The sequence below is a fragment of the Myotis daubentonii genome, chromosome 1 (genome assembly GCF_963259705.1).
Source record: "Myotis daubentonii chromosome 1, mMyoDau2.1, whole genome shotgun sequence".
Classification (NCBI taxonomy): domain Eukaryota; kingdom Metazoa; phylum Chordata; class Mammalia; order Chiroptera; family Vespertilionidae; genus Myotis; species Myotis daubentonii.
The window spans coordinates 29,504,914-29,761,490 of record NC_081840.1 but is presented as its reverse complement, the minus strand read 5'-3'; the positions used below and the strand labels follow the sequence as shown (position 1 = coordinate 29,761,490).

Sequence of the window (256,577 nt, the reverse complement as noted above, 5' to 3'; positions counted from 1 at the left end):
CTGCCCTAGCTATTGATACTCACTCCCGCCCCTTAATTCCTAGACCACTGACCTGTAAATAAGATGAACATATAACTGATCATCCACACTGTGATGTTTGAGAATTAAAGGGGCACAGTCACTCTGGAACAGCAGGCATAAACTGGGACTATGCCGGACAAATTGGGGCTTAGGATCAGTTACTTATCTATTACTCATTTGGCATCAGTATGTTTTATCTGGCAGTTCTAGGTTTTTGTTTGTTTGTAAAAATATATTTATTTTTACTTTTTAAAAGATTTAAAATTGATTTTTAGAGATAGAGGTAGGGAGAGGAAGAGAGAGAAACATCAACATGAGTGCATCATCCATTGACTGCCTCTTGCACGCCCCCCACCAGGGATCAAGCCCACAACCTGGCCATATGCCCTGACTGGGAATCGAACTGGCAACCTTTCAGTGCATAGGACAATGCCCTACCAACTGAGCCATACCAGCCAGGGCTAAATGTATGTATATATTTTTTAAAATATATTTTTATTGATTTCAGAGAGGAAGGGAGAGGGAGAGATGGAAACATCAATGATGAGAGAGAATCATTGATTGGCTGCCTCCTGCATACCCCCCTCCCCGTCAACTGGGGATGGAGCATGCAACCCTGGCATGTGCCCTTGACAAGAATTGAACCCGGGACTCTCAGTCCGCAGGCTGACGCTCTATCCACTGATCCAAACCAGCTAGGGCAATTTATGTATGTATTTAAATGTACATTCCTTTTAACCTCAACACAATAAGCCCTTTGAGTACAAGTCATATGTACTACCTCTTTGTTTACCTGATGCCTGGCCAGCATCTTACATATAATATACACTAAAAATTGTTTATCATGATGGTATCTTTACTGTTATTTAGGAATGAAACTTGGGCTCGGAATAAATGTTCAAAAGCAGTAAATTAACCTAATTATCATTCTGGCAGGAAGACAAATTTTCTGTGTCCCTAGATATGGATATCAAAAAATGTCCTCAAGTTTTAGGTGAGGGCTGGATTGTGGACTCTGGGACATGGTTCTGCCTTGCTCCCTAGTAAGAGCCACACTCTATCTAGACAGCATTCCCTTTCCATTGCTCTGTCATGACGCCTCACAGAGGAAAGCTGACAGCCCCAACCAGAGGCTTCCGTGACACATCAGAATAAAACTGCATCTAAGAAAACGCTGCTGTGGCTGACTGACCTGAAACCAAATATTTGGAAGTTTTGATCTGCTTGACTTATTTTGCTTAATTAACATCTGGCCCCCGTTCAGCATTATCTCTGCTAACCTACCAGTATGCAAAGGACGAGAAGGAAGCAGACCTAACAACAGAAAAAGACAGCACGCACTCATGGCAGCTCAGGCTCCAAAAGTAAACCAGAACAGGAACTGAAAAATGAAAGACACGTGGGAAAGAGAGAATTAGGACAGAATCATCTCCGAGTAAATACCGAACAGAGACCAATGTTACCAAAGAGCATCAAGTCAAAATCCAATGGGGTGTGAGTGGAAGTGGAAAAGCTCCTGGGAGGCAAACCATTTTGTTCAAACTCTGATGGTTGAGACCTTATGAAAAACCCCTCCTGCCAAGCAGGCGACTTGCAGTAGGCAGCACTCATCTATTTTTCACACGGAATCATATCAGGAAGTTTGCCTTCGATTACTCCGAAAGTGGGTTCTCACAGAGAGTTCACCTGAAAAGCGTTGGCCTCTAACAAGCAGCCATCTCTGAGCCCCTCCAGAGAGTCTCATATTCTCCAGGATTTGGTGAAGAGCTCCCAAACATTCCCAGAGATGTCCTTCTTCCTTCTACTCAGGATTTTTAAAAAATATAATTTTTTATTGATTTTAGAGAGGAAGGGAGAGGGAGAGGAGATGGAAATATCAATGAAGAGAGAGAATCATTGATCGGCTGTCTCTTGCACGCCCCCTACTGGGGATTGAGCCCACAACCCTGGGCATGTGCCCTTGACCGGAATCGAACCTGGGACCCTTTAGTCCACAGGCCAATGCTCTATCCACTGAGCCAAACCAGCTAGGGCAGGATTTTTTTTTTTATCTTCACTGAGGATATTCTTTCCACTGACATATTTTAGAAAGAATGAAAGGGAGGGAGGAGGAAAGAGGGAGAGAGAGAGAGAAACATGGATGTGAGAGAGACACATCAATTAGTTGCCTTCTGCCCTCACCCCAACCTGGGCCAGGGATCAAACCTGAAACTGAGGTTTGTGCCCTTGACCGGAAATCAAACCCTTGATCCTTTGGTCTACGGGCCAACGCTCTAACCACTGAGAAAACTGGCCAGGGCTATGTGGGATTTTTTATACCTAGACCTCCCTGGAAATATTGAATATATGACCTCTTGGAGTTCCCAAACCTTTCATTTGGTTCTTTATCTCAAATAAGGTCATAGTCTGCTTTGGAAGTTTTATGCCCAGAATAAACAATTAATAATAGCCAATGTGCTGCTATAGTATATTTCCTTTTTTAAAAATCCTCACCCAAGGATATTTCTCCATTGATCTTTTAGGTAGAGTGGAAGAGAGAGGGAAAGACAGAGAGAAACATCGATGTGAGAGAAACCCATCGATTGGTTGCCTCCAGCATGCACCTGACCAGGGCCCGGGCCTGGGAGAGGCCTGCAAAAAAGGTACATGCCCCCGACTGGAATCGAACCCGGGACCCTTTGGTCCACAGGCCAATGCTCTATTCACTGAGCAAATCCAGTTAGGGCTGTAATGTATTTCCTGTCCCCTTTGATCATTCTGTTGCCTTTTCTTCTTATTTTTCATTCCTTTCCTTCTGCTTTATTTTATTTCATTCTCTCCCTCACTTCATCTTTCCTCAGATACATTTAGGGCCCTTGATTGCAGGCAGGGCCAATACTATAGATTTTTTAAATATATTGTTTTTGATAGTATTACAGATATCTCCCATCCCTCGCCATCAGCACCCCTCCTCCCAGCCTCTATCCCACCCCCCCAGGTCTTCACTGCCCTATTGCCCATGTCCATGGGCTATGCATATAAGTATACTAGGGGCCCAGTGCATGAAATTCGTGCACTGGGTGTGTGGGTGGGGGGAGTGTCCCTCAGCCCAGCCTGCCCCCTCTCACATACTGGGAGCTCTCAGGCGTTGACCCCCATCACTCTCCAATCGCAGGATCGGCCCCTTGCCCAGGCCTGACGCCTCTGACAGAGGTGTCAGGCCTGGGCAGGGGACCCTCATTTCCCCCCATCACTGGTTCTACCCCCAGCCCAGGCCTGATGCCTCTGGCCCAGGCATCAGGCCTGGGCAGGGGACCCCCAGACCCCTCCGGTTGCTGGCTCTGCCCCTTGCCCAGGCCTGATGCCTCAGCAAGAGGCGTAGACCCCCATCTCCCTCTGATCGCTTGCTCCACCCCCCGCCCAAGCGTGACGCCTCTGACCCAGGCTTCAGGCCTGGGCAAGGGGACCATCATATCCCCCCAATCCCTGGCTCAGCCCCCTGCCCAGGCCTGATGCCTCGGCCAGAGGAGTTGACCTTCATCACCCTCCGATCACCAATCACTGGATCGGCCCCTTGACCAGGCCTGAGGCCTCCGGCAGAGGTGTCAGGCCTGGGCAGGGGACCCCCAGCTCCCCGCGGTTGCAGGCTCCGCCCCTGCCCAGGCCTAACGCCTCTGGGCAGCGGGGACCCGCAGCTGCAGCGGCCCCGCGATCGTGGACTCCGCTTTAGGCCCAGGCAAGGGACCCCTAGCTCCCGGGACTGCCAGCTTCGACCATGCCCAGTTCCCATCGCTGGCTCCACCCCTACTTCCTGCTATCACTGGCCAGGGCGGCAAAGGTGCCTGATTCTCCGATCATGGCTGGGGGGCAGGGCAAAGGCGGCCCCGGGGCCACCTTTGCCCTGCCCCCCAGCTCTTAGCTCCCCCCTGGGTTTCCGATCACTGTCAGTGGCAGGGGGCTACTTCCTGCTTTCCCTTTCGCCTCCCTACATTGTGCCTACATATGCAAATTAACCGCCATCTTGTTGGCAGTTAACTGCCAATCTTAGTTGGCAGTTAATTTGCATATAGCCCTGATTAGCCAATGAAAAGGGTATCGTCATACGCCAATTACCATTTTTCTCTTTTATTAGTGTAGATAAGTTATTTAGTTTATCTCTTCTCATCTCCCCAACCCCACATTGAGGCATGTCAGTCTGTTAATACTGTAGATTTAAGCACTGATCTTCTTAGATGCAGAGGCGTATATTAGAAAACTTCTTGAGAGTTCTCCCACCTCTGGGATTCTCCGGAGCTACAGTTAATAACCATCCCTTGATTATCAACCACTCTTTATATCTTTATTAGATTCTCTGGACTCCTGTTCATCAGCACAGCTAACATTTATGAAATACTTAATACATATATCAGACCCTGTGTAATTCTCACAGCAACTTGATGAGGTAGGTGGACTCCCATTTTGCAAATGAGGAAGAAGGCACAGAGGGGTACCTTGCCCAATATGTCACAGCTAAGTGATGGAGCTGGGATGGGAACGCACATCAGTATGTCTCCACAAAACCACTCAGCAGAAAATGTGATGCTGATAGATATTAGGAAGAGGCCTGAGCAATGTTAAAAATTCATTACATGGTAACACCCATCAGGGCTGTGTGAGGCATCATTATGAAGTCACTCCTGACTTAGGGTCGAAACATTATCCTTCACATGAAAAGATTGAACGCTACTTAGATCTAAGCCACCTACTCTATGCTCCAGCCTTCCAAACTTGCTGCTTTCCCATGCCTCTGTGCTTTTGCACATGTTGTTCCCCCTGTCTAGGGAATACCCTGTCCAACATCCTCTAATGTCCCAAAGTCTGCTGAAATATCAACTCTTTTTTTAAAAATTATATTTTTATTGATTTCAGAGAGGAAGGGAGAGGAAGAGAGAGATAGAAACATCAATGATGAGAGGGAATCATTGACTGGCTGCCTTCTGCATGCCCCCTACTGGGGATCAAGCCCGCAACCTTGGCATATGCCCTTGACTGGAATCAAACCCTGGACCCTTGGGTCTGCAGACTGACGCTCTATCCACTGAGCCAAACCACCTAGGGCTGAAATATCGACTCTTTTGAAAAATCTTTACTGACACCGTGTGCCTCCTCTGCCCAACCTCTCCCAGGCTGAGATGCCTGCCCTTTCTCTGGGCCCTACTAGCATCCCTAAGAGCAGTTATTACACTATATTGTGATCACTGGTTTGTTTTTTTCTCCCTCCCCTCCTCCATAAGCTACTTGAAGGCAGGCATAAAGTAGGTATTCCAAACATAGCATGAATTGAGTCAAGTTGAATTCCTGAGCTTTAACATTATCATATTACTTCTTCCAGGAATATTAACACTCTGAGCACTATTTTAAATTTTGTAATGAAAGGCTCTCTGATGTAGGCATCTCAAGTATTAACTGAATTGGTGAGAGAAGACCAAGAAACCACACTGGTAGAAGAGTGGCATACCCTCCTTCAACTGAAATCAATAAACCATTATGAATCCAATCCTATATAATAAAGAGGTGATATGCAAATTGACCATCACACCCTCACACAAGATGGCCACCCCCATGTGGTCAAAGATGGCCACCACAAGATGGCCATCAGGGGAGGGCAGTTAGGGGCGACCAGGCCTGCAGGGGAGGGCAGTTGGGGGGACTAAGCCTGCAGGGGAGGGCAGTTGGGGGGACTAAGCCTGCAGGGGAGGGCAGTTGGGGGCAGCCAGGCTGGCAGGGCAGGGCAATTGGGGGTGACCGGGACATCAGGGGAGCAGTTAGACATTGATCAGGCTGGCAGGGGAGTGGTTAGGGGGTGATCAGGCTGGCAGGCAGAAGCAGTTAGGGGCAATCAGGCAGGCAGGCAGGCGAGCAGTTAGGAGCCAGCAGTCCCAGATTGGAGAGGGTGCAGGCTGGGCTGAGGGACAACCTCCCCACCCCCCAGTGCACAAATTTCATGCACCAGGCCTCTAGTCCTATCTAATAAAAGAGAAACATGGTAATTGGCATACGACCACTACCCTTCCCATTGGCTAATCAGGGCGATATGCAAATTAACTGTCAGCCAAGATGGTGGCCGGCAGCCAGGCAGCTTGAAACTAACATGAGGCTTGCTTGCTTCAGTGACAGAGGAAACCAACGTTCCCTGCCTGTCTTGCAGGCCTCTGAGCCTGCAGTTTGAAACATTTTAACAAATATAGAAGCTAAAAAAAACCCCAGAAACCAGCTTTCAGTGAGCTGGGATCTCAGAGCTGGAGTCAGAGCTGAAGTTATACATTGTTTCGAACTGAAACAAACCAGATACCTACTTTCAGCAGCAGAGGCCTAAGAGCTGGAGCCTCAGAGCTAAAGCTGGCCCAGAATTAAAACAAGAAAAAGAAAAAAAGGAGCGGTTGGGAGCTTCCGTCACCCGCCAGCCTGAAAACAGCCCTCAGCCCCTCACCCAGACTGGCCAGGCACCCCAGTGGGGACCCCCACCCTGAATGGTGTGTGACCAGCTGCATACAGCCATCATCCCCTCACCCAGGCTGGCCAGGCACCCCAGTGGGGACCCCCACCCTGATCCAGGACACCCTTCAGGGCAAACCAGCCAGACCCACCCATGCACCAGGCCTCTACCCTATATAGTAAAAGGGTAATATGCCTCCCAGCACCGGGATCAGTGGGGCCACAAGGTCTCCCGGCACCGGGATCAGCGTGACAGGGGGCAGCGCCCAAACCCCCTGATCACCCTGCAGCTCTGTGTGTGACAGGGGGCAGGGCCACAACCTCCCTCTCCGCCCTGCTCTGTTTGTGACAGGGGAAGGTGCCCCAACTTCCTGATCAGCCCTGCTTTGTGCCTGATATGGGGGAGCTCCCCAACCTCTGATCGCCCTGCGGCTCTGTGTGTGACAGGGTGCGGTGCCCCAACCCCCTGATCGGCCCTGCTCTGTATGTGACAGGGTGCGGCGCCCCAACCCGCCCCCCCCACCACCACCACCACAGGCCCTGCTCTGTGTGTGACAGGGTAGAGCCATAACCTCCCCATCGGCCCTGCCCTGAGTGTGACAGTGGCAGCGTCCCAACCCCCTGATCTGCCCTGCTCTGTGTGTGACAGGGGGCGGCGTCCCAACTCCTCTATCGGCCCTACTCTCTGAGTGACAGGGGGGAGCTCCTCAACCTCCTGATGGGCCCTGCTCTGTGTGTGACAGGGGGGAGCCCCCCAACCCCCTGATCGACCCTGCTATGTGCGTGACAGTGGGGAGCTCCCCAACCCCCCTGATCGACCCTGCTCCGTGCGTGACAGGGTAAGGAGCCCCAACCCCCCTGATGGGCCCTGCTCTGTGTATGACAGGGGGCAGCGCCCCAACCCCCGGATTGGCCCTGCTCTGTGCATGACAGGGGGTGGCGCCGCAACCTCCCCATCGACCCTACCTTGAGTGTGACAGGGGGTGGTGCCCCAACCCCCCAATCGGCCCTACCCTGAGCGTGACTGGGGGTGGCATCGCAACCTCCCGATCCGCCCTGCTCTGTGCATGACAGGGGGCGGCGCCCCAACTCCCCAATCGGCCCTGCTCTGAGCCCAACCAGGGGCTGCACCTAGGGATTGGGCCTGCCCTCTGCCATCTGGGAGCAGGCCTAAGCCAGCAGGGCGTTATCTCCCGAGGGGTCCCAGACTGCAAGAGGGCACAGGCCAGGCTGAGGGCCCCCTCCTTCCCCCCGAGTGCACAAATTTTTGTGCACCGGGCCTCTAGTTATCTATAAAAGAAAAAGACAAAATTGTGTATAGAGCCGATTAAAATTAGGAAGATGTTGCTAAACTTCCAGGAATGAGGTGACAAACTGAACTCTAAGTTTACAGATCATTTCCTAGAGAGCAATGAGGTGTTAAATGGAATAATATTAGGGTACAGGCCCTCGGCAGAATCATGCTGGGGGGCACAGCATGAAGACATGACTTAGCAATATATTCTTGGTGAGTAATTGGTGAGTATTGGGCTTAAAACAATTTTTAAACCCAAACTCCTTCTCCTAAAAAATGTTTGTTTCCTTTTTCAAATGTTAAAAGCTTTGAAAGCAATGACCTGGAGTTAATAGAATGAAGTCTAAATGAGATGGGCAGAATGATGGCTGCTTTTGGCCATGGAATTTGGGGTAAGGCGGTGGCCTGGGTGAAACTGTGTGTTCAGCTTTTTAAATCAATCAATAAACATTACTGAGAGCCCATGATGTGTCAGGCATAAAATGCTAAAAGCTGGGAAACATGCATCATTCCCAAGGAGTCCCAGTCAAGTGGTGCATTCCATAATAGGGGAGTGAATAAAGTGTGGTTATAGGAGTTTAGAATAGGAAACTAATATCTGGTCTTCATGGAAGAGGTGAAGGTTGAATTATGTCTGGGAGACTAAATAGGACTTCAACAGGGAGAGAAAGGGCCATTCTGGGCAGAGGGAAAGCACACAAGAAGCTAGAAAGAAATACTTGAAAGACTTCGTTGTGGTTAAGGCCATGAGAAGTTTGGTGAGACTACAAATAGGTAATGTGTGAGGACAAGGATAGGAGAGCAGGAGAGGTGGGGAGCAGGAGGACATGAGGAGAGAGAAATAGACTGGGGCCAAATTTTACAAAGTTTTGAATGCAGTGGGGGAATCTAGGGGCTTTTAAAGCAGTGGCATAATAAGATTCAGTATAACTTGCATTCTGGGCACCGTCTTCTGTAGATGCTTAATAACATGGCTCAGCTCTCTCAAACCTTGGTATGTACTTTCACAGTAGCTCCCAAAGAAGATTTTGTGCAGAACAAGAAGTACAAGGAACCAGAAGTGGGGTTGGAAATCTGGGATTAGGGCTCCCTGCCTCTTTGGATCTTTGGGTAACTTTCCAAGTCTGCTTCCCGAAGGAGCCTGGCTTGTCACTTTCTCTCGATCATCTGTGGTTTCCCTCCCTAACACAACTCTTTCCCAGTGTCCTCTCCAACACAACATGCACACTCAGTCTTTTCAAGTGCACACAAACCGCCTTGTACAAATTAAAGTACACAGTCTCATATCACCCAATGCAGCTAGACACACATTCACGCATTGAGCAGGCTGTTAGTCATTCATGACCAACCCCCCTTTCCTCATTCATGATCCTCCCTTCTACTTCAGACCTCACGCTTATGGTGGAAGTTATTTTTCTTAACACGCTTGAATCTTGTGTATCATTTTATAAAACAACCATGTGAAGTGGATGTATGAATTACTGTCACTACTTTACAGATGAGAAAATTGAAGTCCAGCCAATAAGCAACTTGCTTAAGGTCCTACTATTATTAAGATAAAACTTAAGACCAGAATCTAAAATCTTAGCTTTAAATTACCAGGCTATTCCCCAAATATTCCTTGTGGGGCTCTTCAGTCCGCAGGCAGATGCTCTATCCACTGAGCCAAACCGTCGAGGGCTCCCTTGCTTTTAAATGCCATGTGCTTGAAAGCTGGAGCTTATACTCTGAATAGCTATGAGAACCACAAAGGGAAGAAAGAAAGTCCAACTTGGCCACTAAACTAAAAAGAAAAAAGGCTGGTTTTGACTCTTTCGGCCAGGCTCACCTGTGTTCACAGTGTTGGCCTGGAATTGCTGCTAATTCATTCATGCCAGGCAGATGATACTGGATAAAGACGACCTCTCCTATTTCACACTTCCCTTGAGACAATGGAAAGAATGACACAAACCTTCACCAGTTGAACTCCTGCTTGGGGATGAGCTTCCTTCCACCTCTGAAACTGGTCTGACAGTGGTACCATAAAAGCTGTGGGGCGCTTCCTCACCCCTTTAAATGGAAGGTGAAGAGGATAGGTATACTCAGCACCTTATCCTTCCAGCCTCTTGGCTTCAGGCATCATAAAAGGCAAAAGGAAAGAAGTGCTAGAAAGAGGGTGTTGGGAGATTCAAACTGAACTCTTACGGGAAATTTTAATCTTGTCCCGGGGGAAAGTTTAGCATATGTAATTGAATAATTTTAACATTCAGAGCTACCTAAATGGATTCATTTACCAAGAGGTAATTTCGTGCATTAACTGCAATCCGTGAGTATATTTGATGTACGTTATTGACATCGCAATATTAAAGAGAACATTCTATTAGAAGGTAATCCTTAAATATTTCCTATAAATTTTGCTTTAACATAATTACCTACAAGAGAAAATAGATTTTTGGGGTAAACCTTTTCAAACTTATTTTATACCACTACTTGATCATTCCTTTCTAGTGCTAATTTCCTTCTGCTTTGTAATCTGTTTTCCTGTCTGCCACCTGTCAACCTCACAGACTTTCATATGCCTATTGCCATAATCTCACTTTAATTTTTGGTCCTGTCCACCTCCTCTTGCCAGGCTCATTTGCTGACTCTCTTCCCTGAGCAGGGTTATATTTGAATAGGGAACTTCATTGGGTGGATAGCCATTAGCTCTTGACACTTTGTGCCTCTGAATAAGATGACCTTTTTATTCACTTGCTCATTTTAATAACAAGATACCGTATCACTCTGAAAGGCAAACACGTTGGTAAGTCTGCAGACTGGTTTTCATGCCTCAGAACCTAAGATCAGTTCACACCAAGGAACTCAACCACCGCGATCCTGGCAGGGTGATTTTTAATTTTTACAAAAATCATGAACATTCTCTATTAGGGATGCGGCAGGAAGCGATACATCTCCCCCTTGTGGTTCATGTTTGTGTTTGCCTTTTGCATATCCAATTACTTCCAGTTTCCATCAGTCCCAACAAAATGCTGCTAAGATAATCTCCCTAAACCACAACTCTGATATCCCTCTCCTGCTCAAACTTCCAGCGGCTCCCTATCACCTACATGATAAAATCCAAACTCTTTGGTATGGTCCACCTGAAATTCCTATAGGAAACTCTCTGCTTTTTGAAACCCTGTACATTCTTCAAGACCCAAATCCCTCTTTTGCAATCCCACATCTGCCAGAAGTCTCTCCATGTGGTGGCCTAAAACCACAAGCTTCCAGTAATTATAGGCATTTGTGCTCATTTCATCTCTCAGATTCTATTGTGAATCTCTGGAGACTAGGACAATGTCTTTTTCATCTTCCTGTTGTCCGCACGGTTCCTTGCACAGAGATGGCACTCAACAAATGTCTATAGAATTGAATAAAAGAGATACAGTGGTTAGTAATGTTAAATGTCACCATTAAGCTTTAAAAATAGAGGATGCATTTAAAAATCAATCAAGAAAGAGAATTGTTTAGACCAGCCTTGTGTAGTACAAATATAATTTAAGCTACATTTGTAATTTTAAATTTTCTGGTAGCCAGATTAAAAAAAAGAAACAGGTGAAATTGATTTTAATAATTAGCCCAATTATTTCAATATCAATATAAAAATTACTAATGAAATATTTTACTTTTTTTCATACTAAGTTTTCTAAATCTAGAGTCGAAGATGTATTTACAAGTCATTTCAGTTCATATTTATCACATTAAACGTCCTTTATAGCCACATGTGGCGATGAGCCACTGTATTAAAAAGAAGTTGAGCCCAGCCCTGGCTGGTGTAGCTCAGTTGGTTGGAGTGTGGACCCACATACTGAAAGGTTTTGGATTCAATTCCTGGTCTGGGTACATACTTAGGTTGCAGGTTCAATCCCTAGTTGGGTTAAGTACGGAAGGCAACACTCAATGTTCTGATGCTTCTCTCTCTCATCTTTCCCTCTCTCTAAAATCAATAAACATATCCTCTGGTGAGCCCAGGGTCAGGACTGTGTCCTAATCCTGGCAGATTACTGACTAGTTTTGTTACCGTAGACAAGACCCTTAACCACTTACTTTCTTAGTTTCCTCATCTGAAAAGGGAAGATGACTTTTCTCACTGTCAACAACAGTTCTCAGTTTGAGTGTGGAGAAGGATAGGCTTTATTCCTGTGCACAATTTGCAACCAGGAAAACACAGTCTCTGATGAAAACCAAAAGTGTGCTCCACTGAGACTAAGGGGAGGCCACCTTTTATAGAGAAACTCCCCACCCTGTTTCCTGATTGGTCCATTTTTATGCAAGCGAGAAATCCAGAAGCACAGCTCTGAATGGTCCAAATGCACTATTCTGATTGGTTGGAACTCTGCATTCTGATTGGTCTCGTTAGAGAACAGCTCTGATTGGCCAACATAGATGCAAATGAGTATATAGCTCTAAAGTTCCCATTGGTCCGGGCAGGTCTCGCTGCATGGTTGGAACTCCCTCATAGGAGTTGACTCAGGTGGCTGGAGCACACAGTGCAGGAAGCTGACAGCTCAGTTCCCTGACTTTTCCCTGAACGGCAGTGTGTGTGAGAGGCCTGTCAGGGCCCAGTTAACCATGAGGAGTCCTTCTTGGCAGATGTATTTCTTCTGGGGGCTCACATTACTAATCTTACAGGGTTGTAAAAGCATAAAATTAGAAAGTGAAATGTTGAAAATGTACACAAATGGAAGAAGGCATAATTATTCCAAGAATAGAGTGAACTCGGATGCACTAGTTCCTGCACACCTGCGACTTTTAGTAACTGTTGCAGATCCTTAAATACCAAAGGTTACAATTTCAACACTTCAGTGGATATCCAATTCCCATATTAGCAAGCCCCATTAAACTGCTTGCTTTAAAAAGGTTATTAAAAAAGAACCAGGGCAGCAATCACAAGCATTTTGAGCTGTACAGAATCGGGAAATGAGGCAGAGATCACTGACCTGGCCATTTTCTATTTATATAGTGTTTGCCGGCCACTGAGGTGCTTCTGTGACACAGAGGACTCCAGGAATGTCATTTACTATTAACATTTTACATGTTCTTTTTAGGAGAGTCTCTGCAAAGCTTTATTTATTTTTAATTTCTTTATTGATTAAGTTATTACATATGTGTCCTTATCCCCACATTACCCTCCTTACCCCCCTCCCCCCACTCATGCCCTCCTCCCACCCCCTCCTCCTTGTCTGTGTCCATTGGTTAGACTTATATGCTTGCATATAAGTCCTTTGGTTGATCTCTCCCCCTTACCCCCGCCCTCCCCTACCTTCCCTCTGAGGTTTGACGGTCTGATCGTTGTTTTTCTGTTTCTGGATTTGTTTTTGTTCATCAGATTATGTTGTTCATTTCTGCAAAGCTTTAAGTGCCTCTTCCCAAACACTTCAGTTATTGCTTATTCATCTGCCGAGATCTGATCTATCATTCTCACTGCCCTAAGAAATGGTTCAGGAAAAATACTTAAATTATAATTTCAGCTTTATATATGGAGTAAACCAAGGCAGCTGAAAGGTTGAAAGTAAGCAGAACGTGAGAAATAATTACTTTTCTTGTGTGTTGTAACTGGCAGCCTAGACTCAGGAAGGCGCCTATTGGAACTTTGCTCGGCCCAAGATCTCTTCCCCCTTCCCGCCACTTGGTGCTCCTTCTCGTGCGGTTTCAGAAGGCCGAGCGGTTGCTGTCGGTTGTTGTATAAGAGACCCCGCCGTGCCCTGACAACAGTTGCTAAGGGGCGGGGACTTAGACTCCGTCCCCTGACTAAATCCTCCAGGGGCGAGGACTTAGGGCGCATGCGGCAATCTCTCAGCTCTCGCGAGGTTTCGCCTTCCCGGAAGTACTGGAGGACCGTCCCTGTTAACGGCGTCGCTATGTGCGGGGACTGTGTGGAGAAGGAATATCCCAATCGGGTGAGCGAGTGAGCGCCGAGAGCTTCCCGCTCCTTCGGCCCGAGCCCGGCCCCTGGGGCTTCTCATGCCGGCGGCTGGCCGTCCCCGTGAGGCCGGGCGCGGGGCGGGCTCGGCGGCTCTGCTGTTCCCACTTGACGGTTGTGGCGGCCCTTCCCTCCGTCCCCGCCCTGTGGGTGACATCAGCCGTCACCCCGCTTCTCTTTAGCTGCAGGGGACAGCAAAGGACACCCCACCGCCCTCAACCCAGTCGGCAGCAGACACCCCGTCCCTCCCCTGGTCTCACCCGCAGGCTTCATGGGATGAAGTTCCATTCTTCTTACAGAATTCTAGTTCTGGAAGGGGCCTCTTCCAACCCCACTTTGTAGATGAGAAAACACATGCCCCGGAAAGGGGAAGCCACTTGCCCAGGTTCATATGTAGTTAGTATGAGAGCCAAGACTAGAATTTAGGTTTCACGGCTGTTAACCTAGTAGATCTCTGTTCCTCTCACGCTCAGGGGCTTGCGGACTCGTTTACTCTCCTTCCACATTCATGGTGTACGTACTGACTTCTGTGTGTGCGTGGCCAGATTACAGGGGTAGCGGAGAAGGAGTAAGAGGCAGCCTCACTGCAGCCTAAGAACTTACCTTCTGGGGGAGTATGTGATTAACCAGAACTCAGTAGTACCGTCCATAAATGCTGTTCAAGTTTAGAGAAAGGAGAGAGCAATAGGGGATTACATTGCTATCCTCCCCCCTCCCCCCAGAGGACTTAAGTTGGGACTTGAAAGTTCGTTGTGACTAGGGTAGAAAAGAAGGAAGGGGGAAAATAGCAAAACGAGGATTCTTGTATTGGGTGAGAGGTAGGAAATCTCTACAGTTTCTTCAGCCTCTTAATATTTTGAGTAATATTTATTCTTTTTATATAACAACATGGAAACTCATATGGGACAACCCCTTTGAACAGAGGTTTAGCATTATCAAGTAAAGCTAAAGATGCGCCTACTGAGTGACCCAGCAGTTGCCGTCCTACAGAAATAAAGGCATGTGCGCATGGTCCTGGACTTGTATAAGATGTGGGTAACAGCATTGTTTATAGGAGTAGGCTGGCAAAGGGCGGTGGAGTCATAGGATGGAACACGGTGAGTGAGCAGTGAAAGTGAACCAAGTAGAGCAGTGGTTCTCAATGAGGAGTAATTTTCCCTCCCAACTGACATTTGGCAATATCTGGAGACATTTTTGGTTGTCACATCTGGGAGTACTGCTGACACCTAATAGGTAGAGGCGTTATGGTGTACATTTATTTTTGACATACTTTTCTGTACTGTAATCTATTTCACATATACTTTTAAAGTTTAAAAAGAAACTTTTATGAATCCAATAATGAACACTGCACGTTACAGAGACCATGAGGGAGATACATTAAAGAGATTAGGTTGGATTCTTAGGAGTTGAGCTGAAGACTTAAAAATTATATTGCAAAGTTTCGATTTAAAAATTATATTGAGACTTCAAAGACTTAAAAATGATATTGAGAAGTTTAGATTTTATACTTTAGGCATTGGGCAGCCATCAAAAAAAATTGAAATCTGTTGCTTAGGAAAAGGAATCTTATGGCTGTATATTGAAATAATGGGATGGGGAAATGTAAAAGGAGAGTCCCATAAAACATTTGGGGAGCCATGACAACAGTAGTGTAGGCATGAAATAGTGAAGACCGCATTTCAAAGAAAGCATTAACAGGACTCAACCAATTTAATGTAGGAGGGGAGAAGGAAAGAGCTTTAGATGATCTCAGGGTTTTCAATCTAGGCAACCGGGAAAATTGGAATTATGATTATCAACATTGAGGATCAAATGGTCAAATTATTTTAATCATGTCTCACTCAAGGTTGAGAATGTAAAATTCAAGCAATCAAGTAAAAATATAAGATTGCAGTTTGGGTGCAAGATTCAAACAGATGAGTCAGCCAAATAAAGTTGTCAAATGGAAAAGATTTGTTCTCTTAAAGAAAGAATGTATGGAATCAAGGATTGAGCTTCAAGGAATAAATTAACTTAGAGAGTGAAAATAGAATATAGTAGAGGAAGAAGAGCGGGAAAAGGATTGAGGTAATTGGAAAACGTAGGAAAGTGCCTTTCATAAGCACTTTTCTCCAATTTTATTATGCTCCAAAATAATTAAAGGGTTGTCATGAGGAAGAATTAAACTTTTCTTTGGAATTTCAGAAAGCAGAATTAGAAATAATTAGTGGGTGGGTGTTATGGGATTGTAGGCTTTGAATCAGAATAAAGAGCTTTAACAGATTTTAAAAATGGAATAGGTAACCTTTAGAACAGCGGTTCTCAACCTGTGGGTCGCGACCCCTTTGGCGGTCGAACGACCCTTTCACAGGGGTCGCCTAAGACCATCCTGCATATCAGATATTTACATTACGATTCATAACAGTAGCAACATTACAGTTATGAAGTAGCAACGAAAATAATTTTATGGTTGGGTCACAACATGAGGAACTGTATTTAAAGGGCCAGAAGATTGAGAACCACTGCCTTAGAAGAATTGAACTCTCTTCCTGATGTTCAGTAAGACTAATTGACCATTGGAAATCTCAAGCATCTTTCCTTGAGATTTTATTGAGTCATAGATATTTTTAAGGGCAGTAAGAGCAGAGCCACTTTGCTTGAGCTTAGCAAGGGAAAGAATAATAAGATGGTGGTAATAAGTATAGTCATCCAAAAAATTTGGCAGAAAAAAATAATGGATTAGCATATTGGAAGTTCTAAGTGTAGAATGAGTAGATAATAAATATCTAATTATTTATCTTGGTTTTCATAAAATTTTCTGGAGTTTTGTGATAGGTGTTTTTCGTAGACTAGAGATACACGGTAATGAATTTTTAATAGCTCTGGCCTACTTGCTTGTAATGTTACACTGAGAACTTGAACTTTCCAATTTGATTTATGCTGTCAGTGTTTTGAGTTTACATTCTGCATACTTACAAGGTCAGATTACATGGATTAGCCACTTTGTATACAAGGTGCCGGTATTCATGGGTGCAGTCCTGTTCAGAGTTCTATTTACTTGAAATTGGTATTTAGAGCTTTCTTCTCTTAAGACTGTTTCTAATTCCTTAATTTCTTTTTTTTTAAATATATATTTTATTGATTTTTTACAGAGAGGAAGGGAGAGAGATAGAGAGTTAGAAACATCGATGAGAGAGAAACATCGATCAGCTGCCTCCTGCACATCTCCCACTGGGGATATGCCCGCAACCCAGGTACATGCCCTTGACCGGAATCGAACCTGGGACCCTTCAGTCCGCAGGCCGACGCTCTATCCACTGAGCCAAACCGGTTTCGGCTCCTTAATTTCTTGGAGTCCTTAACAGTCCGCTTTTATAGATTCAAGGCAGTCCTGATTTAAATCCAATCAGGACTACCTGATTTTAAAGACTACAGTAATCAAAAGAGTGTGATAGTAGTGCATAGATAGACATATAAATCAAGGGAACAGAATAGTCAAAAGTAGACCCGCATATGTGTAGTCATTTGAGTTTTCCACAAAGGTGCCAGTGTTACTCAATGTGGAAAGGATAGTCTTTTTAATAAATGTTGCTGGAACAACTGAATATTCATAAGGAAATAAATGAAACTTGATTATTCATATCATATATAAAAATTATTTCAATATGATTGTAAACCTAAACCAGCAAGCTAAAACTATAACATTTCTAGAAGAAAACATAGGAGAAAATCTTTGCAACCTTGGGGTAAACAAATATGTCTTAGAAGACAAGCACAAAAATAAGGGAAGAAACAGTTTGATAAATTGGACTTCAAAAAATCTTCAAAAGACACCATAAAAATGGCAAACCAATGACAGGGAGAAAATATTTGTAACACACGTGTCTGATAAAGGATTTGTGTCTAAGAGATATAAAGAAATCTTATAGCTCAATAGCTTATAACTCAATAAGATAAACAACCTAACTTTAAAAAAATGGTCCCGCCCTGACCGGTTTGGCTCAGTGGATAGAGCATCAGCCTGCGGACTGAAGGGTCCCAGGTTCGATTCCAGTCAAGGGCATGTACTTTGGTTGTGGGCACATCCCCAGTAGGGGGTGTTCAGGAGGCAGCTGATTGATGTTTCTCTCTCATCGATGTTTCTAACTCTCTATCCCTCTCCTCTCTTCCTTTCTGAAAAAAAATCAATAATATATATATATATTTTAAATGGGCCCAAGACTTGAATAGGCACTTCATGAAAGAAGACACATGAATAGGCACCGTGAAAAGATTCTCATTTTCATTATTCACTAGAGGCCTGGTGCTTGAAATTCTTGCACAGGTAGGGTCCCTAGGCCTGCCCAGCGATCAGGGCTGATCTGTGAGGCGACCGGTGGGGCCATTTCCCCTCCCCTCCCCCCCCACTGGCACCCACCTTGGCTGGCCTAGGATCTATGGGCTGGGGACAGCTCCTGCGTTGAGCGTCTGCCCCCTGATGGTCAGTGCACATCATAGCAACCAGTTGTTTTGCCGTTCAGTTGATTGGCATATTAGGCTTTTATTATATAGGATAAGAGAAATGCAAATTAAAGCTACAGTGAGATACCACTTTACATCATTAGAATGGCTAAAATTAAATATAAAAATCTTATAATACCTAGTGTTGGTGAGAAAGTGGAGCAACTGGAACTCACATATTGCTGGTGGGAATAGAAAATGGAAAACCTGGAAACCATGTGGCAGTTTATTATAATGTTTATATATATTATATTTTTACTGTATGATTTGATTCAGCAATTCCACTTCTAGTGACTTACCCAAGAGAAAGGTGTATGTCCACACAAGACATACATGAATCTTCATTGCTGCGTTATTCATAATAGCCGAAACCTGAAAAGAGCCCAAATGTCTGTCAACAGATAAATCCATGCAATGTTATACTACTTGGCAATAAAAAGCAGCAAACTACCAATCCATATAACAACAGAGGTGATTAACATGGATATTATGCTGAGCAAAAGAATTTGAATGCAAATGAGTATACTACATGATTTTGTTTATATAAAATGTCAGGAGAGGCAAAATTAACCTCTAGAGATAGAAATCAGATCAGTGGGTGTCTGAGATGAGAGAGGGGTTAGAGATAAACTGCAAAGTATAAAGGAACTTCCTGGGAAGACAGACATTTTTATATCTTGATTGGTGTAGTGTTTACATTGGCATGTATGTTTATTAAAAGTCATTTCCCAAAACTGTTATAATATGCGGATTTTATTGTATGTAAGTTAGAGTTGTGTGTTTTTTAAAAATATTTTTATTGATTTCAGAGAGGAAGAGAAAGATAGAAACATCAGTGATGAGAGAGAATCACTGATTGGCTGCCTCCTGCATGTCCCTACTGGGGATCCAGCCCACAACCCGTTAACAGGTCATGTGCCCTGACCATGCCCTGAGCCGTAATTGAACCATGACCCTCTGGTTCATAGGTCTATACTCAACCACTGAGTCATGCCGGCTTGTTTTTTTAATCAAAGCAAAACACTTGTTCTTAATAGCTGGAAATTTATACTTTAATCTCAAGGCTTTTCCCTTCTTTAGTAGGTAAGTCCATGCGCCTATGATTTAATGTCTTCAAACTATATACACGTAGTTAGCTTGATTTCCCCCCATCAGGGTTAATCTCTTCCTTAATGCATAGCACCGAGGAGCTACTCATAAAGGAGAGGTTAATTGTCCAGGGAATCCAGGATAGCTTCACTGTGACATCACTGGGCCTTAATTCCCTGATCCTTCATACGCTCTTTGAGAGAAGAAACATGTGACTCATCCTCAACTTCTCCACTGCTATGCACAGTGTCAGGCACGCAGCTACATTGGAGAAATGTTTATTTGAATGTTTTTTAATCACATTAACTATTAAAAATACTCTTAAGTTTGCTAGTCAGAAATGAGATTGAAGTAGGTTATTTATGAAATGACTCTTAGTTGTGAACAATTATTAGTAAGCCTTGAACAAAGACTTCCCCTGAGCCAGGAGCATAAATTGTTAGTTTCTTAGTGATGAAGCAGAGCTCTCTCTCTTTGAATTGCCATGGTGTTAGTCTGATGAATTGCAGAGTTTATCTCCTCTGCCTAAATCACATATATTCTTTAGGACTGACATCTATAGAGCTAAGAGTCTATTTTGTTTGTTTATGTTATGGTATTTTTAAGGCTTCAGAAAACGCTGTTTCAACAATCAACTGAGCATTGCAGTGTATAAGATCATTTTTCTTATTGGCTCAGTGTTTCCATTTTGATTGAATTTTAATTCTAGTTTTATGATAAGATACCTCATTTAATATTGTTTGCTATTATGTTTCTTTAATTCTTCTTTTCATATTTTATATTATTAAAGCTTCATTAATTGTTTCTGAATATCCATTTGCATTTATTTCTCTTAAACATAGTTGCATATTTCAGAGACTTACAGCTCTAACACCATTTCAGTTTTATTTACCATGAATAGCACATCTAGAGGAAAAAATAATAATTTCAAAAATTAATTGGTTCTGCCTTCAAGCAAGTAAATTTTGGTGCTTTTTTTTTGCCTTTAGAGATTTTAAATCTATTAATCATTTTCACCAAGGATTTTGAAATATAAGAAAATTAAATTACTATTTTTATTATTTTAGGGTAACATTTGCCTGGAGAATGGGTCTTTCTTGCTGAACTTTACTGGCTGTGCAGTGTGTGGTAAGCGGGATTTTATGCTGATCACAAACAAATCCTTGAAAGAGGAAGATGGAGAAGAAATAGTTACCTATGATCGTAAGTAGACCTTCTTTTTGTCTGTTTTGTTAATCCTCATCTGAGGATATTTTTCCATCGATTTTCTATTGGTTGCCTCCTGCACCTGCCCCCACTGTGGCCGGGGATTGAACCTACAACCCGGGTACATGCCCTTGACTGGGAATAGAACCTGTGACCCTTTGGTGCAAGGGCTGGCGCTCTAACCACTTAGCAATACAGGCCAGGGCAGTGGCCCTTTCTGTTCACGCAAGTCTGTTAGCAGGTATTGGCTTTTGGAAGTTGGTATGTTGTGTGAAGTATGATGAGGCCTATTTTAATATATTGCAACAAATAGTTACTAGTTAGTTAGGTTTTTAAGAGAAAATTATAAATAGCACCTCATTTATCTAGCATCAGATATTCTACTTAAATGACTTTTGGAGATAATTGAAGCTTATGATTCAGGCACCATTTTTGTTTGTTTATTTTTAAAGCCTTTATGCCTTCTGAAACAAGATATAGAGTCTTTATTTTTTAACCTTAGGGTCATCCATGTGTTCATTTTCCATTACGTAGTATAATACAGTGATGTCCTCCTATAGCTATTAAAGTGTTTAGGGTTGCTTGCTTCTGTTTTACACTTTATCTTAGCCAAAAGGCCGAGAAGCCATCTTTGCCCCTATTTTAAATGTCTCTGAGTTCTATGGTCTTGTTTCTCCTTTCAAAGCTTTTTTTGGTCTCCTATCTCACTATCAGTCTTCTATGTCTTTTTTTTAAAAAAAACTTAGGAGCCACTCTTTTTAAAAAAAAACAAAAACCACATGTTTTTATTAATTGGAGAGAGAGAGAGAGAGAGAGAGGAAAGGGGACTGGGAGAGAGAGAGTAACATTGATTTAAGAGAAACATCTATCTGTTGCCTCCCACCAGGGGTCAAACCCACAACCTGGGCATGTGTCCTTACCAAAATTGAACCAGCGATCTTTTGGTGCATGGGACGATTCTCAGCCAACTGAGCCACACAGGCCAGGGCCAGTCTGTTGTTTCTTTTGCTGCTGTAAATATGCTCCCTATATATGCTGCTCCTCATCCTCAATAATGGGAAACCAAACAAATAAACTATGGATAATAAAAATAAATCAATTCTGAGATTGGCTCTACAAAGTTCTATGAATAAATTAAGTATATGTACACTTTAGTGCTCAGATATGTTAGCAAGTAGTTATACTGTTCAGATCTCCTTTTGGCTTGTGTCCTAGTTCTTTGATATGTTCTGAATATATAAGGAATAAATGTACAACTAATGATATTTTGCAAGAGGGGTATAAAAACACTAAGCCTTTAGAATAGAGTCAGACTATCAAAAATTTTTTTCTAAATTAGAAGAATCTTTTTCTTTCTTATAGATATAATGTTTTAAACTCAATTTCCTTTCAGGTAGTAAGTCATAGTGGTTAAGAGCAAGGGTTCTGGAGCCAGAATGCTTGGTGTTGAGTTCTGGTTCCAATACTTGCTAACTCAGTAGTCTTCCTAGTTATATAACTACAGTATGCGTTTGTTTCCTTATCCCTAAAAATTGTATCTACCTCTTTGAGTTTTTGAGAAGATTAAATGGATAAATGGATACAACATATTTAAAACACTGTAAACACTCAATAAATCATAGTTATTATTATCATATTGTTTTGTTCTCTTAATCTTCACCTGAGGATATTTTTTCCATTGATTTTTTAGAGAGAGTGGGAAGGAGGAGAGAGAGAGAAACATCTATGTAAGAGAGACACATTGATTGGTTACCCCCCGCTTGAGCCCTGGCTAGGACCAGAGATCAAGTCTGCAACCGAGTTACATGCCCTTGACCAGAATCAAAACCAGGACCCTTCAGTCCACGGGCCCATGCTCTATCTACTGAGCCAAACTGGCTAGGGCTATCATATTGTTTTCACTAGAGTATTTTTTTTACTGCTAGATTTATTTTAATGTCTAGCATTAGTTGTTTATTATGATTGGTTGTCATAGCACAATTTCTATCATTCCAGAGAATAAAAGCTTTTATATAGTTAGATCTAGCTGGTTTAAAAAGCAGCCTTACATATCTGTTTACTGATTACCTTAGAGAGCATTCAATGGGAATTAATATGTGCACATTGAGTGTCTGAACTTAGGCTCTTAATTATGTAGTGATGCTGTGTCTCGAATTCTGGATTTCTTATCAAGGTAGATGTTTTAAAGCAATACCATTGCTGAGAATAGAAATTCGACTGCCTTAAGACACCTTCCAGGACTTAATTATTTAATATTTAAGTCTCTCTCTTTTGGCAGATCTATGTCAGAATTGTCATCACGTAGTAGCCAGACATGAATATACATTCAGTATCATGGATGAATTTCAGGTAAATGTATAACTATGGGTATGTTATTGGTGGGGGAAGATAAAAGAATCTTGAAAAACTGGATATAGTTTTCATAAATGAAGTACTAGCGAATATTAGAAGAGACCATCCCTCTCTTTTACCTGTGTAACTTGAGAAACTTTAGATGTGGGTGTATCTGCTCAAACCTGTCTTCACAAGAATCAGAAATCAGAGTGTGTATTTTACAGATGATTTCTCAGTCCTGTCATTTTTATGAAGAACAGTCCTATGAGGTTACTATTGTGTCTCTTTTTTCTCTACGTAGTTATATGATTGCACAATTTTCGGCTTTGAGTGTTGGCCCACCACTCCCATCATACTTGCTGGGCATGGAAATTGTGATAAGGAGGTTTTCCCTAATAGGCATGTAGAGTTGAGCAATTCTGTAGTCTCTATTGCAGTAAGACATTTTAATATTATTTGGTAGGTAAAATAACAAAATGGACGTATCAAGGTTGGAGGAGAGACGTTGAACCACTCTTAGGACAGAGAATAGGGATTTACAGAGAATAAGGCTTAGTCCTTAGACAATTGTCAGAGCATGCGAAGAATGCAACAGAATTCTACGGGTTCGTGTAGGCCTGAAGTAGGTGTAAAGGTCAGGAAGGAAAGCTGGACCGTGCAGGAGAGCCAAGGGCACACTTTAACCATGAGGACACGTTGCAGCCTGCATCTGTCCCTCACTGTCTCCATTTTCAAGCCTTCAATTTGAGTTACTTATTTAGTGTGAACTAAATGTTCATCCACAGGATATAAGTATTAGGTTAGCGTTTTTAACAGGCAAAGGAATTTTTTTAAATCCTCCAGATTTGGGTAATAGTATAATTAGGAAAAAAATAAAAAATCTTTACTAATAGAATATTATAGAATAGTATAACCACTCTCATTCTTATTTTAATGTGCAAGAAAACACTTAGTCACCTGTCATAATATGGTCTAATATATTGTGCTTATAAATAAATAGCATCTTGACCGCATCTCCTCAGTATCTAAAAATTATACCTCAAAAAATATTTATAGCCCTAGCTGGTTTGGCTCAATGGATAGAGCGGCGGCCTGCGGACTGAGGGGTCCCGGGTTCGATTCCAGCCAAGGCCACATGCCTGGGTTGCGGGCTCAATCCCCAGTGGGGGGGCGTGCAGGAGGCAGCCAATCAATGATTCTCTCTCATCATTGATGTTTCTCTCTCCCCCGCTCCTTTCCTCTCTAAAATCAATAAAATATATTTAAAAAAAATATTTATATGATATATGTAACCGAGGCCGAAATCAAGATCTCAGTGAATGAGCAGTGGCCAGATAGGGGAACAAGCATGTCACGAGCTTAAAGGAGCAGCTCCATCCTTTCATGGGAGGAAAGGAATGCTTGTAGCTATTTTCCAGAAGCTCCTGAAGGACCTGAGAGCTTTTTAGAGTTCCGAAATGGATATTGAGATTGCTTGTTCATGCCCTAATTGAGCCATTGTATATTGCTGCCACGAGACCAAACTCAGGCTGATTTTCCTTTATGACTGAATGCAGCCATGTTCAAAGCTGCCCTAGAAATTACTCTGTGAAAGGAGGATGGTTTACTGTCACAATGCCCAGATAGTGTGAAATTCTCTTGGAAAAAAAAAATCTCTTAGACTGGACTCTTGATCTCCAGTGTTCTCTCTCCCAGCATCCACCTTCCCCCTCTCATATGTGAAATTCTGCCCTCAGACTACCTCACTGGCCCTTCGTAGCTCACCTTTAGCTACAGTATAATGTCCAGACTCCTCTTTCCAGCGCTCTTGCTGGGCGGCGGCTTCACTTTCCCTAGTTTCCCTCTGCTCCCCTCATGTGCACCCCACATAGCACCGACCTTAGACTTCTTCCTGCCCTCCTGTGACAGCGGAGTTTCATTTCCTCTGACGCTTACCCCTGCCATTTCTTCAGGAGTCTCCTGTTACCTTCTCTCTTTAGCAAACTCTTTTTTTCCGTGGGACTTAACATTGTTTACATTCAATATACGCTGTCCTTTATTTGTTAAAAATAAACTAAACTTTTTATTTTTCTTAGCTCCCTCTTTGATGCATCCTCTCATCATCTTCCTTCCTTTTGCTTTATTACTTGAATAGGTTTATATCCTGCTTCCCTTATTTCTCTATGTTCCTCTTAACCACCTACAAACTGGTTTTCACTTTCACTTTTCTAAAACTCTTCTCTCGTAGGTTTCCCAGAATAGTTCTTACCTCTTTTAGCATCTCTTCTGATTCTGGTTTTGTTAACCATTGTCTTTTTAAAGCATTGCTTCACTTAGGTCCATAGTGCTAGACTATTCTTTATTTCTTTTAAATCATTTAGCTGCTCATTTGCTTTTTCTCTGGTTTCCTTTCCTGTTTTCCCTCCTTTTCCCCTAAGCTTTGGTATCTGGCCTAGGACCTTCTCTATACTCCATCAAATAGTGAGCACACTCCGTCTCATTTAAAACCTATCAGATATCTTCCAAATCTCCTTCTCTAAGCCTAATATCTTACCTGCCCTCTTTTTTCCTATATTTCTCTTATTTTTGCTCCATTGCCAAACCTTGTGTCAAGGACAATAGCCACTCAAACCAAATTACTGCAGCAGCCCCCAAACTGTAGTTCTGCACTCTGCCCTCAGTTAATCTTCCTTAAGCATATCACCCTGTCGCTCTTCTGCTACTTCATAGGATATGCTGCCCTTTTTCATACCACTGTCCTTATTCGGACTTTTTCCTTGACTGGTCCCTTTCTCTACCTTCAAGCCAACTAAATCTTACCTCTTTTAAACTGAGTTTAAATTTTATCTCCTTGCTCTTGACAGTTCAGCCCATACTTCTTTCTCCTTTTTCTGAGCACTTCTTGTACCTCTAGCAGGCCCTGTAGGTCTTCATTCTCAGCTGCTGTGACTTAGTTTTCTCTTCCCCACCTTATTCAGCCTCATCTTATTCCGGCAGTGGTTCAGGTTTAAAGTGCAATTCCCATCACTGATAATGTATTGTTTTGTTTTAAATGTCTTATAGGAATTTTAAACATAATAAAAAATAGGCAGAATAGAGTATTAACCTCCATTACCCAGCTTTAATTGTACCTCACCATTCCCATGTCTCCTCACAGGATAATTTTGAAACAAATGCCAAATGTATCACTACTTCTACAAATATGTCAGTATGTATCCCTGTTTATAAAGCAACCACAATGCCATTGTTAAACAAAGAAGATTTTCTGATGGCAAGAATAGAGGGGAAAGTAGAGACAGAAGTACAGAGTTGGTGGAAAATACATTATATGAATGATTACAGATATTCTTTATTTTTTATATCACCCTAAAAGCCACTAAAATGACTATGTGTTTGCCCCAGGAAACCAGAGGGGACTGTAAGATTGCTTTCTGTTCCTCTTTGGACCAGGGAGGAGAGGCTTTGGAGTCAGAATTAATATATAGTGCTAGAGAAAAAGGACTTCTGTGATCTATCCATGGGACCTCAGAATAAGCCAGAGGACCTGGTCTCACCCAAAGGTGATTCCACCCACTCCACCCTTCCTTCCAAATCTGTGCCCTTTGGCTTTGCTCAGGTGGAGCCTTTGAGGGTCTCCATGAATAACTGGGAGGAATTCTTATTCTCCCAAGTTGGCTAGTTTTGGTAAAAGGTTTCCCAGTCCCACCACATTCCTGGCAGCACATGGAGTTATGTTTCTGGCATTCCAAGGTAGAATTCTAGACATATTTTCCCACAGAAGTGCTGCTATATATGGTTAGAATCTATAGTGCTTGTACAATATAAATTTAAAAGACTCCCTGGGGTTCCTGGGAATCTGTCGGGTACAACTACTTCTGTGGGAAACTGCTTTTGAATTCCTAACAGTTGACCTACAATGAAATTTGGAATACAGACTACCTATAATCAATCTTTACAAATTATACCATATGCTAGGGGTGTGTTTGTTTTTCTCCCAAATTAGGTTGTAAGTTTTGCACGGTCAGTTTTGTCCTTGCCTTCTTTCATGTCTACCAGTGTTTCTTGCACTAAATAAAAACTTGTCAATGGATAGATCGGTTGAAAACTCAGATATTTATCTAGCTTCACAAATAGTCCCATTTGACTTTATTACCTTTTTCTTCATTTCAGTGGGAGGCTGACATCCTACTGGTAATGTCCAATGGGTGAAAGCAGAAGTATTTGAAGGCAGTAAAAGACCTTGGAGAGACTGGATTTTTATTTTATTTTTAATTCATGGGACTTTCATTTGTTTGCTGAGGTCTAGCCTCTATTTATTTCTACAGTGTGTGTGGAGTAGACTTTAAAATTACATGTAGTCTTTAAGAAACAGTCCACTGCACAGTTAAGCTCCCTGCCGAACTCACTAGAAGGAAATGGAAAGGCAGTTGCCTGTTTCTGAGTCTTAGTGCTATAGTCATTGTTTATCTCTGTGGCCCTCTCTCTAGTGACTGTCCACTAACTGCCTTGACTGATCAGTTGCCAGACAGCTAGCAATCTCAGTGTCTGGTGCAGAAATACGTATAGATTTGACATAGATTTTGTTTTCCTAAAGAAGATAAAGGTTTTTAAACAAAAGGTTTAAAAGAAATGTTTCTATAGTTTATGCACATATTAAATATTCTAGAAAGGGACCTCTATTAGAACAGGGCTTTGCCCTGAGGATTTTTGCTTGAAACAAAATCCCTTCTGTCACTAGTCTGAACATTTGTTAAACCCACGAAACATAAAACTCTCTAAATAGATCAAATTCCAGATAACTGACTATCTAAATATGAGGCATGCTTGACGTACTAGTGGATTTAATATAATTTTTTATTTTCTTGGGGTTGGTTAAATAGCTTTTTTGGTTTAAGAATTTTCTCCCTTGTTTATTCTTTTAAAAATCATTTCTATTGGATATCAGTGCTAAATGTCCTAGAAAGGAACAGCTCTATGACCAGGAATTTGTCCTTAGGGGCCCACACTCAAATAGCAGCCCTAACCAAGCCCAATATGAGTGTCTTTAAGTCCAAGAAATGGCCATGCATTTCCAAGATGGCATTCTTGTATTCATAGTAAATAGAGCATCAGCATGTATTCAGTTTATATAAACAAAAGGCTATGGGATACACAGAATAAACCTAAGACATTGTTTATAGGTGTTGAAATTGACTTAACTTACAGGAAGAATATCCACGGCAATGTAGAGAACAGCACCTGAGTCAGTCAGGAAGCATCTTCCGCCCTGACCCTCACAGTAATGATGCACTTTATCTTGTTCTAGGAGTACACCATGCTGTGTTTGTTATGTGGCAAAGCTGAAGATACTATCAGCATCCTCCCTGATGACCCCCGACAAATGACTCTGTTATTCTAAGGACCCTTCTACAGTTCTGTAGAACTAGGCTGTGTTGGTTACAATACTGCAAACCTGATGGTTTGTCTTAGTTTATAATGGAAATTATATGCTTATTTGTTTCTGCTTAGACTTACCTATTCTTTGAAAGAAAAGAAGTAATTTGGGGGATTACTGTTCTCTAGAGCTGAGCTCTTCTGCCAAAGTTCCCAGTTCACATTGGCGCAGCCAGAATGAAGCATCTTCGTTAGTGCTATGTGGCTAAAATAATTAGAATGGGAGAACCTAGTGCCCAGATCTTGGTTCCAGTAAAAGGAAGCAGGGCTCCTTGGAGAAATGACTTACTCTAGGATTAGGGCTATAAATACTCAAGATGAGCCTGGAGCATCTTGCGCCACAAAAAAAAAAAGAAAGTGCTCAGAAAAAAATCACTATGGTGGGGATGTCCGAAGGACAGAAGAGCCAAGTGAAGGAGCTCCCAGTAACCAAAGCTGGAACAATTGGAGTAAAAAGTTAAGTAGCATTGGATTATAACCCAAACTGTAAAATAAATATTCATGAATCCATACTGACATAAATAAATGATTGAATAAGAAAATATATACATTACGATAGCAAATCTCCCATGCAAAAGATTTTCAAATAATTTATGTAGATATTCCCCACTCCTTAAGTGTGAGTGTGTGTGTTGACTTCCCTCCAGAGTATAGTATTGAAAGGGGACAAACACTAGCCCGGATCAAGGTTAACATCATTGATGAAAGGCCATGTGATAGCATGATGTGATGAGAATGGCACTTTACCTTTGTAGTATCCTCCCCAAAAACCGTAACTCCAGTCTCATCATTATAAAAACATCAAACAAACCCCAGTTCAGGGACATTCTACAAAATACCTGACCAGTGCTCCTCACAACTGTCAGGTCAGCAAAGATAAGGACATCTGAGAAACTGATTTACTCAAAGTAAGTAAGTAAACAACTACTGAATGCAATGTCATATCCTGAATGGGATCTTACACCAGAAAAAGGACATTTGGGGAAATCTGAATAAAGTGTGGACTTTTGTTAATATAAATAGAATGGTTTCTTTTGCTCCAAAGGAATCTTAGACTATCTTAACTTCCATAGTTGAATGAATACTGGGTGTTCTAAACTCTGGCATTTAGGCCCCTTGCCATTTGGTAGCAAGCAGCACAACCATTAAGCAAAGCATTACTCTATATTTTTTTGTCCCCCTTTTAAAAAATTGGTCTAATAAGAATTGATATTCTATATCCTGCCCAGTATTATTGAGAGATCCAAATAAATAATGAATGTAAAATGCTCTGGAAAGCATAGAAAGAACTAGATACAAATGAGATGGCTTCAGTTAGTTCTCATTGTGAGACCAAACTTAAAAGTGTTAGGCATTAGAAACGAAGTTGTTTCCTCTTCAGATCTAAGAGACTTAGGCATTCTGGACTAAGGCTTTGCTTGTAAGGAAAAAAAGTGAGCAAAGTGATCATTATTGATACCAGGGAAAAGCTTTGTTATATAACGGGGATAATAAAGGCTGAGGTTTCTTGAGTCCTTACTTTGTGGCAAGGCCTTTTTAAAAAAGCACTGATTTAATCCTCATTCACAGCTCCATGAGGTAGGTACTATTATTAATCCGATTTTAGAGCCAAAGAAACTAAGCACCAGAAGTTGAGTGGCTCACTCAGGGCCACACAGCTAGTGGTCACTCCCTCTCAGGAGCGTTCAGTACACATGCAGTAGAGGGCCTGGCAAGATCAGGGAGAGTCTGAGAATATCGGTGTCCGCCCTCTGAGAAACCAAGGCATATCAGACCAAAATTTATTATTTGGAAAAGCTCAGTTAGCTGCTCCTTAGGAATCAGTTGTTTTATTCCTGGAAAATATTTTCCACTTACTGCAAATCTATATCTGACCTGCTGAGGAAATCATTTGGTGAAATGAATCCAGAAAGTAGAGAAAGTGCTTCATTACTTTAAATAGCACTCAGCCCGTTACAGCTTCTGAATCGTCCCTTTTTGGGGTTTGAATGCTTCCAACTTAGTCATTTGGAGCTCAAGAATACAATTTCACATGCCTCCACTGATATCTTCATCTATTGCAAGATGTCTAATTATTATCTATTTTGAACTAAATATACTACAAAAATTTAAAACATAAAATCCTACCCATATATTTTATTATTTTACCAACATCATGCTATGTTTTGTGATACTTTCTTTTTCATCTTCTAAAATTTTTCTCTGGATCTAAAAGAATAAAGACCTTTTGAACCCAGTTCTACTGAGTCTATTTTTCTGTTTAAATAAAGAGGAACCAGGCAAAAAGCATCATTTTTTTTTTACCTTCCTACCCTGAGATACAAGAAGGACAAGGTTTCACCTATAGGTGTAATTGGGGGTGTGGGCGTGTCCTGACACCTCATTCTTTCTCTATTTGCCCCATGAGGTACAGATCTGGGTCTGCCTAGTTCAGATCTTGGAGTTCAAAGCTCAGTATGTTTATTGTGTTGATTTAGCTAGCTCTGTCTTTCTCAAGTTGTTCTGGGTTCTCCCAATACTAATTAATGGATACATTATATAGTCTGGGCATAACCAGATATGGTTTGTTACTTGTAAGTTATCACTAAAAATATATATGTTCACTGTTCTTTATTTCAGTGTATCAGCAATCCTTTCGGTTTTATTCTTTTGTGAGCAAGGTTAAGTTATTGACTTAATTTGAGGCTCTCAGCTTTAACGTGTGTATTTCTTGGCTGTAAAACAAGTCTCTATTGTGAGACACACTATGGATGGGGAGAAAGGAAATCAAGAACCTGGGTCGAGAATTAGCTTTGCCACATGCTCATGGTGGGAGGTTAGACAAGTCTTGTATTCTATCTGTACCTTGGTTTCTTTAATGAAAGAATAGAAATAATCATGCCTCCTTCATGGAGTTTTTAAGTCAAATGATGTAAGTGAAAGGTTTTCAGGTTGTACAGTGTGGGGTGAATAGGCAGCTGTCAGTGGTCTTTATGAAGAAACTGAGATAGAAGGAAGCAGTGGTGTCATGGTTAAGAGTAGGGGCTTTGAAGTCAGGCTGACCTGGGTTTAACTTTCAATTCTGCTACTCTATAGTCCTTTGTCCTTGGCAGGTGTCTTACTCAGTTACCATTTATTTATATTGTTGACACTATTACTTTCCTTCTCTTTAAATAGAGATAAAAATTCCTCGCAGGGTCAATATGAGGATTGATTAGCCTAACCCAGTGGTCAGCAAACCTCGGCTCGCGAGCCACATGCGGCTCTTTGGCCCCTTGAGTGTGGCTCTCCACAAAATACCATGTGTGTGGGCGCTCGTACAGTGCGATTGAAACTTCGTGGCCCATGCGCAAAAGTCGGTATTTTGTGGAAGAGACACACTCAAGGGGCCAAAGAACTGCATGTGGCTCACGAGCCGCAGTTTGCCGACCACTGGCCTAACCTATTTAAAGTACTTAGTGTGTTGCTGAAACCGGTTTGGCTCAGTGGATAGAGCGTCGGCCTGCGGACTGAAAGGTCCCAGGTTCGATTCCGGTCGGGGGCATGTACCTGGGTTGTGGGCACATCCCCAGTAGGAGGTGTGCAGGAGGCGGCTGATCGATGTTTCTAACTATCTCTCTCCCTTCCTCTCTGTAAAAAATCAATAAAATATATTTTAAAAAATAAACTAAAATACAGTACTTAGTGTAGCCCTAGCCAGTGTGGCTCAGTTAGTTGAGCATTGTCCCGTGCACCAGGAGGATGCGGGTTCAGCCCTGACCAGTTTGGAGCAGTGGTTAGAGTGTCAACCCTCGCACCAAAGGTCGTGAGTTTGATTCCCTGTCAAGGGCACGTACCTCGGTTGCAGGTTCCCTAGCCCAGTAGGGGCATGTGCAGGAGGCAGCCAGTCGTGTCTTGTTCATGTCAGTGTTTCTCTCTCTCTCTCTCCCCCTCCTCCCTCCCTTGCATCTCTCTCTAGAAATCAATGGAGAAAATACCCTTGGGTGAGGATAAAAAGAAAAGAAGATTGTGGGTTCGATTCCTGGTCAGGGTACATACCTAGGTTGCAGGTTTGATCCCCAATTGGTGCACATACAGGTGGCAACAGATCAATGTTTCTCTCTCACATCGATGTTTCTCTTTCTCCCTTCCTCCCTCTCTTTAAAATAAATGAATAAATAAAGTACTCAGTGCAGTATATGAGTATACTAAATGGTAGTTTGGTTGATGGTTGTGATAGTGATTATAAGAAATCACCAATTAGAGGTTGGCTACCTTTCTTAAACTAAGGACAAATAGCTATGGGAACATGGTTATGGAAATAATCATCAGTTTCATTCCGTATCTTGATCCTCTGAAATCAGTTATTTGCAGCCAGTGGCTATATTTTTGGAAGAGCCCTCAGAGAAATGATGATCGCTGTCCCTCTAAATGGAGCAGCATTACCTCAGCACTTGTGGGGAAGCTTGTTGCTGAGCCTTCTCCCTGCTTCCTGAGTGCCCCTCTGGAAATTTGATTAAAAGATTTTGTTGATCTAGGAAAATGGGTGATTATATAAAGCTTTGCTTTGTCATTAAGTTTATGACCATTAGTGGATACTATTGAGGATGTACAAGGGCGACGAACAAGATGAGGACTTAAGGAAACAGTTTCTCATTTGATTTTAACAACAGCACAAGTAATGATTTAGTAAAACAAAGCACCCTTGTAAAAACGTTCCTCCAGCCCTGCCGCCCTGTTCCTTCCTGAGCCAAACTGGTCAGGTCCCTTCTGAAGCAAATAGCATTTCCCCTGCACAAAGGAGGGGCCCTCTTCCTAGCTTTAGGGTCCTTTCTGACTCTCCCTGCAAAACCACTTATAATTCCCATTCCTTTGGGATCTCTAAATAATTCAACTCGAGCCTCATGGGAAAGACCCAACACATTGTACTGGCATGTCAGGCACTAAATTGCCTGTAGCATAATGCCAACATCCAGGATAGCTGCCTCTGTTACTAGATGTAACACAGGCTATAACACTATCAAGATGATGAACAAGTCATTCTAGCATCCAACGTGAATTCTGTATTTCATTTCAGGGAAGCAATTTGTCTCTGCAGTTATTGCTCTAAAATCAGTGGTTGGTCCTGCCCCTGCCCCCCCCCCCCCCAACTCCATACCCCAATGTTGGCTTTAAGAGCAGGAATCTTAAAAGGTTTGAGTTTTCAAGTCAAGGGCAACCTTAATTTAGCAGAAGGCCCGGCAGAAGGGTGCCAGGGGATTCCCACTATAAGGCTCAGGTTACCCTTTCGAAAGAAAGCACAGTCGATGACATAGCTTTAGTTAAAGCTCAGACCATGGGATCCTTAACCTCTGTTCTACATTTGCTCTCAGAAGATGCAAGTGCTTAGAAAATAGTCTGGGGAGCCTTGTAGGAAAAGCCTTTCCCCTCAGCACTGGCGTTCTCATGCAGTGTGTTCAGTTTGGAGAACTGTCCCTTCAGAGCGTCACTAAAGAGAAGTGAAATATTCCATCTAGTGGTCAGAGAAGGAAAGGTGCAATGAGAAGTTTCTAGGGAGAGGTTTGTGGGGCGGAGTGACAGGTCCTTTCCAGAGCGTGATCAGGGCTGGCCTTGGCGGTGGCGTGTTTGGGAGTGTGCCTGGACGAGATGAGGACCCTGGACACGGTCCTCACAATGCCATTGGGCAGAACTCTGCTGTCACAGAACAGCTGTCATGTTGGCAGTCTGGGAAGGGAGGCCCTGGCCCGTCCCCACCCTTGTGGGAGAAACGAAGCCGATTGTTCACGCCTAAACTTGTTTGTCTTGTACCTGAACTTGTGAATCTGCGAGGCTGAGAAAGACAAGGGTGCAATGTGAACGTTATAAAGGAGGGAGAGTCAGTCTAGCACAAGATCAGAAACAAGTGCGCTCAGCAAGGTTTCCAGGAAACCGATGAAGTGCCCTTTTGTACCAGTAACTGCACCCTCCCCACCCTGCTGCTAGTGAAAGTCCACCGAATTGACTTCCCAGGAAACCCTCAAGGGGTAGGTGATATTTAATTGGCCCAGTACCCACAGCGATAGCCTCGATAACCTCGACTTCTGGGAATCCTCTAACCTCCTAGTACCCCAACCAAAGGGCCCATTGTCTTGCCCTCCTCTTTACCCCCTCTTTCCCACAGTTCTGGAGAAGAGCCATAAAATAATAAAACAATTTACTTTCCTGCCACTCCACCTGCCTCGAAGAACTTGACCAGGGCCTGCTTTCCAGGCAGCAGTTAGGGGGTCCCCTTGATCAGAGCCTCCCTCTCCCAAGCCTTGGTGTGCTGCCAGCGCCTCTGGCCCCCTGCAGTTTGCACCATCCCTCCACCCTGTCAAGGAAGAAGACACAGAGCGTCCGGCCATTTCCACACCTGCCATTTATTGGACTCAGCTAGCAGGCTGGCACGGGCTCTTCACATGTCTCAGACCCCGCCCATACAGGTTTAGGACGGTGCCATCATTCTGTGAAGGCCCAGAGCTCGCCTACGTCTTGGAGGCCAAGTTGAATCACCAACCAGAAGGTTGGGAGAGAAACAGGCCGACAGGAAAGGCAAGGCTCTTTGAGGAAGGAGAATGATCTCAGGGGGAAGCTCAGGTCCAGCAGTGTCTCCCGAGGACACTCTGAATCCTAAGGGGAGATACTCAGGGTCTGGCTGGAGTAGGAGATCTGTGTGCTGAGCAGCCCGCGTCTATATGGCAACTTTGAGGAGGCGCTTGATGTCGGGCTCGATGTTGATGGTTTGGAAGGTGCGGCTGTAGCGTCGGAAGGGCTCCCCCTCCGGCCCGATAAGGAACTTCTCAAAGTTCCAGGACACATCTGAGCGGCGCACTGGGCTCCAAATGATGTACTTGGGATCGGTCATGAGAGAAAATGGGTCATCATAGGGGTAGGGGAGCTTGTCCTTCAGGTAGGCGAAGACAGGATGCTCATTCTGACCATTCACATCACACTTCTGGGCAAGGGTGAAGGTGGGCTGGAATCCATCCCCAGGGCGGACGTACTTGAGACTGTTCAGGATCTCCTCATTCCGACAGTTCTCCTGGGGGAGGAAAAAGACAAAGAGCGTGGAAAAAGGAAGGGAAATGAAGGGTCCACAAGCAAACCTTTCACCTTCTAGACTCCTCCCCAGGATCATTCTTTTCTGTGTTACTTTTTTCTTCCCTTCTTCATCTGCTCTGCCCTACCCTTGACTTGGTGTTTTCCCTCTCACAGCTAGTATGTCTTGCTAGGCCATTTCTGAAAGTTTTTGCAGTTCCCATCTTGGCTGTTCTTCTACTGAGAGACTTAGCATTTTTGAACTATTGTTTCTCTCTCCAGTCTGAGCAGTTCTTAGTGTATCTGTCTGAATCTCAAGGAACCTTAAGTGCAGGGCAATAGAAAGGGAAAGGAGGCTCAGGTCGTACTGCCGAGAACTCTCCTTCTACTTACCTACCCACAGATGCCTACACACACATCCTGCGACCACCTTGCCCTGCCTGTGCCCTGGCTTTGCCTCTGTTGCTTCTGATTACGTGTCAGTGTTGAGGCCTTTGCCTTTGCCCTACTCAGTTCCTCAATCCAAGGGTGAAATTGAGGCCGAGGGGAATGGGGTTTGCGCTTCTTGCTCTCATCTGCCTTGTCCTACATCTGAAGTGCAAGTAGGAGGGAGCTTTGCTGAAGGAAGACCCCCATCCAAGGAAGTCTAGTTTTCAGGTGCCACAAGGCGAAGTGCCTTAGAGACATCAGTGAATGTATTCTAAATGTAATTACTTAGTGACTAACAGGGATGAATTAATAGGATGGAGGGGTTTGCGGGTTAGAGGGTTTAGGGTTCTGGAATAGGCCAGGGGAAGAGGGAGTTAAGGAAATTAAGTGCTTGAGGGCTAAAGGTTGTGAATATGTAACTATCATTCCTTTTGTTTCTGGACTGCTATCCCAAGACTCCTGCCCCTCACACTCAGTCTGCTCAGCTGTGAATGCTTTAGCCTGAACCTGTTACTTGTCTTTCCCTCCCGCTGCCATCACCCATCTGTCCCCACTCAGCATTCCCCACCATGATGTGCCCAAACGACCCAAGGCAACCCTTCTTTTCCTCCCCCCTCCAAGTCTAGTAAGAGTCAGGTATCTCCCTCTGGGAGAAAGTCCCTGCTTCTGACCTACTAGGACCAATTTGTACAGTCAGTTCTAGGCCATCATGACATCTTGAGCCCAGAATCCATCTCTATTAGGCTTCTCCTCTCTAATGCAAATGGCTGTCTGGCTACTGGTAGGTTGTGGACTCCCTCCAGCAACTAGCTAGCTGGGAGTGATGGTGTGAGTCTGGAGGCACCTCCAGGCCAGAGAGTCACCTCTGAAGAAATTTGCTTTAGTCCAGCTGGTGTGGCTCAGTGGTTGAGCATTGACCTATGAAGCAGGAAGTCACGGGTTTTGTTTGTTTGTTTTTAATATATTTTTATTGATTTCAGAGATGAAGCGAGAGGGAGAGAGAGATAGAAACATCAATGAGAGAGAATCATTGATCGGCTGCCTCCTGCACGCCCCCCACTGGGGATCAAGTCGGAAACCTAGGCATGTGCTCTTGACCGGAATCGAACCTGGGACCCTTCAGGCTGACACTCTATCCATTGAGCCAAACCAGCTAGGGTGTGGTCACAGTTTGATTCCTGGTCAGGGCACGTGCCCTAGTTGAGGGCTGGTTCCCCATTGTGAGGCATGCAGGAGGCAGCCAATCAATGACTCTCTTTCATCATAGATGTTTCCATCTCTTTCTCCCTCTCCCTTCCTTTCTGAAATCAATAAAAATATTTTAAAAATAAATAAAATAAAATGAAGAGGTTTTTCCCTTTCCATCTCTCCTGCTTTGGCCAAGCCTAGAAACAGACCGAGACATTTAAGGAACAGTCAGAGCAGTAACGGTGTGGGCTCAGGTTTGTCACAGCCAATGACATTTGTCTTCTGCATATATCTCTGCTAATCTCTTCCTTCTCTTCATGCCACTATGAACTGAGCTAAGGGGATTATAATGAGAGGGTTCAGTTGAGGACATTCTGCCTGCTTGTGCAGTTAAAACAATACGTGAAAATAGAAGAACCCCTAAAAGATAACGAGGTGTGTGGGCTGAAGCTCTATAACAACTTGACCCATTAACCAGAGACAAAGAGGTGCCTGTGATGCCCGGAGGAGACATAACACCCTTAGCTTTCCCTCAAATTCACTCTCCACTTGGCTGATTTCAAACAAGCAAATAAAAGTCTTCAATCTAAACAGTTAAGTTGCTTGCATTTGCATATTACTTTTGTATACCTTATCCTCGAAGCCTCATTATAATCCTATGAGATAAGATACGTGGTATTTTCCCCAGTTTAGAGATGAGGAAACTAAAACAGAAAAAGTGAGTGACTCTTCCTAGGGCACAGAGCCATTAAGTAGCAGAACCAACGCTAGCTAGAACGAAGGTCTCCTGAGTCAGTTCAATCCTCCTGTGATTTTGATCTTTTTATTTCTCCATTCATTCATTTAGCAAATATTTAATGAGTATCTTCTATATCTGAGGCACTGATAATTCAATAGAGAGAAAAACAGACCTGGTTCCAGCCCTCACTGAGCATAGTGGGAAGACAATAAGCAATAAAAAAAAATAAAAAAAAATCCACACCCTCGGTCTTTAATCACAGACAGAATCATATGTATACTTCCCCTTGGTAGTCACATGTACCAAAGACCTACATTGACAAAACATGCTCCCGATTCCAGACACTCCAACACACACAGTCTTTCTCCCCTCCCCTTAGCCTACTAGACAACCCAACCCCTTGTGTGTAATACAAGGGACCCCTCACCTGATGTCCAAACTGATTGCAAGGGAAGCCAAGAACCACCAGGCGCCGGGGAAAGCGGCATTGCAGCTCGTTGAGCTGGGTGTAGTCCCGAGTGGTTGTGCCTCAGAGCGATGCTACGTTCTCAATCAGCACTGCCCTGCCTCGGAATGTATTGAAATCTATCTTCTCCCCATCCAGGCTGATAGCACTGAGGTCGTAGAACGACTTGGCAATGAACGCCATGGTGAAGGTGCAGGGTGAGCCTGGCAGGTGGCGGGAGCCCACTTAAGGATCTATTAAAGGGGTGGGGAGGAGGAGGAGCCTGGAAAGGCAGGAAGGCTCTCACAATGGGGCTTTGAGCATCCTCAGGATGACTTAGCAAAAACCGTCACCCACCTGCAAGGGCTGTTTGAACAAGGAGGTTGCTCCTCCTATTTACAGACTAAACAAAGCCACCTCCCTGCCCTACCCTGCTGGCAACCTGGGAGGGCCAACTTGATATCTATGAACAGACATGAATAATTCACTACTTGCAGGAAACCAGAGCCCCAAAGGTCGCCTTGGAGGAAAAAAGGGAGGGAGGGACCCAGGATTGACTCCTACTTGCCCCAGCAAGTTGTTTCACTGGCGCATACATTTATTGAGGGCCTGCTGAGTGCCAAGTTCTGAGCCCTGCAATGGAGAAGTCAGGGTCTGCTGAGATCTGAAATGGGAGGGAGAGAATCGGGGTGCATGTCCCCTTGACTCAGACTAAAGCTGAAATATACATATTACTGTTCACAGTTTTCTCTTTGGCTGTTGCTTTCCACTAAATCAAAGGAGACCTTGGGGCACAGTGTATGATTTTTATAAAATAACTAGAGACCCTGTGCACTGGTGGGGGGGTCCTCTCAGCCCCTCCTGTGCTCCCGCCACCGCTGCTGCACTCGCCAGCCATCAGCTGGCTTGTGGCTGAGCAGCACTCCCCCTGTGGGAGCATCTGCCCCCTGGTGGTGAATGTGTGTCATAGCAACTGGTCATTCCGCCCTTCAGTTGATTTGCATATTATGCTTTTATTATATAGGATGGCTTTCGGTGCCTCAGCTTGTACCAGGCTGAAGAGATCAAGTTGTGTTTGTCTTGTACAGTCTTCCCATGAGTGAGGTCACCTGCTCTCAAGAACATCTGCCCCTGCACTGTGCCATCTCCTACCCTGACTCAGAAAGTCTGGAGGCCTTGCTAGAAATAACTCAGAGATTTATTCCAGGATCTTGGAGTTTGCAAACTGGGAACAGAGCTGGACAAAACCCCAGAAGTGTTCCGAAGAAGAAAGAAAACTTAAACATTCTTATAGTAAAAAGTACATTCTTGAGAAGTATCAGTCCTGCTTGCTTAGCCCTAGGATTGGTCCAGAATGTTGTCAGTCAGATGCCAGGCAGTCAGGATGAAGGCTGCCAGGCTGTCAGAAAGATGGGACCAGGAGGTCAGGTCAAGTCCTGTTGGTCTGGATAATGAATGTCAGGTGGATGTATAGGTGGGTCTTTCAGGGGATAATTAGAGGGTCATCTGGAGGCCCAGATGTATATCCAGACATTGATGCAGGACTAAATAGTTCAAAAAAGTTTAAGTTAATGATGCCAGGCTCATTAGAATAAGAATGGAGTATTTCCTCATGTCTCAGTTTCCTTAACTTAATAATTTTAGCAGCTTGGTTAAAATGACTTCATTTTATACATTCCCTATCTTTTCTCTTTCTTCACCCCACATCCTGCCCCCATGGGGTTGTGAGGATGCAATCAGCTGTGGCCAGGTATGGGTGACAGGAGTTGCACAGCAGGTGGGGAAACTCAGAAGGGATGAGCTACACTTACCTCTTCTCAGACCAAGGCTCCATCCCAAAGACTTTCCAGAGGGCTGTGCTGGTCCCACCCCACCAGAAGGGAAGTCTGCAGGGAGTCGAGCTGCTGCGGTTCTAGACCCAGCAAGGCCTCCCATGACATTTGCAGCACCAGCCATGTCGGGTATTGCAGGCCACCTGGGGACCTGCTAAGGCTTGTCATGGTGTGAGCACACCCCTGGGAGCCCACAGGAATTAGAAACACCTAACGCTCCACTTCATTCCCCCAAGCACCCACCAACTCAACAAATCACCTGCTTTTTTGATGCCTGGATTTCTCCAGAGGTAAAACTGGCAATTAGGCTTTACCTGGCTTGGGGAGTTTAGAGAGAGATTTCAATAACAATGCAAATGTTTACTAGAGACAGTTTTCGCAGGGACAGGTCCACTGGGAACTGTCTCCTAAGACAAATAAGCGAGGCTGGCAGCAGCCAGGCTTGAGAATCTGATCTGTGAAGATGGAGAATTACTCCGCAGAGGGTGCCCGCCTGGTCTGTCTGTGGTAGCCTGTCCCATGGCTGCTGATAGCACGTGGAAACCCACACATCTCAACGGGCTGCTCCCTAGGAACAAGCCTCCATTACCTAAGTGGGCATGGAATCTGGCCAGCAGAAGAGGTAGCAGGAAAGGCTGGGTGGAGTTCCCAGAAGCAGCCCATAAATGTCTCTAGCAAGCCACTGAGTCAGAAGGACTCGGCCTTGACAGTGGGCTAAACTTTAACATGAACTTGGCAGATTTCCGTGCATGCCGAGAGTTCTCCAGTACTCGGGGCTCCCCGACACCTCCTGTGGGCTGCCCTCCTGTGACCTCTCCAGGAAGGCCCCGGAAGTTCCTGAGCTGAGGAGTGGGGGCTCCCTCTCCCTCAGGTACAAGCCATTTTTCTCTCTAGGTACAGCCGTTGAGTCACCCAGGTTCTTACCATTCACAACTGAATTATATTGATAAGGCTCTCTTAAAATTCCTCTTTGTCCAACTTTACCTCAAACCAGCCCACTTCCCAGAAGCTGGTATCTTTGTGACATACTGAGTGTGCGATTCTCACAGCTGTCCACAGGGTAACTGCACTGGCGTAGCAGGCAGAAAGCTTAGGCCAGTGGTTCTCAACTCTGGCTGCAAATGAGAATTGCTTATGAAGATTTTTCTAAATAGAGAGGACGAAGCTTTCCCCTCCTGAGATTTCAATTCCATTGTCTCTAGCCACGACTCTGCCACTGTTACCTGGGGCCCCTAGACACCTGTTTCCTTATCTGTTGAACCAGGAAAATCGCTCAACTTATCTCACCAGATACGATCAAGTATTACAAGCGCTCTCTCAACTGGAAAGTGCAGGGTAAGATCTTAGACGCTTGCCCTGCCTTGTTTTACTCCTTCCTTCTTCAATTGATCCTCACCCCCATTCTCTGCTTCTTCCATCAACTCTGTACCCCAAAGTATAGGATTCAACAGCCACCACCACCCAGACCTCCAGGATTCCAGTCTGCCTTGCTCCCTGGGAGTACTCAGTCACAGGGCTAGGATGAACGACTGAAAGATGACCTGAAAGATGACTTCGCCCCTCCTCATGCCTTCAGGAAAGCCTGTTCTCATCTGACAGCTGAGAACCTTCTTGGCTTTAAAGACTCCCTCAATGATTCTGCACAGTCTTACTTCTGCAGTAGAAGCCCATCGCCTTGCAATGGGGACTATGCTCGGGGCTCCCCTGCAGGTGGCATCAGGAAAGGGGGAGCATGGAAGATGCTGGCCACTCCCATGGTCCTCCTACTGCCGTTGCTCTAGGGTTCTGGAGCCTCTCCCACCAGCCCTGCCTCTCCCCTTCATTGCCGGAAGCTGAGCGAGACCTATTCCCAGGAACGCATACAGGCATCCACACCTGTGGTTTGAAATAGTCTTTATTTTGTAAACATCTGTGTTTAAAATAGATGAACCCTGCTCACAATTCATTTACTGGACCCGAGACACAGCACACAGAGTTCACCCGTCACAGGGAGATGGGGGTTCAGGAGCAGGTGGAGGGCCAGGGCCGGGGCTGGGCTGAGCCTCAGGACAGCAGGTGCAGAGGTGGGAGGTGTAAGCAGGCAGGAGTGCCTGCCTGTTCAACAGTCTGGGCCTAATGCCAGCCCCCAGGCCACCTCCTGGGTTGGAGAAGTGTAGGGGTGGGAGGCCACCTCTGGAACCTGATGAATGTAATGCACCCTAACTTCCCAACCGTCCTCCGGCTCCCACCCCTCCCCCAGCTGCGGCCCTAGAATGGGGCTAATCAGCCCTAGAATCTTGCCTCTTGCTTCCCCTCCCAGAACCCCTGGGGCACAGTTAAAACAGTTCCTGTGTCCTGAGGGGTAGGGGAAAGGCCGAGGTGCTCAGCCTGTCCCCAGGGAGAGCTGCAATACTGGCCCCGGGTTGGAGCCAAGGCGAGTATGACCTCCCCTCTCTGAAGTCTGGGCTGAGGGCACTCTGAGAGCGGACTCTCAGGGCTGAGGTGACCGCCCTCCCACCCCCAGGCGATGCTGCTGGTGTCCTGATACCCGAGGAGCCAGTCTCAGGAAGCATCCCCAGCCAGCTCTCTATTCTTCACCTGCCAACCACTGGCTGCTCCTGCCCTCCTTTCCTTCCACTCTGCTAACCCGTCCCCCTCCCTGCGTCCTGAGTCACCCCGGCCTGATAAGCCTGGAAGAAAGGGCTAGTGATTTCATGCCCACACCCCATTTTTGGAGTAAGGAAGCGGGGCTCTTAATCCTTCCCGTGGGCGTGCCCTGGATTTTGGGCTTAGTTGGTGAATGCTCAGTGCCCAGTTGCTCCTTTTAGCTCCAGGCCCAGCCATGCAATGCAGCTAGTGAGTAGCTTAGGGGCGATCCTCCGACTGTGGAAGGCGGGCAGGAGCTCTGCGGGGGCTGGGCACTGACTTGGCCCTTCCTCCAAGGGCCTTCGGGACACTCCTGGGCCACATGGGGTTAAACACCTTCTTCCTGAACTCAGAGCCCTGCAGGAGTCCTGTTCCCGCCACCTGCAGCCACAGTGAGGCTGGCCCTCGGGAGCCAGGGGGGCAAGATGAGCGCTTGGTCTGGAAGAAGGAAGAGAACAGCACCGAGCACTTCCTCAGGCCTGCCCCTCCTCTTCCCATGAAGTCCCCGCTCCTCTCCCACAGACTCGGGTCTCGTGAAAACCTTGAGCTGAAGGCTGGGGTCAGTGAAGGCCCACCTCTCACCTGCCAGGGGGCTGTGGGAAATGCTTTTCTCCCACAAGAACTGAAGGGCCCAGGGAGTCCATATCCCCCCCTGGCCTGCTCTCCCTTGCTCGTGACCTGATATATAGGAACTAGCCCTTCAGTTCCCACGCTCCTCTTTCTGGCTTGTCAATCACTGCCCCGGCTCTCCTCGCCCCGCAGTGCCCTCAGGCTTTGGTTCAGGTCTTTAATCCAGGAGCCCAGGAGGGAGGAATTGTGTACGTGCAGCACGGGAGGTAGAGAATGGAGGTGACGTTTTCTCCCTGCCACTCCTCGTCATTTATTTTCTCCTCTGAAGCACCTGCCTCTGAGCCCAGTTCCCCAAGAGGCAGGCGGGCAGGCAGCCAAGCAAGGCCCAAGCTGGGAGAGGTAGGGCAGCCCCAGGCTGAGGACCACGTTCCTCCCCACCCGATGTTTCACGTTCCCAGGTCAGTGGTGAGGAGGGCCCGTGGCCCAGGGAGGACGTGGGGAGGGGAGGCGGGAAAGAAGCTCCCCACCTCTGACCCACCCACAGAGCAGGGTGGGGGTTCTCCCAGGAGCTGGAGTCCATCCCCCTGGACAGGGTTAGGAAGAAAGGAAAGAAAGGAGCTGCACCAGCAGCCACAAAGCAGGACGCACAGGGCTCAGGGCGTGGGGGGACAGAGAGAGAAGTGGGAAGAAGAGAGAAAAGCGGACAGGAGACAAGATGCACTGAGAAGGAGCCTCAAAGTGGCCTCAGCCCCGGACGCCGCTGTCTGGGGAGCTGGGGAGCTCAGCGGTGAGCGTGCTCCAGCACATCGGGGCTCATAGCAGGCTGCGGTGGGAACCGGGGGGAGGCTGGGGCCGCTCAGAGGTGACAGCGGAGCCACCCTCAAGGCCGGGCTGGGGGAGTAGCAGCTACTGATGTTCCACGGGGTCACCCCGATGAGAGGAGAAGCAGGGCAAAGCCCGGGCTCCCTGTCTGCGCAGGCCTCCTGAGGGGAGGGGGGACTTGTGGGTGCTCCATGCAGGGCCCTCAGCACCAGCAGGTTTTTGAAGAGTTCACTGGGCCCTCAGGTTTGCTCTCATCCTCCTCTAGCTCTGCCAGTGCCAACTCTTTGCTGGCACGCGTCCGGACACCGTCCAGCTCCTTCCTGTGGGCCTGCAGCACCAGCTCCGTCAGACGCGTGAAAGACTGGGGAAAACCAAGGGGCACGGGTTAGTCCAATGTTCCCTCCTCTTCCTCCTGCAGCCCTGTAACTGCCCAAGGGGTGAGGCCTCATCTGGTGGCTTCTGTCTGCCACCTTCTCCTCTGGCTTCCCCACTGCAGACTCAGCCAGGGACCGGCAGCTGGGCCTGGGAGTCCTCACCTCTTTAATGTTGAGGTTGGTGCAGGCACTTGTTTCGTAGAAGTCCATGCCGTACTCCTTGGCCAGCTGCAAGAGAGGACATTCCTGAGAGGGAGTCGGGGAGGGAAGAAAGGCGCCCACAGCACCTGCAGGTACTTCTGCCATTGCCCTCACAACCCATCCTGAGTTGTGACAATTTCTCAGAGGAGGGGACTTCTCAGATGAGGCTAAGAGCTCCTTCTAAGACCCAGGCTAGCACCGACACAGATGCACCCGACAGACGCCAAAATGTTGTGGCAGTACAGCACATAATGAACAGCATGGGCTTTGGAGGCAAAGGGACCTAGACTTGAATATCAGTGCTGCCACTTAACAGCTGCACGCCCTTATTCAGCTGTATGACAAGATACTTATTCTCTCTCAGCCCCAGCTCTGCCATCTGTTAAAGGGCGATGGATGACGGCGTCTGTGAACCAAGGTTGTGGAATGATTAAATGAGGTCATGCATCTCCAAGCACTTGCTTAGCACATGCAGGGCTCAATAAATACTATTATTCCAGCAGGGTCTGCTTCTACTTTCAGATTCTTCAATAACTAGGCATTATTATTATCTTTTAAATATATTTTTATCAATTTTAGAGAGGAGGGAGAGAGAGAAACATCAGTGATGAGAGACTCGTTGATCGGCTGCTTCCTGCACGCCCCACACTGGGGATTGAGCCCGCAACCCAGGCATGTGTCCTTGATCGGAATCAAACCTGGGACCCTTCAGTCCACAGACGGACGCTCAGTGGATGGGTGACTTGTCTCAGTGGCATCTGTCTGTCTTTCTGTCCTCTGTGTGCTTGGGCATCCCCTCAGCACCATCCTCCTACCCTCCTTGCCCCCAGGGCCTCTCTGACTATGGGCCCTTCATTCCACATGTACCTTCCTGCCTCCTTCCAGTGTAAGGGTAGGGAGGGGGTGAGGAGGGGGTGGAGGACTGAAGACGGCAGCTATGCCTGGTGCTCTTAGAGAACAAGCCAACACCTTGAGGTCCTTCCTCACCACTAGCACTGGAATGAGCTCTTCAGCAGAGGTCATCTTACTCTGGGGGACTTGGAGTTGGGGGAGTTGCTTCCCAATAGGTCTTTGCATCAGGGTGGACCCCAAATCACTGTCCCGAAGGGCAGAAAGCCAGCTCTCAAGGATGGCCGCTCACCCAGCGCCTTGGCCTATCGTGGGAGGTATGAGGTGCCTGATGGGGGTGACAGAATCCTGGGTCACAACTCTCAGGCCTGGCCTGGAAGGTAGCAGAGAACCCCAGGGATGGATGCGGCCAGCTCACTGCCACGTACCTGCTGCCCTTGCTCTCTTCCCACCTGCCGCTTCTGCTCTTCATCGGCCTTATTCCCTATAAGGATCTTCTGGACACCTTCGGGCGCGTACTAGGGACAGAGGACAGGCAGGGCCGCCAGTGAGTGTGCCTCCCTCCCACCTCCCCACACACGTCTACACCGGCCTCCACAGCAGCACCAAACTTCAGAGCCCTGGGACACAGTGGCCGACTGGGTGCAGTTGCCGGGCTCCCCCAAGAACCATGGGTGACCACGGTGTCCTGGGGACAGTCTGAATAGGAAACACGGGCTGATTCTGAGGGGCTCTCACCCCCGCCCCAGCCTAAATGAGGGAGTGCTTCCTTGGACTGCACAACTGGTACCTAAGTTGGAAAGGACATTGGACGTAAGCCCAACCCCTCCTTCTACAGATAAGGAACTGTGGACGCAAGAGAGTTCAAATGGCTTGCCCAAGGCCCCACAGCTACCATGGCAGAGCCAGGACTAGAATCCGCCCTGGCCCTGAGATTCCGGGGAAGAAGCTGTTCACAGGGTAACTCACTTCTGGGCAGCCTGGCAGGGTACAGAGCACGGAGGGCATGGCAGCTTGGGCTTCTCCCCATAGAGGACTTACCCAGAGGTCTTCATCCCGGGCTGTGGAGGGCAAGCTTTCCTGGCAGCGTTTGCTCGCCAACCCCGAGAGCTTCGGCCATTCCCATCTGGCCCTCCCTTCGCCTTCCCCTCTGAGGTGCCCTCCCCCACTCCAGTGGTGAGGTGGCATCTCCTACCTCATCCACATCACTGACCCACTTCATGATGTGCTGGTAAGAGCGCTCGCTGCTAATGTCGTAGACTAAAAATATTCCCTGGGGGAGAGAGCAAGAGAGAGGGGGGGAGGGGGTGTGTGCACAGGCATGGGGCCAGAAGCCGTGTGGTGCCTTAAATGCTGGGTCCCACTCTCCCTGCTCTCTGCTTAGCATAATAAGGACCCCTCAGCACCCAGATATATCTTCTTCTGTCTCAGACCCCAAAAGCTATTGCTTCCTAGGCCCACCACAAAACTCTCTACCTCTCTCTGAGGTAGAAAGCCACCAAACACTTGGACCTGGGTCTTCAGCCCAGGGTGGATGGAGGGTGAGGGTGGGGGACCTGCCTATAGTGAGTGCTCAGAGAATCACTGATGAATGAACGGTCCACGAACAACTCAAAGACCACCTAGGGGCTCCCCTCCCCAGCAGGCAATCCAAGGGCCCTATTTTGGGGGTGAGTGGCACAGATATCTCAAGTACCCAGAGCCGGGAGTGTGGGTGGCAGCATCCCACCTCTGGACCCTGAAAATGGTGGCTCACCTGGGCCCGTCGATAGTACTGCTTTGTGATGGTCTGATATCTCTCCTGCCCCGCTGTGTCCCTGCAGTAGAAAGCCAGTCCCTCAGAAGAGCGGGGACCGTAGAAGCAGGAGAGAAGGGAGGAGCAGGAGCTGAGAGACCCTGTGCCTATGAAGGAAAGACTGGGGAGCTGGAGGGTGAAAATTAATGGGGCTTTGGTCCCTCAGTGGATCTGAGCATACCTGAGTCTGCAGGAGAGGTGCCTGGCCATCTGGGCCTTGTTCACTACATCTGCACCAGAAGCCACAACCATAACTGGGCCTTGACAACTCTCTCTAGAATCTGGTCACTGTGGCCGGACTGGATGGACTGCTCCACCTCCAGATCCTCTGAAGGCAATGCCCAAACCACTCTGGAGTTGGGAGGCAGCTGGCAAAGGCAGTGAGTGTGGCCAGGAGTGGAGGCCAGAGCCACAGCGGCCCCCTGTGGCTACTTGTGGGAACTGCACCACGCTGCACTGAGGCCCTCTCACCAGCATCCCACCCTAATAGGCGGGGTATAGCCCTTCCTCCTACCAATTCTACCATGAGGTGGCACAGCCCAAGGACAAAGCCTTATTCTCAGGCAAACCCACAGTGGTTAACTTGTCAATTCCTCTAATTTCTGCCTTTTGGTGACTTGTGGTCAATCCCATAGTTTCTTCAGGATGAGATCAAAGATGAAGGCTCCTGGGAGCAGGAGATGGGCTTTGAGACTTCCGTTTCTCTCCAGGGAACAGTGGCCAGTTGCCCCAGAAGAAGCCTCAGGATTTTACGCGTGGCAGTGGCAGCTCAGGAGCAGCCCGAGGTCCTCTCCTCCCACCCAACTCACCAAATCTGTATGCGCACTTTGATGCCATCCACCTCTATGGTCTTCATCTTGAAATCGACACCTGGGGAGAGGAAGAGAGCGAGAGGTAGGAACTGAGAGCCCACCTCGACCTGAACGGGAAGGCTGGGTGCTCGCACTTGAAGGGAGCTCCTTTGGTTTAACTTGGCAGAAAGATGGCATGATGTGAGGGCCTTCTATAGATATAACTGATTTCAGAGACAGAATCATTGATAGGCTGCCTCCTGCACACCCCCTACTGGGGACTGAGCCCACAACCTGAGCATGTGCCCTGACTGGGAATCAAACCGTAACTTCCTGGTTCATAGGTCGATGCTCAACCACTGAGCTACACCGGTCCAGGAGGTAAGGGCCTTCTTGAACCAAAAACTGACCCCAAGGAAGTTTCCTGTGCCCTGAATGGGGCTCTCCTTCCTCCTGGAGCTGAAAGTGGTCAGCAGTCAACAGCCTGAGGTACAGGAAGTGAATGAAGGATCACAGGGGGATCCACTCCATCGCTGCCTCGGCCCCAAACGTGTCTCACTCACTCATGTGTGACGTCTGGGAAGGCTAATTCCTACAAACAGCGATCCACCTCATGGGCCTGGGTTTTTCTCTCTCTCTGCCTTATTAACAATCGGGAGGGGCTATGGTGCCGTCCTGAATGCGGGGAAGGTGCATGGAGCCCGGAGAGAGGACTGCTTCCCACCACGGTGTGTATGAAGCCCTTGGCAACCAGCAAAGGGCCACCAAGGAGAAGGCCTGGGGAACCTGCTGTTGACGAACTGGCTTGCTGTGGGAGGTGCTGTGGTTTGCTGGGAGCCTGGGCGTCGACGTCTGGCCTGAGCTTGAATTCTGACTCTGGCCACTAAATTCATAGCCATGACTCTGGGCACCTTGCTTCTCTGAGCCTCCATTTCCTCATCTGTAAAATGGGGCTATTACCAGTCATTCCAGTGGGTCCCTGAAGAGAACAAGTGACACAGAGCGCCAGGCACCTGGTGGCTAGTCAGCCGCCTGCAGCGACCACCATGCCCTAGTATGGTCCTGGGCACAGTGGGGGCCCGGGAGTGGCTGCCAAGGGCGGGATGAAGAGGCAGTGGCACAGCGTGCCGTTGGGGAGGGAGAGGAAGACAAGCGGGTCTCGGCCGGAGGGGCTAAGCTGCCACAGGACACGGGACACGCAGGGATCTGGCAAACCAGCCCAGGGCAGAAACCTATTTCAGGGAACTCGCGGCAAGAGAAGTCAGCACCACCAGCAGCACACGGGCTTGAATCTGAGTGACGACGGGGAGATGAGCCGATAGGTTTTTATCACGGCGCCTCTCCCAGCTCTGACTGTGCCCAGTGAGTCAAAACTGTGTCTAGTAGGTGAATTAAGCTGAAGTCTCCGTGCACTCCCTGGAGACAAGTCAGGAATGGGCATCGTTAACGAGTGTGCAGGCGGAGAGCATGGGAAAGGCAGAGTTCTGGACCGTCGTCCCCAGGCTGCGCAGCACAGCACAGCACAGCCCCGAGCTAGAACTCCCCACAGGGCTGCCAACCCACCTGAGCATCAGTTCTTTGCCAACCGGAACACTTCTGCCCTTAGCCATCCTGCCCCCACCTTTCCACAGATTCAGACAGATGGAGTTCAGGCTCTTCCCTCTCACCACCGAGACCAGTAATCATTTAATGGGAGGGAGAAAGGGTTCAGAACGAACAACCTGAACTGAATAGAATTGGTCAGACGTGAATCATTTTGCCTGCCCACGCCGATTCCTATCTATGGAGCTGTACTTTTCCAATGGACAATGCCTGCAGCCATTCTTCCGAGTGTGCGGAGAGGTGAAGAGAGGAGGGCGAAACGGGGAGGGGGCACCTGGCCTCGGTGGGGGCAGGAGTATGCTCACGCCCTCCCTAGACAAACAGCTGTCAGGAATTTGCCTCTCCCCAGTACCTGGCATAGCAGGGAATAAAGAAGTTCTTGTTTTTCTTCATGCTACAGTGCCTTCTTCCCGGCGGAGGAGGGGACCAGCAATTTTGTTCACATTAGAGTAAACCTAGCTCATCCTCATACTAGCCGAGCAAGTCTAGTGCAGCCTCTCGCGCAAAGTGGTCACAAGGGGGCTGCAAAGCGCAGCCCCAAAGACCCCGAAGGTGCGGGCCGGGGTAGAAGGTTCTACATCCTTTATTCCACAAACTGTGGGAACTGACTGTGTGCCCTGCATGGTGCTCAGTGCAGAGTGGCAAAAACGACACACGCTCCCTGCCCTCTCAGAGCTTAGTGGGAAGGAAGCAAAGGCCCGGGGTGAGCTACCAGCCCAAGGACAGCACAGCCACGGCTCTGCACCACACCCCGTGCCTTGAAGGAATGACGGAGAGTTGTATGCTAAGTAGGCATAGAGGCCTTCGCCACACTTGGTGTCCCTGTTTCTCGGAAGGTCCTTGAGAAGGGCTGAGCTGGGCGAGGAGATCCCAGCACTCGGGGACCCCCCTGAGGACGAGCGCAGGCTGTTGGAAGAGGCAGGGAGGACGAGAAGGTGCCCGGCTACCCTGGGAGTGAGCGCTGGGCTTGGACTCCCTGGCCCCTCTTCCTTCCCTTCTTAGCTGTGTGGCCAGGAACTCGGGGCTCAGAGCACCCCACCACTTGTGACCTTGGCCCTCCTGACCACCCAATAAACTTTGTTTTAACGTCTCAGAGAAGCCAAATGCTTCCGTTCTGTCTCTTCATAAGCACTAAGGGAGAAACACAGAAAGCCTATGCCTTCGGTGGGGGGGATTTTCCTCTCCCCACCCACGCCTCTCTTTTCATAAATTTAAAGATGAGCAGCCCACGATCCTCAGGGGAATCTGTTCCTTCTACTCTACTCCCCCACACCCCGCACCTTCCGCTGGGTCGACCTGCCAGCCCACCCCTGGCCCTCCACGACCTGTGCCCAGCCGTGGCCCCTGCCGTCTCCTTGAGTGGCTGCTGGCTTTTTCCATTGCTGAGCATGGCGGGCAGTCAAAACACTGGCCTTGTTTAGTCGCCTGCAGACTCATGCTTTGTCACCTCAGCTGGGCCCTCCGGCTGCTCAGCAAACTGTTTAATCGATGTGTGTTCACCGCTCACATTCCTCACAGCCACTGTCCTCCCCGCTGAAGGCTTCGGTTCCCTGTGCGTCCCCTCCCCTCCGCTGAAGGCCTTCCAGAGAATACCCGGGCCTGTCCGAGGGCAAAACGCCACTGCCTGAGGGCGCCTTGGCTCTGAGGCCCACCTCCGTCCCTCCGAATTTCCTCTTTTCTCCACCCTCCCTGGGGGAGCCCTCTCTCTTTCCCACGTCTCCCCCACAGCTGTCCACGCCAGCCCCCTCTGGGTCACACCCTAACAGGTTCGCCCCTCTCAGCTGCATCCTCAGGATCTACAGGAGGAAGAGCGGTTCTTCACCCACCCACCCCCATGGGTTCTCATCCTGGCTCCCCGAGGCAGCACTTCTCAGACTTCCAGGGGCACGCAGGCCCGGGGGAGATGCAGACTCGGATCCGGTAGGTGGTAGATGAGGCCCGAGATGCTGCATCGAGGCTCCAGGGGAGGGTGACGCTGCTGGTCCATGGGTCACACGTCTGACAGCAGCTTTGGGGACAGCGGTTCTGCAAACGTGGACCCCGGACCTGCAGCCTCAGCATCAGGCAGCACACAAAGTTTGAGAACCACTGTCTCGCCCATCTCTAGGCAGAAGCACAGCCCAGGCTCATTACCGTACTCACAACGACAGCACACCCCCTGGCGAGGGGATCCAGAACCCTCAGTTCTCCACCAGCCCCAGGAGGCAGGTGGGGGTGGAGATAATCATCGTGAGACACGGAGAGGCCGAGTAACTGACTCACTCATGTTCCCACATCATATGGCTGAGCCAGAACGGGACACCTGTCTCTCTAAAACCTACCCGGGGTACTCCTCACCCGACCAGTGGCTTCCCCACTCGACTCTCCGAGGCTGTGGAGCCTTTGCTGCCACGCCCCGGGGCCCCGCACCTGCTCTGGTGTTACGAGGCGTCTGGAAGTGAAGCAGTGGGCGCACAGGGGCAAGCCCGCCACAGCCTGCTTTCAGGGAACCCTTGCTCCTTGAGAGTGCATGACTCCACCACGCCCAGGAGCATCACCGGGACAGGGCCACCTCGGTGCCCCTGCAGAGCGCCTGCTTCCTGCCCCAGGCCCAGGGATGGCTCCGGTGCGAAGAAACTAGCACACCACCCGGCACAGCTCCCGCAGAGGTTCCTAGAGACCCTGGAGCCCAGGGAGGAGAGTCAGGAAGATGGAGCCCCTCCCAGCCACATGCCAAGAGCATGGCGAGCAGCTCACCGTTCTGCCCGCACCTCAGATATGTTGACTGTGGTGTCTGCCCCACCCAGTGCCCTTTTCTGGCTGGAACTGCCCAGCCCACGGCCTCCGCTCAGCGTGTTCTTTGCAGAAAAGCAGCTCCTGACTGGACCGGGGTGGATATCTGACCGGAAGGAGGCCCATCGATGGGCTTGCTGGTGACCTCCGAGGTGACCTGGTGGAGAGGGACCGGGGAGCTAGCTCAGCCGATCAAACCGGCTCCCTCCAGACGGTGCAGAGGGGACTGGCCAGTGGTAACGAGAGGAGCATGGGGCAGACAGATGGGCAGAGAGGCCGATGCCTAAGGCAGGAGTGTGCTGGCCGGAGTAAGGCTCAGGGCGTTGTGTCCCAGCACAGCCGCCAGGCCACGCCAGACCCCACCTTCCAGCCTCATAGCGCACCCCATTTTCTTAGAGAGCACCTCAGGATACCTCAAGAGTCACAGCCTGTGACTGTCCGCTGCTACCTAATGGCTCCCCTACCCCCCTTCACCACTCCCCCCCGGCTGGCAGGTAGACATTGCAAGTGAGGGGCTGGGAGACGACTTCTAAGACGGTGTGACCTGCTCCCTGCTGCCTCCAATGTTTGTGTCTTCTAGCCCCAACTAGCACCTAAGGGGAAGATAATATACTTTGTATTTGACAGAGGTTTTTGTTTGTTTTTAAAACCTCTGCCCCCACGCAGTGCAAGGAGGGACGGGTGCCCATGGCTCAAGAGCAGGGGTGTGTGTCCTGCCCTCTGAACGCTTCACAGACACTAGCAAGAAAAACTCAGTTAAGGACAGTGCCAGGCCCTGACGCACCGTCGCCTCCGGCTCTTCCTGCTGTGTCCCTGGATGCGAGGCCTCTGCCCCTCCAGCAACCCCAGCAGCTGCCAGGCCACAGCCGGAGGCCTGGAGCAGTGAGAGCTGCTGTCGGAGAACTCGGGGGACAGGTGAGGCCCTCCTCGGGGCCCAGGGGGCGGGTCAGGTCAGAGGGACAGGGCAGGGGACAGGCACAGCGCTCACTTGGCTCCTAAGATAGGGCAGTAAACCAAGGCTGAGCTTACTGCCTCCCCAGTCCGGCAGTGGAGACTGTGGAGAGAAGGGGACAGGGCACCCCCAGGGGGAAGGACACGCCCCACCATCACTGTCTCTCTCCACGGACAGCCCTGAAGCATGGAGGCAGTCTCGCTGGAAAACCGCACGGTGTGGGCACTCAGAACCCAGGTGTGAGGCCAGAGTTTGCTTCCAAACCTGCCTTTACCGCGAGTTTCCTGTGTGGTGTTGGGAACGCTACAGAACCTCTTTGGTTCCGTTTCCTCACCTACAACATGGGGTGACAACCCCTGATGTGGGAGTTTTTGTGAGGATTAGGAGATAAGGAGTCACACCCGTCACACGGGGTGAGCCCACGGGGCTTTGTTAAACGTTAGCTGAAGAAGCTACCAGCTCCCTCGGAGGATGAGACTTGGGAGCCCAGGGGACTGGAAAGAGCTCTGGGAAGCAGGAGGGCTCACGCTGGGCAGCAGAGGCAGAGAGGCGAGGGGAAGAGCCAGCACTGAGCTGGCGCGGTTTCACAAAAAGAAAATGCCACCCACCGTGGAGCCCGAGAGCCCCCAGAACCCGGCTGCGACCTGACATCTGGAAAAGCGGGGGGTGCCTGTTGGTGGGCCAGCACCTCACGGGTTAATGTCAGGTGCCAGCCTGCCTGCTGCCAAGTGCCACATGCTTCAAGTGGAAACGGGGCTCTTCGGGGTGCCAAATGTTATCACCGTGATCAACCGCAGCCCAAAGGACCAGCAGCGTGACCTGAGCCTTTTCAGGAGCAATGAGACGCCACAGCAGGAACAACTTAATACACCTGAAACCCAAGGCCGACACCCAATCCCTGGAGCCGTGTTGGCTCCAGTTACCAAGCCCAGGTCCCAGGAAGGCCCCCAAACCAGCATGCGCTGGACAAGAGGAGTTCACGTGGGTGTGACAGGAGGTCTCCAAAGAGCAACCCCAAGACAAATGTAGGGATGGGGAGACCCTGACTTTGCCACCCCAGACGAAGCATCGGGGATATCCCCACTTCAGAACCCCCTTCTCTCAGCCAGAGAGACCATGGCACTCAGAGGCCCATGTCGCCACTTCCCCCAAAGGAGGTAAAGAGCGGGAGAGCTAAGAGCTAAGACTCAAGAGAAGATTTAAGACAAAGGCTCCTGGCACACCACCGTCCCTCATACCATTAGGTGGGGGGCTAAGGGAGAGCGTCTTTGCCCCGGACCTGCCACTTGCTGTATCCTCTTCCTTCCTTCTCTCTGGGGACCTTAGCCTCAGTGTCCGGGGACTACATGCCCACTGACCTCCTCCTCTTACCCATTTGCAGACTGACGACCCCTCATGGCGGCCTCCTCCCTGCTCTGAGCACATGCTCAGCCAGCCTTCACCCCATCTTGCTCTGGGAGTGCTGGGAAGCGGAAACCAAGGGGCCCCGGTCTTTGTCAGACAGACTCCTGATCTAATGCTAAGGCCATGTTTCAACCTCCAGGGCACTGGGGTCAACGGTCTGATGAGGACGCCCACCCACGAGAAAGACCGGAGATTTCAGAAGAATACTCGTCCTTTTGTCAACATACACCCTCACAACCTCAACAGGGAAGGTGGTTTGGGGCCTAGGACAACTCCAGAGGCTACCACCTTCACATCAATCGTCACAGGCCAGTCTTTAGAATCCCAGGAACCCAGGGTTGTTGTGGGGGTTTTTTGTTTGTTTGTTTTTTTCATCAGGCAGAAGGGTTTCCCAGACAAGCTCAGACTCCCAAGATGCTGGGAGGAACACATTTCCCCAGAACCTGAGCCCTAGGAGCTCCCTACTCCAGAGCCCCAGCCATGAGGTGGTCCTGGGAGATCACTCCAGCAGCCTGGTGAATGGATGGGCTTCATCTGACACCAGCAGTGACCCTAGGCGACAGGCAAAACTGACCTTAGTCTAAGATACAACCCCTCCTCTCTTCACACACCTAAGAGGACCCCCTCATATAGGGATTGCGGGAGCATGTTCTTGCTCCTTCCTACACCTGAGCTGCTCCTAGGACGTGTATCTGAGCAGAAGAGCTACAAGCTACTGGAAACAGTTCACCCCTACAGTACTCCACCCCCCCTCCCCACACCCCCGCTCTCCCCACAGTCTCAAACACATGTAGCAGAGTGAGTCTCTTAATTGTCTTAAGAGTCCCAATTAACCAATGCTGTTTGAGACTTCCTTCAGGGAAGAGCAAAAGTCCTCTAAGAAAACTCATTTATTTATTCGTTCGAACAAACTGCTACTGAGCACCTACGATGTGCCCCAAACTAAGCTCAGAAGACACAACAGTGAATAATACACGAAGATCCTTGTCCTCAGAGAGCTTCTATTTGTGTGAGGAAGACAGATAATACGTAAGTAAACTAACACATCATTTCAGGGAATGGTGTGTTCAGAGGCAAAAGCAGAATCATGGAGTAGACAGTGAAGAGATCTGTGTGCAAGCTGCTTCCGATGAGCTGGTCAGAGAAGACCTTTGAAAGCAGGTGACATTTGAGCTAGGAGCTGAATGACAGGAAGGTGCCAGCAGGGAGAAGACCTAAAGCAGCGGTCACCAACCTTTCGGACCTCGTGGACCACCAGTGGTGCGCAGACCACCGGTTGGCGACCGCTGATCTAAAGAATCAGGGTCCCATTCAGGGGAAGCAGCAAATACCCATCAGACAGGCACACATGTCAGTCAAACTTACAGCTCCTCAGGGAGGAAAGGAAGAGGGACCGACATGATTCCTTCCATTGTTATAGAAAGAAAAAGGCAAGGCAACGCCCCCGTTCCCTTGGGTCTTGTGGGGACCCACCCTCACATGTGCACACGTGTGCACCCCCACACATGCATGTAAACTTGTGTGCAGGCTCTAACCTGAAAAACATACCAAGAAACTTCTCAAGCACTAGCAAGGCCAAGTTGAGGGCTCCGACCCCCCTTTTACATCTCTACCGAATGCACATGTGTGCAAAGCACACTATCTCTGTGTGCGTAGCAAGTACACAAAGTGGGTGTTTAGGGAACATCTGTTCCTTTGCCCTTGCCCTTGCCCTTTGCACTGCCGTGTGCACAGCCCTCCATGGGGGCTCTGCGACATGTGCCGTGTGCTCCAGCTAACCCTGCCGCACTCCCCTCCGGCAGACCCCTGATCTGGGCCTGGCCTTACAGTGGGCACTGACCCCTCATTCGTCCACCCTCCTCCTGAGCCTCTTCCCAGGCAGGGCTGCACTGACAGGCAGCAGAAGGTTCTGGAAGGAAGACACGGGCTGGGAGCCTCAGGAGCAGACACATGGGGTGGGGGAACAGGACCTTCAGATGCATCTACCTTCACACAGAGCCCAGCAAGGACTGAAGTGAACGTACGCTGGTCTGACCAGGACTGGCCACTGCTCACTGGCCCAGCCAGGCCAACACTGCACCTCCTCCCCCACCCCGAGCCCCTGGGGAAGCCTTGTTAGCCTTCCAGGCCCCACTCAAATGTCACTTCCTCTGTGATGCTTTCTCCAAGCTCCCCAGGAGGAAGTAGTCACTCCTCTGTGGCTCCAGGGCGTTTGCATCCTGTTCGGGTTGTCTGTTCGGAAGCCTGACTCCCCAGCTGCACTGTAAGCTCCCAGAGGGCAAAACAGCATCCTGTTCATTCCGTCTTGTCATCGCCCGGTAGAAGGTAGATACTCATGACATATTATTCAACAAATTGAATAAATGAAAGAAAAAAATGAACGAGTGAGCGAGTGAGTACATAAATGGAGTCAGGACGTGCCAGGAGAAAAGATGCGTAGAGAGAAACTAGAATCGGGGAGAGCGATCAGGAAGGACCCACATGATGAAGCCAACTCTCCTCTCTGCAGATCCCGGTGCCCTGGTCACAGAGTTTTCAGGAAATAGAGGATCGAAACAGTAACATGAGGGCAACACTCAGATCTCACCCTCAAAGGTCCCCCAGCCGGACTCCTCAGTCACCCCACCCCCCCGGCCGACACCCTGCCTGTCGTCCAAGGGACACACCACTGTCCCACGTCCCAGAGCCCTCACATGGGTGGGGAGCCACATGTCCTCTTCCCTTTGGCTCATGGGACGTTTTGCTTGGCAACCTGTGGAAGGACCTTTCTGGATGAGCAAGGGCATGAACAAAGCCCGATTGGAGAACTGGGGGAGGGGAGAAGGCTCCAGTTTGGGCCACCTGCCTGCAAGATGTGAGTCATCACTTATCTCAGGACCTCACATTTCCCAGTTATAAAACAGGGCTGATGATTAGCCCTGCCCTCGTCAGTGGGCGGAATTAAATGTCTGTGGTCCTTGACAAAGCACGCTGCCCAGGCAGAATAGCCAAGGAGAGGTCAGAGGCCTACGCAGAGAATTGGCAGTTTTGCAGGGAAACAGGCACAAATATTAGATTACAGACGAAGGCACTCTGAGAAGAGCTGGCAATCGGGGTAGAAGGGTAATGCCAAATATCGACTTTCATGTTAGAAAGCTCATCACCATGCTGTCTGTGGAGCAGGAGGCTGGGAGGAGCAGGAAGGAGAAGGAACGAGGGCGCCCAAAGCCGTGGGTGAATCTGCAGAGCTGTGAGGGTGTCACAGGTGCACAGAGCAGCAGAAATGAAATCCCTGGAGGGTTTCTGAGCCATTATCGGGGAACATGACCTTGGGGAAGGGGGTGGGCAGAACGTGGCCTGAGGCAGAGTGGCACCTGATAGAGCCCTGAGGCAACCCCTCTCCCTGCTCCTTCACACCTCCTCACCGACTCTTCCTTCTCAGCCCCGGGCACTGCCAGGGCAAGCGGAAAACTGGCACAGGCTCGGGAATGAGCCTACTCTTGTGCTCCCTGGAGAGTGAGATGATGGGCCCCTGACTCCTGTCTGTGCTGTTCACTGCTCTGTCCCCGGCTCTTCACGCCCCCCTGACACAGAGTGGGTGTCCAGTAAGCAGTGCCCACATGATGACTGTGCCTGGCCTTACATAGTTTATGCCTCTCTACAACTTTCTTATGAGCTAGGAATAACAATGATGATACAATGACAGCAGCGACCATTTTTGGAGGGCTCTGCAGGTGCCTCCTATTCCTTAGCCTCTCATCTTCACAGTGACCCTCAAGAGAGATTCTGCTATTATCTTCCATTTACAGATGTGAAACCCAAGCAGAGATGTTAAATAAATGTGGGAAGGTCTTGGAGCCAGGGAGGCCATGGGAATTTCACCCAGGTTGTCGGCGCTCTTTTCTTTCTTTCTTTTTTTAACTTGTTTTTTATTGACATAGTTGAACTTTACAAGTGTCATAAAATACTGTGTAAACAGAGTATTCAGACAGAAGAAAAAGCAAACTTAAATATATTAACCAGATTAAAGCATGCAAAAGATCCAGTGATACTTACATTAAAGAATAATATGCTAATGGTATCTAATTTACCCACTTTATATCGTCATAAAAATGTTAGCAAAATTCAACTTGAAATTTGGTGGACTTGATTCTCTATTTATGTGTAAGATACGCTACACCCTTTGCATGTATACGGTTAACTTTACTAGTTGTGTTACAGTACATTTAGAGAAGTTTGGTATCCGTATATATTTACTAACCATAGTGCGGTAAATAATGGTTAGAAATGCATTCTCCTAATTTTCTCTATGAATTCAGGGAGCACTAATGAACTAACCACATGAGTCACTGACCAAAATTCCTTACTATTCACATTCACATCTGTGCTCTTTTCACTCTACTCACAGCATCTCACCTTCCCTGCCTTTCTGGGGGGGCTTTGGGAACAGGGTGGGAAGAGACCTGCCTCAGGCCGTCCGAGCGCATGGGCCCAGCCCCAGCCCAGCCCCTCTCACAGTGTCACACACAGGCATGGGCCCAGCCCCAGCCCAGCCCCTCTCACAGTGTCACACACAGGCGCACAGCACCTCACGGTCTGGGTCCCACAGACCCAGTGCTCAGGCACCGGCCTGAAGTTTGTTAGAATCAGCTCTCCTCTGGTCCTCCTCCAGCCCTCTCCCTCCCCGTCAGTCACCCACAAGTCCTTGCCCCGGGCCCTCAGTTCAAACAGAACTTCCTGAGAAAGGTGATACTACAGCACAAACCCAGCCTGAGAAAGCAGTCCTGAAGCCACAGTGGTTCAACCAGCCAAACTGGAAAATCACGGGGCCGCGGCCTCCTCAGAACCCAGAGGGGTGCAGCGGAGGGAGGGAGGGGGGGCTTTAAAACAAAAGGTCTAGAGACCAGGGACAAACCAATGATGAGCAGGAGAAAATCAACTCATGGGTGATCCCTTCAGCTTGCATTTGTGGCTTATATGTCACCCCTGGCTGCCATGCAGAATGGAAACCAAGTCCCTGCATGCAGCTGTCCATGTAGAATAACACATGGTCTCCTTGCCTGGGAGGCAGCTCAGGTCATATGAGGCCATTTCAGAAGTTGCCAGGTTGATGGGTGGGAACCAAGAACAGGTGGTGGTGTGGAGTCTGGTTTTGGTGCCACAGGAGGGGGTAAGAGGGGGGAGAGAATGAGCTGAGAGGTTCCTTTGTGCCCAGACACTACCGTAGCCCTGACTGGTCTACTGCTGCAAGTCTTAACCCCTCTCGCAGCCAACACCCCAAGTGCCATTTCCACCACGTCATTCCCCTGCTCAGAAACTTCCTACACTATTGTGCAGGCTCAAGTTCCACCCCTTCAGCCAGACCCTCAATGCCCTCTGCCCCCATGCATTCAATATTTATTGAGATTGTGGCTGGCCCTGTACTAGGACGATGAAAACAACGAGGAATAAGATTTGGACTCTCCTTGAAGACACTTAAAAGTACAGTTTGGGAGACAAGGAGGTAAAACAGAGGAATGTTTTCACTCTTCCCCTAAGAACCCCCTTCTCTTCCAGCCAGACTGCCCAGAGTCCCATGAACACCTACTCAATTCCCACCTCTGTTGTCTCTGCTCCCGTTTCACCATCTGCTCCTTCCCCTACAGGAACTGAAAAGCAGCCCCCATTACTTGGCCTGGCTTCAGTGTCCCCTCCTCCTTGAGCCTTCCCTGTGGTTTCTGGTCCACCAGGTGGGCCCCTCTCCTTCTCCGACGTCCTCTAGCACTAGGTTGTAGCAATGGCACTCACGGTCCCCTCACCATCCCCTGGCTGCCTCGTGCACAATCTTACATCATGGTTCAGCTGCTGATAATGTCTGTAAGACCTTTATTAACAGTGATGATCACGACCATCATGGATCTCTACAGTTGAAGAACACTTCACCAAGTGTTCACAGATACATTACCTTGTGGAGGCCAAGGCTCTTTCGGCCTGTCTCGCTTGCCAACTAAATTACAGGCTTCTGGAAAGGTGGGCAGGAAAAGGTGGACTGCAGCACATCTCTTAATGCCTGTCATAGTGTTTTGTAGTGGATGCTCAATTAATTTAACAGATAGGACAGTCTTGTCAGGAAAGAGCAGAGAACCTTAAGGCAGCAGCTGCCCACCTTTGCACGGCATCCGGGTCAGCACAGCTGCATGGGAAAGGCATGTCAGTGGCACAGGACCCAGCGGCAGGGCCACTGCCCACTGGCTGACTAGTAAGAAGAGGGTGGTCGGTGCCTACCTGGGAGGTCACCTCACTGCTCCCCGCAGGCTGGTCTCTGAATGCCACAGGCTCTTACAGGATCTGGCATAAACAGTAAATCACAAAAGTGCCAGCCTAGGTGATATCAACATGGTCCGAGCTCTGTGTGAGTTGCCTCATTTTCCCCATTCACAAAAGGCGCCTCGATCAGCGCCCAGCGAGGGAAAAGAATGTGCCTTAGCCCTAGCCAGTTCGGCTCAGTGGATAGAGCGTCGGCCTGCGGACTAAAGGGTCCCAGGTTCGATTCTGGCCAAGGGCACATGCCCAGTTTGTGCGCTCAATCCCCAGTAGGGGGCGTGCAGAAGGCAGCCGATCAATGATTCTCTCTCATCACTGATGTTTCTATCTCTCTCCCTTCCTCTCTGAAATCAATAAAAATATATTTTAAAAGAAGAAGAAGCAGAGAAAAAAATGAGGAGAACTGCCTTCAGGTTTTAGGTCAATATACCAAAAGCCTGTGGGAACAGGAGGGCTAGGGTGCTGTGGAGACACCTATGCCCAGCTCACTGACTCACCTCTGCCCACACAGTGGTGGCCCCGGAGGGATTCTGAGCAGTCCCCGCCACTCGGGAGGGAAAACTGCCCACTCACCTGTCTGGCTGGAAGAAATGTCTAAGATGGGAGAAGACCAGGCAGAAGAGACATTAAGGAGAAGGGCTGGTGATTAGCGATGTGGGGGACAGGGACTTAAGGAAAGCTTTTCACAAGCTTCAGAAGGGTCGATTTGGTATTTCAGACACAACAGTCCTTCATTTGTCTGTGGGGCAGGGGGACGTGTCTCGAAGGAGGCCCCACAACACAGAGCAGGAGCCCGAGTGCTCCTGAAGTGAGGTGGGTGAGTAAAGCTCTCCAAGGAAAAGCTCTGGTCACTCCCAGGACGTGAAATGTGGTCAGGATGCCAGAATGCAGACTACTGCTCTTCACGCAAGAGCCAGGGTCCCCAGGCAGCCCACCGCCCTCTGTGATTGCTCAGCAGCTCCTGGCACCAGGCCCATCCCCAATATAACCACCGCCAGTTTCTTTAAGCCCCAAGCTGCTGCCCTCTGTCCCCACACCCGCGCTGCCCGCATGTCCCACCTGGCTCCTGGGCCACTCCCGTGCTCCCTCCCAGGCCTTCCTCTCACACCTCCTCTTTCCTCTGAGCCTTCCCCAGAGGCAGGCAGGCTCCTGGCCCCTGCACCTTCCCATCCCTCCGAGATGTCTCTTCTCCAAGCGCCTGGACCTCCTAGGAGCCAGCCTTAGAGCTTCTCTGGGAAAAACGAAAGCGTCTGTTCCCTGACCTTACTAAGCCCCTTGAAGAGAATGAAGCAAAGAGAGACTGAGCCCCTAGGACAGGGGTTCTCAACCTTGGCTGCACATGAGAATCACCTGGGAATCTTTTTAAAATCCTGATTTCTGGGCCTCATCCCGGAATTCCCAGGTGATTCTCATGTGCAGCCAAGGTTGAGAACCACTGCCCTAGGAGGTCAATGATGATCACAGTAACCACACCAGCATCACTCAGTTTCCCACGTGTGTGCACTTGTGCTAAGTGCTTTTACTAGCATTATCTCATTTATGCCTCACAACACCTTGGTGGGCAGGTACTGTTTGTTATTATTCCCATTCTACAGAGGGAAAACTAAAGGCCAGAAGCTTATGTGATATGCACAGTCATGTGGCCCCAAAGTGAAGTCTCCAGGTCTGTCTGGCAACAAAGACCGTGTCTTAACCACAGGCCCTGTTCCCCCGGGCTCTCCAGGCTCCCTTTCCTCTCATGGCAAGAAGTGTGTGTTGGGAGGGAGGGCGGAAGCTTCAAGTGCCAGGGCCCTGTCTGACGGGGAGGGGCACCTGGGCAGTGCTGAGGCTGCTCCAGGCACCAGCCAGGGGACCTGTTAGATGTGGGTCTAAGTCCCTCAACTCACACCATGAGGCCACCATGCCCTGCCAGGCAAGTGATCTCATCCCTGTCCTGTCTGGGATGCCACCAGCCTGTCCCTCTAAGCCCAGGCTCCAGCATTGCCAGATCAGGGATGTATTCCAAGGCGTTCCTGCCTGCCTCTGACCCCCTGTCTGGACAGGTAGTGCTGCCGATCCTCAGCCTCCTTCCATGCAGCCACTGCTTTCCCAGAACTGGCTCTAAGGGCCCCTTTCACACCTTACCTGAGCCCTCCTCTGTGCCCCACCTGGTGGCTTACCTCCACAGCGGTGCCCTGGAAACCCAGTCCTGTTGGCCCCTCCCTCCCTCCTTTCTTCCCCTCCAGGCTCCACAGTGGGTCGCCCCTGAACTTAGTGACTTGGCTCCCCACCCTGAACCCCTCTTCTGAGCAAAGGCTTTAATCCTCCCCCTCCACCGGGAGCGTCCTTTCAGTGGCTAAGATCCCGGCCGCCCCAGCTCAGGGCACCCAGGCCTACACCCGCCGGGTTCTCTCGGCCCGCAGAACCCATCTCCAGTCACGGGCAGCAGCAGGGACCCCTAGCCTCCAGGAGCCGAGGCTCGCGACCCCCGCCGGTGGCCCCGCACCCCGGGATGTCTGCCTTCGCCTTGCCGCTCAGATCCCCGCCTTCAGACCCAGGGGCGGACCGTCCCTCCCGGGCTGGGCTGGAAGGGGCAGGGGCACCCGGCAGGTGGCGGCGGGGAGGGTGGGGCGCCCCGGCCACCGCCCCTTACCGATGGTGGAGATGTGCGAGGAATGGAACTCGTTATCGGTGAAGCGGCACAGCAGGCAGGTCTTGCCCACCCCGGAGTCCCCGATCAGCAGCAGCCGGAACAGCACGTCGTACTGCTTCGCCATGGCGGGGGCGAGGAGCCGGGGCTGCGGCGCGCGGCGGGCTCAGCCCCGCTCGACCGCTGCCATCGCGGCGCGCGCCTGCCGGGGACGCCGCGGCGAGGAGGAAGGCGGGCCGGCCCCGCGCCAGCCCCGCTCGCCGGGTGCCGGGAAGCGCCGTGCGGCGGGAGCGCGGTGGGAGGAGAGAGCCGAGGCCCCCGCCCGCCCCTGCCCCTGCGCCGCCGCGGGGAGACGGGGCGGGGAGCGCGCGGAGAGCGGCGACCCCGCGGCGGGGGCGAGGCCGGTGCGCGCTCCCCTCCCGCGGGGTGCGGGGTGCACGGCCCGGATGGGGCCCCACTCCCTCACCCCCTCCCACCCCCTTTGTGCCGGGAGCTAGACCCCCCGGGGAAACATTTTTGTGTTCTGCGGACATTCTGCAGGCGTGCGTTGGAGGGAGCGCCCATCCAGCCCGCCTCTACCAAACTCGGCTTTTGGGTCTCCTCTTGTTTCCCCAAATCACACCCGAACCTGGCCCTGCCAACCTGCCAGCTCCGCCTTCCGCCCACCCCCGCTTCCCGCCCCTGCAGAAGCCTGGTGGGGGGGGGGGGGCATGGGGGGGGGGAGGAGCCCAGTGGTTGGTCCTCACCTGGGCTCATCCTGGTCGGAAGGCCCAGGGTCTGGATTCAAACACTTGAAGCTGGGATCTCAGAACACTGGACAGTGCTGCTGAAATCCTCCCTGGCGGCCATGCGGCTTGCCCATAACCCTGTGTGATCGTGTCTGCCCTCCGTTGTACCCCCCGCCCCCACCCCAGTTTTCCTATAAACAGGGAGCATTGCTGACCTCCTGCACCAGGCCGAAAAGATAGATGATCATAAAAACGTTCCCAAATGCAAAATCCTTTGGAAGCGCTGTGCAGGCAAAAGTCTCTGTTTTGGGTCTAAGCTGCTCAGGGTAAGCGCTCAGAATGCCAATACATTATTTCAACCCACTAAGTATTTCGGCTAGCGTACATAATGGCACCAAGGAATGAATGGGCCTCTTTCAAGATCTAATTTACTGCCGCTGAATGTGTTAGCACTGGAGGGACGCAAATAAATGTTCTCTGGAGTCTAGAAAATTGCCTATTCCTGAGAATGAGTGTTAGGGGAGTCTGGCCCATTCGATCTTGAAAAAGTGGTGAAAAAGTGTGTGTGAGTGTGTGTGTGACTCTTCAGGCCGAGTATTGGACGGAGAATGTGTTTTTCAGGAGTAGGTCATGGAAAGCAGTAAGTCCATTTACTTGAAGAGTTCTATTTCAGGCAAAGTGTCAAAATTTATAATAAAAAGGGGGGGGGGGGAATCCTGAATTTGAAAGCTGTTTTAATTACATTAAAACCTAAGGAAACGGATTCTGTGGATTCCATTAAGATTCCCAGTGTGTTCTCTTCTCTGGACGCACACGGGGTTTTCGTGCATGCGGAGGGCTCTGCTGCTGGGCATCCTTGGGTTTTGCCCAAGCTCCTCCATTCACCAGTTATGCAACCTTGAGCATGTTACTGAACTCCTGTGCCTCAGTTTCCCCATCTGTAAAATAGGATATCCTCACAGGATTGTTGGAAAGATAACATCATTTGTGGAAGGGACTTAGCATAGTACTTGACAAGAAATGCCAAGAGGAAAACACACCCTGTAATGTTTTCCCTGTGCATGTGCGGGTGGTAAATATGTCCCCCAGCTGGCCAGGGATGTTGCCCAGACTCAGGCCTGTCCTGCTGTGATTTTTCTCACAGGCCCATACACAGCACTGAGTGCAGGTTCAACTCAGCCTGACCCCGCCTGGGCCTGCAGAGGCCTTCCCATTGATCGGCCCTGTAACGGTCAATGCTCTCCACAGCCGCGTACTGGGACCATTAGTGACTCTCTGCTTGCCTCTGTCTGGGGAAACAGGAAAGAAGTTGCCAACGGAGGTGAGTTCTTAGTCCAAGAAAGAAACTTCACTTTGAAGGAAATGGCTTTCCCTAGGCAAGACAGGAAAGGAAGTGAAATTTCCTGACAAATCCAGGGAAACCAATGCCCAGACTCATTAAAAAAAAAAAAAAAAAAGGGAGGATTTTTCATAATGCTGGGCTCACCTCAAATTCAGTAGCTTACATTGCTTAAGAAGGGGGCGGGGGTGGGAGGCCCTAGGAGACAGCATGGCGGCTCCACACCCTTTCCCCACACCTTGCCCCAGTGCATGTCTGTCCGGCTGTTCCTGAGTTGTATCCTTTTATAATAAACCGGTGATCTAGAACATATGTAAAGGAACAGTCTAGAAGTCCAAGCTTCTAGATTTTCCATTTTCATCCTGGCTCAGCTACTTGAAAGATGGTTCTGAAGAGCCATCATACAGAGATTTCTCTCTTTCTCTTTCTCGTGTGTGTGCACGTGTGCACATATGTACACACGCTGTGAGATGTTGGAACTGAGGTCGTAGGATACTGTTAACAAAAGAACCACGCACACTTACTGGAGATAACAAAGCTTGCTTTAACCAGGGTGTTTGTAAGTGAAATACCCAATTGCATCATCCCCTTACCTCAGTCACCCAGTGGGACATTTTGGCATCCTCCCCAGTTGAGGTCAACTTGGATTGGGGCAGATGTTAGTAGAACGGGGAGACATCTAAGGAATGGTTGCTGGATGTCTCTCCCACAGGAAGCCTCCAAGAATCAGCCTCCCAGTTACCTTATTCTGATTCTTTCACCAGGGAGACAAGTGCCTGCCCCTGCTCCCTGCCACCGCCAGCCCAGCCACACTGAGCATGCTCCCAGCAAGAGCACCACTGTGGGATCTACCATAGCAACAGCTGAATAACTGGCGAGATGAACCGGTAGGCAGCTCACTGCCGAGACTGAGCACAGTCAGACCCTGGGGCTCCTCATTAGCAAAACCCTGTGCCTCTTCTAGACTCATTCCCATGTTTCCTCCTCCGAGGGGCTGTAAGCGATGTCCTCACCTGGCAGAAGGGTTTCCACCTTATCTTGGGATTGGGAGAAACAGGCAGACACCCTGCACCATCTTCTCAGTACCATCCTCCATTCACACCCTTTTTCTTTTCTATCTCTGGTATATAGAGAAACGGGGGGAGAGACTCTGAAACGACAAGGAAAGGGGGCAGAGGGCAAGTTGTCAGAGACCTGTGTAAATTGGGATTGGGGACCCAAGGAGATGATCGTTGGAGTTAACCCAAAACGGTACCATTTCAGGTTGTCCTTGGTGTCCCGGACCCCACGTCATGCCTGTATTCGTTTGCTCTGGCTGCCATAACAAAGTACCATAGACTGGGTGGCTTAAACAGTAGAGATTTATTTTCTCACAATTCTGGAGGCTGAACGTCCACAATCAAGGTGTTGGCAGGGCTGGTTTTTTCTGAGTTCTCTTGCCTGGTACCTGGCCATCTTCATGTTCGCATTTTCTTCACATCCCAATGTTACGTGCCTGTCTGTGTCCTTATCTCCTCTTCTGAGAAGGACACCAGGCACATTGGATTCGGGCCCACCCATATGATCTCACTTCACCTCCATTACCTCTTTCAAGGCCCTAACTCCAAAAATACATTCAGTCACATTCTGAGGGATGAGGGGTTAGGACTTCAGTATATGAATTTGGGGTGGGGGACACAATTCAGCCTGTGATAAGGAACAAATCCAAGAGCCTCATCAGATATTTCCTGTGCACAGATAGTTTTTAAGAATGATTTCATTCTCTCAGAACAGGAAATGAAAGTAGTGTCTTTCTTGTGGCTTCCTCATAGGTGGTCTAGACCAATGGTTGGCAAACCACGGCTCATGAGCCAGATGTGGCTCTTTGGCCCCTTGAGTGTGGCTCTTCCTAAGCCTTAGGAGTACCCTAATTAAGTTAATAACAATGTACCTACCTATATAGTTTAAGTTTAAAAAATTTGGCTCTCAAAAGAAATTTCAATCGTTGTACTATTGATATTTGGCTCTGTTGACTAATGAGTTTGCCGACCACTGTAGACTCTAGAGCAGGGGTGGGCAAACTTTTTGACTTGAGTGCCACAATGGGTTCTTAAACTGGACCGGAGGGCCGGAACAAAAGCATGGATGGAGTGTTTGTGTGAACTAATATAAATTCAAAGTAAACATCATTACATAAAAGGGTACGGTCTTTATTTTTTTTAGTTTTATTCATTTCAAACGGGCCGGATCCAGCCCGCGGGCCGTAGTTTGCCCACGGCTCTAGACTGTCGATGTGGCAGACTTTGTGATGGAAAAGCCTCAGAAGAGAAGTACTTCTCTGTATGAGATGAGAGCTGAGAAACATGACTGGCAACCTCCGGCCAAGCAATACATGTTGTATTAAACTTTTATTGTCAAAGTGATGTTTTTGGGGGCCCTAGCCAGTTTTGCTCAGTGGGTAGAGTCGGCCTGCAGACTAAAGGGTCCTGGGTTTGATTCTGGTCAAGGGTACGTACCTAGGTTGCAGGCTCGATCCCTAGCCCTGGTCAGGGTATGTGTGGGAGGCAACCAATCGATATGTCTCTTTTACAACCGAAGTTTTTCTCTGTGTGTCTCTCCCCATCCCTTCCACTCTCTCTAAAAATCAATATGTACAAATATCCTTGGGTGAGGATTAACAAACCAACAAACAAAAAGTTATGTTTTAAGCGACAAAACATAGCCTGCAGTTAGGAATCTTTGCACAATGAGTCATGGCATGTATTAGTTAAGGTAATGCTAGTTACAGTAACAGATAGACCCCTAAATCTCAGGAGTTCACACTGTATTTCCTTCTCATGTAAAGTCGAATGGGCAGCAAGGAGGTGGGAGTAGGCGTGGCTTCGTTCCACAGAACCATTTAGGCACCCAGGATGGCAGAGATTCTTCACCAAGATCCACATGGTAGGACTCAACTTAAAAGCAAGACATTGCTCTTCCTAAGATCTGACATACAAGAATGCCCACCAACCAACAACTGGGAAGCACCACACCCCAGGTCCCTCACATAGCAAGATTATAGGCTTTCTCTTTTACCTACGTGTATCCCCAAGACTTCCTCTGAGATTGGCTGGTAGACATCAGAGAGGAGGGGCTCTGTATGGAAGCTGGAATTTTGGGACACATGACAAGTGGAGGGGAGAGTTGACCCTGTAGTCACAAGTTAGCAAACTTTAAAAAGGAGTGGCAATAATATACGTTTGAAAGAAGTCACAATATTTGTCCAGAAAGTCATTTGTATCTATAAAGGGATGAAACCATATGCCCAGTGAATAAAAGCCTGCAGATGCCTTTGTTAATTGAGGTTTTTAACTTGTTAATATGAAGGGATGCCCTAGGCCTTGACCTTTTGCTGGCAGAGAGGGGAAGAGAGGAGCCACGCCTGGATGTACAGTACATCCCTTTTGCCCATGTCCCATTGGCCAGAACTCAGTCACATGGCCCTGCCCAAATGCAAGAGGGGCTGCTGGGCCGCCAGCACTTTTTGTCACATAAATAGGTGTGTGGTGGCCCTCACCCCTACCTGTGTATAGGCATCACGGGTGGAGTTGTGAAAATTGCATATGCCTGGGCCCAGCCCCAGAGGTTCTATTCAGTAGGCTGGGTTCCTGCTTGGGAAAATCTGTATTTTTAAAGGCACAGCCCGGGTTGAGAGTCACCAGTATGCTCTGGGGGGTACACTTCTGGCATTGACTCTGGACAGTTTAAAAAATTATTTCTCAGATTTCTAAGTGTGAACAATGCTCTTTAATTGGTTTCAACTTTGTACCTGCTGGTAAAATAGTTTTCACCATGATGAACCTCAAACAGGACTAAGAGTCAACACCTTTGTACAGGTTTTCAGTAATATTACATATGTAATGATTAATAAAATCAATGTGATTAATTTTATATCAATAGATGACAGTAAAACAATGCATTATGTGTAATTGATAGGTAATTGATAGTTTTATGACAAAGTTGTTCTTTGTACCATAAAATCATTGCATTTAGAAAGCCAATTTTTTTAGTAGAATTTTTATAAGTTTATTTGAGCCAATAATGATGACATATGCCAGGGAGCAGGACCTCAAATACTCCCCAGAAAGCAATTCATTTTTGAGTGATTTGAAACCTTTTGTGTTTCTCTTTATGTGCTATAGGAAATAAGAATGAAAAAAAAAAGAATTTCACGATTTCCAAATTTAATTTGATCATTTACAAATTATTACCAGAGAAAATTCATCCTATTGAAAGTATTATTAAAGACTAGAGTTTGTGCACTGGGGAGTGGGGCTGGGGGGTCCCCTCAGCCCGGCCTGTGCCCTCTCGCAGTCTGAGACCCCTCGGGGGATGACCACCTGCTGGCTTAGGCCCGCTCCCTGGGGGATTGGGCCTAAGCTGGCAGTCAGACATCCCTCTGGCAGCCCGGGAGCCCTCGGGGGATGTCCACTTTCCAACGGGGAGCAGGCCTAAGCTGCAGTCAGACATCCTTAGTGCTGCTGAAGAGGCGGGAGAGGCTGCCACTACCACTGCTGTACTGGCAGCTGTCAGCCTGGCTTGTGGCTGAGCAGAGCTCCCCCTGTGGGAGCACACTGACCACCAGGGGGCAGCTCCTGCATTGAACATCTGCCCCCTGGTGGTCGTGTCATAGTGACCAGTCATTCCCAGTGGTTCTGCTGTTAGGGTCAGTTTGCATATTACCCTTTTATTATAGGATAGAGGCCTGGTGCACGGGTGGGGGCTGGCTGGTTTGCCCTGAAGGGTGTCCCGGATCAGGGTGGGAGTCCCACTAGGGTGCCTGGCCAGCCTGGGTGAGGGGCTGATGGCTGTTTGCAGGCTGGTAAAGCTCCCCCCAGTGGAGACCCTCACCCCATGGAGGTTTGGCCAGCCTGGGTAAGGGGCTGATGGCTGTTTGCAGGCTGGCCACACCCCCTTTAGGGTGGGGGGGTCCCCACTGGGGTGCCTGGCCAGTCTGGGTGAGGGGCTGAGGGCCATTTTCAGGCTGGACAAGCCCCCTGGCGAAGGAAGCTCCCAGCCTCTCCTTTTTTTCTTTTTCTTTTTTATTCTGGGATTTATTTACCTTCTAAAATTTAAACTTTGTAGCCTTGAGAGGAGCTCAGAGCTGGCCAGGGTGGGCAGGAGAGAAGCTTGGCTTCCTCCATCGCTAGGGCAACCAAGCCTCCTGCTCGCTCCAGCTCCGTGACCACGGCCGGCTGAAAGCAGGTATCTGGGGTTTATTTACCTTCTATAATTGAAACTTTGTTGCTTTGAGTGGAGCTCAGAGCTGGCCACAGCAGGCGGGAAGCTTGGCTTCCTCCATCATTGGGGCTGCTGGCCGCCATCTTGGTTGGGTTAATTTGCATATAGTCGCTCTGATTGGCTGGTGGGCATGGCTTAAGGTGTCACGAAGTTACGGTCAATTTGCATGTTTGTCTTTTTTTTTATTAGTGTAGATAAATCCTACATATTAAAAGTCCATCTTCATTAAATAGATTAAAATTAATCCTGCCCTATTCTCCCACTGCATCTGTGTATGTATTGTATTATTTTCTTTTGTTAATATTTATATATGCATATTATTTTACATTTATTTAAAACTAGGGGCCCAGTGCACAAATTCGTGTACCTTGAAAGAAACTGTGGGCCGCAAGGCTGCAGAGGGCACAGGGGCGGGTCTTGGCCCATCCTCCACGTCCCCGCCCAGCCCCTCCCACCTCGGCCCCTGGTTCCCTGTCTGCCAGCAGCCCTGCTCCTAACACTGCCTGAACCTCCCATGTGCTGATGTTGCTGGCCCCACTCTTGAGCAATTGGGGCCACCGTCAGCAGTGGGTGCAAGTGATGGCTGCCAGCCCTGATTGCCCCTCAGGAGCAGGGTGAGGTGGAGAAACCCTTAGAGGCGATTGGGGCTGGCAGCCAACGCTCTCACCCACTGCCGGCGCTGAGCCATCAGGACTGGTGCCGGCAGCAGGTGTGAGTGCCGGGTGGGACTGCGCAGGAGCAAAGAATTTTCGGTAACCACCAGAGGCTGGCCCCGATGACAGTGACTGGTGCCCCGCCTTGGCCTGTTGCCCCTGCTCACCTGCTCCACCATCCTGCTACAGACGATGCCTGCCATGTTCCACACTCTGCCACCTGCCATGTTCCGTGCGAGCCCCCTGGTGGTCAGCGCACATCATAGCCATTGGTTGTTCGGTTGTTCCGCTGTTCGGTCTATTTGCATATTAGTGTTTTATATATATATATATAGATTATGTATTTATTTTATATATTTATTTTATATTTACATTGTTTCTGTTTTAGTTAGTGAGCTCCTGAAAAGTAAGGCTAATACAGTATCATGTTCATTGTCATTATTTTCTACAGTACGTTACACCAACCAACACTCAAATATTTATTAAAATGATTGGAAATCATTTAACGTACTCAATGCCTATTATGTATGTACCAGAGAATGAGCAATGAACAATATAAAAACCCCTGCCCTGAGAGCTTTCACTCTAGTGGGGGGAAGACAGGTGACAACATAAATACCTGAAATGTCAGGTCTGTCAGCTGGTAATAAGTGCTATGGAGAAAAATGAAGCAGGACAGTGGGACAGACAGAGTATTACTGCAGATGAGAGTGTTTCAGTTTTATATGGGGAGGTCAGGAAAGGCTCAAGGCAAAGGGATTAGAGTTAGCCTAAAGAATTTGGGTAAAGCCCTGACCGGGTAGCTCAGTTGGTTAGAGCATCATCCAGATATGCCAAGGTTTCAGGTTCCATCCCCAGTCAGGGCACATATAAGAAGGCAACCAATGAATGCATAAATAAGTGGGACAACAAATCAGTGGTTCTCTCTCTCTCTCTCTCTCTCTCTCTCTCTCAAATCAATAAAAATAAAATTTAAAAGAAAAGAATTTGAGTAAAGACTATTAGAAGTGAGAAGGTGCCCTAGCCAGTTTGGCTCAGTGGGTAGAGTGTCGACCTGCGGACCAAAGGGTCCCAGGTTTGATTCCAGACAAGGGCAAATGCCCAGGTTGTGGGCTCGATCCCCAGTGGGGAGTATGCAGGAGGCAGCCAATCAATGATTCTCTCTCATCATTGATGTTTCTATCTCTCTTCCTTCCTCTCTGAAATTAATAAAAATATATTTTTTAAAAAGTGAGAAGGCAAGCCCTGTGTGTATGTAGAAGAAGGATTAATAAGCATAAATGCTCTGAGGCTGGTGGGTGCCCGGAGGGTACACGGAACAGCAAGGAGGACAGTGTGGGTGGACAGAGTGAGCATCAGGAGAGTGAGAACAGGCTCAGTCGGTGGGACCTTCTAGGCCAGTGATGGCGAACCTATGACACGCGTGTCAGAGGTGACATGTGAACTCATTTTTTTGATTTTTCTTTGTTAAATGGCATTTAAATATATAAAATAAATATAAAAAATATAAGTCTTTGTTTTACTATGGTTGCAAACATCAAAAAATTTCTATATGTGACACGGCACCAGAGTTAAGTTAGGGTTTTTCAAAATGCTGACACGCCGAGCTCAAAAGGTTCGCCATCACTGGCCTAGGCCTTGGTAAGAACCTTGATTTTGACTCTGACTCAGATAATGGCTTTGAGTGAAGGTGTGGCTTTGCTTACACTGAGAAGGGTTCAGCTGGGTTTTGAGTTTGTGTTAGGCTAATCGGGAACAAGTGTGGAGACAGGGAGAACAGCTGAGAGATGAATGTAAGAATCTAAGTAACTGATGATGGTGGCCTGGGCCAGGACACTAGCAGTGGGATCGGTAAGCAGTGGTCAGATTCTCCATATATTTTCAACAAGATGTATGGGGAGTGAGAGAAAGAGAGGCATCAAAGATGGCTCCAAGGTATTTGGAGTAAGTGGAAGGATGAAGTTACTCTTCCTGAGACTGGGAACCAGCAGCTCTGCTGTGGTCATACTAAGTTTGAGATGCCTATTAAATATCCAAGCGGAAATGCAAGTCGGCTATTAGATACGAACTCTGGAATTTAGGAGAAAGATCCAGCTTGGAGAAATAAATGAGGGAGTTTTCAACCTACTGGTGGCATCTAAAACATTGAGACTGCCTAGGCCAGCCGTGGGCAAACTATGGCCCGCAGGCCGGATCTGGCCCATTTGAAATGAATAAAACTATTGAAAAAAAAGACTGTACCCTTTTATGTAATGATGTTTACTTTGAATTTATATTAGTTCACACAAACACTCCATCCATGCTTTTGTTCCGGCCCTTCGGTCCAGTTTAAGAACCCATTGTGGCCCTCGAGTCAAAAAGTTTGCCCACACCTGGCCTAGGCTCACAGGTGAATGACTGTAGACAGAGAGCCCTGGGCTTGCTCCAAAGTTAAGGTGCTGGGGAGATGAAGAAATAGCAAAGGCCAGTGCTAGACACTCCAAGAAGGGGTTTCAAGGAGAATGGCATGATCCGCCAGGTAAAATGTTGCCAGGAAGTCAAATAGGAAGATAAGAGGAGGACTGAGAACTGGCCCTTGGATTTCTCAATACAGAGTTCAACAGGGACTTGACAAGAACTTAGAGGGAAGGCAGCTTGGAATGGGTTCAAGAAACAGTTGAGCCCTAGCTGGTTTGGCTCAGTGGATAGAGCGTTGGCCTGAGAACTAAAAGGTCCCCGGTTCAATACTGGTCAGGGGCACATGCCCGGGTTGTGGGCTCGATCCCCAGTAGTGGGCGTGCAGGAGGCAGCTGATCAATGATTTTCTCTCATCAATGATGTTTCTCTCTCCCTCTCCCTTCCTCTCTGAAATCAATAAAAATAAAATAAAACACAAAACAGTTGGAGGAAATGACTTGGAGACTCTGGAAGGGAGGAAATGAGATGAGTAATGGGGAGGTAGTTGGAGGAGGAGAGGAGTCAAGAGGGTTAAAAATGCCCCCCCCCCCCCAAGAATGGAGAAGTAGCCCGTTTGAGGGTGATGGCAGTGATCAAATATAAGGTCAATTTGATGCTTTAGGGAAGGCAAGGGAAAATTGCTGGAATAAAGTATTGTGGTGCGACATGAAGAGAGGAGGAGGGGCTGGCTCTAGGTAAGAGCTGCGAAGTCATTGCATCCAGGGGGACAGGAGAGACCTGGACAACAGAGTGGGCGGCTGCAGATGCTGGTGGCAGAGGAATTGTGTGGGAGGAAATTAATTATCTAGTGGGGAAAAAGATGATGTGTTTCCATTTTTTTCAAACTCTCTAAGATATGCATTGCATCATTTCAGAAGATATTAAAAGAAACAATTCCTGCTGACATTATGAGCTCCTGTAAAGTAAATGGCAGAGCAGTTTTAAAGCTGCCTTTATCGGTTTACTCTAGGGTCAGAAGCGACCTCTAGTGGTTCATTTAGGCCATTGATTTTTTCTTATTTTCTTGTTCTTTTTTTTTTTTTTAATTAAATCTTTATTGTTCAGATTATTACATTTGTTCCTTTTTTTCCCCCCCATAACTCCCCTCCTCCCAGTTCCCGCCCTACCCTCCGCCCTCACTCCCCACCCACTGTCCTCATCCATAGGTGCACGATTTTTGTCCAGTCTCTTCCCACATCTCCCACACCCCTTTCCCCCCCAAGAATAGTCAGTCCATTCCCTTTCTATGTCCCTGACTCTATTATAATCAACAGTTTATTCTGTTCATCAGATTATTTATTCACTTGATTCTTAGATTCACTTGTTGATAGATGCATATTTGTTGTTCATAATTTGTATCTTTACCTTTTTCTTCCTCTTCCTCTTCTTAAAGGATACCTTTCAGCATTTCATATAATCCTGGTTTGGTGGTGATGAACTCCTTTAGCTTTTCCTTATCTGTGAAGCTCTTTATCTGACCTTCAATTCTGAATGATAGCTTTGCTGGATAAAGTAATCTTGGTTGTAGGTTCTTGGTATTCATCACTTTGAATATTTCTTGCCACTCCCTTCTGGCCTGCAAAGTTTCTGTTGAGAAATCAGCTGACAGTCGTATGGGTATTCCCTTGTAGGTAACTGAGTTTCTTTCTCTTGCTGTTTTTAAGATTCTCTCTTTATCTTTTGCTCTTGGCATTTTAATTATGATGTGTCTTGGTGTGGTCCTCTTTGGATTCCTTTTGTTTGGGGTTCTCCGCGCTTCTTGGACCTGTAAGTCCATTTCTTCCACCAGGTGGGGGAAGTTTTCTGTCATTATTTCTTCAAATAGGTTTTCAATATCTTGCTCTCTCTCATCTTCTGGCACCCCTATAATTCTGATGTTGGTACGCTTGAAGCTGTCCCAGAGGCTCCTTACACTATCCTCGCATTTTTGGATTCTTTTTTCATTTTGCTTTTCCGGTTGGATGTTTTTTGCTTCCTCGCATTTCAAATCATTGACTTGATTCTTGCGCTCCTCTGGTCTGCTGTCGGGCGTCTGTATAATATTCGTTATTTCAGTCTGTGTGTGCTTAATTTCTAGTTGGTTCCCCAATATAAGATCGAGGGTCTTATTAGTTTTCGTGTAGATCTCATTAAGTTTATCGGCAGCTTCTAAACAGTTCTTGAGAGACCTTAAAAGTGTGGTTCTGAACTCTATTTCTTCCATTGACAATTTTGTCCTGTTTCTTTGTCTCCGCATTTTGTTATGCTTCCTTGGTGCACCCCCTAGTGGTCTTTGTTCGCAGTCTTATAGATAAATCTTGATTGCTGTAGCTAATTCCAGGGAGGGTTTGACCTCCAGGCCAAGTGGCTATGAGATTCAGCTGTGTCAGCGGTGAGAGAACTTCTGTCCTCTAGGGAGGTGCTAATCTAGCCTTTGCCTGAGGCTATCTGGCAAATGCCTCTGTGCAGGGCTTGGGCAGGGTGGGTCGAACAGGATCAACAGGGTGGGCAGGAGAGAGCAGTTATGGCGGCTCTCAGTCCTGTCCCAAGGGGCTCTGCCTCTCTGAGTCCCAGCACCCGCTGCAAAGCTCGGAGAGAAAGCTGCACTCGTTCTGACTGAAGCCAGACAGTCCCGCTTCTCCCTCCTGAGTTTGGTTCCCTAAAGTCTCGCCTGTATCTGGAGCTCAGAGTCTGCGACTCCCTCCCGATTGAAAACAACAACCGCGCCCTCCGCCGCCAGCCCGCTCCGCGCACTCCGCACCTCAGAATTTGACCTCAGCACCGCGCCTCCTCTGAGCGTCCGTATGCGTTTCTCTTTCCTCCTAGTTGTAGGACTTACACTCAGCCAGCGCCCCTGTGGTTCTGGGTGATGTCCCTTCCGTTTTTTGGTTTCACTTTTGAAGTAGTTGTTCAAAGCAGCAAACTCCGGCGTTAACCTATGCCGCCATCTTGGTTCTCCTTATTTTCTTGTTCTTGATGGAAGTACAAAATAGCACTGTCTGTATAATTTTGTATTATTTTTATTATTTTAATTTCTAATTGATTTCAGAGAGGAAGGGAGAGGGAGAGAGATAGAAACATCAATGATGAAAGAGAATCATCAATCGGCTGCCTCCTGCACGCCCCACACTGGGCCAAGCCCGCCACCTGGGCATGTGCCCTTGACTGGAATTGAACCTGGGACCCTTCAGAACAGAGGCCGACGCTCTATCCACTGAGCCAAACTGGCCAGGGCATACTGCCAATATTTATGTTCATTCTGTTTTTTTTTTTGTGTGTGTGTGTGTGTGTGTTTTAAATCCTCTTTGAGGATATGTTTATTGACTTTAGAGAGAGAGGAAGGGAGAGAGAGAGAGAGACAGAGAAACATCGATCATTTGCTTCCCATTCCCGCCTGCCTGACCTGAGATCAAACTCAAAACCTAGGTATGTGCCCTGACCGGGAATGGAACCCACAACCTTTTGGTGTACGGGATGACACTTGAACCAACTGAACCATCCTATCATTATGCTTCTTTAAAAAACAACAACAACATATTTTTATTGATTTCAAAGAAGAAGGGAGAGGGAGAGATAGAAACATCAATGATGCGAGATAATCATTGGTCAGCTGCCTCCTGCATGCCGCCTACTGGGGATCGAGTCTGCAGCGCAGGCATGTGCCTTGACTGGGAATGGAACTGTGACCTTCTTGTTCATAGGTCCGAGGCTCAACCACTGAGCCACACCAGCGGAACAATTCTTTAAAACAATTTTTTAAATATATATTTTTATTGATTTCAGAGAGGAGGGGAGAGGGAAAGAGAGATAGAAACATCAATGATGAGAAAGAACCAGTGATTGGCTGCCTTCTGCACATTCTCCATTAGGGACTGAGCCCGCAATCCGGGCACGTGCCCTTTACTGGAATTGAATCCGGGACCCTTCCGTCCGAAGGCCAATGCTCTAGCCACTGAGACAAACTGGGTAGGGAAAAAAAATATTTTATTTATTTATTGATCTTTTAGAGCAGTGGTTCTCAACCTGTGGGTTTCGACCCGTTTGGCGGTTGAATGACCCTTTCACAGGGGTCGCCTAAAAACATCCTGCATATCAGATACTTACATTAAGATTCATAACAGTAGCAACATTACAGTTATGAAGTAGTAACAAAAATAATTTTATGGTTGGGTCACAACATGAGGAATTGTATTTAAAGGGCCTGAAAGTTGAGAACCACTGTTTTAGAGAGAGCGAGGAAGGTAAAGACAGATGAGAGAGAGAGAGAGAGAGAGAGAGAGAGAGAGAGAGAGAGAGAGAAACATTTGATTTGTTGCTGCACTTATTTATGCATTCATGGGCTGATTCTTATCTGTGCCCTGACCAGGGATCAAACCTGCAACCTTGGAGTATCGGTTGACACATGCCCGATTGTTTTGTTTGATGCTCCAACCAACTGAGCTACCCAGCCAGGGCTCCTTCTGCTTCTTGAACAAATGGTTTTATTAAACCCAGAAGGACAGCAGGTGGGCCACTGTTGATCCAACAATCTTCTTGATGCTATGTAGCATCTATGTAGAGTACATCTATGTACTCTATGTAGAGTACAAATTCCTCATATTTTTCATTCCTTGTTTCACCTGATTTTTGGTTGTCACTGGGTATCCTATATCGGGATAACCTGTCACCCTGGGTTAGTTATCTGGTTTCCTCATACCCGTCTTTACTGGTCTTCCAGATTGCTTTCACTGCCCTCCGTTATGCAATCTCACAACATCCTGTGCTTCTTTCTCCTTCATGCTATTTTCCTCAATGAAATAGTTCTGTAATGATTGTTTAATGTCTATTTTTTTTTCTGGTAAATTATGAGACTCATAAGAGCTGAGGCTGTGACTGGCTTGTTCACCACCGACGCCTCAGCACTTAGCTCAGGGCCCAGCACATAATGGGTACTCAATAAATATTTACTGAATGAACAGACATTATACTGCAGGTGACTTTTGCCATGCCCCTATTAATATCTTTCAGACCCCACTGCATTTCATTAATGGCTTTCTATTTCTTGAATACAATTTGCAACTGCTTTAGGCACACCTGTAATAGATGTAAAAATGTGTTACAAAACGCTTCCAGCTACTCTTTCAATAGCTCAATTTAAATTTCTAGCCAGCAAAGCAACTCTTTACAAAGAAGGCTGAATCTTTAGATATGGCCTGGACCTTTATCAGACAGTTTTTTTCTAAAACAGAACGAAGGGAAAGACAGTAAGTTGCCAATACAGAGGAAAGTACTGTATAGTGCAGGGGTCCTCAAACTGTGGCCCGCGGGCCACATGCAAATACAAATATTGTCTTTGTTCCCATTTTGTTTTTTTTACTTCAAAATAAGATAAGTGCAGTGTGCATAGGAATTTGTTCATAGTTGTTTTTTAAACTATAGTCCGGCCCTCCAACGGTCTGAGGGACAGTGAACTAGCTCCCTGTTAAAAAAGTTTGAGGACCCCTGGTATAGTGTATATTGCTGATCCTAACCCACACGGACTCACTTATTCTCAGACTTAATAACATCCTGCCACCTCCGGGACTTAACTTGGCAACAATACCACTAAAATGGTATAGGGTTTCAGAAGGCGTCACCCCCAGATATGCCTCTGTTTTAGGAGGGTTATTTTGAGCTAAGGTCAACTGAGACCCTGTGGGCTCAAGAGAAACTTCTGCCCGCCACTCCCTTAACTTCCTAGAAGAATTTGGATTAGGGGCCTTGCTCATAATAAGACATTATCAGAGATGACCTTTTAAAAAAACAAAAACACTATCTATATGGCAGGAAAAACAACAAATTACCGAACATCTGCTCTTCTTATTGTCCTGCAATGACCCTTTGAAGCCCCAAGGTGCCTTACCTCAAACTTTGTTCAAAATGCCATGTGTGCCCCATTTTAATCGTCTCTTACTCTCTTACATATGTGGGGTTCCCGTGTGTACATATGTAATCAAACTTGGTCATTTTCTAGTGTTAATCTGTCTCAATTTAATTATCAGACCAGCTGAAAAAAACCAGGAGTTTCTTCCTCCACACCAGTAGATATGGTGATAGTGTTTATATGCCTGAGGCCTTTAGGCCATCCTGGCCTCATCCTTAGAATCTTTCTGTGCTTCTATTTGACACCAGAGACTAAGAAAGAGGGAATGGAATCCCAGCAACAACACAGCGCCGGTAACTAACTATTACACAGCCAGCTCTGGGCAGTGAACTTACACTGAACAGAGAGGCCCTATAGCCTCAGAGGCCAACCCCAGAACACTGCCACCCAGAGGCTGACCCACAAACTGACTCTTTGCTAAACACAAAATAAGGCAGTCTGGGAAACAAATGTGTCCTGCTTTAAAATAAGGACTGTGGTTTACAACACAGAGGAACAGTGTATCGCAGGGAAACTCAACACTCTCCTGAATACCTGGCAGGTCTAAGGCGAGCCAGACTGAAGAATAGAAGAACCGAAGAACCTTCACTACTGCAATTTTTTTTTTCTTTTTTCACCTTTTAACTAAGAAACCAATTTTTTTTTCTTTTTTTTTCTTCCTCTTTTTTTTTCTTCTTTTTCCATCACCTGATTTTACCCTTTTAATTACTACCTTCTTATTTTTAACCAGTATTATTACTGCTACCATTTTACCATTTTTTAAAGTGCCATTTTATTTTCTCTTTATTTTATTTTGGGATTAGTGTTCTCCATTCTATTTTCATCGTTATATTATTGGTTGTTTCTAGTTTGCATTCATCTCCAGGGAGCTGTTGTTGGAATTTGTTGGGATTAGTGGCTGTTCTATAGGAGTATTCTCCTCATATAAAAAGTCTCTTCCCCTCTTCCACTTCATTCTCTCTTTTCGCTCTTTTTTTTTTCCTTTTCTTTTCTTTTCTCGCTTTTATTTTCCCCCCTCCTTTTTCCCAATTTCATTTTTGCACTCCTTTTTTTGGTCCCTACTTTTCTTTTTTCTCTTTTATCTTTTTCTCTTCCTTCTTCCTTATCCCCTAATTCTCTTAATTCGGGTGGTCACCTTTATTTGGGGTTATTAATATCGTGAATATATTTGTGTATAGGGCCTGGTACGTGGTGCCTTGTTGTGTTGTATTTTGTGCCTTTAAATCAACGCAGCAGATCCAAGCAACAGCAACCTCCTGAGCACCACACCCTCTGCTGAGGAACAGCAGCTGTACGTGAAACCTCGCCCCACCAGCCAGAAGAGCCACCACAGCTGTGAACAGCACCCACCAGAGGAGCTGCTGCCAACTGAAGAGCAGCTGATACTGCAACCGCCCGAAGAGCAACCACAGACCAAGGAGTCACTGCCACCAAGGGAGCAACCACTGAACGACTCAACATCTAGATATGTCAGTGAGATCAAACATGGATAGACAAAGAATCCCCCAAAGGAAAGAGAAGGAGGACTCTCCAGAAAAGCAGCTAAGTAATACAGAGGCATGCAACATGACAGAAAAAGAATTCAGAATAAGGGTCCTAGAGTGCATAAACCGGATGGAGGAAAAAATCGACAACCTCTGCAAGAAGCAAGAAGAAACAGATGAAAAAATCGATAACATATGGAAGGAGCTAGAAGAAACAGATGAAAAAATCAACAACTTAAGTAAGACCCAAGAAGAAATGAAGAGTGATACAGCTGCAATGAAAAACTCCATTGAAAGTATCAACAGTAGACTAGGAGAAGCGGAGGACCGAATTAGTGAATTAGAAGACAAGGAAGCAAAACACACCCAAAATGTACTGCAATTGGAGAAAAAAATTAAAAGACAGGAGGAGAGCCTAAGGGAGCTTTGGGACAACATGAAACGAAACAACATACGAATAATAGGGGTACCAGAACAACAGAAGGATGAACAAGGATTAGAAAACCTATTAGAAGAAATAATATCAGAAAACTTCCCTGAGGTGGGGAAGAAAAAAGTCACACAAGCCCAGAGAGTCCCAAACAAGGTGAACCCGAAAAGACCCACACCAAGACACATCATAATTACCATGGCAAATGTTCAGGACAAAGAGAGAATCTTACAGGCTGCAAGAGAGAGACGGAAAGTTACAAAGAATGGACAGAAATTTACAAAGTGATGCAAATCAAAGGACTGAATCCAAGAATACTCTATCCAGCAAGGCTATCATTCAAGCTTGAAGGGGAAATAAGATGCTTCACAGACAAAAAAAGGCTAAGGGAGTTTATCACCACCAAGCCAGCAATGCAAGGAATGCTAAAGGGACTGGTATAAAAAGAAGAAATAAAAAGCTCAGAAAGAAAACAGCCACACAAAAAAGAAATGGCTACAAACAAGTACCTTTCAATAATAACTTTAAACGTAAATGGACTAAATGCTCCAACCAAAAGACATCGAGTGGCTGAATGGATAAAAAAACATGACCCATACATCTGCTGTCTACAAGAAACCCTCCTCATTAGAAGGGACTCACACAGACTGAAAGTGAAAGGATGGAAAAAATATCTTTCAGGCAAATGGAAAGGAAAAGAAAGCTGGGGTAGCAATACTTATATCGGACAAAATAGACCTCAAAGTGAAGGCCATAACAAGAGATAAGGAAGGCCACTTCATAATTCTAAAGGGATCAATACAACAAGAAGATATAACCCTGGTAAACATATATGCACCCAATGCAGGAGCACCCAAATTCATAAAAAAACTCCTGGAAGATATCAAAGGAGAGATCAACAACAATACAATCATAGTAGGGGACTTTAATACACCACTGACAGCACTGGATAAGTCCTCTAGACAAACAATCAGCAAAGATACACCAATCCTAAATGACTCACTAGATCAGATGGACTTAATAGACATCTTCAGAACACTTCACCCCAATGCCACGGAATATACATTCTACTCAAGTGCTCATAACACATATTCAAAAATAGACCATATATTGGGTCACAAGCAAAGTATCCCCAAATTCAAGAAGATTGAAATCATAAAAAGCGTCTTCGCAGACCATGATGGCATAATATTAGAAATAAACTACAATAAAAACAAACCAAAATACTCAAACACCTGGAAGCTGAATAGCATGCTATTAAATATTGATTGGGTTACCAATGAAATCAAAGAAGAAATTCAAAACATCCTGGAAACTAATGACAATGAAAACACAACAATCCAAAACCTATGGGACACAATGAAAGCAGTCCTGAGAGGGAAGTTTATAGCTCTACAGGCCTATCTCAAAAAAACAAGAAAAAATGGTAGTAAATCATCTAACTCTACAACTCAAAGAATTAGAAAGAGAGCAACAAGAAAACCCCAGAGTGAGCAGAAGGAAGGAGATAATAAAGATTAGAGCAGAAATAAATGACATAGAGACCAAAAAAACAATACAGAAAATCAATGAAACCAAGAGCTGGTTCTTTGAAAGGATAAACAAAATTGACAAACCTCTAGCCAGACTCACCAAGAAGCAAAGAGAGAGGACCCAAATAAACAAAATCAGAAACGATAGAGGCAAAATAACAACAGACCCCACAGAAATACAAATGATTGTTAAAAAATACTATGGACAGCTCTACTCCAACAAACTAGACAACATGGAGGAAATGGACAAATTCCTAGAAAAATACAACATTCCAAAACTCAATCAGGAAGAATCTAAAAATCTCAACAGGCCAATAACTATGGAAGAAATTGAAGCAGTCATCAAAAAGCTTCCATCAAACAAAAGCCCAGGACCAGACGGCTTCACAGGGGAGTTTTACCAAACATTCAAGGAAGAACTAAAACCTATTCTCCTCAGACTACTACAAAAAATTCAAGAGGAAGGAACACTTCTAAGCTCATTCTATGAAGCCAGCATCACCCTAATACCAAAACCAGGTAAAGACAACACAATGAAAGAGAATTACAGGCCAATATCCCTCATGAACAAAGATGCCAAAATCCTCAACAAAATCTTAGCAAATCAGATCCAGCAGTACATCAGAAAGATCATACACCATGACCAAGTAGGATTTATCCCAGGGATGCAAGGATGGTACAATATCCGCAAATCAATAAACGTGATACATCACATAAACAAATTGAAAGAAAAAAAACCACATGGTCATATCAATTGATGCAGAAAAAGCATTTGACAAAATTCAACACCCATTTTTGATAAAAACTCTCAGCAAGGTGGGAGTAGAAGGATCATACCTCAACATAATAAAAGCCATATATGACAGGCCCACAGCCAACATCATACTCAATGGACAAAAACTAACACCATTTCCCCTAAGAACAGGAACAAGACAGGGATGCCCACTCTCTCCACTCCTGTTCAACATAGTACTGGAAGTGTTAGCCATTGAAATTCAGCAAGAAGAAGAAATAAAAGGCATCCAAATTGGAAAAGAGGAAGTAAAACTGTCCTTATTTGCAGACGACATGGTATTATACATACAAAACCCTAGAGACTCCATCAAAAAGCTACTAGACTTAATACATGAATTTGGCAATGTAGCAGGATACAAAATTAACCCCAAGAAACCTGAGGCATTTCTATACACCAATAGTGAACTTTCAGAAAGAGAGATTATAAAAACAATCCCGTTTACCATCGCACCAAAAAAATTAAGCTACCTAGGAATAAACTTAACTAAAGAGGTCAAAGACCTCTACTCAGAAAACTACAGGACGTTGAAAAAAGATATAGAGGAAGACATAAACAGATGGAAGAACATACCATGTTCATGGATTGGTAGAATCAACATCATTAAAATGTCCATACTACCCAAAGCAATCTATAAATTCAACGCACTTCCCATTAAAATACCAATGGCATACTTCAGAGATCTAGAACGAACTCTCCAAAAATTCATCTGGAATAAAAAAAGACCCCGAATAGCTGCAGCAATCCTGAAAAAGAACAAAGTAGGTGGGATCTCAATACCAGATATCAAGTTGTATTACAAAGCCACTGTTCTCAAAACTGCCTGGTACTGGCACAAGAATAGGCATATAGATCAATGGAATAGAATAGAGAGCCCAGAAATCGGCCCGAACCAATATGCTCAATTAATATTTGACAAAGGAGGCAAGAACATACAATGGAGCCAAGATAGTCTCTTCAATAAATGGTGTTAGGAAAATTGGACAGATATATGCAAGAAAATGAAACTAGACCACCAACTTACACCATACACAAAAATAAACTCAAAATGGATAAAGGACTTAAATGTACGACAGGAAACCATAAAAATTCTAGAAGAATCCAAAGGCAACAAAATCTCAGACATATGCCGAAGCAATTTCTTCACTGATACAGCTCCTAGGGCACTTGAAACTAAAGAAAAAATGAACAAATGGGACTACATCAAAATAAAAAGCTCCTGCACAGCAAAAGAAACCATCAACAAAACAACGAGAAAACCCACTGTGTGGGAAAACATATTTGCCAATGTCATATCTGATAAGGGCCTAATCTCCAAAATTTATAGGGAACTCATACAACTTAACAAAAGGAAGATAAACAATCCAATCAAAAAATGGGCAAAGGACCTAAATAGACACCTTTCAAAAGAGGACATTCAGAAAGCCAAGAGACATATGAAAACATGCTCAAAGTCACTAATCATCCGAGAGATGCAAATCAAAACAGCAATGAGGTACCATCTCACACCTGTCAGACTGGCTATCATCAACAAATCAACAAACGACAAGTGCTGGAAAGGATGTGGAGAAAAAGGAACACTTGTGCACTGCTGGTGGGAATGCAGACTGGTGCAGCCACTATGGAAGACAGTATGGAGTTTCCTTAAAAAACTGAAAATGGAACTCCCATTTGACCCTGTGATCCCACTTCTAGGAATATATCCCAAGAAACCAGAAACACCAATCAGAAAGGATATATGCACCCCTATGTTCATAGCAGCACAATTCACCATAGCTAAGATCTGGAAACAGCCTAAGTGCCCATCAGTAGATGAATGGATTAGAAAACTGTGGTACATCTACACGATGGAATACTATGCTTCTCTAAAAAGGAAGGAACTCTTACCATTTGCAACAGCATGGATGGAACTGGAGAGCATTATGCTAAGTGAAATAAGCCAGTCAATGAAGGAAAAATACCACATGATCTCACTCATTCATGGATAATAGAGACCATTATAAACTTTTGAACAATAATAGATACAGAGGCAGAGCTGCCTCAAACAGATTGTCAAACTGCAGCGGGAAGGCCGGGGAGGGTTGGGGGGCAGGAGGTAGGGGGGTAAGAGATCAACTAAAGGACTTGTATGCATGCATATAAGCATAACCAATGGACATAAGACACTGGGGGATAGGGGAGGCTAGGGGACTGTCTAGGGCAGGGGGATAAAATGGATACATATGTAATACCCTTTGTAATACTTTAAGCAATAAATAAAAAAAAAAGAGGGAATGGCTGGTTGTGAAATATCAAAGCGCCATTCTCTGGGTCCTAGACATGTGATTTGGAAATAAGTGGGAACAGAGTAAAATGACCTGAGCAGGAAGTTGAGCTTGTGTCCCTGTCTATGTGGAAAGTCTGCTATCATCTTATCTTCTCCCATACACCCCACTCCCCCCAACAAACCCTCTGGGCTCTGAATAGTTTAACTTCTTGGTATTATAGTTTTGGTGTAGTCCTTTTATGTGGGCCTGAAAGATTCTCTTCTATTGCTTGTCCAAAACTAGCAGGGGCTTCCTAATATCACAACTTTAAATTATTTACCCCCATTCAGTAAGTTTTTTTTTATTCTGAATACTTTCAGATTAAATATCAGAATTAATATAAACATACATATGTATATCTATGTCATGTTCTTTCAAATTTGCTATTCCTTCCTTTTGCGCTCTTCCCCATATTGTTCAAATGGATGGCTTTTTGTCATCCTTCAGGTCTCAGCTTACATGTCACTTACATGTCACAAGAGACTTGCCCAATCTAATTAGTCACTTCCTACTTTAATTTCTCTCAGAAACCCTGTTTTCCTTAATACCATGTATCACAAGACTTCATATATTTACTGTGTTCATTCACTTAATTCTGTCTATTCCACTAGACTGTAAGGTTCCCAAGGGCAGGGACCTTGTTTGTTTCACTCACTTTTGTATTGCTAGGGCCTAGCACAGTGGCTGACATAGTAGGTGCTTTACAAAAAACTGATCAATAGCCCTGGTCAGGGTTGCTCAGCTGGCTGGGCGTCCTATGCACCAAGAGGTTGACTCAATCACCAGTAGGGGGCGAGCAAGAGGTAGTCACTAGAGGTGCTCTCACGTTGATGATTCTCTCCCTCTTCCTTACTCTCTCTCTCTAGAAATCAATAAATTATTCTTAAAAACACACACATGATAAATAGATGAACGAATATTGCCTTGGTTTCTTCACTTGTGCCTTCGACTGCATTTTAGTTCTTTCTGCACTGCAACCGGGAAGGGAATAGGAGAAATTTACAACGCCCCTTCCCTTCATCACCGAGCACTGAGGTGGCAGTTCCTTTGTTGAGAAGCTCTTGGCTTCTCCTGGGCGGCTGTCACATACCCAAAGGTGCACAACAATTCTATTAGTAATAGTGTGACTGAGGCACTCAGGAGAGCTGTCAGAAGTGCTTTCAAAGTTACAATTACTGGGTTCTTGGACATTCGAGACTATTAACCACTGCCGTTTACGATTAACAATTAAGTGATGTTGAATGAAGTGTGTGTATATTTTTTTGCATGACGAACCAAGGCATCTTACACCATTTCTCTAAAGGGAAATTCAGATATTACACAGCCTTCCTTCCTTGAGCTCCAGGAAGCTGAGCCTCTTGCAGCAGCAACTCTGACCAATGGGGGGCGGCAGCATCTCAGTAACTCACTCTCTGAAGACTTGTAGGTAGGAGGAGAAAGACTCGCGGTCAAAACCTTTTTGACTCCATCCGCTTTCCGTAGCGCCTTAACCCGCTCGAGTTTCAATGCGCGCTGTTGTTGGACGAAGCTGAGTCCTATACACCGCCCGCTGCTCTCCTGATCATGGCTTCTCCGAGTTCCTTCACCTACTTCGGTCCTCCATCCTCCTCCCCTGTCTGGTCAGAGACGCTGTACAGTTTGAGGCCCGAGCACGCGAGGGAGCGGTTGCAGGACGACTCGGTGGAAACAGTCACGTCCATAGAACAGGTGAGATGACAGAACTAGGCGAGGCGCCCGCGCGGGGGCTTCTGGGAGTGGGAGTCCCATCCGCTGGGCCGCCCGTGTGCGGAACTTATCGCGGAACTACAGTTCCCAGAGTGCAGCGCGGAGCCTCCCTTGTGGGGAGCTCCGGGCGCCAGGGCTTGGTCTGGGGAGTGGAGCGTTTGTGGGTTGGGGTCGTTGTCAGGATTGGGCTTGGAGGAAAGCACAGTCCCTGGGTCCTCTCTGCGTTAGGAAGCGGAGAGAATCATGTTCTGTGCTTGGAGGTCAGAAGCAGCCCGGGCGGGTCAGACAGCCCACTCCATTCCGCCGGGACTTCTGGAGGTTCTGGGATGGATAGTGCAATCTCCTCACCCTACTTGTACTTTGGGGACAAAGTGAAAGAGAAACCGCCAGGGGGAGGTCATGTCATGTCACGATCTGTTTATTTCTGCCTCCAGTGCCAGGATTGGGGCCTGCCTCGCGGGTGGGCACTGTAGTCATTCAATCATTTGAGCACCAGCAGTGTGTTGGACACAATATTAAACGCTGGAAATACAAAGAAATAAAACAGCGCCCGACCATGAGCATGTCACAGCCTGCTTGGGGAAGACAGACAGGAAAACAATATAGTTTGGAAAGTGCTTACAATAAAAGCATACATTTTAACTACTTGCCATCCATTCACTGAGTCCTGGAAGTAGGATGGGACCTATCGCTTTGAAAAGTGTTTTAGGAATGAGTAGTGAGCGGTAGTTTTGTTTTTTTCTTTCCCCAACTGTTCCCAAGTAGTTGTGAAAATGTTTACCCATCTGTCACTAGGAGAAGTGGTCAGGATGATTCTTTGCAGCACTTACAAATAAGCGTCAGGCTGCTTACTAAATAAAATAGGTCTCGTGGAAATCGCAGTCTCCAGGCTTAACCTTGGAGGGACCTGCTTTGACTTTCATATTTGAAGTTGGAAGCCCCCGTGAAGGCAAAATTAGTAGTGATAGTTATCATATTATGTATTGTGGCTATAAATACAATTATAAGTTAATAAGAAAAACAAAGGCTTGACTACACAATTATACACATAGTAGCAGAGAGAATATTATAACTGGAGATTTATGCTTCATGGATTTTAGGGTAGAAAAGGAAACTTATCTTTTGACTCTAGGTCCACCAGTGTGTCCTTTTCAGAGCTCTTTTGCAAAAGAGCTCTCCCATCAATGAAAAACCTATAGCGTCTTTGCAGTTTTCATAAGTGATGAATTTTTGAGTTGAGATCAAGCCTTTTTCTTTGTATCTGACCTAAGACTTTTGGGTTACCTTTTATGTAGTTAACTGAATTGACCCAGCGCACAAGGCTATGGGTAGAATGCTAATAGAGAAAAGGGAATAGAAACTGGTCTGTATATTTAGAGGTCAGAACAGAGACTTCCATGGTTAGAGAGGTAAGTCAAAAAAGGAACATTTATCAGGAGCCTTACTGATCTGCTCTTTTTCTTTTTCTATACTTTTTCTTCTTCTTCAGTAGAGTGCCCCTGCTTAGTCCCTAAGGAAAACACCAGTGCCTATACGCTAACTACCTACGCATAAATGAGTGATGCTAAAATAGATGCAACAAGGTTCTGGTCTGCAGAAGGGCAGGCCAAGGCCTGGGCCAGGAGTGGAAACCGAGTTCTGATACACAACATAGGTTTTACAGGGTGTCTTTCAAATGTAGGCCCAACTGTGAGGTAGATGGAAAAGAAATATTTTGTTTCCTTTCTATGTCATATTCCAGCTCACATTTTAAAAGTCTAAGATAAAGAGTTCTAGATAGTGGGGAGATAATACAGTATCTCATTTTCATGGCTGCCTCAGTGTTTTCATAATCATCATAATGTCCATTCATTGCATCCAGCACTGTGCTTAAGGCTCTCCACACATTGTATCATTCAATCCTTACACATTTTACAGATGAGAAAACTGAGGCTTAGAGGAATACTAGGTTGGTAGATTAATAATGATATATTAATAAATACCAACCTTGCTAGGAGGAGTTGTTTACAGAATATACTACTTCTATTCTTTTGGTTCTGACTGAACCATTTATTCATAGGGATTTACTCAATTTTGCGCCATTGCCAATAAAAACAAATGCTTAAAAACAAACAAACAAACAAAAACCAAATGCTTGTCACTTGCTTTCTATCTGATTATCAGGAGACTTTATTTGTTAAACAACAATTTGATAATAGGAGTTAAACCTATAAATCGTGGAAAGAGCCCTTAGTTATGATTCCTTCTGTTTTATTTCTTCATTTTAATTTAGTCAACAAATACTTGAGTGTCTTCTATGTGTCAGGCACTGTTCTAGGCACTGGACATAAGGCAGTGAACAAAAAGGGCCAAGTTGATGGCGTTATGAAACTTTTGTTCTAGGCCAGGAGGCAATCAATTAAAAAAGGGAAAACTGTTTACCTACCTACTTACCTACCTACCTACCTACCTACCTATCATCTATCATTTATTAGGTATGTTAGAGAGGAAAATAAAGCAGGATAAGGGAAACAGAGTATGCCAGGAATGGATGGGGTGGAAGCAGGGATGGTTTTTGTATAAGATGACAAGAGAAAGCCTCTGATACAACATTTTGGCTGAAACCTGAAGTAAGTGAGGGCACAAGCTATGGGGGTATCTGGGTATTAGCTTCTGTTTACTTCCCCAGATTCACTCTACCCTTCCCCCCCACCCCCTCCCTCTGCTTTGTAGATGTGCCCAGGAGGTGGGCCTGCATTGGCAGGCTCCCTTGCCTTATGGCTTCTGGTTGTATTGGGCCACGGGGAGCATGGGTAGGGGATGACAGAGGGAGAAGAATGAGATCAGCATATTTATTCCCTTCCTACAGGACGGCACGAGCTGTATCTCTAGACTTAAGGTCACCTCTCCTATCAGGTGCCTTCTCCACGCAGCTCTCTGTGTCCATCTCCTTCTCTTCACACCTGGCCCCGTGTCGCCAGCCCCCAGGCACTGCACTCTCCTCTGTGGTTTCCCTACACCTGCCCGTGCCTTTGTAACTCCTTCCTTTATAAACTCTCCTCAAAGCACCCACTTTGAATGTGCCATCTGTTCCTACCAGACTGATCCGTGATGGGAGGGTTTTGACACACTCTGACTAGCATTTCATCAGGCTCGTGCAGGCCACTGTTGAGAAATAGATTGTGAGGCGGAGAGCGTGCCGGGAAACTAGTTAGGAGGCTATTGCGATACTGCGGGTGATGGATGATGGTTGCTTCACTCGGGGCTGTGGTAGTGGAGCAGTGGTAGTAGAGTGTCTTAGGTCAGGTCCTGGGTAGTTTTTGAAGGTGTCCACCTTGACAGGTGTTTTACTGATGGATTTGATGCTTGGAGCACCTTTTATAACTCCAGCAAGCACGGCAGGGTTGTGTTGTTAGTGGTTGCCTTCCTGTTTGTGCCACCTGCAGTCACCCCATTGCAAACACTCCGTGGTTCAGGTCAGTAGGTTAAACTGGTACAGTCTCAGCGGTAGCAGGCTTGCCAGAAGCAGCTGTGTGCTGAAGGTACTACTCCTGTTTGTTTCCTCTTTCATAGTTTGCCTTTGAACAGAGGCAAAAGCATCCTCCACCTGAAATGGCATGATGCCATTAGACAACCTTCAGTGACATGGCCATGAACTCTGAGGGGACTCTAGAAGAATTCTTAGTTTTAGTCCCTGCCCTCAGAATTCTTTTCTCTGAGGAGGGGGGAAAATATGCCTGAAGCAATCACAGAATAGCTTATAAACTGCATTGCATGAGGATTTCCGGGGGTGGAAGCTAATCTGTTTTGGGCTGAGACCATCAGGACAACTTCCTTTCCTGGGACTGGGCTGGGTTGTAAAGGATGGGGTTGGGGGGTGGGAGAGCACTTCCAGTGGAAGGAGCCCGTGTGAAGGAAGACTCGCCAGGAATGAATGGAGGGTGAAATGGGCTGTGGGAGGAAATAGGTCAGGCTGGGTGGGGCTGATGGGGGTGGGGCCGGATGGAGGGCCAGGCTGAAGAGCTGGCTTGAAGTGAGGGGCATTGCACCACTGCAGTTCCTGAAGGAAGAGCATGGGGATCCAGGAATGAATCCTGAACTCCTGCTATTGCCTTGTTTCAAGTTAGAGCCTCCAAAAGATCATTGAATGGGGGTGGGACAAACCGCTAAATATGATCAAACTGACCAGTTTTTGTGTGCATCTAATAGAAGAGAGAGCTCTGCTTGGTTAAGTAGTCAGTAGGCTAGCTCTGTGAGTCAGTTTTATTAAATTCAGCATATACCATATTGCCCACAGTAAGGCAATTTCAAACATCAAAATTTCCCCCATTTTCCCTATTAAAAAGTCCCCCAAAGTGTTTTTTTGGTCAAGTTGAAAAAACATGTACTTTTAGGTATGTAGACAAACAAATCAAATGCCTACTTAAAGTAAAATTTCCCTTTTTTTGGCAGGGGAGTGGGGGAGCAAAATTTACATTTTAAAGTTAGGTACATATACGTATAATCACATATACTCTATAAAATCACACTAATTTAGAGATATGTTTTGTCCTCCTCCTCTTATTCATAAGATATTTTTCTTCAAACTCCTCACATCCATATTTGACCTTAGTATTTTTATCATTACTGGAGCCACATTTTGGATTAGCTAATATGTTTGTCCAGACCACACTTTCAATTTTTTTTGAGATTCGCCCCTTGTGAGTATGGGTAAGATATTGTCATTGACTATTTTATTACAAGTTACAACTGGAATTTTCTTACAATGTGTCCAGTCTGTGCATACCTGTGGCCACCACAACTTAACCATGCTATTACTTTTTAAAGTAATGAAAATCTTGAAAATCTTACAATGGCAACTTGCATGTGGAAGTGTGAGTTCATAGCCCAGGAATAACTACTAAATCTGTGTTTAGTTTGTCCTCTTTTGCTAATATCATCAGTTTAGCTCTATAAGTAGTCAAAACCAGACCTTATTTTAGGCTGATATGTCAACCCCAATGGAACTTTGTATTTAAGATAAAGAATTGAAAGAACTCACTATAGCAAGAGTTACTTTGTAAAGATTGCTTATAAAGTGACTTGTTTTTTTTGATAGGTTTTTTTTTTCTTTTAAAAAAATTTATTGTTTACATTTTTACAGATCTCTCCCATACCTCCCCCCGCTTTACCCACCTCCAGTCAACCCCTCCCCAAGCCTCCCCCTGCCCCCCCCCCCCCCCCCCCGTCCTCCACCCCCTGCCTCTGGTGAGATAATTTTTTTTTTTTTTTTAAGGAAGAATCCTTGCCTTATATTCCACCTCTTAATGGTTCTTTTACTGAATCTTCAGAATTAGCATGAGTTTCAGGCAGTAAATCTGCTTTCTGGAAGGGTCCTCCTCTGGGAGAGAGGGGGAGATGTAGGGAAGTGATGTTCCATGATGTGAAGTTGGTGCATCATGAGATTGCTTTAGGTAGAATCTGTGAAAGAGAAAGGCACCAAATGCATTAGTTAGTTTTTACGACTCACCTATGAATGAAAATTATTCTGTGGTTCTATTGATTGGATTTCTAGAAAGTTCCATGAGGTATCCTTTAAAACAGGGCTGTCCATCATTGAAAAACACAAACTAATAAACATTAGTTTCTATCATGTGTATAGATGATATGTACACATACTGATATGTAATGTGTACATATCAGAGGCCTGCGCCCTCTCGAAGTCTGGGAGCCCTCGGGGGATGTCCAACTGCCGGTGGGGAGTGGGCCTAAGCCGGCAGTCGGACATTCTTAGTGCTGCTGCGGAGGTGGGAGAGGCTCCTGCCACTGCCGCTGCGCTTGCCAGCCATGAGCCTGGCTTCTGGCTGAGCGGCGCTCCCCCTGTGGGAGTGCATTGACCACCAGGGAGCAGCTCCTGCATTGAGCATCTGCCTCCTAGTGGTCAGTGTGCGTCACAGCGACCGGTCATTCTGCCATTTGGTCGATTTGCATATTAGCCTTTTATTATATAGGATAGTAGACCAGGAAAAAAATCTTTTCTTCTACCAATTTCAGGTTCTCCAGCTGGGGCCCTGTAAATTAGACTAGCCAAAGAAGGTTAACCAGAAATTTAACATATACATTACCTAAGAACACATGTCGGCACCCATCCATGAGCAACCCAAAGGCGTGGTTAGAACTTGGGATTTTATACTATTTTAGGGTAAAACAAAGGAAAAGGGCTTGGGTTTCTAGGTAGGGGTGATAAGTTATGAGAAGGGAATAGGAAAAGTCTGGTGAACAAGAGTTTAGTGAGGTTTATTATGCAGATTTAAATTGAGTCTTCTCCATTGATTTGTTCTCTACTTCCTGGTATGAAGAGGGAGCTGTTACAATATTTCCTTTACAAAAGGAAAATGCATGCCCTGTTTTTAGAGCTTTCTTGCATCTCTTGGTTATCAGTGGCCATCTAGAATAGTAAAAGGGTAATATGCTAATTAGACTGGACGTCTTCCCGACGTCATTCTGGACATTTTCCCTGACGAAGCCAGGGCCGGAGGGAAGCCAGCCGGGTCCCAGGTGCCGGAGAGAAGCCGGTGCCAGCAGCCAGGGGAAGGAAGGCCTACTCTTGCACGAATTTTCATGCATTGGGCCTCTAGTTACGTCATAATAGTCCATATGCCAAAGAGGTCTGTTTTGGAAAGGCATGTTCTAGTAGCCCTCCAAATGTAGAATCTGACATTAGCAAACTTAAAATCATTCTGTTCACCTAACCTGTGTCCTGTTAAAAGCAGGGGTAAGCTTCCAACAAGCGGGTAGAATAGAACTCTGAACCACTGTGTTCTCTCTTTGCCATGTGCTAAGTGACCTGTTGCCTCGTAACTGGAGAAAATGAGAGCTGTACTATTAGTATTAACTGTTATGTTATACATTAAATAGGTTTAGGAGGACTGGCCTGGGAACCTGTTAGGTATAACATTGTTTTGATGGGAAAACAAGGTCTAAATAACTGACTTACCAATAAACTTTCAGAACACAGTTTCTTTGTGTGTTGGGGCCTGCCAATCTATGTAGGATGTGGGGAAGATTGGGTGATAAGGCATCACAAAGTAAAGCACTTTCTAATCTTTTTTTAAAATTTTTAACTCTTCATTGTTGAAAATATTACATATATCCTCTTTCTTCCCCCATTGACCCTTCTAGCCTGTCCCCACCCCCTGCCCCAGGCCTTCACCACCCTGTTGTCTGTGTCCATGGGTTATACATACATACAGATGTGTGTGTGTGTGCGTGTGTGTGTACACGTTTTTTGGTTGATCATTTCCCACCCATCCACCCTCCTTTGCCTTCCCTGTGAGGTTCCACAGTCTGTTTAATCTTTTTTTAAAAAAGAAATTTATAGTTAACAAAAAATACAAATACCTATAACCTAAAATTAGCAGTTGTTAGGGTGTTTCTGTTTGTTTGCTTCTGGTTACTTGTTTGAAGGAAAACAATCATAAATATAACTAGTCTCCTTTAACTCCCTCCCAGTTCAGCTTGCCCCTCACCCTCTGTAGAAGCAATATCTATCCTGAGTTAAGTGTATATACTTCTACTTCTTCATTTTAAATCCTTATACGCATCCATAAGCTCTGTATTTATGTGCTGTTTTTAGAAATTTGCTTAAATTGTCACACTGTCATTTTGCCTTTTTCTATTTAATGTTTTCCATCTTTATCCAAATTGATGTTTGTACATCTAGTTCATCCTATTCAGGTACTGATAAAGATAGCTTTAAGGAAAAGATAAAATCATAACTTCTACAGGTAAAAATGAATGTCTTAAAATTTTTATTTTACTCATATATGAGGGAACCACGCAGAGGTTATGACCAGTTCAAAGAAAAAGTCAAAAGGCAAATTTATGTGGACTAAAGAAACTGACTTGCAAATGGTACAAAACTGTTTTCTCCACAGTGGCTTTTGGGAGGACATTCGGGTTGCATCTAAGTTTTACAGGTATTTACAGGGCTGCAGATAGCATCTTTACATAGACTGTCTTGTGCACACGTGTGAGTGTTTCTCCAGGCATATCTCTACCTGAGAGGTAGAATGACTGTGTTGCAGGGTCAGTGCCCTCCCAGCGTTATTGCCTGCTACCATATTGCCGCCCAAAGTGGCTTTAGCAATGTTCCAAATATCTTCTCCTGGGCTCTTGTTTGTCTTTAAGCTTGCTTATGTTTATGTTCTTATTTGTCTTTTTTCTTATAGTTTGGGCTTTTTGAAGAAATCTTTTCTATCTCAAGAATATAAAGATATTCTCATATGCTTTTTTAGTGATTTGATTCAAGTTTTCATGTTCAGGTTTAATCATCCTGGAATTTATTTTTTAGGGTATGAAGTAGGAAGGTAATTTTTCTACCAACAACACTTACTTAATAGTCCATGTTTTTCAGTTTTAGTCATTCTGCCGGTGGGTGTGACGTGGATGAAAGGGGCCACAGGCTAACCTGACAAGTTCGGGGAAGGCCTGCATGGCAGTCTTACAAACTCTAAGACTTGAAGTAACCACAAGGATGGTCTGAAATTAAAACTTTAACTAAAAGCAGTTATGGTAGGTAGTCAGTCCTAGGCTGGTATCTTCCCTGACAAGGTCAATTTTTACCCTAACTCAGTGGTTGGCAAACCAAGGCTCTCGAGCCACATTCGGCTCTTTGGCCCCTTGAGTGTGGCTTTTCCACAAAATACCACGTATGGGCACACACGTACAGTGCGACTGAAACTTCGTGGCCCATGTGCAGAAGTCGGTTTTCGGCCTGGGAGAGTCTATTTTGAAGAAGTGGCATCAGAAGAAGTGGGGGGTGTCGGTTGGTCAGACGATGGGAGATGCGGCGCAGGGGAGGCGCCAAATATCAACAATGTACCTACCTATATAGTTTAAGTTTAAAAAATTTGGCTCTCGAAAGAAATTTCAATCGTTGTACTGTTGATATTTGGCTCTGTTGACTAAGTTTGCCTACCACTGCCTTAACTGAACCTATTGTCTTTTTGCATCTAAGATAACATATCCTTGAAATGTCAGGGTCACTTGTAACTTCCCTTCCGCCCCCCCCCCCCCCCCCCCCCGCCCCACCCTTCCGGGCACAACCAAATGCCCTGATGCTAGGACAGAGACCACAAATTCCTTCATTGTTATTGTTATCATGTTAATTGTTGACTGTTAACTATCCTGTCCCACCTAAGTGAAAGAAGTATGAGTCTATCATTTCACTTTTTATCCAATCCCAGAGGTTCCCCCCACCCACCACTTTGCTTTCTCCCGCCTCTCTAATCTTTCACCAATGCATTTCATGTAACTCATCTACGTCTCCTCCTTTGATTGTAATGTATGAAGTAGGTGAAAAACCGCCATTCTCTGGAGCATTATCCCAATCCTTTGAGATTCTGCTTCCCAGCAATTGTCGACAGTTTGGCTCAAATAAACTCACAAAAATTCTTTACAGGTTTGAATGTTTTTACGTTAACACATTCAGAGGCGCCTGACTAATGTTTGGTCAAGGTGAGACTCTGTCAGGGCCTCATTATAGAATATTTACTTTTTAAATTGCCAGGAACATTCTAACTGGTTTTGTCACCAGACAGAGACCAGGACTGAGGCGGGTTCTTGACTTCATGCAGGAAAGACTTTATGGTATGAGTCCAGGTGATTTTGAGAGTATGTTTATTAAAGCTGAGACAGTGAAACAAAGGAAGGTCTTAAGATAGAAGAGACAAGATCATAGCAACAGGAGGAGCCTAGGCGAGGCTGCCTTCGCCCTTTAGAAAGAAAGTCACGGAAGCAGAAGAGGTGAGCCAGCTGGGCTGCGTGTTTTCAGGAAACAAGTTACAGAGGCAAAAGGAGGGCCCTTGGAGACAGGTTCAGGGGGTCAGCTGCCCCTGCCCACTGCTTCCCTGGCTGCAAGTCTCGTTGGTACTCTTAGAGCTTAGGAGAAAGCAAGCAAGATACATACCTGAGAGAAGAAGAGAGGGCTAGGTTGTGCCTAATGAAGAGTGAGCACTGGATCCTTTGTCTTAAAGGTTTTTATCTGTTTTCTAAAGATGGCAATTTTAGGGGAGGTCTCAATCAGAATATTCATCAGCTTTCCAGGTGTGTCTTTTGATATGCTGATGCATCAAAATGAGGGGTCAGGGTCATTCTCTGGTCAGTTTCACCTTCAAAGAATGTCACAGGAAAGGTGTGCTATGGCAGCACGGCCAAGGGTGAACCTGAGGGGGTCGGTGAAGGATTGAAGACAGACAAGAGAATATAGCTGGGGCTCGGTGGATCTCCTGTGCCTGGATGAAGACACAAAAGACCCAGCCTATTAGCTGATGCTTGATTTTATAGTCTGATTAAAACAAGGGTAGGTTAACCTGTATATAAATGATCTTGTTTTGGCAACACTTGCTGAACCTCCCACAGCCCATTAGCTACTTAGGAAGGAATTAGGGAGGGCTACAAGGTCAGGCTTAATTATGCTAGGAGAGCTCTGCCCTCCAGGCTGGGACTTGTCTGTGGCCCTGCCACAGGTCAGCCGAGGCTTGACCCCAGAGCTGCTCCCTATAGCAAGGGACCAAGGGAGGTCCGCCCCTGCAATGTCTGGGAAGTGTAAGCCATTTGCTCCCAAGTGTCCTTTGTTAGGGATGATAAGATCTTGCAGTTTGTTAGCTGGCTGCTAATCACTCAGCCTTATTTAGCTATCTGTCTCAGTTTCCACTTGTCAGAGAATCCTCCTAGCATCTTACTAACCTGCTACAGTTTAAGCATTTACTTGTCTACTATATATATATAAACATGCAGCAAATATGTGTATGCATATGTATTTGACTTTTCTTTTTTTAATTAAATCTTTATTGTTCACATTATTACATTTGTTCCTCTTTTTCCCCCCCCATAACTCCCCTCCTCCCAGTTCCCGCCCCACCCTCCACCCTCACTCCCCACCCACTGTCCTCATCCATAGGTGCACGCTTTTTGTCCAGTCTCTTCCTGCATCTCCCACACCCCTTTCCCCCCCAAGAATAGTCAGTCCATTCCCTTTCTATGTCCCTGATTCTATTATGATCACCAGTTCATTCTGTTCATCAGGTTATTTATTCACTTGATTCTTAGATTCACTTGTTGATAGATGCATATTTGTTGTTCATAATTTGTATCTTTACCTTTTTCTTCCTCTTCCTCTTCTTAAAGGATACCTTTCAGCATTTCATATAATCCTGGTTTGGTGGTGATGAACTCCTTTAGCTTTTCCTTATCTGTGAAGCTCCTTATCTGACCTTCAATTCTGAATGATAGCTTTGCTGGATAAAGTAATCTTGGTTGTAGGTTCTTGGCATTCATCACTTTGAATATTTCTTGCCACTCCCTTCTGGCCTGCAAAGTTTCTGTTGAGAAATCAGCTGACAGTCGTATGGGTATTCCCTTGAGGTAACTGAGTTTCTTTCTCTTGCTGTTTTTAAGATTCTCTCTTTATCTTTTGCTCTTGGCATTTTAATTATGATGTGTCTTGGTGTGGTCCTCTTTGGATTCCTTTTGTTTGGGGTTCTCCGCGCTTCTTGGACCTGTAAGTCCATTTCTTTCACCAGGTGGGGGAAGTTTTCTGTCATTATTTCTTCAAATAGGTTTTCAATATCTTGCTCTCTCTCATCTTCTGGCACCCCTATAATTCTGATGTTGGTACGCTTGAAGCTGTCCCAGAGGCTCCTTACACTATCCTCGCATTTTTGGATTCTTTTTTCATTTTGCTTTTCCGGTTGGATGTTTTTTGCTTCCTCGCATTTCAAATCATTGACTTGATTCTTGCGCTCCTCTGGTCTGCTGTCGGGAGTCTGTATAATATTCGTTATTTCAGTCCGTGTATGCTTAATTTCTAGTTGGTTCCCCAATATAACATCGAGGGTCTCATTAGTTTTCTTGTAGATCTCATTAAGTTTATCGGCGGCTTCTAAACAGTTCTTGAGAGACCTTAAAAGTGTGGTTCTGAACTCTATATCTTCCATTGACAATTTTGTCCTGTTTCTTTGTCTCCGCATTTTGTTATGCTTCCTTGGTGCACCCCCTAGTGGTCTTTGTTCGCAGTCTTATAGTTAAACCTTGATTGTTGTAGCTAATACCAGGGAGGGTTTGACCTCCAGGCCAAGTGGCTATGAGAATCAGCTGTGTCAGCAGTGAGAGAACTTCTGTCCTCTAGGGAGGTGCTAATCTAGCCTTTGCCTGAGGCTATCCGGCAAATGCCTCTGTGCAGGGCTTGGGCAGGGCGGGACGCACAGGATCAATAGGGTGGGCCAGAGAGAGCAGTTATGGCGACTCTCAGTCCTGTCCCCAGGGGCTCTGCCTCTCTGAGTCTCAGCACCCGCTGCAAAGCTGGGAGAGAAAGCTGCACTCGCTCTGACCGAAGCCAGACAGTCCCGCTTCTCCCATTTGAGTCTGGGTCCCTAAAGACTCGCCTGTATCTGGAGCTCAGAGTCTGCAACTCCCTCCCGATTGAAAACGCCAACCGCGCCCTCCGCCGCCAGCCCGCTCTGCGCACTCCGCACCTCAGAATTTGACTTCAGCACTGCGCCTCCTCTGAGTGTCCGTATGCGCTTCTCTTTCCTCCTAGTTGTAGGACTTCCACTCAGCCAGCGTTCCTGTGGTTCTGGGTGATGTCCCTTCCGTCTTTTAGTTTCACTTTTGAAGTAGTTGTTCAAAGCAGCAAACTCCGGCGTTAACCTATGCCGCCATCTTGGTTCTCTGTATTTGACTTTTCAAAAATCATTCTTATACCTGGATAAAGTAATCATTATGATGCATCAAAATGAGGGATCAGGGTCATTCTCTGGTCAGTTTCACCTTCAAAGTCTGTTTATTGCTGCGCTGCCTCTGTATCTAATTTTGCTCATCAGTTTACAATGATCTTTATTACCCATAAATGAGTGAGATCATGTGGTATTTTTCTTTCACTGACTGGCTTATTTCACTTAGCATAATGCTCTCCAGTTCCATCCATGACGTTGCAAATGGTAAGCGTTCCTTCTTTTTTACAGCAGCATAGTATTCCATCTTGTAGATGTACCACAGTTTTCTAATCCATTCATCTACTGATGGGCACTTAGGCTGTTTCCAGATCTTAGCTGTGGTGAATTGTGCTGCTATGAACATATGGGTGCATATATCCTTTCTGATTGGTGTTTCTGGTTTCTTGGGATATATTCCTAGCAGTGGGATCAATAGGTCAAATGGGAGTTCCATTTTTAACTTTTTGAGGAAACTCCATACTGTCTTCCATAGTGGCTGCACCAGTCTGCATTCCCACCAGCAGTGCACGAGTGTTCCTTTTTCTCCCCATCCTCTCCAGCACTTGTCGTTTTTTGATTTGTTGATGATAGCCAGTCTGACAGGTGTGAGATGGTACCTCATTGTTGTTTTGATTTGCATATCTTGATGATTAATTAGTGACTTTTAAAAGAAGATAAGATGATTCATATAAATATAAAATGAACACATGTCAAAGATTTTATTTAACTCATGGAACTAGTAAGATATTGAAACTAGTTTAGAAGAGAACTCCAAGTACCACACATTTATAGTCAGATAAGGAGTGCTGAAATGAATTTACAAATGGATGCAAAGCTGCTTAATAGCTGTAGGGTGATAATTAATTACATTTTACCAGACATAATTTGCATTTCTACAAGTTAGCTTCTACGTCTATAGAGTTGTGAAGTAGCCTAGTCAAGGACAAAGGTAGAGATAATGCAATGGATCATCTAGCCAGGACACAATTTTTCAGTGTGTGTGTGTGTGTGTGTGTGTACACGTGTGTGTATACGTGTGTATATGTAGATGACTAATGTTTTTCTGAATCTTTGAAAGTAAAATGAAGACATTATGACATTTCACCCCTAACTAATAAAGCCTGCATCTCCTAAGAATGGCATAAGGACAATAACATCATACCTAAGAAAATAAAAAATAATTCTATATCATCTAATATCCAGTTTATTGTAACATTTCCCCAGTTGTCCCAAGACACTTTTTATCTGTGTGTATGTGTGTGTGTGTGTGTGTGTGTGTGTGTGTGTGTGTGTGTTGAACCAAAGTTTCCTTATTTCAGGCTATTTAAAATTTTTGAAGAGCTAATCCCTTGGGGTTATTAAATCTTCTGGTGACTATGCTAGGGGCCTTTTTTGAAACATTGCCTGTATCTGAAATGATCAGATGCCTTAGGCCAGCAGTTCTCAACCTGTGGGTCGCGACCCCTTTGGGGGTCGAACGACCCTTTCACAGGGGTCGCCTAAGACCATCGGAAAACACATATATAATTACATATTGTTTTTGTGATGAATCACTATGCTTTAATTATGTTCAATTTATAACAATGAAAATACATCCTGCATATCAGATATTTACATGACGATTCATAACAGTAGCAACATTACAGTTATGAAGTAGCCACGAAAATAATTTTATGGTTGGGTGTCACCACAACATGAGGAACTGTATTAATGGGTCGCAGCATTAGGAAGGTTGAGAACCACTGCCTTAGGCTGTCCTTCTCCTTCTCCCCAGAGAGCCATATCACATTCATTAACATGGTCATGAACTGTGCCCATGCCCACGGGAAAGGAGCCTGTGGGCCCTTTGCTGTTTATGCAGAAGGAAAGTATCTGTTGTTTAGGGCTGATAGCCAGCCTTTGGGTTGTACCCAGTTGATAACTACCTTGCCTGTGAGGATTCTCATGCAGACAGGAGAAATGAGCTGGAATAGAACAGTCCACTCCTTAGGAATGGAATGGAAGCATGGAAATTTGAGATAAAATGTGAGATCAGGAGAGTGGACATGCTTTAGCATCCCTGTATTGAAGTTGCTTTTTGTTTTCTTTTGAGTTTGGATTTGAGAGCTGTATAGTGTTTAGAGTTCTTCACGATTTAGCCTTGGTTTTTTGGTTTGTTTGTTTTTTGTTTTGTTTTAAATAACTATCCCTCAGTTTTCCTTAAAGTGAGGATTTTGATAAAATTTTAAAAGGGATTTAATTATAGATCTTGCTTATAGATGTTATGCAGTTGTTAGGACTATTTCCTTTAATTCTGTCCCAAAGGCTAAATTTCTAAACTTACTAAAAAGTGTCGAAGGTCCCCAAAGCCACCCGTAGGTTTGGTGATTCAATATAAAGATTCGGAGAACTCAGCATATAGTCATACTGAAGGTTATGATTTATTACAGCAAAACGCTGCAAAGCAAAATCAGCAGAGGGAAAGCCTCCTGGGGCGAAGCCTGGAAAAAACAAGGCATCAGCTTCCAAAGTCCTCTCCCACTGGAGTCTCGCAGGACGGGCGTAGTCCCTCCAGCATGGAGCTGCGAACTGGAACACGCACCTAAGTGTTGTCTGCCAGGGAGGCTTGTTAGGGACTCAGTGGTCCCCGTTTCACTGGGGGCTGGTCACTTAGGTGGCCTCTGCCTAGTGCTTCTCAAGAGGAGAGTAGCTGCTCAGCATGCACCACGTCGGTTATGCCGTTTCGGCGCAGGGAGCCACTCCTTTCAGGTTCGGGATGGTGGGAAGCCTCCTGGAATCCCGGTTCCCACACACCAGCCAAGGTCAGCCTCTCAGACAGGCCCTTGGAAGCATCACAGTCTCAGGCCTGTCATGCTAAGTCTTTTATATTCAACTGATTTTTTTCTTTACCTTCTGCGATGCAAAGCAAAACATTTAAAAATGCTCACATCTTCTCAGTAACAAAGTTATTCAGATTTTATATAACACTGGCCGGCTACACGGGGAGAGGTGTAGACAAAAAAAAAAAAAGAATGTTGAATGTTTTGGTGATTACTTTGATCCGCCCGCCCCCCCCCCCCATCAGTACTCTTTTTTTAAAAAATATATTTTATTGATTTTTTACAGAGAGGAAGGGAGAGAGATAGAGAGTTAGAAACATCGATGAGAGAGAAACATCGATCAGCTGCCTCCTGCACATCTCCCACTGGAGATGTGCTCGCAACCAAGGTACACGCCCTTGACCGGAATCGAACCTGGGACCCTTCAGTCCGCAGGCCGACGCTCTATCCACTGAGCCAAACCGGCTTCGGCAGTACTCCTTTTTTTAAGCTTTACCTGAATACATGCCTAGAGAGAGGGAGAGAAAGAATGAGAGAGAGAGAGAGAGAGAGAGAGAGAGAGAGAGAGAGAGAGAAATGATCAGTTGCCTTCCTTATGCTCCCCGACTGAGGATCAAACCCAAAACTCAGGTGTATGTTCTGATTGGAAATTGAACCATTGAACCAACACTCAACCAACTGAGCCACTCTGGCCAAGCAGTACGTTTTAATTTCTATATTAATCCGGTACTATTTGTCAAAAAAACAAAACGAAACAATTCAGGCTTAATGCTAAATATTATTTCTAAAGTTATAATCTAAAAACCATACTGTGTGTTCTTAGGTGATCCTTTCTATTAACAAATATATCAGTTTCTAAAAAAATACATAGAATTGGAGCAAATTTTTGCAAATCATATATCCAATAAGGGATTTGTATTAGAATGTATAAGGTACTATACAACTCAGTAATAAAAGACAAATATCCCAATTTTAAAGATGAACAAAGTATCTGAATAGACATTTCTCCAAAGAAGATATACATATTCAATATCATTAGCCATCAGGAAAATGTAATCAAACTCTTGTTCAAAGGCAAATCAGTTTACTTTGCTATAACCAGTGTTTCACACCCACTAGAAGGGCTGTAATCAGAGACACAGCCAATAGCAAGTCTTGGTGAGGATGTGCAGAAGTTGGAACCCTCATGCCCTGCGGGTGGGAATATGGCGCGGCTGCTTTGGAAAATAGCCTGACAGTTCCTCAAAGAGTTAAACGGAGTTGCCATATGATCTAGCAATCCCACTTCCAGGTATATACCCAAGAGAAATGAAAACATCTGTTCATCGGAAATACTTGTACAAGCATGTTTACAGTGGTATTATTTATCATAGTCCCAAAGTAGAAACACCCAAATGCCTATCAGCTGATGAATGGATAAACAAAATGTGATAAATTCATATAATGGGATACTAACTCAGCAATGAAAAGCATTGAAGGACTGGCTCACGCTGCAACATGGATAAAGTTTGAAACCATTATGCTAGAAAGAAGCCAGTCCTAAAGGACCATATATTGTGGGGTTCCGTTTAAATGAAATATCCAGTATAGGCAAATCTATAGAGATAGAAAGTGGAATAGCGGTTGACAGGAGCTGGTAGTGACTGCTAAGCTGCGCAGGGACTCTTTTTGGGGTAGTGGAAATGTTCTAAAATTGATTGGGGTGATGGATGCACCACTCTGTGAAAATACTAAAAGCTATTGTATTGTACACTTTAGATGGGTGAAGTGAATAGTGTGTGGATTATCTCTCTCTCTCTCTCTCTCTCTCTCTCTCTCTCTCTCTATATATATATATATATATATATATATACATCTATCTATCTATCTATCTATCTATCTATCTATCTATATTAGAGAAATATGCTAATTAACCGGGACACCGTAAATGGGTTGACCCGACAGGAGGAGATTGCGTGTACGTAGCATCGGGGGCGGGGTGGCAGGGACCTCCACACGTCTGCGCTGGGGGAGGGCCTGATCATCAGCAGACCAGGCTGCTTCAAGGGCAGGAGAGGGAGGCCGGGCCCGACTGGCGACTCGAGGGTGGGCGGCGCCATGCGATTTCGAATCGCGCGCTGGGCTCCTAGTGTCTTAATAAAGCTATTAGAAAAATATACTGGTGCTTAAGAGAAAAATAATGTGACTTCTTATTGGTCCATTATTATGAAAAGCTGGCCTGTAATACTCAGATGTTTATTAGAATTCATAACTTAGATCCTCAGACATGAGTCAGTTGCTAACTGCGTTGGAATAGCACTTGTTCATTCTGAACAATGTGATTAGGAAATGGGATTAAGAATATCCTAAGAGAAGTGACACTGGGCTGGGAATATGTCAAGCATTTTCTACTTTGCTGTATGACATACACTGTGTTTCTGTCAGGTATCTTGGTTTAGAAACGAACCTCCATTTTCCTCATCTAGTACGTGGCTGCTGAGTGGGAACTGAAGGTGGGATTTTTCAATAAGGAGTTCTTGGCTGGAAGCTTTCCTCCTAGGGCAGTGATGGCGAACCTATGGCATGCGTGTCAGAGGTGACATGTGAACTCATTTTTTTGGTTGAGTTTTCTTTGTTAAATAGCATTTAAATATATAAAATAAATATCAAAAATATACATCTTTGTTTTACTATGGTTGCAAATATCAAAAAATTTCTATATGTGACACGGCACCAGAGTTAAGTTAGGGTTTTTCAAAATGCTGGCACGCCGAGCTCAAAAGGTTCGCCATCACTGTCCTAGGGGGTCTCAGTGTCAAAATGCTAAGGAGATGGGCTCACCCATTAGCCTTTGACTATTAAGTCATATGGATTTGAGTGGGCTAGTACTTGGATAAAGGAAGTATGTTTTCTTCCCACTTGCTTTTGTTTCATTCGGGGTTCATCAATGCACTTTGCTGTAACCAGGCGATTCTTCATTTAATGATCTCGCTGACAGGTGTTCTTGCACTGCATATTTTTTCTGTCCATTTCAGCTCACAGGTAAGGAAGGCACGGCTGAGAAATGCAGTCTGTGTTCCATTTCGGCTGGTGCTTTGTGTTAGTCCCACGTGAGTGTCTGGAGTGGAAAAAGGAGGATGAGGGATCTGGGACAACGCTCTTATTCCTCCCGAGGCAGGTTCTCACGGTGACCTCAGTCTGGTTTGGAAGGATTGCACATTCTTAGCCAGATCATCCCTCAAAGTCTTGTTCAAAGGCAAATACCAAAGCATATCCTAAAACCACATATAAATGAATCTTCGATTGGCTGTCATTTTCGATGGCTCATGTCACGGTTCCCCTTATCATCACCAATCATTCCTGCATACCTGCCGAAGAGACACGGAGCTCTGGCTCAGTGGGTGTTTCAGAAATAAGGAATACAGTTAGACAAATTCCCCAGGAAGGACATTATTATGTACCTTGAAATCTCAACGAGGACATGCCTCACCACAAAGAGCAGGGATCCCGAGGAAGGTGAAGCCCTGCATCCTGGCAGCCGCCCTCCCGCGGCACTGTGCCGTCTCTTACAGAAGCGGCAGTGTGACCGCACTGTGGTTGGTCCTCAGGGGACCAGGGGATCTGGTTTCTTTTGTGACCTGACTCTCTGAGAGCCTTCGTTTTAGTCCTGCGTGTGACGTAGAATCAACGAGCAGATATGTTATTTCTTTGGTGTTTCTACGATTGGTGTTCTTGTAAATCCTTTAGGCCGTGGTCGGCAAACTGCGGCTCGCGAGCCACATGCGGCTCTTTGGCCCCTTGAGTGTGGCTCTTCCTAAGCCTTAGGAGTACCCTCATTAAGTTAATAACAATGTACCTACCTATATAGTTTAAGTTTAAAAAATTTGGCTCTCAAAAGAAATTTCAGTCGTTGTACTGTTGATATTTGGCTCTGTTGACTAATGAGTTTGCTGACCACTGCTTTAGGGGATTTTAATATTGTTCAGTATGTATTTAAATCTGTATTTAAACAATAAGAAGTTATGACTCTTGGCAGGAATTAATTGTATTTTGGAGAATGACCAGTAAAATGAACACTTCGTAGAGTGGGCGAGAATAAATCCTTCAAGCAAAATGTATGTCTTCCTCTGCTCCCTGGGTAGCTGCTGCCAGGGAGCCACGCTGCCATTCGTTTGGATATTATGGATTAGTTTACGGAGAAGCCAATGGTGGCGCCAGCATGGTACAGGGAGGGCATTCAGTTTCTCTCCTGCCATCCTGCAGCGCCCCTGAATGCAGGCTTATAGTACCAGGAAGTACCAAACCACGCCGAGCCACTCCAGCCAGTGGGCATGTGTGGCAACAGGAAGAAAAGCTGATAGAGGTCTCATCTGTATTCATTTTCTCTGTCTTCCATCTCCTGCATCCTTCCCAGGCAAAAGTAGAAGAAAAGATCCAAGAGGTCTTCAGTACTTACAAGTTCAACCACCTTGTTCCAAGGTAAGCTGGTCAGGAGTTTGAGGGGTTTGGGGAGACACTGCCTCCTGGGGGAGCCTTTCTTCTTTCCTCCTTCAGCTCATCTACCCTCGGACATGTGTCTGCTGCGAGACATGTTTCTTGACCTTGTGGCCACTGGCATATGCTTATCACCCCAACTCCTCAATGGGCTCTTGGCTCTTCTCATCCATTGAACCCATCCTGGCCATACCCAGCCTGCTCAGCCTGGGCCAGCGTGTATCGTGAGCTATTTCAGCAATTCTGGTCTCACTCAGTTCCTTCACACCTCTACTGTACTTTCCTGCTCTTTCCATCTAACCAGCCCTAACCATAGCATCCCCATCGCTGCTTCTACTAAAGGGTCCCAGCAAGATTTCCAAGAAAACAAAATCATGTGACAGTGCCTCCACTGAGAATTACACTACCTTATCTCCTGTAGATTCCCTAACACACTCACCACGGTGGCCAATCCACTCTCCATGGTCTTGTGTCCTAATTCCTGAGGAAACGGAGGCCATCCCCCATGAGTCTCCTCGGGTTCCCTCTCCCCCCTCCAGAGTCCTGTATGGTCTTGGTTCTTTCCCATCATTTCTGTCCCCAAGAATGTAGAATCCTTCCTTACTGCCAAGCTCACCTCTCCTGCTGACCTCTCTATCCCAACCCTCCCGCCTCCACTTCAGGGACCTTCCTTGATGGATTTTGTCTGGACTCTGGCATTTTCAGCGTCTCCCTTTGCCCACCTCTCCTCCATGTGAACTGCTTTTCTTCACCCTAGTGCCCCAGCAGGCCACTGCTCTTGTCTTCCTTCCCTCACAGTCACCACAAGCACCTTTAGATTATGGGTTTGGTTTCCTGCCACTAGCTTGTAATCACCCAATCCATTCGGCATGCTGAGGCTAGCACGATCTAGACCAGCGGTTGCCCACCGGTGGTCCTCAGACCACTGGTGGTCTGTGAGGTCCGAAAGGTTGGCGACCGCTGACCTAGACAGTGCACATCTGACCATTCTTCCCCGTGCCTGAAATACTTCAAGGATTCCCTTAAATTTCTGTTTTCTTTTTTTGGTAATAGTTTTTTGTGTTTTTTTAAAATATATTTTATTGATTTTTTACAGAGAGGAAGAGAGAGGGATAAGAGAGTTAGAAACATCGATGAGAGAGAAACATCGATCAGCTGCTTCCTGCACACCCCCTACTGGGGATGTGCCTGCAACCAAGGTACATGCCCTTGACTGGAATCGAACCTGGGACCCTTCAGTCCGCAGGCCGACGCTCTATCCACTGAGCCAAATCGGTTAGGGCGGTAATAGTTTTAATGAGATATAATTCATATAGCATATAGTTCCACCCATTTAAAGTGTACATTTCATTCATTTAAAGTGTACAGTTCAGTGGTTTTTTAGTAGATTCACAGTTGTGCAGCCATCACCACAATTAATTTTAGAATATTTTTATCACCCCAGCAAGAAGCCCTCAGCCATCACTCTCCATTTCCTCCATTCTCCCCCCTTCTCCCCCAGCCCCTGGCAACCACTTAATTCACTTTCTGCCTCTATGGATTTGACTGTTCTAGACGTTCCATTTAGACAGAATCATACAATCTATGGTCTTCTGCGACAGCTTCTTTCACTTAGCAACGTGTTTTCAAAGGTCATCCATGTTGTAGCACAGTGACTCCTGTGTGCCCTTTGGTTTAAAATCAAGCTCCCAGTGCATTTATAAGTCCTGCATGGCCTGCCACTGCTCCCTACCTTGTGCTTTGGCTCCAGCTAAACTCAAATCACTGGAATGTCCCCGGCGTTCCCTTCCTGAAACACCCTTTTGCCTGGCTGACGCATGCCCTTTGGGACCTAACGCTGTGTCCTGGGGGAAGCGTGTTCTGACCCTCGGTGCTGTCCCGCGTGCTGCAGAGCCCACCACCCACCCTGATCAGAGTGTTGGTGGGACTGGGCTGTAATCACCCTGGACTTGTCCATGTTCACCTCCGGACCGGAGCTCGAGGGAGCTGAGTCAGCGTCCTCCCTCTCAGCCTCCACAGAGTGGGTGCTGCCTGGGTCCTGACCCCTGCACCTCCTTGAAAGAGAAATTGAGTCTGGCCTTCTCCTCTTCTTTGGGATCTGGAATCTACTCTCACCACCCCCTGAACTCTCTTGAAGGTCACCAGCCACTCTGGGGTTGTGCTCTTTTTCCTCAGTCTTGCTGCAGCATTGGCCACTGCTCAGTACCTCCTTGAAATTCCCTCCTCCCGAATCGCCTGTGTCCCGGCATCTCCCCAGCTTATGTAACATTTTATTTTTCTCCTCTGGCTTCTCGTCCTCCAAGGACGGGCCTTCCCCCAGTTCTGCACGGGAACTTTCTCTCTGCTCTGCCCTCCCCTCCTGCAGCTTGACCTGTCTCCTGTGTGCAGATAAATGATTCCCATTCTGCCACCTGGATCCTCTCTTGAGTGTCACATGTGTTTCCAACTGTGATTGACATCCTCACCTGCACTTTCAGTGCCTTAAAGCCCACCTGTCCGGAAGCCAGCCTATCCTGGGTCACTGTGCTTGTCCCAGCCCTAAGTACTCTAAGGACTCCTCACCGGGGTGACTCTTAACACTTGTTCAGTAAACAGCAGCTGACCTGAGAACGGAAAAGAGAACGGTTCATCTGTTTTCCCACTCATCTAGCCCGCCTTCCCACCCCATCTCTCTCCACTTAGTGCTTTCATTGAGGCCATTTGTAAACACATATTGAATACCCACTGCTGTCAGGCAGTTTTTCTAAAGCAACACTCAGCTCATATTTTCTCTCTCTCCATTCACAACCTGCAGGGCTTCCCTTTGCCTACTAAACTGGGTAGAAATTCCTCAGCTGGAACCCCAGACCGCTGGAAACGGGTCCGCTGCCTTTCGGCCATTTTTCCTTCATTCCCAATATTCAGGGCAATCCCCCGCTTACTCCTCTTGCACACCATACCTGTGCTGCACAATGCGCAGCCACTTAAGCTTAATTAAAATTAAACAAAGTTTACAATTCAGTTGCTCAGTCACGCTAGTATATTTCAAGTGCCCGTTAACCACATGTGGCTGGTTGCTGGTGGCTGGTGGCTGCCTCGCAGACAGCACAGATGGCATTCCCGTCATCACTGAATGTTCTTTGGGCAGTCTGTACCTTTTTGTTTCTGTTCTTCTGGCTAAACCAGGGGTGGGCAAACTTTTTGACTCGAGGGCCACAATGGGTTCTTAAACTGGACCGGAGGGCCGGAACAAAAGCATGGATGGAGTGTTTGTGTGAACTAATATAAATTCAAAGTAAACATCATTACATAAAAGGGTACGGTCTTTTTTTATTTTAGTTTTATTCATTTCAAACGGGCCGGATCCGGCCCGCGGGCTGTAGTTTGCCCACCGCTGGGCTAAACCATCCTCCCACCACCTCCTCCCCTCTGGCCATCTCTACCTGTAAAAATCTCTCCCTCTACCTGGGCTGTCCACCTCAGCTTCCTCCTCCTCCACACAACCTTCCCTGACCATCCCTTTCAGAACAAGCTGCCCTCCCTTTAGATCCTGGGTCGGGTTTGGTCTGTTTCCTTTATGAAACCTACCTATTTTTTCCTCATATTGTAGCCACTCATGTCCTTATTTCATTTCTAGCACTGAAGGAAGACCTTTTAAAAAAATCCTCACCTGAGGGTATTTTTTCCATTGATTTATTTTTAGAGAGAGGGGAAGGGACAGTGGGAGAGAGAAAGAGAGACAGACATTGATGTGAGACACATTGACTGGTTGCTTTCCCGCACTTGCCCCACCTGGGGCCGGGGATTGAGTCTGCAACGAAAGTACATGCCCTTTGGTCTGTGGGCTGATGCTCTCACCACTGAGCAACCAGCCAGGGCCTGAATGAAGACTTTTTGAGGTAAAGACGATGTTAATGACCTTATTTAGTGCATAGTGGAGTGGGAGTTCAACAAACAATTGTTGAATTGAATACCTAGAGAAGAGAATGGTTCTTCTTTTACTTCCGAAATCAGCAAGCACAGGGAATGTCTGGCCATGGCAGTTTTCCCCTTTTCTCTGTAGTCACACAGGCCTCCTCTGCGAGACCAGGCACGCAGCGCAGCCCCCGTCCTTTGCCTGCCTGCGCAGGTGGCCATGGGCGGCACATTCCGTCTGAGAGCCAGTACTGCTGACACCAGGGCCGAGGAGAGCGGCTGGCTGCAGAAATGCAAGCGGCCCTCTGGCCGGGGCTGTGGGGCAGCACGTAGGAGGTGGAATTTCGGGGAGGGAATAACAGACAGATAACTGAGGGGCAGGCAGAGGGCAAACTGCAAACCTCAGAGTAGTGACCCCGGAAGAAATGACTGGAATGACGGAGGCTAAGGAGTCAGGGAAGTGGCGAGGCTCAGATTTAAATTGCTTCCAGGATGGGGAGCACAGTTAGACCCTGGAGCAACTTTCTGGGTGGTTTGTCACTGCCTTGCTGTGTGTGCTCATTGCTGCTTTTCACTTAGCTGAAGTCACCTGCCAGGGAGACGCGGATCGCACACAAAGCATTTGTCAGCATGGTTTCAGGCACGTTAGGGACAGCCAGATGCTGGGCTCTTTTCTCTGATGTACCTGCCCTCGGAGCTAAAGAAGTTGCTGGTTGTCCATTCATTGACTGGGGTGGGGATGTCCTGAAGCCGAGAGAGCGTGTGCACGCACATGTGTGTGCACATGTGTGTGCACATGTGTGCATGTGTGTTCTGTAGCGGGGTGGAAGCCTAAGATGCCAGAATAGGTTTACGAGCTCTTTGTCTTTCCAGGCTTGTGCTGCAGAGGGAGAAGCACTTCCATTACCTGAAAAGAGGCCTTCGACAGCTGACAGATGCCTATGAGGTAAATGCATTGATCAGGAGCATTTTCCATCAAATCATCAGCCAGATAGCGCTTCCTCTGTTCTATTTGAACATGAGAGACTTGTGAGCATGACCTGTTGTGGGGTCGCGCGTTGTACACCTGGCTCTAGCGGGAAGCAGGGGCCCAGGAGCCCAGGCCCCGCAGAACTGGGACTCCCACTTCTGAAAGGGCAGAGCTGGCTCTTCCTGGCCCGTCCTCCCTCAGCTCGGGCAGCACCCAGATGGGGCTGCTTTCTTCCTCTGAGATCACGGCAGAAGGCGTCACGTGCTTTCTCATAGACACCCCTTGACAGCTAGCTACAAGGCAGTTGTTACCGGTTCATCCCTAACCCTCTGCCCTATAAGCTGATCTAATTCCTAAGCTGGCCAAAGGGTCAGTATGTAAATCCAGACAGTGCTACTGCCGTTCAGTGCTGTGAACATGCCGCTGTAAAAGTCATCTCCCTCAGCTCCCGGGGTCCCGCCGAGGGCCGCGGGGAGGGGCCCTGGCGGCGGAGGAGCGGGAGGGGGTTGGAGTGGCAGGCAGAGGGTGAATGTGAACAGGAGGGCTCCAGGCTTCCCGTCCCATGTTACACAGAACAGCCCTGCTCTTAATTTGTTTTTTATTTTGGAGTTGTACATTTGATTATTTACTATAGGGATTGACCAACTCAAATGCCCATAGATGCAAGCAGATAGCATGACCAGGAGAAGTGGGCTGGGGAGACTGAAGCAAACCACAAGCCCCACACTCTTACTCTGTTCCTGCCCATTCCTGCAGACCCAGGTTGCCAGAGCTCTCTCTCTCTTTTCCCTCCAAATGAAGCCAGAAATTCAGATTTTTGTGTGAGTTTCCAAATGCTTAAATGTTGCAACCGATTCCAATTAAACAGACAAACAAGCAAACAAACACTACAGGGAGCAAGCAGAACACACCCACAGGCTGGATTTGGCCTTGGGTTCGCATTTTTTAATCCTTGACTCGAATGCTCCATGGTTAGGGTCCAGCCAGCCCTAATGCAGTTCATACCGAATCAGCTAACAGCTCATTGAACAGGGTGCTGAAAGCTTACCACGCATTATCTCACTACTCCTTACAACTACTCCGTGAGGGAGGTGAGTATTTTTCACAGGTAAGGAATCAGGCATAGCAAGATGAAGTGATTTATTCAAAGGCAAATCGCTAGTAAGTGGAGGAGCTGGGACTCACACACCCAGGCCGGCCAAATCCATAGCAGCTTCTTCGGGCGCCACACCAGGTGGCAAACTAGTCCTGGCACGTTTACAAAGAGGGCAGCCTGGGCACATGGGAGGAGCCCTGGCTTGGGGGTCCAGAAACCTGCTTCTTGTCTCATCTCCGCCATTCACTGTCTTTGTAATCTCGGAAAGGTTCGTCTCTCTGGGCCTCATTGATATACTTTAAATCTGTACCACGGCAGCAGGAATACTACCTGCCTGGCTGGCCTTAGGAGCTCAGTGCATGCTTATAGCTTGAATTAGGGGCAAGTTTTGTTCACTGGCACCTTGGGAAGCCTTGCCCAGCGCCCCCAGGCAGAGTAGAGCCCGTCTCTCCCCCGTGCTCCCTCAGGGCTGTCTCTGCCCTTTCCAGCATCTATCCAGGCACATGTACGCACGGGTGGCTCCACCTCGTTCCAGAAAAGCCAGGTCACTTGTTCTGTGTCTAGTACCCTCTCCCTCTACAGATAACCACACGCATTCTGTATTCCAAGCATCTCAAGAATAGGAGCAGAACTGTATTCAGATTGAGCCCCCAGCACCTAATACAGTGCGTGGCACCAAGTAGGTAGTTACTAAATACTGGTTTAATCGGCGAATGAGTTAATCCAGGAAACCCCTCTCTGGGAGTCCGCCTCTCCTCGCGGCCACCCTGAGAACACAGCGGCACTTCCTGGCGCCAGAGGCGCTCCCCTCAGCCTTCCTCAGGTCGGGTTAAGGTGAAGTTCTTTGTCCCACTGTCCTTTCTTACACGTGGGTCTCTCGGCTGCTGGCTAAGGCCCCAAGGCAAAGGGTCCTTCATTCACTGATTGTTCGGAGGGGGCCCTCCTGCCCCTGCCAGGCTGCCAGCAGAGAGACAGACATCCCCTTGTCCGCCGTCTCTTGGGACGACTCTGAATAAGGGGTGTGTTTTCTCCCGGTCCCTGTGCCAGTGTCTGGACGCCAGCCGCCCGTGGCTCTGCTACTGGATCCTGCACAGCTTGGAGCTGCTGGACGAACCCATCCCCCAGATGGCGGCGGCAGAGTGAGTCTGGCGGCAGGGACTCGAGGGTGTTCTCTGGAGCTGTGGTGTGAGTTTGGGGTGCTTTCTGTTTTGTGACTGTTTTATTGATGTCACATGAAGAACACAGACCGCTTCCAAGAAGCCCATGCTTTTCTTGCCCTCCAGTAACTTCCTGAAACTCCTCCACGTTAGAAGCCTATCATAAGCTCGTGGGTAGAAAAGGGCTTTGAACTCCCAAGAGAAGGATTCTGATTTCTTCTGTGGGTTTTTTTTTTTTTTTTTTTTTGGCTCTTGTTCTGGTCTTTGAGGAAAGGCTTCATCATCAACTCTGGGAGAAACGATTCTGCCAGAAAGTACAGTATGCTTCTGTGTGTGTGGGGGGGGGGGGGGGGAGAGGAGGCATGTGCCAACCCAAGGAACAGACACGCCCTGCCTTCCATGAACACCTCCACAGAAGCACCCCCAGTGCCCGGGGACGGTGTCGCTCTTGATGGGCCTGGATGTGTTGCCATCTTGGTGTGCAGATGCCATGACTCACAGTTTTCTTAAGACTTGAGAGCTAAGCAACTAAGATTCTTCCCAAACTGCTGGTGTAGATGGTGTCCTCAGGGTGGTGCCTCATCCTTAGCAGCTCATCACAATTTTAAAGAAGAAGAAACTGATCATCACCCCAGTCTTAAGGATACCTTGGGGAGGGGGGTGGGGCAGGCAGCCGGGAATCGGATCTAACGTCCCAGTTCTCACTGAGAGAGAGCATGTCCCCTCGGCAGCTACTTGAGATCCTCCTTGCCCCTTGGGGCTCCTGAGGGAGAGGAATCTGGGAGGGGAGGCCCCCCACAGCACACAGGGGTGTCTGTACCAGGATGGGTGGAGGCTAGCTGTGCCCCTCCCTGGCCGCAGTGCCCTGCATGAGTCACATTGTCAGGTCAGAAGAACAGAACCGCACATTGTCTCATTCATTCCGTCTTAACAATAACCTCTCATTCTTGCCTTCCTGGGCAGGGTGTCTTGTGATGAATGTGGATAGGGAAGATAATAAAGAATTAGGCCATTAACCCTTGTGATACATACGATGCTTTCTGAGCGAGAGGAGAAATATGCATTGTCTCCCTCGTCACGATGCGGCTACCAGCCTAGATGCTTTCGAGCTCCAAGGAGGGTTGGATGCAGTTTCCTGCAGAAACAGGGTTTTAATTGTCAAAGTAAAGGCCCGTGTGTTTTGAAATACCAGTTGGGGGTTGTGTCTTGTTTGGGACGTTTCTCCCCCACACGTACACAGTCAGGATTTCGGTAGGGGAATGGAGAAGTCCAGCAGGAGAGAAGGGGAAGGAAGGATGCCATTGCTGAGTGAAGTGCAGGTGCCCCCAGCGGAGAACAGGCCCCTCTGAAGTGGAAGGTCATGATAAGGGGTTCTGGGGCCGGCATCAGTTTTGAGTTTTTGTAGGTTGGATTAGGTGAGGCTTTCCTGAGGAAGTAAGTGCCAGAACAGCTTTGTGGCGTCTGATAGGAAGAGAGGACCCCTTTAAAGGGCTTTTGACAGTGACCCATTGGAGACAACCGAAATAGTCACAGTAGGGTCATGTAATTAAAACTTAAGAAATTATGGTGCAGTTTATACAATGAAATACTGTACAGCCCTTTAAAAATGAAAAGTTAACAGATGCTAGCCAGGTTGATTGTGGTGATCATTTCGCAATGTACACAAATATTAAAGTGTTATGTTGTACATCTGAAACTAACGTTATATGTCAAGTAGACCACACTAAAATTATATATGTGTGTATATTTGTATATAAAAATGTGTATATTTATATAGAGATGTTCGTGATTTAAGTGCAAAGGTAGCTTAAAAGATTTTACTTTTATAGAGTAAAAATATAGATGGATCTATGCATGGAAAAAACAGAAGGATGGATACACATGGTAGTTGTCACTTCTGGGTAGTGGGGTTAAAGGTGATTTCTTTTTTTCTAAACATATTTTCATTTTCTGAAGTTTCTACATTGAATCTTCATTGTTTTACGATTAATGTTTTAAACCTGAAAGCTGATTTCAAGAACAACTTGATATTGAATGGCTGAGAGTTTCTGCTTCATGGCTGCCTTAAAAGCGTACCTGTGGTTCTGAGGAGCCCTGACTTAACACACCTTTAAAGATTTACTTAGAGCCTTGGCCAGGTGGCTCTGTGGGTTGGAGCATCGTCCGTTACACCAAAAGGTTGTGGGATCAATTCCCTGTCAAAGCACATACCTAGGTTGCGGGTTCCATGCCAGGTCGGGGAGCATCTGGGCACCAACTGATGGATGTTTCTCTCTCACATCGATGCCCCTCTCTCTCTCTAAAAATCAATAAAAATGTATCCTCGGGTGCTGATAATATGAACAGAGCCCCAGTAGCTCTGACCTATAAGGAAAGCAGTTTTCAGTAAGATACAGAGAAATCTTAATGACTTCTCTAAAAATATGGGGATTTGTTTTTTTAGACGACCTGATATAGGATATTGCCTTTTTGTTTATTTTGCACAGGGAAAAGAAATGCTTTGAAAATGGGGACAGGTTTTTTTTCTTCTTCATACAAATATTAAGGTCACCTAGAGGCTGAGTTTTGCTCTGGAATTTTATACTACACTTGATCTTAGCCAAAAGGCCGAGAAGCGATGCTCTGGAATTTTATTATTTCCTGCCCTCTTTTCTCCCCACTCCCTCATCTAGTCTCTCTCTCTCTCTCCTCTCTTTCCTATTTGGTTCACTGTTGTGACTATTTGTTTAGGGAACAAAATGCCATGCTGAGTTCCCTCTAGTGGACAAAATCACTTTTGTCAGCTGCTGTGACTGCTGATCGAAGCCAGCAAGGCCGTTTTTTTGCTGCGGGTGTCAGACCCCTCAGGAGCAATATATTCATAGGTAGGAATTTAGCTTGCCTCTCTTCAGAGATTGTACCCACACATGTAGACGTGTTTACCTAAAGTAAATTAATATTTTGGAACCAGACTAAGGACATTTCCTTTGTTCATGACTTTAGCACTGAAGGAAGCGACCTTTACGGAGAACCCCACGCTTTGTTATTGAAAAGCCGCGTTCAAGAAGGGCACGAACAAAATGAAGACCGCAGGGGACCACTGCACTGTTGAGTTAGGCTTTTAGCTTCTGTAAGATCTAAAAATCGTCTTTAACTTAACAATCGTGTGTTAGGACTTCTTGCTTATAACATTTTTCCAAAGATTAAATTTACATCTTCACGTGTCAGTAAATAACTCCTTAAATATCTTTTCCTTTTAATTCTTAAGTTTAAATCTGATTTGTTTCTTTACCTTTGCGTAAGGACACCTCATTTGTCTTCTGGGCATTTGTTTTTGGCCAGCAGCACCAGGCATCTAGTGGGTGGAGGCCAGGGATGCTGCTAACCGTCCTCCCCAGGACAGTCCCCACAACCAGGAATTATCCCGCCCAATATGTCGTCACGCCAAGGTGGGGAAACCCTGCAGTCAAATAACCACCTTCAGACCTGACCACACACCAAACTGCAGACCCAGAGGACTGCTGGCTCCTGGCTCCCGGTGCGGAGTCAGAGGACCTGCCCGCCTCTGCCGGCTCCCCGGGCCCGGCTCCCGGGTCATCTAGGGAGCTGCTGCCCCTCACCTGTTCATTGCTGCCTCTCCCCAGGGCAGGAGTTCTCCTCTCCCTCACCGCGTGGGGCTGAAGCTGTTTGACAGCTTGACATTTGAAAGACTTGGCACTAGGAGGAGCTTGATGTCCACTCCTTCCTCTTGCATTTGCATCTGCTCCTGGGCCGTTCTGCTCAAGGGTGACGGTTCCTATTTCCAAAGCTATAATCTTTGTAACTTATTCTAGACCTGCCATCCGTCTGTGGTCACTTCCTCCGGTGCTGCAGTTTTTCTTACATCTAACCTAAAATCTTGCTGCAAATGAGCTTCCATTTTTGTTTATTGACCAGAAAGTTTGTATAATTACCCTTGATGTTTCTGAGGTATATGGCGGGGTAGCTTTCTACTGTGGTTGCCTGTAATATTAAGCCTTTTAATCATTTCTATATTTAGCCACTTTTACAACTCTAATCTGAACTCCCTTTGAGTTGGAAAATGGAGGCTTGAGTCAGATACAGTTCTGACCAATAATGTTTTTAACTGGCATTTTTGTTATTGTTCACAACTCATGGACTCTATCATCTGGTCCTTTTTCTGCTATATTCCTAGTCCTTTCCCGTCTTATATTTATACACTTTCCTCATCCCCCACTCCTGCCGTCCCCTACATAGATATATTATTATTTGCACGTATTTCATTTGTTTTATTCTTATTGGCTTCTGATTTTTTTGTGTGTGTTTTATTTTTTTGTTAATCCTCACCCGAAGATATTTTTTCCATTGATTTTTAGAGAGAGTGGAAGGGAGGTGTAGCGACAGAGAGAAACATGGATATGAGAGAGACACGTCAATTGGGTGCCTCCCGCACTCAGGGATTGAACCTGGGACCCTTCAGTCCTAGGGCCGACGCTCTAACCACTGAGCAACAGGCTAGGGCTGTGTATTCTTTACTAGCTCTCCAGTGATTCCGATACACACATTTTGAGTTTGAAAATCCCCGATCTAGAAGGTAGTTTCCCACTTTGTTGGTAATTGTCACGGGATCTGGAGTGAAATGCCTTGCTGATTTGCAATCAAATTGATCCACTAGATCTTTTAGTTGTATGACTAAATGAATGATTTGTGAATAATTGTTTTCCACAAAGTGTTAGTTGGTGAATTTCTGGTTCCTAGGTAAGTTTTTCTCCCCTTTTTGGTAAAGTATCATTCACATTTTGGTTTTTAGAATTGCTAAGGATTCTGCTGATGATAGCTGGATCAGAATGTTCTGTAATGCGGAAGTGGCTGAGAGTCAAGCAAAGCCCAACCCCTGTGCCCCAGCACAGCCCCAGGGACAGTCAGACGCAGCCCGTCAGCTGATGGAGGTTGGCATGGAGGGATGGCTTAGAGGTGTCTGGTACATTCCGATCCTGGCTCATTCCAGACTTCAGGCTGCAGGGTCAGGAGGGTTGCACTGGCATGATTCTCTCTTGGGAGCTGGGGAAGGGAATGGGTAACTAGGTGACTCTTTTTGTCCTCTTGAACGTGCTAAGTTTTTATAGCAACTAAAACCTTTTGTGACATAGAATACTTTTTATATGTGAGCGCAGCCAGCCTTTGTTGGGACATGTGTTTATTAGCTATTTGCTTCTGGGAAATGCGGCAGAAATTAAGAATGGTTTGGAAAATATGTTAGGAACAAACTCATTTTCTCTATGAAAAGTAATTGCTATCAACAACAGGCTTCAAAGCTGTCTTCCTTCTCTGATTATCAACTTCAGTTTCGATCCTTTTGTTTCTTACAGTACAGTAAAATTTTAGGGGCAAATGGAATTTATTGTGTGTTGTTTTTGACCTGTGATGATTTCAGGACTCCACTAGTGAATCAGCCGAATTTTCTATTGCTGTCCCAGCCCAGATAACGGGAGATCTGAAATCAAATATGTTGAGGAAAAGCAACAATAAACTGAGTCTCGGTGGAGAGGAACTGGACTCCATGCGGTCTCTCTGGCAGCCGTAGATAACAAAGGATGATATGAAAACCTGGAGAAGGCTGCCTGAGCACTGGGAGGACACAGATCTGCAGTTTGTTTCCTTAAACCAGCGGTTCTCAACCTGTGGGTCGTGACCCCTTTGGGGGTCAAATGATCCTTTCACAGGGGTCGCCTAAGACCATCAGAAAACACATATAATTACATATTGGGATTTTTCTTCATATTTTTATTGATTTCAGAGAGAAAGGGAAAGGGAAAGAGAGATAGAAACATCAATGATGAGAGAGAAGCATTGATTGGTTGCCTCCTGCATGTCCCCTACTGGGGATCAAGCCTGCAACCCAGGCATGTGCCCTTGACTGGAATCGAACCTGGGACCCTTCAGTCCGCAGGCTGACGCTCTATCCACTGAGCCAAACTGGTTAGGGCTACATATTGTTTTTGTGATTAATCACTATGCTTTAATTATGTTCAATTTGTAACAATGAAAATACATCCTGCATATCAGATATTACATTACGATTCATAACAGTAGCAACATTACAGCTATGAAGTAGCAACGACAATAATTTTATGGTTGGGGGTCACCACAGCATGAGGAACTGTATTAAAGGGTCGCGGCATTAGGAAGGTTGAGAACCACTGCCTTAAACAGAGGCCCGTCCGCGGAGGAAGCCTGTGACCCCAGCTGAGTCGTGGGGAAAGGACTTGGTAACCAGGACTTTCCTGGGGCACCCGCTTCTGGTGAACCTTAGAGGACCTTGGTCAGATAGGGGCTTTCTGGGTTTCACCTGGAACAGGAATGAAACTCCTGGGCAAACCGACGCCACGGTTGGAGGCAGGAGCTTGACGGCCAGCCCTCACTAGACAGCTTCTGTTGGTGGGGGAACCGGAGCCTCTGGGATTAGTGTGGAAACTCTGCTGAACCCACAGACCGGGTGCGTTCTGCGGCCCGAGTCAGCGGAACACACACGTTTCCACCACGGGGTGCACGGTCCTCCTAAGCATGGCGCAGACTCCACAAAAGCTGGTTCCTTGTCAGTTACAGGAATAACAGTCAGCAGCCCACTGGGGCTTAGGTGGCAGTGGGAATGAGCAGGCATCTCTTTGAATGTTCTTGGGGGGCCTCGTGGGGGGTCCTGACCTGGGAGCTTAGTGTGGACAGGAGCAGGAGAGCACCAGCATGAAAAGGTGGGAAGGATGTGGTCAGGAAGCGTTGCAGCCCCCCAGCTCCGTGAGAGGCTGCTCCTTTCCGCCCAGCCTATGTTCTTCCTTCATGAATAGGCCAGTGCTTGAGTGTAAAATGCTGATGGGAGGGCACGCAATACTGATGATGGCAGGGTAAGAGTTACCAGGGGTGGGCAATACTGATCAGGGTAAGAGTTAGGCCTTTTGCAATGTTTAACTATGTTTTGTTTTATTTTATCTATTTTATATTTTATCTTATTCTATTCTATTTCGTAATCCTCACCAGAGGACATGTTTGGGGCGGGGGGTGGGGGTGGGGGGGAGAGGAACATCAGTGTGAGAGAGAAACATCAACTGGCTGCCTTCTGTACATGCCCTGACCGGGACCAAGCCTGCAACCCAGGTATGTGCCCTGACTGGGAATTGAGCCCAAAGCCCTTTGGTGCACAGGACGATGCTCAACCGAGCCACACTGGCTGGAGGGTTTAACTATTTTAAATATAAATTCAATAAGTGGGAGGAGAGTTTTTTGGTTTATTTTTCCCCTTTTGGAAAGGCATGGATCTGGTAGAATTTGGTGTTTTGAAATGAATGCTATCTGACTTTGCTTTCCCCTTTGGCCGTGTACCTAGTGTGTGTCACTTCCTGGAGCTGTGTCAAAGCCCAGATGGTGGCTTTGGAGGGGGCCCTGGCCAGTACCCACACCTTGCACCCACATATGCAGCAGTCAACGCGCTATGCATCATTGGCACCGAGGAGGCCTATGACGTCATTAACAGGTACAGCCAAAGCCAGCAGTGATGGGAGGGCTCCCCGTGGGCAGACACTGCACTGACCATTGCCCTCTCCTGCCCCTCTCCCATTCCTTCCTCAGAGAGAAGCTTCTGCAGTACTTGTATTCTCTGAAGCAACCTGACGGCTCTTTTCTCATGCACGTCGGAGGTGAGGTGGATGTGAGGTGAGTGGGGCTTTCTCAGGCTGCTGCATCCGTAGGTCCCACAGCTCACCTGCCACGAGAGATGCCAAACCCAGGGACCAACATGGCGAAGCTGCTGCTTTGTCACAGACTGACACGCAGAATGACGTGCGGGTGACACGGTATCACAATCACAGAAGATACCGTTGTCCTCAGTCGGCTTCTTTTATGTAAATATCAAAATAGAAGCAAGACAGAAACAAAATCAACTGCTCTTATTTTAAAAGTTAAAAATACATCGATTTGGTATGATATACCATTATATATAATAACCATATAGTGTCATACAGTCTTTCATCTCTCTGGGATAGAAGGGAGGAAAATGCCCAGAAAGGACTTAGTAAATATTTTTGCATGGATTTGATGAAATCCTGACAATGTGTAACACCTGAGCGAGAACTGCTCCGGGAGGTGCAGAAACCCTTACGGGCCAGTGGAGTGAAGTGAAATAGACTTGCATTAACTGATTGGAACCAATTGGTGCAAAATGATTATTTAACTCAAGAGTTGTCTGATGTACGTAGCAAGCAGCTTACTCACCTGGCAGGTGATTGCTCATAAGCATATAGAGAATTCACTGAACACATCATTTCTCAGCGGCAGCGGGTCATTGAGATTTTATACCCAAGTCTTATGACTTAGTCTGAGAAATGCTTTTTTATGAGGTTTCTATTTCAAAGCCATCTTATTGCCTATTTGTAAATATGTTTGCTTCTGCACGAGTTGATTAATACTCTGGCTTTAACCACGGGCTTGACAGTAGCTGGGAAGGAAACAGCATGCCAGTGGTGGAGCATAAACTACATTCCGATAAAGCAGGCAGCCGGGCTGTGGAGGCCTTTAGTGAAGGGTTTTCTTCTCTCCGTCACCTGTCTGTTCCAACCAAAAGAGCAGCTTATGTACCTCCCTGGAAAGCTGTTTCTACTCATGTCACTTTCGACCCTGGGTGTGTGTTTTCCCTCATATGAAACAGTCTGACAGGGACGACCCAGTTAGGACAGACGCCACAGGTGAAGGGCTCAGCCGCCACTTCAGCCGCCAATCACAAGTATTTTGTCCCCAGGTTACCCATACTCTTGCCCGTCTTGGCTATAAATTGGGAGGGTTCCCAAGATGCCCTCCTTAGATTCCATAATTTGCTAGAATAGCTCACAGAACTCAGGGAAACACTTGACTATTGCTGGCACATTCGAAAGGAAACTATAAAGGCTACACATGAACAGCCAGATGAAGAGGTATATAGGGCGATGTCTGGAAGGTTCAGAGCAGGGAACTTCTGTCCCCATGAAGTTGGGGTGTGCCACCCCCTGGCAGGCACATGATGTGTTCGATCACCCAGAAGCTCCCCAAACCCCTTCACTTAGGGTTTTTATGGGGGTTCCATTAGGTAGGCATGGTTGGTGAAATCATTGGCTATTGGTGCTTAATCCAGTCTCCAGCCCCTTTCCTCTGAAAGTTCCAACCTTCTCATCGCCTAGTTCCTTCCTCCAGCAACCAGCCCCTTCCTCCGGGAGTCTCCTCAGGTACGGCTGAATGGGGCTTGTTATAAGTCACAGAAGACTGTCCTTCACACCTGTAACTCAGACTGTGCCAAGGGCTGAAGGACCTCTGTGCCAGGATCTGGGGAGAAGACCAAGTAGCTTTCCTGTACCACAAGACGCCCGTATCATTGTTAAAGAGACACTGAGGCACATTAAACAACTTTAAGAGTTTATTTGAGCAAAAATCTGTTTGAATTAGGCAGCACCCAATCTAGCAAACAGAACGGAGCTCCAAGGAGCTGCACAAGGTGACAGCTTTTATAGGCAGAAGGGGTCAGGGACACGGGAGGTCCGCCAGGCAGGAGGCAGGTTGGTTGTTGCAAGGTTACTTTCCTTTAGAGCTGGCAGGATTGGATCAGGCAGATGACCTAACTAGTACTGATCAGGCGGCTCCTGATTGATGGTTTAAGATGCCATTTTTGGGAGAGCTGAAACTAACTAAGTATTGGTTTAGCATAAGTGACTCCATCTGGGGCCTCTTAGCTTGTTTCTAACACTGTGTAGGCCAACAAAGCCAATATAACTATTGAAGAAAAGCAGTACAGCATTGTGTTGATACTTCTTAAGGAAAAGTTAAAAGATATTTTTTCCCTTCAAAGCTACTCCATTTTCATTCCTGTTTTGTAGACATTCCAATCAAATATGCAGTCTTGAAATTTAACTTTCTAGAACTCCCTGCGATTATTAGGCAAAAGCAAACAAACCCTGGCAAGATCGCTTTGGCATTTTATTCCCTACCTAGGAGACAGAGCATCGAGTGTGTTCCAGAAAGACGTTCCGTGTTGCTGAAGCGTAGGGGGCCTGTGGGGCAGTGGGAGAATGGGGGCTGGAAGGGCCGGCGGGGACAGGTGAGGGGCCCTGAAGTCTTCCGAAGCCCGGAGTTTATTTTAAGGGGAGTGAGAAGCCACTGACACATTGTAAGTAGGGAGTGATTACATTATTAGTTCTCCAGGTGTAATGAATAGGTTGTAGTATTTTAGCAAAAAGTCTTCTGGTTTCAGGGCTGGAGGGAGGAAGACCGGACAGGAGACTGTCTTGGGTTTGGGTGATAGCGGCGTGGATGGAGAGCAGTGGACACATTTGAGAGATGTGATGGCTGCATGGAGGGAGAGAGGAAGAAACGGCACCAGAAAGATGTATTCTGCTCCCTCCCCATCTCCATGTGAAAGCCAGGACTAGCGAGTGGCTCCTGGCATCCCTTCTCGGTTCTTCCGTTTGGGAGAGGCGGACTGTGATTCTGGCTGCCTCTCTGCCTCCGCAGTTACATTAGGATTCAAGAGCAAATGCTCCGGAACCCCTCCTAGAGGCTCGAGGCCTGAAGGAAATTAGATCAGACCTTCGAAGTTAGCCCTTTGTAGACGATAACGTTTGGCACACAGGACCCAGAAGCTTCTGGTGCCTGCTGGCGTAGCTCAGCCTCTGCATGCCTTTGGCCGGCGTGAGCGGGCTGATAAAAATGCTTGCAGGATAATAATGCTTGCAGCTTCTGCAGAGATCTCTTTGCAACACCTCAGTCAGTTTGACTTATTATTGTGATAAATATGGAGACTAGACCTTTCTCATTCTTCCCGTTTATCCTTTCTTAGGAGGCCTTGGGAAAAGGGGTTGTAAGCAGAATTAGAATTTTTGTCTTCAACATAAAATGGAGCGGAGATGCGGGCTATTTGAAAAGACAGTAGGAGGGAAGAACAGACAGTTTGTAGACATGTTCCATAATAGAAGGCGAAACTGGAGTAAATGTGTCCCAAGGAGAATTGGGGCTAGCAGAATTATTATTCAAATAAAGCAGGATAACATCAAAAAAATTAAAAGGCGTGCTCTTTCTTTTTGATTTAGAAGTGTGTGTGCACGTGTGTGTATATGCTGGTTGGTGCTTGAAATCAAAGGCGTTTAGTTTTTTCTCCCCCTCTCTCTCTCTCTCTGGAGGCCCAAGGAATGTATCTGAGTGGGCCCATCCATTCCTCTCTAATCTAAGCAGCCACCAAGGTCTGGTGGCCTGCATTGCAATGTGTTCGTTGCAGAAAAAAATACAGTTGAGCTTTAACGTGTCCATGCCACAAACAGACGGAAATCCTGGCTCTAAAACAATACTGACATCTGAATGAGTGAGCATATCAGGAATGCCTGAATGACACCAGGGAATTTTGGAGCAAAATTCACTTTTGACATGAGTTGAGATGGCTGTTATTTCCTCTGATGTCGAGTTGACCATGTGGAGGTCGGGAGAATAGAATGTCATGTTCTTTCACGGGAGCCATGCTGTGAGCAACTCTATCCAAACAGAATGTCAAACCTCTCAGCTGGAGACCCAGGAGGACTGACCCTGTGCCAAGGGTGAGGACAGGAGGTGATTACAGCTTACCAGGCAAAGAGAACAATCTGCCCAAGAAGTTCAGGGAGCCTTATTTAGGCTCTTCCACAAAGCTTAACGCTTCCCCCTCTATTTCTGTCCTTGCAGAAGTGCGTACTGTGCCGCCTCCGTGGCCTCCCTGACCAACATCATCACTCCAGACCTCTTTGCAGGCACTGCTGAATGGATAGCAAGGTGAGAGAAGCTGGGATTTGTCCTGGCCCCTTAGACAGCAGGTGGTCAAAGGACTTCTGAAAACTAAAGGCAATGAAAAAAGATTGGAAGGAAGAGTAAAATTACAAGAGATTCATTAGGGTTGTAGCATTGTGCATTTTAAAATTACCTTAAAAGTTTTCTTTTCCCCCCAAATTTCTTTGATGTTGTATTCCAGTTTAGATTGGCAAAGATCAAAAACTTGGTTAGACAGTAATGGTGGGAGTTCAAATGGGTTTATCCAGTTGGAAAGCAATTTGGTAATATCTCAAAGTAGCCCTTGCTGATGACCTAATGATTCTACTCCCGCAGAGACTCTCACTCAGATGCATGAAAGAGACAAACATAGGTCTTGTTTATAACAGCAAAAAGCTGGAAACAGGCTAAATGGTCGTAAGTACGAGATGGAGAAGTAATTTTTGTACAGGCACATTGGAATATAATATAGCCGTCAAAATGAATGAACGAGAGCTGCATGTATCAGTGTGGACAAATCTCAAAAACTGTTGAGTAAAAAAGGGGGGAGGATGTTAAAACATGCCAATCAGGATATTAAAATTTTAAAATATGCAAAACAATTCTATATTGTTTATGGGGAGAATCACATGCAATAATGTAAAAACATGCATGGGAGCCCTGGCCGGTGTGGCTTAGTTGGATGGGCGTCGTTCCATGCATTGAAAGGTTGCTAGTTTGATTCCCGGTCAGGGCACATGCCTGGGTTGAGGGCTTCTGAGTAGGGGGCTTGGAGGAGGCAGCTGATCAAAATTTCGCTCTCACATCGATGTTCCTCTATCCCTCCCCCTTCCTCTCTAAAAAAAATAATAAATTTAAACATCTTTTTAAAAAGTTATTAAAAAAACCCCACATGCATGGGAAAGTTAAACAGCAAATTCAGGATAGTGGTTACATTTGGGGAGAGAGTAAAGGAAATGAGGTCAGGGAGGTCTACACATCTCCACGGAAGACTTCAACTATATCTAATTGTTTATTTCTTTAAAATATTTTTTTAAAACTCTGAAATGTACATGGGTAAATTAAAGGTAGGTATTAGATACACGTATGTTCCATATATTATTTCCTATACTTTCCTGGATGCTTCAAATATTTCATCATTAAAAAATAGAAAACAAACCCTAGCCAGTTTGGCTCAGTGCCTGTGGACTGAAGGGTCCTGGTTGATTCTGGTCAAGGGCACATGCCTAGGTTGCAAGGGGCGTGCAGGAGGCAACTGATCAATGATTCTCTCTCATCATTGATGTTTCTATCTCTCCTTCTCCCTTCCTCTCTGAAATCAATAAAAATATATTTTTTAAAAAAAGAAAACACAAGGTATAGTAGATACATATGTATATTATAGAAAGATATCCAAACTGTATGTTTTTTTAATATTTCTATTTTTATCAAAGTAATACTTATTACTATGAAAATATAATTTATAGCTAAATCAGATGATGTACTATGATACTATTTATTTTTTTTGTAAAACTTTTATTTTCTTAGAATGAATCATTACTTCTTTTGAAAAATGTATGTACCATGAATTCATCCCCCCAAATTACTCTCAATGCAGTCAAGATAATGTATCCATTCCCGTGTGTGTGTGTGTGTGTGTGTGTGTGTACGCGTGTGCACGTGTGTGTTTTCGTTTTCCCACCTGGAGCCTTCTGCCCTCCTGCTTCTGTCTGGACAGATTGTTCTCAGCTTGCACACAGCGGGCATCCACCAGCTTCGTTTCAGCATGAAATGCACTTCACTCCTCTCCTTGTTGAAGCCCTGTCCTCCTTTCCCTTGGTTTACTAACTCATGTTAACGAAGCACATACTCCAATAAACTTTCCAAAAGAGCAATTGGTGACACATTTTGTAAAAGTTTTAAATTAAATTTATTGGGGTGACATTGGTTATGGTGATACATTTTTTAAAATAAATATTTTTATTGATTTCAGAGTGGAAGGGAGAGGGAGAGATAGAAACATCAATGATGGGAGGGGAATCATTGATTGGCTGCCTCCTGCACATCCCTCACTGGGGAATGAGCTCGCAACCCAGGCATGTGCTCTGACCGGGATTCAAACTGTGACTTCCTGATTCATAGGCCGATGCTCAACCACTGAGCCACACCAACCAGGCGGTGATACATGTTGTAAGATTTTACATATATCTATTCTAGTCTCACATTTGATTAGTAGTTTATTTGGTTAGAGATTTCTAAACTGAAAATTATAAATTGTATTCCTTCAGAATTTTTAAGTATTGCTCCATTATCTTCTGGCTCCCAGTGTCATTGGTAAAAAAGTTGATAATAATAAATAGCCAACATTTACTGAGGGCTTGGTATGTAATACTCAATAGTGGAGTAGTTTAGGGATTGAGAGTATAGGCTTTTGAGTTAGAGTGCCTGGGTTTGGTTATTTTTATACTTTCTGTTGCTCAGTTGGAATTTTTTATTCATTACAAGTATATTTTTCTTCACTTCACTGAAATAAATATATAATTATAATACCTACTTCAAAATCCTTCTCTGGTAATTTTAATATCAGGGTATCTTTGAGTAAGTATGTCATATTTTCCTGATTCTACATATGTCAAGTACTTCTATAACCTTTGAAATGACTGTGTAGTATTCTGTTGTACAGATACACCAGGATTTATATAATTAGTCCCTTACTGTTGAGCTCCTGTGCTGACGCTAATATTTTATGGTTATGAATGGGAATATAGTAAACATTCTTATAATCTGATCTTTGGAAACACTTATTTTATAGGATTAATTACTAGAAATGACCCTGTATTTCTGGGCCAAAGATTATGCATGTTTTAATGCCTAGAAAATATACTCTTAATATATAGTCTAACCTCAAATTAAAATAATTGTAATAATAATAAATGAGTAATTTGGATACATAAGAAACCATAAATTAATAAGTTATTGTGGCCCTAACTGGTTTGGCTCAGTGGCTAGAGCATCGGCCTGTGGACGAAAGGGGCTTGGGTTTGATTCTGGTCAAGGGCATGTACCTTGGCTGCAAGCTCCTCCCTAGCCCAGGCCCTGGTTTGGGCTCGTGCAGGAGGCAGCCAATCGATGTGTTTCTCTCAGATCAGTATTTCTCTCTATCTTTTCCTCTCTCTTTAAAAATCAATGGAAAAATATCCTTGGGTGAGGATTTTTAAAAATTAATAAAAACAATAAAAAGAAAAAAATAAGTTATTTTGGGTAGTTATAAAGGTATACATGTTTACTATAGAAACTCTTGAAAATACAGAAAAATAGGAAAAATGTTAGCAATAGAGCTGTACTAAGAGATAACCAGAATTGGTAATTATTTTTCAATTTTATAACTTTTTTCCAAAAAGTAATGCTTTGAGGTGCTGTGTTTGTTACATAAGTAGACTATTTCTGAGTTTCCTTTTTTTGGTGGTGGTGGGGGGAGGCATTTCCAGAAGCTAATTAGGTGACATCTTTCTATTCATGGTTGTGGTTTATGCCTTAATGTGAGTGAACACATTCTTTGCCTCCCAGGGCCCTACATTTGTGCCCATCCGTTCAGCCCGGCCTCTCATTGGTTGACACTGACCCCTTAATCTCCTTTCTCAATCTTCTCCCAGGTGTCAGAATTGGGAAGGTGGCATTGGTGGGGTGCCAGGGATGGAAGCCCACGGAGGCTACACTTTCTGTGGCCTGGCCACACTGGTCATCCTGAAGAAGGAACGTTCCTTAAACTTGAAGAACTTATTGGTAAGTGTCTGTTGATCCATCTCCCTCCCAGGCCCCCAGGCCCCAGTGATGTGACCACTCAGACAGGCTTGTGGGAAGGCCTGGCTCTGGGAGGGCGGATAGCTCCGGCCTTGAGCTCGTGAACCAGAAGTGCTGTAAAGCAAGTATGTCAAACTCACGGCCCAAGGGCCGCATGCCTCATTTATTTGGCCCTTTGAGTTTGACATGCTTGATGTAAAGCTTTAGATAGAGTTGCTAGAGCGCTCACGCTGCTCTGAGGAAGTGGAAGGAGTGGAGAGCTGCTCTCAGTTTCATCTCCCTTCTGCCTGCCCGCCCATCTGCCTGCTCTGAACTTTCTACATGGTGCGTTAGGCCAACTCCAGCGTTTTCTTGAGTCCCTCAGACATCTGGGATGAGCCAGAGTACCTTCCCCAGACTTCCAAGAAAAACGTAGCTTCAGTCTCTTAAAATTAGGGGCTATCATGAGTCTTAGAATATCCCACAAGAAGAATTTATGAGAAGCTTTCAGGCATCTCGAAGCCAAGCTTTCATTACCTACCACGCTATGTGCACACTCAGTCACCAAATTTAAATTGGCTGGGCAGAGCTGGGTAATGGCATTGAGCAGGCGGCCCACACATTTGTGTCTGGACTCCAAGCTCCTGACCAGTATTCAGAATGAACTCAGAAAACGGTCAGCTTCAAGGAGCCACTAGATTATAGTTAAATTATCATTGGAGACCTTGTGCACAAACACACACACCCACCGCCACCCAGGAGATGTCTTGGGGAAGCGTCTACTCTCTGATCATGACCTTACACAAACCGCTGCGATTCACAGTCATCTTTTCTCCCCAAGTTCGTCTGTCAGGCTCCTATCGTGGAAGTTGTCGTGAGACCCATCGAGAGCTTCCTGGAGACTCTCTGTCATACTCTGTAGGGAGATGACCGGCAGCGTTTTGTCTTCCTCTGTAGGGACCTCCTAAAGCATACTCTTCGAAGGCTGTTAAAGGCTTGAAGGTTCATACTGAAATGGCCAACTTTGTGCACTAGACTCTGAAATCCACTAAAATCGGATGACTAATGGTGCATGAAACATAGACCCTCCATCTCCCAGGCAGAAGTAAAGAATATAATTAGCAAATGCCTCAGTTACAGATATTCTAGATTTGGGCCCTGTCCTCTACCACTTCCTGGCCGTGTGACCTTGGGAAACTTGTCTAATCTGTTTCAGCTTCAGCTCTCCTCCCCCCTCTCTATAAGGGAGAGATAATAGTTCCTTGAGGGTTAAAGGAGTGAACATATATGAACAGGCTGGCACCTAGTAGGTGCTCAGTAAATGTTAGTGTCCTTACCAAACTACTCTCCTCCCCCCCCCCCCCGCCCCATTTGCTTTGGGAGAACTAGGCCCTCTATCTGAAGGGTTTTATATAGTCAATAGAATGAACCCATGGGCTTGGACACTGGAAAAAATTTTAGTCTGGCTTAAAAACGCTTAATCTGTGGGGTAAGTAAAATGAAGACTGGACTTCCCATGAGAGTGCCAGTTATCTCTTTTCTTCATTAAATGGCATCATCCCTAAAGCACTGGTTTATTTAAGACAACCGGGGATATACTAGTGCCTCCATCTGCAGTGTAATTTACTTATTTGTTTTTTTTGGTCTTTTTTTTAAGAACTTGGGATTGTGGCTTTCTGAGTGGATGTTGCCTTAAACAGGGATATCATCTAAACTCTACAACCATTAACATTAACTTAAAGGAGGACTGGAATCCCCTCCCCCCCCTCCGCACCCCCCTCCCCCGCCACACACACTTTTTAAAAAAATATATATTTCTATTGATTTTAGAGAGGAAGGGAGAGGGATAGAAACATCAATGATGAGAGAGAATCATTGATAAGTTGCCTCCTGCATGCCCCTTACTGGGGATCAAGCTGGAAACCCAGGCATGTGCCCTTGGCCAGAATCGAACCTTCAGTCCACAGGCTGATGCTCTATCCAGTGAGCCAAACCGGCTAGGGCCACACACACACTTTCTGCAAGCGTTCTGTGTGGCTGCTTTCGGGAACTCAGCCTAGTAAGAATCTAGGTGCAGGGAAATACCCTACTCTGCAGCGTTCAGTTACCATGGCAGCTGTGGAGCCCATGGCTGGTGGCTGCAACCGGCTTGCAGGGCGGGGAGGGAAATGGAAATGCCATTATCTGCTCAGCCAGTTGGTCCTGCTCGTTCCTAGGGCCCCAACCTGTGACTATCTTGATCTTAGTAGTAGCGTGTTTAGAAAGCTTGGAGATAAGCGAGGAATGGTAATATCATGTGACCACTGAGTGACATCAAGAGCCATTTTACAGGTCCAAAGTAAAAGATTTTCTTCTGTCAGCCAACCAGGTTCCCTGGAGAGAGGCTAGACTGGACACAGCCATCATCAGCCATCAGAGCCATAATCGGCTGTTGGGACTAATGGCTTCTGCTTCCATTCTTGCAAGGGACTTGCTTAGAGACCTGGGATGAATTTCCTCAGGAGCCAAGTAAAAGTCAGGAACAGTTTGAGATCATCCGATGGGATGTAGCACAAAATTCCATTTATCTGCTTTTAATAAACTTCCCTGAGCAGAGGACGTGATTAGAAATGAGTTCCTGGTGGTCTTGCCTTCAGCGTCCTAGCGAAGCCCCATTTAAGAGACATTTGCAGATCTCCTTTCAAGCCAGCGTGGCCTTTTCATCCCCTCAGCACCGGAACCCATTTGAACCTGGAAAAAGGCGGCTCATTGTGTTAGGCTCAAGCAGAGATCCATGCTGGTTGCCTCGAAAGGGTGGGCTGAAGTGCTCCACTTGAGGTCTGAGGTCTGAGGGAAAAGAGGTAAGAAGCCACAGCACCAGAGCTGTGAGCACCAGGAAGCCAAGAGACGGGCGCCCTCCCTCCCCGATCGGCCTCTGGAGCTGATCTTGCTGGACTCGGTGTCTCCGTTAGCTGACAGCCGCCTCTCCCTCTTTGTCTCTTTCTCAGCAATGGGTGACGAGCCGGCAGATGCGGTTTGAAGGTGGGTTTCAGGGCCGCTGCAACAAGCTGGTGGACAGCTGCTACTCCTTCTGGCAGGCGGGGCTGCTCCCCCTCCTGCACCGCGCGCTGCACGCCCAAGGTGAGCCGAGCTGCTGGCGAGGGCGAGGTGGTGGCCTGGGTGGCTCACCAAGCCACAGAGCCAGCGTGCATTTCCAAGGGGTTGAAATAGCTCTGTCTCTCCTGGATGCTGAGTTCCCACCCAGTCTGGGACCTCGTCTCAGGCATGCACCTGCAGACTTGGGTAGGAATTGGTTCCAGTGGTTAGGGTCATGGCTGCTTCACACTGGCTGTGCCTAGAGGAGGTGGGTGCCTGTCCTGGGTTCCAAGGTGACTGCCACCTCAGCTGGGTGTGAAGCCACAGTTTCCAGTGCAGTTCTCTGTACTCGTCACATCAGAACCGAAAACCCATGCTGCGCCCATGGCAACTGCATAAAGGGGCAGAGAGCCAGAACACACAGAGAAAAGACCCGCCGTGTCTGTCTGGCTGCATCCTTGCCACCTCAGAAACGTATTTTTAAATGTTGGAGAGCCCGGCCAGTGTGGCTCAGTGGTTGAGCGTTGACCTATGAACCAGGAGATCACGGTTCAATTCCCGGTCAGGGCACATGCCTGGGTGGCGGGCTCAATCCTCAGTGGGGGACGTGCAGGAGGCAGCTGATCCATGATTCTCTCTCATCATTGATGTTTCTATCTCTCCCTCTCCTTTCCTCTCTGAAATAAAATAATAATAATAATAATAATAATAAAAGTAAAAAAATAGAATGTTGAAGAATCTGAAACACAGGTTTGTCCCACCGGCACTGCTGGAGTGGAGGGACCCGTGTTCTTCTGTGGCGTCTCCACTGGGAGTGCAAAACCAAAGCAGTTAGACAGCAAGCAGGCCTCTGGGAGCCTCCCCTGATTACCTCCTGAAATCTCAGCCGCCTGCTGACTCCTGAACTATCTCCCGACTATTTTGTGTGAGAGCAGGAGGCCCCTGAGGAAGCAGCGGGAGAGGGAGGCGTGGCTCTCTGCCGGTGCCGTGGCTCTCTGCCGGGTGCCGTGGCTCTCTGCCGGTGCCGTGGCTCTCTGCCGGGTGCCGAGGCTCTCTGCCGGGTGCCGTGGCTCTCTGCCGGGTGCCGTGGCTCTCTGCCGGTGCGGTGGCTCTCTGCCGGGTGCCGTGGCTCTCTGCCGGGTGCCGTGGCTCTCTGCCGGTGCGGTGGCTCTCTGCCGGTGCCGTGGCTCTCTGCCGGGTGCGGTGGCTCTCTGCCGGGTGCGGTGGCTCTCTGCCGGTGCGGTGGCTCTCTGCCGGTGCCGTGGCTCTCTGCCGGGTGCCGTGGCTCTCTGCCGGGTGCCGTGGCTCTCTGCCGGTGCCGTGGCTCTCTGCCGGGTGCGGTGGCTCTCTGCCGGGTGCGGTGGCTCTCTGCCGGGTGCCGTGGCTCTCTGCCGGGTGCCGAGGCTCTCTGCCAGGTGCCGTGGCTCTCTGCCGGTGCCGTGGCTCTCTGCCGGTGCCGTGGCTCTCTGCCGGGTGCCGTGGCTCTCTGCCGGTGCCGTGGCTCTCTGCCGGGTGCCGTGGCTCTCTGCCGGTGCCGTGGCTCTCTGCCGGTGCCGAGGCTCTCTGCCGGTGCCGAGGCTCTCTGCCGGTGCCGTGGCTCTCTGCCGGTGCCGTGGCTCTCTGCCGGTGCCGTGGCTCTCTGCCGGTGCCGTGGCTCTCTGCCGGTGCGGTCTCTTCTTGGGGTGAGGCCCCTTGGCCCAGGGGAAGCTTTTCTTGGGACTTGGTGGCAGGTCAATCAGTTGCTCAGCTGGAGGAGATGAGAGTCTTTCCTACTGCCCGCCCCCACCCCTAACGCACGCGTACACACGTTTCTCCTTGTTTGGCTGTTCTTTCGGAGCCCCTTTCTTTAGTTTCTTAATTTCACTTGAGTTGCGGCACTTTTGAGACTGAATTGAAGTAAGCGGGGCCTCTGTCCTGTCCTCCCATTCGCTCTGTCTCGGTCTGTCCTGAGATGCTTGGCCTGGGGCCCCTGGGCTTCCGGTCTCAGGGCCGTAGACCTACCAATCCCCTGACTCTGGCCTGACCACTACAGTATGTGTGTGTGGGGGGGGGGGGCGGGGGGGGCAGGGGGAGGGTTGGGAATTCGCCTAGAGTCCAGAAATAACACGGGGTTTTAGTGAACTTTTTATTGGAACTGGTGAGACCGAGCCCCTGGTAAAACCGTCAGCCTTGCACAAACCTGTCCCTGGCAGGGGCGAGACGCAGTCGCCCTGCAGTTGCCAGGAAAATGCGGAGAGAGCTGTAACAGGAGCACCACGTGCCAAAGTCTTCAAGGGGGGCCCCGGCTGACATTTTGTTTATTGTAGCACCAGCTCTGGAGGACGAGTCACATCCAAAGCTTTGCCCGCGGGAATTTTGCCTGGGAATCTTGGTGCTCCCAGCTTCCTTCATGCCTGGGAGAAGGCCCGTGTAACAGTGGGCTTGGGCCAGGCAGGGTCTGGGAAGAGGGAAGTGTTTTGAACGGTGGGCCAAATGCTGACGTTGGGAGTCAAAAGGAGTTGCAGTGGGGAAACTTATTTAGAATAGACTGTGATCAGAACTAGGCTTAGAGCAATCTGCATGTAACTCCAGTTTCCGCGGAGAGCTGACTGCAGACAATTCATGGGAGGGATCTGGGTTGTGAAATGGCAGGTGATGTTTGTTTTCTTTCTTTCTTTATTTTTATTTTCCAATTTTTCTACAATGACTTTGTATTTCTTATATAAAGAAACCCAACAGAAGTTATTTTACAAAAGAAGGGAAATTACATAAACAAAACAAGTAGCAAGGTGGGGAACATATTTGTGACAAACAATGAAGGGCTCATTTCTTTAATTTGAGAAAGTCATCTGAGTCAACAGGGAACAGCGAAACAACCCAGGTGAGAAACAGGCACAGGCTCTGAACAGGCAGGTTCAGAACGGACAGAGGACAGAGAAAGAACTCATGGACTCAGGCAACAGTGTGGGCGGAGGGGTGGGTGGAGGCAGGAGGGGGAAAGGGGGGTGGTAAATGGTGATGGAAAAAAAGTTAAAAAAAGAAAAAGAAGAACTGATATTATTATTACTTCTACAACTGCTGCTGCTGCTGGCAGCTGAGCCTCACCAAGCACTCACCATCAGCCAGGGACTGAGCTGAGTCTTTCACCTAGATTTCCTCATTTGGCCCTCAAAACAACCTTTTGCAGTAGGAACTATTGTTATTCCCATTTTACAGATGAGGAAACAATACATCGAGGGTAAGCGATTTGCTTTATAAATCCCCGATTGACACCTACGAAGGTGTCAGAGCTCTGCTCGGTAACCACCACGGATGGCCATCAATCACACGAAAAGGCAAAGGCGATAGAAAACTGCAAACAGAAACAGTAGGGCACTATTCGTTTTTGCTATCGGATTGACAGATTAGAAACCTTGATACTCTCTGTAGGGGAAAGTGTGGAAAATGCACGGTTGTACTATTAGTTGGGGTGGAAATGCATGCATCGTTTTTTGGAGGGTGGTTTGGAGGCATCTGTTTAAATTATTTGAACCCTGCAAGTGCACTGTCAGGAATTTACCTGCAGTGATATGAGCAAAGGATGTGTACTGAAGTGGAGTTTTAATAGAAAACAACCCACTGCCCAACAAAAGGTCAGCCGTTAAATAAATTATGATCCCTCCATGCAGTGCTGCATACAATGGTGTGGAAAGCTCTCCAGGACACAGCCCAAAGTGCGAAAGGCCAGGCCTGGAGCAGTCCGTGTGCACACAGGCCGGCATCCACACAGCCTTTCCTAGACTTGGGCACAAAGCCCCTTTAACAGTGGGGGCCTCTGGGAGAGGGGAGGAAACGGGGGTGGGCGGGGGGGGGGGGGTAAAGTGGGGGGGGAGCACTTCCTTCTTAAATTTGCTCTCTGTACTATACTCTGCCCTCCCCCTCCCCCTCCATTTGTTTTTTATTGTGTGCATTGCTACTTTTAGTAGATGGATGAATACACATTTAAAAGGCGGTGATCCTATTGCTAACTAAAAAGATAAACAGGGATCGACATAGGTCAGCACATGAACCCAAGCTGGACCCTGACTCTGCGAGTGGCTGTCAGTGGCTCCTGGGGGTGGATGCCTAATGCGTGTAGAAGACAGTGTTTGAGTAGAAGCATGAGTTATTAGTGTCTTAAAAATATCAGATGCTGACTAAATTAGTGAATTATTTGGAATTGGTAGAGGAATAAGAAAGCAGCAGGCCTGTGAGTTTCTGTCCGGATTGGTTCCTCTGTGAGTTTCTGTCCGGATTGGTTCCTCGTTGCTTGTTTGTTCTTGGGGACATGCCCCGGGCCTGTGTTTGGCCACCTGTGAAATTGAGCTGCATGTGGCCGCACCTGTCACTTACTGTTTGGAGGAACTTTTCATTTCTTAGATAAAAGGAACCTTTGGAATGCAAAATGGCATGATAAGGAGGATCTGTAATTTCAGGGAGAGGCATGGAGGATTTAAAAGCTGACTCCAGTGCACAGTGTCACCCTGTAATCATATCTCCCTTCATCTCACGATGATTCCATGTGCTGTGTGCAAATTCAAGTTCTCTGGAAGCTGCTTGTCAAGGTTATGAACTTGGAGCTCTCAGACTTCAGTCGTGTGGGAGGTAACCGAAGCACTCTGTAATCTGTCCAACAGTAAACATAGCATTTTCTTTTCAGATTCTAATTTTTGTGATAAGGTTATCATTTACCTTATAATAACAGCCTTTTATTTCTTATAGGATATGAAATAAAGGTATATTTTATACAGATGCTTAACGCTATTATCCTAAAGTTTAATAAATATGCATTTTAAAATAGTAGCTTTCTTGAGACATAATTCACATGCCATACAATTCACCCATTTAAAGCACACAATTTAATGGTTTTTAGTGCATATATAGAGTTGTGCAGCCATCACCATAATCAGTGTTAGAGTTTTTATCACCCCTCCCCCCCAGAATCCCTGTACAAAGGCAAAATCAACAGTGTGATTACAGCATATGTGTAATATATATATATATATTTTTCTTTCTTTCTTCCTTTCTTTCTTTCTTTCTTTCTTTCTTTCTTTCTTTCTTTCTTTCTTTCTTTCTTTCTTTCAAACCCATGTAACCAAACAAAAGGGGAAATATGTGTAGCATATGATACAGGCAAAGGATAAATATAATGGAAAGCTAGATTGGTAAAATAGATTCTTGGACCTCAGAAGACAAAGGACCAACGGACACTCTCAAAAAGAAATACAACTAGTAAATAAAAGTCATGGGACAATTTCACTCTAATTAGTAATCAAAGGCATGTAAATCAAAACACATGATCAGGTACTGTTTCTTTTTAACATTTTAAATACTGAGAATTTTTTAAGTAATCAATGCTGGAGGTAGTACAGGAACGTCTTAAATTTTGCTGGTGGCTATCTAAAATTTTAGAGCAGTTTATCAGTATCTATTAAAAGCCTTAAAAATGTTATTCCCTTTACCTGAATAATTCCACTCCTGTGAATCTGTTGGAAGAAAGTAATTCTAACACAGAGAAGCCTCACAAAGATGTGTATTGCAGCATTTTTTAGTAATTTTGCAAGGAACTGGAAAACATTGGAAATAAGGAAAAGGAGATAAGGTGAAGTCTCTTCATAGATGTCTGTATCTTCTACAAAGTCAGCTGTGCTCATAGGTGGGGAAAGAAGAAACAGGGGAGTAATTAAAGGAGTGCGAGTGACTCAGTGAGCATGCGCTACGCTGAGCGAGCCTGAGGGGGGCCTCAGAGCTCTCTCCTGCTGCTGGGCTCAGTTCCTATGTGCCTCTTCAGAGTGAGCATCTCAGGGGCCGAGCGTGACTCAGGTGTTGAAGATGGATGGTGTTTGTACATGACCCTCAAATGTCCACTGCACCACATTGAGTGCTCAAACCAGGAAACAGTGATCACTTTCCAGCTGCCTCATCTCTTCCTCGCTCATTTCAGAAATTTGAAAACATGTATAGGTGTGTGTGTGTGTGTGTGTGTGTGTGTGTGTGTGTGTGTATTATACAGTATACATATATATGTCCCACAATTAAATATTTTGCTTACACTCTCTTATATACTGCATTTACTGTATTGCAGTATATAACATTGACAAATTTTTATCATAGAAGATTCTATGCTCATATATATGAAAGTTTTGGCCCACTGTCTATATTAATACAGTTACCTTGTGCATCCACTTAAAGAAATGCTATATAGCTCTTCAGAATGATGGTTATTGAAGATTATGTAGTAGAACAGGAAAGTTTATATCTATAGTGTTAAATGAGAAACTTAAGATATAATCTATAGATGTAAAAGGCTAATATGCTAAGTGTCCGACCGGTCGTTATGGTGCGCACTGACCGCCGAGGGGCAGACGCTCAATGCAGGAGCTGCCAAGCTGCACTGACTTGGCAGCAGCGGTCCTCGAGTGACGCACCCCAAAACCTGAGAGGAAGAAGCATGATTCCTCACAGGGTCATGCGATTCCACCTTCTGCCGTGGGTTATGTTGTTGGGGCACTGTTGACCCTGAATCTGGTTTACTGCAGACTTGCATTTGCGCTCCATACCCTGTATGACAGCAACTTTGCAGAGCGCCCTCTCGCACTCCGGGACCCCTCGGGAGATGTTAGAGAGCCAATTTCAGCCCCGATCCCCGCAGGCCAGGCTGAGGGACCCCACCTGCTGCAGGGACCCCTCTCACTCTGCAGATGCTGGGGAGGGACCGTGGGGGGTTGGCTCCAGGGCGTATCCAGCCGGTCTCACCCAGTCCCGCCCCGCCGGCCACCTTCTAATTAATTTCTTTTCAATGTGCAGGAATCCATGCACCGGGTCACTGGTAGTATAATAACTATATAGAAAACCAAGAAAAAATGGCTTTCAATTGCCACTTACAGAGTGTTTGCTATCTTTGAAGCCCAGGTGTCAAAGTATAAAATTGACCAAAGACTTAATGAACATCCTTATATGTGCATTTTTTTAAGCTATTTTTACTTTATATTTTTTATCCTCACTTGAGGACATTTTTCACTGATTTTAGAGAGAGCGAGAACAATGTGAGAGAGAAACATCGATCGGTTGCCTCCCACATGCACCCCAACCGGGCCACAACATGTTGATGCTCGGGTTGGTGCCCAACCTACTGAGCCATGCCAGCCAGGGCCTATATGTGTATTTTTTTTAAAAATCAACCCCATGTAGATGTTTCCACCCGCATCTATCTCTCGGTGATTTGTCCCTCCTCCCCACCTGATTACCATGTGGCCCACAGAATTCTCTGATCATACTGACAGAACTTCAGAGTGAAGAAGCGCAGTACTTTAGTATTATTACCACAATTGCCCATTTCTCCTCGGGCTACCATGTTACATGATACAGGAGGGCAGTTCCTAGCAATGCTTCTCAGGAATGTTTTTGAGCCAAGAGTAAAGTTGGAGAATTCCCTTTGGAGATAGGTTAAATTCAGGCTTAGAAAAGTAGAACATGCAGACATTATCACTCCTGTTGTGGCCCCACCCCATAACAAAGAAACAGAATTTCCGGAGGATGAGGCCCAGAAATCAGGATTTTAAAAAAGATTCCCAGGTGATTGTAATGTGCAGCCAAGGTTGAGAACCACTGAGCTAGAGGCAGTGCCTTCAAAGCGCAGACTGAGGAGGAGTGGGCAAGTCAGGAGCAGTAACAGGTCAGCCTGGAAAGCCGAGCTCCCAGCTCAGCTTTATCCGCTACAGATGTGGCTGAAGACGGTCGTCCTAGGTCAGGGGTCCTCAAACTACGGCCCGCGGGCCACATGCAAATACAAATATTGTATTTGTTCCCCTTTTGTTTTTTTACTTCAAAATAAGATATGTGCAGTGTGCATAGGAATTTGTTCATAGTTTTTTTTTAAACTATAGTCCGGCCCTCCAACGGTCTGAGGGACAGTGAACTGGCCCCCTGTTTAAAAAGTTTGAGGACCCCTGTCCTAGGTAGTGGGTAACTTGAAGCAAAGCAAAAGCCACTCTGCACTGCTGCTCTTGGACTCGTGTCAAGGTCCAGGGGAAGGAACGTGTTATGGGACTTGGGTGAAGATATCAAGTGTCCCAAGATTGTCATTTCAACAGTAGTCCAAGAAGAATCGAAGGAAACCTTGACTGTTCCCATTGGGTAATAAAATGTGAAGAAGTGACGGGTACTGTGGCCGGGCCACACTGACCCTTTGCCTTCCTGCAGGTGACCCCGCCCTCAGCATGAGCCACTGGATGTTCCATCAGCAGGCGCTGCAGGAGTACATCCTCATGTGCTGCCAGTGCCCCGCGGGGGGCCTTCTGGACAAGCCTGGCAAGTGAGTGCCTGCCCTCCGGGAGGCGGGCTGGGGAGGGGGCAGCGGTGTGGACCTCAGGCCTCCTCAGAGCCAGACAGCAGCAGGTGCCCACCTTCAAAAGCCCGGGTTCCCTTTCCATCCAGCTGCTGGTGTGGCGTGGGGAGAAGCACCCCAACTCCGGAGCCTCCTTTGAGTGCCGTCAATCCTCCCCTGCCCACCCTCCCCCCCAGTTTATATGCACTTCCCTCTCCAGACAGGCAAACAAGATCGCTGGGTTGGTAGCTTTTCTTTCTTCTTCTTTTTTTTTTTTCTTTTAACCAAACTGATTTAAATAGAATAGGATACAGAATTTTAAAACCCCGGAGTATCGTAAACAGATATAATCACAACTATTACAGAATAGCTTTGGGTGCCAAATAAAAGAAAAAGGGAAATCAAGTAAGTTCTGTTCCCTTTGCTTCTCACCTGCCAAATGTGCTCTTTCTCTCCCCATCTCCCCCCCCCCCCCCCCCCACACACACACCCCTGCTGCTGTCAGCATCCAGGGGAAGGCCCAGCTGAAGGCCGGTCCTCAGCAATTTATTGTGAAAAATTTGGCCTGTTTCTAGACATTTTGGTGTTTTTGTTTGTTTTTTGAGAAATATATTAACTCAGCACCAGCACTGCCCAGAGGACCCCTTTCTGGAAGGCAGCGGGAGGGACTGACTCTAGGATGACAGCGCCTGTGCCTGGCAGGGCTGAGGATGGGCTTTCAAAGGGCCGCTGGGGAAGCCGGGCTTCCTGGAGCTGCTGAGGAGGGCAGGGCGGGACTGCCTGGCCTCTGAGCCTGTGGTCGCTTTGTTAAAGGCTGTGCTGGGGGCTGGGGGTGGGGCTGTGGGGAGTGGAGGGGCACCTGCTCAGAGCTGCCCTGTCCTTGCAGGTCGCGGGACTTCTACCACACCTGCTACTGCCTGAGCGGCCTGTCCATAGCCCAGCACTTCGGCAGTGGAGCCATGCTGCACGACATGGTCCTGGGGGTGCCTGAGAACGCTCTGGTAAGGCACCCCTTCCCCACAGGGCCCCCACGACGGCCACCCAGAGAGCAGCAGCGCTCCTGCTTGCAGAACTGGCTCTGCCTGTCTCGTGTGCGGAGGCCGGTGGGTGGCGGCCACCACCCTCCTGTGCTGACAGCCCATTGGGGAGGACGTGGCTGTGGAGGGAACACACCTGGAGGCAAACTCGAGGTTCTAGGTGGGGGCTCCAATCTGCGCCAGTTTTGTGCCTCTATCCCAGAGTCTAGGTGGGACCTGGGCCATTTATCACTAGTTTCCTCTCCGAGGAGCTTCTCAGAGGCAAGGGGTTCTGCCCCGGCCCTCACGGTGTGGCTGGACGTGTTTCCTGAGCTCTCAGCTGCATGCCGTGTCTCCCGGGGAAGCCGTCCCAGCCCACCAGCTGGAAATGAGATCGCCCAGAATGCTCTGCCACGCGCCTTGTTGTGCTCTTCACAGTTTGTTTCATTTGCTTTTGTCTGCTGCCCTCGAACTGTCAGCCGCATGCAGGCAGATGTTCACCACCACAGCCAGCCCTGGAGCAGCCTGGTCGCAGGATTGTCAGATGTTTCCAACAGAAGCAGCACAAATGGCCAGTAGATGGATGAAATCAGAGTGACAGCCGCTAGCTTTTTCAAGTCTTAACATTTTCCCATATTTGCCTCCTATGCAACCATCTTCCATTTTTCTTCCTTCCTCCTTCTCAGCGTAACCCAGTCCTATATTTGACCTTTATCGTGCCTGCAGGTGTTTTTGTGCTGTTACTTCAAATGTATGATGCCATAAATAATGTAGAGAGAGTTGTCTTGTATGTTTTCAGACTTTTATAACAGTACTAGAGGCCCTGTGCACGAATTCATGCACGGGTGGGGTCCCTTGGCCTGGCCGGTGGTCGCGGCCAATTGGGGCTGTCTCACCCAGTCCCTATTAGGGTGATCAGAGCTGGCCGGCTGAAGTGGCGAGGTTGGCTGGCTGGATTGGAGCCGATCAGGGCAGGCTGGCAGTGGGGGAGGGGCAATCAGGGCCAGCTGGCTGGGGGAGGGTGGGCTGCAGGAGGTTGGCCCACCCCAAGAGGTTGGCTGTGGGAGTGCACTGACCACCAGGGGACAGCTCCTGTGTTGAGTGTCTGCCCCCTGGTGGTCAGTGTGCATCATAGCGACCGGTCGACCCATCGTTTGATCGCTTAGGCTTTTATCTATATAGATCTACTGAGCCACTTCCTCTGCATTGCTTTTCTCACTGACCTTTAGTTCTACTGTTGAGTTTTTCTGTGTTCATATGTGTTGCTCTAGTTTAATCATTTTAATGACTATACGATCTTCCCCTGTATACATGTATCCCAACGTATTTTCCTAGTCTCCTGTTGGTTAACATCGAGTTGGTTTCAGTTTCTGCAATGACAGTGTTACAGTGGACATTGTGATGTCAGAGTTTTTCTAGGAGAGACTTGCTGGGGTGAAGAAAATCCACACCCCACCTGCACAGAGGGCAGTGGGCCCCCCCACGTGCCTGTGCTGTTTTACACTCACAGGGCACTGAGCCGCCCCACAGCCCGCTCTTCCTCTCTGCCAGTTTGATAGTTTCGTTTTGCATTTCCTTGGTTACCAGTGAGGTTGAACATCCTTTCAAATGTTATGTCTCTTTTTGTTATGTCTTCTGTGAACTGCCTGCCAGCTCATATCCTTTGCTCATTCTTTCCTTCCTGATTTGTAACTTTAACTGTTTACCCTTTCTTACATATTTGTAGGAGTTCTCTCATGCATGTCAGTATGTTCCTGACACTGATCCTTTATCAGTGGTGTGTGTGTGGCGAATCTCTTCCAGTTCGTGACTTGCCTGTTCACTTTGTTTTTGGTGTTTTGTGTTGAATAGATGATTTAAATTTTAAAGGGAACAATTTTATTTGCCTTTTTGGTTTTTGAGGTTTCTTTTTTTGGGGGTGGTGGGGGTGGTAGGTGGTTACCTAAGAAATTTTTTCCAATGCTGAGGTCATAAATATATTTCCTTCTAGACAGTTTAAACTTTTGCTTTTCCCATCTAGATTTTTAATTCTCTTGGGATTCATTTCTGTCTGTGGTGAGGGTTGGATATAATGTTATCTTTTTTCCATATGGATAACCAATTGACCAGCACCATTTATTGAAGTTCATAACCTTTCCTACTGATGCGCATTACGTGTGTCATATGCTCAATTTCTGTATGTGAGGTGACTGTTTCCGGACACTGTTCGGTTCCTTTGGCCTGTTTGTCTATCTGCACTGTCTTAAGCAAATCTTAAATGCAGGTAGGCACGTCACATCCACCTTGTTCCTTTTCTTTAAAGTTGTCTTGGCTATTTTTTCATTTTAGCTTCTTCCTGTGAATATAGAATCAGCTTCTCAAATTCCACAAAAAACATCTAATGGAATTTTTATTGGCATTGCATTGAATTTAAGGTTAATGGGAGAGCATGACGTCTCAACATTAGGCTTCCTGTTGGTGAACATAACCATGTCTTCGATGGCTTTTATCATTTTCTCCATGGAGAACTAGCATATCTCCCGTTAGATATATGTCTAAGAAGTTTATAGTTTTTGTATCTATTGTGACCGGGATATTTTTTCCCCATTATATTTTGTAATTGGTTGTTACTAATGTATAGAAATGCTATTGATATTGATATTTTAATTTTGTATCCAGCAACCTTGCTAACCTTTCTTAATAGTTGTAATAGTTTATCTATAGAATCTTTTGTATTTCCTGTTTAGAGAGTAATGTCATCTTCAAATAGGTTTTGCCCTTTCCTTTCTGATTCTTAAGAATTTTATTTCTTGTTCTTGCCTTCTGGTGTTGGCTACGACCCCTCGAGGGAGTTTACTGGAGGTAGTAATAGAGGCTGTTCCTGTCTCGCTTCTGACTGTGCTGGGACGGTTTCTCTAATTTCACCAGGAAGCGGGATGCTTGCTGTGGGGTTTTGATACTAGTAAATACTTCATATCAGGTTCAGGATGTCCCTCTCTATTCCTGGTTTGCTAGGTTGTTTTGTTCCTTAGGTTACATTTTATTGAGTGCTTTTTCTGCACCTGTTTTTTCTCCTTTAATCTAATATGATATGCTTACTTAATAAATATTCTGATGTTAATCTTACATTCTCAGGTAAGTCATAGTGGCGTATGAGTGTGTGTGTATGTTTGTTTAATACATACACAGTTTGCTGATGTTTTTTGGCTAGTATTTTTATTTAGGACTTTTTGCATGTATGTTAATAAACTTGATCTAAATTTTTGTTTTGTTGTTGTTTTCCAGTTTGTTTCAGGATAGTATTATAGCCTCATAAAATTAGATGGCTATCTCTCCGCAACCCCTTTCTTCAGTCTTTGAAAAAGTTGGTATAGGTTAGAGATTTTCTGTTTCTTCTAGGTTTGATAACACTTGCCTGAGAAACCATCTAGGCCTGTATTTTGGGAGGTGAGGTGAGGAATGATGGTAGCAGAATAAGCTTGTTATTATAGATTTATTTCATATAGGTTTTAAAGAAATTCTTAAGTTGGTTTTGAAAATTTATTTTTTATTTTTTTTTTTTTTAATATATTTTATTGATTTTTTACAGAGAAGAAGGGAGAGGGATATAGAGTTAGAAACATCGATGAGAGAGATTGATCAGTTGCCTCCTGCATGCTCCCCAGTGGGGATGTGCCCGCAACCAAGATACATGCCCTTGACCGGAATCGAACCTGGGACCCTTCAGTCCGCAGGCCGATGCTCTATCCACTGAGCCAAACCGGTTCGGCGAAAATTTATTTTTTTATAAATCTATTCACTTTATCTGAAGTTTTATACATTTGACATGAACTTGCTCATAGTATTCTCTTAAAAGTTGTAAAATCTCTCCTGCAGTTATGACCCCTTCTTCATTCTCTCAGAGTGGAAGAAAGTCCTTAATACTGACCAAGGCTTGTGCCCTGTCACAGACCTAAAGTTTCTGTGATGTAGTATAATACAAAAGTATTTAAATACTAGAGGCCCGGTGCACAAAATTTGTGCGGGGGGAGGGGGGGCGGGGAGGAGGGTCCCTCAGCTCAGCCTGCACCCTCTCCAATTGGGGACCCCCTGTGGGATCAGGCCTAAACCGGCAGTTGGACATCCCTCTCGCAATCTGGGACTTTGCTGGCTTCTTTCTAACTGCTCACCTGCCTGCCTGCCTGATTGCCCCTAACCACCTCTGCCTGCCTGCCTGATATCCCCTAATTGCTCCCCTGCTGGCCTGATTGCCTCCAACTGCTCTCCCCTGCTGGCCTAATCACCCCTAACTGCTCTCCCCTGCCGGCCTGATCTCACCCCCAATTGCCCTCCTCTGCTGGCCTGATCTCACCCCCAACTGCCCTCCCCTGCTGGCTTGATCTCGCCCCCAACTGCCCTCTCCTGCCTGCCTGATCTTGCCCCCAACTGCCCTCTCCTGCCGGCCTGATCACCCCTAACTGCCTTTGCCTTGGCCCCCACCACCATGGCTTTGTTGGAAGGAAGTTGGACATCCAGAAGATGTCTGGTTGACCCGGTCTAATTAGCATATTACCCTTTTATTAGTATAGATAGATTACATAGGATAGGATTGCTTAAATGCGGGGGAAGCCTTTTTCAGCAGGAGGAGATGCTCTTGGCAGACAAAAATACATAATCCCTATATTTGGACTGATAGCCAGCCATATGCACTATACTGCCAAATCGGTTATTAAAAAATTGAAACACTTTCTTACACCTTACACCAAACAGCTGTTGCCCTTAAAACCCCTCCTCAGCCCCCACCTTAGGTTCTGCCTTTGCAGTTCATCCAGATTAGGTTCTGATTGGTTGGTTTCTATGCCAGTCAGTGTCAAAAGCTCCGTCTCTGGCAGCCATTGGCTCCTTGCAGTTCACCCAGATTTGGTTCTAATTGGTCAGTTTCCATGCCAGTCAGCATCTCAGGCCCTGCTTCTCTCTCTGGGCCTCTCTCTCTCTCCGGGCCTCACCAGCAGCCACCACAGCTGTGGATCAGGCCCTGCCTCTCTCTCTCTGGGCCTCTCTCTGGGCCTGATCTGCAGCTGCCATGGCAGTGGTGAGGTTTGTTAGGCCTCCGGCCCAGCCCCTGGCCAGAGGCTAACGACCTCAACGTGCCTGCCTCACCCTGCCCACCCTCTGCTGCCCCGCCCACCCACTGGCCATCAGCCTTGCTGATAAGAGCCTGTGGGCCATGGGGGAGGGACCTAGAGGTGTTCCATGTACTTCCTGGTGATCGGTTGTCCATCTGGTTGTTTAGGTCATGATGGCCCCTGGCCTTATATAATGTAGATGGCCTGTCACCTTTACTGTGAAATAGGGTTGTGGTTCTTTATTATAAATGTAATTCATGTTCATTATTTTAATTAGAATATATATAAAAGTTTAAATAAGAAAATTTAAAACCATCATATAACTATATCACTCTTCCTATTTTGGTATATGCCTAATTTTTGCCTGTCTATATATATCACAGCTACAAACACATTTTTATTGTTATATATTTTTATTTTTTAACTGCACCTTTTAAATTACAATATAAACATAAAAGATTTATAAAACATTTTCCAGAAAAAATGGCATTTTTCTTGGTGGTGTACCTAAAATATCCTTCCCTTGAGTTGCACATACTGTAACTCAGAATTACAAACAAATTTTCAAAAAGTAAGTTTGGAGTAATATTGTGTATACTATTCCCCCACTTAATATTTATAAGCAGTTGCCCATATCACTAAATATTTGAAAGTATGTTTCTTACTGGCTATATAATATTCCTTTGTGTCCCATGTACCATGAAATGTTTTTATCAGTACCCTGTTGTTGAACATTGACTTTGTGTGATAAATCTCTGTGTGTATCTCTGATGATTACTTATGATACATTTAAAAATTTTTTTTTACTGATTTATAGAGAGAGGGGAACGAAGAGGGAGAGAGAGAAACATGGATGTGAGAGAGAAACATCAATCGGTTGCCTCCCATATGCACCCTGAACAGGGACCAAACACACAACCTGGGTATGTGCCCTTACCGGGAATCAAACTGGCAACCCTTTGCTACATGGGATGACACTCAGCCAACTGCCACACATGGCCGGGGCCTTATGCTAAATTCTTACAAGTGCATTTAATGGGTCAGATTTTCAAGGACGATTAATTAGCATCCGTTCTTCTCTTTGCAGCAGCCCACTCACCCCGTGTACAACATTGGACCAGACAAGGTGATCCAGGCCACCATGTACTTTCTGCAGAAGCCGGTCCCAGGCTTTGAGGAGCGTGAGGATGAGACCACGGCAGAGCCTTCCACCGACTAGAGGACACAGCATCCCGAGTCTCCGTGTTCACCGCGGTCAGTGCTCACCTGTGCAGACCAAGGTTTATACGTCTCGGTAATACTGCATTCTGTTCTGCACAAGCCTTGGCCACTCTGGAGCTGTGATTGCCCTTCTTTGTCAACCAGAACAAAACCAACGGCTCTGGGTTTGGAGAACACAGTGGCATGATTTAAAAAAAATTCTTTTCACTCCGGACAAACCAAAAGTCTATCAGCACATGCAGCATATAAACCAATTTGGGCCTAGCTAGGGTTGGTTGGGGAACAGTGCATGCTGGGAAGCAGCCCCTCCCTACCAGCTCTCCAGCCTGGACAGTCCTATTGAAATGAATGACATCCATGAGTATTACAGCATCGACTGCTGCGATTCCCACTTGCACGCACCATGAAGTCGCCAGGAAGGTGCCCTCCCATGGGTGAATAAATCTGCTCCATGCCAAGGGAGGGGCTTTGGGTCCCACCAAAATGAATTTTCCAGAAAAACAAGGCCAAGGCTCTTTCCTCCCTCCTGTCATTTGCAGTGGAAAACAGTGGGGTCCCTCCTCCACACTGGAGAACTGAGCCACACCTCTCTGGAAGGCCACGCTTGGTGCTTGGTGCTTGGTGCACGGGCAGGATTTGCTTCAGCCCTGGTGTGGGAAACCAGTTACGAGTGGAAAATGAACCTCTAAGTCAACTCTGTGCCAGAGGAAGCAGCCCCGGGGCCCATGCCCTCACTCCACCCCATCATGTGATGACCTCAAGTCAGCGCCTGCAGTCCGTGGCCACTCTGCGCGTCTCCACCTCTCTTTCCGCCAGAGCCCCAGCCCGCCTCCCTCAGAGACAGTGTTGTCTTCTCTCACCCAGAGTGTTAACACTACTAAGTCTTTCACCTTAATTTCTGACTCAGGATTTCTCCACATCCTGCCCACTCCAGGCTCAGAGCAATAAAATCAAGTGCTGGACAAGCTGACTGCTGCTGAGGCAGTCGCTGCGTAAACCTGGTGTGTTCGGCCCCTGCTGCTCACACGGAAGCCTTTCTTGGTCAGTGGGGTGTCGAGTTGGGTCATCTGTCCAGTGCTGCGGTCACAGCAAGCTCCAGGTCGCTGTGGGCTTTCCCGTAGGCAGCCACGGGCGGTGGGCAGATGAGGCTCTTCTAAGAAACTCTGACCATTTGCTGCCTCTGATTCCCTATTGCTTTGGCATATTGGACTATGTGTTACCTCCTGGAAGTAATAAAAGAATAACATTTTCTCTGCTGTCTCTCATTTGTGACTGGTACCAGGAAAATGCCTTCAGGATGCCGTGTTAGAAGGCTGCTCTCGAGCGTGTCTCCCCGTGAGGGAGATTCCACACCATGTGTGTTAGTGATCGCAAACAGGTCCGACGTGGGTTCCGCCCTCGTGTGCCTTCTCCAGTGGAGGACGCAGGGCCTAACCAGGAGTGGGGAAAGCTGTTTCCCAGGTTCCCCGGAGCAGTGCGGTTCGCCCAGACTCTGCACACTGCGTTTCATGGTCTGTCTGGGTGTCTGTCTCCTTGACCTTGACTCTAAGCAGGGACTGTGCTCCTGAGTCCGAAAGCGGGGAATGACCAGAAGGGGGAGCTCTCAGGCCCTACGTGGAGCACAAAGTGCAAGGGGGAAACTAAGAGCCCGTCCCAACTTCCTTCCCCTTCATAAAAGAGCTTTCTTTCTCTTTGTGTTAGCCAACTTGACTTGCAGGTGGCTCACTGTGGTCGCATGCACAGGATTGCGATTCCTTGCTGTTTCCCAATAAACCCATTTTGCTGAAGAAATATCTGGCTGGCTGACTACAGTCAGAGCCCCAAGGTATTCTGAGATTAATTGCAGTAATAATTGGAGTGGTGAAGACAAAACGGACTGCTGAGGCTGAGCTGGCTTTATACCAAAGAGCGATGATTTGAGCTGGATCCCAAGAGGTAGGTAAGGTTGGCCAAGTACAGAAGAGCGGGCCATTTACTAGTATTCTTATCTCAGAATAAGCATCTTACTGGCCTACCCATGAGACTCCCTTTCTGCTCCCAGTTGAGTCTGGAGGGTTTCCTGACTTGAACAGCATTCAAAATGGGTCCTTGAGGTTCAATTCTCAGATTTATCATGTGGATCCTTAAGTAGAAGGCACTTGCAAAGCACTCAAGGTAGGTTACCCCAAAGAAATATTTCCCCCATCAATAAAGAAATATAAAACCATTACAGATCTCTATATCCTGATGAGCCTCACTTCCCTCTCGGATCCATCTCAGAACCATGTTAAGTGCTGTGTAAGTTGGGAAGCCTGTCAGATCCTACTGGGAGCAGAAGGGGAGCCTCATGGATAAGCCAGTGCAAACTGCCCTGAGATAACAATACAGGACCAGTCAGCAGTATCCCTATACTGCTTTCTCTCTCTCTCTCTCTCTCTCTCTCTCTCTCTCTCTCTCTCTCTCTCTCCCCCCTCCCTCTCTCCCTCTCTCCCTCTCTCCCTCTACATGTCTTTATTGATTTTAGAAAGAGAAAACGAGAGGGGTAGAGAGATAGACACATCAATGAGAGAGAAACTTCGTTCAGCTGCCTCCTCCATGCACTTTGCTAGGGATAGAACCTGCAACCCAGGCATGTGCCCTGACTGGGAATAGAACTGGTGACCTCTTGGTTCATAGGTCGACGCTCAACCACTGAGCCACGCCGGCCAGGCTCACCAGTGGCTTTAGTATCCCAACTCAGAGGGAAGGGTAAAGGCCTGGGTGGGAAAAGGATGTTCTTATGCATGTAGGCTTCTGAGGCATTGTGACCAGGACTAGTAAGATCCAGGCATTGCATAAACCAAATCTTAAAGACATAGAACATCTCTCATTCACTGTCTGGGATAAGTTCAATTCTATGAAAGTTTGCTTTCCTAATGCTGATAATCAAACCTGATGTTAATGGGATACAATGGTCTATGATGGAGGGCCACTCAGTGTTGCTTCCACTTGGGGACACAGGTATTCATTTGGGGAGAAGTAATTTGCTAAGATTTTATTCTCTTGCCATCTACATCAGGGGACAACACACTTCCTCTGTAAAAGGTCAAATACTAAATATTTTAGGCTTTGCAAGCAACTACTAAACTCTGCCATTGTAGTACAAAACAGCCATGAACAAAGTGTGGCTGTTTCCAATAAAACTTTATGAAGATAGGTGGTGGGCAGATTTGGGCCGTGGCTGCAGTTTGCTACCCCTGATGTAGACTAAATCTCATCCAGTCATTCGGCATTCTTCCACTTCCTTCATGGCTGGGATGCTTTCCATGTAATATTAGTGTCAAATGCCAAACGGTGAAGTTTGGACAAACGTTTTAGCCACCCACCCGCGCTGCTCATTGCCTCTGAACAGGAAGGAGAACTATATGATTTAAGACACTGTTGCAAGTTGGAAAACTTGACCCAAACTGGCTTAAAGCAAAGAGGAAATGTGTTGGTCATAAACTGAAATGTCCAGGAACTAGCTTGGCTGTGTGAGTGACTTCCGTAGGCCTCTTCCCCTCTCTCCATCTCTCTCCATTAGCTCCAACTTCAGGCTCTTTCCATGTGGCTGTAAAATGGCAAAGGCAATAGCTCCAGTCCTTATCCTCTCAGGGTCAAGTTCAGCAGACAAGAGCAGCAGGCAACAGTCCCAGCCTTCCTTCCCAGTGAGGATCATTGTGTTTCACTGGCTTTGATCAAACCAAGGGCCAGAGAAGCAATCCAGTGGCCAGATTACAGGGCTCTGATTGGCCTAAGTCCTAATCATGGGCTTCTTCCATGAGTGGGAAATGGAGTTCCAACGGAAGCACATGGACTAAGAATAGGAAAGGAATGAAGCCCAAAAACGTAAGTTAGGATTGTAGCCAAAAGGGGGAAACGGATGCTAGGGAGGCTAATTACCATTGTTTACTATGGTGAATTCTTACTGTGATAGAAACGTGTAGTGGACACTGTTGGCATCGTTTCCCGTTCCTTAACTGTGGCAGACAAAAAGCTTGCATGGATTTGACCCCCTCCTACCCCCAGGTCCAAGCCCTGACTGGCCTAAGCCAATCATTTTAGTCCGCCTCTCTGCTTCCGTAATTTGTTAAGGTTTGGTAATAACCCAGGTCTAAGCAATCAACATGGCTTGTCCTAGCTGTGCTGATTGATTCAGAGCCAAGCATGTGGCCTGAAATAGACCAAAGAGAGAAGCCCTAGACATGTTATGATAAAACAAAAAACAAAAACCCAAAACAAACAGCTATCCCTATTAGGGATGGTGGAATGTGTGGCCTGGGACTCCTACAGAACCATTTCCCGCCTACAAGGAAACCAGCCGTAGAAGCTAGTACAAAAGATTCCCTGGGAGACTGAGCGGCACGACCAGAACCCTGATCACTGCTCCTGTGGCCAGCTCTGCCTCCGGATGTCTCAACTATTAGCCAACTGGAGTTGGATTTACTATTACTGTACTTGCCACCAAAACATCCTGTCATACAAAACTCCATCCCAGATTAGCCCCAGGGCCACGCACGTCCTTACGTGGTGACTTAAGAACACTGACCACCCTGGCCACACCCACCCAACAACATCCCTAAGACAATGCTTCCTGGTCTATTAACTCCACATTTGATCCTTGACTCAACCTCATGAGGTGGGTGAGGCAGGTGTATTATCTGCATTTTACAACTAGAGAAACAGGTCAGAGAGCTAAATGAATCACCCAAGGTTTCCTAGGTATCAAGTGGTGGAGTCTGAACCTGAACCCAGATCTGCTGCCTCCAGGGCCATGCCCTTCCACAACCCCAGGTCTCTGAAGAAGATAGCATGGGTGGTCTCAGAAGGGGCGGGGGGGGAGGGGGGGTCCCTCCAGGGCTGGGTGGCTGAGACCTCGAATGCCTGCCCCATCTTCTACCCGGATGAGGATGGTGACAACAAACAACAGGGGCAGGCTCACTTCACCCTTTTAACCCCTCTCCCACTCTCTGCCTAAGCCCCTGGCACTAACTGCGTGCCACTGCACTGCAGAGCGTGACCCTGCATGACTCACAGCAAGGCCGTGGTGAATCAGTCTTTCTGGGAGCTGACCGCAGCCCCAGTGGCAGCCAGCCTTCTCCAGCCTGGCCGGCACGCCTGGCCATTTCCTGGACATCCCCTTTCATTTCCCTGCAATAACCACCTCACCGCTGCTTCCCACCAGCTGGTGCTGGAGGCCCAGGGCATGGGGCCTGGCTGCTGATGTTCTGCTCTCCTAGTTCTCAGGCACCTGCAAGAACAAACCAGGCAGGTGGGGACAGAGCGCTCTTTACAAACCCACTGAACAAAACTTTCCCTGTCCTCTGCTCCCCCCCTCGCCCCCCCACCCCCCAACCCCCGCGGAAACACAGCTTTTACAGAATAACAAGAACAAGAATGCGTTTTTTAAAAATAAACATTTGTCGATCTATACCCCTTAGCTTGTTTCCCCTATTGTTATCATCTTACTGAATATGGTGTATTTCTCACAACGAATGAACCAATACTGATACAGTTTTATAAACTGGAGTCCATACTTCATTCAGACTCCTCAGTGTTTACCCAATGCCCTTTCTCTGTCCCGGGATCCCATCCAGGTTAGCTCATTACATTTGGACGTCACGTTGCCTTAGGAAGCTTTTGGCTGAGACAGTCCCTCAGACTTTTCTTGTTTGGGGTGACCGTGACGGTTTTGAGGAGCACGGGTCAGGTATTTTGTGGAATGTCCCCAGTTGGAATTTGTGTGAAGCTTTTCTCATGATTAGTCTGGGGCTCTGGGTTTTGGGGAGAAGACCTCAGAGGTAAGTGCCCTCTCATCACATCCTATGAAGGGTACATGCTGGTGGGCTTGGCTCCCCGCTGATACTGCTAGCCTTAACCTCCTGGCTGAGCTGGTGCTTGTCAGGCTCCTCCTTAAGGCTCCTCTTTCTTCCCTTTCCCATATGCATCCTTTAGAAGGAGGCCCTGGTGCACCACCCACACTTCGGGAATGGGGCGTTATGCCCTCCACGTCCTTGACGGTGGAGTACCTAGATAAATTACTTGGAATTCAGTATGGGAGGCTTATCTATTCTCTATTTATTTTTTTCAATCATTTATTTATATTAGTATGGACTCATGAATATTTATTTTATATGTTGGGTTATGTTCCAATACTCTGTTGTTTTTTTGCTGCTCCAATTGTCCTAGCGTTGGCCATTAGGAGCTCTTTTAGTTAGCTTCTGTGTCCCTCTGACATACCCACAGTAAGAAATAATATTATTATTATTTCTTAATAATAATAATAATGCATTTTAAAATCCACTTTTCTTTCAAGAAGTATTGCATGTTGATAGGCATTGACACTGGACAATGAGGACATTGGGGTTCAGTACACTAGTCTCTCAACTTTTGGTCATTAAAATTCTTCCATAATAAAAAGTATTGCATGTCGGTTATCTTTGATGAGACTTCATGTTCCATCTGCTTTACCTGAGCCGATGGGCACTGGGGCTTCAGCTACCAGACTCAGAGCAGCTCAGTGTCGCAGCTCTCTCTAGGGGAAGGCTCGGTGGACCCTCGGCCTCGGCAGAGAGGCTCTGTTCCCCAGGTGTGCTGGCCAGTGCCTGCAGGGCGGTGGTGAGTGCCCTGCACATAGCACCTCTGTGCGGGGGATGATGATGGGGATGATGACATGAGCACCTGGGAGAGCGACGCTGTGCCCCGAGGAAGGCTGGAGCTTGCTGGCCTCCACCACGCAGGCACCTCCCTCTCTGGGAGCAGTGGCTGCCAGGAGCCTCGGTACCAAGGGGGCCAGTGAATGTGTTGGAATGTGAAAGGTGATTCAGCCCATGCAGAGCAAAGGCTTTGGCCCACCTTCCCCTTAGCAGCCTCTCCCCAGCCTCTCTGCCGGCTGACAGGGAGGAAGGTAGGAGAGCATGATGACCTAGCCCTGCTCCTTGTCCCTCCTGTATGCCAGCCCTCTCTCATCGAGGCCCCCAACCTGTAAACTCCTCGGGCCATCAGAGTCCCGACCTGTACTTCTGTGCCATGTGCAGGAACCAGGTCTCTGCCCACTCTAAGCTTTTTGAAGGCAGGGCCCTGGCTCCATTAGCTGCCCTGTATTAGCTGGGCTAATACGTGCTGCTCCAATACCTGTGGGTTGAACTCATGCAGAGGCTGACCTAGAAGTGCAGAGACGAACATACACTGGGGAGCTAAGTCCACTGGTACATACACCCCCCTGAGTATTTGTGGGCTACCCATGATAGGCCAGGCACTGTGCTAGGGGTGCAGCCACAGGCACGAAGACCAGTCTTGGCCTCATGGGAGCTCCCAGTTGGAATGCCTGACAATGTGTTCAGGGCAGCACTCTGCAGAGGAGGGGCCCTGGACTCGTTTCCTGGATGGGAAACAGTCAGGTTGTTTGAACCAGAGTTCCCTTACACAGTCTACCGCTGGCCTTGTAGTAGGTACATACTGTGGACGTGACATTCCTTCTCCCAGCTGGCTGGCCTTGCTGTGGCCTTTGGCCCAAAGCCATTGGCGGCTGTCCTTTAGCTCTAGATATACCCAATAGGTAGGAAATAACCAAGCTCTCAAGCAGGCATGTAGGAGCCACACAGACAGCTGGAATTCTCTGGCTGGTGATGAGTGGCCAGGGGTATGGGTGGCAGCTCTACACACCCATTTGGTTATTATTTTTTAAATCAAAAGTATATTATTTTTTACCTTCAATATTATTTCGTATTACTTTCAGGTATACAGCATAATGGTTAGACAATCATACTTTACAGAATGTTCCGCCGATATTTCCAATACCCACCTGGCACCACACATAGTTATTACAATATTACTGACTATATTCTCTATGCTGTACTTCACATCCCCAAGACTATTTTGTAACTGCCAATCCGTACTTCTCAATCCCTTCACCTTTTCACCCAGTCTCCCATCAGTCAGTTCTCTGTATCTGTGAGTCTATTTCTGTTTTGCTTGTTTGTTTATATTGTTCTTTAGATTCTGCATGTAGGTGAAATCACATTGGTTATTTCTTGAACCAGATGTTGCATGGCTCACTGGGCCCTTGCAGGAGCTGGCTTGTGGCATGCGTACCTTTCCCTACAGGCCTGCCATGGGAGCCACCAGGTTTCTGTTTTTCTTGGCAGGAGGCTCAAACCTTCACCATGCTCAGCACTGGAGTGGAAGGTTCTGGCACCAATTTAACAGTGGATCCTTGATTCTTCTGTTGTTTAAAACTAATAGCAGAGACCGTGGCTGGATAATTTTGCCCAGAGAAGGCTGTGGGTGTCCGAGGGCCCCACCCCTGCAATGGACAGCAGAGGAAAACAATCCTAAATGGGGCCTGGCAGTCAGCACAGGCCTGTTGGTGCAGCTGGCACCCAGCACTGGATGCAGGAGGGAACCTGCTTGGCTGGTTGTGAATTGTCCAGGGCCACCTGTTTGGTTCTCTTCTAGACACGCCCATCTTACTGGGCGTCACAGGGCACACACATCAGTCAGGGTGAGCTGGAGTGGACCACTCATCAGATCGTACAGAGCCAACAGGGTCGTCTGTCCCCGCCTCACCCCGGAAAGTCTGAGTAACCAGGGTTCAACCCTGTCTTAACCAGGCCCTGGTGGGAACCACTGGGCAGGCACAAGATGGGCTTGCAGTGTCTGTGCCTACCATGGTGCAGACCACCAGGCGCTGCAGAACAAGACCTGAAACCAGGAGGAGAGCAGTACAAAGCAATAGTTCTGATCTGGCTAGCAAGGGTAAATGTCATTTCCAAAGTCCAGATTTTTTTCAGATTCAAGGTCTTTCATGAGTTCCTTCAGAAACCAAGCAGAGCCTTTTGGTAACCAGCCTTTGGTATTCAACATGCATTTACTTCCCCTTTAAGGACTCTAATGCACTGAAGGATGGGATTTATTCACTCCATATTTCAACATAATTCAAACAGAAAGGGCTCACTGCCTGGGACCTATGACGGCACACAGACCTAAGAATTGTTAATATTTGAGTACTTACTAAGGGCCAGGCATGGTTCAAGGGCTTTCACACGCCTTATGCCTTTGTGCTGCTGTTGTCCTCATGTTGTGCTTCAGGAAACCAGGGCAGTGCCACTTAGAGCCGATTCAGACAGGTGGGCTCAGAGGCTGTGACCTAACCACCTGGCACTGGTTCTGAAGCTCCTGGCCCCACCCTGACCCTGAGAAGCAATGACACTGACACAGTGAGTGATGGCGGCTTGCTGGGAGAGCTTCCAAAACACGTGGGGCCTAACTGATATTGTCACTCAGCCCTGCACTCAGGCTAGCCTGCTTCTCCACACTGGTCCAGGGATGGGGTATTTGGCCAATTTGATTTTCTACCTGAGGAATTAACTAGAAACTATGCATTTTTTAAAATATATATTTTATTGATTTTTTACAGAGAAGAAGGGAGAGGAATAATTAGAAACATCGATGAGAGAGAAACATCCATCAGCTGCCTCCTGCACACCCCCTACTGGGGATGTGCCCACAACCAAGGTACATGCCCTTGACCGGAATTGAACCTGGGACCCTTCAGTCCACAGGCCGACGCTCTATCCACTGAGCCAAACCAGTCAGGGCGAAACTATGCATTGTTGTCTATAGTCTGGGAAAGTCTGGGGTTTAGTAGACCCCAGACTCTAAAGGACATCTGCCTTTGCCCAGGGACGACCTAGCGGTGCCTCAGAGGGTCCTGTTCTTCCCTAGTGTCCCACTGCGCCTCCAGAGTGGAGGCTGGGAAACGATTCCCTACCTGGGTTTCCTCCACAGGCCAGAGAAACAGATCTGAACAAAAAAAAGGCTCTGGTTTCACATTCCCGGAGACTGTCCAGGATGGAGCCTGGGAAAGGGCTTGAGAGAAAGCCTCGCTCTGGCTGGCGTATACACCTGCCTGGTGACCGGAGAACAGCCAGTGCATGGCATAAAAGCGGGCGTTGCCCCATGATGTCACCCTCTCCTGGGAGCAGTGGGCTTCAAAAGCAGGCTGGGCGGCTGTTGGCCAGTTGAGTGTTTGAGCCCCCTGGGGGAAGGAAACACTGTCAAACACCGTCAAAGGGACTCTTTTCCCAAGCCCCTCCCATCCCTCACCTTTGTCCAAGTGCAGCCTTAGAGAGCCTGGCCTCAGCCACACTTTGCTAATTCAATCTTCCATACCTCACATTCCCCAACAGCCGCCTTTTGTTCCCTGGGCTATTTTACTGTTGGGAGTCGCAGCTTCTTCCACTCAGCCTGGGTGGTGGGCCACAGTATGCTTTAGGTCAGGGGAGCGGGGGCCCAGGACTCCTTTCAACAAGCACCCCCAGGCATGGCCCAGGGCCCCACTTGAGTATCAACACCATGGGGCTTCTGGGCGACTCTTCCTGGGCAGACTGGCCAATAGCACAAGTTCAGAGACACCACTGAATGGCGGGGGGAGGGGATGGCACAGCCTCGCTTGGGCTGACACCAGGTCTGACCCAGGCAGCCATGGGGCCTCTTTGGTTTTGAAGAGTGCACCAGTCCAGTCTTGGGGTTCCCTTGCTGTCTCTTTATTCGCTCTGCCTTGTAAGAACAGGGCACGTCTGAGGGTCGGGAAGCATTCGCGAGACACCAGGAAGCCCACCCTCCCACTCTGCAGAGAGGGCTGCGGGAGCTGGATTTTCCCATCCTGCAGATTCAGCCCTGGTCACACGCTGTGTGTCTGTAACGACAGCTGGCGCCTACCTGAGTGCTCACTTCGTCCCAAGGTCAAGCACACGATAAGCATATTTCACAACCACTTTACGAGGTTAGTGCTATTGTTATCCTCATTTTACCGACGAGGACACCGAGGCCGAGAGAAGTGACCTGCCTGAGATTCCCCCACCACGGACAGAGCTGGGACTTTGAACTCAGGCAGTCTGACTTCAGGCCATCACCAAACACTACTCTATTCTAGCATCTATTCAGTGTTGTGCTTTAAACCTTTCCAGCCAGGACAGCTCTGTGAGCTGAGGGAATTCTTTGCAGAAGTTGTAGCTCCTCTACATATGGGATAAGCATGTCAAGAATTTAAAAAGCTGGGCCATTTATTTTATTTTTTCCACCTCCATTTATCCCCTCTATGTCCTCTTAGTCCACCACCCTCCCCTCCCCCACTCACTAACACAGTGATGGCGAACCTTTTGAGCTCGGCGTGTCAGCATTTTGGAAAACCCTAACTTAACTCTGGTGCTGTGTCACATATAGAAATTTTTTGATATTTGCAACCATAGTAAAACAAAGATTTATATTTTTGATATTTTATATATTTAAATGCCCTTTAACAAAGAAAAATCAACCAAATAAATGAGTTCGCGTGTCACCTGACACGCGTGTCATAGGTTCGCCATCACTGCACTAACATGACACTGTTGTCCATGTCCATGAGTTCTCTCTTTTGCTTTTTTTTTGCTTTTTTCTTTTTAAAAGCTGAGCCATTTAAAATACCCTTTTACTTGGGGCAATTAATTGTAAAAATAGGAAAACATTAAGTTCACCCTAAGAAAAAGACAGGGCTTTTAACAGGACCCTCCATGACGCCACCTGCTGCGGTTACCCTGGGAATCACCAGGCTCTCTGGCATTGCATGGGACTGTCCAGAGCGCAATAGCGAGAACAAACCAGAGAAGAACCCTGCTGTCAGAGAGTAAGCCACGATCAGACGTCGCTGTCCTGGTGGGTAGACACTGGTTCCCTGGACACACACACTAGGAGCACGGCTGTGACTGTCACTAGTCCCCTTTAGAAAGCACCATCTCTAGCTCGGGTTTCTTACCTCGTTTCTTTCCAGGCAGCTGCTCCCAGTGGTACCACCTTTCCCCACCACTTGCCAGTCTGCTCAGCAAGTCAGTCAAGGGCTTCCGATTTCCCAGGTGAGTCAGCTACCCGTTGTGGCTCTTCTTCCAACAGGTTTTTTGAAATTTTGAGAAGCCGAAAATGTAACTCCTTGTCCAGCCAATATGCTGGAGCCAGGAGCTTGCTCTCAGGGACATTGCCTATCCCTGTGCTGGCTCCCTGACTACCGGGCGCCCAGCTTCACACTCCTTGCATCTCATCCCCGGCTTAGAACCTGCAGTCGGTTCTAATGCCTACACTGACCAAGCCAGCTGTGTGCGATGTGGAGTTTATAATTACGGCCAGACATGCAAAGAGATATAGTAAAAAGCAATGAAAGAGAGGAGGAAAGCATGCTAACTTGGAGGGATTAAGAAATCATCTGACTTCTCATTCCAATTTGTCTTATTCCTGTTTCATTTGTCTTGAAATGGAGTGCCTTTAATAAATGGGATTGTGCTCCCAACATCCTTGCTTCCCCCCTTGCAATCATGGTTGGGGGGAGGAAGTTTGATCATGTTACGATCTGCCTCTTGTAGAATCATGACCCACCTGTAACTCCCATTAACCAAAAAGAGATACTGTGGATCTGAAATCCCACTGACAGGGGTCCAGCACTACCATTCTGAAAAGTGACAAAGCAAAGAACTGATTTGACTTCACTCTCCTGGTCTAGGTACAGCAATATTTCCTGCCAGCTAGACAGGAAAACCAAAGCTGAGCTGTGTCCTGGCCAGAAACCCTCTTCCTTTCAAGGTCGAACAAGTTCGGGCTGGTGTTGGTCCCTCACTTGATGCTGTTGAAGCCTCCTTTACTTCCAGCCCTTGCCAGCTCTGCTGCTTCCTCTAACTATGTTGGAACCGCTAGAAACTGACAGATCCTAGAGTACATGGGTCACCTTGGAAGTGGGCATTCATTACCAGGAGAAACCCAAACCCACAGCTCGGCTACCAACTCCCTAAGGGTCATTTATTTAGCACGAACTTGGTCTAGAAATGCTGCCCTGAATAACCCCATCCCTGTTGGAACTTTAAAAGCTTCTATCTGCTCAGCCGGGTGTGGCTCAGTGGTTGAGCGTTGACCTATGAACCAGGAAGTCACTGCTGGATTCCTGGTCAGGGCACATGCCCAGATTGTGGGCTCGGTCCCCAATGGGGGGCATGCAGGAGGCAGCCGATCCATGATTCTCTCTCATCATTGATGTTTCTATCTCTCTCCCTCTGAAATCAATAAAAATATTTTAAAAATAATAATAAAAGCTTCTATCCAATGAGCAAAGTCACCACCACCAGTTTACCCACCCCCTGCCCTGCCTGGGCTAAGCTGAGCCTTTAGAATGAAAAGGGAACTGCTCTGGCGTATGGTTGCTCTCAGTTTTGCAAGGCCACGTAAGTGACCGCTGCTCCTCTCTCAGGCCTAATGGCCTCCACAGGGCTCTTCTCTTAAGCATCTTGGCCTTTGCAAGGGCAAGAAGACACCACCACCAAGAAGGATAAAATAAGTTTTTATTTATAGTCTTATAGTAAAGGGGGAAGCCTTAACTTGCAAGACAATTCTTCGGCAGTATGTACAACATACTTTTTATTTCCATGGAATGGAATCAAACACGGACTGAGACTACAGAGTATACACTAGAAATCAGCAAATGCCAGGAACGGAGTAGGAAAAAGACAAAGAAATGAGGCCTAAACACACAAAACCCTTCACTGGGAGCTGCTGACCGCAGCCAGAACCAGGGCTGGGTCACCGTGGGGACAGGTTCCAGAACAGTCAGAAAGGACGTGGGGCAAGGGTGGGAAGGGGCCGCACTGGGGTGCGGGTTTAGTACCAGGTAAATTGCTCTTGGTATTTACATAAAAAATCAGTTGGCTCTATTTCTTAGAAATACACACGGAAAGAAAGGAAGATTTGATCATTACTTTATGAATCTGTCGCTTTGCAATACCGACATCATCAGGAATAGGGACAATTCACTCAGATTCAAATTTCAGTAGCAGGAAATAAATATCAAAACATCATCACTGGCCCTCAATACAAAACCTCTACCCCACCCGCTCCTCCCTCCTTGCCCTCCCACCCCCAGCACCCTCTGGCGGCCACTTCACTGCTGACGCCCCCCACCACACGAGTGTCCCGAGGCCCTCCCGAAGGCTGGCTGAGAGAAGCAGGAGTGAAACAGGCCCAAGACTGTGCTGCAACTCTGTCCCCACTTCCTTTCACACCACAAACTTCTTCAAGGGTCTGGTCTTTCAACAGGAGCGATAAATAGCTTTTTAATTCTCATCACTTCTTAAACCAGTCATCTTCTTAAAGTAGAGCAGTCCACAGATTCACAAAGTTTATCAAACAGAGGCAAGGGTGGCCCGGGGAGGCCTGGGAGGGGTAGGAGTCCTCCGGGCCTGTGCCCGGCAGGGCTGGAGGAGCTGGTGGGTGGTCAGGACACCATGTGCTCAGAGGTCCGGCCGGCCGTCTGTCCTCCACAGAAAAAGCTGCCAAGTTGGGGTGTTTTGGTTTAAAAATTCCTGGTGGGGACAGGGAATCCCTGAAGGGAAACATTAAAAAAAAATAGTGGAAGTGGGGAAGGAGAACGAGAGCTGTTGTCCAAGAGCTTCTACGTAAAAATAAAATTTAAAAAAAAAGAGAAAGGAAAAAAAATAGAGTCTCTTAAATGGTTCTGAGGGTTCTAAGGATGAACTGAAAGGAGGATGAGACGACGGAGGAGACAGACAGTTTTTATTGCTGGCCTGCCCGGCAGAGCTTAGCTGGCCTCCATCCGGAGTTTCTTCCTGCTTTGGGGCTCTTCAGGCTCCGACTCTGAGCTGGAGTCCGAGCCCCCATCGAAGGCAGAGATGGCGCTGCCCTTGGCGTTGGTGTAGAGGCTGTTGTCTGAGGAAGGGTAGTTGGTCTGCAGTTGGGCACTCGACCTCGCTTTCTCCAGTGCACGGACTGAAAAGCAACCAAGCGAGTGGGTTACAGCCTCTGAGACAGAGGAGAAGCTAGAATAACTGAGTCTCAGGTCAGGGTCCAGCCTGTTCTTCCGAAGGGCTTGCTGGGCCCTGAGGCTCAGAAATAACTCTTCTGGTGGCTGTTCCACCAGCACACTTCATCTCCCTCCTTTCCCAGCCAGACCTGGAGCCCAGTGGACATGGCCAGCTCCTCTGCAATGCCACTCAACCCTAAAGAGAAGGCTTGTGATGTCACCGTCCTGCCTTAGAAGCCCAGTGTTGAGACAGGAGCTCCCTGTGGGACCCAACAGTGCAGTGACAATGGAGAAGCTGGCCTGGCAATGCTAGGATCCATAAAGGTGTGAAGGCCACACAACAGCAGGGAAGGATGACATAAGATGTATCAGCCAAAGAAAAGTTTTGGCTTAGCTCTCTTGTACAAGATCCACTTGGAAAGACAAGCTGGACACTTGGAAGCAAGTCACCAATACACAGAATACCTGGGTCTTCTGACACATAGCCCCTACATGCAGGCTGCTCAGCCCGGGAACCAACCCGCTGCTGCCTCCCTCTGCCCATCCCTCAGTTCAGCTCATCTTGAGCCTGCAAGGTCAACCCATTCATATTATTTTATTTTATTTGAGGTGTTCTAACCCAAGTGGTTACTTGCATTTCTTTTTACTTGCATCTTCCATGAGGGAGGAAGAGAAGTGAATTCCCCAGGAACAAAGAACTTGATCAGCTCTCGCTTTCCCCTGTGGTTGTAGGAAAAGGCGGATGTGAGCATTGGAGAACAGCATGGGCCTGGCCCATAGGCTGCCCTGATTGGACTACCATTGGCAATGGGAGAGCTCACTGACCCTGAATACCTGGATTTCTGGTACTTACGCAGCACACTCCAATCCAAGGACCTGAGCTCTTTTCAGACACCTGATGCCAGGTGTGCCTCCTACTACAGGCAGAGCACCTAAGCCCCAAGAAGGGGAGAGATCAGCTCAGAAAAGTCTCCAGATGTCAAACCCTAGACTCCACTATTCCCTCACTGGCGGCTCAGGTACTTCCTCAGGATGGCTCTAACACTCAGCGACTCAGAAGCAGGGCCATGGCTGCTTATGAGCACACACTCCTGGTCCTGGTCCTGGTCCTGGTCCTGCAGGCCCAGGTGCAAAGCCCTGACCTGGCCAGAGCGCAGCAGGGCCAGCTGCCCCACAGGCTCAGGTGCTCACCTTGCTGCTCCAGAAGGGCATTCTGCCGCTTGAGGTCATCAATATCTTGCTGGTGTGTGTGGTTTTTCCTTCGCATATACTGGATATACTCTGTGGCTTTGTCTAGGATTTGGGCCCGGGATGCCTGTTGCAATACGAGAAAAAGCAAAGGGAACAAAATAAAGACCTAGTCCAAGCAGTGAGGAAACTGTGTTTCTGCAACAGCGGCATGGGGGCAGGGAAGCAGGAGGGTGAGGTGGGACAAGGCTGAGGAAACAAAGTAATTGCTACTGAGAGTCTTCTTTGTGCCAGTCAAGGTGCCAAGTGCTTCAAATGGCTTACCTCACCAGCACTCAGAAGTAGCTCCACAGGAACCCGAGGCTCAGAGCTCACTGGCTTATTCAAAGTCACCAGCTAGAGCCTGGATTTAAACTCAGGTCCATCAACTGCTGAACTTGTACTCACTCCTCCCATCCCCTTTGGTTCTTTATGTTGCTTTCAAGTCTGCAGCCTGGCTATGTCTGAAAACATGAAAATACTACTTAACTGAGAGCTTATGCCACTCATTCTCTGCCAGGGCCTGACCACAGGTGGCCGTGCCAGGAAGATAAGAGGAAGATCGTGGCTGGAGCTGGCTTAGGATGGGAGTGGGTACGAAGTTTTTCATCAAGGCCCTAGATTTCAGCCAAATCCTCAGACTGTTAACTATTTCCAATTAAGCCACGCTGCTGTGTCACTACTTCAACCTTCGGGCTAAAAAGACTGTCGTGAAGGTTGTCAGAGCTTGATGTCAACACAGGAAGGGCATGAGATTGGGCCATTTCAGGAAGCAGCCACACCTATACCACGGCCACGGCAGCCTAGGTACTGTCAGAGGAGTAAGTTAATGAACCAGTAAAATGGATGTCAGGTTACTCTGTCCCTGGAGGTCACCCTTGCCTGAAAGATCCCCTTCAGCCAACCAGCTGAACTGGAAGGATGGTACAAAGCCAAGGGAAATGAAGCCAAGGGCAGGGCTGTCCAGTAGTTGAAGTGTGGCCTTCATGCCACCAGGGTGCTGAGAAGTAGCAAAGCTACTCAGGGTAGGGCAGAACTTGGCCAATTCTATATTACAACCCTACTGGGTCCTAAGTAACCAGAACACAGCAGGGGTAAAGGGGCAAAGAAAACATTCGCACTCAGCTAGCAAAACTAAATCCACTTGTAAGTAAATCCTGACAATCTCAATGTATAGACCTCAGGCTGGGCTGGGTATCAGAGAAGTTTGTGAGGCCTGGGCAGTCCTCACAAGTACTAGACCTTCCAGGCTTGCTTTCCTCTTATAGCACCCTTAAGGCAACTTCCTCAAAAGGAAACTCTTCGTATTTGACCATCTTTATCTGATGTGAATTATGTGCAAGGTACTGTGGGGAAACCAAATGTATTAGTCATGGTTTCTTCTGCCCTGATGCTTACTTACTGTCTAGTTGAGATAAATGTATCTGTACACAGACAAATCACAGGGCAGTACCAATAACTGTAACCTGTGTAGTACAGATTAGGAATTAAGCAGATTAGGAAGGCCACAGGAAAGATAGCTCCTGATTAGGGCTTTGGCTCTGAGTGTGCACGCACGCACGTGTATGTACATACATGTACATACACACACACACACACACACACACCTGAAATAGTGAACCCTGGGTTAGACTGAGGTGGAATTTGTAGAAAAGCGTCCCTCTGGGCCAGGAGAAGAGCACAGGCAAAGGCATTAGGATGGAGATGAAGCCAGTTGTATTTCTCTAGTTAAGTAAGTCAGCTGATGTAGGAAGAATGAGTCCCTAGCAAGTAGGTACCTCTGACGTACCTACTTCAGAAGCTGTTTCCCATTTCTGCCAAAGGGGACTTCTTATTAGGGCTAATTATTAGGTGATTACATGAGAAAAAAAAGGACACATAATTAGAAGGGACTAATTACCCTGCCTCCCTGGATGCTGGATATGGGATTAAAAGTAGTACTGTTGGATAGGTGGCAGAGCGGCAAGGAAGAGCTTAGGAATCCAGGAGACAGTGCACTCCAGCCTCTGTCATTAATGGGCTCTGTGATGGCAAACAAAGTATTTCTCTCCGTGGCAATTCCTTATCTGACTAGAATTTCTCTCAGACCCCACCTAGCCCTCCAAATTCTATGTACTCCATCACTGATCCATCTAATTGCTATGCATATTTACATTGCAGGCTCTCTTCACATTTGCCCATTTTTTTCAATTAACAGTTCCCAGAAAGCAACATTAGCTCTTATCTAACTACTCATTTGAATCTGGGAAAAGGGGGAAAAAAGCAAAATCTATGAATGATGGAACACTTGCAAATGTTCAGGGTAATAACTTTTAATGAACGACACAGAATGTCTTAAGAACAAGAGGTCCCCAAAGAAGGCTGGATTGGTATAAACTCAGCACAAGGCCTTCAGAACACTAAGCATAGCACATCTCCCCTTCCCTCCAAAAGAACCCTAGGCCACTCAGGGTGCCCCTGACTCCTCAGCAAGTCTCAAAGAATGGTTCAATTAACTTAATTTCGCTCTCCCCAGAGTATTCAACAAGAAGTAAAATCCAACAAAAAAAACAAAACAAAAAAAACCTTAAAAGCACAAAATATAGAATTCCTGAAAATTTACATGTACATATCGAGACCAGGGACGAAGTAAAAGGTTGGAGCCAGAAAATGCTAGACTCATCCAAAATTCCCTCCTCCCAGCATCCTAAACCATATAAGATCATGTGACCAGCCACAGGATTGAGCTGTGGGCAGGCCCTTCCTTGCTTTTATGGCTTTATACTATGTGAACAGTGTACTATGAGCCAGCAAGAGCCCCGGCTTTATGGCATGGACTATGGAATGGCCCTGGGCTTTCAGTTTCTGTAACAGGATCAATTAACTGAGTCAGCAATCTCCATGTGAGTGTGACTGAGCAGATAGAACAAGGTATGCTACCATGTCCAAAGATCGACTCTTGTCTTTGGATAACCAGTAAGGATCTGAATAATTTTTTTTCCTGCTAGTTTTTAAAATAAGAAGACACTAATTCTTATTCTGCCTTTCTGAGCAGAAACAGATCTCTTCAGTGGTTTGGATCCAACTCTGGGCCAGGAAGAACTGCAGCTGAGAGGACTCAAGAGATCCTGGGCCTGCTACATAACAGTGAGAGTTAATGCAAAGTGCTCCTCAGGCCTTTCACCACGGGGAGCATGCAAAAGGGCACTGGACAGCCTTGCCAGATACTGTTCCAAAGCCATGGTTGCACACGTGATACAAATGATGATGATGATGATGATAATGATAATGACAATGGCTGATACTTATTGAATACTTACTAAGTGCCAGGCATCCTCACAACCTGATGTATTATTTCCTCTCTTTTATAAATGAGGAAACTTACACAAGAGCTGCAACTTACATAATGTTACATAACTACTAAACAGTAGAGTCAGAATTTGACCCAGGCTTCCAACATCCATATTTTGGGAACACTAATAAAAACTAATAAAAAACATCCATAGTTTTAGATAACACTGTCAGCTCGATCCCCGGTGGGGGGCGTGCTGGAAAAAACATCCGTAGTTTTAGAAAGGCAGTACTGTTATGAAGAGGAGTTTGAGCAGGAGGAAAAGGACTATAAAAGAATCACCTAATTTATCCACAACGATGTCAATGAAGACCCTAGTGAGAATGGTTTTCTTGGAAGAGTGAGAGTTTAGGTCAATCGTCTCTGCACAGATATGGGTGCAAAAGTGAGTTGAAGGTGAAGCAAATATGAAGACTAGTTTTTAGAATTAGGTTGAAAATGAAATGGGGGGAAAAAGTAGCCTGCATTGAAGGACGGCTGTTTCTCTTTTTCTTTTAAAGACATGTGAAAACCAAATAGGCTTCTAGCAGAGAAGTAGCAATGAAGAAGAAGAGCCTGAAGATGCAAGAATGTTTGAGAGAATTGCCTGAACCTGGCTCTGGGGAGGGGAAATGACAATTCCCATAGAGCTGTGGTTTCATTTACCCAGCAGAGTAAAACTGAATGGACAATGACGAAGACCCAGTCTGTCCAAGAGGCCCAAAACATTCTTGCCCCTTCTGCATGCGCTGCAGCTGCTTGTACATCTGTATCCCTGCCCAAGCAACAGAGACAAAAGGGTCAATCCAGCCTCCAGAGTACCCACTGTGACAGACCTCTGCCTGAGAACAGCATGAACCCACTTCATGTATTGTAGCAAGAACTGACTACATAGTTAACCAAAGGCCTCAAGTCCAAGAGTCTCTTTCTACTTGGTACCTTTTTACGGTCCCCAATGATTCTTAAAGCAGTTAACACTGAAGCTTAGGATGACATCCAAGGTTACTAAATCCCGTTTAAGGCAATGGTTCTCAAAACTTTTCATATAAGAGAGGAGTTCCACACATTTTTTAAAGTTGTAAATTTTATTACAGTAACCTGGATTTGTGTAGAACTCCAAGGTGTTTCGAAATCAGATTGGGAGAGGCAAGGAAAAGAGTGGTACTAGACTGTTAACATTAGAAACACCATTGCCATTCCTGCAGCCCTAATGCTGACTTGAGGAATAATGATCTTAGTTGTATTGATCACTTTTTCCTCTTCACTGTCAAAATCAGGTCCTACCGGGTTGATGTTAACTGCCTTGTTGCCCCAAGACCCAAAATGCCATATCCTGGAAAATGAAAAAGAAGTACTACTGACTCACCAACGGACACCTGTTTTATTTTGCACTAGTTATTTTAAAGAAAATAAAATCATTATTTTCTGTAACCTGCACAAGCTTTTACACATATTAAGATAAAGGGAGGACTATGTAAAAGCCAGTGTACCTTTCTATTTGAATAAGTTATCTTCTGAAAACAAAAATTCAGGAATCTGTACAATAAATTTGGGTCTGCATTAAATTCATTCCCATATGCAAGCCCCATCAATGCCAACAAGACAGGCTGTGGGGTCAGAGCCATCACAGTCAAGTGACCCCTCCAAGGCTTCCTGCTGGCAAACTGAAGGACCACTCTGTTGATGACCAGAGGGAGGCAGAGCTATCCTGATCTTTAAGGGGCTAGTTAAAGCCAAGAGTCAGGCATCTGTTTAGGAGTCAACACAAATCATGTTTTAAAACTTGTATTCTTTTTTCTTATGCCCTTGGCTGTTTGAAACAAAGGTGTGACTCTTTCCCATCAACCTTTTTTTTTTCCCTTCTGTGTTCCCATCAAACTTTAATGATGAAGGACAGGAGCACAGTTACCCAAAGAAGCAAAACTACTAATAAATAAACATGTGGAAATGAATTTAATTTCACAGGTAATAACAAAATACAAAATTACTACCTTTGCCTACAATTAGTCACCCCTTCAAAAAAATTTCCAGTATTGGTAAAATTGGTACTTTCAAAAGATACTACCCAAAAGACTAATTTGCTTGAAAAAACAAATAAATTTTACTAATTTAATATGTTATTAAAATGAATGTCACTTGCTATTTTACTTTTACTGTGCCAGCAATTATAATTGTATTTATATTAAATTTAAAATGTATTTGTGGCTGGAAGTTTTTGCAATTTTGTTAGAAGGACAAAAACAATCTTCCTGAAAAGCATTTTGGAAACACACAGCAAGAAACCAGATGCTCTTACCCCTAGTCCCAGCAATCCAAATTCTGGAAATCTATTCTATGTAAACAGCCCCACACACCAACATGGTCATCACTAAATCATGTCCTTGCTTCTCAGACTCCATTAACAAATCCATGGATTTAATAATAGCAGCTTTTGAGGGGAGAGAAAAGAGGCAAGTTTCTTGACATCCACTTTAAGATGGCACCCAATTTCAGTCATATTAAACTGGGAGTGTGGGATGGAGAGTGTATCGGTTATGCAATGCCCTACTCAGTGATGGCAAACCTATGACACACGTGTCAGAGGTGACACGTGAACTCATTTTTTTGGTTGATTTTTCTTTGTTAAATGGCATTTAAATATATAAAATAAATATCAAAAATATAAATCTTTGTTTTATTATGGTTGCAAATATAAAAACTTTTTTATATGTGACATGGCACCAGAGTTAAGTTAGGGTTTTTCAAAATGCTGACACGCCGAGCTCAAAAGGTTCGCCATCACTGCCCTACATGATAGCCACTAGTCACAGGTGGCTAACAAGCACTTGAAATAATAATGCACAGTATCTCATCAGTAATTTTTTGTTGTTACTGTTAATCCTCACCTGAGGATATTTTTTCCATTGATGTTTGTGTTTTTTTAAGAGAAAGTAAAAGGGAGGGAGGGGAAGAGAGAGAAACATTGATGTGAGAGATACACACTGATTGGTTGCCTCCTGCACACGCCTGGCCATGGCCCATGGACAAACCTGCAACCCAGGTGCACGCCCTTCACCAGAAATCAAACCCAGTACCCTAACCACTGAGCAACTGGCCAAGGCCATTGGTAATTTTTAATATATTAATTATATACTACGGTCATAGTTATTTTTGCATAATTCCATTAAATAAAATATATTATTAAAATGAATGTCACTTGCTATTTTACTTTTACTGTGCCAGCAATTAGAATTGTATTTATATTAAATTTAAAATTATTTGTGGCTGGAAGTTTTTGCAATTTGGTTAGAAGAAAAAAAGAAAAATGCTTAAGGGAAGGCCTAATAACCAATTCCTATCCTTCCAAATCTCAAGATGGAAAAGGCATTAGGGAGTTTGCTCGCTCTTTAGTCCTCTCCATGGGAGTGAGCCCTTCCCCACTGCAGAGACTACCAGGAGGATGGACAGGCTTCTGCCCTCAGGGAGTGCATCCTTTCGTTAGTTGTAACATCAGCCAGAAGGAAGGAAAACACAGGAGAGGCTCCAGAAAGGGCCACTGGGATTCAAGGGAGAATGAACCCATGGGGCTCTCAGGATGCAGAAGTTTTTGAGATGGGTCCTGAAGGTGGGCAGAGGGAGACTGACTGGCAGGGAGAAACACATGAAGGCACATGAGTGGGGAAGGAGTGCACAGGCTAGGGAGCCCGTGTGAGTGGGTCTCCTCACCACAAAACCTGACATCAGCTGGGCAGGGAGGCTAGGGTTAGACATTGAGGAAAGGGAAGAATGCAGATAAACTGAGAATGAGATTCCGTGTACACCCTCCACAATAAGGGAAGGAGGAGAAAAAGCAAGAGGCAAGTTGGGTACCTTATTTAGAGAACATGGAATGCCAGTCCTTATCTTGATGGGCACTGAAAAGTCCTTGGAAGTTTCCAGCAGCACATAAACACAGTTTACATATAATTCAATAAAGCAGGACATTTACAGTTGCTGAGCCCAGAGCTTAAGGAAGACGTGGGCAACTATGGACAATGATTTAAGATACAGAAAATTTAAGAAGAAAATAATTGCCCAACTTGCAGTCTGACCAGGTAATAACCTTAATGAGTTATGAGGTGAAATGGCTAGGACTGTGGTTTACATTTCATTTAGGAGACAATTGCTCTGGCAGCCCAAATATGATATAGAAACAGTGCTGCTGAATAAACTGCCTGCCTTAACAGGTGTCCACCAGAATGAGTCCCTCCCAGTTCAATGTGGCCACGGTGGACGGGGACTTCCTTCCTTCAGTTAATAAACACCCACTCTGCACTCTACTGTCTGCCAGGCCAGGAGGGAAGAAATATGACCAACATCTACCTGTTAAGAAAACCAGGTTTTAATGAAGATGAAACAGATTAGAGCTCAGTGTTTTAACCTCTTATTTGATGCTCAGAATGTTACCTTATTATTTGTTAATTGTTAGGAATAATTGTCTCTCCCAACAAGAGAGCAAGACCCTCAAGAGTAGATACTATCTATTATACCTTTTAAACCTCTATAGCACTCACCCGGCTCTTAATTAAGCAGGTGAGCACAACCGTGTTGGCTGTTGCTGTTTTTGTCAAAGGGATAAGCAAGGCCACTGTTTCTTCTGGCGCTCATTCCACAGTTACCTACTGGGAACTACCAGGTGCCAGGGTCTGTGATTGGAGAGCCCTCAGATTCTCACCCAAAATGAAGAAATTCTCAACTTAATGCTTGCTCCTTGTTTTTCTTTATTTTCATTTTAGGTCAGATTCCCTCTTTTTTAAAGTAATTTTTTAAAAATATGTTTTTAAATTGATTTTAGAGAAAAACATCGACCAGTTGCCTCCTGTGTCCGGGGCCTGAACCCACAACCTGGGCATGTGCCCCGACCAGGAATCGAACCACAACCGTTCAGTGCACAGGATGACGCTCAATCAACTGAGCCACACCGGCCAGGGCTCCCTCTTTTAATACAGCTCTGTCTAGAAAGGAGAAATCCAGAGCACAACTGCCTGGCAGAGCAATTAGGATGATAAACAGGCAGTTGACAAGAGACTTACAGATGAGAAATTTCTATAAACCACGTACAGCTACTAACAACAATGTTGACACAGAACCTTCTCTCACTAAGGTCAAACTCCTGGGCTGCCCACCAGATCTGGCCCCACACAAACAGGGTGAGCTCAGTGCCAGCAACCTCTGGGCAACACTCCTTAGTACCCAACCTAGGACTCTAAAAACAAAGAATAATTCTATTCAAGGACAGTAATGTCTTCCTATAAGGAATGGATCCACAATTGTTCTTGCTCTTATTCCCCTTACTCTGGTTGACTGGCTGATGGTTCTTGTATCATCCCTTCCATCCCAGCAGGATGCCCAGCTGAAAAACTACACAGGAAGTAAAACCAAGACAATAGAGTTCAAGAGTCCATTTGTTAACACTATGGGAAAACCCCAATGGGCTGCCAACTATAATGGTCTATTTCTCAGAGAAGCTATATGGACACAGAAAAATTTATGAACTTTAAATGATCTCCAACTCTCTATTCTTCAGTGTTACTGACATATGCCAATTCAGAGGGGAATACTTCAGCAGCAGGCTTGGTATGACATACTGCCAAAATTATTGCCTTGATCCAGGGGAAGCTCCCAATATAAAAACAAGATATAAGTACTTAAGCAAAATTTCTTTAAAATACAGACAGTCCCTGATTTATGATGGTTTGACTTTCAATATTTCAACTTTGTGATGGTGTGAAAATGATACACGTTGATCTTTTCCTGGGGTAGCGATATGCAGTACTGATACCCTCTCGTGATGCTGCTGGGCAGTGGCAGCAAGTCACAGCGCCCAGTCAGGCACACGATCACGAGGTAAATAATGGATAGTCTATAGTGCACTGCGTTGCCAGCATTTTGGGGATATTGTGTTCATATTTAAGGTAGGTGAGGTTAACATATGATGTTTGGTAGATTAGGCGTATTAAATAGATTTTTGACATGAAAAATTATCAAGACAAAACCCTATCATAAGCTGAGAAGCAACTATATCCTTAAATTGGGCCTATGGGATGGTAGAAAAATAAAACTTGGCAATCGGCAGTCCTGAGTTCTAGTCCCTGTTCATGATCTAGTTCTAGTCCCCTAATCACGGAATCATGATTTTGAGCCACTTTCCTTACCTCTGATATAATGGCAGAAGCAAGCAACAGTACTAATTGTCCAGTTACAATAACAGTATAATACTCACCATAGAACTGCTGTACTGATTTAACTTTACACTGCAATACACATGTTAGTTATCAGATTTTTTTTACTTAAGCAAAAGGTGACCATTCTTTATGTTTATGTTATAGTAGAAATACAGGGTACAGAGGATAATGGAGTCTGGGTCTCAAACATAAAACTTTTTTTAATACAAGTACCACCCAGTCTTGGTTAGGATAAAACTCAGTAAGTATTGGTTTCTCTTTAAAAAAAAAAAGCTAGGACACATAACAGATAATCCAAATACTAAATTAGAAGTCATAAGGAGACTAGAGGTTTTTCCTTCAAGAATCTAAGATCCCTGCCCTGGCCAGTGGTTAGAGTATTGACCTGCTCACCAAAGGGTCACAGGTTCGATCCCTGGCCTGGGTCATTGGGAATGCGGGAGGCAACCAATCGATGTGTCTCTCTCATATCGATGTTTTCCTCTCCCCTCCACCTCTAAAAAAAAAAATCAATGGAAAATATATCCTCAGGTAGGATTAACAACAACAAAAAAGAACCTAAGATCCCTAAAACGGGGTAAAATAATCATTTCATGATTATTCACATAATGTCATAACCTTAATTACTGCAATCCAAATCAAGAATTAGCCAATTTCCTTTGGGTCAAATACCACATTTAAAAAAAAAATTGCAACATTTAGTGAGAACTCGGAAGTCAAGAGACCAAAGTATTCTGTAAGACTCCTTGTAGATCTGTAAAACAGTGTTGGCAGACAAGGAGATTAATGAAGATTGTGGAATTTAGCTAACAACCAGTTCCTTTATTCACACTCAGTGTGATATATATGGATTGAAACACAGGGCAGGATTCTGAAATTGGAAAGGCACGTGTAAATTTCATTGCTTAGATGATTGGGTCTACGCAACCTGGCCCCTCGACCATCCCCTCCACTAGTCTTCTACTTCTGACCTCATCTCCTGCCACCGTACCTTTATTCATTCCAGTCTAGCCCCCTTCTCCCTGCTGGGCCCAGGAATGCTCCTAGGTTCTTGCCTTCGGGCTATTACTCACCTTCCCTCTGCCTGTGATGCTCATCACCAGGTAGATGCATGGTTCTCTTTCCTTTACTTTCTTCAAATCTTCAAATATTGTCTTGACAGTGAGTTTTCTTGTCTGCCCTAATGAAGACTGCAACCATTCCTTCCCTGTTCAACTTTCTCCTAGCACTTATCTGATATACTATATATATTTTCAATTATTAGTTCATTTTCCATCTTTTCCTCACCAGGTTAAGAGCTTCTATTTTTGCCTGTATGTTCACCGCTGTATTCTAGAACAGTGCTTGGCATGCACCAGAGCCTTAATATTTGCTGAATGGAGTGAATAAATAAATAAACGAATAGGCCACAGTGAATGACAAACTATTCAGTGTGTAAGGCTACCAAATTCAAACCGTCAACTTCCTTGAAGAAAGGAGACAACAGGATTTAGGATAATGTGGTTTTAAGAACTTACGGAAGAATGTTACAGCAACGTAAAACAGGCTGGATAAAGAAAAAAGGCATAGTTGAACTCTTGTGACCTGCTTCCCCCAAAGTGTTCTCTAACTTAAGAATGCCTAAAAATCAGCTGACTGGTTGTTACAGAGATCCCAGGTCTGCCTCCAGAGAGGCAGATTTAGTAGTGATTCTGATGTGGGTGGTCCACAGGACATCTTGGGAAACACTGCCTTGGCACTACTCCTGGTTAGATGTGAGACTTAAAGGAGAAGGCAGTTCTGTCCATTCAGTTCACCAACACCATTTTAAGTGATACCATGGCATATGAATAAGCACTAACTGTCAACAATTCAGACACGCATGGAAGATAATCCTCTGCACGTGTGTACTTTGACTAAAAGGGTTAGTCTCTGCCCCCATCATAAAGATCTCCTGTGGTGCTTTAGACAGTGTTGCGCCCAGGAATGTTGTTATTCCAGGTAAGAACCTTGGTCCAAGGCCATTAAACCATGTCTATACTAAGTAGGTCTAACCCACAGCAAATTCTGGTTTTGCAATACTAGGTATTCACACGGCCTGTTTTATTGTTTTCATAAAGGTCAGACCTACCCCATGCTTCAGCCGCATAGAAAGCCACACCTCAGATGGGGAATAAAGTATCTGACTTGGCAGAGTGGCAGTATATATACAAAATGAACCATAATGGTTCCAGATTTGACTGGATAACCAAAGAAACCCAGGACTCCCACCCACAGAGCGACATGAGGAGACCCATTCAAAGCAGACATCTTTTCTAACACCGTTTCCTTAAACACACACACAAAAACCAACACAGGTCTTCTTCCGAGTTTGCCACTTACCTACCACTGAATTGCTGCGGAAGCGGCCAGCTACATTATGTGTCAAGGGTGGAACTAACTGTGCAAACAGATGTTTCTTCCAAATCCCAAGGAGTGACCCTAACCCATAGGCTTTTTAGTCAAAGCTTCCAATGTTTTCAAATGTAAGCTGGTGCCTCCCTTTCCAGGGAAAACGTTAATTTCTGGAATGCCACCAATGGGGGGGTGGGGGGGTGGGGAGGGGTGGAACAGGGGACGGGGGAGGAAAATCAATAATTTTTTTCTTCCATTTCATATGAATATAGCTCTTTACCTAAGTTTTTGGTCCCACAGCTTAAAATGCTCTTTACCAGCCTTTGAAATAACAGCTGTAGGAATGGGGAAATCACTGGTGTCCAAGCTGATTCACCTACATTCTTGGGGGAGGTTTCATTTAAGTATTAACTTTGAGCCATGCGAAAGAAATTTTCATGGCGGTCTGGGGAATCATTGACCTCAGGAACCCTTAGTGTTATCCCAAACTACTGCGGGCTCCTCTTTATATGACAGTGTATTGTTATAATAATGCTTGAATGAGTAACTTATTACAAACAATACTAAGTTAAAAGGCAATTACTACTGGTGTCTTAAACCTGACTCCATTTCTTTCCAGATAGGTGAGTGTGCTGCTACTAGTAAGCTCCACTCCAAGTACCAACCTAGCGATGGCCACCCAGCTTTCTCAATAAACTCACCTTCTCTCCTTGGAGTGATGGGACCGAGTCCCGCAAACTGTGAAAGCTGTCTTTGATGTGGTCCCTACGCTTTCGTTCCAGTGCATTATGATGAGCCCGTTTGTCAGCCTAGAAGAAAGAGCATATTAGCAACGTCATTCCTTTTGCTTGGTACAGGTGAGCGGGTTACAGCCAGGAAGAATATGCTGTCAGCGCAGTCCCTGGTGAATGGACTGGGAAGGATTTGTCGAGGTGGGCAGTTAGGAATCTCCAGAATTAGGCTCTGCTAAAGGGGGAAAAAGGGTGAGCAAGCCTTGTGACAGGAACATCCAAAGTAGCTCGATGCATCCAGCTCATGCATAAGTAAAGTAAAAGTTATTCAAGGGGACAAAGTATGACTCTCCTACATCAGTCTTCCCCCATAACTTACTTATGTGACAGAAAAGCCGCCAGTCCATGGTTGGAAGGTTGACCCAGCAAAAGCTCCAGTGGGCCCTTTCATAAGGTGTGATCACCCCCACTGTAAGTCAGCGATTCCCCATGGTGAGTGCCCAGGATGGGAGTTAGGGCATTGGTGCCATGCTTCTTTCCATGTGAAACCCATCAGCACGAGTCTGCTGTGGTCTCCCGCTCGCTAAAGTTAAAACCTCTGGAAAAACCCGAAAACATGACTCTGAGATCATTCTGACAAAGCTGATCTAGACCCCAACTGCATTCTGAGACCCTATCTTTTTAAAGTGGATCCAGGGTGCCATCCTGCCAAAGGCTTCCCCTCACACAGGCTGTGACGGAAAGGTAAGGGCTCTGAATAAATATCCTTGGGCACCTGTGGCAGGTCATGCTTATTTGGCAGCACCTAAATACCCACAAGCCAAAGTCTTTATCCTGCCTTGCTTAGACTCACAAAAGAACAAGAACAATCAGCTGGAGAGGGGTGAAGACTGCCAACCAATCAGGAATGGCTGGAGAGCAGTGCTAGAGCTCCGCAGGTCCCCATTAAAGGTGCATTCCCTCCAAATGGAACACAAGTGCTCACTCCAGCTAAGCAAGAACTTTCTACACTTTGGGAATTATGGAAAATAATACACTTAGAATTTTACCTTAATACGTAAGGGTGCACTGAGCTAACCTAAGGAGCAAGTCTGTATAAGGGAAATTCAGGTAGCTTTAATCAACCCAGACAGAACACCAGGAATTTTAAAAATGGAGCAACAAAGAGTAGATAATCAGCACAAGAAAGCCTCAAATGAATCCTTGTATTAGACAAGATGTGGGAATGAAAAGAACCTGAAATTCTATTATCTAATCCTAAAAGTCTGAGTCATTATAGAGGAAGAGGAGGCTGGGAGCAGCTGTGGTAATTTTAGTTACTTCCTGGTCTCTCAAGCACAACACCTCACCTATAGGTCTGCTGAATTAGACACATGGTTCCCATCACAGCCTTGGTTCTCCAGAACACAGCACTCACTTTTAGGGCAGAGGCATGGAGCACTACTAAGGCCCTCCTAATTTTTTAAAGTCTAAATTCACTGTAAAATGAGTGTTTGCTGAACTTCAGTGCTATAAGGAATTTATGGGGCATCTGAGGGAAGATCAAGCTTAGAAAGATTCCCTTTGCCGAAACTGGTTTGGCCCAGTGGATAGAGCGTCGGCCTGCGGACTGAAAGGTCCCGGGTTCGATTCCAGTCAAGGGCATGTACCTGGGTTGCGGGCACTTCCCCAGTGGGGGATGTGCAGGAGGCAGCTGATTGATGTTTCTCTCTCATCGATATTTCTAACTCTCTATCTCTCTCCCTTCCTCTCTGTAAAAAATCAATAAAATATATTAAAAAAAAAAAGATTCCCTGAGGCTAGAGGTAGTATACTGTATCATACATTAGGGCAGAAAATAGCAGATGCCTCGAACAGCAGTATGAAATAGCTCGAAGGAATTAAACATATTTAAGTGCCTTGTCCTTTTCTAACCTACTGTTCTCTCTCGTCACCTATACAGGTAAGTAAGTTCTAACCTGGACTATATCTACAGAGTTTAGAAGAATGAGAGATGGCATTTGGCTTCTATGGGCCTCTCCTGTGTTTGCTACATACTCCCTAAGCGGGCTTATTTACATGCAAATTAATCGCCCAGCTTTGGTCTCCAGCAGCAGCCCAAGATACTCTGGTCTCCTAAATCACCCTGATTCCTGGCCTCCTCCCAGCTTAAGAGCTGTGCACAGAAACAGTGACACCAGAGTTACCCATAATCCCTCTTGTTGATACAAATAAAATTCTAATTGTCTGTTTTCTTTCTGGGAGAGCCCTGCAAATCTCAAAAGGCTAGAATCAAGTAAACTTGGTTTGCTCAGGCCTACACTAGAGGGATGGAGCTGAGTATAATCTAACACCAAATTCATGCCCACAATACACTACCCCCTTCCCATTCACTGAGCCCTGAAAGGACTCAAATGGACAAGTCTTTCGGTTAGAGGATTGTAAGTGAACTTGGCTGAGGACCATCAGCAGAAATCTTGGCTTCTCATCTGGGGAGCCAGCCAAGTTTGAGAAGTTGGCTCAACAAGGAAAGGCAGCAGTCTACTGCCTGGTAGAAAGCCTGGGCTGGGGACTGTTGTTCTCAAAGTAGTGGATGGAATTTCTGTGGTGGTTCCAGGTCCAATTTAACTAGCAGAAGAGTGGAATCTTAGCCCAATCCCTGTTGCCATATCCATCCCCAAGCAGCTACACTTAACCAAAGTAAACTTTAAAGCTCTCAGAGACAATGGCAATGATGTATTTTTCTCCTCCCTAAGCCTCATTTGAAAGAGCAAGTTAAAAATACGCAGAATGGGCCCTGGCCAGGTAGGTCAGTTGGTTAGTGTCGTCCTGATACACCAAGGTTGTGGGTTTGATCCCCGGTCAGGGCACATGCAAGAATCAGCCAATGAATGCCTAAGTAAGTGGAACTACAACTATGTCGGTCACTCTCTCTTAAATCAATCAATGATTTTTATTTTTATCTTTTAATGAAGAACATGCCCAATTCCAGGCAACTCTGAACTAATGGCTTAAAAGCACATATGAAAAACCTTTACACAAAGCAGAGAATTCTGTTTTGGAAACATTTCCAAGCCACAGATCCATCCAGCCAGATAACACTGCAACCCCTCACCCCCCAACCAATTCATCCAAATGGAAGGCCTGTTACCAGGTTTATCACTGCTTTGTTAACTATCTTCACTTGCTGGCAACCTTTTCTGAAAGGGCCAAGGTTTCAGAGTTGAGAATCAAAAACTGGGTGAAATATCCCAGAATAAGGCATCTGAGATCCTCCTACAAACTTCAAACTAGTTTTGTTTTTAATTTAAAAAAGGGCCAAACAATTGTGTCTTGAACAAATAAAGCTCAACTTTGATGAGCCAGCTTTCTCTCACCTGTACTGAGAAAGATATTTGACTATGAAAATGGGTCGTACCAAACAAATTCTAGGAGACAACTGAGGTATTCTTGGGCAGTACAGCAGGCCCCCAAACACCTCTCTTCTATATCCTACAGGAGCAATGGCTGCTGCTTTTCAAGTACACGGGATTTGTGGTTTCTGCCAGAAAGCTCTTCCTTCCTTCAGAGCGTCCCAAGCTAACAGGAATACTAAAAGGCTGCACGGTGCTGAAGAGTGGCCCACAGACGCTCAACAGGAACTCCAGCACCAAATCGCTTCCAGCTTTGACATCTCTGCCAAGGTTTTTATTCCGCCTCTCAGTTTTATTTCCACCAAACTTTCCATACTGGCAGCCAGAATAAAAATCTTCACCTACAATTTGTCCATCTCTGACACTAACAAGCACACGTATCTTAAGTATTGTTAAATGTTGAAAGCAAGCATTATTTTGTTAGCCAAGAAGTTGCTAAACTGGCAAGTCAGTCATTCAAGCTAAGGAGGTCTATTCAAAATTGAGGGGAATCTCTTTAAGTTATTTCCTTCCAATTTATTGCATAGAGAATGCATATTCATAAAGGCATTACATCAGTCAGCAGCCTTATTTTCTGCGAGTTCTGGGTAGGCAAATAGCATGGGGAAATAAATACTCCGTTATTGAAGAATGCAGAGTTTCTCCAGAATAATGCCATTTCTTGCAGGCTACCTCATACCTAATCCCCTCTGTAAGGGGAGTCTTCTCAATTCCAATATAGAAAATTCTCAGCAAATAGGGAATTAGAATTGCCCACTAAACATTTACTAACTTTAAGAAATTTAAAGGTTGCTTTTAGAGGGAAGATAGTGTTGCCTTCGATTACTAATTCTTATTACACAGTAACACTGAAAATACACAGACTCAAAATTCTCATCAGAAAAGATCTATTACTTCTGATAGATGGGCAGAATAAATAAAACAAGTTCTAAGCAACTCATTGTAATCAACATGAAAAATGCAACATGAAGTAATGGGTAGCTAGAATGAGAAACTCACTAAGGTCCTTAATAAGAAGCTATAGATTTCAACTTCCCACCATCTCTCCTACTTGAAGCCTGTTATACATTGCTAACATCTAATAGATACATGTGTTTTCAAAACTTTTTTAAAACAACCATTTGGTGCCTAAAAGAACTTGGGAACACTATTCCCCAAATATGACATCGTACTGTAGCCATTTGAGAGAGTTAAGAATGCCTTCATCAGGAAATTTTAATTGAAAATCAACTTGATCAACTAATTCACCATTACTGGCATCTTGGAAATAGAAAAATGTAAGAACACCCTTTATTCTAATGAACAGGCATATTTATGAAACAAACCTGGCATTTCTGTATCACTGTTAACACTCTAAGCCGACACAGAGTACTTGCATCATACAGCACTTTACCAACCAACTAATTCCTGGTAAAACGGACAGTAACTTCCTGAGTCAATTCCGATCTCAGAGGCAACCAAGCTCATTCCCTACCGAATACACTGCAATTCCTAAAGAAGCAAAGAGCTCTGAGAAATAAAAATATTTCATACCAGAAAGGTCCAGAAGTGAAATAGCACAAATCTTTCTTAAATTCCCTGACAGTATACTGTAACTGCAACACGTTCAGCTGGAGGGTAAGTTGAAAAAGGCCTTGAGTTTTCTGACCAACAACTAACCCTACATTTTTAGTATACCTTTGTTCTTTCCAAAAGAAATTTCTCAAACAGAAGTAAAATTTGCAAGAAATATATCTGTCCCAGAAAATTATCTTTAAAATGCAAAATAATTATAAAAATAACATCAGTGGGATTCTGATATATATTAAATTTAGTAATAAAAATATTGTTGGGGTTACTTCCTTTAACACAGATTGGTCACTGGAGAAGCTGTGTTCCGTCTGCACTGAGGCAACAGAAAAAAAAAAATTCATCAAATCAGTTTCACTTTCTGTTACAGTTAGCTTCACTTCCTAACTTTTCTGGTGAAGTACCCTACATTTCTCATTTAGTAAGGCCATAGCTATTGTAGTTGACATGAAAATGATGTTTCTTTTCATATGAGAACCCAGCAGAATCTTTCCTAAGTAACTTTTTAAAAGTTCTTCAGTAGTCCTAAATATGTGGTTATTCACAGTTCGCATCCTTTTCTGAATGAGGCAAAGCTTAAGAATAGTTTCCCCCCAATTTAAAAAATATATATATATTTGTGATCTATACTAAATGTCAAGAACTAAACAGATGTTTTCAGAGAAAAATAATGAAATCCTTTTTACCCTCCATGTTTATGATAATTGTTTGATATTTGCCTATTGTTTCTTCTCTCCACACTCTTGTGATACTCCTGTGACAGATAATATTTAAGTCTCAGCAAGCAGATGTGTCAGATTAAAAACAAAAGGTCAAACCCACTCCCTTTGCCCACTTCCCAAAATCAAAGGGAAAAACCCTAGGCACCTTAACATCAAACTAAAAATATCTAGACAAAACAATGAGATTAGCATTCTAGGAGAATGGAAACATTTTAATAATTTAACAAAGCAATTTACATCAACACCCATGTGGATGAATATTTTGAAAAGCGGGAAGCTTTTCAAAATTCAAGCCAAAATTTCACAAAGAAAACTTTTCTCTCACTGGAAAGCCAATGTAATTCCAATTCAAGTAATGATTCTGCAAAGGATGCCTAACCAATCCCTATTCTCCAACCATGATCAAGCTCTGGGGCAGACTTCAGAACTGGAGACTTGGAGAAAGAAATGTTTTAAATAGACTGAGTTCCAAACATGAAACTCCACATTCACATGATTAAGGTTAATAGTAACTGGAAAAAAAAAGGAACTGAATTTTCAAATATATGTATAAACATGAAGTATCTGACAATATAAGGAGAAATAAAACGAATTCTTTCATAGTGACTATTAGCCAGGGACAATTTTTAAGAACCCTGGAACAACTGCATCCTTGCTTTTTATGGAAATATTAGCTCTCCATAAATAAAATTTGTCCTAATGCCTATCTGCTCGGGCAAATGGCAGAATCCTTGCTTGCTCTAATGAAGGTACAAGTAAGAAGGCTTGCTTTTACCCTGTGGTAATTAAATTCTTTGACCAGAGGTATCCAAGTGACATCCTACAAATTCTAACAAGCCCTCCAAACAAAGGGACTGCCCCACCCATCATTTTGAAAATCAGAAAAATAACATACAAAAGGATTCCTAATCTTTCTTTAAAAATAGAAAGATCTGGCAGCCAAGAGCCCTCCTTCCTACATAACCACCCACTGGAGTTTAGTGGCTGCCTTTTTAGAAGAGGCATGTGTTCTCTAGTACCATAGTCTTTGCCTCTATTCTCCACTTTATTCTTGACTATTTTATTGCCTGGGTCTCCCAGAGGCATCTGCATTTTCGACGCCCATTCCATATACTTCTTACTGTTCCCAGCTGTCAAATATTAGACAGTGATACACTCATTTCTCTTCCCTTCTGATTATGATTTGTCTACTTATCCTAATATGTTCATGGAATAACCACAGCTCTGTCTCCAAAGACGTAAGATCAGGGTATACCTATAGCTATACTCATAGCAATATCCCCAAAACCACCTTCTGAGAACATCCCTGAGAGATTACTGATAACACTGCCAGGTCTCAACCATCAGCCTTTAGCAAAACTACCTCTGCAATGCCACTTTTCTTCAACAATTTTTCTGTTTCCTTTATACCACTCCTTCAACTCAAACATACTCAGACCACAATAGGCGGTCTGCGACACTTTCATATTCCACCCCTGGCTCCTCCACATTGCCAATTTCTGCATTAGAATCATACCACCTTCTACTAGATCCTACAGGTCCACAGCAGTCACATGACCTTCGGTGATTGTCATGTGGCTTCAGTTTTACACAACTATGTCAATCTCCCGACCACTCTGCCCTGAAATACCACACCAATGGACTTCAGGATGATGCACTTCTCATTTCCAACACACAGAGTGGCAGCCAGATTCCCCCACCTGCAGACCACGGAAGGATTCATTTCCTGGCACACAGCTCCTCGCACCCACAGTCACTGGAACTTACCCCCCGAGAATCTAGAATTATGCGATTTGTCACCCCTCCCCAACCTAGAACCCCAGAACAAGGCTCCACCTCACCTTAGCGGTTCACAGGAAAGTTTACTACAATGTTAAAAGTAATAGAATGATCTTTTTTCTCTCTGACCCCAAAAAGGACTAGAACTGAACGGAAATGAAAATGAAATGGAGAGTAGGAGACGTACCGCAGATTGAAACCTCGGTTGCTCTTCCTGGAATAAGAGAGAAAAAAAATAGAAAATATAGAAGTTATTTTTACACTTCACATTCAATAATAAGAAAGAAAATGCCGGCGGCGGAGGAAGCGACGGGTGGGGGGAGTCAGCCCGAACCCCCCCGCCCTTCTTTCCCCCCACGCCTCATATTCCCAGCGGGATCCGGTGGCGGGACAGGGGGGTCCCGAGCGCCGCCCCTCCTTCCGGGGTCCGACCCAGGCCGGAGGGGGTCAGAGCACTGCCTCCTGCCCTCGGACCCCACGGGGGCATCAGGGCGCTCCCAAGCCCTCCGCGTCCACCCTCACGCCCCAGGACGCGCGGGTCAAGGGAGGAGGGGATCGCAGAATGATGGGGCAGGTCCTGAGCGCGTCCCCTTCCCCAGACTCTGGACAATGGGATCCTGGGCGCACCCCGTCCCTGTCCCCGTCTCCGGAGCGCGATCAGGTGGGAGCGGGAGGCCGTAGCACCCTCCGCCACGGGAGAGGTGGGGATCCCAGAGGCCGCACGTCTCCTCCCCACCTCCAGTCTCGGAAGGCCGCTCGGCTGGGAGCCCGCAGGGGAGCGAGCCAGGAGGGCGACGGAGGCGGTCCCAGCCCGAGGGTGGGAGGCAGGCGGCGGCTGCCCGCCCCCCCGCCGCGGTGGCCCCGCTGAGAGCCGGGCCGCTGTCCCTGCTGTCCCCGCCTGACAACCCCCAAGGGAAGGAAGAAACCCAGGGACTCACGTCGCTCTCCACCTCGATGTCATCGTTATCGCTCATTTCCTACGGCCCAGGGAGCGGCCACTGCAGCAGCGCCAGGGAAGGGGTAAGGGTGGAGGGGAGGGGGAAGTCACCGACAACAAGCAAGTCCCCCCACACACTCACTCACTCACTCACTCACTCGCTCTCTCACTCACTCACACACTCACACACACACACACACACAACACGGGCGAGAACCACCTCCTCACTGCAGCACCGGATCAACGGCGGCACGCACGCCCGGTCGGCCCTCCGACACGTGACCGGGCTCGTCACGCTGGGGCCACCGAGACTTGTAGTTCCTGTTCCTCTCACTGACGGCCCAGCTAGCGCCAGAAAAACTACGAATCCCATAAAGAACTGCATCTAGTTGTCGCTAGCCCGGCTTGCGAAGGGAACCCAGAGCGCCTGCGTATCCGGTGGAGGGGGGCGGAGAGAGAAGCGCCGCAGTGCCTGCTGGGAGTCGTAGTCCGCAGACCGCGAGTTGTCAGGAGGTTTCCTCCCTAGGCAGCTGCGGAGGCTGCTGGGAAGACAGGACACGTGGAGGGAGCTGGGGCTCCTGAAGCCGGGCACCGTATGAGTGCTGGGCGCTGGGCCCAGGGGACAGGGTGGAGACTCTGGGGGAGTAGCCGGCTGCCTAAATAACGCTGCCTCTCCTTGGTACGAGTGGTTTTACTTTTTTTTTTAGTGCTCTGAGTGGCTTTGCATTGCGTCCTGGGGCGTAACCGCCAGCTTGAGTGGGGTGGCGGTGTGGGGGTGGGGGGTGGGGGTGGGCGGAGATCCTGAGGCGGCGGAGGACTTGGGGGCGCGGCTTCGGGTGCACACACGAGGACCCTTGGGATCTGGCTGTGGGGAGGTGTCAATGGCAGGTGTTAGGTAGTGTTACAAGATAGGCAGGGTGACCCGCCTCGCTGAAGGACAGCTCCCAGACGTGATAATCTCGTAATTTATTAATTGGGACTGACCATCTTGCTACTCTTGTACACACACAGACATCCTTTTCCTCCACTCCGCCCCAACAACTGTTTATGTGGAAGTAAAAGCCTCTCCGGAGTTTGTTGTAGTCGAGGCAGTTTAAGGAGTGGCCCCGCAGTTTGCAGCACCATAATTAAGAACTGCAGAAAGTATCAAAAACAGTGTCCGAGTAAGAAATGTCCCAACCTACAGAGAATTTTCCTAAGAGTTTATTTGAGCCAAACTGACAACACATGCCAGGGAGCAAGATCCCCAAAGCTTCAGAGAATACGTTTTTCAGTTTCTTTTATGCATTTGAGATGAAGGCGATAACGCAAAGATTACATGAAAATAGGAGAAAGTGAGTTGGGGATTGGATTGCAGGATAGTTAAACTCACACTTTAAAAGGAGGGGTCTGAAAGGGGGCTTTTCAAAGGTATGTTAACCTAGACGCAAGCAACAATGGACAGGGCTTACTTAAGGGAAAGCTAAGCCTTTTACTAAAGAAGTTATATGCCGGGGCATGACCTGCCCAGTTAGGAATTTTTGATCAGATCACCCTGTGAGGTTACTTTCCATAGAAGCCCTTCTTCCATCCACAACGGGAAACCTGTGCAGTTTAAATGCATATTTAAATACTGTGGCATGAGGTGTGATCATATCCATTCCACCAATATTTATTGAACACCTAACATGTGCCAGCACTGGGATGCCATTCTGTATAAAACTGGAACAGTCCCAGCCTTCAGGCTGCTCACAGCTGTGGAAACAAAAATTAGACTGCCCTGCCACCATTTTAACAGTGAACATCAAGTCCCACAGGAAGAAAAAACAATGACAAGACGCTTTCAGCCCTGACATAAACAAAGCAGCAGAACTACTTTTACATCTGGTCTCCAAAATGAGTGAAAGCTTGAGCTTTTACCATAAATTACTGAATTTCTAACGAAAACCATCTTATCCCTGACTTCTGAATACAGAAATTTGGACTATGTTACATTTATATTTCTTTTGTATTGTTCTATTTCTTTTGTATTCTGTTGTGTTTAGTATTCAGTGATCCAATCCTACTGAAGTTTGCAGGTCTTTACAAGTAATCAGTCATCCTCCCTAAATGCTTTTGTCTCTTAGTCATCTTTCACACTAAGTGGGAGAGGTAGACATAAGTAGGATATTACATTATAAGAGCTGATGGGCTATAAGGGAGACAGGGAAGGTAGCTCTTGGGTGAGTTAATTTAGCTGGATATTAGAAGTTAGGGCTTATTCATGATTACAACCAACAATTATTGGGTGCCAGTTATGTGCCAAGCACTACAGAGCAATCCTGGCTACAAGTTAAAATCACTCCAGGGCTATTAAAAATTTCAATACCCTGGCTGTGCCCCAAACCAATTAAGTCACAACCTCTGGGGATGAGGACCAGGCAGCAGTATTTTTTTTTAAAGCTCTGCAGGTGACTCTAATGTGCAACCAAGATGGAGAAGCACTGCTACAAAGGATCCAAGGTAAATAAAATAATCTTCCACTGAATTGTATACTTTACAAGAGTGAATTTTATGGCTTGCCAATAATTATATGTCAATAAAGAAGTTATATAAAAATAGGGTCATCTTTGCCCACCCAAAATCTAAAACCTGATAGGGTAGTAAATTATGAATACAAATAACTGCAATGAGGATAGACTAAGTGCTCACTTAGCTGCACAGCCAGTGAATGCTGTAAGGCAGGGGTCCTCAAACTTTTTAAACTGGGGGCCAGTTCACTGTCCCTCAGACCGTTGGAGGGCCGGACTATAGTTTTAAAAAAAACTATGAACAAATTCCTATGCACACAGCGGCGGCAAAAACACCCGGTGGGCGGATAGATATTTTCAGCGGCCGTAGTTTGAGGACCCCTGCTGTAAGAGCTCAGAGGAGGGAGACATGCTTCCAGGCCTGAGGTGGGGTGGGGAGAGGTTGGTGATCAGGTAAGTCTTCTTAGGCTGTCAGGTCCATCAGGGCAAGGATGGGGTCTGCAGAGACCAGGTCCAGATTTGGTGAACACGAATCCCCAGTTGTTGGATGTTCCATGCTTTCCCCATGCCACTTACGCTTCCTTTTTTCTTTTCTTTTTAAAATTATTTTTATTTAAAAAATCTTTATTGTTGAAAGTATTACATATGTCCCCCTGCCCCCACTGACCTCTTCTAGCCCTCCCCTTCCCCCAGGCCTTCACCACCTTATTGTCTGTGTCCATGGGTTATGCATATTCGCATACAAGTTCTTTGGTTGATGTCTCCCCTGCCCACCCTCCACCCCCCTTCCCTCTCAGCCTTCCCTCGGAGACTCTGAAGTCTGTTCCATGCTTCTGCTTCTATGTCCCTGGATCTATTTTGTTCATCAGTTTATTTTGTTCAATAGATTCCACATATGAGTGAGATCATGTGATACTTGTCTTTCTCTGACTGGCTTATTCTGCTTAGCATAATACTCTCGAGGTGCCTCCATGCTGTTTCAAAGGGTTTTTTACTGCTGCATAGTCTTTTTTCTTTTGGGGGGAAGAGGGTATAACCTCAAAGGTCCCAGAAAGAGTCAGCTAGCACACTCAAATTAGGATCATTCAAGTAGATTTTAATAATGAGGTTGTTTACAAATATGTGAGCAGGGTGTAAAGAAACTATGAGGGATTGTGCAGTACCACTGGGACTCTGCGCCCATCTGTAGGCGTGTAGGGGAGAGGGAATGAGTGGTTATGGAGCTGGGTCTAGGGCAGTGGTTCTCAACCTTCTGGCCCTTTAAATACAGTTCCTTATGTTGTGACTCAACCATAAAATTATTTTTGTTGCTACTTCATAACTGTCATGTTGCTACTGTTATGAATCGTTATGTAAATATCTGATATGCAGGATGGTCTTAGGCGACCCGTGTGAAAGGGTCGTTCGACCCCCAAAGGGGTCGCGACCCCCAGGTTGAGAACCGCTGGTCTAGGGTCTATGAAAGGGCCCTCTGACAGGAGCTCAGACCTGGAGCCCAGGGCAATTGGATCGGGAGGGCCAAAAGGAAGATCTCTAAGCCATGACAAAGGACCCTTTCCTCCTCTCCTCACATTTTCAGAGAGGGCTGGGAACTGCCAACCTCCTGCTTGTTCTCCATCCTGCAGCCAGAATGACCTATCAGGAATGAAATACCTTCACTTTCTTGATTAAACCTTTCCATCCATCTCCACGTTCTGGGGATAAAGCCCAGACTCCAGAGTCTGGCACATTAAGACCCTTCAGGATCTGGCTCCTTGGCCAGTCTCATCTTTCAGCTCCTGCTCTCCCACCCTCTACACGCTAACCATGCAGAATTTCTTTCCTTTTGCCTAAACGACCATGTTTCCTTTAGCCTCCAGGGATTTTCATATGCAAGTCCCTCTGCCCTAGATGGTATCTCCCACTTACCTCCCTTCTCATCTTTTTTGACATAACCATCATAGCCTCCTCCAAGAAGTCCTCCTGGATTCTTCAAGGCTGGGTTAGGGAGAATGCACTGAGCCACAGGCAACCGTTTCTCCTCTCAAATTTGCCAAGCTGATGAGTCATTCTTCCTCAAAGGGGATAGAGAACATGTCAGAGTATCCCTCCCATATTTTTCCCTCCCTGAAGAGTGGACTGACCAGTGCCTTGAAGTTCCAGCCTCCAAAACTGAACAATAGATTTATGTTGCTATCAATGAGCCAATCTGTGGCATTTTGTTATAGCAACATAAATGGACTAAGCCAATCAGCACCTGTTTTTATTTGGTATTTGTTTACTTATGTATGGACAGCCGCCCCACTCGAATAGAAGTCCTGTGAGGTCGGGGACTGTGCCCATTTTGCTCCTAGTCATATCCCTGACACTCAGCCTGATAGCTGGTCTGTGGTTGGTACATAATAAACACTGCAATACGGAACCTCGCAATTGTTTATCTCAATCTCACCATACTTTGGTCTGCATTGGTATAGGTTAAGTCACTCCTAGAAATATCAGGGGCGAAAATCATAAAGATGGTTTTACCTTTGCCAGGGGGCTGAGGAGAGCTTCCTTGTCTGGCATGCACATCCCAGGGTGATGGAAAACAGAGAATGCCCAGCTCTGCATTCTCAAAATGTGTTTCAACAATTCTGAGGTCGTAGGGGTCAGGGTGGAGAGGAGGGGATTATGTCAAGGGCCAGTCTGTGTTTAGCCTACACCTTACTTATAGTCCTTGAACTAATTTTCTCCTTTGTCAGAAAACCAAAGGCATTGGTTCATAGCTTTTGTAAGAGAGAGCAGCAGAGGATGTTTTGTTCCTTAGCGCCAGGGTTAGTTCCCTTAGCGCCAGGGTTAGTTCCCTTAGCGCCAGGGTTAGTTCCATTGGGAATTTGTTGATGGAAGTTGTTTCATTGACCACTTCGACTACTGTTGTGATATACGCTAGACTTTATATTACGTAGGAGGAATTTCATATAAAGGAATAAGACTGCACATATTATATGTCCCTCACAGAGTCAAAGCCCAATTTACAAAGAGCAAGCAAACAGGCCTCATTTAATGGAGATGTTTGAGGTTGGATGAGACAATGACTTTTATTTAAAGCAATAATAATCCAATCAGTCTTCATTGTGACCCTCTCCAACGGGCAAAACACACTCCAAGGGCAGTTTTGAAGTCACTGCTGGGAAGCGTGTCAGATTGGCTCTTTTGATCTGGCTTCTTGCTGACCATAGCAAGAATATTTTGCCTACAAACCCCAAGTTCCTTTTATATTAGAGGAACATGTGCCAGGGCATGTGGTTCCCCCAAGGAGGTCTCCTTTGTCTCCTCCGAATGACAAAACTAGGGACCTTGGAAAGAATATGGCTCTTTGAAGCCTGTGGAATTCAGAATACCCGTCACTAGACTTTTAATCCACAAATTAACTGATTAACTATTGGTGTTATTTAAACTGATGGCTTCGAACATTAGGCATTCCTGGGAAAGGGAAGATGGGAGAGAGAACTGACTGAAGGGTGTGCAGTCAGTGAGGGGTAGCTCCAGAGTAGAAGTAGCTCCAAGTTAGGGATGGAGGTGGCGGGGACGGTTCTGATTCCTCTGGAGTGCCACTTCCTCTAAACTTCTCATAGCAAAAATGAGAGAATTTGCCCCAGGTGATGGAGATATGGGGATACAATGAGATTATGTATGTGTCAATATTTTGTTTTGGTTTTCTTTTAATTGAGGTTTAATTTACATAAAGTAAAATTCACCTCTCTATTAAGCCCCTCCCACCATTCTCAGCCCCTGAAAATGACCCCTGACCTACTTTCTTTCTTTAATCCTCACATGAGGATATGTTTGTTTGTTTGTTTTTAGTTGATATTTAGAGAGAGAGAGAGAGAGAAATATCAATGTGAGAGAGCAACATCAATTGGTTACCTCTCGTCCACTCCCAGACTGGGAATCAAACCCACAGCCTAAGTATGTGCCCTGACCAGGGATTGAATTTGCAGCCTTTTGGTGTATGGGACGATGCTTCTACCAACTAAACCACCCGGCCAGGGCCTAACCTATCCTATATAATAAAAGAGAAACATGGTAATTGGCGTACGACCGCTACCCTTCCCATTAGCTAATCAGCGAGATATGCAAATTAACTGCCAGCCAAGATGGCGGCCGGCAGCCAGGCAGCTTGAAACTAACATGAGGCTTGCTTGCTTCAGTGACGGAGGACTCCAACGTTCCCTGCCTGCCGCTGCAGGCCTCTGAGCTGGCAGTTTGAAACATAGTTACAAAAATAGAAGCTAAACAAAACCCCAGAAACCAGCTTTCAGCTAGCTGGGAATCTCAGACCTGGAGTTGATACAGAGTTTCGATTGTAGAACCTAAACAAACCAGATACCTGCTTTCAGGAGCGGAGGCCTAAGAGCTGGAGCCTCAGAGCTAAAGCTGGCCCAGAATAAAAGAAAAAAAAAAGAAAAAAAGGAGCAGTTGGGAGCTTCAGTCCCAGCCTGAAAACAGCCCTCAGCCCCTCACCCAGACTGGCCAGGCACCCCAGTGGGGACCCCCACCCTGAAGGGTGTGTGACCAGCTGCAAACAGCCATCATCCCCTCATCCAGGCTGGCCAGGCACCCCAGTGGGGACCCCCACCCTGATACGGGACACCCTTCAGGGCAAACCAGCCAGCCCCCACCCATGCACCAGGCCTCTATTCTATATAGTAAAAGGGTAATATGCCTCCCAGCACCGGGATCAGCGGAGCCGCGAGGTCTCCCGGCACCGGGATCAGCATGACAGGGGGCAGCGCCCAAACCCCCTGATCGCCCTGTGGCTCTGTGTGTGACAGGGGGCAGGGCCACAACCTCCCTATCGGCCCTGCTCTGTTCCTGACAGGGGAAGGCACCCCAATCCCCTGATCGGCCCTGCTCTGTGCCTGATATGGGGGAGCTCCCCAACCCCCTGATCGCCCTGTGGCTCTGTGTGTGACAGGGTGCGGCGCCCCCAACCCCCCACCCCACGGGCCCTGCTCTGTGTGTGATGGGGTAGAGCCATAACCTCCCCATCGGCCCTGCCCTGAGTGTGAGAGTGGCGGCGCCCCAACCCCCTGATCGGCCCTGCTCTGTGGGTGATAGAGAGCAGCGCCCCAACCCCCTGATCCACCCTGCTCTGTGAGTGACAGGGGGGAGCTCCCCAACATCCTGATGGGCCCTGCTCTGTGCATGACAGGGGCAAGCTCCCCAACCCCCTGATTGACCCTGCTCTGTGCGTGACAGGGGGAGCTCCCCAACCCCCTGATTGGCCCTTCTCTGTGTGTGATAGGGGGTGGCGCCGCAACCTCCCCATCGACCCTGCCTTGAGTGTGACGGGGGCGGTGCCCCAACCCCCCAATCGTCCCTACCCTGAGCATGACTGAGGGTGGCATCGCAACCTCCGGATCTGCCCTGCTCTGTGCATGACGGGGCAGCGCCCCAGCTCCCCAATCGGCCCTGCTCTGAGCCCGACCAGGGACTGCACCTAGGGATTGGGCCTGCCCTCTGCCACCCGGAAGCAGGCCTAAGCCAGCAGGTCGTTATCTCCCGAGGGGTCTCAGACTGCGAGAGGGCACAGGCCGGGCTGAGGGACACCCCCTCCCCCCAGAGTGCACAAATTTTTGTGCACCGGGCCTCTAGTCCTATATAATAAAAGGCTAATATGCAAATCGACCGAACGGCAGAAAGATTGGTAGCTATGACATGCACTGACCACCAGGGTCAGATGCTCAACGGAGGAGCTGCCCCCTGGTGTCAGTGTGCTCCCACAGGGAGAGTGCTGGTCAGCCAGAAGCCAGGCGCATGGCTGGCAGGTGCAGTGGTGGTGGCAGGAACCTCTCCTGCCTCCGTGGCGCTAAGGGCGTCGGACTGACGAACATCCTCTGAGGATTCCTGGACTGCAAGAGGGTGCAGGCCGGGCTGAGGGACCCCCCCCCCCCTCTCCTGTGTGCACAAATTTCATGCACCGGGCCTCTAGTTTTCTATATTTGTAATTATACCTGTTTCAGAATGTCATAGAAGTGGCAGCATGCAGGCTTCTTTTTCTTTGCATTTGGGATTTGTTCAAGTTTTGCACATGCACATCATCAGTCCATTTTTTTTATTGCTAGGTAGTATTCCATTGATAGATTTATTAGTTGTTTATCCATTCATTTTCTGAAGGACATATGGGTTGTTTTCAGTTTTTGACAATTATGAATAGAGCTGCGTATAGGTTTTTGTGTGAATGTAAGTTTTCATTTCTCATGAAATAAGTACCTCAGAGTGGGATTGCTGGGTCATATGGTAGGTGTGTGTTTAACTTTATTAGAAACTGTTGAACTGTTTTTCAAAATGGCTGTGCCATTTTTGTATCTCCGCCAGCAATGTATGAGTGATGTGACAATATTTTTGGGGGAAAAATGTCTACACATCCCTTATACAGGTAGGTAGAAAGCAGTTTCCCTGGGATTGGGAAGGGCAACTTAGAGACAGTTTAGTTTGCCCAACTAGCTAAGAGAGGCCACAGCAATCAGCCAAGAATATTTCCTGAATCTTGGGAGCAATACTAGAAAAAAAATATTGTTTATTTAGAATCACAGTTAATACTGGCAGACATTTATTGAACACTTACCATGCCCTAGGCGCTGGGCTTCATGCTTTACATAGATCTTCACAATGAACCTTCTTATTACCCCACCTTACAGGTGAGGACAGGGAGCCCAGGGGGGTAAATCACATGCCAAAGGCAACCCAGCTCATAAGAGACCCGTAGGGGAATAAAATCCAGGTGTGTTAGATTCCAGACACTGTGCCCTCAGAACTGCTCTCCTATGCTGACCTTGTAGCTACAAGTATGACTAGTTATTAGCACTCTTCAGATTGCACTTTCTGCTTTTCCTTGCACACAATAACCGGGCCAAGACCATTGGGTGGAAATCAAGCTTCCTGCCAGGTAGCCCTGAGCCTTCTGCTTCTGTTACTTCAGTCCAAACCCACAGGGCTCAGCGCTGGACTCAGCCTTACTGGCTTCCTCCGAATTATGCTGTAAGTCACACATTGTGTCTTTGGGGAATTTTCTAGGAAGGTCTCTTGCTGATCTAACTGAATGTGGGAAAGTCTGATGGAAACACCACTGTCTTCCAGTTTGGGAAGGTCAGGCTGAGAGTCTGCTGCCAAGAGATGGGTCCGGTTCTCCCTCTCCAGTTCTTGCTTTGATGTGAGTCCATTCCCACTACCACATGGAAGCACAAATGGGCAGAGTTTTGGGTGGATTATCTTGTGCTTCAAATGTTGGGTTCCTCAGAGTGCCTTGGAATCCTAAGATCCATAGAGCAGTGATTTAGAGCTTATAGTAACTCTGGAGCCCACACATTCTGACCTCTAGGGTCCACTGAATTAAATGGCTGCTGCAAATCTGACTCTGCTACTTCCTGGCTGTGTAACCTTGGGCAAGGTGATTAACTTCTCTGAGTAAGTTTCTCTGCCCCCAAAATAGGGACGTGAAACTTACACACAGGGTGTTTTAAAGTCTGAATGAACAAGGTTAGAACACAGTGCCAGGCAAATCTTAAGTGCTCAATAAATGATAGCTTAACATTAATATAACCCGGAGTCGTTAAGGGACACTTCCAACACCAACATTTTTGAGAGCAGAGTTAAGAGTTAGGCAGTGTTGTGCTTGACTGGGTCACAGCAGAAATTTGAGGTTAAGGACAGATTGACAAATGAATTAGCTTAGTGATCTTGAGCAATCAATTAACCTCCCTTTTCACTTTTCTTCATTAATTACCTCTGAGAACTGTTTCTTATGGTTATCACGCTGATCTTTTAAAGTGAACAAATGAAAAGAACTGTCCTCCCCCTCCGAGTGTCTCATCGTCTTTCTTCTATTCAGTGACAGTTTTAGAAGGAAGAATCCTTGTCTGCAGAAACACTTTCCGTCTGTTTTCCCAGAAATGTACATTTCTGATTAGCAGTAATGATGATAGCCACGGTACTGAGCATTTTTGCTGTGCCAGGTGCTGTGTTAAGCCCTGCATCATGTTACAGAAACCTCCCAATGGCCCAACGAAGATGGAGAAACAGAAGTAGAGCAAGGTCAAGTAACTTGCCCAACACCACGTAGCTGGTAGGTGGCAGAACCAGAACCCGAGCCCAAGTCTCTCTGATGCCGAAATGTGTGCTTTCGCCATGGCACGGCTGCCTCGATTAGGAACAGAATAGAGAACTTTAGAATGGAAAGGAACCTTGGAAATGGCCTAGTCACATGACACCAAGCTACTCCTTTTCATCAACCTCGGCGTAGTTGCTGCTTTCTCTATCGAATTACATACGCTCCCTGCCCACTCCAGTTGGCAGAAGAGCGAGTTGGGGAACCCTGGCTCGTGGATTCCTTATGTGAACTGAGACCCTTATGTAGTCAGCACGGTCTGAAGTTTCTGTGCACTTGACCAAGAGGGGAATTCAAGGGGCATCAGGATAACGAAGGGCAGCAGTCCCAGAGGCTGGTTGCTGACAGGTGTCTAGACCACTCAGAGGCTCTTTCGAAGGGCAAGTGTGGAAACACTGCCGAAGTTGTCATACAACTTTCCCAAATCCAGCTGTCTCTTCAGTTGCCAATGCTGAGCCCCGAGCGTCTGGCAACCCCTCTGGGCGTGGCAGGGATGGCAGTGCCTGGCACAGCCTGTCTGCTGGCTAAAGACAACCCAGCCATCTCGCCCTCTTTCTTCCTGTCACTGCCAGGGGCTTGCGCGACCTTGATCACGTCTCTCAAGAATCAGTTGAACTGTTTAAGCTCTAAGCATATTGATTAAAATAAATAAGGAGGAGTGATAACGTATGAACAATTGTTCTGTGTTGATAGGAAGAGTTTCTTCTAAGTGGCACTCCTCTCTGCCCCCACCCCCGTAGTACAATTACAGGCCAAATGCTGTGGCAATTCAAGGAGAATGAGAGGAAATTTGCTTTGAAATAGGAGGCGAAACTGACCTGGCTGGTTTGGTAACAGGTCCAAAGAACACAGTGTCCTCTGGACGCTGACAGCTGCTGGAATAAGTCTGGTCTTCTTGTCGGTCAGGCCGACCCTCTCTAGCCAATTGACTCATGGCAAGTGGAGAAGGTCAGCGGCATTTATGGAAAGCCCACTCTATCCTTTACAGCAAGATGCGCTGACATGGGCGATGAGGAGACTATGTACTGATAAACAGTGGGAACCTGTCCATACTGAAAAGTGACACAGTGAAGCAGGTTATAAAACGGTACATACCAGAGTATTGTAAGGTAACAGTAGTTCCCATACGCCTCTCACCTAGACTTTCCTAATGTTAACATTTTACATAATCACAATACAGTTATAAAAACCAGGACATTAGTATTGATATGTTATTCATTAATTCATAGCTTTGACTCAAATGACACTTTCCCAATAATGGCCTTTTTCTGGTCCAGGACCCCACACTGCATTTAGCTGTCATGTCTCCTTAGTCTCCTTTATTCTAGAAACATGTTCCTCAGTCTTCCTTCATCTTTAATGATATTTACATTTATTATTATTATTATTTTATTGTCTAAAGTTTTGCATATGTCTCCTTTTTCCCCAATTGACCCTCCCCCCCTCCCTCCAGCCATTCCCACCCCGGGGAAGCCCCCACCGCCCCAGTGTCTGTGTCCAGTGGTTATGCTAATATGCATGCATACAAGTCCTTTGGTTGCTCTCTCACCTGTGGACATGTTTAGAGAGAAGAAGAGGCAAAGAGAGAAACAGATGTGAGAGAGAAACATTGATCGGCTGCCTCCATATGGGCTCCAACAGGCCCCGACCAGGGATCGAACCTGAAATCTAGGCATTCATCCTGACTGGGAATTGAACCCTCAACCCTTTAGTTGATGATGCTCAACCAACTGAGCCACCCTGACCAGGCTACATTCATTTTTTTAAATTAAAAATTAATCAGGGAACATTTTCCTCTTTCACTTCTTCCCTTCCTTCTGAAAAAGTTAGTGTAAAACCATTAGCATGAAGAAAACAAAACACATTAGCATGGGCCAAGCAAGGTAGGCATCAGTGGGGATTGGGGAGTGGGAGTTTCAGTCACATATCACAGACATAGGAACCCAAATAGGGTGAGGCAGCACCTATGAGTGGGGGGTGGTGATGGCCCAACTGGGTTGTCAGGGTCTAAGTCGAGTGAGGGGAGCCTCTATGACAGTGTAGGGGGTGATGGGGTGCCTAGAGGAGGTGAGGTGATAAGGGCATCTGTGCAGGGGTGTGATGGCAGCGAGAGAAGATTTGTTACACACAGGGCCCTTGATCAAATTAATATATTGAGAATAATAAAAGATGTCTCTCTCATCAGAGAGAGAAGTATGATATGGAGAGGAAGACTACTAGAATTAATGAATCCCACAGTGTTGGGTTAAAATGGAAGGTAATTATGTAAATGTATGGTTTTCACATGTATACATAGATACAGAAATAGAGTTCTTCCTGGCGCTATCCTCTGAGGGGCTCTGGGAGGAGCAACACCCCAATAGCAATAAGCACACTCAGTACCCAGGTCTTGGCTTTTTAAAAAATCCTCACCCAAGGATAAGTTTTTTGTTTTGTTTTGGTTTTTGATTTTGAGAGAGAGGAATGAAGACAGAGAGAGAAACAGTGATATGAGAGAGAAACATTGATCGATCTTCCTACACACACACACACACACACACACTGGCGTTTGAACCTAGACTGGGGATCGAACCTAGGTATGTGTCCTGACCAGAAACCAACCCGCAACCTTTTTGGTGTACAGGATGGCACTCCTACCAACTGAGCCACCCAGCCAGGGCCAGGGCTTGACTTCTATATGCTATTCTCTAACAAAGGAAAACTAGGCTCTTTAGAGAAATGCCTGATTTCAGGGCCAGGGTAGGGAAAATACAAGATGAGCCTATCTTTTTGTGTCAGAAATTAAGGAAGTGCTAGAAGAATAATGGAGACATGTCCAAAGAATATAGAAACCAGTTTGAAGGGGTTCCCACTTGCCAAATCTGGGACAATTTGAGCATCAAGATAAATAAGAATAGTTATAGATTATTGTGGGGAACCGATATAGGGTTAAGCCTCGGACTGACCTGTTGGCGAAGTCACCAACAAGTCCCAGCTTAGAGGGCTCAGTCCTCTTAGCATAATTAGGCTTGACCTTATAACACTCCCTAGATCGTATCTGGGAATCTAATGGGCTGAGGGAAGTGCAGGAAGTGTAACTATGGTCAAAACAAGTGAAACTCATAAGAACTGTGTAACTATGGTAACCACTACCTTGTTTACCTCTGACTATAAAAGGTTGGTGTGGCCTGAGCACTGGTGGAAGTCCTTCCGCTTGAGTTGGACTTAGCCGCCTGGCCCCCCAATATCCCCAAATTATCTCGTCTTTTTCTCTTTCATTTGTGTGCGGCTCCACTTCCAGATCCTGAACCCTGAACCACGCAGGATGTGGAGGGAAACATTTACAACAGATTATAAGGTGATGGGATGGGAATCAATGAATCTATGCTGAAAAAAATAAATGAATAAATGGGGAGAGGAGAAAACTTTTCCTTACTATGGAATGTCAACGAATGAATATAAAATAATGATGAAATTACAAAATCACTATGGCAACCAAAATAACAATAATAATAATTCAGCCAATAACCATCAAGGGATACTAAACATAGTGGGTGAAGGTTGAATGAGGAATGAATATTTGCATAGCTTCAAAGTATCTTCCAACAAATACCTGGTGATTGCAAAGGGAGAAAGGTGCCTTTACAGTGCAGAAGCCTGGTGGACACCACCAAATCAAGTGATCAAGGTTAACATCTCAAATAATGGGACATGGACATCGAGAACCTCTTGGTGTAATGCAGTGAGAAGCACACAGATCTCTTCCGTGATAATTCTGACAAAAAAAATGCATAACCTAAAGTTAATCATGAGAAAACCCCAGACAAACCCCAAATAAGTAACTTTCTGAAAACAACTGAACTAGAATATTCAAAAATTTCAAGGTCATTAAAGATCAGGAGTGACTGGGGGATTATTTCAGATTGAAGCAAGTTGAAGAGACATGACAACTAAATGCTCTGCATGATCCTGGATTGAATCCTTTTGCTATAAAAACGACATTGGGACAATTAGTGTAAGTGGAATGGAGTGTGATGATTAGACAGCAATAATATATCAATCTTGGCTCTTGATTTTAATGGTTATATTATTGCAAAGAGAAAATAACCAGGGACAAGAAACAAGTTATCCACCCAAGACCTGCTACTTCTGTGGTATTCTCTATCTTAATTGGCATTATCACCATCTACCCAGAAACACAGCTTTTTTTACAACCTAAAAGTCCATTTGGAACAACCTAAATATCTACTAATAAGCCAACAATTTTATGAAATATCTGTGCCTTGGAATATTATATTGCTATTTGGAGAAATAAAGTAGGCCTGCGTAGCAACATGAAAATAAAAGAAGAAAGTTGTGAAATGTAATATAAAATGAGATACCTTTCTTGTTCATTTTTGTACGTGTGTAGAACAAGGTATGGTGAAGAATGTATTCCAAACTCTTAATGGATGTTATCTCTTTGGAATAGAATTATGAATTTTCTTCTTTTCTGTACTGTTTGAACTTTTAAAAAATGAACTCTTGAAAAAACATAATAAAGATATTTTACTTTTGATAAACCTTTTTAATATAAATGATGTGGCAGAGACTTACAAAGGAGATAGAAGCTATTCACTTTCAAAGAACATCCAATCTAATAGGACAATGTAAGCATTATTTGTATGTTACAGATTATTTATAAAACAACACGGAGGAAACACAGATTTACGAGTAAATTACAACTATAAAAAAGGACAGCATTTAAGGACATGAGAAGGAAGAAAGACTGATACTGGATGAGTTGGAGAGACTGAACAAATGGGGCAAAACTGGCAATGTCCTGGCTAAGAGATCGATTTGGAAGAAGGGAGAGTCATGGGAAGCTGAGAGAAGGCTATTTCCTGAGTGTTGAGCCAGGTTGAACCCCTGGTTCAGGTTGATGCTTAGCTGGCAGAATAGGTAGTTTTCCTCCTGAGCTTTTGTCATTCCTTACACCTCTTTCTTTTTATTTTTAAAAATATATCTTTATTGATTTCAGAGAGGAAGGGAAAGGAAGAGAGAGCTAGAAACATCAATGATGAGAGAAAATCATTGATCAGTTGCCTCCTGCATGCACCCGACTGGGGATCGAACCCACAACCTGGGCATGTGCCCTGACTGGGAATTGATCTGCGACCTCCTGGTTCATAGGTTGATGCTCAACTACTGAGCCACCGCGGCCAGCCCTTACACTTCTTTCAATTTTGATTTCTCCTTTCCCACTGTCCAGGAACTTAGGGGTAAAATGCACCCCTATTCACTCCAGGGAAAGCATGGGTAAAACTCCTTTAATAGAGCTGAAAGAATTAACATAAACAAAAATTATTTTATGAAAAACCAAGGGGGAAAAAAAGAAAAAAAATGTATAAAGAGAATAATACCAGATAATTAACATAAAAAATTAAGCCACCCAAGACTAGCTTTCTTATTTTTAAAAATTCTGTGACAATATCTAAGATCTGTACATAGCCCAAAGTTTCTCTACTCTTTTCAAAGACCAAGCATAACTTTGCAGGAATCAGATGTGGCTTCCTACCCTCCCAGTTCCTCTGCCTGCCTCCATGTAAGGACAAACTCCAGCTCCATTAAAACTCAACCTTCTGGAACCACTAGAAGCCTCTCATTTTCTTCTAGTCCAAGTTTGTATAAGGGCACACCTATTTCACAGCAGAGCTGCCAGGTAACAGTGATGGACATCTTTAAGCCCTTCCTACTTAGGTATTTGGCTCTGTCCACTTTAGAAGCATTCTGTGATGACTCACTCAAATGAGTCCCTACAGACAAGAAAGGGTCTTGTAAAAATTTGTCTGTTATAGTCTCACCACATGATAATAGCCACATAGTAAGCATTCCATGTATGTAGGTGAATTAGTGCATTTATAGTATTGAGGTAGGCCATCCTCATTGACTTAAGTGAGGTGATAAAATCTTGCCTGCAGGGTACACGGTGAGTAGGCTTGGGAGTAGTTTTGACTGTAAGCATGTGAAAGCTTGAGATACCCTTTCAAGTTTTTCTCTCAACTAGGTGGTTTAAAGATTTAAAAAAACACCCCAGCCTGCGTGACTCAGTGCTTGAATGTCGACCCATGAACCAAGAGGTCACTTACCATTTGTCAGGGCACATGCCTGGGTTGTGGGCTCGATCCCTAGTAGGGGACGTGTAGGAGGCAGCTGATCAATATTTCTCTCTCATCGATATTTCCATCTCTCTATCCTTCTCCATTCCTCTCTCTCTAAAGTCAATAAAAACATATTTAAAAAAGAAGATTTAAAAAAAACAATTATATGGCTATCATTTAACAAAATATTTAAAAACACACACACAATTATGCCTGTGCCCAATTCAACATGGGACTATCTGTAAAACCCAATTCAAAGTGTAAGTAATTTAAACTTCTCTGGTTAAAATAATTACTATTTATAATAGTTTCTAGGGGAAATTCAGTTTGTGCTGGGCTTGAGGGTTATTTTTGTGTAGGTTTCTCTAAGATAAGGGTCTACATCAGTTGTAATCTCAGCTCTTTGACTTGTTCAGCTCTGTGATTCTGACATTATAAGTCTTTGAGCTAAGGGTCTAGGAGAGACCCTTAGGGAATCCCCTATGGGGCCTGAGATACCCTAACACCACCAAGAAATTATTTTTATCTTCTTGAAGGAGGCATATAAGATGAATAAATTCATATTATATATTTACTAGAGGCCCAGTGCATGAAATCTGTGCACTGGGGGTGGGGGGAGGAGGAAGAGGGGGTCCCTCAGCACAGCCTGCGCCCTCTTGCAATCCAGCAGTCGGATATCCTTAGCCCTGCCATGGATGCGGGAGAGGCTCCTGCCACTGCTGCTGCACTCACCAGGCATGAGCCTGGCTCCTGGCTGAGCAGCACTCCCCCTGTGGGAGTGCATTGACAGGGGGCAGTTCCTGTGTTGAGCGTCTGCTCCCTGGTGGTCTGTGTGTATCATAGCAACCAGTCCTTCCACCATTCAGTCGATTTGCATATTAGCCTTTTATTCTGAGGGATTTAAAAAACTGTTGCATAGTGCTGACTATGTGTTTGGTATTGCGTGAGTAGTCACTCATGTAGGCTTTCTCACAGCCTTCTGAGGTGGTACAATTATTAGCCCATTTATAGCTGAGGCACAGAGAGGTTAAGGGATATAGGTTGCAGGCTCGATCCCCAGTGTGGGGCATGCAGGAGGGAGCCGGTCAATGATTCTCTCTCAGAATTGATGTTTCTATTTCCCTTTCCCTTTCCCTTCCTCTCTGAAATAAATAAAAATATATTTAAAAAAATTCATCGGTCAGTCTTTGTCTTAAGGCTCTATAATGTCTATCTCATTGCTATAAATGGGAATGGAAGTGCCTTTGAGGCCAGAGAGGCGAGTACCCCTCACTTTGCCAGTCCTTGCAAAAGTCTCCCTCAGTTTTACATGCATGTTTTGAAACTTATAAAAAAATCTTGATAATGTGGTGGTATACTCATGTCGCAGGGTATGTCAGGAATATATTTCAGGCACTGTTTTGGACGTAGAGAGTCATAGTTTTTGCCCTCCCATCACATCTTGCTGTAGAAATAACATGTATATATTACATATGGTTATTGATAATGGCTTTGTTAAAAGGTTTTTCTGTGGATACACAATTATCTTTGCCTGTTGTCCTTGCCATGGTTTGGAGGACAGTTTTTAGAGCAAGAGAATTCGGTTTTATTTGAGAGATTGAATTAGAGTTTAAATGGCACTTGATGAAAATGAAAGTAGAAGAAAAGACTGAGCTCCGAAAGGTTTTGCTTGACGACTACTAGGACCAGGTGCACGCTTAGGGGTATCTGTTCATTTTATTTCCACTGTGCAGTCAGCCACACCAATCATCCCGTAACAACGGAAGCCCAGTGTTCTCTGGGCATCAGCAAAGATGGCTGAAGACACAGCTCCTGGAGGTTTGCGAGCCACACCCTGAGTTTCTTAGGAAGAGATGTACTCAGAGGGTCTTTTTATTAGGGGCAAAGCATTTTGGGGGCCCGTTTTGAGGACAACCAGAAAAAAACAAGGAAAGATTTTTCTCAGTAACTGTGGCTGAAAAGGTGAAGATGCGGGTCAAATTCTCTGTGTTGTAGAATGACACTTGGCCGCCTTTGTAGTTAAGACATTCAAACCTGCCTGAGTCTGTCTTGTAAGATGTCAGTGCAGAGGCGGGTGAGCCCTGTAGCCCAGGTGTTTTTCAGTTTAAACCACTCTTCCCTATGCACAGACTCTCTGACCATGCCCAGCCCCCAGCAGCTTCCTCCTCATCCCAGCGAGGCCCCGGGCCCAGCACGGGGGGGGAGGAGCCCCTCTTTGGGCTGGGCGGCACAGACAGTTGCCCCCTGTGTTGATTCTGCTCAGGTTTCCTACTACTTGGAGGTAAGCTCTGGCAGTTTCTGGGCCAGAATCTCATTGTTGAGCAGAGAAGAAGGAGGAGTGTTGGGAGGGCAGCTGAGGGCAGGTAGGAGGTCAGTTTGGGAATGTGGCCTTGAGTCCGGCAAGGCTGTGGCTGGCTGGGTAGCCCTCCCCAACGCTCCCAGAGAAAGGGAGTCCGGGCTCAGACGAACCATTGGCTTGGCTGTTAGAGAAACAGTTCGAATTGGCCTTACTTTTCTTAAGACAGTGAGGGTGTAGTCAGCATAGGACCCTCACAACTATCTGCTGGACCAGGAGGGCCAGGGTGAGGGCCGGCTAGCGAGGTGGCTCAGACATTGAGTTTAAGGAGGTGCTCCCTCCTATGGGCAGGCAAGCGCCCCATCCCTGGAGTTCTGGCCCCTCTCCCCAACACTGGGCTGAGCAGTCAGGGGAAACTTTCTCAGGCTTAAGCTTTACTGCCATCCTGAGGCCACTGGCCAAGCTCAGCCTGGCAGCTCATCCAGACCCACTGTCGCCTCCTCCCTCCTCCCTCGCTAGATTCCCTTCCATCCTCTCTCTCCACCATGAATGTCAACAACCTCAGCTAGGTGTTTTCCTTAGAGTTTTGAGACACGTTAGGACGACAAGGACTGTGAGAGGGGACCCTGGCATCCTTTCTGCACACCCATGGCAGCAGATGGCTGTCAAACCTGTCTCCACTTCTCCCGGGCTCTGTCCCCTCTCCCTTCCAGACCTAACACGGCTGGTGCCCATTTACGTTGCCTCCCTGGGCTTGTTCTTCTGAGCGATTTACCTCCCATTTCCTCCAGGGCGGTCAGCAGGTTCTCCAGGGACAGAAAAAGGAAAATGCTTTGAGCTCCCAGCCGACAGGTGCTTTCCACATGTATCTTCCCTTCCAGCAAAAAGGAAACAAGAAGAAGTCAGGGCTGCTTCCCAGCTGCAGGGAGAAGCCTGGCCTCACACCTCTGTTTCTAGATTGACAGAGACCTCCCCAAGAGCTGGCAGGACTTTTCCTTACCTTTGAACTCACACAGGATCTGGTTGAGTCGTTTACTCCTCCTGGAGAAAACGTGTGTTCTCTTGACTAGTTCAGTTGGGGACTAAGGGTTTAGCTTTAATACTGTCACATAGGAATAGACACAGGTTTTTGCAAATCAATGATGAGTTGATTTACCTCTTAGGTACAAGAGAGAGAAGAGCAAACTGAACACTCTGCTCTCCAGAAGTGGGCCGTGGAGGAGAGGGATGCAACCTGGGTACTAGCCCCGCCCTCTCACCTGCAGGGCCCGGGACAGGAGAACACATGGAGGCCTGCACACCATGTGTCTACATCGTTAAAAGTTACACAAAGTTAAGCCAGCAAACTGCTTAACGAAATAAGTTGTAACCTCCTGCCTTGACACGTGTACTTTCATAACAAATTAGAAGGTCAGGTTCAGATGGAGAGTTCTTGGACTTCTCAGGGTTCTGAGAAGGCACATAGCAAAGGCACACAGCAGCCCAGGGAGTGCCTGCCCAGCCCCACTCTCCCCCTTCTCTTCCCGCGCTGGCTCTACTCTGCTTCGTGAGGGGCCTGTGCACATGACACCACAGCCCGCATGTCTAAGCCCCATCCGTATATTTCCCCTTGGCCACACCTTGGGTTTTGGGAACATCTGCTTATGTGGATGTCTGTGCTTAGGAGGACAGATCCAGCGAAGTGGACAAGGCAGGCCCTGGAAGTGGGCTCAGGGCTGTATGGCAGTTTCTGGGCCAGAATCTCATTGTTGAGCAGAGAAGAAGGAGGAGTGTTGGGAGGGCAGCTGAGGGCAGGTAGGAGGTCAGTTTGGGAATGTGGCCTTGAGTCCGGCAAGGCTGTGGCTGGCTGGGTAGCCCTCCCCAACGCTCCCAGAGAAAGGGAGTCCGGGCTCAGGCGAACCATTGGCTTGGCTGTTAGAAATTCTGGGAGTGTTGTCTGGAAGAGGGGGCTGGGACTTGGGCATGCAGTGAACATACTGCTTTGGCCCTGAGGGAGGGCAGCGGCCAGTGGAAGGCCAGGGAAGGGACTTTTAGTGCATAGAGCCCAGGGCAGGAGTACCTCTTGCCCAGGTGTAAGGTCAGAACTGCTAGGAGTAAACAGCTCCCCTTCCAGAACCTTTCTCTATGAAGACACACTCTTCTCCAAGTCCTTGTCCTCACATGGGCTCCATCACCAGGGCAGGGAAGAGGCCACTGGGAGGCACTGGGCAGAGCTCAATGCCACATGGACACAAGTCTACAAGGAATTCAGTGACCCGCCTTCGTATCAGCTTCCAGGCCTCCAGTAATTGCTAATGACCAATGCATTGGATTGGAGCCTCTACCCCAATGGAAACATGGCCATTCCCTGCTTCTATGGGGCCCAGGAGAACTTGTGAATCGCATCTGGGCCTGCCAGGCTCATTGTTCATCTTCAGACTGTTTCACTGTCTTGATAGGGATGCAAAAGCAAGACATCCTGATGACACGCTATCCTCTCCCCTTGGCCCATCTCCCCTCACACACCTGTTTAAGATGCTGCTGCTAGTCTGTAAAGAAAACAGAGAGGCCTCAGGTACTTTCCGAATGCCAGCTCCTGCCCCGTCCTACATGAGACTTCCTAATTTTTCCTCGGTAACCCTCAGCCTCCTTCACAAAGCAGACCGGCATTCATCCAAAGCCGTTGTTTTATAGGCTGTTTTATGATTGGAAATAACTTGCTTTTCGTAAATCTCTCCTGTGGGATTTACAGAGGTGTCGTCTGTGCTATTTTTCTAGCTCGTTCACACATTTATTTAACTTTATTCGTCACTCAGTAAGAGCATTTTGAATTCTAAGTCGTAATTATGTAAGAAAGAAATAGGCCCCTCAGACACAGCCCTTACTGTATTGAGTAAGGTTTTCTTCACCCCTTGGGTAGGTCTCCAGCTTTTAAGCATCTTTTTTCTATGAAGCCCTTGAATTGCTTCATAAGAGCGGTGTGTGTGAGCCTGTGGGCTTCCAAGGGTGCAAAATGCTTTCTTCAAGCAACAAACTGAAGTTTGTGATTGCTCTGGAGTTTTACAAACTATCTCCTGTGCAATGAGGGGGGAGGGGAGGAAGGTACATTCAAATTTTTCTCAGTTGCTAGCTCTTAGGTTGGCCCTTGATTTTCATATCTGACTTTGACCCCAGAGAGTTGTTCCCTTGGCATATGTTGTATATGTGAGTGTAAAATATACATAACATATAACTTACCATTTTAAGCATTTTTTTAATCCTCACCCAAGATTATGTTTCCATTGATTTTAGAGAGAGAGGAAGACACACACACACACACAAACATTGATGTGAGAGAGAAACATTGATCGGTTGCCTCCCGCACACATCCTGACTGGGGATCAAACCCAAAACCTAGGTATGTACTCTGACTGGAAATCAAACCTGCAACCTTTTGGTGTAAGGGACAAATGCTCCAACCAACCAAGCCACCGGCCAAGGGCACCATTTTAAGCATTTTTAAGCGTACAATTCAGTGGCCTTAAATACCTTCACAACGTTGTGTGACCACCACCACTATTTCCAGCACCTTTTCCTCACCTCATCAGAAACTGTCCCCATCAGGCAGCAATTTCCCGTCTCCAGGCATGTTGATCTTCAGCTTGTGCAGCGTTTCAGCGAATGCACGTTAGAGCCAAGGAACCTGAGTTGGAATGCTGGCTCTCCCCTTTCCTAGCTCCAGGACACTGAGCAGTTTGTCTGATCTCTTTCAGTCTTGGTTTACTCATCTGTGAAACGGAGCTAACAGGAACCAGAATAACAGCCTTCATAGACTTGCTATGTGCATATAACCCCACCGCCAAGGGGCATCATCAGCTCTCAGTGAGCACTTTGTCTCCTTCTTGTTGTCAGCGTCTCATTGCATCAGGGTTCTCTGCTCTCACCTCCCAAGTTCCCAGATTTTCATTGTCACCTGGGCTAGACCTGGCTCCCTCTCCAGGCCTCTAGCCGGGCCTAAGAAGGGATTGGGGCATTTCTTAATCTCCACAACAATAACAAACATCTGTCAAGTGTTTACAGAAGAGGAAACTGAACACAGAGATAGATGCCAGGTAACATGAAGAAGGTCCGCCAGCTTGCAGGTGAAAGACAGGATTTGAATGCCGTCTGGCATCAGGACCCGTGTTCTCAACCACTAAACCACAAGGCCTTGATATGCTAATAAGCATCTGGTAATGATGATGGCTGAAGTGGAACTTGCAGAGGGAAATTTAAGCTAACCGAGCAAGTCAGTGGCACTGCCAAGGCAATAGTGTGTCTTCTAACTCGCCACCCAGTGCCCCGTCCACTGGCTCTGGCTGTGCTCCAGTATAATTATTCTAAGAGTGTTATGTCAAAGGTAATCAAGGCGTCAGGTCTTGATTAGAGTGAGGTCTGAGGTCTTTAGGGAGCGTTTAGACATGAACAATACTAATGGCTTCCCTCCTGGACTGTTGCTTTGATGACTTCCTTTATGTATCGTCCCACAGATCAGCCAAAGCACATACTTAAGAGTTGCCTAAAGATGCGTGTCACCAGCCACCCACCCACTGCCACCATTCTGATCCTCAGTCCCCCAAACCATCCACCTTAAGACTCTATTGCCTGAGTGTGGGCGTTGAAGAAAGACATCAGTCTCATTTAAGACTATATTCACATTTTCATGTTGGTTTCTTAAAATGGTTTTGTCAATGTTCCTTGTTGGTACAGAAGGCTTTGTTCCCTGTCCTCCAGGAATTGATGGAGTATCTCAAACTCAAAGGTGACTTCCTGTCATTCATTTCCATTTGTGTCTAAAACTGATAGAGGTAAGTGGTTACATGGACACTAAAGAGATCACATGCACTTTCCCTTTTAATCATTGGCCACAGATGCTGCCCCATAATTCCCCCTTTGTTTGATTCTGTTCCCATCACATACCCACTCTAAGGGAATTTAAAAGGAGAGACAAAATTTAATCTTAAGACTTTAAAGTGTATGTCATGCAATGTGATTTCAGAATGAGTTTTTGCAACTCCGAGGATATATCCAGCTATCTTAGGGGATAAACTTAATTATGAACGTCTCAGAAAATTCATTGTACTTAAAAAAAAAATAGACACACCCATGTGTTTCTAAGAGGAGAATGGGATGTGTCATGAAGTCAAGAACATGTGTCTGTGGGTGTAATTATGAAAAGATTGGGAGGGAGAGAGTTACTCTGTAAAGCATGTGGGTGTCTGCTTTGTGGTTCAGTTCCTTGGCTCTGGTGTTGGGCTCTAGGGGAGCAAATCTATCTTAAAACGTACAAATGGGAAGAGTTCAAAGAAGATGACTAGTGCTGCTATGGCCAGACTCTATTCCTGACAAATAACAGAATGACTCCCGTATGAAGAATGAAGAGGAAATAAAAAAGGCAGAAGGCAGGCATCCCGGAGAGTTAACCTGTGAGGATAGTAGTAGACATGAGATAATTATTTACCACCAAGAGCTGGAGTATCTGGAGTTGAAACCATCTGAACCACAAAAGGTAATAATGCCATTTAAAAAAAATAGTCCAAATAAGACATGATCAATTAGAAAAAATTCAGAATCGAAACTGTTAAGGTAGAGAAATAATATCCAGTTTATGTCTTATTGCAAGTAACTTTTTTCCTTGGTCATTTTCTAAGTCAGGGATGGGCAACCCACTGCCTGATGGACAGGAACCACCCCATGGCCTCTTTTTGTTTGGGTCATAAGCTAAGAATGGTTTTTTATTTTATTTTTTGCTTCCTATATATATTTTTTTATTTTTGTAATGTCTGAGATTTTTATAACAGATCTTGGAAACTGGAAAAAGAAATTAAGTTAAAAGTAATAACTAGGCAAAGCCCATCATTAGCTGTGATTTGAGGACAAAGAAAGCCTAAGGCCCTACTAATACGTGGACCCCCAGAATACCAGCAGCAGCACCACCTTAGTGCTTCTTAAAAACACAGACTCTTAGGCCCCATCCTATGTCTACATTCATATTCATGCTAAAGTTGGAGATATACTGACTGCCCATATTAACCATTACCTTCCTCACTTGGTGCATGTAATTCCTTTTTATAGGGAAATTTTTTTAAAAAACTTGAATTAAGAGATAAGCAGGTTTTTGTAAGAACAAACTTTCAACCACTCAATGGATGGACTAGGTTCCCACTGAGAGGAAAAAGCACTGCTCTCTTTATTGCAATAGAAAGTCAAGACTATGTCCATGCCTTTTTAAATGGTTAAAAAAATTAAAAGAAGAACATCTTGTAACGTGAAAACGATAAGAAGCTCACATTTCAGTGTCCACAAATAAGGTTTTATTGGCATACAGCCATGCTCATTCATTTTTTTTTAAAAATATATTTTATTGATTTTTTACAGAGAGGAAGGGAGAGAGACAGAGAGTCAGAAACATCGATGAGAGAGAAACATCGATCAGCTGCCTCCTGCACATCTCCCACTGGGGATATGCCCGCAACCCAGGTACATGCCCCTGACCGGAATCGAACCTGGGACCCCTCAGTCCGCAGGCCGACGCTCCATCCACTGAGCCAAACCGGTTTCGGCACCATTCATTTTTTAAAAATATTTTTTATTGATTTTAGAGAAGTGAGAGGGAGAGAGAGATAGAAGCATCAATGATGAGAGAATCATTGATAGGCTGCCTCCTGCATGCCCCCCACAAGGGATCGAGCCTGCAACCCAGGCATGTGCCCTTGGCCAGAATCAAACCCGGGACCCTTCGGTCCACAGGCCGATGCCCTATCCACTGAGCCAAACCAGCGAGGGCATGCTCATTCATTTATGTGCTATCTGTGGTTGCTTTCGAGCTACAAGAGCAGAGGTGAGTAGTTTGCACAGAGAGTAAGTTACTAGTATGGTCCTCAAAGCCTAAAATATTTACTCCTGGCCCTTCACAGAGAAAGTTTGCCTGCTTTAAAGCAATTCTTAGAGCAGGCGATTAGAAGTTAGTAACCAGATAGTTAGTAGCTGTTCCCAGAAAAAAAGGTTTCGTTGACATGTAAATTGGAAAAATGCTATTTTATTTATTTTATTTTTTTTTTAAATATATTTTATTGATTTTTTACAGAGAGGAAGGGAGAGAGATAGAGAGTTAGAAACATCGATGAGAGAGAAACATCAATCAGCTGCCTCCTGCACATCTCCTACTGGGGATATGCCCGCAACCCAGGTACATGCCCTTGACCGGAATCGAACCTGGGACCTTTCAGTCCGCAGGCCAACGCTCTATCCACTGAGCCAAACCGGTTTTGGCGGAAAAATGCTATTTTAAATAAAATCAAACCACTTCCTTTAATAAGCTAATGCAGCATGGAAAGGGGAGAGGGGAGATGGGAAGCAGATCATTTGGTGTTTCCCAAATTTATTGGCTATGGAATTTGTTTCTCTCTCTCTCTCTCTCTCTCTCTCTCTCTCTCTCTCTTTAAAATATATTTTTATTGATTTCAGAGAGGAAGGGAGAGGGAGAGAGAGATAGAAACATCAATGATGAGAGAGAATCATTGATCGGCTGCCTCCTGCATGCCCCCTACTGGGGATTGAGCCCGAAACCCAAGCAGGTGCCCTTGACTGGAATCGAACCCAGGACTCTTCAGTCCATAGGCCAGTGCTCTATCCACTGAGCCAAACCAGCAAGGGCAACTAAGCCCTTTTGTGGGACTAAAGTTCCAGGAAACAGGACTTGTTGATAAATACTGCTGAAAAATAATTGGTGAGTTATATATATACAATGGGGAGGGGAGAAAACCCTGCTACTAAAAAAACTGGTAGTAGAATTTCTCTCAGAGGGAAACCTATTTTTTGTTTCACAAAACACGTTAGTAGGTCATTTGGTCTTGAAAAGCTAGGCTCAAGGAACTCCATTTGGAAGACGGAAAATGGAAACAAAGAGAGTTTGATAATTCTGCATGAACAATGAGGGCAATTTGGAATTTGGGGCTACTTTAGAAGGACGGATTGAGAGGTGGACAGGGCAGGAAAAGAGGGAGATGAGAAGGATACTTGGGAGCTTGAGAAGAATCAAAGAAATCTGGTGGGTAAGGTTGGCCAGTGAGAAACCCCTAAGGCAGAGAGGGCCACACATCAGAGCAATGATGGCCAGGACTGGCTAGGTAATTTGTGAAGTCCTTTGTAAAATGAAAATGTTCAAAATGCAGCAAAAGGTGCTGTAGAGGTACTGAGATATGAAGCTTTCCCTTTCAACTGCAGTCTCTTTCAATCTGTCTTGCTGTTTTTAATTTGCTATTTAATGTCATGCTTCCTCCTGGCGCATGGAATCCAGGAGCACAGATCCTTCCGGGCACCGTGACTACGCCTGCCTGCCCCTGCGGCCTGCTGGCTGCAGCCCTCTCACCACCTCTGCTCTGCCCACGTGGGGGTGGGGGTGAACGTGGGGAGTGGGGGCTGGGGAAGTCAGACCAGGCATCTCCCCTTCTCTTGTGACTGCCACCCCAAATCATGCTGGACTGAGGAGAAGTAGGGGGTGGAGGGGAGGTCATTGGGTGAGGGTAGGGAGGGGCCAGGGACACCAGCCAGGGATGGGAGGTAGTTGGAAAGGAATGAGAGGTCTAGCCGAGAACCTGGTCCAGGAAGGCAGGGAGTTGGTGGGAGGCAGGCCTGAGTGTGAGTAGGCCCTGAGTCCCTGGCACATGCACCATTGACTGGTCAGACTTCACTCACAAACACAAATTCAAAGATACAATTATTAAGCATTTCAAGATGACCACAGAGCATGAAACCACAAAATTGGGACCCTTCTGAGCATAGGGCCTGTGAGACTGCATTAGCTGTACACCCATGAAGCCAGCTTTGGTGATGCCGGATCACTTTGACTGTTAAAAAAGAAATGATCCCCACACCTTTATGTCCATACCCTTGGTAAAAAGCTGCCGCACGAACAGTCCTGTGTTGGGCCAGCAGTTGCCTTGGCAAATTAAAAGCAAAAGGGGCTGATTTCCCTGTTTGGGTCCATGCCAGCTGAGGAAACAAAACGGTAGTAAGCAGGCAAGGCTAGGAGACTCATATTTCAGCATAAACAAGAGGTGACCGTGAGAGCACAGTCCCACTGGGAACACGCAGACATTTTGGGTTTCCAACCACGCAAGTGACCAGAGCCAGCTGGAGGACATGGAGACAGCCGGATGGCCAACACTTGCGTTTCCCATCGTATGACTTAGGTTTATGGGGAATATGTTAAAATCATGTAAAAATCATCAGAGGATATTTAGTAGTCGGTGTGCATTTCTCTATGCTAGAAGTAAACTTACCTGTGGTCTTGTGCTCCTTTCATTTGTCACTGTTAATCATTAGTGACAGGAATCGGCAGAGAGGGATGGTAATAAATCTTAGCTTAAGTTCTGGTTCCTACTTCATGCCTCAGCTTCCATGTGACTTGAAGGAGAAGCTGGCCATATGCCAAGAGTCACCCCCACCAAATAAAGAAGGTATAATGCATCTTTTTAAAAATTTCCAAGACAAGGGGGAGTAGAATCATGTCTGCCCAACCAACCTGGCTTTGATCAGAATAGATGGATGGAAAACTTGGGGAAAGAGGGGCAGTGACCTTGTTTAGCTTACCTGCCCAGGCTAAAGACATTGGGTAAATAAAAATAATTAACTGATACAAACCACTATTTATTGAACACTTTCCAAGTGTCAGGCATCCTGCCAAGCCATTCTCATGCATTACCTCACTTCATTGCTACATTGATTGTATGAAGTGAATTATCTCTTATTTCACAGATGAGAAAGTTGAAGCTCAAAGAAGTTACACTTGTTTATGGTCACACAGCCAGTAAGTGCCAGAGCCCTGATCAAACCCAGATCTGTCTGCTTGCAAAGTCCCATCTCATCTGTCACATCTAAGAAAATGAGTTTACACAGGCTTTTGCCAAGAGCTGAAATTCTTCTTACCCTTACACATCCATATCCAGGAGGTCCGGAAGCTGTTTGAACAGTTTGTTAATGGTAGTAACCTCAGACAAATCACTTTTCCAAACACCAAACATAAAATAGAGTCAATGAGGGGCTCGGTGGCATTGGTGTCTGATATTATTCCTTTGATTTGAAGTGCTTTATATCAAAAGTTGAGGACTGAGGTCATATCTCTAATGCCTCATTATATCCTCAATGTCTTACACCTAGGCATTATTCAATGAATGCTAAAGAATGTAATACTTAGAGAAGGACCTTATGATTGTTGTCCATCTTCTTGAAACTTTTAAAAAATATATATGTTGCTATTTTGATATAATACTTTTACTCAGTTCATTCATTCATTCATTCATTCACTCATTCATTCATGAGGTACTGGGGTTGGCTTGCATATAACTGTTGTCATTTGTTCCTATATCTTACTCCTATGCCACTCTGTGCCACTGTAGGGAGTCACCTTGTTCCTAAGACCTGGCTTAGTGCCTGGCACATAGTATAAACTCCAATTTCAGTTATCATGCTGTATTAAATGTGAGTAGTTGCATAATGTACCAACTTTGCTGCTAGCTATTCAGTTCACAAATCACTACATAAATAATGGTTGACAGCTTGATCAGTGAACACTTATACCACTTGTTTTAAATCTGTTGGTTATTGATTATTGTGCATCTGTTATTCAGTTTATGCAGAAAAGCACCTGGTTGTGTTGCCTTCTTGCCTCCCAAGGTTAAACCCAAGTGACATTTTATGTAAATGATTATTCAAAAGCGGGAATTGGCCAACAAAGATGAAAGTGCAGCAAAGAAATGAAGAGTGATGACATGAGAAGTGAAATTGATGTGATTAGAAGATTGGAAAATGGCGGCAGCAAAGCAAAGATAGGATGAGATCAAAACCTGCAGGAAGCTATGGCACAAATTGAATTGAAAAAGTCCGATGAATATGAAAGCAAACTCATGTCCTTCAACATCTTGTAGTTTAAGTTGCACTAGGCACAGAAAGCTGCTTATGGTTGAAATGGAGCATATACTTCTGCTTCAGATTACATGTAGCATGGCAGTAACTTGTACTGCCCTGTACAAGTAACTTTGCAGGGTTTGAATCTCACATGATTGGAATTAGAGAAAAGATAGCTGGCCACCGGAATATTGATTCTACCACCATTAGAGAGACTCTATATATGAGGTCAGAGGAACTTAGTGAAGGTGGATTTGCTGGTATAAATGAGGAAAGTGGCCGTGACAAAATGAGCAAGATGTCCCAGAGAAAGTGACATCAGCAAAAAAACCTTGACATTGAAGGACCTCTTAGAGATATTTCTTGCCAACATTGAAAGTGCAATGGATAAAATGTTGGAAAGACCAAAAGAGCAGGAAGATTCACCAAGGCATATAAATGGTGTTCACTCTATTGTGAATTATATAATTATATAGAAAAAGAAGCAAGGCCCTAGCTGGTTTGGCTCAGTGGATAGAGTGCTGGCCTGGGGGCTGAAGGGCCCCAGGTTTGATTCCTGTCAAGGGCATATTCCCCGGGGTTGCCGGCTTGATCCCCAGTAGGGGAATGCAAGAGGCAGCCAATCAAAGATTCTCTCTCATCATTGATTTTTCTATCTCTGTCTCTGTCTCCCTTCCTCTCTGAAATCAATAAAAAAATATTTTTTAAAAAAGAAAAAGAAGCAAGCACTATTCAAACTATTCTTGTTAAGGTGTTTTGTTTTTTGTTTTTGTTTGTTATTTTTACAAAGAAATAGAACACATTAATTCTCAACATTCCTAATGTTTTAAATAACAATGTACTATATAAATATTAGAGTTACTATTTTAAAAAATATCCCTCTATATTTATAACTTACAGAGGATTTTTAATGTTTTGACAAAAAATTTAAAGGTCACGGAACCATCATAATTTTTCCAACTTACTATTTAGGTCACTTTGAGTAGGTTCAGCTTTGCACGGTCATGTTCATGGTCCCGTGCTGTCGGGCAAAGCAAGGGTTGCCCATACTTCCTCGTGGAAGAGTACATATCAGACTCTTGTTTTAAATTGTGGTAAAATATGCATAACATAAAATTTACTATTTTCACCATCTTAAGTGCACAATTTAATACATTTACAAGGTTGTATAACCATCACCACTATTCACCTCCAGAACTTTTTCATTCTACCAAACTGAAATTCTATGCCCATTAAACATAACTCACCATTGCCCCTCCCTCCCCTGGCTTCTGGCACCCACATTTCTACTTTCTGTCTGGGGTTACTACAAACATGGGTGTCCTATAAGAGACTTAAGAGTAGTTCTCTCTGGAAAGTGGGAGCAGGGCTCAGAGAGTACTGTTACTCTTCACTTTAGATCCTTCTCTGCCATTTAATTTTTTAAAAATTAGAAGCACATGACATTTAAAAATATATATATTTTTTGGAGAATTTGGAAAATCTGATCGCATAGGATTGGGTTAAGGGTGGACGGTATATGTGAAGGCACTAAGCTTGGAGCTGGAGGGTAGAAAGCACAGGATACCTGCTATTTATATGGGAGTCAGAATTCCATATGCTCCCCTTTGGAGTGAGGGCATGGCAGTACCTGAGATGGACAAGAGGGTAGAGCTCAAAGGCAGAGAATATGGGGTCGCATTAGAATTTGGGGGCTGCTGCCTTCACTTTGGTCCCTTTTCCAAGAAACCCAAGGCCTGGGGCTGCTCTGAGGCCATCTCAGCTTCCCATCTGCACTTCCATCCGGGCTTGTCCTCCTCAACTGCCGGCACCAGCTCTCAGGCAGCACACCGCACTCAATCCCCTTCGTCAGGGAGTCCTTGTCCTGCTCTCCACCTCAGGACTCTGGCGATATGGTCACTAGTCATAACGGGTTCAGGAGATCTCTCCTGGACATATAGTTGCACTGTAAATATAAAAACATTTTTTTAAGTACAACAACTCTATGGCAAAGCATTGACGCTTCTTTTCCCGTGCCCGTGGCAGATGCTTGCTAACTGATTCAAACCTCCTCCTGCTGAGCCCAGAAAAGGCCTCAAAACCTTTTGTAAAAAAAAAGAAAGCCTGCTCTCAATCATTTGGAGTTGCAATGAAACCTATTTGCCACCCCTGTGACCCAAGGGGTGACCTTCTTGGTCTAAATTTCAGGTGTTGGGCAGGGATGTGAAAGGCAGACCTTGCGGCACCTCTACACTCATGCCATGGAGCTTGCACCTGCAGAGCTTGAGCACCTGGGATCCTTTCCCAATCTGAGGGTAGAAAGGTCATCTCGTGAAAACTGAGCTAAAAGGCAGGCCTCAATGCTGGCACTGTAGTTAAGCCCCAAGACTGTGACATGCATCGTGGCATCTTCCCATCTTCCATGTATCTTCTGGGAGGAGCGAGAAGACTTGTAGCCTAAGTTACAGCCATGAGGGTCCAGGAAAACTGGGCTATGTTGTGTTAATGCTCCCCCTGCTACTGCTGGCCCTTCCTGTGAATTACTGAGTCCTAGTCCTTGCAGATCCTATCTGGAGGAGGAAGGCAGAGAATATATACCATAAAAAAAAAAAAAAAAGGAAACAAGAAATAGAAAAATCAGCCCAGCCAGTGTGGTTCAGTGGTTGAGCATCATCCCATGCACCAACAGGTCACAGGCAGGGCACATGCTGGGTTGCGGGCTCAAGCCCCACTAGGGGGCGTGCAGGAGGCAGCCAATTGATGTTTCTCTTTCTCTCTTTCCCTTCCTCTCTAAAATCAATAAAAACATATTAAAAAAAAAAGAAATAAGAAAATCAAATTGTGTGCTTTTGTCACAGTGGAGCATGTTGTGTTGGTAGGAGGCCTGTGCTCGGGGGCGTTTGCCTTGGCTAGCTGAACAGGGTGAGGATTCCCAGTGGGTCTGGCTACCAACCTCCTAGATCAAGCTGTGTGCACTGCACACTGTAGGCGAAACCATGAACACCCTCCCATTGGCAGTTTTAAATTTTGTTTTTTGGGGGTTTTGTTGTCCTAGGACTGGAGATGCATCTTCCATAAGGGCCAGCCTTGGGGAGCCAGGTTCTGTCAATTCAGATGTTCGTCATCCCTAACGACAATAGTGCTAAACAACAAGAGTAGTAGCAATTACTGAGAGTTTACTATGTGTCAGGCACTGTGCTAAGTGATCTATAAACATGATCTCTCTTAATCCTTACAACAACCCGAAGAGGCAGGAACTCTCATTTTATAGATGAAGAGATAGAGAAGTTAAGATATTTATCCAAAGTGACTCCTAAGGGAGTATGGGGCGCGGCTACGGTGTTTTGGCCAGGCTCAAACCTCGGACTAATGAAAGGACAGGGTCCTCTCATTGCTACGTGCAAGTCCCAGCTGGAGGTCAGGGCCCTCCCAGCACAATCATAGCCAACGGCTGTGGTCGTAAGCTTGAACCTATGGTCCAAACACGTAGCCCCATGTGCCTTGTGCTAGAGTTCAGGTGCATATAGTTGAGTGAGGTTGGAACTCACGAGAATGCTGTAAACAATGTGATCACGCCCCTACTTTGCCTCGTGGCATCTGCTATAAAATAAAGACACGGTTTGTGGACGCTGGCGCTGTCTCCTCATCAGGGAGCAGCGTCCCACCGAGACCCAGCTTTCATTCTCTTCTCTGTCTTTCCTTAATCCTCCCTGCCCCCCCTCAGTTTACCTTTGGCTGCAACAAGGGAGAAGGCAGAGCATGGATTTGAATCTATACGACTAACTCTAGATCCCTTAACCACTTGGCCACTTGAAAATGACTTTTTCCTGTAAAACATTTAATGATAACTCTGAGAACATGATGGGCAGCTGTGTGGTGGCTTATACTGGGGAAATATTCCAATCCCCCAAAAGTAGGCATCGACTGTCAGATTCCCTCCTCTCCCCTTCTCTCCTCTCCCCTTTTCCTTCCCTCTGTTTGCCTGTCTCCAGCTTAACCCCCTTCTCCATTCCCCTCCTCCAAAAGCTGCTGGCCTGTGAATGGGACTCCTCACTCAGATCAGCTGGCTGAGGAAAAACCCTCAGAGCAAGGGCCTCCTGGTTCTCTCCACCTGAGTCCTCCAGGTGTAAGGACCCTGCCTCCTCCAGCTCCCACAGCAGCCTGGTGACACCCAGCTGCCTGCTGGGTTTAAAGCTCTAGGCCTGAGGCCCTGGTGGCACAGGGGACAAGGGGCAGAAGGGGCGGGCGAGGCCCCCTCCCAGCAGTGGGACAGGCAGGCCTGGCAGACGCGGTGGCCACACTCGGTGATTGCTGGGTTTTGGAAGTATTCGAGGCAGAAGCAGCAGGTGACTTCCTCTTTGGGGTGGTAAGCAGGTCAGCAGCAGCCATGGCTTTGGAAGCCAGAGGAAGGGAAGGGCTGTTTTACTCTCCTGGTCTCCACACCCTCTGCAGCATCTCCTCTGAGCTGAAAGCGTTGCCCGTGGCCGCCCAGACAGACCAGCCTCTACAAGTCGTCAGAGCCTTTTGGCTTTGGGTTCCTTTCTGTTTCGCAGTCAGAAGCTGCTTCTCTCAGTTCTGCCGCTTTCCCATCAGCAGTAACTGGGAAGGAGACTGCGTAAGGTGGGGAAAGTGGGGGGTCTATCCCTCCTTCCCATCCCATGGCCCAAGGGGCTCCCTATTTGTCAGGGCAGGATCTTTGGAAAGGGCTCTGCCTTAACTGCTGTGCTGGCCCCGAAAGATGGGAGCCCATGAGGGCTGCGATGGCCGGTTCCCAGAGTGGCTCTACTGACCCCACAGCTCGGGCTGCTCCCAGGGCTGGGGGAGGTGCCGGAAGCCTGGTTTCCTGAGGATTAGGAAGGACTAAGAAATTGGCAGGGTGACATTGTCTGAGTCACATCTCAAGAGAATTGGGAAGAGGTCATTTTCTAAAACTTTCTTCATAGAGAATTACTTTGCATTCAATAGGGAGACAGGAGAGAGTGTTAGGTAGGAAGTTAGACAGGAGCGGCTGGGGTGGGGCCTGCCCTGGGTCCTGAACTGAGGCGGGACCCACGTTGCCTTCAGACCGCCTCTCTACGGGCGGCCCAGCAGCAGGCAAGCTCGGAACCAGCTAGTTCTTGGCACAAGCTCCGAGGAAAACGACGTGACCTCAATGTGACCTTACCAGGACTCTGGACAAATTATAATAAAATTTGCATTGCAGTTTTGACGCCTCCCCGCCCCCCACCCCGGGGTTTTCTGTATGCATTATGGGCAAGGGCATGCGCACAAGAAATATAGTTATATAACCCTTTTCTGTCAATCATCCCTGAATGCAAATGAAAGTCTCCAGCCAGAAAATCCCTCATTTAAACCATATAACCCAGGAGTTCGGAGCCATTGTCTCTCTCGACTGGTCCACTCCTCGCTTGCAGGGTATCTTTAATAAATCCCACTTCGCTTTACTTTCATTTTCATTGACCTGAAAAATCTTTTTTCTTCATTGACTAGAAGAACCAGGGTTCCAGCCGGCAACACAAATCGGTAACAGCAGTGGAGAGGGCTTGCTTTTCCAGGCATGCCTCACTGACAGGGACACCTGAGCCTTATGGCGGAGAGAATGGGAGGAGGGAAGAGTGGCCATCCTGGGTTCTGCTGTGGCTGCTGAAGGATGCAATTAAATCAACCTGATGACCTCAGGGCTGGGAGCTCCTGCCTCTACATTGACCTCTGCCCCGGAAGGGGAGGCTGTGGCATGTTGGTGGGGAGGAGGGGAGGAGGGGAGGAGGGGAGGAGGGGAGGGGTCCTGTCCTGTTTTGAAGTAGGTTCTGGAGCCTTGGGACAGGAATCATAGAATTGCTGTTCTTCGTTGGCACGGGGAGGTGAGCCTACAAAGAGGAGATTATAAAAAGGGGATGTGCTTTACCAAGAACTGAGCCCAACGCCTTTAGATGGAAGACCTGATAAGTGGTGGGAGAAGGCCTCAGGGTTGGCCTCACAAGCTCAGCTCAACCAGAGAGAAAAGTCCAGAGCTGACTCTGGAAGGGCTGCCATCCACAGGACTGTGAACTTTCAGTGAAAAGAGACAGTTGGCATTAAGGGTGTGAGAACAGTGAGAACGCTCCTGGCTGGGCCCAGCCAGATTGCGGCAGCTTTGCTTGAGGGCTAAGTGTGGAGTGGCCAGTTTCATGAGCCCCTTCTCTCTCATTTCCATTTCCTGAGTACTTAGTATGCCCCAGGCAATATTCTGCAATTGCATGCATTCTTTTACAAATGACCTCTGGGCATACTTACAGCCACCTTCTTCAAGTTCGGGGGGCAGAGGCCAAACTTACTGGGTAGCAGTGGAGCCCAGGTCAACTTAAGGTCAAGGCCGAGGTTTTTTTAAACATGAACAGTAGTGACCCGCTGCACACTGTGAGGGACTCGGAAGCAATAAGACAGGACCTGACCTCTGGGTGGGTAAACATTCTCCCAGGAGAGAGAAGTCGCTGAGACTTTTTTTTCCTTGCAGCAGCAGAGAGGGCCTTCATGGCTCCGTGCACTTCTTTGTATCTGGAGAGAAGCAGTGGCAAGAAGGGGTTGGACTTGTACTAGGCATTCGAGGGGAGAGTCCCGCCCTGCCCTGGTTTTCACACATGCTAGCCTGAAACATCTGGACTGGAACTAGTTAGCCACAAGCTCTTCTGGTACATGCAGCCACCAGCAGTGACATTTCAGACTCTGCTTTTGGGACACCTTCTCCCAAGAGTGCCCTTTAAATCACGTGAGCCTCTGCTGCCCCTCCTGAGGATTTGGAGACCGGAAGTTACCCCCTACTCCAAGTTGGACTGGAGAATTGGAAAGTCAGGGGGAGGAGGACTCAGGCAGAGGGCCGGCTGTTATCATTACGAAGGAGACGAGACCCACGCAGTTTCTGACAGCCAAGAAACACCTGTTTCAGAGATGCATTGAGAGAAAATCTTGGTAACACGGATGGAAAGATGACATGTCGTCAGATACCGACAGAAGCCAGCAGAATAAATTTGCACTTATGTTCTACATGGGTTCCTCTGGTGATTCATGGGCCAACCACAGGAAAAAAATGTGGGAGGGTTTCGAAAGTATTTCCTACAGCAAATTCAGTTCCGCACGGAACAGGGCTTGAGAACGAGCATTTTAACAACACGGTGGCAGCAAGCTTTACTCAGTGAAAAGCTTCCCGATTTTAATTTTAAAAAAACACGCAGTTGACAAATTAGACGAGGCAGGCAGGGCGAGTCAGAAGGGCAAAACGGCTTGCAGAGTAAGCAGTTGGAAGGGCTCTGTCAGGAAGAACAGGATCTGTCTCAAGGTCTCCTAATGTGGGCCTTGTTTCAAGTGTTTAGTAGGAGGCTAACTCCCCCCTCTTTCCCACTCGGAAAAGGAGAGAAATGCAGTGTCAGGTCTGCAGGTTGGTGAAGGGAGAGACCTCTACCCTTGACTCATAAGAGCCCTCATCCTTTCTTTTAACAAAACTGTATGTATGTACAGATAGAAAAAAGAGGCCCGGGGAAGCCGCCAACTGTGCATGGTGATTAACTCTGCGTGATCTTACTTTTTTTTTTTTTAATACCCAAATGTATTTTTCAGAATTTCCACAAAGAATGCATGTTCCATTTAGAAGGAGAAAAGAAAACATTGTAAATACCTCTCTCAGCTAGAAAAATAACATTTATATAATACTCTAATTTATAAAGTCCTTTTCACACCCATTCTAATTTAATCCTCCTGACAGCCCTCTCCCGATGATTGCTTCCAGTTGGGCTCCAGAACACACACCTCAGGAGGTTTAGAAACGTTCTCAAGGACACACCACCCCAAGGAGCTGAGCCAGAGGAGAGCCCAGCCCTCTCCCTGCAGCTTTCATCGTGGTCAGGAAACTAGAATCTAGGGATGAGTGCGCTGGGGCTGCAGAAGGGAATCTGGGGGCAGGTTGAGGGAGAAAGAAAGCAAGGGAAATGCTAACTAACCTCATGCGAGGTGGAGGTTTGCAGCTGCTGTTTGGATAACCGGGGCCATGATACTTCTGGTTTTGTTTGGGCCCCAGAAAGATTTGTGGGCTGAGTAGAAAGTGCCCTCAGGAGATTGGTCCTCTGGGGCTCCTAGGAGCTGGGTTGGCTCTGCCTGGCTCACCGCTCGAGTTGAAGACAACTGGGAACTGAAAGGGACCCCGCCAGTCTTCCTCTGGCCAGCCTGTATTGTGTGGTTCTTGACTTCGTGCAGGAAAGATTATTTCACAATGCAAGTCCAGGCGACTTTTGAGAGTATGTTTATTAAAGCTGGGGACAGTAAAACAAGGAAGGGCTTAGGACAGACAAAGCAACTGGAGAACCTAGGCTGGGCTGCCCTAGCTCCCTGGAAGTAAAAATCTCAGTGACAGAAGTGAGCCAACGCAGGGCCTGCTGTCAGCTCATGGGAAGTCAGAGAAAAGGGGGCCTTGGAGACAGGTTCAGAGTTAGCCCAGGACAAGCTGCTGTTGCCCGCTGCTTCCCTGGTTGCAAGTCTTGTGGGGTCCCTTAGAGTTTAGAACAGTGGTTCTCAACCTTGGCTGCACATTAGAATCACCTGGGAATCTTTTTAAAATCCTGATTTCTGGGCCTCATCCTCTGGAAATTCTGTTTCTTTGTTACTAATGTTGTGGCCCATCCCATAACAAAAAAACAGAGTTTCTGGAAGATGAGGCCCAGAAATCAGGATTTTAAAAAGATTCCCAGGTGATTCTAATGTGCAGCCAAGGTTGAGAACCACTGGTTTAGAACAGTGGTCGGCAAACTGCGGCTCATGAACCACATGCGGCTCTTTGGCCCCTTGAGTGTGGCTCTTCCACAAAATACCATGTGCGGGTGCGCATGTACAGTGCGATTGAAACTTCGTGGCCCATGTGCAGAAGTCGGTATTTTGTGGAAGAGCCACACTCAAGGGGCCAAAGAGCCGCATGTGGCTCCCGAGCCACAATTTGCTGACCACTGGTTTAGAAGATGCACGCCTGTGCAGGGAAGAAGAGAGGAAAGGAAAAGATGTGAGATCCCAGGAAGGAGAGCAAGCCCTGGGTCCTTTGTCTTGAGGGTTTTAAAGGCTGGGAGTTTAGGGGAGGATCTCAATAGAATATTCATCAGCTTTATGCTGATGCACCAAAATGAGATTTAGTCCCTTAACTTCATCTGTCAAGTGGCTGCAGCAATATATGCTTTACTAAGTGAAAAGCTTCCCGATTCCCGCTACCTATCTCCCTGAGTAGGGTGATTTAGACTACTTACCCTCTGGTTGGGGAGGGGAAGAGCAGGTAGGATTTTGCAATTTACTAGGTGGCTGTAAACTGCTTGCCTGGTTACCTATCTGTCTCAGTTTCTCTCTTCCGTTTGTCCTGGCTTACTAGCCTGTCTCAATGCATGGCTCTATACATTCCTCCTTTCCTGGGCCCAATGCAGACCTTTCTTCCTTGTGTGTGTGTGACAAGTGAGAGGCACAGGGTCCAGAGCTACCAGCTACCTCACACGAGGGGCCAGGATGTGTCCTGTACTGCAGTGGGGGCTTCCCGGCCCAAGCTGGCCCGTGAACCCATCCATGAGAAGGAGTTTGGAGATGAGGTGGAGTGTGAAAGAGTTCTCTTCATCATGGGTCATGATGTTTGGGGCATTCTCTCTTTCCACAGGTTAGAAATGAAAAGAAACGGAAAGAGGGAGGCAAGAAGGGAGGGCAGGGAAGTGGACCATTGGCTAGAGCCACCTGAAGACGCTGACAGGACACTCCCGGTGGTACTCCCCATTCTCTGTTTGGGGCCGGCCTTGCTGGGGTGAAGCTGATCTGTCTCTGTTCATTGATATGCACCAGCTAGAATTATTCTGGAGTCCAGTCAATTGGGAAGGAGATTTATATTTTCTTGAGATTAAAGAAGTGGTATGTTGGGGCCAACTCCCAACAGATTGCAAAATTTAAAATTTTCAACAATTTTCATGAAATCATGAAGTGAATCATCATGCTAGTGGCTTGAAATTGGTCATAAAGAGAATATTCACACCATGGAGAATAGCAAGCACTACAAACCAGGGTTTCCCTCTGCCAGAGAGGTGGTTGGTAAATGGGACTCCAGAGAGGCAGGAGTCCCATTTACCTCACGGTTTGGGGTTCACTGTGGTCTTTGGAGGGAGATGATGACAACATGTGGGGTTTTGCTTGCTCTCTGTGATGCCATGTTGGGAAGTGGAGTTATCTGTGCCTGTGGCTTTCTCTGTTTTGCTTTTCCTATTCGTAAATCACAGAGGGTGGGCTCGGCTGGAAAGAGACCGCCCATGTGCTCCATTCTACTCTCTCTGGACCATGTGGCAGCGAGTACAATGCCCAGGACAAAGCACAGGGCACAGGCACTGCGGGAACAGTTGTTCAAGGGGGCTGAGGAAACGGGTATCACCTATTAGAGTTTCATAATTTTCCTGAATGTCGTCAGCAGAGGGCACTGCAGGACTGATAGTGTGTGAGTTAATAGCTCCCTCTGATACCCTGTCTTGAAAAGGAAAAAAAGAATCATTAATTTGTATGAATTAGAAAGGGGCCAAACTGAATTGTGATTTTTAGGTAAAGCACCAGTTTTGAAAACAAAAATTAGTAGCAGGGTTCAGTGCTAATAGTGAAGACTGCTGTAGTGCTTTACAATTTACAAAAGGCACTTGGCCTACTCGTCTTGTGTAATTCTCACTGCAACCCTGCAAAGCAGATGGAAGCGTCACAGTACAGCAGACACACGTGTGGGCTGTGGGGTCAGTGTCTGGGCTTCAAATCTTGGCTCTGTCAGTTACCGGCCCTCTGACTTGGAGGGGTCACAAAGCCTCCCTGTGCTTCGGGGTAACACTGGCATTTGTCCTTGGGCTTGGTGTGAAATGAGAAGACGCATACGTAGCACTTCACAGACTGCTTTGCAGGTAATAAGCACTCAGCAGATGTTAGCTTTTACTATTCTTGCTACAACACCAGGCACCTGATCTGAGCGTGAAGGAAACGCTGAAGGTCCTATCACTAGTAAGGGCAAAGGCAGGACACAAGTCCCACCTCTTCCAATCCAGGGCCTCTGCCTCTGGCCACCACCCATCCCCCAGTTGTCACTGCTGACAAACCTCTCAGCCATGCTAATAATGCTCGTCATTACGGCTGAAGTGCTTGAAAACGATTCTTTAAAAATTCCCTCTTGAAATCCTATTTATGCTATTAATTTGCTTAGTAACTCATTTTTCTTTTTTTTATTTTAAATATTTTTAAAGAGAAAGAGAGGAAGGGAGAGGGAAAGATATATATATATATATATATATATATATATATATATATATATATATATATATATATATATATGTATTTTGCTCACTTACATTTTCTCCCTTTGGCTGGGGTAAGTAATATATATATATATATATATATATATATATATATATATATATATATATATAGAGAGAGAGAGAGAGAGAGAGAGAGAGAGAGAGAAGAGAGAGAGAGAGAGAGAGAGAGAGAGAGAGAGAGAGAGAGAAACATCCATGTGAGAAAGAAACATCCACAGCTGCCTCCTGCATGACTCCTACTGGGGATGGAGCCGAAAACCTGGGCATGTGCCCTGACCGGGAATGGAGCCGGCAAACTTTCAGTCCATAGGATGATATCCAAACACCGGCCAGGACAGTAACTCATTTTCCTTAAAGATCTCATAGCTAGTTTAAGCCAGTGCTCTCCAGGCCTCATGATTCTAAATGTGAACGCTCAAAATCAAGTAGGTTAAGCCTGGCATCATGATCTCCAATGACTTCAGTGCCAGCAAGTGTAATGAAAGAGAACTTGTGGGGATTCCTGCCCTGTGTGATGTAGGAAGTGGATATATGGCCAGGTACGGTCAGATTTGCTGATGTTTCCAAGAGAATCAAAGAATCCTTATTTTTAAGTGAAATATCCCAATTAATAGATCTTGTCAACTAATTTTTAAATTTCGTAAAATGTAACTGTGGAGTCCAAATCAAACATGTTTGTAAGCCACACCCACTCTAGCTACCAGTTGGCAATCACTGGCTCAGCCTTAACATGGGGTGGGGGTGGGATAGTCCCGACACAGGGTCTGTGTTCCCAGGGGTGACAAGAGTAACCCCACTTCCGTCTGGAAGCCTTGTCTAAGCCAGTGTGCTTTGCTCACTTACATTTTCTCCCTTTGGCTGGGGTAAGTAGCTGGCTTAAGCCAGTTTCTGCTCTTTCTGTGAAGAACCAATTCCTTGTCTAGGGGGTGCTGGAAGCTCTGAAGGGAGAGTTGGAAGGAGTGACATCTCCCTGGGACCCTGTGGTGTGACTCCAGGCAAGTTTCAGCCCCTTCCCGCCCTCTGCCACCAACACACCCAATGCAGCTGGGGTTCTGTCCTGTTAAGATCAGCAATGGCTGTTGTTCTCTCCCCTGTTCAGAAACTTGCTTAGAGAAGGAGGCTCCAATTGCCAAGGGCCAAGCCAGGAGCCTCTTCATGGGTCTACATTAGATGCTCCCCACCCCCCAAGTTTGAATTCTTATTTCCATTTCTTCTTGTTCTTTGACATGCAAGAGCCTTTTGAATCAGACATACCTGTGGTGTAGTCCATGCAGTAAGGCAAGGCAGGGATAAGAAGTGTGTCATTTGGGTCCTCTGAGAAGCAGATGCCAAGATAGAATTAGGTATGCAGTAATTATACTGGGGAGAACACCTGGGAAGGATAAAGGGGGAGGAAGGAAGAGGAAACAAGAAGAGCCTTCAGGCAACATTGCAGCCTGACACTTACCAAAGGAGGGAGGACAAGAAAAGGGGTTGGGTAGGAAGAACCTCAGACTATATAGCACAGCCCAGAGCCGGCTTTAGTACCCCTGCTGGCCTCAGTGTGAACGCTGCGGGGATCCTGCAGCTGCTGTGGCTGGAGGCTGTCAGCTCGCTGCACTCCCTGCAGCAGGTTCTCTCTCAAAGGGAGGTTTGAGCGGAGCTCTCTCGTGTCTGCCACAATCCGCAAGATTTCCGTGATCCCATAAATGTGTGGTGTTACTTATTTTTATACAAAAAGGGGGAGCAGCGTGTGGGGGTTCAAAGTTAGTCCTAGGTGTGTGACTCCACTACTGTGCTTGGTAAGGAGCTGAATTTCCTTATCTGTTCAATAAAAATAGTGAAAGTGACTCGTCTATGGAGTTGCTGTGGGCGTTAGAGAATGGATGTCAAGTGCTTAGCACAGTGCCAGGTGCCTCACAAGTGCTGAATAAATATTTTTACTTTGGAATGTACTATAAGATGAAATGTCCAATAACCTTTTCTTTAATTTTTAGAGGTCTTGTCTTCTAAAAGGACACTGTTAAGGTGAGTCTGGTCAGTAGGTCAAGTGAGGATGCATTCCTGGACAACGGCCATCCACAGGACGCTCCTGTCAACTGTGTGAGACAGGTTCTAATTTTATGTCATTTTACAGATGAGCAAACTAAAGCTCAGAAGGGTCTTGGTGATTTGCTGGAGCAAGTAACTCAGGTATGACTAATCAGATCATTGCAATGCATCTGCTTGGTTCAGGGATGGGCAGGAGACCCAATCAGAACCAAGGAGATACAATGAGACTGGCCAGAGTAGCTGCAAAGATGTTTGGCTTTTTATTAGTGGTTTGAACCAGGAAGGGTGTGTGGCTGGTGATACTGAAACTGTCTTACCTCCACAAAGCTAAGCCCCTTGAGAAGCAGAAATAGTTCGTTGGCTAACACAATACTCATTCAAACCTTTTCTCCCATAACTGCTCTGGAGGAGCTTGCTAATTTTCCTGCAATACACCCCTCCACCCTTCATACTAGAAACAGAACTCCCCAAGTTTTAGCTAGACGTGTGGATACCCAAATCCTGCACTTCTCAGGTTCTCTTGCAGCTAGTTGTGATCATGTGACTAGATTCTGGCCAATGGAATGTGAGCATAAGAGAAGTAGAAGTGATGAGTGTAATTTATGTGTCAGATCCGTCCTTGCTCTTCTCTTCTACTTTCTCTCCTCCTGGCAATGACAAAATGGAGCAACCAATCAGACCCTGTGAATGAGAGGCAGAGGCATCCCACATTTCTCCATTATATGGAGAAAATAAAACTAAAACAAAACCTGACTCTACTGTAGGGTCCTCACTGGACATGCGCATGTGACACTGATGTGTCCAATCAATTTGAAGCAGGGATCAGCTGGGGGCTTTGGGGAAGGATTTGCATTTCTGGATAAAATAATCAGATGCAACTATTTTTTTTTTTGCTTCGAATGCCTGGAGATGAAGCAGTCCTCCTGTGACCCTAAAGAGGTTGGAGCAGAAATGAAAAGGCTGGGTTCTTGATAATATTACTGAGCTGCTGTGAGAATAAGCATACACATGCCATTTGTGCTTATTCTTGTTATCTGAGAAAAATAAACCTATCTCTGGATTTCTTATGTGAGAATAACAAATCACACTTTTATGAAGTCTTCAGTAGCTGAGTTTCGTCTTATTGCAGCCAAAGCACCAATACATCAGTAGAACATGCTGAGACAGAGTCCAGATGTTGATGATGTCATCTGGTGTCCTGAACACAGCTGTGCCTGAGACTATCCCAGACCCCTTGACTTTTCAGTTATAAGAGATGGTAAGTTCTCTTCTGCTTTAACAGTTTGGGTTGGGTTTTCTGTTGCCTGAAATGAGGAGACTCCTGATACAACTATTAGCAAATAGCCAAGTAGACTGGTTGAGTTTTCACCTCCTCTCAGTCCCGCCTCCAAATTCTGAAAAAAAAAAAAATGAGTGAAATGAAAGAAAGGAAGGAAAACAGAAAGAGTTAAAGAAAAGAATAACAAACATTAGTTAGATGAGCTCAATGAACAGAAGAATTTTGTTTTTACAGTTTCTTGTTCAGAAACCTCGGTCCTACTTTCCCTCTGACTTGTGATGTGACATGACCCAAGTTAGTTAATTTGTGTCCTGAACCAATCCAATTGTTCTCCTGGGCTAGCCTTAAGTCCACGGGCCATAACCCTCTTGTACTTACTGATCTCCAAGGTTTTCATCACTGCTGAGGACGGACCGTTTAGTCCAACCTTGGTGCAGACCAGCATTAATAAGCAATTGCCACAGGGAGATAATACAGGAAGAAAAATGGCTAAAAATACACAGTGAATCACAGAAAATTACATCTCTTAAAACCTGCAGTGTATTCCTATCCCCATAGCAACCCCTGGCTAGTAAAGACAGAGCTGATTTATTACAGGCTTTCCCGCACTCAATTCTGCCAGAAGCACGTCTGGCCTGTGGTACCAGTCCCAGTGAGGGGAGGGACAGGGACATCACAGACCCAGTGTTTCTCTCTTCCGTCCCTTCCAGTGATGTTCTGTGGGGAGGAAAGTTGGGTTCCATCAATACAACCCAGAAAGCCACTTTTCTGAGATGACTGTTTCTAATCTCTGACAAAATATCCTGTGTTCTTCCTATACAAATGCCTGCAACAGCAGAGGGCTGACTTCCTGGAGGGGTCAGTGCGAATGAGGGACCACAGGAGATGGTAGATACCAGACCAATCTGAAAAAATGAAGAGAGGAGCTCCTCCTTTCTACTTTCTTTTCCTTTCTTTCCCCTCTCTATCTCCCTCTCTCCTTCCCTCACTTCCCTGACTCTTTTTCCTCCCTGGCTATTTCCTCAGTAGGTCTCCTGTGAAATGGACTGGCCTCATATCGAGACTAGGAAAGGCGATTGGGGGTCAAGCCTTGATTTACCAAATGAGTCTGCTATATAGAGAGACAATGAAATGTATGCAAATAAACATTTCATTATTCCATTGGACCTCTAAAGTTCATTGGCATATAATGTGTGTTTTGTTATACTATTAAAAATGAGATTCTTGAATGCTATTTAAACTTTCATGAATTGGAGAAATATTCTGGACCAGGGTTTTGGAGCATCCTCTCTTAAAAATAGCGCTGTCTGAGAAATAAATGAATGGGACTAAATTAAACTAAAAAGCTGCTGCACAGCTAAAGAAACTGCCAACAAAACAAAAAAGAAACCAACCAAATGGGAGATGATATTTGCAAACAATAGTGCTGACAAAGGGTTAATATCCAAAATATATAAAGAACTCATACAACTCAATACCAAACAAACAATCTAATTAAAAAATGGGCAGAGGACATGAACAGACATTTCTCCCAGGAAAATGTACAGATGTCCAACAGATTATGAAAAGATGCTCAACTTCATTAGCTGTTAGGGAAATATAGAGCACCACTACAATGAAATAGACACCAGATTACCCTTCAGAGGGCCTTCCAGGGACTGCACAGGCCGCTCTGGACCTCTTGCATGGACTCTGGATCGGCCACTGCTCTCCTGTCTCCTTTTTAGTCCCAGCTGTCACAGTCCCAGCAGGAAAGAGATGGCATGGGCAAACAACTTTCTGGAAGGAAAGGGGACAGACAAAGGGACTGTTGACAGGTGTGAGAGCAGGGGCAGACAGCCAACCAGGGAGGTGGCACCCGGAAACAGAGACCACCCAAGGTCTCAAGGGGGCTGGCCATGTGATCACAGGAGATTGGGCACGTGAACAAGGGGCGGGGCCACAGTGAAGATTGAAAGGATGTGGCCAGTAGCCTCCAGAAGCTGAAAGGGCAGGAAGGACCCTCCCCTGGAGCCCTCCGAGGAAGCACAGCCCCAGACACTCTGAATTTAGATTCTGGCCCCAGAATGGGGAGAGCATGCGTTCCTGTTTGTTTAGGCCAGTCTGTAGTCATCGGAGCAGCAGCCCCAGGAAATAAACCCCTCCTTTTGGGACTTTGATGGAGTTCTGGGAACAAATGAGGCCTGGGCCTCTGCTTCCTGGAGCACCTGGGCGGACAGGAGCCAGAAACTGGGTTGTCGTGCCCATATGCTAGATCCAAAAACTGAGGCCCAGAGAGGGGAAGCAGAGGTCCCTACCCCCAGCCCACCTCCCCCTCAACTCAGCCCAGCTCACAGGTGGCTCCCCCAGCTGCCACCTGGTTGCCATGCTGTCTTCCTTCCTCACTCCCTCTCTCCAGCTTCAAAGCCTCCTTTTGTGCAGGTGGGCGGGGCCTCTTCCTGGCCAAGCAGCCGGGAGCAAAGGAGGTCAAGGAGGCAGAGGGTCCAGGTAATGGGTTCTGGGACCCCAACTTCACCCAGCAGATTTCCTGGACCTGGGCTCCATCCCCCTCCCACAGTTCCCAGACCAGGCCGGCTGTTTCCTGCCTCCCTGCCTTCCCACATGCAGTTCCCTCCACCTTGAATGCCCTTTCTCATCCTTCAAATCCCAGCTCAGCTTTAACTCCACTGGAGAGCCCTCCCCGAGTCACTTGGGGCTCCCCCTGCATCCTGCACCCACTCCAGTCACAACTGTTTTCTTGATGCTCTCACGGGGCTGTGAGGTCTTGGGGGCACTAACTTTGCCTTTGTACCCCAGCCCCTGGCACAGACAGGTGCTCATTAAATCCGGAAGGAAGGAAGGAGGGAGGGAGGGTGTGGGGTAGGGAGCGAAGAAACACCTCTCCTAGGATTGGAGAGCATCTGGGGCGTGAACACCTGGCACAGGGCTGGGCACGGAGCAAAGCCCACTCCCTTCCTGCCGCCTCCACTTGATCCTGGGCTCCAGCACCTTCTGTCTCATACGATTTGGAGGCAGCTCAGGGGTTGTCTCCATACCCGTAGGCCTGTGTCTGTTGCCCATTTGGAGGCAAGGTAATTACCCCAGGATGCAGACGTGCACTTGACTTCATAAGGAGCTAGTGTGTTTGGGAGAAAGGCCTCCATTCTCCAAAATCCCGGACTGTGCAAACTTGCAAGGGCCTGAGCAGGGGTTTTCACGCTGAATATTTTCTGCAAACAAAGCCTTACCTGAGGCCATTATATAAAACAGATGGAAACTAAGCTGCTTGGGGAGAAGTGGTGGGTGTTGAAGGCAACTGGGCAACGGGACCACAGTCCCCTTTCCCCTGTAGCTCTGGGTCCCGGGGAGATGGGGTTGGGGTTGGTCCTGGCAGTGGGATGGGGCAGCCAGGAGAGAGGGAGCTGGGGAGAGTCAGTGGCTGACATTTACTAACTGGTACAGAAGGGCATCAGTATCTTCGGAACTGCGTGTTCATGCCAGTGTGGCTGGGCCAAAAAACTCATCTTTCACAGCAAGAAGTCAGTCTATACAAACAAAAATGAAAATATGTCCTTGGAAAAGATCATAATGACTTCAACCTTTAATGTTCTCACAGTTTCTTTTTTTTTAATCTTGAAGGGATGTTTTACGGGAAGTATCTCTTGTCTAGAGGAAATATTTATATGAATTCAGCAATTCGATCAACTTCTCTTTATCTTTTTTTTTGGTGAAATTCAAGAAAAACTAATTTTAAAATTATATCCGAAATATGATTGTTATGGTTTTATAAAAGTATCTCTACCCATCTGTTCATTACCCGTGCTTCTTTTTTTTGTATTTGCATATGAAGTTGTCCAAAATGATGTTCACCTAGTTATTGGTTATTCTGGCTAGTGGGATTGGGGTTGTTTTTTTACTTCCATCTTTGGGATTTCAGCATGTTTTAATGAATTCTTTATAATGAGCAGATGCCAGTTAAAAAAAAAAAACTACAATGAGATACCTGTCACACCTGTTCGAATGGCTATAATCAACAAGATAGGTAATAACAAGTGTTAGAGAGGTTGTAGAGAAAAAGTAACCCTCATTCACTGCTAGTGGAAATGTAAACTGGCACAGCCACTATGAAAAACAACATGGGGTTTCTAAAAAAACTAATAGAATTATCATATGACTCAGCAACCCCTTTTCTGGATGTTGACCCAAAAATTTTGAACACATTTACTTGCAAATATATATGCACCCACATGTTCATTGCAACATTATTCATGGTGGCTAAGGCTTGGAAACAACCTAAGTGTCCTTTGATAGATGATGGGTAAAGAAGATGTTATATATGTAATGGAATACTACTCAGCCATAAGAAAAGATGAAATACTGCCATTTGTGACAACATGGATGGATCTTGAGAATATTGTGCTGAGTGAAATAAGTCAGACAGAAGTCAAGAATCATGTAATTTCACTCATATGTGGGATATAAAATGGAAAGCAACAAACAAACAGGCCCTGGCCTGGTATCTTACTTAGTCGTTTAGAGTGTCATGTCGATACACCAAGGTTGCGGGTTCGATCCCCAGTTGGGCACATACAAGAATCAATCAATGGATGCATAAAAAAGTGGAACAACAAGTTGTTCTCTCTCTCTCTCTCTCTCTCTCTCTCAAATCAATCAATAAAACAACAACAACAGATGAATAAACAAAACAAACAAAAACTCATAGACACAGACAACAGTATGGTGATTACTAGAGGGAAGGGGGGTGGGGTAGTAAAAGGTAAAGGGGGTTAAATACATGGTGACAGAACAAGATTTGACACACAATATAGGCACCAATACAATACACAGGTAATGTATCATAGAATTGTACACTTGAAACCTATGTAATATTATTAACCAATGTCACTCCAATAAATTTAATTAAAAAGAAAAAGTACTGAAGGTAAAAAAAATAATAATAGTCCTGCCTGGACATGTCAAGAGGATAAAGAAGACAGCTGGAAGGAGCTCCCACTGGCCAAATCAGGGACAATCTGAAATTCAAAAAAATAATGATAGCAGTGTTTTATAGCCCATTGACTAAAATAAGAAATGTAAGTTTATACTGATGTAAACAAATAAATAAATGGAGGAAAAGAAAAAGCCCCTTCTTACAGTAAAATTCCAACTAATAAATGAAGAAGTAATGATGGAATTAGAAAATCATCATTTGGCAGCCTTTATAGTAATAACTGAGTCCAGCAAAAAATGATCAATGAATGTGTAAAACCAGTGAGTAAAAGGTTTGGTGAGAAACAGTGTATTTATATAATCTTAAAGTATTTTCTCATAAAATACCTATTGATTTCAAAGAGAAAAATAGTAACTCTATAGAGGAGAGGCTTGACAGACCCCATCTGACCCAAATGGTCAAAGTTGACATCTCAAGGGGCAAATGAGACACGTGAATAACTTGCCTCTCCTGATGTGATGAGCTGAGGACACAGTAGCAGCTCTGTGGTATTCCCGCCAAAAATGCACAATCTGAACCTCATTGTGAGGAAACATCAGACAATCCCCAAATGAGGGACACGGTTCTATAAATGGCTTATATTCTTCAAAAATGTCAGTGTCGTGAAAAACAAAGACTAAGAACTTATTCTAGCTGAAGGAACCTAAAGAGACACGACCTTGCAGTGCATTCTGGATAAAAAAAAAATTTGTTTCTTCTTTTGTTATAGAGAACATTGTTAGGAAAACATGAGAGTTGAAACAGATGTGCAGCTTAGATAATAGCATTGTATCAACATTAATTTCCTGATGTTGATAATTTTCTTGGGGCTGTGAAAGAGAATGTTCTTTTTAAGAAATATATGCTCAAATTCTTAGAAATAAAAGGACATCGTATCTGCCACTTATTTTCAACCAGTTCAGGAAAGAAAGTATATTATACACATAAAGAGAAATTGATAAGCAGATGAGGTCAAGAGTGTATAGGAATTCTTTGTATATATTGTATTTTCTGTAAAAACTACTTTTGTGTAAGTCTGAAATGATTTCAAATAAAGATTAAAAAAATAGCCTCATCTGCAGACTCAACGTCCTTTTGAGTGTATCTTCTTCCCACTCTCCTTTCCCTCACACTGAAGCTTCAGCTGAGTATTTAGGTCCTCACTGTTCCCTGCACAAAGCAGGAGAATCCTACCTTAATTGGGCAGATGAGGGGAGAGAGAGAGAGGGAGAGGGAGGGAGGGAGAGAGAGAGAGAGAGAGAGAGAAAGAGAGAGAGAGAGAGAGAGAGAGAGAGAGAGAGAGAGAGAGAGAGAGAAAGATGCAAGTACTCCCTCAGGGTGCCACAGAAAGCCGGGATAAAGTCTTTTGTTCCAATGCCCAAATCAGAGGCCCCTTGGTGACTCCTCTCAGGTTCCTGAGGGAAGGAAGCATGTGGCCTGGGCGGGATGTACTGACCCAGCTCAGCGAGAGCCAAGAGCCAGCCTGTGATGTGAGAAAACCCAGGACTGAGCTCCTCTCTCTCTCTCTCTCTCTCTCTCTCTCTCTCTCTCTCTCACACACACACACACACACACACACACACACACACACTCTCTCTCTCTCTCTTTCCTATAATCTTTTCAAACTCTGTACCTGGTGAAGGGCATTTCTATCAGGGATAAAACATCTCTCCACAGAAGGAAGTGCTTTCTTCCTCTGGGGACACAGATTTTTTTTAGGGGGGGGGGGGTGCAGGGCGGGGAGGGCACAGAATTGAAGCTCCATAAATTGAAACCTGTTCACTTTGAGGCCCAGAGCCACTCCCCACCTTCCCACCCTGCCCTCCACCCCCCTGCCACATGTAGTCCAGCCTGTCTAGATCCTTGTATCCAAGTCCAAGCACAAGTCCTGAAGTGCTTAATCCAATGCCGACACAATGGGCAAGGCATGAAAAAATTCCAAAGTTGGCCATAAATTACATAAAACTCCCTCCCCTACTTTCTCTAATAGTCATTTTGTTCAATTCACTCATCTGAATATCGTGAGCTGCAATGAAGCAGAAAGTGGTTCTGCTATTTATAACTGATCCTGATGGAATGAAATAATGTCTTGATTCCTTATCAGTGGTCTAGAGACAATAACAAGAGAGGCCTAAGGCATGGGGGGGCGGGGGAAGGGATAGAGCTCCCTCCCCCTTGGAAACCGGCATCTTCCCACGCCCAGCTTTTAGAATACTGCCTCATGGTTGAAGAGAGGCATAGGAAAGGGAAATAATAGAGTCATTTTCAGTTCTGAGAAAATGATATGTCTCAATCTACCAACATCAGTCAGATATGAGTTGTACAAATGAAACAGGCACAAGACTTCAGGCTGCACTGTGAAAAAGAAACTTTAAATATTTAAGAGCTGGTCAGCCATAATCAGGTCAGAAAATAAAGACACGAAGTCTAAGCCCTTTTTTAAAAAAGAGGCCACAGTCTGTATGTTTCTGTGGAGAAGGTGGAGCTCCATGGCTGGGCCCAAGGTTGTGTATAGATGATAGAGCAGCGGTTCTCAACCTTCCTAATGCCGTGACCCTTTAATACAGTTCCTCATGTTGTGGTGACCCCCAGTTTCATTGTTACAAATTGAACATAATTAAAGCATAGTGGTTAATCACAAAAAAATATGTAATTATATATGTGTTTTCCGATGGTCGTAGGTGACCCTGTGAAAGAGTCGTTTGAGCCCCAAAGGGGTCGCGACCCACAGGTTGAGAACCGCTGTTATAGAGGATCCAACTTTCTGCCCATCATGTGGCCCATTTGCCCACAAAATGGATTTGTTTCACAAGTACTATATACCCAGTAGCAGCATATTTTTATCAGTCAATTGGGAATCAATTCTTGCAGGCAATGAATGACTTTATTAAATTTAGGCCATGACTAATACCTGGACAAGCCTGCAAGAGACAATAAAACTAGCTTTCAGATGGGAATGGGTGGGCCGTCACAATAACTGCGATGGGAATAGCTAGGATCTTTCCATCTGACTGATTCACTCAGGCATCTAGGGCCCAGGAACATGAAAGGGTTTTATTCAAGGCCCCAATGTGGAAAGAGATTACTAACCCTTCTGCATGCCCCCTACTGGGGACCGAGCCTGCAACCAGGGCATGTGCCCTGACCAGGAATCGAACTGTGACCTCCTGGTTCGTAGGCTGATGCTCAAGCACTGAGCCACACCGTCCAGGCTTCATTGATTTTTTTTTTTTTTTAGAGAGAGAGGGGAAGGAAGGAGGGTGGAGAGAGACATTGATGTGAGAGAGACACATCAGTTGGTTGCCTCCCGCACACATCCTGACCAGGGAGGTGATGGAACCTGAAACCCAGGTACATGCCCATGACGGGAATCGAATCCTCAACCCTTTGGTGCATGGGCTAATGCTGTAACCACTTAGCACACTGGATAGGGCTGCATATAGCTTTTCCAATATGATTAAACAGTAAGAGAAGTGTTATTTAGTAGGTGGAAGTGGTGACGGGATGGCAGAGAGTCTTCCAGGCCCCTAAGGGAAGTGGAATTGGGCTGAAATGATGTTGTGTCTTAGATTGAAATCCGTGTGGTTTCTCGGGGCCCCATGTGGCACTTGCCCTCCTGTGCACAGAACCTGCTCCAGGCAGCCTTCGGACAACATAACCTCTGTTAATGGCAGCTGAAATCTGGGCTCACGCAGATTCTTTTGATTTTTTTTAAATGTACCTTTACTGTTGAAAGTATTACTGATCTCCCCCCTTTTTTTCCCATTGACCCCCTCCACCCAGACCTTCACCACACTATTGTCTGTGTCTATGGGTTATGCATATAAGTTCCCCAGTTATCATGCAGATTCTTTTTTTTAAATTGTTTTATTGCTTAAAATATTACAAAGAGTATTACATATGTCTCCTTTTTCCCCCCGCCCTTGACAATCCCCTGGCCTCTCCTACCCCCCAGTGTCTTATGTCCATTGGTTATGCTTATATATCATGCAGATTCTTAAGTGGGATAGAAAACAGTCAGAAGAGTGGTTATTTTTTTAAATGCTTTTATTGGTTTTAGAGAGAGATAGAGATAGAAACATCGATGAGAGAGAAACATTTTCCCGTTGCCTCCTGCACGACCCCAACTGAGGATCGAGCCTGCAACCTGGGCACGTGCCCTAACCAGGAATCGAACCAGGGACCTCTTGGTACATGGGTCGACACTCAACCACTAAGCCACACTGGCCGGGCAGAATCATGGTTATTATGTAAGTGACCTTGTCAGAACTTTATCTTCAAATAGTATTTATTAAACACTCTCTTGCTTTAATAGGGTTCTCGTTCCCTTTATCATTTACAGCTGTGTTTCTCAGCAAGCGAAGGGCTTCCTTCCTAACACAGACCAGGACCTTCTTTCCTGAAGCCATATCACTAGGCAGAGTTTTCCAAGGAAGGAAAGTGTTGATTCAACCACAGACCACCAAGCAAATGTCTGGCTGCTCTCTGGGACTTGGTGTCTGGCTCTCATTCCTCAGGCTGGCTCTGCCTGGCTGGCCTGGGCAAAGCCTACAGATGTTTCCATATGACTCGTGCAACTCTCTAGCTTCCAATTTCCTGGCTCCTGCTGGTGCTCAGAAGCCCGGCGGGGGGGGGGGGGGGCACTGGAGGGGGAACAGGGGCAGGAGGGTGCTGGCAGGAGCCTGGCCCCGTCGCAAACCCTCAGAAGGCTTCTCTGTGTGTCTCCTCCCACGTGGCCGCTGCTTCCTCCATCGCTACCCCACAGGGAAGTGAAAACAGCTCATTATCTATTTATTTTACAAAGTGCTGCCCTTGGTGTTGAAATCACCTCAGGGCACAGAGCATGCCATTTAAAACAATTAAAAGACATAAAACAGAATTGGTGACAGCCAGCAGTTCTTTAAAATCAGCAATAAAATGCCAGTTTGAGGAGCCCCGGCTCACCCTGTGCAGATCACCTGCGGGGCTCTGTCCATGGGAGGGGCAGGGAGTGCTTCTCCTCCAGCCTCGGTCGGAGCTGCTTGCTCACCAAGCCCGGGTGCTCCCACCACCTTCCCTCAGACTTTCCCCTCTGAGTCGTGATGACTCAGCTCAGGCCTGATCCACTCACTCGTTTTCTTCCTGTGTCGGGCTGGGGAGGCTCCAGGAGGCCTGCAGCGTCCTGACGAGGGACAGCGGGGCAGGTTTGTTCAGGTGCCGCACATGGGGGGCCAGCTCAGCTGTTAGCCTGTCACTGCGTGGGCCTAGTCCAGTGATGGCGAACCTTTTGAGCTCGGCGTGTCAGCATTTTGAAAAACCCTAACTTCACTCTGGTGCCGTGTCACATAGAGAAATTTTTTGGTATTTGCAACCATAGTAAAACAAAGACTTATTTATATTTTTGATATTTATTTTATATATTTAAATGCCATTTGACAAAGAAAAATCAACCAAAAAAATGAGTTCGCGTGTCATAGGTTCGCCATCACTGGCTAATCGGTAGTTGGTGAGCAAATAATAATATTGACAGTGACAATATTAATAACAAGAGCTGAGCCTGACTGAGGCTTCTGCTATGTGAAGGGAGGGATGTTGACTCATTGCTAAGGTGTCTTCAGCTTCGAAAGATGTGTGGTTAGAACCAGAGGGGCGGAAACCAGGCAAAAGCAGCCACGTTACCCAGGCTGGAAGAGAACTTGGGAAAAGGAAAGAACCACGTGGAAGTCATCTCAGCTTGAATGATGGCCAAGGTGCAGCTGGGGCTTCTGCAGCGAGAAATAGAGACATGCTAATTGCAGGTAGGTTTGCCCAAAGGTCTGAGCTATGACCCCAGCTTCTTCAGCTACTTCTCTAGAGGTTAGTGCCCACACGACAAAATGGAGGAATTGGCCTGATCCCCTTTTAATGCTGTGATATAGGTTTCTGAGTTTCAGAACTCAATCATCGGCAAGCACTTATTGACCACGTTCTACCTGCCAGGCACCTGCAGAGATCTCTCAGGGAAAAACACCTCTTCTCACCTCCCAGTATCACACAGGTTTCTCTCCAGTGGCTGCAGCCCATTTGCCTCTTCAAGGTAGGAGAGGGTAGGGGTGATGGGGGGCCACGGGGGGTGGGGAGAAGAAGCATCCTTTGGCTCATTTATGCATTTATTGAGCACCGACCTTCCCCTCGCTCCGAGATGGTGGTTGACATTCAGTAGCTGCTCCATTTGGTCCCCATGCAACCATGTTCTGAAATTCCCTGGTCACGGCTCCAACTGAGGAGCAGCCCTGCCTCCCTCTGGCAGGAACGCGGTTTCCCTTCTAGTCCCGCTCTGGCCTTCCACCTTCCATCCTGCTGAGTGTCCCTCTGGCTGCGTTCATTGCTCCCTACGCCTGGGTTATTCAGCTGTTTTCCTCTGTCCCACAGGCTCTCTGTCACAGGAGGTCACAGCCCAATTCGAATCCCCTTTCCCTCTCCCCCTGTCCTATGCGCTGAGCAGACGTGCATTTGGCATTTCAGCCACGGAAGTTCCCTGACCCCCTTCGCTCTTTCCTCAAATGGAAACCTCAATGGCTTTTGCAGAAATCTTTATGTTCCCTGCCACGTAAATGCAGCAGCTATTTGCTGAATACTTATATATCGTAAGTTTAGTTTTGTCATGCCCTCAAGACACTTATCATGTGGTTGGTGAAATAAACAGACACACATGAAACCGTTTGAACACAGCAAAGCACTGTGATGTCAGTATTACCATCAGGTGCCGAAATGTGTGGTACTAGAATCCCACCACTAACACTAGCAGTACATGCTGACCTGCCCGAGCACTTAGGCACATTTCATTTCAACCTCAGACTAGGCCTATGAGTTGGGTTTCATTGTCCCCATTTTACTCTTCAGCGAACTGAGTCACAGAGAATTTAGCTGGCCTACATTCTCATGGATGGTGAGACAACACAGCTCTTTCCAACTCAAAAGTATGTACATTTAAAACCCTAACTCCACCGCTGCTCTCTCAGCTCCATGAAGGTGGGGTCTAGGTGCTTTGCTCATGGCTGTTTTCCAGGACCATTTCCCCAATGTTTACCATAATAAATGCTCATTTAAGAAAAAAAAATATAGGGTGTCCCAAAAATGTATACACACGCTTTGAATAATTATAAAGGCAGTATTTGTTAAAATATACTAGTATTTCATTTTCACAATTGAGCTATCAGCTGTTACAGTGTGTATACATTTTTTGGCACACCCTATAGACCTCTATCTATCTATCTATCTATCTATCTATCTATCTGCCTATATTCACACACACACATACATATTGCATGCTGCACCTCTTATCAACAGAAAGGACAAATGGCCTGTTTCCTAGAGTCAGAGGTAGGAGGAAATGTTGAGGAGTTTGGATTGTGAAAATCAAGTTTAGCAGTCCCGGTAACCTGGGGATGAACTTGATGATCAAAGAGTGGGGGAGAAAGTAAAACAAAACAAAACAAAACAAAACAAAACAAAACAAAACACAACACACAATAATTACAGAACTCACCTCAACAACCAACGCCCTCTTCTCGCAGCCTCAGCTCCAGCTCTTGGCCCTGCCGCGTTCCCTGTGCTCGCAGCTCCGTTCTGTGAGGCGGGTCAGCCTGGTTTGTGTTACTTATGTCTCAGCCTCTCACAGAACTTGGGCCTCGGGAGGCAGGTGCTGGTTCCCATACTTTGTATTCCCCTGTGGGTTGGTCCCACAGAGCAAATGTTTGTTGAAATGAATTGAAATTAGAAAGTGTATCATCTCACTCAGCTTATGTTTTTAGGCCCGCCCCCCGCCCCCCCCCCCCCCGCTTTTTTCCTGTTTCTTATGTGATGCTTTTTTTTTTGAGATGGTTAATTAAAAAAAATATTTTTTTTATTGATTTCAGAGAGGAAGGAAGAGGGAGAGAGAGATAGAAATATCAATAATGAAAGAGAACCATTGATTGTCTGCCTCCTGCATGCCCCCTTCTGGGGATTGAGCCTGCAACCTGGGCATGTGTCCTTGACTGGAATTGAAACTGGGACCCTTCAGTCAGCAGGCCGGCGCTCTATCCACTGAGCCAAACCAGTTAGAGCTTATGTGATGCCTTTTGGGAAGTAGCAATGATATAGGAAAAAAGAACCGTAGAGAAATCCCTGGGTAGTTATACAGGGAAAAGAATGTGGTGCCACTTTTTTTTTTTTTTAAAGCCCTGGGTCTTATTTGTCCCAGATTGAATTCCCATCGTAGACAAAAGGAGGGAAAGAAATGAAGCTGCATCTCCCCATCCAGTCCGCCGAGGGTCTGCCTTAAAGAGGATTGAGGGGGAAATGTTCAATTTTATTGATTTGTTCTGCTGGGTCCTTCTCTCCAGGACACTGTTTAGTGTGCCGATCGGAGTGGAAAATGAAGAAGAGATGAGCAATCAGCTGTGAAAAGCGTTAATGGACCCAGCACCCCTCTGGGAATGAGGCAAGGCTCTTGCTGGCTCCCAGGACCAACTCTCTTCCAGTTCAGTGGGCTTTGTTCCTGTGAAGGGAATGCAACTCCCTCAGGTGGCCCCGGATGGAGGAATATTACAGCCTGCACAGCAGTGGGCTGCAGCTTCTTTCAGGAGAATGGAGGCCACTGTCCTGGAAGGGGCCCCGGCTCATTGGGGGCCTTTGCAAATCTTAAACTTCCCAGGTGGCCAGGAGAGTGGGCCACATGACCCCATAACAGTGATGCTGTGATTATCTGGGGGCTTCCAAGTAATGGAGCTGGGTGTTCTTGGAGTGGATGGGACTGTGGGTTGGTGTGGATCCTGACCCAGGGGCTTGGGACCAACACAGTTTCTTTGTGGGAGCAGCTGGGTGGGAAGGCCTCTTTTAAGCTTTTTAAGCTCTTTGAGAGTTAAGAAATGAAGCGTTGGATTTGGGCTGGGGGGTTGGGAAAGGATGTCTACCTAACAGTAATGAGGAGGAGAGGGTGGGGGTGATGGGGGGCTAATGGGGGTGGGGAGAAGAGCAGGCATTCTGCATTTACTATATTGCAGACCATGGGCTAAGTACCTTACTTATTAATGTGTGAGAGCGATGCCTTCACTACCTCACACTAACAAATATCTGGTCTTTGTTAATTAGCTTCTTCCTCTCTCCTACCCTCTCAGGGTTTTCCTGGCTCCTGAGCTTTTAAAGATAATAGAGTCAGGGGAATGCAATGGTTCTCAACCTTCTGGCCCTTTAAATACAGTTCCTCATGTTGTGACCCAACCATAACATTATTTTCATTGCTACTTCATAACTGTAATGTTGCTACTGTTATGAATCATAATGTAAATATCTGATATGCAGGATGGTCTTAAGCGGCCCCTGTGAAAGGGTGGTTCGACCCACAGGTTGAGAACCGCTGGGTTATAGAGGAAGGATCAGGGAGGCAGAGGCCGGGGGAAGGAAAGCATTCCTTTTGCCGGGCCAGCTCTGAAGCTCTCCTTTGTTGTGGACAACGATGGCACTGGACAAAGTGTACATGAAAATTTAAAAAATGAAGTGGCTGTAGTTGGCTCAATGGATAGAGCATTGGCCTAAGGACTGAAGGGTCTCAGGTTTGATTCTGGTCAAGGGCATGTACCTCAGTTGCAGGCTTGATCCTTGGCTCTGGTCTGGCACATGTGGGAGGCAACCAATCGATGTGTCTTTCTCACGTTGATTTTTCTCTCTCTGTCTTCCCTCCCCGCCATTCTCTCTCTACCAAAAAAAACAACAACCAAAAAACAAACAAAAAAAAGTCAGTGGAAGAATATTCCTGGGTGAGACTTAACAAAAATAAAAAATGAAGTGAGAGAAACTTACTTAGTGAGCCAAGTCAACCTACATAACAAATATGAGATGGAGAGGAATGAAAGCAGAAAAAGAATTTGTGGGTTGGGTGTTAGGTAGGGTTTCTAGACAAAATACAGGACACCAGTTGCATTTGAATTTCAGATAAACAACAAATATGACTCAAAGATTACATGGGAAATATTATACTAAATATGATTTGTCATGTATCTGGAAGTCAAATGTAACTGGGCATTCTTTCTGTTCTTTGTTTTGTTTTGTTTTGCTAAATCTGGCTAGTCTGGTGTTGGGGAGAGTTTTGTGAGCTTTCTCGAATTGAGCTTTAGGAGCAGTGGGTGCGGGGAGGTAGAGGAATTGGGCAGAAGAGGAAAAGATAGTTTAAGAAATGTTGCTGTGATTCATAAATCGGATCCCCTTTTATGTTCTTCCAGTAAGATTAGAAAACTTTATAAATTACATTTGGTTTTAGAAGTATCTTCAAATGTAACTACATACTGAGACTGGGTGATATGAGATCCTGGCTTATATCTGGAATACCTATACCGTAGCTCAATAATCCTTACAATTATGCAAGGTGGGCAGCATTATTCTTGTTTTACAGATGAGGAACTTAAGGCTCAGAGAGGTTAAATAACTTCCTCAGGGTCACACCGCAGGTAGTGGAGCTGGCTTCCAGGCCTGAATTCATTCAATAACCTGTGCTTAAAACCTGAAGCCTAAACTAAACACTACTGGGATAGACTTGTAAATAATGCTTGAATACAACATGCTTAATGTGTGTAGAATAGACCCATGGATTTTAGCATTCCTTTTTTAGTTAAAGAAACAGTTATCTAGAGAAGATAAGGTTGACACAGGTAGTTACTGGAAGAGCCACAGCTAGAACCTGGGCCCACAGAAGGGACATTGGGGCTAAGTGCTCCAGGGGACAGCTATAAAAGAGTAAAGTTGACAGCCTCTTTATTGTCGGCCTCCGCCTGCCTCAAATTCACCCCACCTCTCCCCCTTCCCACCTCTCCCTCTCCAAGCATTGAGCTGTGTCCCATTTCTATGTATTCCTGCTCTGAGCCAGCTGTCCTAATCCCTGCAAGGTGTTAGCTGATAAGAGCCTGTGGGAGAATCATAAAATGTTAGCCCAGCATAGGATATTAAAGGCTGTAGAAGTCTGAATGCAGGTGTGTGCCGAGACAGAAATTGCAGGAGATACCAGAGCGCCTGGCCACCAGGCAGCCTTGCAAGATGGCATTTACCTTGGGACATTCACTATGGTCCAACATCCGGTCTGTTCCCGGCCTTGCTAGTCCAGACACTCTGTCTTCTCATGCCCCACGTCTGACTGGATCCAGCAATGGTGACTCATAGTAACAGAGCTCAAAGAAAGAAGCACAGCAATGAAAGGCAATTTATTAATGCACAGTAGGACATACACCTGCTAAGCTGACTTTCACCTGACTGGTGTCTTCTCTCGCGTGGGATGAGGAGCTACGTGGAGAATCAGGTAGCAACTGGTTCGTACAGGCTTCCTGGAAACAGTGCGGGGGGGGGGGGGGGGGGAGTAAGGCAGAGAAGACCGGAGGTTAGTGGCATTGAGTGCTAAAGTCTGAGGCTCTCACCTCCACGATGGCAAGGTGCATGTGCCCATCAAACTAGGCATACCCTCTTCTAGGATGTGGCAGGTGTCAGATGAGGTCCAGGAAAGAAATTAGCAACACACTCAAAAGGGAGTAGTGATTGGAGAGAAGGGAAAGAAGGGATTTCAAAACCAGCAGGGGAGCTCTAACCGGTTTGGCTCAGTGGATAGGGCATTGGCCTGTGAACTGAAAGGTCCCAGGTTCGATTCCGGTCAAGGGCATGTACCTTGGTTACGGGCATATCCCCAGTAGCTCATCGATGTTTCTCTCTCATTGATGTTTCTAACTCTCTATCCTTCTCCCTTCCTCTTTGTAAAAAAATATATTAAAAAAAAAAACACAGCAGGGGATAACGGATCATCCCCCCCCTCCTACACCCCCCCCCCCCCCCCACAGCTAGTCCCAAGCTAGAAACCCTGCATTTGCCATCTCCAGGGCAAAAGGAGGAAGCAGTTACCAGAATCTGGAGGGGGCTTTAGCTGTGGCTCTCAATCCCTGAGCCATGCCAGCTGGGCAGGTTTGTGTTGTTTTAAGCCACTGCATTTGTAGTAAATTCTAACAAAGTCATGTGTTGTAAAAAAAACTAACACAGAGGATAGTTTGGGGATAGAGGCACCTTTCCAACATCCTTCCATCACAGGTTACATGAAGACTTCTTAGGATGGCTTTTTTGCCACCCAATTTTGGTCTCTACACGGACACCAATGAACTGGAAATCCTGACCATAAAAACGACTGTGGTCCCACGACATGCACAGCTGATGCTGAAGTGGGTTTCTGCTCTGATAAGCATGTTCCCAGGCCTTGTGCTTCACTGCTCACCAGGCCCGTCATGGTTGGGGCCTCCTGAGCTGAGAGCCCTGGATTCCCAGAAAGGCCAGTGAAAGAGGCAGGCAGAGGTGGCGGGAGGCCTCTCCCTCCGGCAGGGATCAGTGGCAAAAAAACAACAAGGAGTGACACAAAGGACACCTTTCCTCTTGGCGCGCCATCGCAAAAGTAGCCCAAGGAAAGGGCTTTGGATCTGCTCTGAACTGGAGCACTTGAGGGAAAATAATCCATGACATGAGCTTCATGTCATTTAGAGATTTCCTCAGTTCCAGTCTCCGTCCCTGAGGAGACCCCAATAGGCTGTCAGGAAGAGGTCCTTCCCTGTAAAGCTGTTTCCTTTCCTCTTCAATGAAGTCTCAGACACTAAATGGAAATGAAGAGGACGCTGCTCAAACCGCGCCTTCAGAATGAAATGGAATACGAAACGGCTCAAATACATTTTAGAGACAGCCCCTCCTGTCTGAAATCAATATGGCCGCCACGTTCTGCAACGTGCCTGCTCATAAAGTGGAAACGGCTCGAACCCTCCATTTAACATGTTCACAGTTGATATCAAATGTCAAGATTTTTATATCTGCTGTTGCCCATTTAGGACCAAGTTATAAATCTGAAGTCTCTCCTGAGCTTACGAGCCTGACAGTGCTCGATAAAAGCTTTTATAATCAAGTTCGATAAAGAATCCGAAATCTCCGTCTTGTGATTTTTAGCTTACAACGATCTTCGTAAAGAACATTTCCTGCCTTGATGTTTATCAATATTTATCATTTTTAAAAAAGAATAAGTAGAAAACTATGTAAACTCTTACCTCGTGGATGGAAATTACTGTTAAGAAAGGAGTCAGCCAGTGAGATGTCTTCATGGTGGCATTTTTAAAGAATAACCACGAAAAGTCAGAAGATGGAATCTTGAGTGACAGCCATGGTCTGCTACGGATGGCGTTCACAGGAAACAGAAGACAGGCCATCAGCTGCAAGTCTTAAAAAAGACTCCCCTTTGGTCATTTGCATTTAATCCAGTCCTGAGACGGACAGCCATGCACCCATCCTTCTAAATTAGCCTTAGGTAGAAAAAAGGCACCGGTTTCGCCTCCACGCCTGTTTTGGGTGAGCTCCTCTCTTTAGAATGAGAAACTTAAAGAAAATTAATAAAAGAGATATTTTTATTCAAACAAGTGAACTCTGAGTTCTCTGTGTTTTCCTATCTGTAAAAAGAGACGGAATGCATAGTATATATACACATACATATATATATATATATATATATATATATATATATATATATATATATACACACACATAAACATACACACATTATACATACATATGCACTATGTAACATGTACTAAAGTTAGGAAGATAAGTGTGGGGAATAGTAAACAACAAATTCAGGACAGCCGTCACCTCTGAGGAGGAGAAAGGGGGGTGTGATGAAGGTGATACACAGGGAGCTTCAGGTGAATGAGTAATGTCTTACCTTTTCATATTGGGTAGTTCACAAATGCTCATGATATTATGGCCTTTTGTAGTTGCACATCTGCCACATTCTATAATTAAAACAAAATGTTTTAATTTAATTTTTTTTATTTTGAGAGTATGTTTATTAAAGTGGGAAGGGCTTAGCATAGAAGAAACAACAGGAGAGAGAGTAGGCGGGGCTGCTTTGGCTCACTGAGAAGTCAGAGAAAAGGGGTCTTGGACACAGGGTCAAGGGGTTAGCCCCAGACAGAGCTGCTACTGCCCATTGCTCCCCAGGTTGCAAGTCTCATGGAGTCCCTTAGAGTTTAGGAGATGTAAACCTGAGAGGGAAGAAGAGGGGAGAGGGAAAGGTATGGGTGTCCTCCTGGGAGGGAGAACAGGCTAAAACAAATTTTAAAGAAAGGTTTAGGGTTGTGTGATGGTTAATTTAATGTGTCAACTTGACTGGCCTAAGGGATGCCCAGATAGCTTTACCAACGTTATTTCTTGGTGTGTCTGCGGGGGTGTTTCTGGAAGAAATTAACATTTGAGTCAGCAGACAGAGTGACGAGTCTCTCTTCACCATTGTGGGAAGGCATTGTCCAACCCACTGGGTACCAAGATGGAGCAAATAGGTCCAGGAAGGGCAAATATTCTCTGTTCTTGAGCTGGGATGTTCATCTTGTCCTACCCTTGGACATTGGGGCTGCTGGTTCTCGGGCCGTGGGACTCCGGACTTACACCAGTGGCTCTCTGGTTCTTAGGCCTTCAGACTCAGACTGAATTATACACCCACTTTCCTGGTGCTCTGGCTTCTTGGCCTCCATAACAAATTCCTATAGTAAATCTCCTCTCATGTCTATCTATAAATGTTCTATTGATTCTGTTTCTCTCTGACTAATTGGGTCATCAGAGAAATGGGAAACTGAGGGAACAGTCCAAATGCCATTCGAATTCAACATGACTTTTTCACCCTCCTCAAAGTTGCTCTCCTGACTCCACAGTGAAATGGGGACCAGAGCATGTTAGTGACAAGGGACAGTAGTCTGGTTCAGGAACTTTGCCAGCTGTCAGTTAAATACCCATTATTAAATATTAAATTATATACATTTATAATTAAATGAAGCATATAAAAAACAAAGCTAACAAATACTTATAATTTATCACATCTTAATTCCTTTACTACACTTTACTACTATCTATGTTCTTAAAGTTCTTTAAAGCTGTTGTATCTGCATGGTAGATATTCTATATAATACACATATCTTCACAACTTTGCATTCGGTGACATCATGTTCATAGCTTGAAATTGACCATGGTAGGAGTATTTACACCATGAAAATTGGCAGATGCTACTAATCAGGGCTTCCTGCTCCCCTCCTCTCCTTCCCCTTGAGAGTCTGTGGTTAAACATTCACCAACATGCGGGCATTTCCCCAGTAGGGGATGTGCAGGAGGCAGCTGATCGATGTTTCTCTCTCATCGATGTTTCTAGCTCTCTATCTCTCTCCCTTCCTCTCTGTAAAAAATCAATAAAATATATTTAAAAAAAAAAAAAACATTCACCAACATACCACTGGGCAGACCACCAACTTCTTCAACAGCTTCTGTGCTCTAGCTTCATTCTGAACATTCTGAATTCTCAATCACCAAGAAAAACTCATAATTCATTCCCCCACTAGGTTTGGATGACATCTACAAAACCAACTGAGCAGATTCTTGAGGTGTTAGGCAATTGGGGAGCATTTTCAGGAGTGAGATGGTCTGTACAGCCCCAGACCCCAAAGTATCAAATGTCAATATCCTTCATAGTCCCCTGCAAGGGTGTATTTGAATGTTGGGATATTCCAATCCTGGATATCACATTGTCAGGCCGGAGGCTTCTGCTTGGCTATCCCTGTTGTAATTCTCTTTCCTTTTTCAGTCCTGTCTTGTCTTCAGCTGGTGACTCCCTGGAGGCCGGAGACCTTGATTTATATGTAATATGAGGAACTTTCACTGCAGTGGGAAGCTGGCCTGCAGAAACTCTGGGATGTGTAGGCTTGCACATATGCCCAATGGCCAAATTCCCTGCTGGGTTGAAAGTGTGCCCTTTGGTGGGCAGCTCCTAGGCACCCAGAGTTTATCCAGGGGCAAGCAGCAGCCGGTTGAAGTATTATTGCCCTGCCCCATCCCCCAGTAATGTCTGGGCCTGGGCCTCCAGCCCCATGAGCACCAGTTAGTCAAAGAGCAGGATCAGTTCTAAAGGGGTTGGAGGGAGGTTGGAGAACTGCTGCCAAGAACCGTCAAAAAGAAGTTATCTTTTGAAGTGGATCTTGATTTTTTTTCCTCCCTCCCAGTTCCCGTTCAAGCCATTTCAAGAATAAATTCCATGAAAGATTGAAAACAACCTAAATATCCATTATTAAAGAATAGATTAAGTATATTTATTTTGAGAAAGAAAATTATGAATCAATGAAAAATTCTTTCCTTTTGAATATTGTATCATAGTGTATCATGTCCATGTAATAATTGTTAGAAACATAACATTAAAAGAACCCCACAAAACTGTAAATGCCCATGTTGTAGAGATCACATAGCTCATGAAAAACCTACTTTCTATTATTTAACCCTGCATTAAAAAAAGAAAAAGCAAGAAACTGTTTTCGGTAGAACTAACTGTTCCACTTGTGGTTTAGAGTAAAATTTCCAGTGACAGCCAATAGATTCAAAAAGTGCTGTAGCTCAAACAATTAGACGAGAAGGTAATGTACTCCAGGAAACTGTGAGCCGGCTCAGAAAGTGGCTCTGGGGAAGACAGAGACACTAAAGTGAAAAAGACAGGCGAAGAGGCCTGGCGGGGGAGGTCAGCTGGTTAGTGCTTGTCCTGACAGGCCAAGGTTTCAGGTTCAATCCCAGTTAGGCACGTATAAGAATGCATAAATAAGTGGAACAACAAATTGATGTTTTATTCTCCTCTCTCTCACATAAAAAGAAATATTTTTAAACAAAGAGGAAAAAAGATATTATGCCATGGAATGTGAAAGTGGAAAAATGTCTTCTATCTACCTTAATATGTTATTTTATACAGCATGTGATTTTAAAGATGTGCGTGCAACTAAAGTAATGTATAGTTTAAGTGAAAAATCATGGTTTAGAAGACCAATGACATGGAGAAAAGGCCATGACAGTGATAAATCAGTATAAAAATGTTTGGACTATAAAAACTATTTAACTGTAAAAATAAATACATATGAAAAAAATTAAATGTATATCGATCTGGAAGGAAAGTCACCCCAAAGAATCAATGGTTGTATTTGTACAGGTGACTTTTATTTTCTTCTTTATATATTTTTATAGTTTCCAAAGTTTATACAATGAATAGTCATTACTTTCCTGACAAAAAATAACCGTACTTTAAAAACAAACAGTAACATATCTGCCAGTAGTCCCTCTCCACTGTGCCTCACTGTGGATTCTCCTAAGTACGTTAGTGTAGAATAGAAATGAAAAAATTGGTAACTTTTACTGAGTGTGAATCATATTCCCAGCACTGTACCGAGCACTCTGCCTGAATTGTTTTAGCTAATAACCACCCCAGTCCTATGAAGTTGGCATGAATACTATGATTTTGAAGGTGAGGAAACCAAGGATCAGAGTGGTTTAGTTCTTTGCCTAAGTTACACAGCTAGAGACTGGGGTTGCTGGCATTTATACCCAGGCAGGCTGACTACAGAGGGTCACACTCTCAGCCCAGGCTCTTCGCTGTGCTGCCTCCCAGCACTCCAATGCCCGTCTGGCAGGATTTCAGAAGCTGTCGGGCTAGCCCATGGGAAAATTCCTAGCCAACCATCCTAAGCAGTTCTGCACAAGCTCATACTTAAAGAAGCTGGACATTTTAATGGAGTGAAGCAAGTTTCTTACGTGGAACTGTAATGATTGCATGAGTAAAGGGATGAGATGAGCTTGTTGAATAAAATGTATTTCCCTACTGCTTTAGGCAGAAAGGCTTCTAAAGGAAGGGGACAATTGGTGTGCTGGTTTTAAACAGAGCCTGCGAGGATGTGTCTGGGGCTACCTAGGTGGCAGGAAGAGACCAAGATTATGACGACTAACCAAACCAGGGATGGAGCACCAAATGAGGGGGTTTTGAGTAGTCAGGGACAGCAGAATCAAGCAAAGGGGTAAAAAACCAGCTTTGTCCAGCAGAGGAAGAGTGATTAGCACTTATTGAGCATGTACTGTGTCCTGGAGATTCATATTTGCTCTTTCACTTCATCCTCCCAACAGCGCTCTTTGATAGGTGTCCTTATCTCTAGTTGATGGTTGGAAAAGGGGAGGTTTCGAGAGATGAACCCATCTGAGCTCACACAGCTATTGAGTGGTCAGGCCAAGATTCAAATTCTGGGCTTCCTGGCTCTAAAGTGTTTCCAGTGATATCAGCCAGCGTTCCAGGAGGAAATGCTCAAATGGAGCAATTGAGAAGCATTTAACAAAGGGGCTGATTACAAAGCTGAGCAGGTGATGGGCTTTAGGACATACTATCCCAAAATATAGTACCTTGGCATATTGAATATCTTAAGCTGAAGGATATTTTTCCATTGCTTTTCAGAGAGTGGAATGGAGGGAGGGAGGGGCAGAGAGAGAAAGATTGATGTGAGAGAGAGGCACATTTACTGGTTGCCTCCTGCACCTGCCCCAACCAGGGGACGGGGAGGGAACTCAAAATTCAGGCACCTGCCCTTGACCAGGATTCAAATCTGAAGCCCTTTGGTGCATGGGCCAATGGTCTAACCACTGAGAAACATCAGCCAGGGCCTTTTTTTCATTTTCTTGGTAATGAGACCCCCAACCCCCCACTCCAATGTCTGCTGGCAGCCTGCAGCCCCTGTTGTGGTGGTAAGGTGATAGATGGGTCTGAGTGCCTGCCTGGGGATAATTCAGGCTCTCAAGAGGTTCTCAAAAAAACTGCTGCTCTGAGGTTATTCATCTGATGGGAATAGGCTGGTGAGAAAAGGAAAGAAAAATCTGGTAGGGTTTTGGCCTGAATCCTGCAAGAGAATGGAATTTGGCAGCTCCCAGTGCATGGCCAATGGGATGAAAAGAGGTCATTAACAGACCAAAGCTGTAATTCCAGGGACCTCCACTCACCCCCCATTGTGAGGATGGGTGTGTGGCAGAACTGGGCAGCCCCCAGATCTTGTGGGCTGAGTAAGCTGCCTGGACTTGCAATTTGAGCAACAGTTGCACAGGGCCCAGGCTTGGTTCAATGCTCTGCTGTCGCCATCTTGAAATTCTTAATACTTTTTTAAAGCAAAGGGCCTTGCATTTTTATTTCGCACTCGGACCTGCAGTTTGTGTAGCTGGTCCTGCCTATAGGGTATCAGAAGAGAAAAATTCTACCCGAATTCATTGGGCTAACAGGCCATGTGGGAAGGGAGAGAAACCTCCAAGTTGCAGGTCCAGTAATAGCAAGGAAAGCAGAGCAAGTGCCCTGGGGACAGGGGATGGCAGTGTGGGGGAAGAAAAAATGTTCCTCAACCCTTCCAGGTTCTTTCAGTTGGTCTAATAATTAAATTGACATGACTTAGATTAATGAGAAAATAACCAAATTTGATTACATATGTATGTATGCCCATACATGACTCAGAAACCCCATATACACGAGAAGTTCAGGAACAGAAGGGAAAATGATGTAATATGACATTCTGAGCTAAGTATGAGGGAGGTAAGGCACCTTGGGGCTTCGGGGGAATCACTGCAGGATGATAAGAAGAACAGCTGCTCAGTAATTAGCAGTTTGCCCTGCCCTATGCACAGGCCAAAAAAAGTTATTTCTGGTGATAGCTCTTACTATGGGCAAGGTTCCTAATATAAGTTCTTTAATGGGAAGGTCAAAGTCACTTGCACCGTAGCCAATTTGGCTCAGTGGATAGAGCGTCGGCCTGTGAACTGAAGGTTCCCAGGTTTGATTTCAGCCAAGGGCACATGCCTGGGCTGTGAGCTTAATCCCAGTAGGGGCCTGCAGGAGGCAGCCAATCAATGATTCTCTCTCATCATTGATGTTTCTATCTCTCTCTCCCTTTCCCTTCTTCTCTGAAATCAATAAAAATATGTATATTTTTAAAAGTTGCTTGTCAACCTGCAAGGTTTTGTTTGCCTTTGGCTCAAAATAATCTGCATACCACAAAGGCACATCCTGGGGTGACTTGTTTTGAACCCTTACACCAGCTTCTCCATCACCCCTTTTATGAGAAAGCTGCGGAGGTAAACCCCAGACATGGGGTCAGGGAAGGATGGGGTGGTGAGTGCAGCTCCACTCTTTGCCTGTCCGTCTGTTTTGTTTTCTCTTTTGCTTTGTCCTTGGTTTCAATCCCAGCCTGGACCTGTGCCCATTATTCACTATTAGAGTTTTCCTACCCAATATTTCTACTTGTTCTTTAAGTTTCTTGTTTCATATTGCTTCTATCTTATCTCTACTAGAGGCTTGCTTTAGATTTTTGTCTGTTTGTTCCTGTTCTAATCCTTCGGTTTCAGATAACACAAGTGGCTTGTGTGGTTTGCTGTTTTTCTCCCAGTTTGGAGGGCATAGTCCCTGGGAATACTGGCTGCTGCGTCTGGCATCCTATACAGGAAAGTGCTCAAGGCCAGGCCCCTATCTGAGTCATCACTCCAGAGGTTTCTCATACCTTGTTGTTATTGTTGTTGATCCCTGGAATCCCTGTTTCCCTCTGTAGTTTCTCCAGCCTGGCTTTGGGAAAGGGAGCCAGCGGCTCTGCTGGTCGGCCAATTT

At 46.2% G+C, this 256,577-nt stretch overlaps 5 protein-coding genes and 1 pseudogene across 18 annotated transcripts; 2 read left to right on the top strand and 4 right to left on the bottom strand.

The window, feature by feature from the left end:
* Positions 1-13,535: 13,535 nt before the first annotated feature.
* CHURC1 (churchill domain containing 1) lies at positions 13,536-39,158 on the top strand. 3 transcript variants are annotated; one of them, XM_059693581.1, is made up of 4 exons: positions 13,536-13,686; positions 20,345-20,480; positions 22,762-22,832; positions 39,069-39,158. In XM_059693581.1, exons 1-4 carry the CDS (start codon positions 13,570-13,572, stop codon positions 39,141-39,143), a joined length of 399 nt encoding a protein of 132 aa, XP_059549564.1. In that variant the 5' UTR covers positions 13,536-13,569; the 3' UTR covers positions 39,144-39,158. The 3 variants fall into 3 exon arrangements, with proteins under 3 accessions (XP_059549564.1, XP_059549557.1, XP_059549572.1); XM_059693574.1 differs by lacking the exon at positions 39,069-39,158 and adding an exon at positions 28,102-30,465; XM_059693589.1 differs by lacking the exons at positions 22,762-22,832; positions 39,069-39,158 and adding an exon at positions 28,102-30,465.
* GPX2 (glutathione peroxidase 2) lies at positions 34,565-38,337 on the bottom strand. The gene is made up of 2 exons (XM_059693559.1): positions 38,027-38,337; positions 34,565-35,247 (listed from the first exon to the last, which is right to left on the bottom strand). The coding sequence occupies exons 1-2, from the start codon at positions 38,246-38,248 to the stop codon at positions 34,897-34,899; spliced, it is 573 nt and encodes a 190-aa protein (XP_059549542.1). The 5' UTR covers positions 38,249-38,337; the 3' UTR covers positions 34,565-34,896.
* A 2,594-nt stretch (positions 39,159-41,752) lies between the features above and the next one.
* RAB15 (RAB15, member RAS oncogene family) lies at positions 41,753-64,020 on the bottom strand. 3 transcript variants are annotated; one of them, XM_059693526.1, is made up of 7 exons: positions 63,548-64,008; positions 47,922-47,982; positions 47,074-47,134; positions 46,513-46,590; positions 45,746-45,835; positions 44,430-44,495; positions 41,753-44,254 (listed from the first exon to the last, which is right to left on the bottom strand). In XM_059693526.1, the coding sequence occupies exons 1-7, from the start codon at positions 63,669-63,671 to the stop codon at positions 44,096-44,098; spliced, it is 639 nt and encodes a 212-aa protein (XP_059549509.1). In that variant the 5' UTR covers positions 63,672-64,008; the 3' UTR covers positions 41,753-44,095. The 3 variants fall into 3 exon arrangements, with proteins under 3 accessions (XP_059549509.1, XP_059549517.1, XP_059549528.1); XM_059693534.1 differs by having other exon boundaries at positions 47,074-47,219; positions 63,548-63,669; XM_059693545.1 differs by lacking the exon at positions 46,513-46,590 and having other exon boundaries at positions 63,548-64,020.
* Positions 64,021-87,846: 23,826 nt separating this feature from the next.
* Positions 87,847-150,763, top strand: FNTB (farnesyltransferase, CAAX box, beta). Its single transcript, XM_059693512.1, has 12 exons — positions 87,847-88,092; positions 108,057-108,121; positions 112,904-112,976; positions 115,144-115,235; positions 122,611-122,757; positions 122,853-122,936; positions 126,954-127,040; positions 130,667-130,796; positions 133,781-133,913; positions 142,068-142,179; positions 143,078-143,192; positions 149,379-150,763. Exons 1-12 carry the CDS (start codon positions 87,949-87,951, stop codon positions 149,508-149,510), a joined length of 1,314 nt encoding a protein of 437 aa, XP_059549495.1. The 5' UTR covers positions 87,847-87,948; the 3' UTR covers positions 149,511-150,763.
* Positions 117,721-117,872, bottom strand: LOC132223149 (U2 spliceosomal RNA; annotated as a pseudogene).
* A 12,087-nt stretch (positions 150,764-162,850) lies between the features above and the next one.
* MAX (MYC associated factor X) lies at positions 162,851-186,887 on the bottom strand. Of its 10 annotated transcripts, XR_009452573.1 has the most exons (6): positions 186,587-186,873; positions 185,836-185,862; positions 178,157-178,264; positions 165,534-165,657; positions 164,978-165,062; positions 164,079-164,308 (listed from the first exon to the last, which is right to left on the bottom strand). XR_009452573.1 is itself a non-coding variant. In XM_059693460.1 (5 exons), exons 1-5 carry the CDS (start codon positions 186,620-186,622, stop codon positions 164,121-164,123), a joined length of 444 nt encoding a protein of 147 aa, XP_059549443.1. In that variant the 5' UTR covers positions 186,623-186,887; the 3' UTR covers positions 162,851-164,120. The 10 variants fall into 10 exon arrangements, 9 of the variants coding, with proteins under 9 accessions (XP_059549443.1, XP_059549409.1, XP_059549418.1 ...); XM_059693460.1 differs by lacking the exon at positions 165,534-165,657 and having other exon boundaries at positions 162,851-164,308; positions 186,587-186,887; XM_059693426.1 differs by lacking the exon at positions 164,978-165,062 and having other exon boundaries at positions 162,851-164,308; positions 165,534-165,664; positions 178,158-178,264; positions 186,587-186,874.
* Positions 186,888-256,577: the final 69,690 nt, after the last annotated feature.

Excerpts from the sequence above, each read along its gene's own strand:
- MAX (XM_059693426.1), bottom strand. The coding sequence starts at position 186,622 with ATGAGCGATAACGATGACATCGAGGTGGAGAGCGAC. Across the intron at positions 165,665-178,157 it reads CCATCACTCCAAGGAGAGAA|GCAACAGGCATCCCGGGCCC; the intron begins GGTGAGTTTATT and ends TTTTCTCGTATT. Across the intron at positions 164,309-165,533 it reads TGCCCTTCTGGAGCAGCAAG|TCCGTGCACTGGAGAAAGCG; the intron begins GTGAGCACCTGA and ends GTTGCTTTTCAG.
- CHURC1 (XM_059693574.1), top strand. The coding sequence starts at position 13,570 with ATGCGGCAATCTCTCAGCTCTCGCGAGGTTTCGCCTTCCCGGAAGTAC. Across the intron at positions 20,481-22,761 it reads AGAAATAGTTACCTATGATC|ATCTATGTCAGAATTGTCAT; the intron begins GTAAGTAGACCT and ends CTCTTTTGGCAG. Across the intron at positions 22,833-28,101 it reads GTATCATGGATGAATTTCAG|GAGTACACCATGCTGTGTTT; the intron begins GTAAATGTATAA and ends ATCTTGTTCTAG.
- RAB15 (XM_059693526.1), bottom strand. The coding sequence starts at position 63,671 with ATGGCGAAGCAGTACGACGTGCTGTTCCGGCTGCTGCTGATCGGGGAC. Across the intron at positions 46,591-47,073 it reads AGTACTATCGACGGGCCCAG|GGAATATTTTTAGTCTACGA; the intron begins GTGAGCCACCAT and ends TCTCTCCCCCAG. Across the intron at positions 44,255-44,429 it reads CCAACCTCAACATTAAAGAG|TCTTTCACGCGTCTGACGGA; the intron begins GTGAGGACTCCC and ends GGTTTTCCCCAG.
- FNTB (XM_059693512.1), top strand. The coding sequence starts at position 87,949 with ATGGCTTCTCCGAGTTCCTTCACCTACTTCGGTCCTCCATCCTCCTCC. Across the intron at positions 127,041-130,666 it reads ACTGCTGAATGGATAGCAAG|GTGTCAGAATTGGGAAGGTG; the intron begins GTGAGAGAAGCT and ends ATCTTCTCCCAG. Across the intron at positions 130,797-133,780 it reads TAAACTTGAAGAACTTATTG|CAATGGGTGACGAGCCGGCA; the intron begins GTAAGTGTCTGT and ends TCTCTTTCTCAG.